At 35.5% G+C, this 286,618-nt stretch overlaps 21 protein-coding genes and 1 long non-coding RNA gene across 36 annotated transcripts in view; 14 read left to right on the forward strand and 8 right to left on the reverse strand.

The window, feature by feature from the left end:
- Window positions 1–15,291: 15,291 nt before the first annotated feature.
- LOC140759300 (uncharacterized) lies at window positions 15,292–31,572 on the reverse strand. 5 transcript variants are annotated; one of them, XM_073095821.1, is made up of 12 exons: window positions 31,466–31,572; window positions 30,550–30,647; window positions 29,011–29,201; window positions 28,728–28,906; window positions 23,823–24,167; window positions 23,654–23,718; window positions 20,517–20,565; window positions 20,260–20,404; window positions 18,857–18,941; window positions 18,709–18,778; window positions 15,806–15,946; window positions 15,292–15,728 (listed from the first exon to the last, which is right to left on the reverse strand). In XM_073095821.1, exons 2-12 carry the CDS (start codon window positions 30,636–30,638, stop codon window positions 15,414–15,416), a joined length of 1,674 nt encoding a protein of 557 aa, XP_072951922.1. In that variant the 5' UTR covers window positions 30,639–30,647; window positions 31,466–31,572; the 3' UTR covers window positions 15,292–15,413. The 5 variants fall into 5 exon arrangements, with proteins under 5 accessions (XP_072951922.1, XP_072951923.1, XP_072951926.1 ...); XM_073095822.1 differs by having other exon boundaries at window positions 29,011–29,221; window positions 31,466–31,497; XM_073095825.1 differs by having other exon boundaries at window positions 15,575–15,728; window positions 15,806–15,924.
- Window positions 31,573–47,085: 15,513 nt separating this feature from the next.
- LOC140758908 (uncharacterized) lies at window positions 47,086–58,450 on the forward strand. Its single transcript, XM_073095303.1, has 9 exons — window positions 47,086–47,681; window positions 47,833–47,884; window positions 47,976–48,054; window positions 48,156–48,201; window positions 48,284–48,382; window positions 55,218–55,286; window positions 55,363–55,714; window positions 56,159–56,307; window positions 56,417–58,450. The coding sequence occupies exons 1-9, from the start codon at window positions 47,157–47,159 to the stop codon at window positions 57,857–57,859; spliced, it is 2,814 nt and encodes a 937-aa protein (XP_072951404.1). The 5' UTR covers window positions 47,086–47,156; the 3' UTR covers window positions 57,860–58,450.
- A 6,211-nt stretch (window positions 58,451–64,661) lies between these two features.
- On the forward strand, window positions 64,662–68,462 carry LOC140758645 (uncharacterized). The gene is made up of 2 exons (XM_073094886.1): window positions 64,662–66,136; window positions 67,781–68,462. The coding sequence occupies exons 1-2, from the start codon at window positions 64,766–64,768 to the stop codon at window positions 68,174–68,176; spliced, it is 1,767 nt and encodes a 588-aa protein (XP_072950987.1). The 5' UTR covers window positions 64,662–64,765; the 3' UTR covers window positions 68,177–68,462.
- A 9,279-nt stretch (window positions 68,463–77,741) lies between these two features.
- On the forward strand, window positions 77,742–93,441 carry LOC140758716 (arogenate dehydratase/prephenate dehydratase 1, chloroplastic-like). Its single transcript, XM_073094979.1, has 11 exons — window positions 77,742–78,297; window positions 81,087–81,151; window positions 81,243–81,335; window positions 81,419–81,619; window positions 81,697–81,777; window positions 81,859–81,954; window positions 89,303–89,380; window positions 89,463–89,552; window positions 89,660–89,727; window positions 89,921–90,002; window positions 92,961–93,441. The coding sequence occupies exons 1-11, from the start codon at window positions 78,009–78,011 to the stop codon at window positions 93,015–93,017; spliced, it is 1,200 nt and encodes a 399-aa protein (XP_072951080.1). The 5' UTR covers window positions 77,742–78,008; the 3' UTR covers window positions 93,018–93,441.
- A 12,752-nt stretch (window positions 93,442–106,193) lies between these two features.
- Window positions 106,194–110,701, reverse strand: LOC140759505 (uncharacterized). 2 transcript variants are annotated; one of them, XR_012104240.1, is made up of 4 exons: window positions 110,537–110,701; window positions 110,351–110,432; window positions 107,100–107,160; window positions 106,194–106,319 (listed from the first exon to the last, which is right to left on the reverse strand). It is a non-coding gene; the product is annotated as an uncharacterized lncRNA (long non-coding RNA). The 2 variants fall into 2 exon arrangements; XR_012104239.1 differs by having other exon boundaries at window positions 110,351–110,701.
- Window positions 110,702–114,475: 3,774 nt separating this feature from the next.
- On the forward strand, window positions 114,476–120,348 carry LOC140759594 (probable beta-1,3-galactosyltransferase 2). The gene is made up of 11 exons (XM_073096196.1): window positions 114,476–114,828; window positions 115,472–115,568; window positions 115,755–115,819; window positions 115,914–116,125; window positions 116,219–116,282; window positions 117,474–117,546; window positions 117,700–117,820; window positions 118,756–118,843; window positions 118,928–119,053; window positions 119,236–119,345; window positions 119,864–120,348. The coding sequence occupies exons 1-11, from the start codon at window positions 114,707–114,709 to the stop codon at window positions 120,016–120,018; spliced, it is 1,233 nt and encodes a 410-aa protein (XP_072952297.1). The 5' UTR covers window positions 114,476–114,706; the 3' UTR covers window positions 120,019–120,348.
- A 371-nt stretch (window positions 120,349–120,719) lies between these two features.
- Window positions 120,720–122,263, forward strand: LOC140759595 (CASP-like protein 2D1). Its single transcript, XM_073096197.1, has 3 exons — window positions 120,720–121,018; window positions 121,125–121,233; window positions 121,758–122,263. Exons 1-3 carry the CDS (start codon window positions 120,834–120,836, stop codon window positions 122,022–122,024), a joined length of 561 nt encoding a protein of 186 aa, XP_072952298.1. The 5' UTR covers window positions 120,720–120,833; the 3' UTR covers window positions 122,025–122,263.
- A 2,730-nt stretch (window positions 122,264–124,993) lies between these two features.
- Window positions 124,994–126,587, forward strand: LOC140759277 (uncharacterized). The gene is made up of 2 exons (XM_073095789.1): window positions 124,994–125,154; window positions 126,105–126,587. Exon 2 carries the CDS (start codon window positions 126,108–126,110, stop codon window positions 126,360–126,362), a length of 255 nt encoding a protein of 84 aa, XP_072951890.1. The 5' UTR covers window positions 124,994–125,154; window positions 126,105–126,107; the 3' UTR covers window positions 126,363–126,587.
- A 742-nt stretch (window positions 126,588–127,329) lies between these two features.
- Window positions 127,330–154,670, forward strand: LOC140759561 (protein RRP6-like 3). 5 transcript variants are annotated; one of them, XM_073096152.1, is made up of 13 exons: window positions 127,330–127,681; window positions 132,420–132,661; window positions 132,745–132,843; window positions 133,009–133,092; window positions 137,362–137,448; window positions 137,726–137,846; window positions 142,776–142,963; window positions 143,042–143,080; window positions 145,606–146,117; window positions 146,190–146,688; window positions 147,632–148,263; window positions 152,935–153,053; window positions 154,155–154,670. In XM_073096152.1, exons 1-12 carry the CDS (start codon window positions 127,420–127,422, stop codon window positions 153,047–153,049), a joined length of 2,880 nt encoding a protein of 959 aa, XP_072952253.1. In that variant the 5' UTR covers window positions 127,330–127,419; the 3' UTR covers window positions 153,050–153,053; window positions 154,155–154,670. The 5 variants fall into 5 exon arrangements, with proteins under 5 accessions (XP_072952253.1, XP_072952256.1, XP_072952257.1 ...); XM_073096155.1 differs by having other exon boundaries at window positions 152,977–153,053; XM_073096156.1 differs by having other exon boundaries at window positions 152,977–153,049.
- A 1,699-nt stretch (window positions 154,671–156,369) lies between these two features.
- Window positions 156,370–167,731, forward strand: LOC140759292 (putative aconitate hydratase, cytoplasmic). The gene is made up of 20 exons (XM_073095807.1): window positions 156,370–156,516; window positions 156,882–156,986; window positions 157,761–157,921; window positions 158,003–158,095; window positions 158,295–158,480; window positions 158,624–158,785; window positions 161,665–161,809; window positions 161,892–162,034; window positions 162,358–162,414; window positions 162,503–162,582; window positions 162,706–162,781; window positions 163,426–163,611; window positions 163,721–163,788; window positions 163,945–164,063; window positions 164,177–164,298; window positions 164,570–164,668; window positions 164,906–165,385; window positions 166,468–166,566; window positions 166,667–166,909; window positions 167,474–167,731. The coding sequence occupies exons 1-20, from the start codon at window positions 156,387–156,389 to the stop codon at window positions 167,546–167,548; spliced, it is 2,829 nt and encodes a 942-aa protein (XP_072951908.1). The 5' UTR covers window positions 156,370–156,386; the 3' UTR covers window positions 167,549–167,731.
- Window positions 167,732–169,608: 1,877 nt separating this feature from the next.
- LOC140758790 (protein translation factor SUI1 homolog 2-like) lies at window positions 169,609–173,563 on the forward strand. The gene is made up of 5 exons (XM_073095090.1): window positions 169,609–169,762; window positions 170,994–171,113; window positions 172,874–173,079; window positions 173,158–173,211; window positions 173,298–173,563. Exons 2-5 carry the CDS (start codon window positions 171,077–171,079, stop codon window positions 173,340–173,342), a joined length of 342 nt encoding a protein of 113 aa, XP_072951191.1. The 5' UTR covers window positions 169,609–169,762; window positions 170,994–171,076; the 3' UTR covers window positions 173,343–173,563.
- Window positions 173,564–174,294: 731 nt separating this feature from the next.
- Window positions 174,295–181,861, reverse strand: LOC140758789 (calcium-dependent protein kinase 2-like). The gene is made up of 9 exons (XM_073095089.1): window positions 181,615–181,861; window positions 180,716–181,538; window positions 176,213–176,356; window positions 175,537–175,689; window positions 175,318–175,433; window positions 175,081–175,248; window positions 174,867–174,994; window positions 174,646–174,745; window positions 174,295–174,575 (listed from the first exon to the last, which is right to left on the reverse strand). Exons 2-9 carry the CDS (start codon window positions 181,455–181,457, stop codon window positions 174,501–174,503), a joined length of 1,626 nt encoding a protein of 541 aa, XP_072951190.1. The 5' UTR covers window positions 181,458–181,538; window positions 181,615–181,861; the 3' UTR covers window positions 174,295–174,500.
- Window positions 181,862–189,164: 7,303 nt separating this feature from the next.
- LOC140759477 (uncharacterized) lies at window positions 189,165–193,823 on the forward strand. The gene is made up of 10 exons (XM_073096054.1): window positions 189,165–189,369; window positions 191,357–191,750; window positions 191,893–192,088; window positions 192,214–192,300; window positions 192,403–192,530; window positions 192,703–192,799; window positions 192,872–192,949; window positions 193,027–193,252; window positions 193,333–193,556; window positions 193,657–193,823. Exons 2-10 carry the CDS (start codon window positions 191,527–191,529, stop codon window positions 193,693–193,695), a joined length of 1,299 nt encoding a protein of 432 aa, XP_072952155.1. The 5' UTR covers window positions 189,165–189,369; window positions 191,357–191,526; the 3' UTR covers window positions 193,696–193,823.
- Window positions 193,824–194,065: 242 nt separating this feature from the next.
- LOC140759478 (NEP1-interacting protein 1-like) lies at window positions 194,066–197,363 on the reverse strand. Of its 3 annotated transcripts, none has more exons than XM_073096056.1 (5): window positions 197,134–197,363; window positions 196,868–197,019; window positions 196,415–196,498; window positions 195,938–196,108; window positions 194,066–195,286 (listed from the first exon to the last, which is right to left on the reverse strand). In XM_073096056.1, the coding sequence occupies exons 1-5, from the start codon at window positions 197,237–197,239 to the stop codon at window positions 195,164–195,166; spliced, it is 636 nt and encodes a 211-aa protein (XP_072952157.1). In that variant the 5' UTR covers window positions 197,240–197,363; the 3' UTR covers window positions 194,066–195,163. The 3 variants fall into 3 exon arrangements, with proteins under 3 accessions (XP_072952157.1, XP_072952158.1, XP_072952156.1); XM_073096057.1 differs by having other exon boundaries at window positions 196,451–196,498; window positions 196,868–197,028; XM_073096055.1 differs by having other exon boundaries at window positions 196,868–197,028.
- Window positions 197,364–206,749: 9,386 nt separating this feature from the next.
- On the forward strand, window positions 206,750–209,535 carry LOC140759023 (reactive Intermediate Deaminase A, chloroplastic). The gene is made up of 6 exons (XM_073095472.1): window positions 206,750–206,998; window positions 207,794–207,909; window positions 208,032–208,076; window positions 208,776–208,849; window positions 208,937–208,986; window positions 209,241–209,535. Exons 1-6 carry the CDS (start codon window positions 206,800–206,802, stop codon window positions 209,333–209,335), a joined length of 579 nt encoding a protein of 192 aa, XP_072951573.1. The 5' UTR covers window positions 206,750–206,799; the 3' UTR covers window positions 209,336–209,535.
- A 2,293-nt stretch (window positions 209,536–211,828) lies between these two features.
- On the forward strand, window positions 211,829–219,131 carry LOC140759590 (uncharacterized). 2 transcript variants are annotated; one of them, XR_012104248.1, is made up of 9 exons: window positions 211,829–212,050; window positions 212,128–212,215; window positions 212,541–212,720; window positions 212,810–212,995; window positions 213,438–213,611; window positions 213,684–213,835; window positions 215,836–215,959; window positions 218,801–218,950; window positions 219,039–219,131. XR_012104248.1 is itself a non-coding variant. In XM_073096193.1 (8 exons), the coding sequence occupies exons 1-8, from the start codon at window positions 212,001–212,003 to the stop codon at window positions 218,807–218,809; spliced, it is 963 nt and encodes a 320-aa protein (XP_072952294.1). In that variant the 5' UTR covers window positions 211,829–212,000; the 3' UTR covers window positions 218,810–219,131. The 2 variants fall into 2 exon arrangements, 1 of the variants encoding a protein (XP_072952294.1); XM_073096193.1 differs by having other exon boundaries at window positions 218,801–219,131.
- Window positions 219,132–223,209: 4,078 nt separating this feature from the next.
- LOC140759367 (protein S40-6-like) lies at window positions 223,210–223,974 on the reverse strand. Its single transcript, XM_073095910.1, has one exon. The coding sequence runs from the start codon at window positions 223,840–223,842 to the stop codon at window positions 223,408–223,410; it is 435 nt and encodes a 144-aa protein (XP_072952011.1). The 5' UTR covers window positions 223,843–223,974; the 3' UTR covers window positions 223,210–223,407.
- Window positions 223,975–236,891: 12,917 nt separating this feature from the next.
- Window positions 236,892–241,582, reverse strand: LOC140758775 (uncharacterized). The gene is made up of 5 exons (XM_073095066.1): window positions 240,410–241,582; window positions 238,188–238,367; window positions 237,790–237,957; window positions 237,345–237,491; window positions 236,892–237,246 (listed from the first exon to the last, which is right to left on the reverse strand). The coding sequence occupies exons 1-5, from the start codon at window positions 241,529–241,531 to the stop codon at window positions 237,127–237,129; spliced, it is 1,737 nt and encodes a 578-aa protein (XP_072951167.1). The 5' UTR covers window positions 241,532–241,582; the 3' UTR covers window positions 236,892–237,126.
- A 1,738-nt stretch (window positions 241,583–243,320) lies between these two features.
- On the reverse strand, window positions 243,321–249,393 carry LOC140758774 (proteinaceous RNase P 1, chloroplastic/mitochondrial-like). Of its 2 annotated transcripts, XR_012104149.1 has the most exons (7): window positions 248,183–249,393; window positions 247,410–247,499; window positions 247,099–247,280; window positions 246,413–246,533; window positions 245,847–245,915; window positions 245,092–245,294; window positions 243,321–244,991 (listed from the first exon to the last, which is right to left on the reverse strand). XR_012104149.1 is itself a non-coding variant. In XM_073095065.1 (6 exons), exons 1-6 carry the CDS (start codon window positions 249,326–249,328, stop codon window positions 245,154–245,156), a joined length of 1,749 nt encoding a protein of 582 aa, XP_072951166.1. In that variant the 5' UTR covers window positions 249,329–249,393; the 3' UTR covers window positions 244,973–245,153. The 2 variants fall into 2 exon arrangements, 1 of the variants encoding a protein (XP_072951166.1); XM_073095065.1 differs by having other exon boundaries at window positions 244,973–245,294.
- A 3,597-nt stretch (window positions 249,394–252,990) lies between these two features.
- Window positions 252,991–266,450, forward strand: LOC140759597 (protein DETOXIFICATION 40-like). Of its 2 annotated transcripts, XR_012104249.1 has the most exons (8): window positions 252,991–253,347; window positions 261,023–261,654; window positions 262,118–262,174; window positions 263,044–263,282; window positions 263,578–263,696; window positions 263,843–263,929; window positions 264,346–264,881; window positions 266,265–266,414. XR_012104249.1 is itself a non-coding variant. In XM_073096201.1 (7 exons), the coding sequence occupies exons 1-7, from the start codon at window positions 253,066–253,068 to the stop codon at window positions 264,415–264,417; spliced, it is 1,488 nt and encodes a 495-aa protein (XP_072952302.1). In that variant the 5' UTR covers window positions 252,991–253,065; the 3' UTR covers window positions 264,418–266,450. The 2 variants fall into 2 exon arrangements, 1 of the variants encoding a protein (XP_072952302.1); XM_073096201.1 differs by having other exon boundaries at window positions 264,346–266,450.
- A 3,943-nt stretch (window positions 266,451–270,393) lies between these two features.
- On the forward strand, window positions 270,394–281,182 carry LOC140759765 (polyadenylate-binding protein RBP45-like). The gene is made up of 7 exons (XM_073096413.1): window positions 270,394–270,945; window positions 274,605–275,085; window positions 279,212–279,267; window positions 279,342–279,472; window positions 279,570–279,666; window positions 279,748–279,909; window positions 280,774–281,182. Exons 1-7 carry the CDS (start codon window positions 270,595–270,597, stop codon window positions 280,774–280,776), a joined length of 1,281 nt encoding a protein of 426 aa, XP_072952514.1. The 5' UTR covers window positions 270,394–270,594; the 3' UTR covers window positions 280,777–281,182.
- Window positions 281,183–281,716: 534 nt separating this feature from the next.
- LOC140758780 (DEAD-box ATP-dependent RNA helicase 32) overlaps window positions 281,717–286,618 on the reverse strand; it is a 5,403-nt gene continuing 501 nt past the window's right edge. The window contains exons 2-8 of the mRNA XM_073095074.1: window positions 285,872–286,147; window positions 285,463–285,786; window positions 284,579–284,767; window positions 284,348–284,509; window positions 283,108–283,511; window positions 282,848–283,005; window positions 281,717–282,378 (exon numbers count right to left, since the gene is read on the reverse strand). Coding sequence (XP_072951175.1) covers window positions 282,044–282,378; window positions 282,848–283,005; window positions 283,108–283,511; window positions 284,348–284,509; window positions 284,579–284,767; window positions 285,463–285,786; window positions 285,872–286,147 — 1,848 coding nt within the window. The 3' untranslated portion in view covers window positions 281,717–282,043. The remainder of the gene's footprint in view (window positions 282,379–282,847; window positions 283,006–283,107; window positions 283,512–284,347; window positions 284,510–284,578; window positions 284,768–285,462; window positions 285,787–285,871; window positions 286,148–286,618) is intronic.

Below are 286,618 nucleotides of genomic sequence, written 5' to 3' on the forward strand. Positions count from 1 at the left end.
ACACTTTAGTTATTTTAGAAATAAGATTATTTTAGTTATTTTTAAAATAAAATATCTCTACTTAATAGAATATTCTCACAGTGTTAGTTCAAATCTAAACCATTGTATTTTCTGTATATATTTGCTAAATCATAGGACTCGATCAGTGAATAATAAAAATATAAAATATAAATTATAATTTTTTTAAAAAGTAGAGTGTTATTTGCAAATTTACTTTCTTTCTATCATCTTAGCATTAAGCCTACAAGCTATCCCATGCATATATTTACTTACTTTCTTTCTATCATCTCCCGTTTTCCTTTTTTTATTATTATTTTGTTAAAGATGATAGCTAGTGAGCTATCACAAAACTCTTTCTATAGACAACCTACTCTATCCTGACTCCTGAGAGAGGAGGGTTGGATGGAGGAGGAGGCCAATCATAAAAACCTACCAAGTGAAGTTAGTCAAATTAAAAGCCCTTTAAGCTAGCCAGTCAACTACCATATTAGCCTCCTTATAAATGTGTCTAAATGAGATAGCTTTTTAAAAAAAATGTAATTTGCTTAATAATGTCTTCAACGATAATATTCGCCGTCCATGGCCACTCCATGTTCCACCAGATGATTTCTTCCTAAGTCTGAAGTCCCTACCCTTCAGTGGCCAAAGTTTAGGTCTGGCCTGGTCCAAGCCCGAACTACCCATAGGCTACACAGGCCAGCCCTTTGCCCACCAGACCCGGCCCGAAAACCCGCCCGTTTGGCCCGCAACTAGACCCACCCGTTCTGCTATAGTAGCCCGCCCGTTCTGCTATAGTAATTTGCCCGTTTTGCTACAGTATTTGCTGTTCTGCTACAGTAAAAACCAACAAAAATTTTGGTATTGTACCGTTTTGCATTATTCTAAGCACACCTTTAAAAATTTTAATTTAATTATTTTTTAAATGGAGGAACATAAATATTTTTTTTAAAAAAATAAGCTAATAGTAAAAAAAATTCTAAAAATAGCTAAAATGTGGGTTGGGCCGAGTGATTGATGGGTCGAGTCGGCTAGCCCGATCTCTCACGGGCCGACAGGCACTAACAAGCTATTCTAGCCCGGGCCGAACCCGGCCCGGTCTAAGTGATTGATGGGTCGGGTCGTGAACAAATACTCAAGCCTGGTTGGCCTGAAAAGCCCAGCCCGGCCTGCCCGATGATTATGTTTAATGATAGATGACTAATAAAAAAATAAAGGATAATTCTACTTAGACTTCTTCTGAACTATCACTATTTTATACATATACTTTTTGAAATTTTTTATTACCTACATACCTAAATTAAAAAAAATATCTATACATACGCCCCTTGAGTTAAGAAAAAAAAAATTATACCGGACAGATCTAAACCAAATAACTTTTGGATCATAAGATAAGATATATGTGGTTAAAAAAACATTCAAACAGTGTGTAAAAAATGGTGATAATTTAGAAGGTCTAGCTGAAATTATTCCTAAAAGTAAACGAGAGTGGTTTTGAGATATACTAATTAAGTTAAAGATAAAGTCAAATGATAAATATTCATATAATAGGGTGTGAATGATAATAATAAATCTAAAATATATTAAAGTTGTTTGGCTCTACATATATCTAGAAAAATGATACGATTCGATCCATGTTAGCTCCACGCATGATATTGGGTTTATAGGAATGAGCCTATTTATTTAGTTGAGTATGTAAAAGTAATAAAATTAATTTTTGCCAGGGTGTGTTCGAACGCAATGATCGCGTTCGAACGGGGTGGTTCGAACGCCTATATCACGTTCTCATCGACAAAGGAGGGAAATGGCGCGTTCGAACGGAAACGGACGTGTTCGAATGTGGCTGTTCAAACGCCTGCATCATGTTCACATCGACAGAGCGCGGCAAAAGTGTGGGTTTTGTTAGAGATTGTTAGGGTTGTTTAGAGTTGTTTAAGTTAATTAAGGAGTTCTTAGAGTGAGGCTCTATATATATATATGGAGGAAACCTTAATTGAGATTGGAGGATGTCATTGGAATTGGCTTTAGCCTTATTTCCTTCTCTACTTGACTCTAACCATTGGCGCCCTCTCCCACCTACCTTCTTTCTTCGGCTAAGTTTTTGGTTGGCCTCTTCCAGCCTCTAACCAGCCTCTTCCACAATAAATTCTCCCCTTTCACACCAAGAACTAAACCTAGTATACATATAGCCATTGGAGGGCTATCAAGCTAGGATCTAATTGACCTTCGACCACTATTCGGTCGATATTTTGAGATCTAACCGTCTAAATCCGGTGATCTTTGATTCATTGGAAAAATCTTTTCAAGGACAACAACATATCCAAAATTTAGGAAGATCGATTGGTTAGATTGTTTGTAAATCTGGAAGTTACGTGCTTCATTGAGTTCAGAACCGTTGTGGATCAGATTAGACCGGTTCGTAACAAAAAATAATATATACACTTATAAAATATAATATAAAAATTAGTTTTTAATTTGTATAACACATGAAATATTATTTTCAATTGTAAGTTCACATGCACTATCTTGACATCCACACTTCAATAAAATGGTTATCAAAATACATTCTCTTAATCTTTAATTGAAGTAAAAAAAAAAAAAAAAAGAAGAGAAGATATGAAAAAAAATTACATTAATTTTTTTAGTATTATAAATAATATATCTTGAAAAATATGAAACCAAACGGCCCCATTGTGTTTTTATTAAGTTTCTATAAATTTTTCCTTATTCATATGAGTACCTAGAGAGTTAAAAAAGGAAAATTACTACGTAGTCCAAACCAAATTGTAAGTAATAAATTTTACATCCAAAAAGAACTGTCTTCGTTGACCAAATGGAGGTTTAAATATTTAAGTTTACTGTACGATGAGGTAAATTAATATCCTAATTCATGGTATTGTAAATTATGATGAATTAAGCTCGTGAAAAAGAAACACACTCTGCATGCATGCATGCATGCATGTGCATGGGAAATACATCGAGTGAGCACAAACAAACAAACAAGCTTAACGTCCGCCGCCGCCACCAGGACCCCGGTCGAACCCGAGGCCGCCTCCAACTCCGGTTCCGGCATTGCCGCCATCACCGAGGTCAACTCCTGTTCCACCCGAACCGCCACCAACTCCTCCACCCAAGCCACCACCGCCCACACCTCCTCCTACGCCGCCGCCGGCACCAAACCCTCCACCCTTCCCACTCCCACCGCCAGCTCCACCGCCGCCACCAAATCCTCCTCCAACCCCTCCTGCACCACCACCACCTACGCCACCTCCGGCGCCAAACCCTCCTCCATGACCACTTCCACCACCGACTCCTCCGCCGCCGCCACCACCAAGTCCTCCTCCTCCTCCTACTCCTCCTCCTGCAGCACCACCACCTCCTACTCCTCCACCGGCTCCAAATCCTCCCCCACTTCCACCTCCACCTCCGAGTCCACCACCACCACCACCACCAAAACCTCCCCCACTCCCAACTCCACCCCCTGGCTCACCACCCACCCCACCTCCAGCTCCAAATCCTCCTCCATGACCACTTCCACCACCGACTCCTCCGCCGCCGCCACCACCAAATCCTCCTCCTCCTCCTACTCCTCCTCCTGCAGCACCACCACCACCTACTCCTCCACCGGCTCCAAATCCTCCACCACTTCCACCTCCACCTCCGAGTCCACCACCACCACCACCACCACCACCACCACCACCAAAACCTCCCCCACTCCCAACTCCACTCCCTGGCTCACCACCTACACCACCTCCAGCTCCAAATCCTCCTCCATGACCACTTCCACCACCGACTCCTCCGCCGCCGCCGCCACCAAAACCTCCTCCTTCTCCTACTCCTCCTCCTGCAGCACCACGACCTCCTACTCCTCCACCGGCTCCAAATCCTCCACCACTTCCACCTCCACCTCCGAGTCCACCACCACCACCAAAACCTCCTCCACCCCCTAGCCCACCACCTACACCACCTCCAGCTCCAAACCCTCCTCCATGACCACTTCCACCACCGACTCCTCCGCCGCCGCCACCACCAAATCCTCCTCCTCCTCCTCCTACTCCTCCTCCTGCAGCACCACCACCTCCTACTCCTCCACCGGCTCCAAATCCTCCACCACTTCCACCTCCACCTCCGAGTCCACCACCACCACCACCAAAACCTCCACCACCCCCTAGCCCACCACCTACACCACCTCCAGCTCCAAACCCTCCTCCATGACCACTTCCACCACCGACTCCTCCGCCGCCACCACCACCAAATCCTCCTCCTCTTCCTCCTACTCCTCCTCCTGCAGCACCACCACCTCCTACTCCTCCACCGGCTCCAAATCCTCCACCACTTCCACCTCCACCTCCGAGTCCACCACCACCACCAAAACCTCCTCCACCCCCTAGCCCACCACCTACACCACCTCCAGCTCCAAACCCTCCTCCATGACCACTTCCACCACCGACTCCTCCGCCGCCGCCGCCACCAAATCCTCCTCCTTCTCCTACTCCTCCTCCTGCAGCACCACGACCTCCTACTCCTCCACCGGCTCCAAATCCTCCACCACTTCCACCTCCACCTCCGAGTCCACCACCACCACCAAAACCTCCTCCACCCCCTAGCCCACCACCTACACCACCTCCAGCTCCAAACCCTCCTCCATGACCACTTCCACCACCGACTCCTCCGCCGCCGCCACCACCAAATCCTCCTCCTCCTCCTCCTACTCCTCCTCCTGCAGCACCACGACCTCCTACTCCTCCACCGGCTCCAAATCCTCCACCACTTCCACCTCCACCTCCGAGTCCACCACCACCACCACCAAAACCTCCACCACCCCCTAGCCCACCACCTACACCACCTCCAGCTCCAAACCCTCCTCCATGACCACTTCCACCACCGACTCCTCCGCCGCCACCACCACCAAATCCTCCTCCTCCTCCTCCTACTCCTCCTCCTGCAGCACCACCACCTCCTACTCCTCCACCGGCTCCAAATCCTCCACCACTTCCACCTCCACCTCCGAGTCCACCACCACCACCACCACCAAAACCTCCACCACCCCCTAGCCCACCACCTACACCACCTCCAGCTCCAAACCCTCCTCCATGACCACTTCCACCACCGACTCCTCCGCCGCCGCCACCACCAAATCCTCCTCCTCCTCCTCCTCCCCATCCTGGAGCACCACCACCACCTATTCCTCCACCTGCTCCAAATCCTCCGCCACTTCCACCTCCACCTCCGAGTCCACCACCTCCTCCTCCAAAACCTCCACCACCTCCAACTCCACCACTAGCTTCACCACCAACACCTCCTCCAGCTCCAAATCCTCCTCCAGCTCCAAATCCTCCTCCACCACCACCACCTAGTCCTCCAACACCGCCACCACCAAATCCTCCACCACCTCCACACCCACCAAAGCTGCATCCAAGACCGAACGGGCCCCGACCAAACCGCCAGGGCCAGACGAAATCAGCTCGAACAACTCCACCCGATTGATTGGCAACACCAAGAAGAAGAAGAAGAAGAAGAAGAAGCAAACAATCACCTTTCATGGTTAATTATCTATGCCTCAAACCACCGTTCATCTCGAACTCCTTATATAGACAGGCATGCAATGCCTCGATGAGTTTGTCTTCTTCTTACCACATGCTTCACTCTCCACTCGGCAGCATTTAATAGTTAGATTTTAATAGTTGAGATTACCGTTTCCCCACCCACATGACGTGCCTCTTTAATATTTACGGGTTATTAATTTCCGAACGAGTAACATACGAACTTCTAACCACCTATTCGGCATATGTTATATGCGTGAAAAGCCGTTGAGTGGCGATCACTTGTTAGAATTTACGCATCTGGGTTTTTATTAATTATTATGGATCTAGAAAATTGGGCCGAATAAAATTAATCTTGACACATATGAATACATGATTAAGCTACATTATTAGGTGATCTTTAATTGATCTTATGAGAACTTATGACACCATGCCTCATCTTCATTGAGAGCCGCTTAAAAGGAAGAAGGAGAGTAAAATCTATCTAGTCTCTGTCTTTAACTATCAAATTAGAGATGAACACAGATATAATTACAATCTTCTATGTGTATATATATATATATATATATATATATATATCTTACATGTGATATAGAAGCCTACAAATATATGGATCTAGAAGTACGTGAGTGTTCATGGATTAATTTTATTCAGATTGGTTGATTTGCTATTTAACCTATCTCAAATTCTTCTTCTAATCTTCCTTCTCTCCTGTAGGTCGTTGTATATCATCCGATCGACCATGGCATCTTCCACAGCTAATTGGCTTTGTGTCAAAGGCATATTTAATTAGCCACCTCGACCATATCATCATATATCTTCCTACTCAAAGCAAGCAAAGTCATGTGTTTTATGGTATGCCAATTTCTTTTTCCTACGAGCCTGTTCATATTGTTGCCAATAACCATTCTCCTCTACTAGTTGCATTCTTGTAAATCAGCTTCATAAAGAGATAACCTACTGCACGTTATATTCTCCACTCAAAGGGGAGTTTGTAACGATGTATCAGACTCTCTAAATGAATAGTATTTTAAAGCATAATTGCAAATAAATTCTAGAGTGGTTATTGAGATTGGGTTCAGAGGTATACTATATATATATATATATATATATATATAGTTTAGAGAGGTCAATCTGTGCAAATTGATAGTGTCTTTAAAATATTAGTTGCATTCCCATAGACTAACTTCATGAAGAGTGAACCTACTGCGTGTAACATTCTCTTCACAAGAATATTGAAAAAAAATCATGATTTGAACATGAAGTCTTTTTAAAAAACCTTGAGCCCAAAAATTAATTGGGATCCACGCATTATTAAGGATAAATTTATTGAAATAAAAAATTCAAAAAATAGTTTACTATCATATATCTACTTGTACAAATAAATAAAGGAAATTGAATAAAAGTGACTTTAAATTGACTATCATGGTAATAAAAAAAAATGAGTTTAGTACAAGATTAATTATTTAAAAAATATTAGTAGGATATATAAATGTCAAGCTCTATCTAGACTTTGAGCCTAAAGTGGTATTAACTTTTGTAGATAAAGAAATCTATGCAAGCTTTTGGGAGAGGGTATTGCATGTCATAGTTCAACATGGAACTCTGGAAGCCGGGCTTCCTTTTCTTTCTTATGCTAGACAGTCGTTAATCAATTTTAATTATTTTAGAAGCAACAAGTGAAAGGCAATTTGGTCTTAGAAATATAGTGTTTAAAACTACTCTCGACTTATATAGAATAGTGTATTCTATATATATATATATATATTTTGCGTTGGCCTTTTAGACTGTTTGAATCAGATTATTATCTCCAATAAAGAATAGATATATGTACAATAATAATAAAAAAACAAAAGAGTTGAGATTCCCAATGTTAATCCATTTTATTTATCAGTATGTTTATTCTGTTGAAAAAATATAACATATATTGAGTTGCAAATTTGCAGATAAAATTAATGATACTAATTGCTAAAAGAAACAAGAGTTAATGATACTAAATGCTGAAAGAAATTGAAAAGAAACAACTTTATATAATAAACAGAATACAGATCACAATGCATGAAACAAACTAACAAAAGGACAATATTGTTGGATACACCAGTATTCAGTTAAATGAGTAATGAAAAGATGTATAAATAACTGCATTACGAACTAAATTTGGGACTATCTACTCCTAGAAATATTATGATATTTTAAGATGTGGTAGTCTCATGAGTTAAGATTCTTTTGGCGCTTGTTTTAGTAGGTTTGGATATCAGAGCAAGAAGTTATGGCCAGAAGAGTGAAGGAAAGTTAAAATGAGACTAAAATATATTATTCGATGTTGTGAAGGTCGTCAAAGGGTGATGAACAGCTGTGGGATGGTGGAGGTCGTCCGTGAGAGTATGTGGCTCGTGGAGTAAGATAGTAGCTAGGTTTTAAAAGTTTGGAAGTGTTTTACTTTTAAGATTTATTCTTATGAAGTAAAGACGATCTAACAATTATAATAAAAAATAAAGGTAAAATAAAAAATTAATTTTAACTAAATTTCATTCTAGTATTCCACACATCCTAATTAACCTTTGACTTCTCCTATTTATATGTGTATAATAACAACGGGTAGAATCCAATTCAGCCTATTGGGCTTACATATGCAAATTATCCATTTCAATTTAAATCTAAAATTAATGAGTAAAATTAACTAACTAGAATTGACTCGACCAACTTGACCCACGTAGTTGGAACTTGTATTCCACCACATTTTGGACACCTTATCTTCAAGGTGACTAGTATGTGAGTTGGATCTTCTAACTCATGTCATGCTTATAGGCCTAATGGTGTGCATACAAGTTCCACTCAATCAACTGAATTGGGCTCCACTAGTCATCGGGCTCACACTCGAATGCAAAGTCATGCTCATGAGTCCAGAATTGAGTTGTGCGAGGTGGTCGAATTGGTTTGTGAAAATTTAGCCCAGCTCTTGATACATACGCTTCATCCTTTCCACTCAATAGTCAGACCCCTAATCCTAAGGTTGAAAATATTATTTTGGCCTAGGGGTGCCCGTTAGAGGATGGTCGAGGTCGATAGTAAGGGTGAGTGGCTCATAGAAGAAGATGGTGGTTAAGATTTGAAAGTTTAGAAGAGTTCTAGAATTAAAATATATTCCTAGAAAGTAAAAAATGATCTAATGACTACGATAAAAAAATAAATATATTATAATAGAAATTTTTATAAATCATAACCTACATTTTATCCATTTTATTATTTATACCCTATCTTTGAGGATTTTATAACTCGACCCCTCTTTTTCCTCTATAATTCTTATTTAACACCTTAAGTTAACTTAGACGATACTAAAACAAGAATATTTCATAATAATATACAAAATATTTTATAAATACCTAAATTAACTCTATCTTCTTTATTTTTATTTTTCTCATCCCAAGGAAGAAGAAGAAGAAAAAGAAAACGAGGAGGAGGAGGAGATGGAAGAGGAGGGGAGAGGGGAATATGAGGAAAGGTGGTAGTAGTGACGACAATGGTGGAGGAGGTAGGTAGGGGAAGATGGTGGAGTGATATAGAAAATGAGAGAGAATGATGGGAGTCTTTTTAGTAATTTGGTCAACATTAGTTAGTCAAAATAACATCATAGTGTTAAAAAAAAATTATAAGGAAAAATAAGGGGTTGGATTATAAAATTCTTAAAAACGAGATGCGAATCATAAAATAGATAAAATGTAGGGTGTAATTTGTAAAATTCCTTCTAATAAATTGACTCAAACTAGTACTCATTCTCCGCCTCCTAATTAACACATGACATCTTCTATTTATAGGAGTAGAATATAACGGATCGGATCCGGTTCACTCTATTAAACTTATATCTGCAGATTATCCACTTCTAATTAAAAGTGATAAATAAAATTATCTAAGTAGACTCGACTCGACTGACTCAACCCTGATCGTCAGGCAATTGTATAAATGAGGAATGACAAAGATGTAGTTCACCGAAAGAAACGAGGGTGGCAGAATTAAAACACTTTCAATAACTTTTAGCAAACAAAGGTTGCTGAAATGTAGCAATAAATGTTAGGCAACGAGGGCTGATGAAATTTGTAACTACTTTGCAATGAGCAACTTATATCTGAAACTGAAATTGCTAACAACTTAGCAATTGAGCAACTTCTCCAAATATCAAACCTCATATCAGTCAAAATTTCATTATAAATTCCAAAGAAAATAATTTAAAATTTTGATGAACTGCATAAATAGATAAAAATGCCCTCATCTTCGTTCCATATATTTTTCATATTCTTCGTTACACTTCTAATAGAAGACGGAGGAGAAACTAAAGGTATTTTTGTTCGTTTAATTAGTTAGTCATTTAATTTTTTAATAATTTTTAATAAAATTCCTAACGAAAGAGTTTAGTGATTTAGATAAGTGATATAGAGTGATAGCTGAGGGGGTCAAAATATAAATAACTCTACCACAAATTAAGTAATTATATTTCTCAAATTATCAAAATATTCTGATTGAATAACATTTTGAATACCCATTGGTGTAAGAATAATTTAAAATTAACAAGAACAATTGAAATAAAATTATATAATTGTGAGGGTAAAACCATTACATAAGGAAGTACTTGAGGTGGGTGACTTAGAAATTTTATAAATTTCATATTGAATAAGATCAAATATTTCTATTTAGATTCTTATATGTTAAAGTTAGGTGAATTTCTAAGACCTTGTTTAATTTACCTTCCAAATTTGATTAGCTAGCCAGCTCTATTTTTTTTTTATTTAAGTACTTTAAACTATGCTAAAAAATATATAATTTTTAGTTGTGAACTAGGCTAAAAAATTATTATTATTTTGATGCGATATGAAAAAATAAAAAGTATATTAATTTTGAAGAAAAATAAATAATATATAATATATATATTATTGATTTGCCTCATTGTAAGCCCTATTTACAGGCTTTTGCACGTAAATCTGCAAACGGGCTTAATATGCATATAAGCTCATTTGCGGGCTTAGTATGTATGTGAGCCCACAAACGAGCTACATACATGCATGTAAGCACACAAATAGGATTGAACTTGATTAGGATAAAAACCTTTAAAAAATATTTGGTTACTGAATTAGGCTAGAGGTTTGTTACTAAATTCAAGACCGTTTAACTCAAAACATAACAAGTCTAAGGTGTCAAATTGATTTTTTAGGACAATTTTTGAATGGAACACAACAATTTCATCATTTATTTTATTAACACTCATCTTTAAGAATTTTGTAATCAAACCCTTTTTTTTTAAATTTTTATATAATACTCTAATGTTACTTTGATTAATTAGTATTATCCATAGTCTATGATTTATACTGATTAAATTATAAAATACTCTTGAATTTAACTTCGATCGATCCTGACCTAACACCGTATCCCGCCAAATTAAAGAACTATTTTAGAAACTATTTTACAGAATATTAATTGGTTGAAAATGATAGGGTATGAAATTATAAAAGAGAGATCGAATTATAAAATCCGACAAAATAAAATATTAACATAAAAAGAGTGAAAATATAGGGTGTTATTTTTTTTTTAAAAAAAATCTCTTATAATTATAGGTATTAGAAATTAGAACTTTATCTATTTTATTTTTTATTTTTCAAAATTCACCCAATAATAAACGGAGCTATCGCTCTGCTTGCCACCTAACCTCCCTTATAGTATGCAGTCAACTCCGAACTATATTTGACTAATTAATTGATATGGTTCTTCGCATGGTCAACACCCTATCACCGACAAGCATGTTAAATTTATGCCCCATGCATGCATACATACACTTCTATAATGGAGAAATTAATAAGTCTCTCACAAGAAGGTATATATATATATATATATATATATATAGTTTTTATAGATCCTATAGTTGCCATATTACAGTATCATATTCTATGTCTTTTGGTCTGCTAAGTTATTTAACTTTTAATTTATAATATGTTTTAAAAAGTAATTAACCTGCAGAAGGGCATTCACAAGCATGTAAGTATGAAATTTATATACTTTGGAGGATATATTCAAGACAAAAAAAAATAATTCAAAAAAATAATAAAAAATGTTCAAAAAACATGAGGGTAGATGGATGGTTTGAATGCGTATTAATGGCAAAGCGGATCAAATAAGACCGATCAATATCTCAATGTCGATCTGCGTCGAAATCTATATGCATTGAAACCATTAACGTGGCAACCCGGCCTGTAGATAGATGTGTCTTAAGAAGGAGCCAATCAATAATATTGTTTTTCCTCCCAGCTTCCCAACCGCTCAAACGCGGAGACGTCCACCATTAAATGTCGCTCCACTGGACAATGAGGCAAGTGGAAGTGAAGAATAAGAAGAAGAAGAAGAGCGATACCTCCTTGTGTTCAGGCTTATATAAGGAGAGAAGGGAAGGGCGATGGTTTAAGGCATAAGTAACTAACCATGAGAGGTGTTTGTTTGTTGCTTGTTCTTCTTCTTCTCGGTGTTGTTGCCCAATTGGGTGGAGTTGTGCGAGCTGATTTTGGTGGGCCCAGGCGGTTCGGGCGGGGATGCCGCTTCGGTGGGTGTAGGGATGGTGGGTTTGGTGGTGGAGCGGGAGGAGGATTTGGTGGTGGAGGTGGTCATGGAGGAGGGTTTGGGGCAGGAGGAGGCGTAGGTGGTGGACCTGGGGGAGGGGTTGGAGGTGGTGGAGGATTTGGAGGCGGAGGGGGTGGTGGACTTGGTGGTGGAGGTGGTCATGGAGGAGGGTTTGGAGCTGGAGGTGGCGTAGGTGGTGGGCCAGGGGGTGGAGTTGGGGGTGGTGGAGGTTTTGGAGGCGGAGGGGGTGGTGGACTTGGTGGTGGAGGTGGTCATGGAGGAGGGTTTGGAGCTGGAGGAGGCGTAGGTGGTGGGCCAGGGGGTGGAGTTGGGGGTGGTGGAGGTTTTGGAGGCGGAGGGGGTGGTGGACTTGGTGGTGGAGGTGGTCATGGAGGAGGGTTTGGAGCTGGAGGTGGTGTAGGTGGTGGGCCAGGGGGTGGAGTTGGGGGTGGTGGAGGTTTTGGTGGTGGTGGTGGTGGTGGACTCGGAGGTGGAGGTGGAAGTGGTGGAGGATTTGGAGCCGGTGGCGGAGTAGGTGGTGGTGGTGCTGCAGGAGGAGGAGTAGGAGGAGGAGGAGGATTTGGTGGTGGCGGCGGCGGAGGAGTCGGTGGTGGAAGTGGTCATGGAGGAGGGTTTGGTGCCGGAGGTGGAGTTGGTGGTGGTGGTGCAGGAGGGGTTGGAGGAGGAGGAGGATTTGGCGGTGGCGTCGGTGGCGGCGGGGGAGTCGGTGGCGGAAGCGGCCATGGCGGAGGGTTTGGCGCGGGAGGTGGAGTTGGAGGCGGCGGCGCGGGAGGTGTTGGAGGAGGAGGAGGATTTGGCGGCGGCGGTGGTGGTGGAGCTGGCGCTGGCGGTGGACAGGGTGGAGGGTTTGGTGCCGGTGGCGGCGTAGGAGGAGGTGCGGGTGGTGGTGTGGGTGGAGGTGGAGGTTTCGGAGGCGGCAGCGGCGGTGGTTTGGGTGGAGGAGCTGGTGGTGGTATAGGCGGTGGTGCTGGAGGAGGTGTTGGCGGCGGCGGTGGAGCCGGCGGTGGCGGAGGATTGGGTGGTGGAGCCGGAGGTGGTGGTGGATTAGGTGGTGGAGCTGGTGGAGGACTAGGACATGGTGCTGGAATAGGCGGCGGCCTCGGTGGCGGCGGCGGTGTTGGAGTTGGCATTGGAGTTGGAGTTGGCGTCGGATTTGGTGGCGGCGCTGGTGGCGGCGCTGGCGGTGGTAGTGGTGGACATTAAGAGCTTGTGATTGTCACTGTTTTCTGGATTTGTAGTCAACAACTCTCCATGCATGTTTTTATTTCTTACAGAATGTAAACTCTTTGCAAATTAGAAGTCTCTTAAATAATGTGAGCTTAATTTGTGTTTAAATTTATTATTAAATGTTTTAAATAATGTTAAATAATATTCGTAGTCACATCAAGTGTAATTAATGACACTACTAACCTGGTTTATAACTAAATGAGATATTTTACTAAATCCGATTTAAGTTACTTTATTCCTGTTTAATAAATGAGCATATTTAATTAGGTTTAGGAGTTATACCACATAAATTATTAGATAACCAATTAATAATAGCCAAATAATTTAATAAGAATTATTAATTTCTCTCTCCTAATCTAACGGTTGAAATTAAATGATACCAAATAAAATTAATCAAAATTATTGATCACTTTTCTAAATTATAAGGATAAATTAGTCATATTTTATTTCTCTCTTAGATAAATTGGTAGAATTAACACTCCTATTATTAGGAAAATGATTATAAAAATAAGTAATAAAAAATACTTAATTTTTAATTTTTTTTATCAATTAATCTAGTCACATATGTCAAATGTCTTATATACCCTTTAATTAATCAAAGGATGAAAATTATTTTCATTAACTAATTGGTTAGTAAAGAATCATTGCTCTTAATAATATACATTATGCCTTTAATAATTAACATAATGCATGTAGATATATGCTAGTCTATATGTCTATTTACTGATTATAATAGAAACAATATTAAAATTTTGACTAGTTTTAGTAGTCCTGTGGACAAAATATGTAACAATAGGCCGAGTATATCTACATTCTATCTTCTTACCTAAGTTAGCTAACTAGTCGATTGACTTATTAAGTTCTCAGTAGACATGATTAAAGCTAATACAAGCATAGTAAGAGCTTAAAAAGTTACAATTTTCAATGACATACAATATTGTCCAAGGAGTTAGGGTGGATACTATTGAGGATGTTAACAAGTGAGAGATGTCTTTTGACTAATATAAAACAATGCTTCTCTAAGGGTTTCGCCTCCGTGACTAATTGCGGAGTAAAGAATAAACCATGCTTCTCTAGGTTTGTTGGAACCCTAAAAGGAGCCATTAGTATTTAACCTGAGGAACTCCGACCGAGAGAGGGGGGTCTCAACAAGTGAGGTAAGGGATTGTGGGGGTGATGACGGTGATGGTGTTAGGAGTAATAGTTATGTATTATGACTGTGGCAGGCTCTCTAATACCTTTAGAACAAATATTATTCCTATTACTTCCAGATGTGCCAAAGATTGACTGAGATTATGGATTAACATAGAAGGATGCTATTGAGAGTGGATAGGAACATCAGGTGGGCGCAATGGGCCACAAGGAATTGATAGCAGCCCAGATGGCTGGAGAAAAATTGAAGGCAAATAAGAGATGATCAATCACCCACAGACCTGGTAGGTCCTAAGCTCCATCTCAGCTAAGGACCATATGTTTATAGATAGACAAAAAATGCATCCATCTTTCTTTTATATCTTCCATCTTCTTTGTTATAGCTTCTATAACAACTTCTCTAAATACCAAACTTTACGCTAATCTTCGTGAGAGCGGAAGAGAAAAAGGTAGTTTTATTCATCAAATTAGGTAGTTAAAATATAATTTTCTGATGGAGGAGACTTAGTAATATAATTAGATAATTCAAGAGATATAGTAATATAAAGTGATAGTTAAAAGTTTAAATATAATTATCTTCTTTTCTTTTCTTCTTTTTCTTGGTGGCAAAATAGCATAAAGAAAAATTGCATATTTACTAATTGAATTTTTATAAAGCTACGTCCAAAGTTTATTGATGTCAACATGTCTTCGACCTATTACCATAATCAAGAATAACCTTAAAAGAAACTAGTCCACAATGTGAATCTTGTTTATTAAACACATTCATTTCCTTTCATTGAATCAATCAAATGAATTCAAGTACTTACAAGTTATTTACAAGTATGTCTTCTTTTTTTCCTATGATATGAAAAAATTATATATGCAAAATTCGCTCTACACGATCGTCCACTCATTCTCATCCAAGGTAGTTACGGCAGAAGAGGATGATCCATCCAGTTTTGGATTCTTCTTTGAAAAAATGGATACCTTCTTATCAAGTAGATGAGAAAATAAATGCATATGCTTCTCATCTGATTTCTTCTCATCCTTTGGGGCTCTTTTCCAAAATGGTTGTTTGTCTTTGCCGATGAAGTTCAGGTTGATTCTCTTGAAACGGCCTTTTGTTTCTACCGATGTTTCATCTGGCTGTTCCGTGATCATGATTGCGTCTTCTGGATGGACTATTATTGCCTCTATTGTTTCATACACCTAAAGGAGCATTCCATGCTGCAAGATATCAGTACTGGCATAGAATCATTAGAAGTTAATGCTAAAATATAAAATACCTTGCAAATATCATCCAACTTTTCCTTCGACAAGCCACCTTGGTATATTGAAATGATATATTCTTTGCACTCATGGAATAACTTGGACAAGTTGCTATCGGCAGGAACCATTCTCTCTCCTACTAGAAAGCCAACAGAAAGCTGATATTTTCCAACAAGCACCACGATATCACATATCAGTGCAACTTCAACAAGATTAACTTGAATATGATGGAAGAGAATTACCATTAGAAGTCAAAATGGATAAGTAAAAAGACAATACCCAAAATGACTGCATTTTTCCCATATAACACTCCACTCAGAGAACTGCCTCTCCCAAAAAAGGAAAATAACACTCCACTCAGATAATCATCCATGACTTTGGGGATCCATTAACTAGGACATTAGATAATAAATCACTAGTTGAACACTTGAACTTACCAACTTCCTATGGTAATCCAATTCTATGTTTACAACATATCTGTATAATAAGACACATGGATGACCATGCCAACCGGCACGGGGCATGCCGGTCGGCACTTGCCGTGCCGGTGGCGTACCGGCACATGGCACGATGGGTGCCGCACGGCACCCCCTCTAATAGCTCCGCCGCTCGCCATCGACCTCGTTGTCGAGCTACCCGTTGCCGATCGCCATCGCTACTCGCTGTCATCGTCGGGTGCCCTAGCCTGAGGGAGGAGAGACCAAGAGATATCTCTCTCTCAATTTCTCTCTCACTCTCTCGGTCTCTACTCTCCCTCAGGCTAGGGCACCCGACGATGACAGCGACGGCGACCAGAGAGTGGCAAGCGGCGACGGCGATCGGTGAGCGGCGAAGGTGAGTATCTCTTTTTTTTTCTCTCCTCTTACGGCACGGCCGGCAAGTGCTGCGGCACGTGCCGTACCGTGCCGGTGGTCGGCACGATCCGTGCCTGTGGCACAACCATCATTGATAAGACACATTGATCACTCAGCATTTAGCATTGCTAATATATAAGATAAGATAGTTGTCATGTCCCTCACTAATTTTATCCTATCTCCAATTAATGATCTCAAAGAGAACTTATGCAAACTGAATTTGACAATGGTGATCATTAATGATTGTCAAGATTCAAAGATGAGTGCATTACAATTTAAGAAGAACAAGTTGTAGCTTGAGATATGAAATAGGATTTCAAATGTAGAAGTGTACTCGCAGTACAAGTCTATAAGATAGGGAAATTTATAATAACACCCTACATTTGTGTATATCATCATTTAGACCCTGCCTTTCGCCGAGAGTTAAACCTACCCTAACATCCGCTAAATATATATCACACAAAAAAAAAAAAAATTCATTTCTTACAAACAATTTGAAATTAAATTCCAAAAATACTCTCCTATCCTTATGGGCCAGTTTTGTTGTTTAGGTGTGGGTGCGGCACACGTTAATAAATTAAGTGTGTTTTGATCATTTGACAAGTATGGTTACCTTAAACCATGCTCATGGTAATTCTGATTTAGGCAGACCTCAAGAGGGTGTCTTTTACTATGTTTTAATGGAGAGAACATGAGAGGAAGGAAGAGAAAAGAAAAGAAGAGAAAGGAAGAGAGAAAATAATTTTCTCTTCTCTTGTTTGGATATACGAGAGAAAAGAAGAGTTCCTTTCTCTCCGCTTTTGGAGGAAAAATAGAAGGGCCTGTTATAAACCCCCCTTTTCTTTCCATTGATCTCCTTTCCTCTATTCTCTCATAAAAAATCTATCCAAATAAGAGAACATCTCTCTCCCCTTTCTCTTCTCATATCTCCTATTCTCTCAATCCAAAAGGTCAGGGTTGGATTATGGAGCACTAAAAAGTATGGCGTAAAACTGTAATAAACACAAAAGACCATTTATAAGCCTCTCTAAAAGAGATAATAGGAAATTTATTAAGTTACATTACTATGTTCACTTAGAAATGAGTCCAACAATCTGCTTCAATAATGTAGGACGGATATAAGGAAGAAACAATCAACAAAGAAAGACCAAAGATAAGTTATGAATTTCAGCAGAAGAACAGAATGAGACGAAAGAGGGAGAAAGAAGAGAACAAGTGAAAAAGTTTTAGATCTAAAACCTGATTTATTGAACAAATCCACATGAACTGCAAAAGCTACCCAAAAGCTGACTTTACAAATCAACATAGCTGATGACACCAAGTTAGACAAAACAATGAATACAGTACCCTGCTGTCTTCTGAACAGGTCAAGCTACCATGTGAAAAGCTAGTTAGTTGGAGCTAAAAGCTCTCTTGAATTGTAAAGAGAGCATTTCTGAAGCTCTTCTCAGAGACCAAAATGGATGGAAAAGGTATAAGAAGACCCAAAAGACCATTTGAAACATTCAGGTGACAATTTTCCTTTTTTCTTTCTAAAGAAGCAGCTATGTCCCAAATAATGGTTTCCTGGGCTTAATTTTCAGTCGTACTAATAAAGTAATAAATCATTAATTTGTTCAACTTAAATTAGTCCTCTCAGAGGGAATGCAACAAAATTTCAGTGTCCTTTAATAGTTTTATCATTTTATAATCTCTTGTCCTTTTCAGCAGCCGAATACGGACTCTATAGCAGGGGAAGCTTTCCACAATCAAAGCAAAGAATTGGCTTCCACCACCAACAGAAGGGTTTAAAAGTTAGCTATTACCATCTTGAGGCATATGCAACGAAGGTTGACAGGAGGTGCTCATTACAACTTACAAGAAAAAAAATAAAAGTACTAGCAGAAATTCAAAAGGCATGCAAGTAAATGATCTCGACAAATTGGACTTTGGTAGTTAGTTCCTCCTTTGTTACTTCTGTTACTGCTAAAATTACACAAACAGAAAGAAAATGATAACAAGCTGAATTCAAGGAAAAGCACTTGAATTGGTGAAAGAATTTACGTAAGTAAAGATAGAGAACAGACCATTGTATTTAATAGCTGCTCAAACAGCTTTGATGGTTGGATGTCCTCCAAGGTTGTAAAGATGCTTTCGCTGCAACATCAAATAAGTGAAATGACGTCTTATAACATTTCAAAGAAGAATTCCTCAGCTAATTAGATGTCTGCTTACACTGATAAATCCTCATCAAAAAGTGGAGTTTGTTCAACAGCAGGCAATGCTTTGGCAGTTTCCCATAATTCACGCCACAAGTTACCTAGTAACCAAAATAACTTTTATAAGGAAGATGCTATTGTTGCCCCTTTGCATAGCAATACTATATTCTGTTGATAAGCTACAGACCTATCATCATCTCAACCATTTCATAGTGGTATTGATATAGAACAACTAGAGTAGAATACTCTAGGCAAACCAGCAAACTAGTATGACTTGATGCCAACCTAACATCACTCTCCAAAAAATGTGTGCAAAATATTTTGAATGATGAAAGAAAGAGTTAGATTTGTTATATCATCTCTCAAGATAGATGTTTGAGAGCTATATAATTTATGGATTTTGAGTTGTGCTTCTGGCTCATGCAACAAAGGATCAACCTCCATTATTTGAACTACACTGATCAAAGTCTAGCAGAAATGAGAAAGATATTAGTCTTAAAGTATATATTAGAGGAAAATGCTGAAAAGAAGTTAGTAACAGAAAATCAAACATCCAAGCAATGCTATCATCCTTGATGCACAATAAAGATGATGATGCCTTTCTTGAGATTTCATATCTAAACTGTCACAGTGTAAATTCAAAAATCTTCCAGCAAAGTTTTGTTTTCATGGAAGAACAACTTCAAACTCTTAGGACGCAAGTTTCAATAAAAAACATGGCAGCAACAGACATTAAAAAAGTTCTTAAACTTATAAAACCATTTCAAGAACCTAAATCCATCCTATGTTCTTTCCTGGAATAAACAGAGGTCAATCAGCTAAGTAGATTTGAGGGCACTAAAATAGTCAATCTGGATGCCATTAGAATGGAAAAGTTCTGCATAAATATTAAAAAGTACTTATGGAAGAAGTTTGAATTGTATATGGACTCTGAGGGTGCCACTTAGTGACAGTAAAGCTTGCCCCTTGCATTCACTAAGTCATAGGTTCAATCTTGGAAACAGCCTCTTCAGAAATAATGGTAAGGCTGTGTATATCCTCGCTTCTAAGACCCAACACTTGCGGGAGCTGGGGCGCCTTTTTTATGAGAACTATTGAGGCAGTTTTGGTCATGTTTTTGGTCATGTGTGTGTGTGTGTGTGTGTGTGTGTGTGTGTGTGTGAGAGAGAGAGAGAGAGAGAGAGAGAGAGAGAGAAGACTAGACGAGTAGTTTATTGCTTAGAAAATCTAGAAAAACAGAAATAGTAATTATCACTTGATAATGAAGTTAATTGCAGGAAGTCCATAAGATCAAATAGAAAAGTACATTTTTGTAACCTTGATAAGATATATAGATAAGATAATTGCACATTTATGAAAGAGGACAATCTGAATATTAACAAATTATAAAATCATTTTCGAGTGAACATGCTTCCTCACCCTTTTTCCGCATTCTCTCACTTAGTCGACCATGTTTAGATGAGCCATCTCCATCAAAAGAATTGTCAGCTAGACCATCTTCAGTCCAGTCTGGTGGGGAGTGCCATCTAACAAAATCTTCAAGGACACATCCAGGATTTGCAGCCTGACGGATAAATACATGTTCACTAAAATGCATAACTCAACAATCCATACAAATTAAGACATTCAAAAAGAGATGGACATCTATGTTATTATTGGTGTAGATTCGACCTTGCCTTGAAAGCTTGCATGTCAGATAGAAGTTGAGAGCACCCAGCACCAACACTGAGAATTAGAAATATGAAGAACCATCAAAACTAATTGCTCTAGTTCCAAGAAGAGTAAATTTAGCACAATGAATGTTGAACCCAACTATCATTTTATTATTTGACAACCCTGCTATGTTACAATTATATTTCATGAACAACTCTTAACTTGCCTTATCTTATCAATGAAGCTCATAGTTTTATTAATCTAGAAATGTGCAAGTTCCTCTTCAATAATAATCCGTTAGATGAATAAATATGCTTTCGAAGTAAACATGTTCCACACGTAATACTAGTCTAATGCTATGAAGCTCATAGATTCCAACATAATTCTTAGGTCAAAATCCAACCAGTGCAAGTAAATAAGAGCAAGAGGTACATATTTTGATTATTCTCATGTTTTACAAACTTTTTCGTAATCTAATTCTATTATGAAACATGCAGATCAATGTGGCTTTCTCAAACAAGCAGCTAAGAAGCCAATTGTGACAAGTGGGACTTCATATGTAGAGTCAAGCATGTGCTGTGAATTATGAATGCTGTCAATATCATTGTCTTTCATTTCAGCTGTGGAAGTATAAATTTAATCAATCAATTGAAAAGACATCTTGAAAGGTGCTAGAAACAATAAAGTCTACACACTCACTAACTACATTAATTATATAGAAATTATATTGCATATTCAATAGACTAGCTGGTTATGCAATAGTGAGTCAGAAGCCCAGATACCTGGAATGCAGAAAAGAACATAACACTAGACCGACAATGTCATTAAGTATATGAGATATCCATTCAAAATAACCCACATGTTTGCTCTCATAAGTCAACTACCCGTATATACAATACACAACCATGTGTATAAGCATACAGATAAGTGTCAATTAAAGAGTATGTAATTTATTGAATAAGGGCACTCTCACCAGTATTTCATAATTCATGCTATAAGTATGTCTACAGGACAACCAGACATGATAAGAGGAAAAGATAAGAGCAGCAATTCTATATTCAAGGGATTTGAGTTCAAATTTGAGAATGTGGAAAAAATATATATAATTGGCTAAAATATCAGAAAGTTAAAAGTCCAAGAGATAGAGGATGAAATATTAAGTATTGACACCCCAGAGGGTTATTATTCATTAACTAACCAGGGCAGATTGTTCACTGGCTAGTACATGATGAGAAAATTATGCAATATCATTCTGTCCACTTCTCCAATATTTTACTTCTTCAAAAGTAAATAACTACACTCAATGAAGATCCTTACTAATACAAAAAATTCAGCATCTGTAAGACAAGTGGAAACTCATATCCTTAGGTCCCTTGACTCTATAAACTAAGAGCGACTGTGTCCACTAGAGGAGTTCAACCTTTTATTGGACTACCTATGTATAAAATTCTTGCTCGAAGAGTTTAACGAAGGGTGTAAAGTGTAAACCAGCCGAGCTTGATGAAGCCTAGATTTAGTCAACCATGGCTTGAAATTAATTTCGAGCCTAAGATTGATGTTCAATCTTGGGTTGTTTAGTTTCAATATGAGCTCAAATTTGAGCCTAGTTGACCTCAAACTTTAACAAGTAGCTTGAGCCAATAATTCAGATGAATTCTTATTATTTCAAAAGGCAGTTGCAGAGACTGCCTATGCAGCTTCATAGGCGAGAGCGGAGTCTCAACCGTCTCACATATGCATAATGCGGTCCTCATATATGGTCTGAGTCTGACCCCATATAGGCCGCATATGAACCACATACATATATGCGACAGTCGGCATATGCAGCCACATATGGACCACATCTGTATATGCGGCACTCCACACATGCGGCCACATATGGACCACATACATATCTGCGGCTACACATTGATTGCCAACCAAATATATATGTGCCCTCATATGCATACAAAAGCGATATGTTGTAATATTGAGTAGTCATTAAGGCTTCATAATAATGTTTTATTGATTAATTTTGTTGGTACAACTTTACCATATTTGAAAATATTTATTGATTAGCATCATTCGTGGATAGGATATTATGAAGATTATTCTTCGTAACTTTACTATTTATTAACTTTACTATTTATTAGTAAAATATTCAATACACTAGCCAGAATAATTATATATAAGTTATTTCTAATATTTTTCTAGACCACATGCACCTGCATATTGTATATGCACTATGCAGTCACATGATAGCACACACACTGCCGGCAGTTTTCACAACATTAGAATTCAATATGTTACAAGCTTGTCCTGGGTTTAATCGAGTAAATTCAAGCTTGACTTTAACTCATTTAAGTCAGGGCTAAGTTTATCGAGCTTGTATTTGAACCCAATTTGTTTTAGATTAAGCTTTGCTGACATAACTAATTCCGTTTTATGGTGTCTTACATCTTTTCATCCATGCATATTTATTACATTTTATGTATTTTGAGCCTTACTCCAAGCTTGATCAACCCAAACTTTGCTCAAGCTTTGAGTGGAATTACTTTTGAACTTAAAAACTATGATCAAGCTCAGCTCATTTACGTTCAATCCTAAATTGAGCCAAGCTCAAGCTCAGTTCAAACAGCTTGGTTATTTTGAGAGCCCTAGGTTAACCACCTCATCAAGTGCATCCTGTCTTTACTGGAAGTCACTATTTTCATCGAAAAAATGGATTTTCTTCTGCTTACTTTACTGGGTACACTCTTGCCTTTCCAAACCCACTGTTTCAACTATATAAGTTAGAGCATAAAAATAAGTGATAAAAAGAAGAAAAACATATAAACCAGTTCAACATTCTTAAGGAGGAATCTGTAATCAATTGCCTCAGATTGTAAAATTAAAAATGCCATAAAAATTTACCAGTTATTTTGTCCTTTTCACTTTTTCAGTATTAGTGACAAACTTAAGCATGTGTTAATTTAAGCATTCAGTTAAAATAATCCTAATGGTGAACCTACAGTCAACTTGCAAGAACTTGGGAGAACCATATCTGGGGTAAATATAACAGAATAAACATACTTCCTGTTACATGAGAAAGCTTCAACATGCATAAATCGTAGTTCTAGAGAAAATATCAAAGAGCACTTCAATCAGTTAATGTAACATTGCAGATATACACCATACAGACCTTCCAGTCCTCAGCACAAATTCTTCTGTTTCTTTGATAAGTTCTTCTGTCAGGACTGGGCCTTCCTGCATATAAATAATGGCTAATTGCTCAGAACACCAATTAGTATTATGAAACCACACCCTCCAAGACCCAAGGAATATTTGGCAAAAGAAGGTAATATGCATACCTGCAAAACTGGGGAGTATATGGGCTCACCAGTTTCTAACATTGTCAAGTTTTGAGATGGACAATCAGCACCAAGTCGAAGAACATAATCTCCAACACTATTTTTAGCGTAGAACTTGTTGTGCAACGAACATTTCTGTGGAGAATCACCTGAATGTGAACTGTCAAGACTTTTTTGTTTCAGGACGGAGTCGAGTTCCTCCTTAGCGATAGCTCTTCGCTTTTTCCTAGCAATGCAGCAATTTATTACTTGCAATTGCTGATGCAGGAGACAGGAATTCAAGTCAGGATCTGCATCCAGTGGCATTCGAGGTATCGGTCGTCCTTTACACCATAGTTTTCTTAACTGTAGGTATAAAGAAGTCATTCAGTGACTGCATGAAAAGTGTGAAAGAAATACCAAACTCCATGTTCTGTGTTTAAAAGTTGGTTACTAGTGATTATCATGGGTCCTATCACTAATCTTGCAAGGGTAAACATGACAGTCTATTTTATCTAAATGACCTTGAGCTAAGGACCACATTTCTGTTAGGTTGGTGGTTGTATTTAGGAAGTGAAAATTCAAAGTTTTACTAGATTGGAGAGTCTAATAAATTTGTAGAAATCTTCACATCGTAAATATTTGACAGATCCGCCTAAAATTGAGATTTTAGTCGACACTAAAATCATTAGCTTGGTTCTTCTAGATGACTCGCCATTTCCCTCTTTTTATCCTATCAACCATACATTGACAGAAAATGAGAACAGCTAAGGGTGTGGACGCCACATGTTAAAGGAAGAGAGAAAAATTATGGACTCTTTTGATGTCTGTGTGAAGTCTATCTTGGCTCTTACCTTTTCCAATAGGCTCATTGGAAGTCATTCTACTATAAACTAATTTACCCAGATAAAGGTGCTTCCTCACTTGCTAATTACCTTAAATTCTATTATCAGGCAGGCTTTTAATCTTGATCAATTATAATAGTTTTTGGTACAATTTCTTGCATGCAACAGTTTCAAAGAATAAAAATCCTTTCTGCTATTATGCATCTTCTTTCCCCTCAGTTGTCACGACTATTTTTATTTATCTGTTTTCTAAAATACTATATCAGATGTTCTTTTGTATTGATAACACTACAATGTATAAGCTTAGAGGCTATTAAGTCTGTTCATGTATAAAATACTTTATCAGGTCTGTTCGTGTCTATGTTGAAATTGACCTATCCAAACCCTTGAAGAAAGGAACCCACCTGGAGAACGAGAAGAATTATTTTCAAAAGGTTGTGTATGAATAAATCCCCATGGTTTGCTATAAGTGTGGAATGGATGGACATCACCTTATTGAAGTAAAGCTCGGCCTCAAGTGGTTACTTCTCAATCCCCCTAGGTCATGGTTGTTGTGGAGGCCTTGTCATTGCCTGGCTCTGCCCCCCAATTGGAAGTTCAAGCCACTCCTACAGTGGGATCTACCGGCATTGTTGAGCCGGTTGTTAGTTCAAGCTGAAGAAGAGGACCCCTTTCTCTTTGGGCTTTGGCTAATAGTCCTATGGCGCTCCGACCGTAGTGGCTCTCACGGCGGAAGACGAGCAGCTGCTCTAGCTTGGCATGGCAAGCCTTGAGTCGGGCCAACACCAGGGTTGACTAGTGGTAACTCTGTGTCAGGGACTCCTATCCGGCAGCTACTCCTATCGAGGAGCAGGGCATAGACCAACCTTGACAATCAGGTAAGGAATCTTCAACCGACAGTTCAAGTGGTAGAAGCAAAGCTCAACGTGAGAAGGGACATGATGCTGATCGGTCCACCTCTAACTCGGTTAGTGTACTTGTTCATGCTAGTGGAGGTGATCCGATAGATTACAATAGTGTGGTACCCAAGGTGTCCTTTCCTAATGCATTGGAAAGTGTAAGAATTTGGTGAATCCTTCTAGGTCACATCATATTGATCAAGGTGCTCTCTTCCTCATGATGGGTCCTTTTTACCTGGCCTAAGGTAAGGGTTGGTGAGTGGTCTATCGGGCTTGAATTTGGAGCTTTCTTTGAGCAAATTTAGAAAGATTCTTATCATGTTTGGAGGTTTAAGTCATAGTTCCCAAAATCGATCGATATGAATTGGTAATCAATCTCGAGTCGGATCGGCCATAATCAACCCCAATCCTAACTAGTGACTAATTTAGGTCTGATATCAGCCAATTTAGGCTGTATCTGCCAAATCAACCAAAACTATTTTTTTAAGACTTAGGTCAAATCTAAAATGGATCTAACCTAGGAGACATTAGTAATTAATGTGTCCACTTACCTTCTTTTCAAATTTTTAATTTTTACCCTTTATCTTTCACACACTTTCCACCCATTTCTCACACTTCACCAACCCATTTTAATGGGCCCCTCTAGCTATTTCATACTCTAGTGAACTTAGGTAAGTGTTTTTTCTCTTTTCTTTTTTTTTTTCTTATTTCTCTTCTCTCTTTCTTGCACTCTTTAACTTCCCTCTTTTTACTGCTACTAAACAACATTAAAAGAAAAACAATTCTCTCTCTCTTCATTTCACTTTTGCAGCAGTAATTTATGAACATAGAAATTTGTCAAATTCAGCTTAGAATTCATCATAATTGAGTGAGTTTTTTCTTTAGTTTTTATGCTTCAATATGAGTGATTTTTATTTTCTTATTTTTATGTTCTTTTTTCTAAATATTTTAGAAATTTTCTTATATTTTTAAATAACATTTAGAATTTTACATAATTAAAAAGGTATAATCGATAATGATAGCTAATACAATAGATACTGCTGGTATGCATGGTTCGCAAGAGCGGCCGATTCAGGCCCTATCCAAACTCTCTCTCTCTCTCTCTCACTCTTTCTTTCTCTTTTTCTTTCCTTATTATATAGTCATTGATTTTCTTACAAAGAGATCTAGCTCCGGCAAACTTTGGTGACGTAAATCTAACTCCGGCAAACTCTAGTATATAATTTTTCATTTTATTTATTTATTTCTCTCAGTTTTCTTTCTTTCATTCTCAATCTCTTTCTTCTTCTCTTTTCTTCTTCTTCATTACACTATAATTTTTCTTTTTTTTTGTTTGGTTTTCTTCCACTCGTTCTCTCTCTAATCTCTTCTTCTTTTCAATTTTCACTGCACCATAGTTTTCTTTCTTTATTTTTTTACTTTTTATCATTTTTTCTAAATTTTTTAAAAAAATTCTGTACTTTTAGATAATATTTAGAATTTACATAATTAAAAAAAGTCTAATATGATCCAGGCAACCAATACGGATGATCCGGCTATTACGTATCATTTTTCCGAAAGACTGATCCAGATCCTGATCCCGATTTTTCGTATATTGTCAATATATATCATTTTTTCTAGTGGCTAATCCCAATCCAAGCATTGAGTTTCAAAACTTTTGGTTTAAGTCAAATCTAGTAGATTGAAATAATCCCTAAGAGTCTAAGACATAGGTCATAAATGGCTTATCAGATGGTACACATATATTCATGAGCCATGTCTATGTTTAGAAATTTCACCCTATATAATAAATGAGCCGTATTCATGTTAACATTACCCTAACCCAACCCAAGCCCAAACCTCACTAACCCAACCTGTTTATTACCCCAAGTAAACGACCAATGCCTCAAGAGGTAGAGGACCTGTAAAACTAAATAATGTCAAATTATCCTCTTAATTCATAGAAAATTATCAAGAACAAGAACGTTAATGCAATATGGAAAAAAATCACAGTATCACCAAGATAAAACAAGAAAAATTGACATAAGTTAAGCAGATGAAATCAAGATAGGTAAGCAAACTAACATTTCTTCTCAAGAATGTGTAAACGGTCCCATGAGCCAAAAGTGACCAAATAAAACCCTAAACAGTATATAACCTTAGATTTCCTCTAAATTCACAAGAATGCTAATCTTAAAAAATAGATATCACGAGAGGGACAGTGAAGACGGAGAGAAATGGAGCCAATTGATATACGTATCGTCAAATTGTGAAATAGAGTAGGTAGCAGATAAGGTTAGTGGTCAAATCAGTTTGTAGAGTTACTGAGTTAATTATTTTGATGTGGGTAAATAGATATTTGATATTCTAATATGAATCTGACCAAATATATAACTATATCCGTACACCGATCCAGAAATTTTCTCAAAACTCTATATGTATCTTGATTGTGGAATTCGGGGTGAATAGAGTTTTCATATCAATATCCGAGCTGATTCAAATACGGAATTAGTTCAAGTCAGATTTAATCTGACCCATTTTTACCCCTGCCTAAAACTTATTTTAAGGCCCTAAAAGGATTTAAAGATTATTTTTTCAGCATATCAAGACTATTCAATATGTCAATGACACAATAATACACCTACTCAACATGACATGCCAGCTATATGAACCTTGCCAAGCCAAGGTCGACATGTCCCATACCACTGGCATGCCAATCCATGCTTTTAGAATAATGGAAAAGTTTGTGGTTAGTATTCACATAAACAGGACAGTGAACAGTACTTTCAGTGCCTCATTACTGTCAGCATGACACAGTACCCAGAACAGTATTTCGATACAAAACCTTATTTCTCAATTTCCAAAATACCAAATAATCAGATGTGGCGAAATATTCCTTTAGAATTAATCAAAGGAACAATCAAAGCCAATATTGGTTGTCTGTATTGAAGACTTGCCTCCCAGCTTAATTCTTGTGTCCATCACGACAATATTTTCCATGCAAAGGTCAATCTTCTCATTATACACCATCACATTGGTCCCTCCTTAGAAATCAATCTTCCCTAAATCTCTTAAGCACATACTCTCTAAAGGAATCATACTCAAAAATAAACAGAATCACAAAATAATAGTAAGTCATCAGCCGAAGGGATATATGCAAGTCTATTTACTTCAAGAAAGAATACATGAAAGAATCTACTTACTTCGAGAACAATACAGCGCCAAAAGGATGCTGCCTTATGTAGAGAATTAAGGCCACCAATAGCATTGGAGATTTGATAAACAAAGCTTTCTGGTGGTGCACCATGGAAATCCTTTAACAGAGAGGACCTAGAATGTACTCCTGAGCTACATATATTTTTTCTTTGGGGAGTGTATTCCTCTGCAAATATATCCAAAAGTTTATGAGGACAGAGAAATATGCATCAACACATATTTAGGATGTAAGAGACTGAAGATCAAATAACAAAACAGTCAGGAACAAACCTGATTCAAACAGAGAGCATATGAAAGAATGGACTTCATCATCTACAGATAATTTGGAGCATAATTTCTCTTCCTTTTCACGAAGAACAAGTGATTTTACAGCAGACAAGCTCAAGCCTGTCTTTTCTTTCATTGGTGGGGAATCACCAAATTGCAGAAGATCATTCATTGAACTGAAATTTTTTCCAGTCCTACAGGTACGTGAGAAAACCTTACCAAGTTGACAAATACCACAAAGTGAAACGTTGAAAGAAAAGAGAATTTAAGGAAACATTGAATTTTGATAGCTCAAAGAAAGAAAGAAAGAACATTGCAGAAAAATCAGTGTAACTTTGTGTGAAAAAGGAATGGAAAAGTTGACAAGTGTTACAATCATAATGTTGGACAAATTACAGGTTTTATGAAGCACCATAATCATAAAAAATCCTTATCGTTCAAGTCCTACTAGAATTTGTATACCTCAAATATTAAAGCCTAATGGTTCTTCATCTACATTTACTCTAAAACAATTAATAATCACAAACAAGTTTGGAGACATTCCGTCATCATCCCTAATCTTGTTATCCCAACAACAAGAATTGTGAGATATATATATATATATATGGTTATTTATTCAGTTTATTCTCTCTCTCTCTCTCTCTCTCTCTCTCTAGGTAATTTGTTGATTTTGGACATCTTTAATCTGAAGAAAAAAAAAACCATTCTGAAATAATCAAGTGTTGATCATCTTATTGCTAACTTTATTGATCTTCATCTTGTATTTCAATTGTTAGTCTGAAATATCAAGCAATCGTCCCTTTTCTACTGAAGAAAAATATATAAAATTTTAATTCTCCTTTATTTCCCTAAAGATTAAATGACTAAGTCTTTCTGCACTTCTAAGACAGAACTCTCTAAACACTTTTCAACTCATTGTTGAGATAATTGTTTATTATATATCCATACAGGATTATTCTATGAATGTATCACTATTCACTAAAACAACTTTACATTGCTTCAGATTTTCATGTTTAGCATTCTTCTTAATGAGCTAATGAAGTTATGCTTTTATCTACTCATACCACTCATAAAGAATAAGTGACGCAAAAGTCGTGTTTTTTTGCATTTGTACCCTAAAAATTCCTTATGTGAGTGTATACCTGTCTAACTTGAGGGATATCTATTGCCTAAAAAAAATTAGATTTTAAGAGGCATTCATACAAAACCAAGTATTTTGAGGGGTGTACATAGAAACATCAACTTTACAGGGTTATAACCGTAACTAGAGGATTTCAGAAGGGTTTGCATACACAAACACAAAAATGAATTACAATGTTTTATGGATGTCCAACAGAAATCACACAATGCAGCAGTACCAAGGAGTGATTTCATTCAAATACAAGTTCCTTATGTGGAAGAGGAAGAACAAAACCAAAGTGGGAAGTAGTCAGAAAAAACATGACAGCATTTTATTTGACTCAGTTTCCTAGCAAGATCTATGCAGATTATGCTAAATATCACAAAAAAGCAAAGAATAATTCAACAGATACAAGAACTCACTCAACAGCCAAAGCCAACTGTTTAATTACAGAAGCTGAAGGAATGGTCAGTTTTCTAGATAAACTTGAGCTGCCTTCGACGGGGTCCATCTTGAGAACCTGGAAATGCAAGAGCAAATGTAATGGCAAAACAACATGCTATCCCTAAAATAAAAAGCACAGATAGAAGTCAATAGGATATGGAGTACAACCATTTATTTATGAATAATGCCCAAACATCAGACAATAAAAATTAAATGCCCAAATCATTGTCCTTGCATATCCTATCAAGCATTTGTAATTTATATATACTTTCATCAAAGATTCAGAAGAACAGTAAGACAAACTACTATACTTCTTGCAGGCATGAGTAGTCTAAAATCTAAATCAATATTCTAAGCTGTTCCACGAATTTCCCCACATGACCCTTAACCTGATCTTCTGATCAACGATCCTGTTTTAACTTGGGACTTTGCATAACCAACGGTATCAAAAAGAAATTCTTTTTAAAAAACAAAATGATCTGTCTAAATACCAGGTTTAATTAGAAAATTGTAATGCCGGTACATACAAGTATGCAACAATCAGGGAATTCGCTTCCCCATTGGCAGTGCATGAAACTACCCCACATGCAGCCTTTTAGGGTCCTAAAATAGTAAGATCGGGGTAAATTATTCTTCAACAATAGATATTGGTGTAACGCATGAAACTGCTTGTAGAATCAAGAATTAAAGACATCATTAAGACCAAAAAAGTTCTAAACTTAATAATACAAAGCGCAAACATAATCAAGATCAACATAGAACCGCGGGGGCGGATGTGGCGGTGGACGAGGGGGAGAAAAGTAGCCGTGTGCGGTGGAGCTGGCCGGTGACTGGTGGTGGCGATACATATATATATACACAGAGAGAGAGAGAGAGGCGATAGAGATCACTCACTGTAGCCGCCGCCGCCGCCGTCCGCCGGTGATCGGGAGTCGTCACGGGCGCGAGAGAGAGAAAGAGAGAGTCGAAGAGAAGAAGAAAACGATTGGGGATCGGGGATTTGGTTTTGATTGAGGGGTGGGGGTGGGGGCGTTTCTTTCATTTTATTAGTTAAATCCGACCCGCCATAATCAGACCCGATCCGCAAATGTTACCCGATAGGTGAACCGAGCACAACCATATATACATATATATATATATCTTGATTTATATTTATCCGTCATATATCTCAGTCTAATATATTTCTCTACCTTATTCTTAGTAACTGTCTGTGGTATATGTTTAATTTTTTCAATTATAATATAATATCACTCACTTACTAGTTTATCTATGTAAATAAGATAAATATATATTAAAATAGCTTTATTTTAATTTTATTTTTATGTTAAAATACCTACATCTAGGGGTGAAAACGGGTCGGATTAACTCCGACCCGACCCGCTATCCGACCCGACTCGGATCGGATTCGGATAAAAAAATTCTATCCGACTCGGATTCGAATTCGAATACGGATAGAATTTTTGAAAAAAATTCGGATACCGATTCGGATATGGGTCGGATAAATTTTTCGGATTCGGATATGGATATCGGATATCCGTTTATCCGCATATTTTTTTAAATGATTTACAGTTTTTAGTTTGCTTATTTAAATAATAAGTATTAATATTATTACTAATAATGCGTTATATATTATTTATATAGATTAATTTCTCTAATTTTATATATTCGACATACAAAAAAAAATTGTTGTAAAACTCTTAATAATTTTGTGTTAATTATATTTAAATAAAATATTATAATTATTTTAAATTTAATTAATATCCGTTTAAGATCCGATCTTTTATCCAAAAATTATCCGTATCCGTTTAATCAGGATATGGTTTTAAATTTTGCTATCCGTCTAATATCCGTATCCGAATCCGTATTCGAACTAAAAATACGGATCCGGATATGGGTTGAGCACTATCTAATTCGTATCTGATCCGTTTTCACCCCTACCTACATCTGTATTAAAATAGCTTTTGCCTTGAAAATCCAAGATATGTTTGACGATTCAAAATCTTCTCCTTAGAATTCGTAGTACAACCTTCCATTTTATTTCCTTTTTGTTATAATGGTACGTTAATCACTTAGACTCTTAGGCTCCCTTTACTTAAAAATAAGCCTCTTTATACTAGTATAGTAATTTAACAACGGCTTATCTCGATACTAATTTATTAATATTATTGCTTTCACTTTATATCACCAAATTATTTCAAGTTAATAAATAAATTATATATTTGCCTTTGAAATGATAACACTCAAATCAATTGTCATTTCGCTATTATACTCTCATCTCTCTTTCTTTTTTTAAGTCATTATTATCATGGAACGAGTAACCTCTAGCATCCAAATATGGAACCAAAAATGGAGATATTAATTATTTTAAATTACTTAATAGATCATATCATCTTAGTGTTATTATTTTTTATTAAAAAATATATGGTTAGAAAACTCTCATGGAGATCTTTAAAATAAGGTTAATATTCAATAGTTTTAAAAGTAATTTTAAATTACTAATTTTTTAATTAAACGCATCGAAATTATATTACACGAAATAAACATCGAAATAAGCATTACATGTCATTAACTAAAAATATCAAAATTACATTACCTAAAATAAGTAGAAATTAACCAAACATAATAAAAGCAAGCAATAGATGTCTAATATTCTGGTAAGTCATCTTCGTAGCCACCGGTTCCGGTTCCGTAGCCACCGATAAAAATTGGGGATAATTTTAAGTAATTATATTTTAGGATACATAATTTATTAGACTCATTTTTATAAATAATAAAAAAATTTAAATTTAAATTAACTTAAAAATAATTTAATATTAGACTTATTTTTATAAATAAAAAAAATTAAAATTAAAATTAACTCAAAAGTAATTTAATATTAGACTCATTTTAAAGGTCTCGATGAGACCTTTCCAATGTTATTATTTTTGTTAAAAACCGATTAGTAAAACTAATTATATACTCAGTTTAATTAACTAAATTATTTAACAAAAGATACAAATAGAATTAAAATTATTGAATATAACACTTATTGGGTAATTTTGGTATTTTTAAAAAGTTGATAGGACAAATGGAGCCCGGCTCCATTTTCAGGGTGGGGCTCCAAATTTGGAGCCCCATTTAGAGCTCGCTTGGAGCTTCACCGGGCTCCAAATTTAGAGTTTTGGAGCCCGGTTGGAGATACTCTAAGCTCTCTCCTCCTCCCAAATCCCTTCATACAGCTTCTTTGTAAATAAAGTTTAAGCATCACTCATCTCGCAACTTAGAAATCATGATTCATATTGAATATCATATGCAAGGTTAAAAAATATGTATTAAGTTCATATTATATTTACGCTTTACAAAAGCTGGTCGTTATTAATCATTGTAAACTATCTTTTAATACAAAAACTAACTAAAAATAATTATAACATCATTATACTTGGTGAGGGTATGCAAGGATTTTGTGATGCAAGAATCTTTTTGTAGAAATGGTGAATACAAGTATAAGCATGTAGTGAAGATATACAGAGAAATATGTCCGCACTTATATGTAGGGTAATATGTTCGTACAAATATGAACAAAAATATATTTGCAACACAGAAAAAATATGTCCAAATTGCATTGTAATTCTTTCTGTCCACTAAAAATTATTTTAGTCTTTTGGTATAAAATCTCACCAATTCTCATGCGATTTCACTATTCTCCTTCATTTTAATTTTAAATTTATATCACATCAAGTATAATTATTACGCACTATATCAATTTACAATCATATAGTATAATAGGTTATACCTATGCAAGTATAACAACTAAATAGTTTAATTCGTAAGTGAATGCCCCCTTACTAAAGTAATTCATAAGTAAAACATTGAACTTATTAGTGGTATATTTAGAATTTTTCATATAAGTGCTAATAGATTTAATAAATCTACATTCCTCTATGGTTTTCTGTTGCCACATATAAAATATTGATCTATAAGAAGTTGATCAGATTAAATCATGATGTCTCCATTTCAATGAAAGAGAAGTTTGGAAGAGGAAAACTAGATGATGTAATACCAATCTTGTTATCTTCTATCTCAGCAACAAAAGTTCAATTTATAGGAGAAGATGCATGAAGTAGATATAAATAAAGTAGATCTACTTTAAAAATAAATGCCACCAACTCATGAAGAATGAATTTGGATGATCCAATCTAATATGTACATGCTCATTTTCCATCATAATATGTAATGTGAGTAGAAGCTCATTTATTAAGAATTTTATTGCCCAAATAAAGGTGTGGAGATTGTTGGCTCTTTTGATAATGTTATAGATCTTATAGAGCCACGAAGATATTATGATTCTCTGTTCGGTAAGATAATTTAGGAGTAGAAGTAAGTTAATCATAGCCGTTTATTTTTCTAAGAGTAGATCTAAATTAGAAGTCTTAATTCTATCTTCAATCCATAGCCACCATCACCTCCACGAGTCACCCTACCTTACGGTCGTCCACCGCCCTCTGATGACCACCGCGACGTCGGATATTTACCCGTATGCTCTATTTTGATCTTGCTTCACTATTTTAATTATATATTTTTATATAAACATCACATTGACATAAGGCTAGAGCCATTCGAATCCTATCTCACGAGGCGTCCACCATCCAAATTTTTATAATTCTTTTACGCTCGGATTAGTCCAGATCTGGTTCGTAACAACTTCGATGAAAAAATTATTCATAATACTTGGCGATTAGTTTTAAAATTTTTAAAATTTGTATATAAGTTCTGAAGTGTATTACAAAATTTTTTAAAATAAAGTAATGTTTGGAAGGGGTAATTTGATCAAAAGCTCAATTATTTGGAGGTTAGTAGTTAGGATTAGAGTTGTAAGTGGAGAATCATTGCAATTCGTACGTCTATGGAAGAAGCTAATGATTGGGGTGTTAGTAGGAAAAGATACTAAGACCTATCTATCTTTGAGACATTAATATGATCTCTCTACTACCTTTTACTTCTTTTTAGATCCTCCTACTTTTTTCACAAAGACTTAATAGATGCCCAATGATTTCTTAACACACTTTGTTGGAGTTCTTGACCAAAAATTTCCCCAAAGTAGGATATATATATATAGTGATTCTTAGTAAATTAATCTATTTCTTAATAGGATAAAATATTAAAAAAAAGTTTAGATTATTATAATTTTGCGTTGAATTATTTTTTAGCTTTGAAGATATAGAAAACTATCTATAAGGATACAGAAAACTATCTATAAGATCAAATGATGTAGTTATTCGTTTGAACCGACTGTACTCACAGTTATAAAATAAAGACCATAACTCCTCCAAATTTTAATTTCAAATTTATTATATAATAGTCTATAAATTGCTTTTTTTGAAAGTGGTTTATACAAAAATGATCGAGAAAAAAATTCGTTATCTAAGATAATAATTTTCCCCGATAATTTTTCAAGTATATTAAAGATTGATTAATTCACTAAACATCACTGTCTGAGAGAGCGATTTTATTGTTGCAGTAGTTTAAAAAATATTTAAACAATAATATACTTAATGAAATATTTTGAACTGTAGCAATTTCTTGGTCCAAAACTTCTAATAATATACATTTGATTTTAATGAATTTCTTATAGTAGATTTCTTTTTAATATATTACTATGGATAATATAGATAGATAGATAGATAGATAGATAGGTTTTTGACTAAAATAGCCCTTTCGAATATTTATTTTACTTGTCCAAAACATTTGAAAATTTAAATATAAGACTGCGAAGCGACTTTTCTACTATAAGTCGCTGACTGGATCGGCAATTTATATAAAAATTTTAAATTCTCCAACAAAATTTATTAAGAATTTTTTTTCATGACTTATATTCAAAGTGGTTTGAACAAAATTTTCACCTCAAACTTAATAAAGCTTTTAGATAATTTAAAATTTCTATATAAGTAGTTTACTAACATATAGATATAATAAAATATAGCTAGTCTCATATTTAATATAAATTATTTTTCTACGTGAACAATTTTGGGTAAATAGAATATATTGGTCTAGTGATTTCAATAATACTACTTTTAATTTTCTAATTAAGGGGTATACAAACTTTGTTAACAATAATTTAGGATTAAAATAAAATGATCCCCAAGGAAATATATATATTTAAGGGGACGTAAGGTGTGGGACCATGTTTGATGCTTTTAAAAGCGTGTGACAAGCAATTATATATTATATATTATCATAATTTAAGCCATTAGTTGGTTGATATCATTTCATTTGGCCTCACTAAACTTTGATGCACTTAGACAGTGATGTATATATCACTTTATGAATCATAATAGTATGAGCTTAGGGACGAGATTTTGACAAACTAGCCCTCTCATTCTTTTTTATTTGAAATTTTATAAATCACACCTTATATTTTATCTATTTTGTGATTCACATCTCGTTTCTGAGTTTTTATGAATCATAGTTGGGGTTTAAGACGAGATTTTGACAAACTAGCTTCTGAGCTTTTATGAATTATAGTGGGGGCTTAGGACAAGATTTTGACAAACTAGCCCTCTAATTCTTTTTTATTTAAAATTTTATAAATCGCACCCTATGTTTTATCTATTTTGTGATTCATATTTCATTTTTGAGGTTTTTATAACTTGTCCCCTATTTTTTCCTTATAATTTTTATTTAACACCCTCGGTTAATTTAAACGGTACTAGTAAAAGAATATTTTATTATAACATATAAATTTTTTTATAAATACCTAAATTACTCATGCCTTCTTTAGTGAAGTGGCAGAGAGGAGAAAAAAAAATAATGAGGGTATTTTAGTAATTTAGTCTATATCAGTTAGTTAAAATAACGTTAGGGTGTTGAAAGAGAATTATGGAGAAGGATAAGAAATCAAATTATAAAATTGTCAAAAATGGTATAAATTATAAAATAGATAAAATATAGGGTGTGATTTATAAAATACCCTTTTTTTAAATAGGTTATAAATATATTTAAATATGAATACAAACTGTTTTTAAAATGAATTATATGAATGATAAGTGAGTTATTTGAGTTTATAAATATATTGATTCATGATATAAATAGATTATTTTTTATTATAAATAAGTTATTTAGATAATAAATTTATTATTTAGGTAATAAGCAAAAAAATTCGTTTTTTTTGTGCATGTATACCCCTAACGAATCACTTATTTACTTATATACTCCTCTAAATTTTGTATTTACCCCTCAAAACCTATTTTATTTGCATATATGCCCCCCTATTGTTATCATAGGTTAGCTGTTAAATAAAAGAAATATTAAAAAGATATGAATGCCCTTTACCTTCTTTTTTTTGCATATATGCCCCCCTATTGTTATCATAGTTTAGCTGTTAAATAAAAGAAATATTAAAAAGATATGAATGCCCTTTACCTTCTTTTTTTTGCATATATATACCTTATAAAACTTTTTATCTCAATATAGTCTTAAAGTATCGTTACTGGTAGTTTTCCACTGGTATATTTAAGTAAGACTATCAATAATGATACTTTAAAACTTTACTAAGATCACAAGCTTTATAGGATATATATGTAAAAAAAGAAGGATAAAGGGTATTTATATCTTTTTAATATTAAATAGTTCTTTATTTAAAAGTCACTGTAAGGACATATATGTAAAATAAGATAGGTTTTTGAGGTGTATAGGTGTAAATACATACTTTGTAAGGGTGTATAAGTAAATAAGAGATTTTTTGGGGTGTACATAAGAAAAGAAAATATTATATTAGTTTTGATCAATTTGACGGGTTGAAATCCTTGGGTTTTATTTTTAAAAAAAACCCTTGGGTTTTGAGAAATTTGAGTGAGTGGAGGACAATCACGCAGAAGCCTGTAGGAAAACGCCAGCTGGCAATTCTGGGTCCCTTCGGTGCCGTCTTTGACGAGACTTCTCCTATGCGGATCAAATACTCCGTCGGAACAGGATAGGAGTTTTTGACCAAAGTAGAACAGTTTTTAAATTCTTTTTGCACAAATGGGTTACACCAAAATTAAATCATTAAACTGTGAAGTATTTTATTCGATTTGAAGTAAAATTTTTAATAAGATGTTGAAAATTCTACAAATTAATAATATTATTCATTAATATTTCCAATATTCTTGACATTATTTTTGAATAAATTAATTAGAGTTGATATGGATAAGTGAGTTAGCTGATATGGAACAATATATTAGTCTAGGTACTACATCCCTTAACTATATTTTTCTAATCTAACTTGAAATTAGAATAAGGGAGACATGGGCTTAACCATAATTAAAATTAACATATTTCTTTTAAAAGAAGAGATTAGCATAGATAAATACTAAAATACTCTTAAAAATAAAGAATGACTATAGTATTTTAAAGCATAAAAGGTTTTCATAGTGACCAAGAGATTGGATCTGGCCATAAGAAGAATGCTTGGTATAAAGAACTCACTTCTTGGACTTCAACCCCCACAGTCACTATGAGTACCCCCCGATCAGTGCAATGGGATGTGTCTATTTATCTATCTCTTGACTCAAAATAGGAGCAGGTTTGAAAAAGGATCTTAGAGTGTCTAAGGTTTAACGTCTTTTTTTTCTTCCCATCAGAGTTATTTCACATTGACCTTTTTTTTTGTTGATATTTAGCCTTAATTCTACTCATTGTTTTATATTTTAATAGTCAAATATCTCTTCATCCGTAACATCTTATATTATAGTATTGCAATCAAACACAATAAAAGTAACTAAAGATAACTTTCTTCTAAATTATGGATAAAAAAATATAAGTATAACTATATTCATGAATTACTTTACTTTTTAATCTAATTGAGAGTACTTTATTACTAATATATCAATTTGTGGTTAGACATTATTCTTAAAAAGGCTTGATCTAAAGTTTTTCTTAATTCTTGCGATTCAAACTCCATTAAATCTACCATTACCAATCATCTGAATTTGAAATTACATTCGCTCTCTCAAACATAATGTATTCTCGACTTTTGTTTTAAAATCAAGAATACATTATATTCATTATGTTTTGATCCTAAACTTTTTTAATTATAGGATATTTATAATCCACCTAGGAAGTGTGTGGGATTGGAGATGTAATGGGATCCAAATTATCCATTCTTGAATCCACTCCAAATCCGAGTAACTTGGATTTCGATCTCAATTTTCCAATCAATTTTATAAATGGGTTGAATTCGGTTTAAGTAGTGTTGGATCCTATCGAATCCATATTCGGAGTGAATCCTGACTAAATATTCATCGGAGCTCCAGCTGATATATAGTTAAATACTTAAATTATATTAATAGTTATATATAACCCTAAATATACTTTGGAGAAATTTTTTCATCTTTACAAAGACACCAAATTTATCTTCTCCCTTTTGTTGTGCTTAGTAGGTGACTAGTTGTAGTTAGCTACAAGTTCTTTTTTTTATTTGGATTAAAATTGGCTTTTTCTTTATTCAGATTAATCCTAATTTACTTTCTCTTAATCCTGTCGAGCATTTCTTCTAAAAATAATTTGACTTCTTTTTGATATCTTTTGATTTTTTTTGTTAGCTGTAACAATCTGATTCCAAAAGTGATAGAAATTCTAATCCAAAAGAAGTAAATAAACTTGAAGATAACAGAGTATAAAATTTTGTATAGTCGAGTCTAGTGTTAATCACTATCTCTTTAAGACCAATTCGTCTTGCACCGATTATTTTCATAGTAGTGAATGTTGGTCTCCTAGGATACAACGACTGTCTTGCACTCAAAATGAAGTAACTATTCGAATGTCTTGTCGAATTTAAACTGTATTGTACTCTCTCAAATGCAGATATAAAACTCTAACCAGACTTGAATTGAATAAACAAAATTCGATGAAAAATAATGTAGACTAGTAGCTTATTTATAAGGATGCGAACAGTTGGATCTAGTCACGAATGGATGCACCATATCTTGTCTAAACGGATTAACAATTTTGTTGTGAAGGGTTACACCATTTTGAGTTTTAACTATTCTAGTCGAAGACACACCACTTTAGATTCAATCGAACCCGACCCAAACAAAACCAGATCCGAAAATGTATTAGGCAAAAAATAATTTTTGGCTTGACCCGCGCAAGAGCCGAGCTAAGCGGCACACATGTGTGAGTTAATTTGCATAGTATCATTTACCCATAAAATAGATACCTCGTTTGGGGCCTAAAGCCTATAAAAAGTTTTGACACTTATATACCATACTAATATTTATCAATATTTAATATTGTACTAAACTTCTATTTATTTTTCTATTATCATGATACTCATTTTAGAGCCAATTTTTATTCATTTCTGTTCATGGATTTGAATAAGTAAATATATGATAATAAAGTACTATTTGAGCTAAATAATTCTATCATTAATAATGTGTGGTTCCACTTATAACTTAGCTCAAAGTTAGTCATGACATGTCCAACAATCTCCCATATGAATAAAATAGATAGCTTTTGACTTTAAACCTTCTCTAGTGAAATATTATCAGATTTATTTACTAATTAATAAACATGATGTTTTAAACTATTCAGCTTTGTATAAACCAAGATAATACTACTCACATGGCTTCTTTTTAACATAGCTGATTCTATATATTGTATCCATTTCAATCCTAGACGTACTTGGTAATTCTTTAAGTGCTTCAGAGATTTAGCATAGCCAGAAGCAACCCACTTTATACTCACATAAGTGATCTCTTATTAAGAGTATCTTGCCATGCTCAATTTGGATTTTCAAGGTATAAGGGTCATTAAAAGAATTATTTATCCTAACACTTAATATAGGTTTATCATTATATCATAATAGGAAGAGGTGTAGGATAATTTTTTAGTGATTTCAGAGAACGCTCCTACAACTTGGTTGTCCCTTTAAACTTAGATCATGCGATCTTCGGTCAGCGATCTTCGGTCAACTAGGTCGGATTGTCGTTGTGTCATTACTATAGGTGGTAGGCTTTAAACCCATTCCCCTCGATGAATAATATACTTGATCTCTTATTAAGTCATTTGTTAATGGATCAACAATGTTATTCTTTGATTTCACATAATCAATAGATATTATACTATTTGAGATTAATTGTCGCATTGTATTATGCCTACGACGTATATGTTGTGACTTATCATTATATATTTGACTCTGTGCATTTCCTATAGTCGATTAACTATCGCAATGTATACAAATTCTGAACACAGGTTTTGCCATATAGGAATATCTTTTAAGAAATTTCAAAGCCACTTAGTTTCTTCTCCGACCTTATTTAGTGCTGTGAATTTAGATTCCATAGTAGATCTAGCTAAACATGTTTGTTTAGAAGATTTCTATGACATAGATGCACTTTCAAGTGTAAGGACATATCCACTTGTAGATGTGATATCTTTTATATTAAAAATTTAATTTGCATCACTGTACCCTTTAAGTATTATTAAATATCTTAAGTATTGCAATTGATAGTTAGTGATATATATCAAATATTTGAGTATTCTAACTGTCGCCTTCAAGTAATAATTTCTTAGATTACTTGTATATCTACTCAATTTACTTACAGAGTACGCAATATCCGAATGATTTGAGAATATTCTAACTAAGATGTACATTCACCTATATTTTTTGTGAGATGAAGATTCACATCTATATGTATTCTAGGATTGTTATTACCTTTATCAAAATTATCGAATAATTTTTTAATATAATGTGATTGAGATATAACATATTCTTTAGTTGTCTTAGTAATCTTTATACCAAGAAACACATCTGCAACTCTCAGATCTTTCATGTCGAACTTACTAGCCAACATGTTCTTGGTAGCTTTAATGATATTAACATTAGTACTAGTTATTATCATATCATTCATATAAAGACATACAATGACATAATTATCTTAAATGCCTTCCATATAAACGCACTTATTAGATTCATTAATGCGAAAATCATTTAACATCATAACTCGGTCAAATTTTTTATGCTATTATTTAGATGCTTGTTTAAGCCCATAAAGACACTTAACTAATTTGCACACCTTTTTCTTTTGTTCCATATAGATTTTTTATATATTTAATTCACCATTCAAGAATACATTTTTCATATCTATATGATGTATTTCCAAATTATATAATATTGCAAAAGCAATTATTAATCGGATAGACATTATTCTTATTCTTGGTGATATATATTAAATTAATCTATTCTCTTTATCTATTTATATCCTTTGACTATAAGTCTTGCATTGTATTAGTCAAGTCAACCATCTACTTTCATCTTTCTTTTGAAGATCTATTTGTAACCCAAAGGTTTACACCCTAGTGGAAGAACCACCAATTTTTAGATATGATTTTGTGAAATGGATTCAACTTCACTATCAATAGCTTCTTTCCATAAAAGAGTTTTAAAGTAGACATTATTTCCATATAATTCTGAGGTTCTTTTTCTAACAAATATGTTAGAAAATCAGAACCAAAAGACATAGAAGTCCTTGCCATCTTACTTCGTCTAGGTTTATTATTATATTCTTCTTGCATAGACTTTTAGTCCTGCTCATCTCTTTCTATGTTTTTATAAAATCTTTTAAAAGAACTTACTTCTGATGTAGACATATATGTAAATACATTCTTAAAAAATGATGCATTCCATATACAATTAATAGTTTTAGGTCCAATTTTTTGCCTCGGAACTGCAACTTGCTAAGCATCCCCATACTCTTAAGAATTTATATCTAGATTCTCGATATTTTTATAATTTATAAGGTGTTTTGTCTAATTTTTTATGGGGTAACCAGTTGAGAATGTAATTTATAGAAAACAAAGCTTCCCCCATAAATTCTGTGGTAAACCAGAACTTATTAATATAGCATTCATCATTTTTTTCAGAGTCTTATTCTTATGTTTAGTAATACCATTTTGCTGTGAAGTGTATGGAGCCGTTGTTTGATGAATAATTTTTTTTATTGCACATATTTATTTTATATTCATCACCTCTATTACTTTTTAGTATTTTAATTGTTCTACTAAGTTGATTTTCAATCTCAGTTTGTAATTTATAAATACTTCTAATGCCTCATCTTTATTTTTTAGCAAATACACAATAATATCTTGTGCAATCATCAATAAAAGTAATAAAATACTTTTTTCCATATCTAGTTTGAACAAATTTTAAATCACATGAATCAGTATGTATAAGTTCTAGAGGTTTTATACTTTGTTCAGTGGAATAAAATGAAGTCTTAGCCAATTTGACTTTCACACATATTTCATATTTATTATTCAAATTAATATAGAAATTAGGCAATATATTAAGATTAATTAATCTACGCAATGTACCATAATTAGCATGTCCTAATCTTTCATGCCAAATTTCACAAGACTCAAACAAGTAAGAAAAATATTCATCTTTATTTATTTTTAGAATCATAGTTATTATATTCATCTTAAAGAGACCATTAGACAAGTAGCCACTTTCTACATACATATCATTTTTAATAAGTATAAATTTATCAGACTCAAACACCAACTTTAAACATTTTTTACTTAACAATGATCTCAAAATCAAATTCTTTCGGATGTCAAGCATATGCATTTCGTCATCGAGAGTAAGTTCTTTCCCTGATATCAATTTTAACATGACATTTCCTATTTCTTTTTTTCTTAGAAGTTGTTGAATTGCTTATGTAAATTTTTTCATCTGTCATAATGTGATAAGATGAAAACATCCACCTATTGGCACAAATGTGTTGAATAACCCAAATGTCTACCAACTATTTTTTAAAATTACCACCAATTAGGTTTATTTCGAGACAACAGGGAAGAGGTGTATGTCATCAACATCGAAACGAATGTTTTCCTTTACTTTAGCTATATTGGTTTGTGGTTTCTTCTTTTCAGAGTTCTCTTTCTTAGAGTTCTTTTTTTTCTCCAAACAATAGTTCTAAGTACGATGTCCTTGTTTATAACAGATGTAGTATTTGTCCTTAAACTTCTTTTCATTGCCACTTTTAGAGCCTTCATCGGCTTGCTTCCTTTTCTTGTCCTTTGTAAACTTTATAATATTTGCCTTTGACATATATTAACTTTAAATTTTCTTTTTAATAATATGATTGTCTTCTTCTATTCTCAATCTGATAATAAGTTCTTCAAGTGCCATCTCTTTATGCTTGTGTTTCAAGTAATTTTTGAAGTCCTTCCAAGATGGTGGTAATTTTTTAATAATAGCCACCACTTGAAATAATTCAATAATTACCATTCTTTTAGCGTAAATCTCATAAATTATCACTTGAAGATCTTCCACTTGGTTAATCGTAGTTTGGTGTCAACTATCTTGTACTCAAGAAATTTATTAACTATAAATTTCTATGCACCGTTATATTCTGTCTCGTACTTCTAATCTAAGGATTTCCATAATTTCTACAGTGTTTTCAACTCATTGAGGATATAGTTTCGGCAAAGGAAGTTAGCATGCTTCCACGCATCCACTGTAGCAATTATTTGCTTATCAATTTCCTTATTTTGGAGTTTAGGTACATCTTCATATAGAAATTTAGCCAAATTTAATGAAAATAGCATTTTCTGTTGCCATATCTTAAATTTTGCACCACAGAACTTCTCAAACTTTTTTTTATAAACTGTAGTTATTTGACGAGTAGTGATATGTGTAATAGTACTCTTTATTATTCCAGCCATCTAAAAGAAAGAAAGAAAAATAAAAATCCAATCACAGAAAAAAATAATGATAGAAATTAGATTAATAGCCATAGAATTGGTCTTAAGATTGTTAGTAGTAACAATCTGATTCCAAATGTCATAAGAAATTCGATCCAAAATAAGTAAATAAATTAAATAAATTTACAGATTATAAAATGTAACGAGTATAGTATTGAACACTATCTCCTTACTATTAATTCATCCTTCATCGATTGCTTTTGGAATAGTGGACGTTAGTATCCCAATACACAATAATTGTCTTGCACTAAAAAAAGAGTAACTATTCGAATGCATTGTCGAATTTGAATCGTGATGTACTCTCTCAAATGTAGACAGAAGACTCTAACCGGACTTAAATTGAATGAACAAAATTTAATATAAAATAATGTAGACTAGTAGTTTATTTATAGGGATGAGAACAATTAGATTTGATCAAGAATGGATGCACCTGCACCATTTTGAGTTTAACTAATTAACCGTTCTAATCAAAAGGACATACTACTTCAAATTCAACTAAACCCGACCCAAACTAGATGAGATTTGAACTTGTATTTTAGGCTTGACTCGTATGTTAACCAAGTCGAGCCGGGCTACACATGTCATTTACCTACAAAATAGGAATCCATGTTGGGGTTCAAAGCTCATAAAAAGTTTCACATTTATATACCATACTAATATTTTTTAAATATATAATATGATATCAAACTTACTTTTCTTTATTTTTTCATTACCATGATATCCACTTTAGAGTAAATTTTTATTCACTTCTCTTCATAAATTTAAATAAGTGAATATATGATAATAAAATACTTTTGAGCTAATTTAATTCCATCATTAATTCATCATTAATAATATGTGGACCCCACTTATAACTTAACTCAAAGTTTATTAAAATTCATATCAAATACACGATATTTCCAATATTTTTCTTCGTATTATTATTATGTAGTTTAAATAGGGTATTGATCGAGAATGCAAGCTTTTGAGATAAGATTCTGATACTGGGATTTGCTGCTACATATGATTTTGTTTGTATGTATGTCAAAATAGATAACTATACGTCCATAACAAATTATCAAAGGATAAGTTTGCTATATTCATTAATCTTTATGTTACTTTGCAGTCTACTTATTTACCCAACCAAGATTTTTTTTTTTTTTTTATCATTCATGAGCCCGAAGACTAGATATAGATGACGGATCTACAGAACACCTGACTTTGTCCGAAATTTTATAAATATTCAATACATCTATCTAACATCTTCTCAGCTATTTTCCTTTATTGATAATTTATTGTCAATCTATTGCACAAATAATGTGAGAATGTGACATGATGAAGCATTGTGCTCTAGAAATTTTTATGCTATTATAAGTGTTATGATTTGGAGTTAAATTTGTTGCTATTAAACAAGGTGAGACACGTTAAATTTAGTACATTATATTTACTATTTTACTCTTAGTTGGGTAAAAGCTTAGTAAACAATTAAATGTTGTGGTCTTAGTCCACCAACACCGAATCCTGCACGACTTTTTTTTTTTTTTAATATAAAATAAAAAAGGCTTTTTTTTATTTCACACCCTACATTATATATATTTGTTGTGTTTTGGTCCTGAACTTTTTTAATTACTTAAAATTTCAGAAATTACGCTACCCTAGGCACCGTGTGGGACCGTGTCGTATGACTTAGTGGGAAGAAGCAAGGGTCTGATTTGGAATGTTGGAAATTAAGGGTGTGAAATGAAAATATGGTCAAAAAATTAATAAAGAAATCTAACAAGATAGAGAGAGAAAAAGTAAGAGATCTAGCAGAAGAGAGAGAGAGAGAGCTAGAAAAGTGGTAGTAGGAGGTAGTGAGAGGAGAGAGGAGAGAGAAAGAGAGATGATGGCGAAGTCTGCGGCGGCGGCGAGGAAGGGCCGGTCGTCGCCGATGATCAAGAGGCGAGGCCGGCCTCCACGGCCTCCGGCTGTTGCGCCGCGTCTCCGGACGGAGGAGAATCGTCGGAATCTCCGGCCGCGGCGGCGCCGCTCCCTCCACGACGACTACTCCAGCTTATCCTCTTCTTCTTCCGACGACGACGAGGAGGAGGTCGAGGAGAGGGGAAGGAGGAAGCTCAAGTTGGTGCTCAAGCTCCCGCCTCTCCGGGTGAGGAGGGAGGAGGCTGCGCCGATCTCGAGGCATCGGAAGGTAGCCTCAGAGCGACACGTGTCAGATGCGTTATCTTCGTCGCCTCCCTCGTCGTCGTCGTCTTCTTACGTGGAGGACGAGGAGGAGGGAAACGATAATCGAGAAGAGGTGGGTGAAGAAGAGGAGGAGGAGGAGGAGGAAGCTATCAAGCCGCCGAAGAAGAGGAGGATCGACTCCTGTGATGAACGGACAGGAACGAACGGATCCCGTAACCGGGAGGTATACTTTACTTTCTCTCAACTAGGGTTGGTCCCTCTTCTCACTTGGTGGGAGTCGACAACTATTCATGTTACTCCCTAACAGAAGGAAAAAGTTGTAGATTTTGAAACTTTATTAGCTCTCTTTAATTAATCCTCTCTTTGCTCTGCAGGTAGGAAAGACTAATCTTGTCTCGAGACTGAAGGTGAAGGGTGTTGTCACAGGTTAGTTCTGTATGATTCGTCATGGTTTCCATCAGATGCTTGAGAAAATGCCTCTGTGATTCAAATGGCTAGTTCTTTTTTGGAATATCAGGTCTGTCAACCAAATTTATGACGGGAACTCCTCTACCGGAGAGGAAGATGTTGGAGGCGATTCTTGATAAGCTTCAAAAGTTCGTGGACACCTTAGCTATTAGCTACCTGATGTTCTTCCTCTCATTGTTTGCTGAATTTTGGGTTGAAATTTTACTGCGTTTGTGTGTGGGTGCTGCAGGAAAGATACTTACCGGGTGTTTGCACAGCCAGTGGATCCAGAAGAGGTGAGGGTTGTATAATAGTTGTAAGAAGAATGAATTGGTGGGTAATGCTTGAAGCTCATAGATATGCTGTTTCTTGCTGCAGCTCCCTGACTACCATGATGTGATTGAGCATCCAATGGACTTTGGAACTATAAGGAAGAAGCTGGGGAGGAATGTGTACCGCTCATTTGAGCAATTTGAGGTTGGTATATCGGTTTTAGTCAATATTAGCATGTGTTATCTCATATTTGATAGTGTCGTGTTTTCATAGTTATGTTTATCATTAGGTGTAAGTTACAAGCCCTCTAATGCTGACTGCTATGGTTTGAGAATCATTCGATACATCATATCTTTAGAGAGGCTGATTCTCTAAGTCGCAGGTCTCTAGTGCTGACTGTTATTAACAAAAATTATGAGTTTCATGAATGTGGCTGATGTTACAAGAGCTCTTTCTTATTTTAGTTCTATATGAGATCACATAACATCTACAATGTTACGCCATTTTAAGTCTAACTTGCTGTATTTTACATGTGATGCTCTCTTCATCTTCCATTTGTTCGAAATCCATGATAATTGAAGTTATCCATTTGAGGAACTTCTTCCTTATTAATGGGTTTTTTTTCCTAATTTTTTACTTCAATATGTTATAGTTTAATGCAAAATACTTCGAGCCCAATTTTTGTAACCTTCTTATTTTTGTCACGTCATCCCCAAATAAGATGCACTATAAGACACAACTTGTGATATGTTTCATCACTTTGTGCATATATGTTGCAATACATAAATATCATTGAATTTCTTGTTAGGGCAATGCTGAAACAAATAACTAGATATCCTATAACTTATGGAAATTTGTGTAAGCATGAATGTTGGTAGACAAATAGTTCACTAATCTAGAATTATTATTAACTCATTAACTACTCGAAAAACTTAAGCTGTCTAGAGTATAGTGGTTTTAATATCCGTTTGAATGGTTTGGATGTCATTAACCTATCAAACATTGCTGACTGGAACTAGCTTTGTTTCACCTACGTAGGGCCACACAAGCTTTTTAATTTTCAAAGGACAGTGGGAATTTTTGTTAGCTGTATTTGATGTGATATTTTTTTGTTAAATAGAGTGTTATCATGTCTATTCTAACTTCCTCCCACATCATGTAGCCTTGATCTATCTCGGCATTCTCATCCTCCAACTCTACGGTCTTGAAGTATCGCTCTACCTGCCACAATCAGTCCTCTAACTCCTTAGCATCCCTTTCACTCTTGTAGCATTTGGGCTCGTGGATCTTCACTTTTGGCACCTCCCTTGGTGCCGGTCCATTATTCGCCACCGCCTTCTAATGGAACTCCTGAACATTTCCATGAATAGTTTCATTCGAGATCGTGATGGAGGACATAGCTTGCGATCATTGTATTCTATAGGTGTTCCTAATTTGTTTTGGAAGTGGAATAAATGTGGATATCTCCCCAGCCTATTCCTTTGCTTGTCAAAACTCAGGGATAAATGGGGATATATTAGGGGATAAAATTTGTTTCATCATTTTGGTGGAACTATCTAAATAGATGAAAGTATAATTTTTCTTTATTAAAATGGTAAGTTTGTCTACAATCTATTGCTCTCAAAGGCAAGTTGTTTGCAACTCTATAAATAAAAGAGGATAAAGATTCTTTATTTCCCTTTCAAACACTACCTTATGGTAACTCCACCACGCATCTCAACATTCTCATCTTAGCTACATTGGATTTTGTATATATTCATTTCTTAGTTGCCCAACATTATGGTTTGTTAATTGCCAACTTTTAGGTCCATAAAATATGGTTGGTCTTATAGCCTTCTTATCAAATTTTCCTTGCAACTTAAGTGATACATGATGATTGCAAACACAACAGAGACATTTCTCCAATTAAACATCGTACTTTGATCCTACGCATAATGTCGTGATAGATCTTCCCTTCCTCTTTAAAATGGAGATCCTATGTAATGAAAAAGAACCTAATCAAAGAGAGAAATAAAAACACCTCGCCTCTCAGGAAAACTCCTCAATGGAGGTTGATATCACAGGAAAACTACTCGTCATTGGTTACCATTGCTTGTTGTCATCCGATTGGAAAGGATGAGATGGCACCAGGAGGTAGAAGGAGACCAAAGGGAGAAAGATATCATGAGAGATAGGGGAAATTTATGACCAAGGGTTTCAGATTCGGGTCAGATTTGACCCAATAATGGAAGTGAAGTTTGGCCTGACATGCTCGATTCTACCTGAAACCAATAATATTATTTGTTTGGGAAACTCAGATCCATGTCCTTTTCTTCTCTAAAACCCTCTATATTTATTCCCTAAGGACTTTATCCTATTTTTTTTCCGATGTGATAAGTATCCTATGTAAGAAATTCCGCTTTTCCATACACTATTCCATCAAATCATCTTATTCTTTAGTTATTTCATACTTTTTTGTGATAATTGGCGTCTATAGGCTCCAAATGAGTTGAACAAAATGCAAACCTTCCCAAAAGGCACATTGTCATACGCGTTTTCAAGCATATTACTTAAGTCTCCATAAAGAGGCAGTGGTAGATTGAACCCTTAACCTTGCGCATGATTGCTCACACTTCTACCGTTGGGGTGTGATCACAATCTCGAATAGGGTTCTTCAGTTGATCTCCCTGGCATAAAACCACATTGATTTTTGGAAACACTTATATATATATATATATATATATATATATATATATATATATAAGCTTATAATTGCCTACTAGATGTTAAAAGGTAAACTTCAACCTCGTCTTAAGGTAGACAATGCATATACCTCTTGAAGCTTTTTAAAAGGTGGAATAGCCCAATCCACAAAAGAAGATAATGTGCTCTAGATTGTGTGCTGCCTACTTTGTAATCAGAAGTGGAATTGCATTCTGGGTATTATCGAATCTTACCAATCCATAAGAAAAGATAAAACAATAATAATAAACCAAGGCAAACAAATTTAAATTAAAAACTGTCCAATAGGGAAAGCCTGTGGGGCTTTAGAGATATCCATGAAACGTTATGGATGATCTCATTAAGGGTTACCAAAGTGAAGATGTTCATTCTTAAGAGTATTGTAAGTGCTCATGAGGACATTTGCAATGTCAAAAAGAAGGGGGAGGGGATTTTGTTAAAGTTAGACTTTAAAAAGACTTATGACAAGGTGTTAGAAGATGTTGATAGGTACTTTAATGAGAAATGGGTTCAGCGGACACCATTATTTCATTTGATGTTAAATGAAAACTTGGGAATGAGATAGGGTGACCCTCTTTCCTCTTTCTAGTTCCTGCTGATTGTTGATGGTTTAAATAGAATGCTGTTAAAGGCTAAAGTAGGCTGGCTGAGTGGTCTGGGTTCAGATTTGGTGAATCAGGGGATTGTTGATCTACACTATCAGATGACAGCTTGATATTTCTTGAAGGCTGAGAAAAGGAAATTAGAATTCTAAAATTTATTCCGTACTTCTTTGAAGCAACCTCTGAGGAAAGGACCCAGAATTTGGGGCATGAATTAGATGAGATTTTAAACTGCAAGAGTGAGGTGTTGCCTATTAAAGTATCTTAGGCTACCTTTACATGATAATAAACTAAGGAGGCAGGATTCGATGCTTGTTACTGAAAAATTGGAAAAGAAGTTATTAGGCTGGAAAGGTAAATTGTTATCTTTTGGTGGGAAAATTAATTTGGTAAATTCTGTTCTTAGTTCTTTCCTCTTTATTATTTATCCTTTATTATACCTACTTGTGTTAGAAAGAGTGGATCACATAAGAAGTATCTCTCTTTGGAGAAGGTTTGTGTTACGAATCTGATCTGGACCAATCTGGATATAAGAAAATTATAAAAATTTTATGGGTGGTAGTCTCACGAGTTACAAATCTAATGGATGTTGTTTCATGTGAACTCGAGGTGGGGGTCAAAAGTTAAAAATAAAATAGTGAGGGAAGGTCGAACAGAACAAAAGTAGAAATACCCAACATTGCGGAGGTCGTCGGAGGTTAGCAAACGGCCAAAGGTGGTAATGGATGACCGTAAAGTAGAGTGGCTCGTGGTGGAGGATGGTAACTAGAGTTTAAAAGTTTTGAATGGATGAATCCAAGGTGGGGGTAAAAAGTTAAAAATAAAAAGTGAAGGAAGGTTGAACGGAATAAAAGTAGAAATATTCAACATTGCGGAGGTCGTCGGAGACCGGCGGACAGCCAAGAGTAATGGTGGATGATCATAAGGTAGAGTGACTTGTGGTGGAGGATGGTGGTTAGAGTTTGAAAGTTTTAAATGAATCTAAGGTTATGCTTTACTCCTATAAAAGATAAAGATAATCTAATGATCACGATAAAAAATAAAGATGAGATAATAAAGAAATAATTAAACTCATTATCATTCCACTATTGATAATTATCCTATGATCACTCCTATTTATAGGAGCAGAATTATAGTGGATCGGGTCCAATTCACTCTATTGGGCTTACATCTATCTTATTTGAAATTTAAAGTAATAAGCAAATTTAATTTACTAAGTAACTCAATTCGAGTTGACTTGGCTCAACGGACTTGATTGATTCGATTCACATGGTCAGGTCGTATCAAACTATTCTTGGAGAAAGGGATATGCTCTAGTAAACTAGCACAGAACTTGTAAGGAAAAAAAGTATGAAGGGCTTGTGATTATTAATTTAGAGGATATGAATCAAACCTTGATTGCTAAGTGGCGGTGGAGGTTTACTGAACTCTCCTAATTAATTGTGGGCTCAAGTGCTATTACAGAGGTACTATAAGAAGTTTAGGGCAGAGGATTTTGAACTCTGCAAGGTTGTCCCTTTTTTGGAGGGGTTTGATGCAAACTAGTAATATTTTTTAGGTCTGGCCTTACTTGGCCTGTGAATGGAAGTGTGGGATGATTCTGATTGGAATTTGAAATACCGCAGGAACTTGGATGAGGACTTGATTACTGAGGAATAACAGTTCCTAATTTGGTTACTTGTAGTAATTTTTAGATTAATGAGGGAAGAGATAAACCCTGTTGGAGGTTTGGTGGGAAGGATATCTGTATTGTCAAGTCACTTTATACTTTTCTTAATAATGAGGAGCATATCTGTGGAAGATTAAAATTCCTATCAAGGTGAGGGCTTTTTTTGGTTGGTGTGTAGCAAAATTTTTTCTATCAAGACAATTTAATTAAGCGTGGGTGGACTAGAAGGGGTAGCTGTGTTTTCTGCAGTAATGATGAAACAATGAATATCTCTTTCTGATAAGTACTTTTGCTAAAATTCTTAATTGAATGTCTATGTCCTTTGTAAGATAAAGATGCCAAAAGTTGTCACGGAGATCTTTAATGGAAGTAGTGTAAAGATAGAAATTGTTGGTGGAAAGTTGGATGGCTTGTGTGCTCTAGATGATCTGGCTTGAGAGAAATAAAAAAAACTTTCAGGCAAGAGCAAAAACTGGGAGGAAGTTTCTTATAATATTAAAACTTGTTTTTGTGCTGGCCAAGAGCTCAGGGAGAAGGGGCTGGAAGCAAAGCCAGAAAGTTGATGCTGATGAAGCAGCTGGAGGGAGATTTAGTGATCTTAGATGATCCTACAATGACTAACAAACTTGGGTAGTTCAATATTTGTGTGGGGATCACCCACTTGTACAACCTAGTAGAAGGATCTTACATGGTAGACCACAAGAAATTTCTAAGGAAGTCTCGGAGTAGGTAATACCAAATCAAGAGGATTTACTCTATGACAAAGTCTTGATGCTGAAAGCCAACGAGAAGACAAAGCAGAAGTATTCTCTCTCTCTCTCTCTCTCTCTCTCTCTCTTTATAGGGCTATCCAATGTACCTATTTCTCGTCATAATAGGAGAAAGGCACTTATAGTGACAGGTGGCCTCAACTTTGTTATACGCGAGCGAGGAGAATAGAAACAACTAGACATGCAATTCTCATCTACAAGCATATTCTACTTTTCTTGTAGGGGACAGAAACATATCACAGCAACTATTGTTCTAGTGCATTTATATACCCTATTCCTCTTGCTTGTAGAAAATGTATCTAATTATCTATGCACACTGGATTTCACTTGCTTTTTTATTTGACAGCGAGGCAACGTGTATCTGTAGCTGCTACATTACATTACGGTTTTGAGGCATTGATTTAACTTCCCCTGTAATATGTACGCTACAGTACCTTTTGTACAGCATAAAATAAAGTGCTTTTGGTTCACTTCTTGGTTTGTTTTGTGGGTTTCATACTATAGGCTGCTCATTTTATCATAGTACAAGTTTGTACTTTATACCTAAATGAATATCTGCCTTGCATGCTGCAATTTTACCTGCAGCAGCCCCTTTGAAATCTTCTTGACCTTTTTATCTCTGTCATTGCATGTCTGATGCTTAAGATGACACAGTTGTACACCACTAGTGAGTGTTCAATAGGATCAGTGCAATGTTTGGCCCCATTTGTCGTGATGTATATCTAGTGATCGAAGACCATCATTCCATTAGAATCATCATTCCATTATCATCATTCTTGTGAGTGATGAACTTATATACTTATTTAAGTCACATTTATCTGAGCAAATTAACTTTGTAGATCCACTCTGAAGCTTTTCAATTATCTTTGAGACTCAGAAGAATTGTTCAGTGGCAAGTGTTCATATATTTCAATATGCACCATTTACTAAAAAAAGTAAAATGGGGATACCAAGGTGACTGGTTTAAGTGCTCATTATGCTGCACAACTAGGTGCTAACTGTGGACCCAGGAGACAGATTTTTGGTGTTGTTGTCCTTATACATTATTAACACAGGCTTGCCTAAAAGTTTGAATGAAGAATCTTTTCTATTCTTCAGTTATGAATGGAGCATTCTTATGGAAGTTCCCATTTTGTTTACTCATGGATGCTCCTGCAAATATTAGAAGGTTGCTGTGAAATCATATTGAATTGTATTAGTTGCTTGAATCGTTAGCCTTTGGAATAGAGGACCCTGGGCACATCATATATTAACTTCATCACGCTTTGGAATTGCAGGATGATGTCTTTTTAATTTGCAGTAATGCAATGCAATATAATGCACCAGATACCATATACTTCAGACAGGTATATAGTCTTGTCTTAAAATGTGTTTGTGGCTTTTATCCTATATTGATATTGACCTGTAGAATAATCTGCATAGGCACGTTCCATACAAGACATGGCAAGAGACAAGTTTCAGAAACTAAGAGACAATCAGAAACTAAGAGACAATGACATTTTCTCAGAAAATGAAGGGAAGAATGAAGAGAAAATCAGAATCAGCTCTTTGGAAAAGCAGCCACTTAAGACTTCTACTTGTCACCGAACTGGACAAGAACCATTTGGTTCTGATATCTCCTCTGCTACTACTCTTGGCTCTACAGGGGAGGTCTTTACTGGGCTAAGCACAGCAAAAGCTAATGGTGCTGAGCCCCCAATTGCAGTTGATGGATCTGTAGATAAAAGTTGTTCCCTGGGTGGGAGTAAATCAGAGAAGGTAGATGAGCTTTCAGGTACTGTATTCCATGCCTTCTCTCTCTAATCATTGGTATCTTGAATAGATATATTTTATCTTTAGAGAGTAACAATCTCTTGAGATAAAAGTACCTCTATACCATTTTAAAATTGACAGATTCAAGGATCAGGGAGTAATATTGGAATGGAAAAGTAGCAAACCACAAGGATCAAATATCTAAAATACTAAACCATAGAGATCTTTATATATAGATATCAAACCACAGGGATCTATTCAATATAGTTTCAGGCCACAGGGATCTCTTTTATATAATTGAAACCATAGGGAATGATTCTATAAAGTTGAAAACCACACTACCACAGAGATTGTACTTTTTCCAGAAATTTAGTATGATGATTCATTTATGTGTTTAATTGGACTCCTTTTTTTGGTTAAAATGGTTAGTGACACATCTAAGCTGATTCTCTGTTCTTTTTTTCAGCCAGAAGTTTTCCCATAGAGCTTGTCCGCAAGTCAGCTGTGGTTGATGAAAATAGACGTGCAACTTACAATATTTCTGACCAACAGTCTTCTATCGAATCTGATTTGGTGCTTGACATTGGTGAGAGCGAGCCAAGGGAACTTGTCACTGTATGTAGTACTGTTGAGTCTGTTTAGCTTTCATATTTTCGTGCCACATGTCTTCGTATAAGTTCCATTCTTTTTCTCTCATCTAATCTGCCCATTTCTTTTATCACAGATTGGACTTCACACAGAGTACTCATATGCTAGGAGTTTGGCTCGTTTTGCTGCTTCCCTTGGCCCCCTGGCCTGGAAAATTGCAGCTGAGAGCATTGAGAAAGCCTTGCCTGCCGGGATAAAGTTCGGTCCTGGATGGGTTGGAGAGTATGAACCACTCCCAACTGCCATACTTTCTTTGGAGAATCATTCTCAGCATCAGCTAGGTTATAATTCAAATTTACATAATAAGGTAGCTCCAAAAAGAGTCATTGGAGTTAAAGAAGGGCCAAAAGCAGCTGTGAAGAATAATTCTGAGGACATATATTTGGGTCCTCGTAGTCGAGTAACCACTGGAAACAGTATTAGAGTATCTAATACTTTGAGGAAAAACTGTCATGGAGGTACGGCAGAAGTGAACCAGAGAGTATCAGGTTTTACTGCTGAACCCCAGCCTATAAGCAATGATATTAGGGTACATCAAAAGAATGGACAAGTGACTGCTAATTATGCTAAGGCTCACAGTAAGGTTGCTGGTCAAATGAAAGGCTTCTGTTCATCTTCCATGACTAGTCCTGCTGAGACTACTCCTCAGAGGTTGGAATCTTCGGAAGGTATCAGTTCTAAGACACTTGAGGTAGTTTCATGTGGCAGGAGTGCCCTGCAGCCTAAACAATTCTTGAAACCAGCAGATAGAGTCTCAACACATTCTAGAAATAATACTATTGGAATAGATCTTGGAGGATTGAATGATGGAAGATTCTTGGGGAATTCTGACAGTAATACACAATCTAATGCTATGGGATTTATTTCCAAGCATCAATCAGGAACGACATCCAACTTTCTTAGCCATAGTAGGCAACAGCAGAATGTTGATGATCCTGCAAAAATAACGGGATTACCAAACATGATTTTCAGCCAAACAGGCAATTCAAACAAAGGTAATGATACTCCAAGAAAGCTTGTACCGATGTTTCCATCTGCAGTTGGTGAGAGTCACAGTATTGCTGCTTCTGCCGCAGCACAAGCATGGATGTCACTTGGAGCTTCTTTAGAGAACAGACCATCTGTAGATAGTCAGAGGTTTCCCAGCACCCAAGTCAGGTCTGCTTCTGACATTACCTCCGCCTGGAGGACACTTAATACAGATCCAAAGATTTATGATGACTCAAGGGCAAGAAATGTGTCTCAATTCTTCAGACAACCAATCCAGGTAGTTAATGCAGAACCTCAAGTTCATAACAGGGGTTTGGTTATATTCCCCCAGTTAATCGCATCCGATCTATCAAGATCTCACGGCAGTTCCCAGTGGCAGGGTCTGGTCCCACACACCCAAAATAAGCAGAAGAAGGATACACTTCCTCCTGACTTGAACATCAGTTTCCAGGCCCCAGCATCCCCTGTCGGGCAGTCTACAGGCGTTCACTTGGATGCCCAGCAACCAGACTTAGCTTTGCAGCTGTGAAGTTAAAATAGAGTAGAGCATTGAAACAATTGATGTTGGGTTGCATGTTAAAAAATGTGTGAACTATGGGTTCAGGGATTGTCTGACTGGAGGAAAAGCAGATAATGCATCCAAATTCAATACAGCTGTGAAGAGAAAGCTACTCGGAGCTGATGACATGCATGTATTCTGGCATCTATTAGCTAGTGAAAAAACATATAATCTGAGGAGCAATCTCTGATGTATTGGATATGTAGGTTTCTGGGAAAGACCAATTCTCGGTGATCTGTTTGCTCGGATATTAATTGGAGGCTTGATTCATCCATCAATGACAGTATGAAGCTCATCTTATGGGGGGAAAGGGCTACATTTGCTTCAAAATGACTAGCTTCGGCAAATTCTTCTATAAATTATGTTCCTGAGCAGGTTCTGATTTCTGATGGAATTTTTGTAAATCAGATTAGGATCTTAGATCCTTGCTTCTGTAACTTCCACAGCTTTTGTAGCGGCCAAGATATGCCGATATCACCTTGTATCTGTTTGTAAATGGTTGAATAGAGTTAGACTAGAGTAGCTCATTTGCCTTCTGAATGAATTGCTTGATTCTCTTGCTGTGCTGCCTTGGGGCTCCTTTGACATAATAATAATAAGAAAAAAAGAATCTTACTGAGTAAATAGAAAAGGTCCAATCGACTTCTTGTGAATTGTTTACTTTCATATAAATCATATAGGTAGCTAAATATAAATTACCTACATCAATTGGTTTCTCTGGCAGATCACAGGACTCATTTTATGTGAGGCTAATCTGTTGCTCATAATGCATAAATGTTTTTCTTTTTAACTTTTGGAATATCTGGACTGAAACAAAAGCATTACAAGAAGCTTGGAACAACCAAGTCTTATTTCTTATTTCTTTTTTTCTTTTCTTTTTTTGAAATATGAGCTGGATTTAGCTGGCTTAACTCCCAGGTGGGGTTAAGGCATCAAAATTTAGGCAGTTACAAAGATGGGGGAATGTGATCTTTCGGCCCTAACAAGACGGCCTAAGACGTAGTTTTACCCGTTTGGCCGCCCAGTCAGCCACACGGTTGATTTCTCTATATACATGTATGCGTCGATAGTTTGGAAAAGAGTTGAGCAAAGATTTGCACTCAGCAACTAGGTTTCCAAGTTTCCACATGCAGCCGAGCTCCGTCTTCATGATCTACACCAGCTCTAGTGAATCTGTTTCCACCTCCACCAATCCTTGCCCCCTAGCCAGGGTCAGCTCGAGCCGTAGGGCCTTGCTCTCGGCTAGTAACGCCGAGTTCCCCGGCGTGAGCTCCCAGGCTACCTGCAGGAGTGCGCCATCTGCTGACCTGAGCACGGCTCCAGCTCCCGCTTGATAGTCGCCCGGCAAGTAGGCGCCATCCGCGTTCATCTTGATCTAACCGGGGGGGGTGGGGCCAACCATCTACATTCTCTCCTTGGCCTAGTCGGCTTGATCATCGGCCGGGTTGGTTTGGCGTAGTTCCGAGCGAGTTGCACCGCTTTGCGCACCACTATTCTCGCCTGATAGTTTTCTCCTCGGAAGACCCAAGCATTCCGTTGTTTCCACACTATCCAAAGGGTTGTCGTGATGAGGGCCTTGCATGCAATGTCCTTTGCGCCATCGCTATCCCATTCCTGGTAAAGCCAGTTCGGTCTTATATGGCACCCTTCATTGGATGTCCAGCCCTGTTCACCAAGTCTTATTTCTGCCTTGTGGAGTTCACTCACTCTATGACATATCTCTGTTCATTTTCTATGTAATGCATGTTGGTAATTTCATGTATTTGACATGAATTTTTTATAAATTTTGAGCTAAGTTTTAAGTGGGGCCCACACATTATTAATGATGGTTTAATGTGTAATTAATTTAGCTCAAAGTATACTTTATTGTCAAATATTCACTTAGTCAAATCCATGAAGAGAAGTGAATGAAAATTGGCTCTAAAATTACCTCATGGCAATGAAAAATAAAGAAAAGTAAGTTTAGTACCATATTGGATATTTGAGAAATGTTAGTATGGTATATAAGTAACAAACTTCTTATGGGCTTCTTTCCAGTGCAAGGCAGTCGTTGTATCTTGGGAGTCTGACGTCCACTGTTCCAGAAGCAATCGGTAGAGGGCGAATTGATCTTAAGGAGATAGTGTCCAACACTAGACTCGACTATTCAGAATTTTATATTCTGTAATCTGTAAATTTATTTAATTTATTTTGATCGGATTTTTAGAATCAAATTGTTATCGCCAACAATGCAAGATTGTCTCAAATTGTATGAATAATTTAGGACTTGAACTCTTTACTTTTGTACTTTTAATGCAATATTAACTGTCTATCAATGCTGTTAGGATTCAACTCAGAGAATATTAATACAATACAATCCCCCTTAACTAGATGAGACCACAATCATAATGCTCAATTGTTACATTGCCCAAAATGAGAATTATAAGCCACACCTAGACTATGGCCATTGGGCACACCTAGACTATGGCCATTGGGCAACAAACAATAGGATAAGCCTATCTAAATCTTTGTTATTATTATTATTATTATTCACACTCGTGCAGTTGTTCACATTATACTTCACATGGTAATGGGACCCTTGTTTCTTTTCATCTCTTCACATTGAAACTAAACCATTATAATTATTATCCTTTTTCTATCATTACATATCATCATAGCTAATTATAATTTATTTTCAAGAACGTTTATATAAATCAAGCAAGCAGACAATTTGGCATCATGCGCATAGTTGATAGAAGCGAAGTGTCATTATGGTTTGACAATGAGTGTGACAAGGGAAGAGATTTATTAAGATAATAAGGACTTTTACATTTATTATATGTTTCAACTTAACATTTTTAATTCACCCTAGCCTTTTGCAACAATTCAATATTAAATCTCTCATTCAAACTTGCTAGTTTATTACATTTACACCTCCTGAAACTAACTATTTCTATTTCTTGCATAATTCTTTTTTAAATTTTAGTTTTACCGCATAGATTTTCTTAATATACATACGCTGTTTAGGGTATAAAAATAAGTTCAAGGTATAATACAGTAACCGACATAACCAAATACTAACCGCAATGTTATTTATCAGGAATTAAACTTACGACCCCTTTACACACGAATAGGAAGCTACATTGTTGATCTTCTCTTGATCGAACTCTAAATCTCTAAATTTGAAGCTCAGTAATTAATATTTAACTTTTTTTATAAAAATAATATCATTGGAAATATACATCAAGACCTTCAAAACAAAATAAGCATAATATTAGATTATTCTAAAGTTAATTTAAAAATCTAATTTTTAAGTTAAATAGTAAATAATGAAAGATATAGCCCGAGTGCACCTGACTCTTTAATTGAAGAGTATCCCATTGGAGATGCTCAAATTGGACTCCAGAGAGGAAAGCCAGAAGAATGAAGAGGAGGGGGTAGAAGCATAAAAAGGGAGGCGTGCATGTATCATAATACTTTCCCAATAAGGCAACGAACGGACAACGATGGTGAAAGCTCAGGGATAGCTCAGGAGGAGCGTCAGAACTCTCTCTCTCTCTCTCTCTCTCTCTCTCTCTCTCTCTCTCTCTCTCTCTCTCTCTCTCTCTCTCTCTCTCTCTCTCTCTCTCTGCGTCCGTTTCCAAACAAAGCTCTTCTTCTGCTCCCGTCTCAGTTTAAAATTTTAGGAATTTTACAAATCACACCCTATGTATATTTTTTTTATAATTCACACCCTATTTTTAATGTTTTTTTTTAACTAAGACTCTTACTTTTTCCCTATAATTTTTATTTTATACTCTTACCGGCATAGAAATATTCCGTCGTAATATATAAAATAATTTATAAATACTTAAATTATCTATGATATTGTCGGAAGAGAGGCAAAAGGGAGAAAAAAAATAGTGGTGAAGATATTTTAATATTTTAGTAGTTAAGTTAACTAAACTAAAAAATTACAAAATTAGCCTTAACCAGGTCATACTAAGGACATTTTAGTCATTTTAAAAATAAAAGCATTTTAATTATTTTCTAATTAAAGTATCATTACTTAACGAACAGGTGTTAGTTCAAATCTAACTCAAAATATTTTATATACGTATTCGCTAATTCAGACGACTCAATTTCTAAATAGTGAAAATATACGGTGTAAACCACCGTTACGTTATATTATATACGAATTTCTCTAAAAGCAAGGTATAAATTATCCTCGACCAGGTCATACTAAGGACATTTTAGTCATTTTAAAAATAAGGGCATTTTAGTTATTTTCTAATTAAAGTATCATTACTTAACAGACAATGTTAGTTCAAATCTAACTCAAAATATTTTATATACATATTCGCTAAATCAGATGACTTAAATAGTAAAAATATAGGGTGTAAACCACAGTTACGTTATATTATATACGAATTTCTTTAAAATCAAGATATAAATTATCCTCGACCAGATCATACTAAGGATATTTTAGTCATTTTAAAAATAAGAGTACTTTAGTTATTTTCTAATTAAAGTATAATTACTTAACGGACAGTTTTTGTTTCAAATCTAACTCAAAATATTTTATATACATATTCGCTAAATCAGATGACTCAATTTCTACATAGTAAAAATATACGGCGTAAACCACCGTTACGTTATATTATATACGAATTTCCCTAAAATCAAGGTATAAATTATTCCAATAAACAAAATTAAAAACGGTTAAATAGTTTGGTAAAAAGAAAAAGAAAGTATTTAAATTCCAAAAGAGAAAAGAAGGGAGAGTTAGGGTGAGAAAAGGAAGTCACCCTCCATCCCCAACTCCCCATCCGTCCCCCCCCCCCCCCAACCACTTTAACAAAACACACACAGACACGAGATGATAAAAAAGAGACCCAAAAAATAAATAAATAAATAAATAAATAAAAAGGTGAAGAGAGGAAGCGGATTGTCTGCACCTGGGACTTTAGGAAAGGGTTTCAAATACACGCTTGGAACTTTTATATATCGACCCCTAATTATATATATATATATAAATTCTTTAATTCAGGGGGTCTATTTAGTAAAAAGAATTCAGGATCCACGTAATAAAAAGAAAGTTTAGGGGGTACATGTGAAAAGCTAACTGTTGCGCGACAGTCTCAGACGCTTTATATCTTCTTCTTAAGAAAATTACATTTCGCACCCTATTCTTTGTTAGTATTTACATTTAGAACTCCCCGTTATATAATAGGAATTAAATATATAATCTTGCACGTTATTTTTCGATAATTATATTATCTTAATATTTTATTAAGTAAAGTATGTATGTATATCAAAAAAATAAGGGTATTGATGTCTTTTATAATTAACTTGATGAAAATTTAATTATATTTTATCTTTTTGATTATTTTTTATTATTTATATATATCTTCCATTAGTTTAAGATTGATTTAAATTAAATTTTAATAGATAGAGATAGATAATTATATTTAAATTAAATTTTATCTCTAAATAATCAAATTTAAATTATTTAATATTATATGATATCTCTATACTATAAAATTAATTGTTTATCAATCAGTTTGATGAAGATCTAATGGTAAAGATATTTAAGGGTATAATAAAAAAATTTAGAAATTAGGCACACGTAATTAAATCTTTTTAACTAATATATTCTTTTTCTTACCTAATGTGGTTTTGGAATCAGTACTGAAAAACCGGTACCGGATATGAAAACTCTCGTTGGATTAAGATTATAACTTTTAAAAGTTGCATCGAAACATTTACCTTTTATTATCTAAAAAAAATAAAACAATTTAACTGGCGATCTTTTATATTTTATTTATCAAAATAAATTATGTTTTAAATTTAATACCAAAATAAATATATTTTATTATAAATATCGGTAAAACACTAATTATAGATTAATTTAATATTTTATTAGGAACAAATTTCTTATCTTTTTTACATAAAATATTAAACTACTAAATATTAAAAATTATAACTCTCTAACTAATAATTTATTTATAACTTTATGCTCGATTATCTATTTTAATTATAAATTATATAATTATAAAAATATAAAAAAAACCTATAAAAATTGACTAACAAAATACTAAATCGTGAGTAAAATACTAATAAATTCAGCATTTTCTAAAAAAAATTATATAAAAAAATTATCTAATTTGGGTCAAAAACTAGTCCAACTTAAAAAGTTATCCATGAGAGAATATTTTCTTATTAGATTCTGCGAGAGGGACGCATAAAGAATTAAAAGATATACGATGGTCTAAAGCGATAGTTTCTCCGTACGAGTAGACTTAGCTTTGGGCGTTTTCCGAGAATAAAATATTTATTAAACAATAGGGCTTAAAACGTAAATACTGAAAAGAAGGGTGTGAAATGTGAAGAACTCTGGGCTACAAATTTCTGACAAATATAATGTGAAATATAATTTTTCTAATCGGGAGAGATAAAATATAATTCGAAAATAGATATGGAAATTAAAAACTAATAATATCGATTGATTAAATATTTATGAGATATATTGCTTTGTATTTATATTTTCTTATCTATTAAAAAATAAAATGTGATTAAGATACAAAATGGACCTGGGCCAGGGGTGTAATTATAAAAGATAGAGGAAAATAGATGGTTATATAAAATGGGAAGAAGAGAGTACCTATTGGGTACTGCCAAGTGTCCCTCCCAGGCTGCAGGAAGAACTCTGCAGTCGTGGCTGCAGAGGATCACAGAAGAGGAGAGCAAGTAAAGAGAGAGAACAGAAACCAAGGCAGAGTAATTAAAGAAAAAGATCCCAACAAATAAAAGCAACTCTCTCGCCTTCCCTTCCGCTTTCTCTTCACTCTTCTACTGCTTCCTTTTTCTTGGAAGAAGGAAGAAGAAGGAAGAAGAAGAAGAAGAAGAAGCTTAACAATGGCGACGCCCAAATGGGAGAAGAAGAAGAAGAAGGACGAGTACTCGTCGTTTGATATTATCAACCCCTCCTCGTACGCCCATAGCCCCGCCCACTACGCCGTCGTCCTCCGTGACCACGGGCGCCTCTCTCGGCTCGTCTCCTCACTCCCCCTCCTCTCCCACCCCTCTCAAATCCTCTCCCTCTCCGACTCCCTCCATGAATCCCGCCTCGCCGACCTCGTCTCCGCCGTCCTCGACCGCCGCGACGTCCCCGGCGGCGACAGCCCCCTCCACCTCGCTGTTCGCCTCGACCTGCCGTCCTCTTTCCTCTCCCTCCTTCTGTCCTCCGGCGCTGACCCTTCCCTTCAGAACTCCTCCGGCTGGACCCCGCTCCAGGAAGCCCTCTCCCTCCGCCGTCGCCGCCTTGCAGCTCTACTCCTCCGCCGCCACCGCCTCTCTGCCGTCGCCAAGCTCCGCCGCCGCCTCCCCTCCCTCCTGTCCGCTCTTGCTCGACTCCAGGACTTCTACCTCGAGCTCGCCTTCCACTTCGAGAGCCCCCTCCTCCCTTTCCTCTCCCGCGCGGCCCCCTCTGACACCTACCGCATCTGGAAGCGTGGCGTGGACCTCCGGGCCGACACATCCCTTGCCGGCTTCGACGGCCTCCGTGTCCGCCGCGCCGATCAGTCCTTCCTCTTCCTCGGCGAGGGCTCCCCGCCCGGCTCGCTCCTCGTTCTCCACCGCGGCCGCCGGGAGGTCCGCGACGCGTTCGAGGACATCCTCTCGAACGAAGATGACAACGACGACGACGACGTCATCGCCGACGCCAGCGCGTACCGCCCGGGCCTCGACATCACCGCAGCCGAGCTCGTCCCGAGAACCAATTGGCGCCGGAGGGAGAAGACGGAGATGGTCGGGGAGTGGAAATGCCGCGTCTACGATGTCCACAATGTGGTCTTCACCTTCAAGACATTGCGCGCCGCCGACGACGAGGATGACGGTGACGGCGAAATTGTTCCCCTCGACATCCGGGAGGACGACGAGGATGGCTTCCTGGTTGCGGAAATACCACCTACTTTGCAGCCACCGAGGCATAGCTGCTACGAGCCCAGGAGGCGGAGTAGCGGAGCCGGGGAAGTGGAGATGGGGAGGAGGAGGAGTGTCGATTTGCCGAGGATGGCAATGGCAGAGGAGAGAATTGGTGGAGGGAAGCGGAAGGAGAAGGAGATGGTGAAGAACTTGCGGCCGTCGGTATGGCTGACGGAGGACTTCCCATTGAAGGTGGAGGAGATTATGCCTCTGTTGGACATTTTATCATCCAAGGTGAAGGCGGTTCGGCGGTTGAGGGAGCTTCTCACCACCAAGTTCCCACCGGGGACATTTCCTGTAAAGGTAATGAAGAAAAATAAAAATAAAGATTGCTGAATCCTGTTTGTACTATTGCTGTTACTTTTTCTACTGCATTGAAATGTTCTGCCTCTTAATTTACTGGGAAAAATGTGGATTTGAGAGTAGAGGAGCACTTTATTAGTGTGGTTTTGGGAGTCTACTGTGGTGGGGAGGTTTATGTGGAGTAGTGTTGCAGGAGATGGGTCCGGGAGTCAGATGGAAGAGAGGTTTTGGAAGGTATTGAGAGGTCTGATTGTGCTGTTGTAGCTTGAATTGTAGCTAGCTTTGGAATAGGTGCCATATAAGGAATGAATGAAACAACAATAATGAGACTGTAGCAGCTCAATGAGTGAAACAACACTGGTGAGACTGTAGCTGCTCAAGGTGTGGAACTGTAAAGAAGTTGCTTGATCTTGAAGAAAAGACTGGTAGAATTGGCACATTAGTTTTGTGCTTGCACACAGACGTATGTAGAGAGAGCGAGAGAGGTGCTAAATCCTGCTGTCAGAAGTCAGAACTATAATGTTTGACTGATAATCTTTTTCCTGTATTCTTTGGTGAGATTCGTTATAATACCCTCAAATTTGAGCACATAAATCAATAGCCCCTTGTCTATACTAGTGGTTGTTCAGAATCAGATGGTATATTTACAAGATGTATAGGGTGCACCTGAGCTTTAATTATGATAGATATGATAGGTCTCAACATGTCCGCTTGGCCTTTTTATCTGGGATTCTTAACCAGAATTTGAGGATAGCTGTTGTCACCTTGCCCGTCATATAGCTTATTCTCTGTTAGTGCATAGACAAGACACCTTTTACTTACACCTAAGATGCACTTAGATCTCTTAACTTTTCTTCTGTGTTATATTTTGAAGATTTTCTTTGTACATTATCTGAAAGAAGATAAAAGTGGTTTGGACTTCTTTTCTTTTTTTTGCATTTATGCATATCTGTGTGTGCGAGAGATGGAGGGGTCAGAGTTGGCAAGGGTGCCTCAATGAGCTAGATATTTGGGATCATCTTAACTTAAATGGATCCTGTGCTTTTGCTGAGAACACAAAAATCCTTGTTCTTCACTGTTGCCCTTTCCTATCACCTTGAAACTTCTTATGATCAGTTTGATAGGTGGAATGTCCAACATCATACTTTCAGGGCTGACTTGTTATTGTGTTGAATGTGAAAACAGAGAGCTAATTGTAGTCGAAATCAAACTGAAGAGGAATGCTGCTAATGATTTTTTATTATTTTAGTTTAGGAATGGTTCAGTGTTATCCAGAAATTTAAAGGTGGTTGGATACGAGTCTTTTAGAAGCTAAACTGAAATAATTGATTAGTGATGCGAACTAGGATGCAGATTTTTCATAAAGCATTTTCTAAGATAATAATTAGTATTAGGTATGATTTAGTTATATCGTCTAAGTATTCCATACTTTCATCTAATTTCCCAACTTGGTGAATTCGAGTCATCATTTTATGCCTATATCATGCAAATTAATTAAGCATCCTGGTTCATTCATTATTCCTGCTTGTGTGATTTTATACAGAAAGCGTAAAACTACCATTACTACCTACAACTGTATCTTGGAATATAGAAGGTGCCAAATCTTTAAGCCCTTCTGATTTTATTTTCAATTTTGTCCTGCAGGTTGCAATCCCAGTTGTCCCTACTGTGAGAGTAGTTGTCACTTTTAACAAGTTTGTTCCTCTCCAGCAACCAGAACAGTTCTTTACGCCGCTGTCAAGCCCAAGCCTCTTTCCTGTTCCTGAAGGAAAGGAGCAGCAACTCATGCCAGATAATGAAGAAGAGCACCCGAAGACTGAGACCCACAAGAGTTCTTGGTTGAAGTGGAATAGCTATGCAGTGAAATCCTCGCTCACTAGATCAAAATCAGTGAGCCCATCGCAAGTGACGGACAGTGTGGATCCTTTTTCAATTCCGAGCGACTACACTTGGGTTAGAAGTTCCAAGAAGCAGGAGATGAAAAGGTCCAAATCTAGAAAGGGTAAACAGAGAGACAGGGTGAGTGATATACTGGGATAAATTACAGTGGTGAGAGCTCCATACTGCAATCGACCGAGAAATGTAATTAGCTTACTAGCGCGTAAACCTTTATGTGACTCTTGTTGACTCTCAGAGTGTTCTTATAAATCATGATAGCTCGCAATATTTAAAACAAAATTCTGTTTAATAGCAGAGAGTAGAGTTGTATTAATCTTTCATCTGATCAATTGGGCTGGGTGTTCTACTTCTAACGCCGACCTAATGCAAAAGATGGTGTTAGTTAAGAGCTGTTGTTCAAGTGAATTCAACCTAACTAGTGTTTCTTGCAGCATCTAGTTTTATTCTTGAAGTATTTTTGCACTACTTCTTGACAGTTAATTCAGCTTATAAAAAATATGTTTGTTAACAGTAAGTTCCTGTGAGATTGGTTAATTGCCCTCTCTTTTCTCTACTTTTTGACCTCACAATTGTAATGTTGCTCTATCTGTAAGTTTCTCTGGCAATTCAAGCATCCTCCCCAGAGTGGTACAGGTTGATCCAGAGTTGTTTCTTATTTGCAGTGCTTTAGATGATGCTCTCACTGCTTTATGCAGCAGGATGTGGACACTCATTGACTCTCTCTCTCTCTCTCTCTCTTCTAGGGCTCACCTTTTTTGCATCTTTGTGTTTCACTGTTCCTGTGTCAACTAATAGCTGGCTGATAAATAACTAAACCTAATATTCCTTTGCCACAGTGTGTGAGATTTATTACAAAAGGAAACCTACATTTTAACTCCAATAATTTCATTTGTGTTACTTTGCCCTTTGTGATTATATTTAAATTGAAATCGTTATATTTTTTATTATATTCGATTAATTTATAAGTTGAATTTAAAAATACTTATTAGAAATAAAGTAATAAATATTTTAGATAAGTTTTGTAATATATAAAATAAAATATTGATTAGATTTCATGTGATAAAAGATATGATAAATATAGGGAATATATGTATATTTTTATTATATCTTTATCGACTAAAATTCAAACGGTATTATTTTAAATGTATTAAAAAGCTTATCCAATTATCCATAACTTTATCTCAAACTATGATAAAAAAAAAGTATTGTTTTCAATTTAAACGACAAATAAAATTATAGAGGGTATAAAAAAAAAGTATTGTTTTCAATTTAAACGACAAATAAAATTATAGAGGGTGAAGTGAATTTAATTATAGCAATATGAGAGCAAAATATAGTCTCCCCTTATCATTATTGATTACTATAACCAGTAAAGCTACTTTGTTGAGATGGGTGTAAAATAACTAGTGAATGCATCAAATGAAATATGAGAAATATGAGTTGGTTCATGCATTAAAATTTAGAACCATAAAAAAAAATAAAAATAAAAATAATCAAGCCATGTTGTGTAGTAATCTAGATGAAACTCTTGGCTAGATAAATTATAAGCCACTATACTAATCATAAATTTGATATAGGGGTTAAATTACATACTTTGAGCATCTAATTAATCCTCGCAACCTCTAATAGTATTAGTGGTGACCTTATATCAATACTTTTTCATTTTATCCTCTTCGTGCGAGATTATTTTTCTCAATACAATATTATTAGCATCATTAAATCAAGCTTTTTCTAAAAAATATGAGGTGGATAAAAGTACAACTCAAAAGTGAAAATGTTTCCAAAGAATGATAGTTTTAATTATGCTACGAACCAGCCTAATCCGATCCGCAACGGTTTTGAAACATAACTTCCAAGGGAATCTGCGAACAATTTAACCAACGGATTCTCTTGAATTTTGGATATATTGTTACGCTTGGAGAGAGCTTTCAAACGAATCTAAAATCATAGGATTTGGACGGTTAGATATCAAAATATCGATTGAACAGTGATCGAAGGTCAATTAGATCCTAACTTGATAGCTCACTAATAGGTAGATGGATGCTAGGTTTAGTTCTTGGTGTGAAGGGGGAGAAGTTGTTATGGAAGAGGGTGGTTAGAAACTCAAAGACGCTGACTAAAGACTTGGGCGGTAGAAGAAGGGAGGTGGGAGAGTGCACCAATGGCTAGAGACAAGTAAAAGAGGAGATAAATGCCAAAGTTAATTTCAATATCATCATCATCATTATAAGACTCCAATTAGGGTTTCTTCCATAGGCTCACCCTATGAACTCATCAACTAAATTAAACAACTCTAAACAACCCTAACAAATCAACAACTAAGTTAAAACCTAAACAAACCAACTAAACCAATCTTCCTTATCTTCTCGGATTAACCCTTCCTTTCGTCACTTATCTTCTTGATTAAACTTTCGTTTCATCATAAATAGATTCTGAATTTGGAAAAGTCATGAATATCAAAGTTGTAGATCTCGAGGTTGGTGACCTAACTAGTTTGATATTATTTAGATATGTGTAGAATATTCTACGAATATTTTTCCAAAACTGCGCAGAGTTGGATTTAGCTAATTAAATAAAATTCTAACCTGCTAAGACTTTAACTAAACTAAATAATCAAATAAGATAATTAAACTCAATCCATTGAGTCTAATCTCCCTTTGATGTTATCCGATCTAACCCGATTCGCATCAGATTGTAACTTGACATTATCTTTATAAATATCAAAGCCAAACATTGGCCATAAATTAATAGAAGAAGTGCCTTAAACATCTGTAAGGCCAGTTGATAGGTAGAAAAATTTATCTTCTTGATTACAATCTAGGAGTTCCATGAGAATAGTTCCATAGAAAGTCAAAGTCTAGTCTTTCTCATCATGAAATTAAAAGATAAATATATAATGGAATTAAGACTCAATGCAAAATTATATATTTAAGACAGACTTGTAGTTTATTAAGGGGATTTTACAATTTAATTACAATTATTATTTTAATTAGCATCATTGGGCTATTTCTATAATTGATGCACATTTTGTTATAATGGAATATCCACAATTTATATATAATGTGCACAATAGGGCTTATTATTGCCAATCGAAAAGATATATTTAAGTTACAAAAGGTCCTAGTTTATGCCCTACACCTAGAGACAATCATTGTACTGGTCGGACCGGATTCGGGCTGGGCTTTAGAGTGGACCGGACTTAAATATTTGTTCATAGTCCAACTCACCAATCACTCGGGCTGGCTCGGATTCGAGCCATGTTAAAATACTCTAGCCCGTTACCACCCACTAGCCCGACAGATATCGAGCTTAGGTCGGGCGTAATAGGCCTAACATAATTGGTTGAATTTGAAAAAAAATATTACATCTTATAAGGCCAAATATAATGAGCCTCTATGAAGATATTTTAGTTATCTTCCGTCTTTATATTGATATCTAGTTTACTAAATATCTGATGTGAAATTAAAAAACTATGAGAATATATATGTATTATAGGTTAGGCCATGGATAGGCATAGTGGGTCAGGCTTTTGAGTCGGGCCAGGCAGGCAAAGGATTAGTCCAAACCGCCCACTACCATCTTAGCCTCAGGTCAAGTCGGGCTGATCCCAAATTGGGCTTGGGCCAAGCTTAGCTCCGTTAATATCGGGATGGGTTTGGGCCAATTGGGCTTAATGATCACCTCCATCTATATCTTCAATATATCATTTCAAATCCTATGTTTCAATTTAAGAATATTATAAAAAATGCGCTATGTTTTACCCTTTATTATCATTTATATTTCTGTCATATTAATATTTATCATTCGATCTCTATATTTTGCTTAAAATATCTCAAAAACACTTTGAGTTAAATTTACCCTTTTAGTGACTAACAAGAATAAGAGAATATTTTGATACTTTTGAAAAAAAAAATTAAAATATCTAAAATACCCCTCATTTGTCTTTAAAATATAATTATATATTTATTTTTTATGTTGATCTAAAAAATACTATTCAAGGGTATTAAGGTCATTTTGCATCTATAATTATTATTTTGAGAAATTTGTATTAACTACCCTACCTTTTCAATTATTTATAGTTTACAACTTATTATTTTCAATATTTACAAATTGAACACTTCATTTTACCAAATATGTGTAGAAATATTTTGAGTTAGATTAACACTAACACTATTTGGGTAGATAGAAATATTCAATCAATGGTAAACTATTAGTTTTTAAAATATTAGAAATGACCCTTTCTTCTTTCTTCGAGGGTATAATAGATTGGCTTAATTACACTTTGCCCCTTATATGTTGAATAAAAGGAGAAATATCTTTTTAGATTTTTGAAATGTTACAACTAAACTCATATGTCAGCCTTCCATGAATTATAACTCATATGTTAAGCACATAAATAGTATATATTTTTCAAATAGACTAAGTTACCTTTATGAATGCCAAAAAACTATTTTTTGGACAATTTTTCTCTCAACTAAAGAGCAATCAAAGAGCACGTGAATAACATATTATATAACTTTCTATATGAAAAGAAATGACGTCATCAAATAGACTTCCTGCAACTAAAGAGAAAAACAAAAATATGCAAACATAACATATACTATCTATAAATGACTATTAAAGTTACATTGGATGTTGTAGAAGCTAGGTAAGCAATGAGAAAGGAAACTCCTACCATGAAGCGATTCCAAGCCATCTATTTCCTAAGCATTTTTTAGTTAGATCTTCATAAGAAATAATACAACAAAGGAATAAGGAATGAGACTTTCCCATTTCTAGTGAGAGCAAAGACTCCTATCTTCTTGTCAATATGAGAACAACACTTGGCTTATATGCCACAAACTTTAGTAGTTCATCTCTTACACTTTCACATTGCTTCTTATTCAACACCTTTTTATTTTCTTATTAGTCTCTAGTCAATTTCTTGGGACCTGAAGCCAGAAATTTGCTATAGCTAAAACAGAAAGCACCATAGGAAGAATAACAGTAATTGAGACTAATCACCCGAAGAAATCAGCACCGGACGGGAACCCAATTACCGAAAACAAAGAATGTAGCTCGTGGTGGATGAGTTCTCTGATGCTTGAGTACCTTGGCATCCTTAAGAGGGAAGAGTTCAAGGGAAGTTCTGTGTGAGGATGAGGGTGGTGGATTAAAGAGAAAGAAGAGAGGAAGAAGAATGGAAGAAGAAGAGAAAATAAATGAATTTATTTGTTTCTCTCTTCTCTCTTCTCTCAAATGGCAATGTGGGCGATGTGGCTACATTGGGTGGGATGTGATCATGTAAGGCATAGTAGTCCAATCGTTGGTAGGTAAATGTAGAAAAGTAAATTTATATCTTCAGCTAATAAACTATAATATTTTCCTCCAAGTACAAAGTGATAGAAAGGTAATTTTAGGGCTTCTGTTAACAATGTCTAAGGGGTTATACTATTTTAAAAGTCTAGGAGAATATTTATACGCTTTTATAGTATAGGGTGACAAAATAATACATGGTCAAAATATATTGGGGCAAAGTGTAATTAAGCCTAATACTTGTTTTCTAATCGAACTTCAAATCTTAAAGAAAAGAGTCACCTAGATCTGACCAAAAATTAAAATAAATTCTCTTTCAATATTATTTCTCCTCTAGTTTGTTAGCTTAGGTTATATTTTCTAGATAAAATATTTTAGTAAGGATATTTTGGATTGGGTATCTTTTTAGTGTAGTTAACCTAAAATTTTATAAAAAATCATAAAATGGAGGAATCGATTTGCAAATATTAAAAGCACAAGGTGTAAATCGTAAATAAATGAATGGTAGGGTGTTAAATGCAAAAGACTTATTATTTGAAGAAAATATGTGGGTATTTTTTAAAAATAAATAAATACTTATATATGAGGAGAAATGTGTTTTTGTCCATAACAAATTAAAAACCGGAGGAATTCAGCTCTCCATTCAATTTTTGAAATTTTTTGGATACGCATAATTAATTTGGATAGAAAAACTAAAAGCCTCACTTTTTTAGTATACAGACTGGTTTGGAACTTTTTGAAGTACATAGAATTAAAGTGACTTTTGGGTATAAGTACAAAGGGTAAAATTACTTTTAACTTTTATATGTGGTGACTAGCTATTGATAAAATTAAGAACATGATATTTTTGACGCATTTTAAGCAAAACATAAGAGTTGAATGATAAATATCCATTAAGTAAAATTTATGCACGAAATTAAATACTAAAAGTTAGAAAATAAAATTGGGATAATAAGTTGGTTTGGACTCTTGATAATGAGAAAAACTAGCTAGTAAACATATTAGTTAATTAGTTAACTCAAAAGTTTAAATTATATGGAGCCTTTTAATATTAGAAACATATTAAATGATGCAATTTGAAATTAAATAAATTATAAGACCAAAAAGTATGCTAAAAACAATTACAACTTGTATGTATAAACTTCACACGCCCAAATAAATAATATCACCAAAATTTAGTATCACTAACCAACCAAAAGTATCAATAAGTACATCTCATAATCTAACATTTTTCCAACCAAAGATAATAACAAATTTGTAGCACCACAAATATATATATAAAATTTATCAAAGCTGTAAAACCGTCCTAATTAAGTTTTGAAGTTCTTAAGTAACCTCTGTAGAGTAAGCCGGCATGCTTGTTAAGCGATATATATCTAGCAAAATAAACTTCTCTCAGCCTTTTAAAAATCAGAGATACGAGAAGAGTATTTAGTCTTGACTAATGAGACCTCCGTATTATCCTATCAATCCCTAAAAGACTTGTTATCCTCTCTAATTTGTTATAGATTTTATTGCAGTATCAAGTAATATTGTTCACATCGAAAATCCGACGACAAAAGTAAATTTGAATAAATTGCACCAACTTTTTAAGGCTGTTGGGTAACTTGCTACAAAGCAAAGTTTTGACAAGGTATTCAAAATTATAAGTGCTATGAAATGTTACCCTTTGTAAGCCTCAATCTTGTAGTGGACTTGATGTTAATAATCTTATCTTAGTAAATAAGGTTTTTGTTCTAAAGTTGACTTGGAGGTTTATTACTTCATGGGTTATCCTTAGACAATGTTGCTTAAAACTAGGTCTTTTTGTTCTTCAAACTTTTAGGAATCTTCCTCTAAGCATAGGGCCTCGTGGACTTGGAGGTCTATTCAGAAAATGATGGTGATGGAAGAAGCAAATATACTCCCCAAGAGTAGTGAACTAATGGATATAAATTAGGTTCCCTTTTTTTCTATGTTGCATGGTATCTATGGGTTATAAACAAGTTTTTAATGATGTGGTGAGGCCCTTGTAGCTAGACCATATCATTTGGGTTGGTGCGAGTTAGATGAAAATCTTATGGTGGAGGTATACATAGCTATTGAGTCACTGACCAATGAGATTTAAGGGGTAAACATATATTTATGAAATATTACCTTAATGCCTTCTATGATGAAGCATTCGCTTTGCTCGAAGGATTGAAGGTGCTTGTTAATTTGGCTGGCTCAGCCCAATTTTGAATTTGTAGTGATCGCTTACTTAATCAAGATGGTTAATAATTTTAGTACATCTATTAATTGGACTATCATTTCCATGGTTTAAGAATGCTAAAGGTGAATGACATTTTATCCCTCGTTCTGAGTCGGTTTTAAAAGTAGATGTAATAATATTACAGCCTATAATCTTATTAAACTAGCTCTGCAGAATCATTATTATAAAGCTTGGACTAGTGTATCACTGGAAGCATTATGTAATGAATTTGATCTATGGATCTTTTTTTTTAAAAGAGGCTTAATTACACTTCGCCCTCTTGTACTTTGATCATATATCACTTTATCCCACTATACTATAAAAGCGTACAAATATCCTCTTAAACTTTTGAAATGCTACAACTAAACCATCTATTAGCTTTCTATGAGTTAAAACTTATGTGTCAAGCACATAAATAACATATTATTTTCAAATAAACTAAATTACCCTCATAAAGGTCAAAAAATAATTTTGGACAATTTTGTTCTCGTCTCCTTCCTTATGCTTCCTCTTTTCTTTCTTATGATATTTCTTTCCCAAATATATTTCAATTAAATCTGCACCACTGAATTTATCTGTTGTTATATAAAAAAAAAGGACTTCATAAAATAGGCTTCCTACAGCTAAGGAGCAAAACAAAAATATACAAACATGACATCTATAATTTATAAATAAATCTCAAAGTTACATTGAATGTTGTAGAAACTATGTAAGCAATGGGAAAAAAACTGTTGTCATGAAACAATTCTATGCCTCTCTTTTTCAAGCATTTTCAATTAAATCCTCATAAAAAATAATATAATAAAAGAATTGGGAAGAAGACTATCCCTTTTCTAATCAGAGCAAAAAGTCCTCTCTCTCCTTGTCAACATGAGAACAACACTTGGTTTATATGCTACAAACTTTAGTTCATCTTTTACACGTTGTTGAAACTGAGGAATGCTGATGGGTTCTCTGATGCTTGAGTTTCTTAGCATCCTTGAGAGAAAAAAGTTTAAGAGTGGTGGATTAAAGAGGAAGAAGAAAATAAGAAGATGGGATGAGAAAGGAAGAAAATGAGTTTCTCTCATTCTCTTCACTCAATTGGCAATGTAGGTTGGTGGTAGGTAAAGGTAGATAGGTAGATTTATATTTTCAGCTAATAAACTCTAATATTTCTCCAACTATAAAGGGATAGAAAGATAATTTAGGAATTTTGTTAATAGTGTTTAAGATGTTGTAGCATTTCAAAAGTTTGGGAGGATACGTTTGTATAGTATAAGAAAGTAAGGTAATATAGGGTCAAAGTACAGGAGGGCAAAGTTTTATTAAACCAAAAAAATATGGTAGGATGTGAATCATAATAAAAAGAGAATTGCAAGGTACTTTTGATAAATTTTCTCTTAAATTAATTCATTAAGAAGCTACTTTTAGCAAGAGATTTATATCGCTTATGCAAAATGTATGCTCTAATTTTAATAAACGTCACATATTACCTATATAATTTATACGCATTACCTATGCAAAATGTATGCTCTAATTATAAATAAACGTCATGCATCATTTATACAAAATGTATACTCTAATTTTTAATAATATACACATCGAGATTTTAAGAAAAATACCATGTATTACCTATATAATTTATATACATTGCTTATGTAGTAGGTATGCTCTAATTTTTAACAATGTGTGCATCGAAATTAAACGGTAGGGTTGAGTTAGAGAAAGAGTAAATTAGTTTAAATCAGTAAAAATATGTTTGAATTTATAATTCGATATTAGAGGGACCTATTTTTACCGATTAAAAACTGAAGGGCTTTTTGCTATTTGCCCCTAAAACAATAGAGAGTAAACTTTATTAGATATATAAAAAAAAATATTTGGTTACTGAACCAGTTTAAGAGTCCTGAACCAGTTCAGGGTTCCTAAACTCAAAACAAATAAGACCTAATTTTGAGAAAATTTCCAAAAAAAATAAAAATAAAACCTAAACTCAAATCAAACAAGACCTATTTTTGATAAAATTTCAAAAAAAAAAATAAAAAAATAAAAGAAATTTAATATCGATAGTTACAACAACATCTCAAAGATCCTTATCCGGTCAGTGGATTTTTTTTCCTTTTTTTTTAGATATAACACAAAATCCAGTAAAATGTTTCCCCTCGTTCTCAAATCGATGTTTTATTGACCATCTATTCTCCTCCTCTGCCGACCAAATCGTCCGAACACAAAAGCCGCCACTTTTATATCTCGTTCCCACCCATTTCATCTTCTCCCTTGAGAGCTACGTGCTGCCAACAACAACCTCTCCCACCTACTCCGCCCCAACCAGCCCCCCCGCGGTCCCTGAAAACCCAAACCAATCGCTTCCCATCTCTTCCTCGCCTCCTCCCTCCGATGCCCATGAAGAGATTTGAGTCGCGTTGACTCCTCCGTTGACTTGGGACAGGGGAAGACTCTAAAGAAATGGCTTTGAAGGCTGTGGGGACATGGATTGGGGGAATCCATCGTGTGGGTCTTAGCGATTTGGGCCGGAGGAGGTCGGTTGATGCCGCCGCCGTCGCTCCGAGGTGGAGGGGAGAAGGGTTCAGGACTGGGAGGTTGGAGAGTTTGGGTTGTGTGTCTGTGGAGCCTTTGGAAGATGAGAACTTGTCGCGGATGTCGCCTTCTTCGCCGGAGCTCGACCGGGTTTCCGGGAATTGGAATTCGGAGAACAAGCCAGCGTCTTGGAGCAGGGATTTGGGTTCTCTCCCAAGTGGGTTTCTTCTTGGCATTTTGTTTGCTCTTTTTATAGTATCTGGTTTACTCTGTTAGAATTCTATAATTAGGATATATGCAACTTTAGATAAATGTTGATTCTTGACTTACTCTTTTTACCGATTCTTGTTTGATGTAAATAGCGATGTGATGAACTAACTGTCTAACACATAGGGTTCGTATCTTTTCACAGTAAAATGTCGATCAATTGGCTTTAGGACCATTGTAATGTGAATCGTGATAGTTTTTCCTTATATATAAAAGAAAAAACAATGAGGATCACCCCATAATATATTAGAAAACTGAGAGTAGATCATAACAGTAATAATGATATCTTCCACAAGTGATAGTATATGTTACTAAATAAAAATTGGAAGAAAGGGAATGACGTTAAGTTTAAGTTTCACAAGTGTTAATGCATTGAAAAAAATCCACCATCTATATTTTGATGAATGACTAGACAAGCTACTGCTGATGCAGTAAAACATTTTGTATTTGTTCTTCAGTCTTCATCTGCTGAATAAGTAAGGCAACAACATTTAATCATCCTAACATCCTATTAGAAAAATGACAAAGGAAACTCCATGGAAGTCCTAAATAGCATGTGCAGAATCTTTATCCTCTTTGCTGCATGTTAATTTTACACATTAGTTTATTTCTACATTTGTCTTTCTTTCTTTACTCTTCGTTAAACAATCTTGTAAGATGCAGAAGTATATGATATTAGACTGTGTTCTCTTCCACTCAATGATACTCTACCTTTCAAGATCATAAGACATTTCAACCCACAATACTTGTACCAATCTGCATAGCATGTGCAGAATCTTGTTTATATAGTATGCCTTTTGTGTATCTAAACTAGAAAATAATTCTGTACAACAAATAACCACCTTATATGTGAAAACTTATTTACACAAAATAAATTAGTAAATCACGTGTATAGCAAGAAACTTATAAGATATCCACCATGCATGGTAGTATATCATGGAATTAACCATGAAAAAAGGAACAAATTGTACTTCACTGCTTATAGCCTCCTCAAGTATCTGCTATATTTTCTAAAACAATATGGAGGGATAGACAAATCGCATGCAGGGCAATCATTGGATAAAATACTCATAGCATTGTTATTTGCACCTATGCCTGTAATGTCATTCCTGACTATCTCAAGTTCTTAGTTTCCACTCCTAATATGTGGAACCTCCATCTTTAATAGATCCCTTCCTCTTAGCATAGCGCTATATAGTTTCTGTTCTTTAGATTGTGTTCCAACATTATGGCCTTAGTTGGTCGTTCCTCTAACTACCATCAACATAGCAACGGACAACCTTATTCCTTTCATTCTTACTAACAATATTCACTTGATTAATATTCCCATCTCCATTATACTAATTATTAGGTCATGTTTCCTAGTAACCAGCACCATGATTTGCATGAGCTATCTTGTTTCATCTTATAAATATTTCATTTTATTTTACAAATATGTGATGATCATGTGATGCAAGAGTACTTCATGATGTAAGTTTCTTCTTTGAGTGTTTTGAATATTTATTTAGGAGTCTGTTTGGTTTCATCTGTTGTAATGCAACATCTATAGTGTTAAGTGAGGAACCAATGTAAACAAAAGTCTTATATCTTTCCTCTTTTCTTACAATTAATGTTAAAAGCATGTGTTTTGACATCCACTTAATTAAAGTGGATGTCAAGATAATCAGCATATGAACCCAACATAACCTTGATATTTTCTTGATCAAAGTATCATAGGACACAATTTTTCTAAATTTGACTAATAAAAAAGCTCCATTTTTTCAAGACACAGTATGAAGTTCATACTGATATATTTAATGTTGGTAATTCAGGCTAGGCCTTGTTCATATTAGGAATAGAGGTGAAATATGAATAAATAAATGAAAATTGTTATTACCAAAATGAGCGATTTATTTTAGAAATATCTATTTTTATATTTACTTATATTATAGAATAAGGTTATAATATAATAATTATGTTTGATGTGATATAAAGTTAATGTAGAGAAGAAAAAATTATTGAAATACCCTTTGATTTGATTTAAAGTAGATTGATAGAATATATAGTTAATAAATTAACATATTTTATGTATGTAATGCTTGGGAGTTACTTATGTAATGCAAACTAGGACATTATATATGCAACGATAAGCTAAGGCATTACATATGCAATGATAAGTTAATGTATTACATATGCAATACAGAGAGATAGATATATAATGCAATGCAATAGAGATAAATATGTAATGCAATGCTAGGGAGATAGATATGCAATACATGAAAGGTAAGTGCGCAATGTTTGAGAGATAGAATGTTAATTTATTATTATAATTTAAATATGTTTTAATTTTATAAAATATTGGTTTTAATATTTGTCTTTTTTACGTTTAATCCTACATATTTTGTAGTATTCTAGAATAATGATTTTTATTATTCTTGAGGTGAACTGGGGTGTAACTCTTTATTCTTCCTAAGTGCCAGATTTGATTTCTTGATTTCATTAATTCATGTACGACAAATGATCCTGACTTGGTCTATTATAGTTGGAAGAACCTAACGCCTGCAGCAATGTGCATGCATTTATGTACTTTATCAGTTTGTATCTTGTTATTATTTGATTTCTCTTTGCTATGCAATTTGGGATTTTCTCACTGTGAATTGATGAAAGTTATTATGCAATTTCTTCTCAGCATTGAGAGTATATTCTATGACAGTTTCTTTATTTTTTTTCGTAATAATAATGAAATTACCACATCTGCAGAGCCATTATCCTTGACTGATCTTTCTACTTCTAGCCGTGGATCTGATGTCCGTGTAGCTTATCAGGTACAAGATGCAGTTGGTCATTTTTCTTTTTAGTCATGTTATACATATCATTTACTGAAGCTTGTACACTACCTGTTTTTCTTTAAATTAGGGTTCACCAGGAGCATTTAGTGAGACTGCTGCCCTAAAAGCATACCCAAAGTGTGTAGCTGTTCCCTGTGAACAGTTTGAAGTTGCGTTTAAGGTTTATCTTCTTTTTGGAGTATTCATCAACAATTTGACAAATTCTGCCACCCTTACGCCTTGCATATATTTGCTAATTTGCAGGCTGTTGAACTTTGGCTTGTTGACAAAGCAGTCCTCCCGATAGAGAATTCCTTAATTGGAAGCATTCATCGGAACTATGACTTACTACGCTGCCATAAGTTGCATATTGTGGGCGAGGTACAATTGGCTGTGGACCTCTGTCTTATGGCTCTGCCAGGTGTGACCAAGGAGGAGCTAGGGCGTGTCTTAAGCCATCCACAGGTTCGATTCATTTAATTGATATTCACAATGCTTCTCTTTTTGTGTATTCATCATATTCGAAACCTTCTCAATGTTAGGCACTTGCTCAATGTGAGAATGCAATAAGCAAGCTAAGAGTCATTAGAGAAAGTTTTGATGATACTGCTGGTGCTGCTCAGGTAATGCATTTTAGTACTACGATTTCTTCTAATTCAAGTGACATAAATATTAACCATCAAATTCTTGAGAACTCTTTATAGTTGATAGCCACAAAAGGTCTCAGGGATGCTGGAGCAATAGCGAGTGCCCGAGCTGCAGAATTGTATGGGCTTCATATACTTGAAAATAAGATGCAGGCAATGGATCTTCTCTTTTTACTTTCTACACGCTCCTTTTTTCCTGCATATACTTTTTTGTACTCTGATAGGAGATTACCAATATAACAATGTGTTTATATGACTAAGTAACGTGTCTAATATTTATTAGCATCTTATATCAATTTGCAGTCTTTTACTCTTAATTGTTAGGGAGAAATGATTATAATTTTTAATGCCCAGTGTGATATCTTGTCCTGTTAGTCAGAAAAATGAACCTTTTCTCCCATCAAATAGGCTCAAATTATTCTGGGTCCTAATTACTGAATCTCTCTTTTCAATCTTGCAGAACAATGACATTCTATATCAATTTGCAGTCTTTTACTCTTAATTGTTTGGGAGAAATGATTATATTTTTTAATGCCCCATGTGATTATCTTGTCCTCTTAGTCAGAAAACTGAACCTTTTCTCCCATCAAATAGGCTCAAATTATTTTGGGTCCTAATTTCTGAATCTCTCTTTTCAATCTTGCAGAACAATGACATTTACATTTCAAACTTAATCTTTTAGTTCTTTGTTTCTATTTTTCCTTTATACTTGAAGTAATTGATTTTTCCAGGAATTTCTGCCACATTTTATTATTTCCCCATCCTAAACTTTGGATCTGGTGAAGCTCTTTACGTTTGGTCCACAATTGAATATCCTCTTCCTTTGCATTGGAACTTAATATATTTATCATGAAGTTATACATCTATTAATTGCATTGCAAATTTAATCACTGTCTAAAAGTAACCTTCATTATTCATCTGTTAGACTCTCTCTCCTTCAGTACAGTAGTACTTCAATATTTCCTAGTATTTGACAATCTTTGGCTGGGATATTTGGAATAATAATCAAACTTGAGTGTGGGGCCTGGACTGTCAATTGTACTACTTTAGAAATTCTTAATCTCACAGATCCCTTTCATGTGAACTGTAGAGTATGTGAGCTTTTTTTGACAAATCTGCTCCTGATATTTGATAGTGTCATCACTTTGACTAGTTGGGATGTTTTGTTATCCTGGATTAGATTATAAATATGCCATGTAATTGATCCCTTTGTGCTTTTCAATAGCAAATAGAAAATTGAGCAATTCTATTCTGAGTACTATTAGTTCTGCAAGCTTTTGTTCGAGGTTATTTCCTGAAGTTAATGTAAGTATGCTAGGATTTACTTCAATAGTTCTATATGGGATTCCTTAATTGATGCCAAACTTTGGATTACTTGAAATGTGCTTTTATCTTCTTTCGTGGCAAGTCGTATCATTTCTTGGATAGTTTGAATTTTCGGCATGCCCCGTTCTGAAGGTGGCATGACACCCGGCACGGGGTGTACTAGTGGGACACCCTCATGGTGAGCTGTGTTAATTGGCACGAGTCGCGTGAGGTCCAAAACGGATTGAATCGATCCAAAATGAATCTGCTAGAGTGGTAAACCTAAAATATTCTTTGAGATTTTTTTTTTTATCATGTGACAAACATGATATGTCATGGGAAGCCCATTTAATTTTTTATTTTATTTCCATCAATTATCATCGATTAACTTTAGTTATTTTCTTAATAAACATGATATATCATATGGAGCCTTTTTTATTTTTTTTTATTTTTATCAATTATTATTAATCAATTTAGATGTTATGAGGTACACTCATAGAATGATATAACTATAATCATCATTATAGGGGTGACAATTGGGTTGAATTAGTCAAGTTTGGGTTAGGTCAGGATAGTATAAACACGAACACAACCCATTTAATAAGCGATTAAAATTTTTAAACATAAACATAACCCGTTTATTAAATAGGTAATATGACACGACTCATTTGACCCGTTTAATAAACAGGTTGTGTTCTTTATACAACACAGTTAACTCGTTTACACGACAAGATTAATTTATTTACACCAACATGATTAACCCGCTTACAATATTATTATAAAGTTTTTTACAACAATATTTAAAATATATACATAATTTTCTAACCAAACTAACAAAAAGAGTATAGCGCTAATATAGCATAAATAATTAAATTAACATTTATACTACAATATTGCAGCCTCTTCCCTTCTATTCTCCTCCCCACCTTTTCTTACTTTGCTCCACCCTCTTCTTCTCCTCCTCTAATTGCTGTCTCCCGCAATCCCTCCTTTCTCACCAATGATATCGACTAGGCCGTCCTCCTTTACGTCCGCCTTTATGCCTACGGCGTCGACACCTAAACCCTTGGCCGCCTCTTTGTTTTCCACCCCACTATCGTCATCAGCTCCTCCCTTGACTCTATTGCTCAAACCCTTGGCTATCTTCTCGTCTCCTACCCCACTATTGTCATCTGCTCCTCTTGCAACTCCAATAATCTTTTAAATATAGAAAAATTATAAAATTTTAAGAAAAAGTAATAATAACATATAAATAAAAAGAAATCCTCCATTAAAGACCTGCAACAACCACAGATCCAGAAATCCTCCTCGCTATTGTTATAATGGAGTCAAAGTCTAAAACTCATCCTTGATCTCTCCTCTACTAATCCCTACCATCACCACCTTCTTAGACCACCTTACCACGTCCTAGATTTGCCTTAACTTCATTACCAATGACCAAACCATTGGGTTTTAGACTCCGACTAAAACTATCACAATCTGTATATGCTTATAGTGTATTTATGTCGATGCCGATTGTTCTTGTGTATGTTTAATATCCATATCACATGATAAGAGAATTGCAAAGTTTATATTTGTATAAAGACTATGTGAGACATTAGAACGAACAATATTATTAGTGGATGAGTTTTGAAGATTGTTGATAGTAATTAGCTCAACATTCTTATGTTATTCTTATGTAGGCAAATGAAGTCTTTGATCTTCTCCATTATTTTATATTTAATTAGATATTAGTTTTAATTATTGAACTATTATCAATTAATATTGTGTTGAATAATATTATGTGTTCAATGGAGTTTCCAATCATATTATGGAATGTTTAATTATTAATATTAGTTTTAATAAATGTACTTAATCATATAATGTGTTGAATAACATTTTATTTGACTATTATTTTATTTTAATAAAAATATGTTATTTGTAAAAATAATCTAAAGATAAAATATCATATTTTAGGTTTTAATATATATTGTAAAATAAAAAATCAAATATTAACATGCCGAAGATCAAAAACATATTTTAAATATCCTAAATTTATTTATTAAAAATATGTTAAAGGCGTGCCACTAACACGCAGGACTGTGCCTTGTTGATAGTTGCACGACATGGCACGAGCCTTCCGCACGACCGTCACTAAGTTGAACTAATATAGATCGTGAAAAAAAAAAAAATTCTCGTGCATTTGGTTTTAATGAATAAACTTGAAATTAACAATCTACTCATTACAGTAGATTAAGATCTTGTAAATGATTGTTAACTCAATTGTTTACTGATTTTAACAATTCACATTTATGTGAATGAGTTCTTTGTCTAGGGTGGATCATTCTTATTCCTGTAAATTGTGCCTCTTAGTAGGGGATAATTTTTATTGAGAGTATATTTTGTTACTATGACTATATGATGTCTATATATGTTGATGTAATTTAGCTTTCATCCATCACCAATGAAGAATGGACACGGACATGACATATATGGACACAACGACACAACAAATATTAAAAAAATAGGACACGAACACGGCACAAGACATGACAGAATAAATAAATAAGTAAATCAAATTTATATAGTTTATTGATATAGCTAAAGTAAAACTTTGTAATCTAATAGTGTAAAATACTCATACAGCGAGCTATAAAAAGTATTCATGAGAATTTAGAGATTGTAAGACAATAAAAAGTGTAAAAATTCTAAGAAGCCACAAGAATTATCATTTCGAGTTGCAAAACATGCATGAGTAATTGAGTCCATAGAAGTTAAAAAATTAACAATCATTTCAAAGGAAAGAGGCAATGTTAGATCGTTCAGATTTAGTTGATGGTGGATCCTTATTACCTTCATTAAAAAATAATAAAATATTATGGTCTTCAAATCCGGTTTATCAATTGAGAGACCCACAAACTCTAATACTCCAGCACCATTAAAAGAATCGTAAGAATTCTCTCGATGGCTCACATCTTGGTCTCCTCTTTTAAATAATCCAAAGACCTCTTTAAATAAGGTGAAGATTAATATGCATATATACTAAATCTTCATTTCTTTATGGAGTTATCTTATTTCTTTTTATTGAATGGATGAAAAATAGATATTCCAATTTCTTTCACAGCCTAAAGAAAGTAAGATTGCCCAAGTAATCTAAGTGTTAAATTCTGAAGTATAGGAGCAGAAGTACCATAAGCAACCCTCCACGTGTTTAGATCAAAATCATTTCTCTCTTCTCTAGAATTATAATCAACAAAACTTTTAGTTGCTATAAGGAAACTATTATATACTTGATATGCCATTTTTCATTATTCTGTATTTGGAAATAACCTTTTTAAGCATTTATTTCTCATATTAGAAATTTTTTAAATCCTTATGTGGTGGTGAATGATTTGGATTCTCTTGAATCTATAATGAGCTATTATACTTATTTACATAATCATTAAATTAGTAAACAATATATAACAATGACAATAAATAATAAAATATTTAATCATAAAAAAGTACTATAGAAAATAGAAATTAACTTTAACTTTGAATTCAAAAAATGTGCTAAGCAATGTAGTGGTATATTGCTTTTGTCCCATCTATCCACTAGGATCTTATGCAATATTAAATAGAAGAGAGATTCCTTGCTTTCTTGTTTTTGTAAATATGTTTGTATTTACCTTTTCAATTATGGTATCCCACATCTCATATCAAATATAAATATAGTTAATTTATTTTCGCAATTCGTAACATATTATGTATAGGCTCTGTGAAAGCAAAATATATGTTCAATTTTATCGTACCAAAGGTCATCAATAATTTTATCTTTGGCAAATTGTGCTTTGCCCACATCATCTTCCTTATAGCAACTCCATTTATCAATAATTACCATTGATTGAAGACCTTTTTTGATCTTTTTAAAATTTTTTCAACATTATAGTCACCAAAACAAAATGAGTCTCTATAATAGCAAATAATTTTAAGTTGACAAATTCATTAAAGATAGCCAATCTCATGGACTATTGTATAATAAAATTTTTAATGCATATCGCATCTCCTCCAATTATTGAAATCACACATCAAACACAATTTAATTTACCTTGGTGTTTTTTGGTATTTATATGTTCCTTAAAGTTAGGTTAAGAGTATCAAATATATATATGGAGTCCAACAATTATAAAAAAATAAAAAATAAAAAAATTAAAGTTTGGTTGAGAGTATGAAATACACATGGAATCCTACAATTAAAAAAAAAACTTTGCCTTAAGAAGCATTCCTATTGTCTTACAAACGTGTGCATTATCTGTGGCCACTTGAACTATATTATGAGATCTAACATCTTCAATGATTTTAATAATTAAATTAGAAATAAAGAATTTTTCTTTATATACTTCTTTATTATTAATAGTTCTAAAGAACATAGTCACTATCATTCACTATTAAAAATTTTATAAGTGTCATTCTCTATGCATCAGTCCAACTATCATACTTATCTGTTTCTCTTTCAATATTTGCTCTCTTTTCTTGTGTAGTTTTTAACATATTATAGCTAGGGGCACTGATCTAGAAATATGATTAATTGCTGCAAATTGAAAGACTAACATATTTAGAGTTCCTTGCCAAATGAAAAGACAAGCTCGCTGAATAAAACATCCTTATAATCTCACAATTTAAGAGCATTGGAATTAAATGACTGCTCAATAGCTGTCATTCCTATTTCTTTTTTTTTTCTTGATTCTCTTCATGTTAAAACCTACTCCTTTTAACTCCTAATGAGCTATTAGATGTAGCTTGGATATATTTTCGCAGAGGAATTTGTTTAGGCATCGAATTTTTTATTATCAACTCGGCCATATCAACAATCTTTTCTATTTCTATATTATGTCCACTGCTCACTTTTGGATAACCCTTAATTTGATGTCCATTGATTTTCAACAATTAAGCCTTTAGTCTATAATATGATCCTTAGACTTGTTGAGAATAGTTGCATCTACAATTATGATTGACTCCACCTTCTTCTGATTTCTCCAGCATAGTAACATACTTCTATAAAGGAGCATTATCATCCACAGTATTAGAAGATATAGTATTTTGACTAGATTTTATATTTTCAATATTTATTTCCTTCAACTATAATAAAACCACATTATTGAAGAAAATAACTATTAGTGACATTTCCTTTAATTAGAAGATTATTAGAGACCAAGCGTCACAGTATCAGACTAATCAATGGCACAATATATAGTAATAGCATTTACTCTATTCAAGCATCACCAATATCACATTATCACACTAACAAGAATATATGTAAAGAACAAGAAATTAAATTTTACCCCATCCGTCTCAAAGAAAGAACTAAGAAAAAAAAAATTGCTAGCGCCCGCGCATGCACACAGCTCTGAGAGATTGCAAAGAGAGATGTCTCAAAGAAGATTACAAGAAATGAGAAAAAAAATGTGCTCAATCTTCTTGTTCCCGCTGTCTCGGAGAGAGATCTGATAAAAGAAAAACCTCTCTTATTTGCAAAGAGAGAGGTCTCAAAGAAGTTGCTTGCGGGGGGAGAGAGAGAGAGAGAAATATCACCTCACTGAGCTCAGTCGAAACCTCATAGCCCATGCCATGCTGAGGGGAGGTGAGGTTTTAGGTTTTCCTAGGTGGTGTTCGAGAGGATGAAAACCTAACTAAACTTATTATTATTGGGGTTGGATCCAGATAAATGAAAAACAAACCAAACCCAACCCATTATGCCCTTTAAGCTCAATTACAGTGGCCACTGTATCCGCCACATCCACGCTGTATCCTATTTTTATTCTTTATTTTTATATATATGATACTTCTTTCCCATGTCAAACACGTGCCCAACACGTGTTGGACACCTTTCCCAAATAGAGGTGTCAGTGCTTCATTGTCCATCACTATTGCAACAGAAAAGTTATCTCTTTCTGTCACAGAGGACCCTCCTTTGTTTTTGCCTAGTATTCTTCACAAATTGTCATGTTAGTTAATCTAGTCAAGTTATTCAATTTACAGAATGTAGCTTAGAACATTACTTGCTCAAACAAGACTTTCTGGGCATTCGGGCCAATATTTTTTTAAGTTGGGTATTATATATGCATTTACTTGCTGTGAGAAGGCACATCAAGGATGTTCTATATTTCTCCTTTAGCCAGTATATGTGTTACTGTCTAGTTCTGATCATCTTCTATAATAATTGTAAAAACCATTGCAGGATATCTCCACCAACATTACACGCTTCTTGATATTGGCTAGGGAACCTATAATTCCAAGAACTGATAGGCCCTTTAAGGTACTAATATTGCAGGATATATTGCTCAAAATACCATTTTGTACTGAAGGAACATGACCAGGGTGTACACTGATAATTCCAGACAAGTATCGTCTTCACTCTTGAAGAAGGGCCCGGAGTACTATTTAAAGCCTTGGCGGTCTTTGCTCTTAGGAGTATTAATTTGACAAAGGTATTGAAACAGCAAGGAACATTATTTGTCTTGTTCTCTGCCTTGTAATCAAGGTTGTTTCTTAGTTTGTTGACCAAAATGGTGATGTTCTTATCGTCCGACTAAAGATTGAAAGCAGACCACAACGAAGTAGCCCTATACGCCTTGTTGATGACTCAAACCATGGCACTGCCAAGTGAGTAACTATAGCTAAAGTTTGTTAACTTTCTTGTGATTAAAGAGTACTTATCTAACTATGTTGTTCGCATGTCATCTTGTGTTGTAAAATCTTATTAGAAAAAAACAGTATTCCTTAAGAACAGCTTAGAAGCACCTTTATTTTTGCAGATGTATTTTTCCTGTAGTCTGATTGACAGTTCTTGATTTAGGTACTTCGATTATCTTTTCTACATTGACTTTGAAGCATCCATGGCTGAGCCTCGTGCGCAAAATGCCTTGGCTCATTTGCAGGTCAGAGTAATTTTCTTTGTGCATATACATCTTTAAGACGATAAATATGAGTTACATTAAATGCTCCTTTGCCATTTAAATTTCCATTTTCTTGATTAATTTATGTCCTAAAGCATATTGTGCTGCTGATAAACTTCTTAAGATGCATCTACTTATCCATGAAAGATTGCAATGGGAGAATATCTTCATATTATGAATATCTTCATATTATGGAGCTGAAGTTCATCTATTATCTGTAATTATTTCTACTGAGTGCCTTAAATCAATCCTTTTAAGATCATGGGAGAGCAATACCGAGGATTTACAATGTCAAAATGGTAGGGGATCTGTTAGAGAATAATGCAATTCTATCCTGGGGAAACTAATGCCTTACTAAGAAGAATAAGTGCCATACACAATACCATGAGGTATAAGGTTACATCAAGTAACTTAAAGATAACCACAAGTACTGCCATCAGCATTAGCAAACTATAAATCTCGACAGTAACTCAAGTAATTAGTTGTTGGTTCAAGCTTATTATGTCGAAACATAGTCACTTAGTTGTTGAACTCCAGGATTGATTGTAATGCCAAAATATGCACAATTGTGTAAGAAATTGCTACTTCATCATAGTTACCTATTATTGTCTCCGCACTTTTGATCTTCGGCTGTGAAGTCTGCATTAACTTTCGATAGCCTGTCCATCTGCTGAATCATCGGCTAAGGTCTCCTCCCCCCCTTGAAGCACAGTCTCCACATCTCAGCATAACAAGCAGCTGGCATTATCTGAAGTATGCCCATCTGACAGGTCACGCGTGGTCCCCTGGATGCCGTAGTGCCAAAATATGCACAGTTGTGTAAGAAGTTGCTACTGTATTGTAGTTAACTATTATGGTCACTACAGAACTGAAGTTGGAGAGCTGTGCACCTATGACTTCAATTCTCAATCTTGGACCAAGAGAATTGTGAATTCTATTATCAGATCCTTTTGTGTTTTATGCTTGACTAACTTACTAGACAGTTTTGGGGCTCCTGTCTTGGCGCACCTAACATTGCTCCAGCGATTATACTTCTAGAAAGGTGGGTTTGTTTAAACATGAAAATGAAAAAAAAAAAATTAAGATCAACTTGCAGGTAAATGAAAGGCACTTGATGCCACAAACATTATTTTAAAAAACTTCTGTCTTAATGGCCAGGCTCCCGCCTTAGGTCCCACCTAGATGACTGCCTTAGCATCTCATATCACATTTTAGTGGGTTGATTGACTGAAATTCAAAATTATTGTACATGTTGATGAAATAATAGATTCCAATGGCTTACTATAATTATTAACAAGAATACATTAGTATATTGTTTAGATTGTTTATATTAATTTTAACTTCTTCTCTAACTATTATTTATTTGATTTAAAAAAATTGCTTTGAATCTTGGGTGCTAGCATACATCTAGCACCTGAGCACTACATGATCCTTTATCTGCTCATCTATCATCTATAGTGGCCACAACATGGGAAATCAAGCAATATTTGTTCTGAAAAGTCCTGCTCTACGTATACAATATAATATTTACCTTGGCCACAACATGGGAAATTAAGCAATATTTGTTCTGATAAGTGCTGCTATAGGTGTAAAACATAATATATCCTGATATATGCTATTTGCTCATGTCATTATTTTAAATGATCAATCTAAGATACGGACATATGGTATAACACTAAGCTAGAAGGTCTGAAAAAGAACATAAGTTCAACTGTTACTGTTCAGAATAAGGTGTGAGTAGTGTAAGGGTGTCACTCGGTGTTATAGTAACTTGTCTATTGTATCCAAGAGGCGATGGGTTTGTTGTGGAACCAAACTCTTTGTAATGAAGAACTGAGTATATCTTGAAAGTAGTAAGCTGATTGGGAAGAAAGGAGTAAGAAAAATATTATAGCACTTGATTTGGCAGAGAAACACGTAAATAGAGCTGAAAAGAGGAAAGACCAATTTTTTCAGTACTGATGACACACTATGCTTGTTCGCACTGCCTGTTCACTGTTATAGGTGCTAAATATTGGGACTAAAGGGTTGACCGTTGTTTTATGGCACATCTCTAGATAACAATTGATCTAGGTCATGTGGTCAATCTATCTCTTGAGTGACCTTGCTTTTAGAGAGGAACAGGGCACCGACTTTAGATTTTTGATGTTGGGTTGACAAGAAGTCCCCCTATATTTGTTATTCTCTTGCATGCAGGCTTACTCAACTTACAGGTTTTTCTGGCCTAGTCCATATTATTAATAGTGGATACTTGATGATAATATTCATACTTTTAGGCTTTACATATTGTGGTTAGCAATCGCTCCCTTTCTTAGTAGCACACAAAATCTTATTCATACCTATTACAGTTTGAAGATTAGCTGCCATAGAACTGCCTATTTATTTTTGGTTGCTGTTAAATATCCAGTTGATCTAAAAATTCAAATTATTAGGTAACATTCCAACAATGGATGTCATATTTTTTTAACATGCATCCTCTTATTTACTTGGGCAGATGGTTGATAAGAGGTTGTGTTGTCCTCCATAGTAATTAAATTAGATGGTAGAGATAGTGATTAAATGAGATTTGAGGAGGCTTGAACTTATGATCCCTAGAAAATTGGTTTTGGCATATAAATTTAAATTGTTAGATAAAGCGACCAGGATCAACAATGTATATCATATCTTTACTAGTTGCATTGAACATATAACTGGTGAAACCTCCAAAGTGTATCTTGTGTTAGTGAGATTCCTATTCTTGTGTTAGTGTACCTTTGTGCGAACTTTTTTGGTGATGCTTATTGTCATAGAAGTCTACTGCAGAGTGTATGCATGTTTTCTTTCACGTATCTTTTCTTCCAAAGTTCAAACTACTCTTTGGGTACAAATTTATAACTACTTGCAATGCTGATGGTGGAAATCCATTTAGTTGAGTAACTTAAAATTATTGGGCATCTGCAGGAATTTGCTAAATTTCTTCGAGTACTTGGCTGTTACCCGATGGACACATCTCTGTAGATGTCTTACATGGAATTCTCTATACCGATACATGAATGCCCAGGGATATTGTATAGTACTAGATCCTCTCCTGGCTTCACCGACAGCCAACAATAATCCAATTACAACATATGACTGTCCTGCCTATGCTTCAAGATTTTGGGCAGATCTGTGTTCCTCTCATTGATTTGGCATTACAGAATTTGGACTTTCGCTAAATTTTTCGCTGCTCTCCAGATTTCGCTACCAGTGCAGCAAGTTCACCTTACAGAATGTATGCAGCTGAGTTAGAGCATTCTTGCACCGAATTCTATTTGTATGAAATTGCATTACAACAATTTCATAACTGAAACAGAGTACACTGTTAACATATCTCTGGCTCCTATTTGTTAATTATGCCCATGGGACTATTCAATACAAAGTAAGATTTATTTGTTAGCTTAAACTCGCTTTGCAGTACTCTGTTTTGCTATTCAGTTATGCGGATTTATATGATATTAACTATCTAAATTCATGTGTTTTAGTCGCCAAGTCTGACGATTAAACGATAGATGAGTTGTGCACTATGTTTCTTTTACAGTTGAAGTTCACTTGTGGAATAATTCTCATATTAGTTTAACTGTGCTCCATTTTTAAACTTGCATGAGAGAGTTTATACTGGTTTAGACTATGTTTTAATGTAAATCATAAAAAAAAAGTAAAGATACTTTATAAAATGATTAAAATATATTTTATGATGATAGGGATGGAGAGAGAGAAAGGGAGAATGATTGAAATGATGGTTAATCAAATGATGTCTTTTTCATAGGTAAAATAATAATTAGTAAATATAAAAATATTGAATGGGGAAAAGATGTTGGAATAAGTAGTATTGTAATAAGCCTTTATTTATATATACTTAGTATAAAGAGACTTGCTTATTCTTCACTTTGCTGCTGCTAGATCCATAAGGTAAGTGTAAAAGAGATGTGAAGGGAAATAAAAAAAAATATATAAATCTACATAAACTATTGATACTCATCTTAATAAAGTTCTATATATATCAACAACAAAAAAAATGAGGTTCTTTTTTTTCGAAGAAGAAATGTCGGTAGACGTATTTTAGAGTAGTTGGTTACAGAAATCCGCCGGTGGATCGGTTCATTCTTTATAAAGATGATCTTTGAATGTCTAGACTGCTAATAGCTGAAAATCAGTTTGATATTACATTAACCCAGATCAAGGTTTTGTTTATCATATGCAATAATGTCAAACAACTCCTTAGGTCGGGTATCTGACGGACAATCCCACAATCACTCGCCATCTTTCTACTTGCCTTCGCAAGCCAATCAGCAGCTCTATTACCTCCCGTATATGTATGACTACACTTTACACTTGTGAATGACGCCAAAATTGGGAAGCGGCTGTTAACTGTGCCCCCTATGACGCCGTGGCACATTGCTCTCGCCTTGGAACATTTTGACCATAGCTTCAGCATCCGTCTCCACTATGATCTTGTCCCACTTCCCGGCTTCGCAATATTCAGCTGAGAACTTGCTTGTGGGCTCTATACTTGCCAGTATTAGCTCACCCTTCTCATTCCTCACAATAAATCCTGCACCACCTTCCCCCGGAAATACTCCTATTAGGTTACAGTCAAAGAGTTGTTGAACAACCAGCACCTGGCTGAGTTATCCACAGAGACCAAAAGGGAAAGAGTTAATGCCTTTGCATTAGGGCATGTTGTGAAGCACAACACCATCTCTTCTTTAAGACTCAATTTATGATGGAAGTTAACAAAGGACTTAAATCTCATCATTTAGGGGTTGATAAACTTGTTATTTAATTCTTTTTGGAAGAATAAGGTAATAATTAAAGCACATATATTTGAGAAGATGAAATGTATATATATATATATATATATATATATATATATATATATATATATATATATATATATATAGGATAAAACATTTTCAAGAGGACAAAGGTGAGAAAATCATCTTGGTATGCTTGGGCCGATAAGATGATGCTCAAATAGTTAAAGAGGTTCAGGTTGTATAAGTGTACTCAGATTCAAATCCTAACGACACTCTGGTTTTACTAAAACATCATTAAATTCTCACTTCTCTCTCTCACAAAAAAAGGAAAAAAGAAAGAAAAATAAATATCATGTTGGTTTGTTTGGATCTCCAATACAACCAACATTGTTGGCATTGATGCTCAGTGGGTAATTTAGCACATGAATTCTTATATTTATTTAATTTTTAAAGGAAACTTTGGAGATTAAACCCCAATTAAGACCATTAAAGTAATGAAAAATATTTCTAAACTCAGAGAGATCGGTTTTACTGCGAGGGGGAATAAAAGCAACTCCACTTCCACCAAAAGTCAAATTATCCAATAAACCAAAGTGATCATCGACCATCTTGATGAAATCCAATTCAATGAAAATATGTTGGACAAATTCATCCTTAATGAACATAAGCAATAGGCTAACAATGAGATCCTTAATAAAAAGAACATTGAATGCATCATTAAATGACCTAGAGATTCATCTGAATCCACCAAATGAACACACAATTCAATCACCAATCACACCTTAATTTCTTATCCAACATTATAGAAAACATTACAGAAAACATTATACAATTTTACTACCTAACACTCGAATAATAATTATTTGATGATAATGGAAAGGAATTGCAGACATCACATTGCCATCAAGGTTGCAAGGTGGTATTAAATTCAAAAGAGAAGATCGATCTAATATAGTTTGAACAAAACTCGTTGCCAAAAAAAAAAAAGAAAAAAGAAAAAGAAAAGAACGTACGTCTGATTATTGATAGCTATTTAAAGCTTAATGTAAATGCAAAACGTAATTAACTAATAAAACTTATTATATACATGATAATGATTCTGTATACATCTTGAATATGTATAATTCATCGGCATAAAGAAGTATTAACATAAATATAAGGTTCAAATCGTTAGATAGATTCATGTGCCAATTATAAGCATAGGAAAAGTTTCTTACTTTTATAAGGATAATCTATTGATTTTGGGTGTTTTATGGAATCATTTTAGCACTTCTGATCTGATCTCTTAATATTACTGCCTACCATGTACTATAAATATTGCTGCCAAATATTTGTGAGCATAGAATGATTCATTCTTGAATACTTTGTGGTCATCTATAGTTAAATTGCATTAATACTGTGAGGAAAACATTCTAGAGAAAAGGGTTTGTGAAGTAAACTTTTGCTATCAACTGGGTGCACACTTTGTTCTTTGGACATACATATAACCTACAATAGCTTTTTTTATACAAGTACAATATTAACTACCCTACCTCTGGTGTCATTGAGTGCTCATATTTGGCTAGACATCTGAGCTAGACTTCTGTCAGATATTCCACTAGCTATGGGTTTCTTACTGAGAGATGCAAACTCTGGACAAAGATAATTAATGCACATGAAGAACAAATTTCCTTAGGATTGTCTGTAGCCTGTTACATATTCTTGTGCTGTTTACTGAAATATAAACACACTTGTCGAACTACATATGGTTGCAACCCTGGCTATATAATTCATGACAAAATCTAAGACACTGAGAGGCAATGTGTATGTCTTACTCATTTGTTTTGGGAACATCTTACTATATGAATATTCAAATCATTCTCAGTGCATGTAACTCACTTGTTGTTGAATCAAATTAATCATCATTTTGACACAAAATAAAGTGTTTTTGAACAAGAACATGTACCTGCATGCTTTTGATACCATGTTTATTTACCATCTTGTATGAAAGTTTAAGTTATCAGAGAACGATAATTTTAAGCGGTTTATGGAGACACTACATATGTTTTATTGGTAATTAAGAGCTCTTAACACTTTACAGATGCATGTCATTATGTTTCATTTTTTCTGAGAAGGATGACATTAACTTACGCATCAGACATGTGTAGATATAGCTTCACAGAGTAAGAAGATTTGCTAGGATGAACATCATGTTGAGTTGGATCGACCCATTGAATTTGATTTAAATATTGCTACTCTAATTCCTGCAGAAGGGACAGCAAAAGACTTCCTTTTTTCTTTAATCTAATGTTTACTCCCATTTATAGTTTGAACAAGATCAATATTGACAAGGACTGATGATAATGATTAGATAGATCATACAAGTTCTCATAAACATGAAAGAACATCATTAATAATAGTAACATAAAGATATATGCCTGCTGAAAAATAGCTACACTTGTCACTTCTATGGGATATATTGATATACATGGAGCCTCAGTTTAACAGCAATGACTAATTTAGACAAGTTTTTTTTAGTAACAAAGCACATAAAAAGTTATTAGGAGAGCATCTATCTGAAGGATATATATGTATATATAGTACTTGTAATGCCATTCTATGGCAACTCCTGAGGCTGCCATATTTTTGACTTGGTCATCATATTTAGGTGAAGGTCCTTTTCTACGGCATTTGATTATAAAATTTCTCAGCTTCCTTTCCAAGTGTTGTTGAAAAAGCTTTACTAGGTGCTAACTGCACTAAAGATAATAATATATAACAATCAGAAACCAGCCAAAAATTGTTGTCAAAAGATTTCGGTCTTCCAGTAAGGTTGGTGGGTTAACCTAACTTTCTCCTAGAAGCATCCACAAACATTTTGAGCTTTGAGAAATTGCATCAATAACTTATCATCTACCATTGCTAATGGCAGGATAAGGAACTTAGCGTATATATCCTTATTCCTTACTACTCTCCTCTAGACTTCATTCATCAGAAGGAAGATATGAGAAGTAGCTGGGTTAGGATTTTTTAATCACAAAAATCAGTTGCTTCTTCTAAAGAAGAAAAGGAAAGAAAATTCAAAGTACTTTGCTCAAAAGGGAGGGGGGAAAGAGAGAGCGAGAGAGAGAGAGAGATAACATGATATGTCCTAGTTTTATTCAAAGAGCGCAGCGTAGCATCATGTGAGAATAAGAAGAGGAAGAGGAAGAAGGAGAGGAAGAAGAAGAAGAGGAAGAAGGAGATGAAGAAGAAGAAGAGGAAGAAGAAGATGAAGAAGAAGAAGAAGAAGAGGAAGAGCAAGAAGAAGAAGAAGAAGAAGAAGAAGAAGAAGAAGAAGAAGAAGAAGAAGAAGAAGAAGAAGTACCTTGGACATGAGCTTGCGTGAAAGGGAGATATTGACGCGGCTCAATCCAATTATATGGTTATCTAAGTACTCAACCATGTCGTCGGATTGAGGCACGCCAATACCTCCAAATCAATCAACAAACTATAGATCTAAGTTTCAACCTCCCAAGGTCGCATGACGATCGAGGACCGCAGCACTAACTGACCGTACCAGTAGAGCATAGCGTTTGAAGTACTTCTCTCCAGCACCATTTCAATATAGAGGCAAATGAATGGTGGGTGGATCAAAAGGAAGATACTTTGTAGCTTTACAACTCTAGGGAGGAAGGAATTAGAGGATACATCTTGATATATATATAACAAATTTTCCTCTATAGTGGCTTTCTCCCTTCATCGAGTTATTCTTGCTCTTTTACATGGCTATAAATTGTTTGCATGAAAGGAAGCGTAAAGAGAGAGATGAAGAAAGAAGAGCAAGGTTAGGAGAGCACACCAAAATGTATGTCTTGTGAGTCTGGGGAAAAGAAACCGTCTTATTATAGTTAAATATTAATACCCTTGCCTACTTGTCCATCTCTCTCTCTCTCTCTCTCTCTCTCTCTCTCTCTCTCTCTCTCTCTCACACACACACACACACACACACACACACACCTATTTACCCTTTAAGAGGGTTATAAATTTCATGGAAGCACCAAAATATTATTATGAGTGATTATGAGGGTCTAAAAGCCATATATTTTGGTGGCATCTCCTAGTGCATGCACTACTTGTCAAGTTTGATTTTTACCAAATTTTTTTATCACTTTAGTTCACCCATTTATTACCGAAACATTCTAGTTTAATTAGTTCAGTAATTTCATCGTTACATAAAAAGTTAAACAATTCAACGACTTATTTGAAAGATATAATATGTTTATGTTTCCTATGTTTTGTTGTGCCCTTTAACATTAGCTTAGCTTTTTTTTTTTTTTTAGATATTTTGAATCCATGAGTTAGCAGATATTTTTCTGTATGATTTGGTTTGCTCTAAAATTGAATGATATTTTGGATGTCCATGATATTTGTATCTAGTTTGTAACAAAGGAGTTTTACCTTTCTGATCGTATTTACCAAGTATCAAATTTTTTCAGTTAAATAGAGTACTCTTTCTAACTCACCTCTTCCCATTTGCATCATGCCATGCATGTATCACTTTGTTTACGAGCAAAGTATAACCTCAATCTATTTGGAAGATTGTGATGGTTTAGATTATGGAATACGGTGAATATTAATTGTTTTAGTAGGTTTGAGTGTTGTTATGCCAGAATTGATAAAGCATTGAACAATTCAATATTTTAATATTAAAATTTTGAATTATTCAGCATTTCACAATGAAAATGCTGAAGCTAAACTCTTTTCTTTTATTTTTTGAATTCCTCGGTGTTTATATAAATCGCTGAATAGTTCAATAACTTATGGGTGACTTATGACGTGGTTCTACGTTGACTCGTAAACTTTATTAAGTCGAAAGGAATTGAAACCCTCTCTTATGCTAAATTGTGGAGGGAACTATTGTAATGTTCCTCAAATTGTTAGATGCAAACAATATTTCTGACAGCAAATGACAAAGACATTGAATAAGAATCATTATATGATGAAATGTAGGAAGAATATAGTCAGTGATACTCCCGTTTGTCTTTATTATGTAATGAGAAAGATTTTCCTTTACTGTAGGAGGATTTCTTCTGGGTATACACCTATATATATATATATATATATATATATATATATATATATATCTTACACTTTGGTTCATGTGAATACCTACACAGATATATTGGTACTTTGGAAAACTATGTGAGCAGTGTTTCCCACTTAGAGCCATGTATGTAGAAAGAATGGCTTTCTTCCAGTCACCAGTACATCCATTTATTTATCATCAGCCTAGATAGATACTTCAGACCACCAATAAATTGAGAACATTTTCAAATAAATATTGTTAGAAAGTATCTCCAAATTGTATATTTCCTGAATAAAGAACTAGTTTATTCAAATCTAAAGCTTTATCAATTGGTTAATTTAGACGACGAATAAATAAAACTGCTGTTATCTTAACGCGGAATCATAATGGAGGTAGAATACTATCATATCCAACTGTTGTTTAAAGTATAGAAACCTCTCTGAGTCCACTTCTTAATTGCCTAACAAAATATTATAGACCCAGAATTGTTCTCTACCGGCAAACTGTGAGTTAACAAGAACAAAGCAGATGTCTGTTGGACCATTTGTGCTGACGTGATACTGAAGTGGGGTTGTCTTGCAACTTATTCCTGATAGTAACCACTAACCAGGTGCATGCATAGACTTCTGAATCCAGTAAGGACTAATTAAGTACTAGCATAGATTCTGAATTCAAATTAGTAATGACAATAAATTAAGTAAATAATCAGCTAAGTAAATAGAGTCAGAGAGTGAACTAGAGATGTAGAGAGAGAGAGAGAGTACCAGAATAGAAAGAGACTATGAACAACTTAAAAAAGGCAATGAAAGGTTTTGACTGCAATTGTAAGAACATTGACTGCTGCTAAATGGTCTGGAGAGGAATCTTTGATGGACAGAGTCAGACATGTTAAGCAGATGGTGGTGGGTGCAGTGCAATAACTGCATTGGGTCCTCTCTCTCTCTCTCTCTATCTCTCTAGATCTCTCTTCTCTTCTCTCTTCTCTCTTCTCCCTTCTCTTCTCTCCTCTTCTCTTCTCTTCTCTTCTTCTTCTTCTCTCTCTCTCTCTCTCTCTAACAAACTAAAGCAGTACATGTAGCTCCAACTTTAAAGAGCATTAAATTTGGGTACAGACAGTAGCTGGTACCTCACTAGCTCAGCCATTGTGTCATGCCTCCGGCCACCCACTCGGTGGGCCGCTCTTGAGGTCAGCTCCTCCAACCGAAGTTATTATTAGTTTTGAAATTATATAGCAAGTCTTGGTTGGCATAGCGACATTCATTTTTCTGCTTTCGATTTTATGGAGAGAATATTTTAGTAGTTTAAAGATTTGGCTCAATAGTTCAACTTGATTGATAGCTCAGTGATGTAATTAACTTAGAAAAGCAGTTTTAAAGTAAGTCTTAGTCGTGCTGAGTTAGAAGTAATTGTTCGACGATGCATATAACTTAAATCTTAAAATAGACAGTTTATCTTATTGGTTAAAGTTTTATGAAATTTAAGTTTAACCGCCAACTTCTCATTCTAGTTTTGTGTTTAATTACTACTCTGTCTATTAATTTTATAGATCCATTTTACTTGTTACATAAGCAGTTGATCCAGAAACTTGAAGTAATTAAATAGGGACCAACAACATATATTATATTAAACTATTAGATAATGATGATGCATAGTAAATATGGATATATATGAAAGTTAGTGCAGGACCCTCCACATTATAAATATATATATATATATATATATATATATATATATATATATAGATGTTATATCAAAACTAATTGACCTAAAAACTTAAAGTTATTAGATAATGGATGGACGATATATGTTTTAGCTTTAAGAGAAATAAAAAATATATATTAAGAAAAATAGAGAGAGCTAAATGAGTATAATATAAACTACTGTGTGGCTTGGATATGGAGTTCTAAAGCATGTCATTCTTTTTTGCTAAGTAGTAGGCTATACTATCCAAAATTTTGTATCAGAGTACATCCTAAATCTCAGTTGAATCAGCAGTATTCCTCATTCTTTCTAACAAATAAAGATAGATAGATAGATAGATAGATAGATAAGTCTAAGATTCTGGATCTTTTAAGCTATATTATGTGGCCTCTTTGATGGTTCTTGTAAATATGTAAGTTTTAATTGTAAAATTATGATGATGTAGTAGTCGCAGTGTGTAGTAAACTAAACATAACATACGTGCACGAGAATATTAGCATGCACGCATGCAATATTACACTCAAGGAGTTTAGCGTTGGATGCCAAGTAATAAAATCGATCTGGGATCAATTTAAAAGGGTCCTACTTCCAAACCAAATAAGGCACTTAGCCATATGAATTAGGAATTGTTAGCTCTTGATCCACAACATTAATATTACTTTCTCTTGTAAGCCTTGCATTGCCTTGGTTTGAATTTAGTAGTTATGATCTTCAAAGGTTTTAATCATATTTAATTAATTAGCTTTGTCAAATTAGTTAATTTGCCTAATACCACGTCTCTACATTAATCTATATTGATTCTCTGTTATGAGTAATTAATACAGATACACCCCAATTAGTGACTCATTTGTTAAAATTACTTTAATCAAAATTATAATCGACCATGCTAAACTTTATTTAGAGCTAATTCCCTATTAAAAATAATTAGTAACATCACTCTTAGGCCACAGTCTAACTTATTAAAATTGATTTCTAACAATTATTATACTTAACCAAGCCATCTTCTAAAAATAATTAATAATTAGAGTTCAAGTTAACATGATTAATTAAATAAAAAGATTAAAGCAAATAAGAATAGATTATAGAACAATTAACCCATTTAGGTCAGGCCAAGGACCAAGCAATTGGCTGAGCTGCAACTAACCTAAAACCATAATATAAATCTATCAACACTAGCCTAAAGCTCAAACTTAACAAAGAAAACCATTTTGGTTGTGTTGCGGCCTAACCCACCAGTCAAGACCCAAACTACTTGGGTAGGGTCGTAGCTCAACTCACAACCCACATGGGCTGGACTACAGCCTAACCCCTAAACAATATAGGCTGAGCTGCAACCCAACCCACCCAACAACTTGGGTTGGGCTAAACCCAACTCAAGCCCCACAAGGACTAGGTCACAACCCACATAGGTGGGCTTGGCCTAGCCAGCCACCATCCTCTCCCTCCTTAACCCAGCCTAGCCAAGGAGGAGGGAAGGGGCTATCTATGAGCACTGCTGTTGATAGTGAGGTCGGCACGCCGACAAACACCTCGCCGATCAAGGAAAGCACCCATGGTGCCAACTGGCTAGTGAAGAGTCAACGACCACCTGCAACCCACCAAAGCACCCGCCAATGGGGGATAAGGGAGCTTTCGACGATCCCAGCTACCAACAGTCCCAACTAACCCCATAAGAACCTTCCCCTTAGGGACAATAGATGGTGATGGCCATCCTCGCCAAGGCCAGCAGCTAGGGCGAGGGGTTGCCTGACAGCTCCTACCACAAGGGCCCAAGGCCACTCCTCATAAATAGGAAGCTTACTCGTCGATTAGGTAGCCCAGCCAACAACGACGGTGGTCGAAAAACTACCCAAACCCGATGAGGGGAGACCACCACGTGTAGCCTCCACCAGGGGTCGAAACGACCCACAAAGGACACCATTGGAAAAATATAGACGAGGGAAAGCCAACGGGGCCAACAAGGCGAGACAAGAGGTTGCCAACCGACCAAAATTTCAATGAAGCTAAGAAAAGGAATACATTGGAGAAAAACTTGAATTAATTAACGAATTGTAAATCAAACTTACCTGGAGAATGAAAGAGTTCCAACCCTTTGATCTAGGAGGTCCACGGGTTCGGCGGCGCTCTAACGTAGTGGAAAGAAGAAAGGGGAAAATGAGTTATGGGTGAGGAGAAAGAAAGAAAAACAAAGAAAAGGGAGGAAAGACAGAGAAGAAAATGAGGGAAGGAAAAAAGCACATGTGCCCCGCACGTCTCCATGACATCAACTTTCATATCTCCTCTTCCATTTCGCTCCAGCATGTCTCCTACGAGGCAAAAGAGACAGTTTTATGCTCTTTTTGTATAAGGACACTCAAGGTGTAATAGGGGTATAGTTGGCTTCGACTCAGGCTCAGCTCAAAGTTAATTTTGAACCTTAGAATTGGGCTCAGACTCAGGCTCGACTCAGCTCAACTCGAGCCCAAGTCAGGCGAGGCCAGACCAAGCTCAAGCTTAAAATGAGCCTATCATCAAGTCGAGCTGGATTGAGCTGGATCAAGCCAGATCGAGCCCAAGCCGAGCCATAAGAAGAAGAAGAAGAAGAAGAAGAAGAAAAAGGGGGGGGGGGCGAGACGGCGCTGGGGGACCTATTGGAGAGCTATGTGGCGGTTTGCTATGCTGAAAGAGGAGGTGGCAGTACCGTGGCGGTAGCTTGGCGAAGGAGGACGAGGCAGCATTGCGGCGACAGGTTGGCGAAGGAGGAGGACGAGGAGGCACCACTGGAGTGGTTGCTACCTCTCTGCATGGCTTGGATCACTAGAAACAGATGTCGTGGCCTTTCACTCCCTAGTGGTTGGCACATTCTCAAGATCTTGCCATATCTAGAGGATAGACGGTGCCTTGGTAGCAACCGGCTGCTCCATCGACGACGGCGACTGCCGCGATTCCCTGAGGAGGGAATCTAGCATGGAAATTGTGTGTAGACTAGTAAGAGCCATTAGCTCCGACTCACAATTCTGCCACTCCATCGCCCTCGAGGTCCGGCCGCTGTCGCCTCCGACTATCGGTGGATCCTTTGGCAGGTGGGTGGCCTACCAAGCTAAGGAGGAGGTGGAGGAGGAAAAGGAAATGAGAAGAGAGTGTTGGGTTTGTTAGAGAGTTTTTTTTATTAAATATAAGGTTTGGATTAAATAGGGATAGGATAATAATAGCCATTAGATCTTTGACCTAATGGTTATAAATATATTTATATAATATATATATAATATTAATAAATATTATATTTAAACGAGCCAATCGAGCTGAGCCGGCTCCAACTCAAGCTTGACTCGAAATACAAATTGAGTCTTAAAATAAGGCTCAGGCTTAGCTCAGCTAAAGCCAAATCGAGTCGAGCCGAGCGTGAACCGCTCGTTATTTTGACACCCCTAGGTGGATATAATAATACCTTAGATTGTATTTAACTTTGAGGTTATACATGTACCTTTTCCACAAAAGAAAAAAAATAATGTCAACTCTAGTGGATAAAGAAAAAAAAATTGCATATAACAACTTTGTCTTTTAATAAAATTATAATTTATATCTTATATTTTTACTATTTAAAAATCATGCCATATAATTTTACAAATATTGCAGAAAGCACTCTTCTTTGATCTATTAATTAAACTTAATCCCACAGTGGGTGACAAAAGAAGGTCACATGCATCAAGAAGAGACAGGATCTTGAACATTAATTCACAGTACTGAAGAATTAAAGCAAACCTAACAACCTTCCAACTATATTTCTTTTTCCCACATAAAAACAATGTCTAAGCACATTAAATCTATGAAAAGATACCGACTATTGCAAAGCCATACAAAACATCAGAGCATATGGAAAAAGAGGAAGAATGAGACATTGTTCATCTTGCTACTCTTATATATTGGTAGGGGCCTTTAATTTGCAACACACTATACTACTGTGGGATCTTTATTTCTATGTTGGCATAATTGTAGGTTGTGGAGCACACCTGAACGTCGTGCGCATCCCAGACAAAACATACGACTCTTAGCGGGCCGAAAGTAAATAGAAATTAGCTTTAAAATGACTATCATGACAATATAAAATATAGCGAGATGAGTCTAGTAGCATGTTAACTATTTATGAAATGCTGGTAGAACATATAGAAACCATTTAATGTGATCACGAGAGGTGTTACATCCTCTAGGGTTCTTGCTTGGCCGTACTGTAGCATTATACTGCACCAGAGGAGAGAATTAGGTGGCTGGGCTTTGCACCCATTTAATACCACTTAATCTATTCTTTCTTTTGAGCTTCGAAATACTCACCAAGCTTTATACATGTTTTATTAGTCCTTTAATAAATCAAATTCTATTGTTATAGGCTTTTCATAGATTCTACTTATTTATATATATGATCTTCTAAATATTTAATTTTATCAAATAAGAAAAAAAAATTGGAAGCTAAATTATCAGAGAGAGAGAGAGAGAAATACAAAAGGTTTTATTTTTCTTTTCTTTAAATTGATTCGCTTCATCAATCGATTGGCTAGTTATTCCTTACTAATACTTTTTGAGTACACAATGATAAGAATAAATAAAAAAAAAATTAATTTATATAATTTAAACTAAACATAATGAAAATAACTAATGTCGTATCATTAATATGTCTCTAAACAAATTGAATTAATGAATAGTCTAAAACAAAAGATCAAAGGAACGGAAATGCATATGGGTAAGTCCTAAGTGGAGGTAAGGTCTTGGTGCATCTCGCTCAGTCGCCACGTTGATCATTATCTGAAATATTAGAAAAGAAAAAAATCTATGAGCAAACAACTATAGCTCAGTGAGTGAAATCCATTTGAAAGCCAAATAAATCAAGAATTTATAGTGTTAAATAAAGTCTAAATTCAGTGATGTAAAATGACCATTCTACTAAGCATGTTCTTAAAATAATAATAATAATAATAATAATAATAATAGAAATAATAATAACAGAAAGTCATAACTCCTAATATGCTCAGTTTCAACATACTAAAATTTTCTCAATAATAATAATATCATTTATCTCAATTGGGTCTATACCCTACGGATCCACATCAATTAGAAGTTACCTCGAAATGACGCTCGCATCTTTTCCTCGTAACTGATTTAGTTGGGGTAATCAGAAGGTGTCACCTATGTAATAACACCCTATCTTTTTCATAACCGTTGAGAGAGATTAGAGTCACCTCAGAAAGTTTTTCGATCTATCCTAGGACTAATTCCTAACCTCGTCAAAGTCACTTAAGAAAGTTACTACAGTGATCTAAAATAAAACTTTCCCCTAGACTTTCAATTAGACTTGAGTCACCACGGAAAGTCGCAAGCGATTTATACCAGGACTATTCTCTAAGTCATACAAATACTAGTTTTATTTTTTTCCCATTAAAATTTGTAATTTGCATGAAGTATGGCGATGCACTGAATATAATAATTAAATGCACACAGAAAATGTAATAAATAAATTTGCACACAACGAATTACATGGTCTGATAAAAGGTACAAAATATAATATAAATAAATATGTGAGCTCACCTGAGTCTAGGTAAAACAATTGGAATCTCTAATCTCTAGTCCACGTGCTAAAAATCACCACCTATAATAATAAATAATAACAATAAGATTTTAAATTAAATAATATTAATATTTTAAAATTTAAAAAAAAATAAAAGTATTACCTATTTGGGCCAAAACAAGTTCAATTAGTTGGGCTGGACTGTAGTTGGCCCGCAGCCCACCCAACCATGGGCTAAAAAGCCCAATCCATTTAAGTTAACTGAATCGGTTCGGGTCCTTTAGATTTGAATCCAATAACTTAAAGAAAGAAGGCGAGACTCAAGTTGCCCGAGTCGGCCTTCTTCATCTCGAAGGGAGATCGACAAGAGCAAGAGAGAGAGAGACGCCATCGGTCATTTGAAGGTTCATATTACATTTTTTCAGTTCTTACAAATATATCTAATATAAATTTTATATTTGCCTTTTGCAATTTATAAGTTTCTTAAAAAAAAAAGGCATTGTGGGTAACATAGAAGGTTGATATCGCCATCCTCATCATTCTCACTTTCAGTTTATCTCTCTGAAAAAAATATCTTACAAAAATAGTCATTAGAAAGATAACAAAAAAGTAGTAAAGATAATAAGATTATCCTATTTGGAGAAAAAAAGGACTAAACAATATAATCTTTTAATTGATTCATCCAATTATCCTCATCATTGATTAAAGAAAGCACACGATTGAAAGAGGAACAAAAGAAAATATCAAAAATAAATATCTAAAAATCAATTTCTCTTGATAAAAACTGGTTAAAATTTCAGAGAAGAGGTGATAGAAATCCTAGTTTGACTAGGTAAAAAAGATATAGAAAATTAAAGTCAAATGGTTAAATTCGAATCCTATTAGATTAATAAAGCTCAAGTCGGTAAGTGAAAAATTAATAATAGGAAAACCCAAAACCGAGAAAGAATAGAAAAATTAAACACGATAAACACATGATCACAGACATTTTTTAACAGAGAAAATCTCTCGATCAATCGAGAGAGAGAAAAAAAAATCACGGATTCAATTAAACAAGATCAATTTATATATTACATAGTTTCTAGAAATAAGAAGTACTTACAACTCTCTATACGACTCTCATCACTCTTAATAGAATATATTCTCCGTCGACCTAATTCACCTCAGCCCGATGTGCTGCAAGTTGTAGTCGGTGTTTGACTAGTTCTCAAAGTCTAATAATTCATCACAATTGGTAGAAAGTTGAAAGCTCCAAGTGAAAGATCTTTCAACAACTATAAGTGTATCTATTTCTCTCTACATGTTCATCATCTATAGATAAAATTCTTGGTCCAAAGTCTACAAGGCCCAATACAGCCTAAAGTGTTTGACTTAGTTTCAAGTCCACCAACTTCACCAATGCAATATGTGAATAAACACGCAGGAATAGCTACTGGGATATCAGGCATATCCAAGCATTTATCCGGAAAAGTTATCACCAGACAATGTCAATTGAAAGGAAAATAATAGTGGCGTATAACTTCATATACTTTGGAACTTGGGTCTTAGTAAGAGAATAGGAACTTTATCTTGTAGTAGAATAAGTTTGCATAAAAGGCCAAAAGTTTAGCCGCCCCCCACATGCTTATCTTAGTATGATACTATCCAAACTATGCCAACACTAACAAAGAATTGGGAGAAAAATATTCTTGGGCAATAATTCTATTGGTACTAAAATCATGTCTCTCTAGCTAGATGTCACTAAATAATAGTATTGAAAAAGATATAACACCCTCCAAGAGATTGGATCTACCAATAATTAGAACCTCAATTTTTATTTTTATTTTACGTGAAAAAACTTCTAAACTCAGAGTAATTGAAGTGCGAACCGTTTTTAAGATCAAATCAATTAGTAATAACTATGGCAATTATAAGATTGACTTACAAATTACTTTTCATAACCATGGCTATATCTATAAAGTCTTGCTTGCTGGAATTTGCGATGTAACCTCAGTGATCTTAGACTAAGTTTTCTAAAATCTAAAGAAGATGAAATAGATAAATACTCTGATCAGCATATTCCGTTGAGAGTCTTAAAGTTGTAATTTTGATATCTTAAAAAACTTCAAAGTGAAGGTTCTTATAACCCGAAAAACAGGTCTAAAATCCTTATATAGCTACTCAAAAAATAACTCAAATTGTCCTTCAAATATTTATAAAAATGGTCAGAAAATCTCGATCTATACATTCGTTTAAATGCCCGCAAAATAGGGTTCAATATATTCGACCAAGAAATCGCGTTCGAACATTTTATCCATCTTTTACTTCAAAATTTTCATCAAACATCTTATAATTTATACGAAAACTTATACATAAAATCTAGACCGATTACAATACGTAAATAAAAATAAATAAATAAAATAAAATTCTGGCTCAAATACGGACAATTATGTGGTGATCTTATTGGGAAGAGGTCACCGACTATGAACATAGATTCAAGTGAGAATTTTTAAAAACAAGCGTTACTATGCGTGTCAAATGATGTTTAATTTAAATGCTTGTTAACTTAGATTCTTGTACTTGCGACATAGATTTCATATATGGTTGGGAGGATAAAATTTGTGTTCTTTGTGTTTATGTTACCTAAAGTTTTGTTAACAATATGAAAATAAAATAAATTTTGTCAGTAACTCTTAAAAATTTGAGCTCAATGGTGATGATGTATATACAGTAAGACCCGTGCATTAAGTCTTATTCATTTTAAGAATATTTTTTTTATTTCAAATAACAGTTGAATATTATGATATCAAATATTATTCATTAAAATTATATCTTATACTGTACTGTAATTCAATTACTAATTTACTCTTATCCCATCAACCTACTTTATATTAAGTTTAAAAGGTATTTATAATAATTTGATAGAAAAATAAAACATATTTTTCTCATCTTTTCCTTCACTTTATATCACATCAAAGATAACTATTACACTCTTATTCCATAATACAACTGAACGTAAGAATAATTATTCCTAGAATAAATACTAGGAATAACAAAGATGAACACTTATTCGAGAATTGATCTTATTCTTTGTCTTGTTTGCTTTGAGTTTAGGGACCCCTGACCTAGTTTAGTAACCAAATATCTGTTTATCTTTCTCATATTTAACTAAGTTTACTAATACTAACTAATTAAGTTCGGAGCTTAGCCTCAAAATAAACAAGACAAAGTATCTAAGCTTTTATTGTTTAAATAAAAAAAGAAAAAGAGAGAGAAAGAGAGAAGTGGATGCCTAGATCTTGACAGAGATGAATGAGATGGACTTCCCAGCCTTCCAAAAGGTAGGACAATCTACAACAAGGAGAGCAGATCATCTGCAATCTAAGACTGTTGTAGTTAGTAAACAAATATTAGATAAGAACTAACCAAACTCCCAGAAATCCCTCCAGGTAGCTAGGGCTGCAAAGAGCCACTCTACCTTTGAAGGAGAGCCATGCAGCAAAAGCTGCAAAAGTCCATGGTGATTCTGATTCTGAATGTGATCCACCCACCTGAAAACTTGTATTAAAGTCGGCAGGAAGCAAAGAGGAAGACAGACACATACCATGTGAATCCACTCCCCCATGCACATGGAGTTGCAGACTTCCCATCTCTCTCACTCTCTCTCATTCTCATATACATACATATATATATATATAGCTTTCCAATTACTTGTCTGAGCTTGGCTGAGTGGCCTCCAAGGCAAGAATAGATACATGGCCTACTTTATTTATTAAACAGGTGAAAAAGGAGAGGCCAAAGCAACCCAGGTAAAGGTCAAAATTGTCTGCATGTTGCTTGTATGGGGTCCTAAACAACCCAACCTCATTCCACTCGAGCTTAAATGATAAGCAATTTTAAGCCTGAATCAATGCAAGCATATATCGAACTTGATCTAAAAGTTTGGTGACGGTATAAGAACTAATATATCTTGATCTAAAAGTTCATATTAATCATATATATTTTTTATATTATATTATTATTTTTGAGTCTAACCGAACTTGATCAAGTCGGATCACTTCTAAGCCAAGCTTAATCGAGCCTTGGCGAGCTGATTAATTAATTTTATGTTGTATCTTTCTAAGAAGTTTCAATACTTTTTGAGTCTTTGCTTGCGTTTTAAATATGTAAAAGACTAATATTAAGCTGAAGATAGAATGGAGTATTTAATACAAAGTTTGTAGTCTTCACTTTATCAATAAATTCATCCACATGTCTACATGTTTAAAATATTTTATAGATAATATAAAACTAGACATGACTTGTATATATACACACATATTATTCGCATATAGAAAAAAATAAAATGGATATAAACAATACTCGACGAGATATCGTTAAGTTTTCACTTTTCTAAAAAAATAGCAATTCTCAATAATCGACCCCCTATTTCTAATTCAAGAGAAAGAAAAGGTATTTACTAGATTTGCATACATATCCTTCAAAACCGACTGTTACCTTTTAATAATTTATAAGTTAAACTTTGAATCATTTATGGGTATCCATGCAAACCTTTTTAAGGGTGTAGTATTTGGTTTGTTTGAGAAGAAGAGTAATTAGGGCATGCATGCATGAGAGGTTAGGGTGAGCTTTCTTTTGAGATGTGAGCATGTGAAGTGAAAGCAAAGGTTTGGTGGTAGAGAAAGAGGAAGAGGGAGATGGGTTCGTTGGGATGTTGAGATCATAACATTAGGTGGGCATTTCCTCATATTAAATACCTTCATACAACTCTCTCATGTGACACATATCTTTCATATATATATATATATATATATATATATATATATATATATATAATGTTTCACCCCCTCTCAAGAGTTTATTATTCATATCTATGCCCATCTAAATTTTTATATTTGTATGTGCATCTTTTTTAAGAATAATTCATAGTTTTTGCATAGGAACCATTCTTTTAACTCTAAATAATAATAATAACAAGAATATGAATATTTATTTATTTATGAATATAACATTATTCATATGAAAACGATCAAAGCCCGTAGAAATTAAGTATTTTAACATATATGCGCATAAATAATGAAATTACGTGAGATTAGAGGTTTGAATCTCTATATAGATATAAAAGAAATTTCTTTGTGGAGATGAATTGCCATTTTGGTTTTATTATCTAACCTGATTATTAGAGAGGAATAATTTTATTCATCATCCTAGGATATATATACAATTATAAAAAATATATTTTATTATTCATTTTACTATAATTATGTTTAATGGTTAACTTATTTGGAACGATTTTCATACGAAAAAAATAAAGGTTTTAAGGGGCGAAGATTATTTCTTATAAACTATAAGCTATTGAATTATTAAAAAGAATATTTTGTTATTTGAAGTTTATTTTCTCTCTATTTGTAACATAATCCTACATTTAGACAAGGGGGAGATTATTTTTCATTAAACTAAATTAAAAAAAATTGTGAAGAGTTGAGATCTGCTAGTTAAACAGGTGTTTTTTCCTCTTAGGGGAAAGAAAGTACCTTATAAGGTACAAAATTAATAAAGTATAGGGTGTCATATGCACTTTTCCCTTTGATTTGGACAATGGGGAACTAATCTAATTGGATGTAATTAAGTAAAGCATTAAATATGTACAAGAAATAATTCAATGCCATGAAGTACAACACCTCTTCTTTTAAGACATGGTCCTAAATAAGAGGACACATAATAAAACAACATCAAATGACATTGGGATTAAACTAATTATGCATCTTGTTATTTTAATTCCCTGGGAGCATATTAGCTGAGTTCCTTGCTAATTAGTATGAATTGAGCTCATGGATGAATAAAATAGGAATTGAGAAGTTTATAATTAGAATAAGACTTTGAATTGGTCTCATAGATCCAAACAGATTACATGCATCAAATGATATAAACTTTTGTCGGAGTATAAAAGATTTAAATTATTTTTATCAGTAAATATAAATTTTTAGAGTAATTAGTGAGTCAGTACGGCGTTAGAGCAAAATGTCTTGAGTTTGACTATTGTTTAGTATAAACATCCATTCATTTAATTAAGGAAAATTTATAAATTTAATATTCACATCTTCGACCGGACAATAATAGATGTAAGAGAGAGTATTAGAATACGAAAGATAAAATTATTAGAATTATTTATTCTCTAACGGCTTAAATTTTAATATAAAAATTTTAAAAATAAAAAGTCTCTTTCACTGATCCTCTCTATTCTTTTAACATGACTTGTTAGCTCTATGACTTCTCAAGCACAAAGATAGTATGGGATGATCAAGCCCATCCTATTTGATGTAATGTCAAACCTAAACAAGTGTGATTAGTGTTAGGGTATAATTATAATAGATTAATTTTTTAATTAAATCATAAAATTGACACTTAATAGATTAACCTTCTGGATCTATATAGGTTGTGAATCTTGGATGCATGCTCTCATTTTAATTAGCCTCTAGATTCTATTTTTGAAGTCAATTGTAAAGGATCAGAAAATAGCTTGAAGAAGGGATGGATCTAAAGATCACATCAAATGGTGGTGGAAGTTGGTGGTGTAATAAATATATATGGTTTCAATCATCAAGAGAAGTTTAATATTGAACATGCTACAAGTAAAGAATCCCCTTTAAAGAGAAGACCTTATTCTGATGCCTATTCATTTGCAAAGGGTTTGTTAATGGAGCTTGGTGTGCATCTTACTGTGATAGCTAATGTTCCTTTTCTCTTTATTCTCTCTGTTCTTAGACCTCAAGGAAGAAATCTTCATACATATATATATATATATATTAGTCAAGAAAACTTTGTAAAACTATATTATCTATATTAATATTGATTTTACAGTACTTTTTATTTGAATTATATTATTTAGGATTATATGAAGATCAATTTATATTTTAGTCAATTAAATCATCTTTTTTATATCAGTTGATGGTGATAAAGTCTAGGATGAGGTGGTGATAAATATTAAAAAGTTAGGGTGTGAAATGTAAGTTTCTCCTTAAAAAAAGCATGTTAATAATTATAATAATAATAAATGCAAGCCCATGTCTGATGTATTGGTATTTGGTAAGCGTAGTTTTGTGTAGATCTGATGACGTAAGTAGACAATCATTAGACAAAATGATTTGACTCGCAAATCCAACCCACATGGCTGCTGGCTTTTCTATCAAGTGCTTAGATTTGAGGTTGGGTTCCAAGTCCGAGCTGGAATCCTCCCCTTGTCCACATGGCCATCTCCATTCTTTGGACACTTTGTTAAAATTGACTACTCTCTTTGGTCCACCCACCACCGTTCAGGGGCATTCTCGTCATTTCACGCCGTCCAGCCCACCACCCCACCCGTCCATCCTTGTAGATGTTCCCAACTTCTAACATCAATTACAAAAGCAATACAACCAAAGTTCGTTGAATGCAGCGGAGGGGCGGGGAGAGAGAGAGAGAGAGAGGGAGAGAGGTGGAGAAATATAAAAATTGCGTCTTTTTACCTGTTTCTTCTTTGGATCTCTAGCGTAGTCGTGTCATTTTAGAGGAATTGGAGAAGACCCACATCGTGGATTGCAGATTGGAATGGGTCGTTTCGCTTCTCCTCTGTCGGTGGATTGAGGAGGAGGAATAAGAGATTGCGGCGATGAGCTTCCGGAGCAGAGGAGGGGCGGCGGGAGGGGGAGGGGGAGGGGGAGAGGTGACGAGGAAATGGACTTTCTTGCTTTGCCTTGGGAGCTTCTGCTTGGGCCTTCTCTTCACCAATAAGTACTTTTGGTTTCTTTTGGGCAATCTATTCTTTTATTGCTTTCGGATCATGCTTCTTTTTGTTTGTTTTCCTAATTCGTGATGTTAATTGGGTGATTCTGGCCGTATGCCGAGTTGGGTGTTTCCAATTTTGAACGAATTGAGTTCTCGGATTGTCTCTTCGCTGCATTTCGATGCAATTTTACTTATTATCTTTTCCATCATTTCGATCCATTTATGGAAAGAAAGTTAGATTCTCTGACAAGCTAGTTCATGTCTTGGTTACTGGATCAGTAAAGTCTTAACTCATAGTTTGGATGAGTATAAACAGATGGAAGATTTGTAATTGCTTCTTTTTTTTCCTGCAACAATAGAGAATTTTGAGTCTTTGCTTGCAAATTGTGCAATAAGAAATTTTCCATTGCTTGGAAGATCTGGTGCACTAAAGGTTGCCGAAGTGAATGTCGAAACACAGTAGTTGGATCTGAGTGTCCATTTTTGTGTAAATTTAATAAGATCTTTTGACACTCTAGTTTAGCCTGGGTTGAATTAGCTTGTAGCTTGTTTCTCTTGAGAAGTATGATGTAGATATTTATGCTTGTGATCTTTCTCTTCTAGAAGAGCACTGGTTGCCATATTAATCTTAAATGCGGCGTGCTTGCAGGATGTGGACGTTGCCTGAAGCAAAGGAGATTATCAGGAAGACTGCAACTGAAGGGGAGAAGTTGAATCTGGTTTCCGGTGATTGTAACATAATAAGTGTATGTAGACTTCACTAAATGTGCATTTTTAGTTCAAAGTTTGTGCCATTTGAATAAGTAGTTTGGTATAAATCATGATATATTCATCTTGCTAATTTTATTCTTTGCATCAAGTGGTCTACATAAAATATGCTTGAAATTTAATGGCTGATGATTCATATTCTTTTTCTTTCTTCTGGTTGTCAGACAAGCGGAAAGAGAGAGCCTGAGGATGTCATAGGGGAAGTTTCAAGAACCCATCATGTTATACAGTAAGTCTGCTAAGCAATGTTTACCCTAAATTACACATCTATAATAATTAGTTGGTTCAGAAAAGTAATATATTCGCCATCTTTCTATCTGCAGGACACTAGACAAAACAATATCAAACTTAGAAATGGAATTAGCAGCTGCAAGGGCTGCACAGGAGTCATCACTCAGTGGTTCTCCATTGTCAGAAAATGTAAAGCCTACTGAATCAATTGGAAAACGAAGATACTCTATGGTTATAGGAATAAATACCGCATTCAGTAGTCGCAAACGAAGAGATTCAGTTCGTGCAACTTGGATGCCTCAAGGTACAGAGTACTTGCTGCATTTTTTTTTTTGGTTGTCAGTATTATTTTGATTGGATCATCTTTTGACAAACAATAACACATAAATGAAAGCAGGTGAAAAAAGAAAGAAGATGGAGGAAGAGAAGGGTATCATCATTCGATTTGTCATTGGTCACAGGTTTGTTTACATATCGACAATCATGATTTTGCATAGTTCCTTGGAAGCTAACTGATTTTAAGAAAAACAATTCATATGGCGATGTGCAAGGGAATAATTGAATAAAGCAAAATATGCCATTCATCCACAGATTTTTTTTTTTGAAGTAATAAAAGCCTAAGGCAGCAAACTTCCACAACCAAACAATCGGCAAGATTTTTCTGTTAGTTCTTCAGGCAATTGCAATAAATGAAAAAATGTCAAGTACCAGTTACTTCTTAGTAATTACCTCTTAAACATAGTCAATCTATTTGGTTGTTTTTTTTTTTTGGCCCTCCTCGTATTCTGGAACTTTCTACTGTTTTTATTAGTTTTTCCCTGAACTGTTCCCTCTTTTCTTCCTCATCCTGGATTCTTGGACTCTTATCAAGTCATTTTTGGGTTACATGGGGTTGCTCACATTAAGCTCTTTCTTTTTTCCAACTTATGTCATACAAGTAGACTGCTTTTCAAATCTACTGATGCATTTGCAATGTTCTTATGGTTTATCATTTTGGTTGCTATCTCTCCTTACACTACTTCATATGCACACACGTGTGCTCACACACTCACTCTATTTGTCTCTTATCATGTGTTTCTCTTGCATAGATTTGTAAGAGATCAGAAGTTGAATTTTTGTGATATAAACATGGCCTACAGTTTTCCCAGAAAATAACTGGGACTTGATATTAGACTATGTAATTTGACCTCATACTGGATGCTTCATAATTTGCAACAGTGGAGTAACCTCATATTTGTATTCAGATTCTTAATGCAACAAATGTATGGGCAGTTACTTACCATGAATTATGACTATCTACAAAACAAATGAGCATCAGATGTCCAGGTTTAGTAGTTTAAATTTCGATAAGCCAATCTGCAGTTTAGATTTGCTTCTTGTTAAGGCACAATCAGTTATAGCTGTCTGATTATGTGATTTAAAGGCAACAAAACATTTTGGAGAAGATCTTTTACCAAATATAAAACAATATCTTGTTGGGGATTAATAATTTAATATTTCTTCTTGAACACAACCATGTCATATCGTTTTGCACTTTATATTTTGTTTGTTATCTTCTCTACTTCAAGACAGTGCTTAGAACTTTAGATTATACATTTTTATAATTTTAAGATGTCAAATCTAATTGCTTGATGTGTTCCACTTCCATGTAGTGCTACATCAGGTGGAATATTGGACAGGGCAATTGCAGCAGAAGATCGGAAACATGGGGACTTCATGATGCTGGTAAAGTTTCTTTCCAATTCTCTGTACATGCCTACTGTCAGCAATTCTGTTAAATAGTCATTATTGTGCAATTAAGACTTGCTTATCTAGTGGAACTTAAGGTGGTTTGAAGATTATTAGAATCTTATTTTGTTATCTCGCTGCATCTTTCAGGATCATGTTGAAGGATACCTTGAATTATCAGCCAAGACAAAAATATATTTTGCTACCGCTGTATCTATGTGGGACGCTGATTTCTACATCAAAGTCGATGATGATGTACATGTAAATATAGGTGCGGCACCTTAACCTGATGTGTTTTTCTATTCGAATTGACATGTTCTACAGTCAGGTTGGTCAATCATATTTGGATTGCTAGCAGTGTAATATGATAAACTTTTCAAGCGCAGCTATTTGCTGTTTACTATAGACTAGCAACATAAAAAATTGTGATTGAAAACTAAAGGAACATGTAGATTTTTGAAGCTATATCTCTTCAAGCTAGAGATATAATAGTTTTTAGAAGTTGCAGTTAATTTATCATTTGATATCCTCATATGAATCTGTAATTGATTCATTTTCCTCTACATTCATGAGCATTTATAATTTACTTATATAAGATTGTAATCGTTGGCCTTATTGATTAATCCATCAGTGTTGGCAGCATGGATTAATAGGTATTGTGCCAATAAATTACCTACATTGATATGGGGGACGTATCTTGATACTCCACATGTCCAACCTATATCAGGATGATGTGGCAAAGGGGCACATGTTATTTGGCATGGAAGGCATGCCACTCCATGCCAATGGCTACTGATATTCTCCATGATGCAGTTCATACGATAAGTTGATAAGTTATAATGTCACATCCATGAGAAATATATTTGCTAAATTTGTTAATGATATCTTATCCAGAGATTATACAATAAGTATCAACTTATTCAGTTATTCACTTATTCCATTCAAGGGTATACATAACATAGTACATACTTTGTTGGTACCAATAAATTTCAATTATTTTGTTTACAACTTCTTGAATTTAGAGGTTTTATAAAAGGCTGTCTGAATATCATTGCCCTTTTTTTGGAGAAATGATATAACTTTTGTTTGGATGTTAAATATGTTCACATATAAGTGAAAGTTTTGAATACTATGAAGTAGCTAATAAGCAATTACAGAAAGTTCCATATGGTGATACTGAACCCTCTGCTTCAAAAACTGTTGCAGCTACTCTTAGAGCGACCTTGGCTAGGCACCAGTCAAAGCCTCGTGTTTATATTGGATGCATGAAATCAGGTCCAGTCTTGGCTCAGAAGTAAGTAGTTGCATAAAAGATGATATATGTAATAGATATGCTGCTCTAATACCCTAGTCTTAACTAGTCATTTTTATTGGTCAGAGGGGTGAGATATCATGAGCCTGAGTATTGGAAATTTGGAGAGGCTGGAAACAAGTACTTCCGCCATGCTACTGGTCAGATATATGCTATTTCAAAAGACTTGGCTACATACATATCGATCAACCAGTAAGCCAATTTTTGACATAGATTTTTTAATTACTGCTTTGTTTCTTTTTGGTCCATGCATTCCGTTGACATGTCGTATCTTTTTAATGATGGGAATGATTTCAATTAGTGAGAGATTACTTGGCTACTGTGATAGAAGTAGACTTCTGAATTCTGATAGAAGCATTTGTTATCCTTGTCAGGCACGTCCTCCACAGGTATGCTAACGAGGATGTATCACTGGGAGCTTGGTTTATTGGATTAGATGTAGAACATATTGATGATCGAAGACTTTGTTGTGGTACTCCACCTGGTAAGGTTTTTTTTCTTTTGGTAATCAGAGTTCATATTTATCTTCCGTCTTTTCTTATATACCTATCGTTCTAATTTGGAGTTATTTTACCATAAATGTATTCTAGTTTACAACATTTTGTTGCCAAGCTAGTTGTGCAGTTCTATCTTTGTTCAATACTGTTTGTGGAGATTTGAAACTGATGAGACAGATTTTAACAATCGTAGTCTTCATCTGATTTCTCTAATATGATCCAGCACTTTCTTCACCTTGCAATAACTTGGAAATAATATTCACTAAGAGATATCTTCCTCAACATGCTCTTCTTGTACATGATAATGCACTATCTCATTCGAAGCTGCTACTTAGTGCTGTCATTATTTTCTTTTGGACCTCCTTTGAGCTGTTAAGATCTTCAGACCTCCTTTTATTTTCTCTCATATGAAATGCTTGCATCAAACTGCAACATGCCATTGCTACAAATTGTAACCTGCTCAATTTATTAGTAGACGGAAACTAAATTTTAAAATCATCCACAGATTGTGAGTGGAAAGCTCAGGCAGGCAACGTCTGTGTTGCTTCGTTTGATTGGAGCTGCAGTGGCATTTGCAAGTCGGCTGAAAGGATCAGGGAAGTCCATCAGCGCTGCGGCGAAGGTGAAAATGCTCTGTGGGGAGTCCACTCTTCTAGCTAAGAGTCCTTCAAAAGCAATAAGAAGCACTCTTGAGCTGGTCAATTGTACCTATATCAACATGCGCATGGTGCACAGTAAAAGTGATATAGAAGAGGATTACTTTGTGTTTTTTTTTCTTTCTCTCCTCAGCTTGGGGTCCTCCATTTTCTGTTGGAAAATATAGATCCCTGCAAGCCAAAAGGAGAAGAGATGTAGAGAGATGGAGAGGGAGAGTCTGTTTTCCCCCCAGCATTCTTTTCAAAGCACTAGTGCCCATTTTGTATTGTTACTGTTGTCTTGATGACAACTAATGTTACAATAAGTGCTAATTATCTACAAGATCTTTTACTATCTCTTTGTGAAGAAATCTGGCCCTCAACTAGACATAGTTGTTTTAGTAGCACTTCTCAATAGATGATTGTTGACAAAAGTAATGATAAAACATATGTGAATGGGGTATGTGACAATGGATCTATAATGTTCTTAGGTCTGATGTCAAATATTGGAGATTTCCCAATCACAATCTTATTATTTTATTTCACTGGGGACTGCCCTATTGATACAACCATATTGTATGAGCATTAAATCTTTGTCCACACCTAACAGTTCTGGAGTCCAAACACTTGTCAAAATCTCCTAGAAAAAACAATCACCCACCACTTTACCTATCAGAAGATGCCACTAATTATTAGCATTACACTGTTGCTAGTTGCTACTGAAAGGGCCATCCACCAACCCATTTGTCTAAAAAAAGACAAACCTTTACTCTTTCAAACATCAGTCAATCTTTCTTATTTGTTGTCTTCTTCCTTGTTTGTTTTCTTTGATCTAGGAAGATGAGGAATGGAGATGATATCAATTCTACTACATCCAGCATGCCCAAATTGTTCATATTTCTGGAGTTATCCTTCAGGCTCTGTGTGATACCCCTCAGTGCAGCAACCATTGGGGTGATGGCCAGCAACAAGCAGTCCAATGAAACCTATGGAGGAGTGGCATTCTCCAACCTAACAGGATTCAAGTAAGAACCATCATTCTATCTCTTAGCTGCTGCTTCTTCTTCATCTTCTTCTTTCTTTTGCTCTCAGTTATCCCATTTATGATAAGTGCATGCATTAACAATATAGGTACTTGGTTTGCATCAATGCCATCTCTGTTGGGTATGCTCTTTTCTCAATTCTCCTCTCATGCTTCAGACACTTCAACACTGACTGGATCCTCTTTCTCTTAGATCAGGTTAATTGAACTTCAAACCCTTGATTTTCCTTGAGTTTTCAATTAGGGAAAGATAAATTTTAAGCCCCCCTTCATTAAGACAGAATTCATTCCTTAATGACAGCCCTTATGGTTCTGACATATCTGTAATTGCCTAACAATTGCTTAATAGAAATAACTTTTAATTTACAAGAATCAGTTGACAAAATAGATTGTATTAAAAAGAAAATTTATGAGTTTATACTTCTTTCATACAAAAACTCCCTCATTTCAAAGATTAGAGATTGCAAACATTAATAAAAAAAAAGATATGTTTTATACTTCTTTCATACAAAATCTATCACTTCAAAAGATTTAGAGAGTACAAACTAATGATTGCACATAGATCAAAACAACAGTAGGTTTAAAAGTGTCACAAATGAAAGTTCGGCAACACAATCTCGACCAAACTACAAGGGGGTAAAATATATATAATTCTCTTCCGCTCGAGTGTTACGCTAACTGATTCTGTTTGTAATATTTGTTGGTTTTTAACCACTTTGCAGTTAGTAGCATATTTAATGGTAACATCAGGGTCTGCAGTGGCTGAGATATTCTATGTAGCAAATGAGGGTGATAGGGAAGTTTCATGGAGTGAAGTGTGCTCTTATTATGACAAGTTCTGCAACAAGACCAAGGTGTCATTAGCACTGCATGCCATGTCCTTGCTCTGCTTCATTGCCTTGTCTTTGATCTCAGCCTTCAGGCTCTTCACCAAGTTTGAGGCTCCTACTCTTTCTCCCAAAGAAATGTATCAACAAGGTGAAGAATAGCCTTGGTGATGCTGGCCTCCAATTCTTGTTAAACTTCATTAGAGAGAGATGTAAATCGCTTTCCCTGAAAGCAGCTGAATCCTTCACTTTGGTATTCTCTCAGTGTTGTTATATGTTATTATCGAGTCATAACTATATGTGTAAAACTGCTGATCCTGAGAGGTAATCATGTTTAACCAAACGCGGTTTTCCTATTTACTCTAAGATGTCTTTGAAACCCATCTATTTCTTCAATAAGATTGAAAAATTGACATAATTTTGCATCAAAAGTAGCTCTTCTTAGTGTGTATGTGTTCCTCTTTGTAGAGTCTATTTGTGGAATCACTTGCCATGTCTCTAGAGCTTGATGAACTTGGAAATGCTATAACCATTTGAAGGTGGTGACCAACATCAATTGTTCAAAAAAATTCAGCAAAAATGGATATCTATATGTGTTGCTTTTAAGTAAATATGTCAAAATTATCAAGCGGGCTGACTCGAGCTTGGCTTGAGTTTAGTTGGCTAAGGCTCAATCAGCTCAAAATTAAGTCGATTCAAACATGATCAGTTGAGCCGAGTTTGATCTTGAGCCAACTCAATCAAGCTCAGCTTGATATGTAATATAACATAATATAATATAATATACAATTAATATTAACTTTTAGATCAATGGTTATAATATTAGTTACTCTAGGGTTTGAAACTAGAACTTAGAACCCAACCAATTGTTGTTCAAATTATTTGCACACAAACTATTGAATCAAAGATTAATTCAAGCCTAAATATTCAAGTTTGATTTAATCTCAATTTATGTTTGAATTGAATTGATTGGCTAGTTTAGGTTCAAGCTCAAAATAGGATCGAATTGAAATTGAATCAATTCAGTCTCAGAGCTTAGCTCGATGCCATCTAGAAACACTTAAATGGTATTTTAAGTAAAAACAAAACAAAAATAAAAACAAATTTGATCACCCTCCAAACTTGAACATATTTTTTTCCCCATTAATGAGCTAGCAAATGTTTTATAGTCTATGCCTTGCATTCTTAGAAATATCATAATTATCCTTGAAACTTTCATTTTTTTTTAGAGAGAGTAGTGCTATATGTCCTTTGTTGAATCATATAAATATGTCACATAGGACATTCTACTAATTAGGCACATTTATAAAGACATTAAAAATGACTCAGAATATATCTCCATTTTGGTTAAGTCTTTGAAAAAGAAAATGATTTGGATTGTTCGAAGTATCTTCGTAAATATATACAATGAGGAGGATATCATACCATGGCGGATTTGCAATTGCTCTTTCGAAAATAAATCTAGCTAAAATTGAAACTAATATCAAGCTTAAAATAGAATGATCACTAAAATTTAATCTTTCAAGTGATAAAAATGAGGCTCAATTACATTTTACTCTCTTGAAATTTGACTCAATATCACTTTGACCTTCATTAGTTGAAAGGATATAGGTTAATTAAGCCTAGACTTCTTAATCTACTGTTGTTTTTGCACATACTCTCTCATTTATTTTGTCAGGCATTTTATTTATCATTATTTAATGGTGTAAACAGAAAGCATACCAGCATTTTATTTATCATTAAAAAACTTCTCTCTTGTTTCTTCTAATATAAGTGTTAAATAATTCTCAGAGCATCTAGGCAAGTGATATTTTATTAATAGAAAAAAAATAAAAGGATTACCAACAAAATGAGTATTCAAGAGAAAAAAAAAATAGATTTAAATATATTTTCACCCTATCACATGATACTTGAAGAATAAAAGCATACAATACACTTCTTTTTTATTTTACAATATATACACATATATATATATATATATATATATATATATATATATATATATATATATATATTATCGAGTCAAGCATAATGGTTCTTTATGAAGACAGCTTACTTATATTTCATGAGAATATAGATATATATTGACATCTAGTCTACTAAATATCCGTTATGAGAATAAAAAAATTATTAGAATATAAAATATTATGGGTTGGGTCATGGATAAGCGTAGCGGGTCAGGCTTTCAAGCCGAATTGGGTGGGCAAAAGCTTAGCCCATACTATCCACTACCTTCTTGGGATCAGGTCAAGCTAAGCCCAAAGCTTACTTGGGCTGGGCTTAGCTCAATTTTAATTGGGCAGGTTTGGGCTGAGTTTGAGGAAGTCGAGCCTAATGATCACGTATAGCCATTTGATGTGGGATTTTTGATGCCATTACAAGTCATGCTTGAGGAGGTCTCGATGCTTCCGTCTAAGGGCTCTTTCAATTGACCACTCTTGCTCCTCCTTTAGGTTAGATTGGATATTGAGGATCTTTCTTTTTAGGGTCGCAATCTACTTGTTAAGATTGCCATTTGCTAATGTTGGCCCGAGCTAGAGATGATCATTAGGCTCAATCTGTCCAAACTTAGCCCGAACCCATTCGATTTGAATCAAGCTTGTTAGAATCATTATACTCAACCTAAGCCTAATATGTAATGATCTACTAGGAGATAACCGGCTATAATATTCTAGCCTGATCCGAACTCGGTCTGGTTCGAGTGATTGCTGGGTTGAGCCGTGAATAAATATTTAAGCACGATTAGCTCAAAAAGCTGGGCACATATACGATCCAGCCTGCCGGACGATCACCCCTAACCTTAGCCCATTAATTTGTATTTTTTGGATCCCAGAGGGAGGAAAGTTTATACAAGGTACATATGCAATTAACCCAAATATTTCCTTAAAAAAAAGTTGCCTCATTAAAGACTGGTCCACTGTTCCTTTTAGTCCATTAAAGTTGCCCTCGTAAACTGTGCAAGTTGACTGGTCACTGTCCACCTGACATGGCTAACAAGGAATTGTCATGAAAAAAAATACCCCGACCAATCAGAAGGGGAAAAGCTGAGTAATATTCCAAGTGCCACTCCAAACCCTAGATCTACACAAGGGTGTAGGAAATGCCCATTGGTTCATTGAGATATAGGTCCCACTCTTACAAGAGATGGTGTGCAAATTTGCTGATAAAAACTTCTATCATACCCAGCAATTAGATATATCTTCTAAATGAGGGCAAGCAAGAGTGGTGTCATTTCCTACAATATCTGAGAGCTAAAACCACCTCTGTTTAATTCTTTCTCATAAACAAAGAGGTAACTCTCTCTCTCTCTCTTGCTAGACTTAGTTTACTGTAGATTTCCTCCTTTTGTTTGTTGGTATGTTGTGTGATTATTTGTTCCATCATAGTAGGCATAGTGATGTTGCTCTGATCTCTATTTGAAGCTACTGGTTGTGGGGTTAAAGAGCTTAGAAAGACCATTGGAAAGAAAAGATAAAAAGAGAGGAGATATTGAAGGTTTGTTTGGTACTCTCTATGTTGTGGATGATATGTGATAGATTGACATGACTAGGGTATGGTTTCCTTGGTCATATGAAAGCAATAGTTTAGAAGAAGAATGAAAGATAATTTAATCATCCCACTTTTCCTGCCATATGGATGTGGATGAAGCTGTTTACACTTGTGCTCATAATTTTGTGCAATAGGATGATGAATAGTTTGAATATCTAGGCAGAGAACTTTGATATATCATGAATCCGAAGGTCAATCCTAAGCTAGATAAAAGGGGTTAACTCTTTTCGATATATAGATTGGACAATTGGATGATCCTGTTAAGCAATAGGCCATAACGGGTCCAAATCATATACAAACAACACTTTGTGAAAAATTCTAGTCTACAGCTAGAATTTGGAGTTGGTAAGATGGTAGAATCAGTATGAGCTTTTATTTGGTATGAGGTCATAATGGTTAAGAACTTAAGCTGAAATGTTAAACTTGAAGCCTTACTCATTTTGGGATAGCAATTGGGGAGAGTATCATTATTCCGGAATAAGTGGAAATAGATGAATCTGGAATAAGGAAATTAACTAATCAATTTATATGATGTTATTGTATGCCAATCACCTGATCCTATGAAACAGTACAGAAAACTTGAAACTTTTATGTATGATCCACAACATCAAATGTAATGAGAATACTAAATGATCGAATTCAGAATCATTTATGTAGTTCCAAGCAAATTGAAAGTGAACATCTGAATTGCAGAATATGGCGTCGACCGACGAAGCTCCAAGCTGGGCTGATCAGTGGGGGGCAGGCGGGGCTGGCGATGACACTGCGAAGAATGAGACGAAGGAGAAGGATAACAAGAAGAACAAGATGGCCAACGTGAAGGCCGCAGCTTCGACGAGCCTGGATAAGGCCAAGGCTGCTGCAACTGTGGGAGCTCAGAAGGTCAAGAGTGGCACAACCATGGGCATCAAATGGGTCAAGAACCAGTACCAGAAGAGGACCTCCAAATGACTGAATTCTCTCTCGTATGTAAAGAGGAAACCTTAAGAGTGGTTTATTATTGTTAGAGGAACTGAGTAGTTTGCTGCACAGATTGTGTGCGTGTGTGTGTGTGATGTTAATTTTTCTCTTTGCTGCTTCTCAATCCAGCCTTTGGCAATGCATTGTTTGATTCTCTTGTTGCTGTTTCTGTATGCCATCAGCATTGAAAGGATTATGTCTTGTTTTCCATAGTAACTCATTATCTTCAAACTCTTTCAAAACAATTCAATCTCCAACTATTCCAGAAGTTGCAGCTTCTATTGCATAAATCTAATATATTCCACCTCCATGCAATCATCTGTTCACAAAGAATACTGACAATAAACTGAATACTATAAGATTAGATCCAAAAGCAAACATTATCAGGTTCAGTTTATCCTAGAATCCATGACAGAGCTGCCTTTTAAGCAGGCAATACCTTGAGATGGAAGAATAATCAAACAAAAATGAATTACATAATCAGAAGAATAAATCTCAAAGTTGAAAATCCTACAAAATTACTGTTTTGTTCTGAACTGATCAACACTTATATTATACTATATTTTTGTTATGCTCTAAAATTTACTTAAGTGGGTTATTCTGTACTTTAATCTTTTATAGAGTTTAGTTCTGAATTTATTTTAATTCTATTATATCTTTTTCAAAGATACAAATTTTTTTTATTAGTTTATATTTTTGTAGTTGAATTAGACTTATTTTAAAGCTTGATTCAAGTATAAATTAAACTTGATTATATTAAAAGCTTATTAATCCTCTCGTTTATGCTCAAGCTTTAAATTAGTTCGAATTAAAATGATTTTTGAATTCAAATTTGATCACAGATGTAGAGTTCAATAAAATTATTTTGGATTCAAACTTGACTAGCTAGGCTCGATTATAATTATCCTTATCGGATCTATTCGGGTCCGACCCGTTACTTGAACCTTCTTCAGGGCGGTGCGAGGCGACCCAATTGGTGCTCTCCCGACGTTTACCGCCGGCATCCATTTCCGCCGACGAGAGAGAGAGAGAGAGAGAGAGCTCGGAAATGGCACGCTGCGAGAAGATCCATGTCATCTTTGCGATCACGTGCGTGGCGGCGGCGGTCTCCATCATCGCATCGGCGGCGCTCCTCCGAAGAAGGCGGCGGGAGGCGGCCGGCCGGAGGCGGCGCTGCTACGAGCCGGCTGAGAAGCCTCAGCACCGGTTCAAGCGCGTCCTCGCCGATAACTCCTACTCCCCCTTCAAGCATTTCAAGCGAGAAGGCAAAGAGAAAGGTGCCGATCCTCGTCTTTTCCCCGAATTGACACGTATGTGGATTTGATATGGAATCTAACAAATTTATTTTGGAAAATGAAAGCTTTAAGTAACCTTAATGTAAAGGTTTGACCTTTAGAGTAATCACATGCAAAAGCATGAACTTAGTTGATTATCTTCTAATATCTGATGTTACCTAAAATATATCATCCTTTTGTAGTTGGTAGATAGTCTTAGTTCACTGTCTTCCTCTGAAGGCTTGAGCTAATATAGAACATTTGTGTAATCTTCATATTCTAACATCCTCTAGGACCAAAACGTGGATTTGAATTAAATGACCGGAGATTGCTGTGCTAACCATCTTTATCTGAACTATCAAGCTGTTAGAAAGCTTTCTCAGAGTATACAGCAACCCTCATTGATCCCCGACCTTCCCAACCAACGAAATGACACATGGAAATAAAAAGGGAGTTATAAAGTGACGAAAATTAAACTTATGAATCCCATTCTTATGCCGTGGTTGGATAACCATCTCATCAAAAGCCTTGAACTATTAGAAGGTGGGCCCAGAATAAGAATCGAGCCTCAACAGAAATTTTATATTTTTAATTGATTAGTAGGAATGGTGATTATCTCTCCTTTGATCCCATGTTGACTCACCATCTTCCTAAACGTTCAAGCTTATAGAGGACTATGGTTTGATCTCTTATTCTAGCAGATCCATTTATTCGATAAAGGAAAGAAGTTGGAAAGCATACTTATGACTAACAGATATGAGAAAAGCTATTATATGTATGTGTGTGTGTGTGTGTGTGTGTTAGGAAACATTTCTTCCAACATAGACATGCAACGAATACATGTGCATTATGTTTGGCAATGAGGAGTTTCCTTTTAGGCTTCTTTTGCATGCATTTGCTTCTATGATCCCTTATATGCATGCATATCATATAAAGTAGATTTTTGAATTTATACCCCTCAAAATGCTTTGTATTTGCATGAATACCTTTCTAAACCAATTTTATTTTTAAATGGATGCCTCTCATAGGTTTTGAAGGGTGTATGTGCAAGTACACAATTTAGAAGGGTAAATAAGGGACTTTGAGGGGTTTACACCATGGTTCTAAGATTCAGTGATCCCCGAAACGGATCGAGATCGGCTCGATTCTAATCCATGGCCAAAACCAAGTTTCGACCATGGTATTGGCTGATACCTAATTCATATCGGGTCAAGATCAGCCATATTGACCGATCCCGTCGGATACGGGCTCTCTCTTCTCTCTCTAATTTTTTTTTCATTTCTTCTCTTACCGGTGCCCCATCTATCTTATTTCTCTTTACTCTCTCCCTCTAGCATCTCCCTCTCTCTTCTTTTTCTTCCTCTCTTTCTTTTCTGCAATCTCTTTCTCTATCTATTTGTCTCTCTCCTTCAATCTCTATTACTACAACAAAAAATCTGCTACAATAACAAGGAGTAAGATAGAGAGATGAGAGAGAGAGTGGAGAGTGAGAAAGAGAGAGAGGGCGGATGAGATTGAGAGGGACTAACAGAAAGAGAGAGAGAGAGGAAGAGATTGAGAGGGAAAGAGAAGGGAGAGAGAAGAAATAAAAAAAAAATTAGAGAAAAAATTACCTTGCAACAGTAAGAGAGAGAGAGAGGAAGAGAGAGGAAGAGAGAGAGAGAAAGAAAGAGGAGGGAGAGAGAAGAAATAAAAATAAATAAAATTTGCCTTGTGGCAATAAGAGAGAGAAGATAGAGCGAAGAAAGGAAAAAAACTTAGAAAAAAAATAAATTTGCTTTTGCAGTAATAGGGAAATGGAGGAAAAGAGGGAGAAGGCAAAGCTAATTCGGTATTTATCAAAGTGTTGAATAAGTTAATATAATTTTTAGTTTTTAGACTTTATATGTAAATAATTATTATTTTCTTATATTCTAAATTTTTAAAAAAATTTCTGTATTTTTAAATAATATTTATAATTTATATGATTAAAAAATAGTTTGATCCGATTGATACGACCGATACGTATTGTTATTCCTGATGGCCGATTTCGATCAAGATACCGAGTTTTGGAACCATAGTATACACAAATAACCCTTCTTTTAATGCTTATTTTGAGGCAACTATACTTCTTGGTCGATCTTTGTTGCAAAGTTTTAGAAACTGTGGTCCTAGTCGAGCAGACAAGGAACCACATAATGCAAACCATTGGGCGTAGGCACTAGGTGGGTGCGTAAGTGCTGCCTAGAGATCAAATAATTATTAAGCCAAAAGTTTAAATTAGTATCTAATATAAAAAGAAGAAATTATTGTACCTCTACTAAGAACCATAATAATCTATTACAATCCACAAATCTGGAACATACTGACATCTACAATGAATTTGAACTTGAAGACAAACCTATGTACTGAACTATGATAAAATATAATAAGGTGGACATCTAACAGAAATCATGTACTCCTTGTAGTGCGGGTGCCTAGGTGGTACCATGGTAGGGGAATCATTTTATAAAGCAATACTTTGTTGCATTACAGAGTGGTCCAGTACAATGATATGGGTGATTTATATGGTTCCTTTTGCAAGATCAAGACAATAAATATGTTTACCCCCTGGGAAGTTAAGAATATCTTTTATCAATGATAAGAAATCCTGGTTCGTGATGAACGTAAAGTGGTGTCTTAGATTTAAAGTTCAGTCTGTATATGAAGATGCTGAAGTATTCAGTTCTCGAACACGATAGCAGGTTGTCTACGTCAAGTTTATTGCCGTTGCCAACTTGATACACCAGGGTCATTTTTGGGTGGGTGCAACCATTGGCTTAAGAACATTAGCTAGTCTATTTTGTTCTGATGTGGACTTTTAATATGCTCTTTTTCTTCTGAAAAATTCAAGTTGGAAAGCCCAATCCTGTGGGTAGTTGATTATATTGAGTGCTATGATTGCGCCACATGTTACCCCTTATCTTTCCAAAAATCCAAGAGAACTAGAGGAAAAAATAAAATAAAGTAAAAAAAGAGGGAGAGATTTAAGGTCATCCCTATGGAGTGTTTTCTCTCCCCCCTCATTTTTTATTGTTTTCGTTGAGACTATAGTTCTTCCTTCTGTCTATTATACTGTACAGCTGATAGTGAACAGCAAAATAATGTGAAATGTTTGGAAATTTAATAAGACAATGACTTCTCATATTGTTTTCTTCTTATTCTTTTGTAAGTATTTCCTTCCTATTTTTAAATCTTTCTTCCCCATACAATAATGTCATTTCTCTTTCCTTGCCTTTTATTTTCTTTTGAGTTTTCATCTGAATTAGATCAGCCCTCCTTAATACATCATACCATCTACTATTTCTTTTCTGCAGCCAAAATTTTCTATCTATATAAAAAGCAAAGTTAAATTTTTCCTATTAGATGTATAATATTCAGAACTAAAGGTCATGTAGGTTTGGAATACATCTTGCAATCTGGAGGCCATGATATGTGGTTAATTTAGATGAAATGCCTATCAAGCTTCAGGATTTCTTGGGTCGTGCTTGACTTGCAGATGATCAACCTTATGTTCATCTTCAATTTGACCTCTTCAAATAACAAGGAACACTGATGTTGTTGGTACATTTGATGCATTGACAAGTAACCCATAACTGTTTTTTAAAATGGTTGCCATGATATAGAATGATAATGCAAGATTGCAGTTAACATGGTACAATTTGGTTCTAAATAATTGGGACTAAAAAGAGATGAATAAAGAAGAAGGATCCATATAGTGTATGTATTGGTTCTATAATTATAATATATTTCTTTCTTGCACCACGAGTTTTTCAGATATAATAGTTGTCAATACTGAAGATTTTTTCAACTAATCCTTTGTACAATGTCTTTGGACCATGGTTTGCTGGATCGGCCGATCCCGATCCTGATCCAGACTTTTTCTCTCTTTCTTTTCACTCTCTCTCTCCCTCTTTCACTCTTTTTTTCTTTTTTTTTTTTCTCTCCTTACTATATGGCCATTGTTTTTCTTACGGAGAGATCTGGCTTTGATGAACTTCGGCAAACTTCGACAAACTCTGATAAACTCCGGTATATAATTTTTAATTTTATTTCTTTATTTTTTTAAAAGTTTTTTCCATTTCTTTCGCTCTCTCCCTTTTTCTTCTCTTCTTCTTCTTCTTCTTTTTCTTCTTCTTCTTCTTCTTCTTCTTCACTGCACCATGATTTTTCTTTCTTTTGTTTGATTTTCTTTCATTCGCTTTCTTTCTAATCTCTTCTTCTTTTTAGTTTTCACTGGACTATAGTAATTCTTTCTTTATTTGCTTATTTTTTATTTTTTATAATTTTTTCTGAATTTTTAGAAGTTTTCCTGTATTTCTAAATAATATTTAGAATTTTATGTAATTAAAAAGTCTAATTTGATCCAAGCAACTGATATGGCTGATCCAACTAATATATATCATTTTTTCTGAAGGCCGATTCTGATTCCAATCCTGATTTTTCAAACCTTGCTTTGGACCATTTACCAAGTTATCATGGTGTTTATCATCTATACTTTCTAAGGCCAATGTCACATGCTTATAAGACAACTAATGATATGAAAGTATAACATGAGTGTATGAGAGTATCCAAGATGTGGTTATTTATTTGAAGCCTTCCGATTTGGAAACACACTAAAGGAAATGCTAAGGTTTTTTTTTGGCCAATCTAGGCTTGTGGTCTAAGAGATTGTTGTACATGTCTTTACTATATTAGTTATGTTTCTTTTTATGTCAAGGTTTTCCTATTTCTAATCTCTTAATATTCATGTCAGGAATCTCTTTGAAGATGCATCCCTATGAAGAAGAGATCACTTCTCTGCTGGACAATCCTGTTGCTTTTTCGAACTTTGTTTTAAATCATGAATATTCAGATATTAGTACTTCTTACACCTGGATTAATACAGAACCTCAACTAGAGTTCCTTGCAACCCTACTGAGTGGAGAGCAGGTCTTTGCTGTTGATACAGAACAACATAGTTTACGGTCATTCCTAGGTTATACTGCTTTAATGCAGGTAAATGTGGATGAATATTGGAACTGTATAATTCTTCATTTCATTTCTCTCAACTGAGATAGTTTATTGTCCTTCTATTGTAGATCTCTACTCAGAAGGAAGATTTTTTGATAGATACGATTGCTTTACATGATGTGATGGGCATTCTACGTCCTGTTTTTGCTGATCCGTCCATTTGCAAGGTAGTTTCTGCACTTGCTGTCTTTAGTTTTAGTTTATTATGTTCACTTGCTGTCACTACATGAGAATTTCTGGAGATGTTCAATGTTATTTTAAGAACATATAGAGTTACTATTCTATTCGATGTATATTGAGATTATTTTTTTGAGTATAATCTTATGTTTCAGGTCTTCCATGGGGCTGATAATGATGTTCTTTGGCTCCAGAGAGACTTTCATATATATGTCGTGAACATGTTTGATACTGCCAAGGTAAGCAAATATTGCAGTTCATTTTTGTGTGGAATTATTTTCTTTTGCCAGTGTTGGTAGTAAATAATATCTGTTTTATACAATTACTTAGTGAGTTACAAACAGTTGCTTCTATGCAGCATTGGAAGGATGTTATATACTAATTGACATCTAAATTCCTGAAGGGCTCTTTATTAAATATCTCTAATTTTGTTGAAAGTTGAAACTTGATAGTTTCGAGTGTTGTCCTTTGCATGTTAATAAAGATGTTTGCTGTTATTTAAAAATCACAAGTATATCCCTAACTACTTTGATAGGAAAGAGATGCTCTGTTTTCATCTTTCCAAAAGCAATTTTGAATGCATTTATTGATCCTTAGTTGATCATATATACACTTTCATGGTCTACATACATTATTGTCATTGTCTATGTATATGCATACACTTTCATAGTCTAGACTCTAAGACTATTGCATGTGATTCACATGGAAATAGTGTATGCAGAAGCTTCCATTTTAAAACCTTCATTGTTAATGCATTATGTGGTTCATGAGTTATGATTAAGATGTTGTGACATATGACATATGATAAGGTTTATCTAGGGTGATTAGATGAATTGGTGTTGTGGTCAGTGATGGAAAAGGGTGAGTTGCCGAGCTGAATTGGTGGTGGAAATGGTGTCGGCACTGAGAAAGAAGGAAGGTGGTGGTTGCGGTTGGGGCTAGGAATGTTCAATGTGGGTTGGAGGTGGAGATGATGTCAGTGTTGAGGAGGATTAGAGGTGGAGGTGATGTCGGCGTTGAGGAGGATTAGACGTGGAGGTGATGTCGGTGCTGAAGAAAGGAGATGGGTGCCGTAGGTGAAGTGAGCTAAGGGTGAGGTTAGTGGAGTGAGGGTGATGCGAGAGAGGGCTGAGCTAGGTGTTAGATGGGGACGGGGTAGGCTCAGCTGGTGGCCTCGGTATTGCACTTACTGAGAATAGGAACTTTAAGGGAGAGAGAGAGAGACAAAGAAAATTAGAGTAATTCTCATTGATTTCCGTGGGGTGCTCATCACACCTCATTTATAGTGGCCACCTCATTTTAGGTGACTCGCTCTCCAAGCAGACCTAGACTAGACTAGACTTAATTAGACCAACCCACCAAGTGAGTTCATGACTCGACTATACCTATCCTGACTTGACTAGCTCTGAGTTGGTTCACAATAATCCACCATACTTTCTTCATCTTGTCCTCAAAGTGTGAAGTCGAGAAAGCGTGCTCAGCTATCTCGGTCTCAAGCTCCCACATAACGTCATTGGAGTGTTAACCCAACTACTCCACTAGAATTTCCGTCTGCAATCTCTCGTCTTTGCATCACCTCTTGGCGTGAATCATAACTGGCTCCCACTAAGTGTGTCTCCTCCACAAGGTCGGGTATATCCACGTCCACAATTTGGTCTGCCCCGACTTGAGCCTTCAAGACTGAAATATAGAAAACTTGATGGACGCGGGATCCTTCTGGCAATGCCAATCGGTATGCTATCGGACCTAGTCACTTGAGCACTTGGAACGACCCAAAGTATTCTTGTGCTAGTTTTTTATTGCGCATCGGTCTCAGAGTCACCTGTCGATATGGCTAAACACGCACGAACGCTAGACCACCGATCGCGAAGTCTTGCTTATGATGTTTGCTATTATAGATTTGCTTCATGATATTCTGCGCCTCAACTATGTGGGTCCTCAGCCTCTTCAGGGTAACATCTCTATTTGTCAGCTGTTGGTCATCTCTGTTCATGCTGCAGATGCTATGGAATCATAGCTCCACAAAGTCAGTAGTGGCCTACCATACACTGCTTCAAAAGGATCATCTAGATGCTAGTGTGAAAGATAGTATTGTAGGACCATTCTGCCTAAGACAGATAATCTAGCCACCTACTAGGCTTTCCTACAAACCAACGAAGATATTGCTCAATACACTAGTTCACCACCTCGGTTTAGCTATCAGTTTGCTAGTGGTAGGTTGAATCAAGGTCTAATCGTGTTCCTTGTAGCTTGAAGAACTCCGTTCAAAAGTCACTAATGAAGACCCAATCTCTGTTTGAGACTATGGAACATGACATGCTGTGGAGCTTGTCGACATCGCATACAAATGCCTCTACTACAGGCTTCACTGAAAATAGGTGCACCAGGGCTGAGAAGTGGGAATACTTGCTCAGCCCGTCTACCACCACAAATATGGAGTACACCCATACTACTAATAGCTCCTCGATGAAATTCATGGAGATTGTCCTCCCAAACTTGCTTTGGAATCAAAAAGGACTATACCTATTGGCCTGAGAGAGTCAGCTTTTGCCCCCTGGCGCACCTTGCATGCCCTTACGCACTCTATTATCGTATTCTTCATCTCAATTCACCTATAGCTTTGTGAAAGTCGTTTGTAAGTCATTACTGTGCCCTCATGTCTGGCCTCTAGAGTGCAATGAAAGTTATTCTACTCTATGAGTTGAATGCGCAACCTATCATCTGCGGAACCTGGATGCGCCCTCTGTCCAATAGTAATCCATCGCGTCTCTTGAGCTCGTGGTGGCTCGCTGGGTTGTCCGCTAGCTCCTACATCAACCTCAATATCTCTGGGTTAGTGGTACCTGCTCTTTAGAGGTCCTCGAGAAGTGAGAAACTCAGCATCGATATGGCCGCCAATTTCGTTGTTGTGGGCTGTTGAGATAGTGCATCCGCTGCCTTGTTCTCTGTCCTTTTTTTGTACTATAGCTCATAATCATATCCTAATAGTGTGGTGATTTATCTCTGCTGTGCCAAAGTATGTATGCGCTGACTTATTAAATAGGGAAGGCTCCACTGATCTATCTGAATCACAAACAACCGTCCAATCAAATAGGGGACATGGTAGGCTCAACTGGTGGCCTCGGTATGGGCGCCAACAATTGAGAATAGGAATATTGAGAGAGAGAGAGAGAGAGAGAGAGAAAGAGGAAATATTAGGGTAATTCTCATTGATTTCATTGGGGTGCTCACCACACTTTATTTATAGTGGCTATCTTAGTTTAGGTGGCTTGCTCTCCAAGCAAACTTATACTAGACTAGATTAGACTCAACTAGATCAATCTACCAAGTGAGTTCATGATCGACTAGACCAACCAGCTCTGGGCCAGTTCACAACAATTGGAAATAGAGTACTATTCTCTAGTTCTTGGTTTTTCTTTTTTTAATTATTATCTAGTTGGGATTTACAGTCACATCCAACTGTTATGTTGTGTATACTTAAAAATTCAAGTTGAAATTAGAAACACTTGTAAGGTAAGAGAAAATGTATTATTATTTATAACCATTTTCACGTACGTATGTGTATATATCTGTATGTGCATTATATCTTATATGTTTCTGTGTGTGTTTGATCCATTTTAGTCCACCAAAAGGCTAGCCATGTATCTACTATCATTATTCACAAGTTGTGAAGAGGATCTGCAATTTATGTTCCTGAGCACTAAATTTGGCACCGCAGAGTCAGTGAGATTTGGCACTAAATTTTTAAGTTTTTGATATGCTGGCCAGCCCAGTCATTCTTGAATTATATCCTTTTCTACAAGCAATTATATTAAGATTTTGAAAAGGAATCCACTTGTGTCTAAGAAGGCGTGAGCTCCTATATCTACAGTGTATAATATTACCAATTCAAAAGTTGGGAATTGGAAAGGTGTGGATTCCAGATTTGATGAAATAAGCAGCAAGGTCCATTGATGGGCAGGCTAACATTCACATGGGAGAAATTGGCTATGAGTTGCTCTCAGCTTCACAGGCAGTTCTAAAATCCTTTTAGACTTTGATGGATGATATGTTGATACATGACAACCAAGGTGTTATATTTGAACTATTGCCTCCTTTTAAATTTTTTTTTTGCTGTATTTTTACAATGGACAACATTGTCTGCTGTATTCTTATTTAGGTGTCCTGTGTATTGTCTATATGATGGTTTAGTCTGCATTAGTACTCCTGTATATTGGTTTAATGATACTTTATTTGTTGCTCTTATATTTATTATATAGTATTGACTGTTTAACTTTGCTAACCTTTCAGTTAAATAATTAGCTGAGAACTCATTATCAGATAAGTTATTATGCATTGTGTTAGGTTGAATTGATCTTCAATTTATTTTTAGTTTTCATATTTTAATTAAAGCCATTGCTATATATATGGGCAAGAGATGCAAATTGCTGTCAAGCTATATCTTGCGCTTGAGTGATATCAAAGTGATTGTTTATGTTCAACAATATCTTATTTGTTTCCTTGTGCAGGCATGTGTAGTTCTGTCAAAACCTCAAAAGTCGTTAGCTTATTTGCTTGAAACATATTGTGGAGTATCCACTGACAAAACTCTGCAGGTTTGTACGAGTATGTTTGTTATGTTTGTTATATTCATGATTGGATTAAATTTACATTATGGAGCAATAAAAAGATTTGAAGTGTGGGTATTAGATTGTCAATCACTTTATTAGTCTGCAATTATTGATATAAATATGCTATGGTTTAATTTTGGTATGCATTGGTGACCTATCTATCTGGGTATAAATTTCATGTTAGGGATTAATTTAGTTACATTGGTTATTCTACTTGTCTGGGTTTTGTCTTTGCTAATGAATTTTCTATCTGAAACTGCAGCGTGAAGATTGGAGGATTCGTCCATTATCATCAGAGATGATTGAATATGCTCTTTGTGATGCTCACTATCTGTTGTATATTGCAGATTGTTTGGCATCTGAACTCTGTATGAAAACCTGCGGTATGATCTTCCTCTACATGGAAGTTTAATATAGATGGTCTACATTAATATCTTAAGTGATTGCTATGAAGTTTTTGCCACTTGAAGAGTAGATGGAACTAAACCCAAGTAATTCATCCGCTGGGAGAATAGGAAGAATGTCACATTGATTAATTAGGTAATATGAGTGTTCTACCCATTGAAAACTTAATGGAACTTAATTTTCTCTTCAGACAATCTATAAATTATCATTGCTTGATGGGCATTACTTCTTATACTTTTTAGTCATATAATGGTTTTCTAAGGTTTAACTATTAAATCTCCGAAAACTGATTAACCTAACTCAAAGAAATGATTACTTCATGCCAACAGTCAGCATAGTTTCAGAACCATTGACTCTTGACAATGTGATCACATCTTTAAGACAACAGATTATTATCAGAAATTGTTTCAGTAGTCCATGGAGAATTTTCTTGTCTTACTTGGATCAATAGATCTAACTTTGTCTAACTGATCGGCGTATTGGACCATGGTCATAGGAGTTGTACTTTAATATTCAGTTATCTAGTCATGTTGAACCATGCAAGTCCCATGCTGACCTGTGCCGGCCGAGAGACAATATTTAAGCTCGAAGGCATTTATTTGGCATACAGCCATACAGACATTTGGAAGCTATGCTTATCAGAGCAAACCATGCTGATAGTTTCTTGGTAGGGATTGTTCTTCAACAGATCATTCCTTAATTAAAATCATACGACAAAACATTTACTGAACATTAAGAAGATGGGAGTTTACATGGTTAGTGAAGAAATACTTAACTATTAGGAGTTTTTATCTGTGGAGTTCTTTGATAAGAGCACTAAGGAATATTTTGACTATGGATCACAGTATCAGCCGAGATGGATCGTCCATAGCTGATTCCAATCTCAACCTGAGAGGCTGAGACATATCGATCGAGAGAGAGAGAGAGAGAGAGAGAGAGAGAGAGAGAGAGAGAGAGAGAGGGAGAGGGGGGGGGGGGGGGGCAGCTTCGCTCTCTTTCACTTCTTTCTCTTTCTCTTTCTTTCTTTCTTTCTCTCTCCCAAGCCATCTGATGCAAACGCATCCTCGGTCGGCATCCGATGAGCTTCTCCGACGAAAATTTAGCTTCCTCAATCTCCGGCAAGCTTGAGTATGTTTTTTTTTTTCTTTCTTTTTCCTTTTTTCTCTCTTTTTTATCCAACTCCTCTCCCTTTCTCTCTCTTTCTAGCCTGTCCTCTCTTTGTTCTCTTTCTTCTGTTCTCTTCCTCCCTCTTCTCTCTCTCTGAGGCTGTTAGTGTAGCAATCGAATAGAGAGCGACAGAGAAGGGGAGGAAGAGAGAGGGACCGTTATGAGAGAGAGAGAGAGAGAGAGAGAGAGAGAGAGAGAGGAAGAAAGAGAGGAGGGGAAAGGTTAGAGGGAGAACAGAGAGGATGTGACTGAGAGAGAAAAAGAGATGGAAGGGAGATGTGGCAGTAGAGAGTGAAACAACTGAACCCACCATGTACCTCCTACGTGAGGGTGCCCTCATGTGAGATTCATGTGGAGGATAGGGGTCTAGCAACATACTATCAACATCGAGTAAGATCAAAATAGCATGAACAAAAAAGGGCCTCGTAGGCTACAACGAATCCATACAAAATAAAATAGTACAAGTGGGGTTCCCAAATACAAGAATACATACCAATACGAATATACAACAAAGGGAAAACATAAACCCCTCACAAAATATTACAATATAGAAAGTGAAAGCCTAATGCCCTACTAAGTAAAACTGCTACTGGGTTCCTACCGTGATGGCAATCAATCTACGTTATATATTAATTATGAATGAGCCTAATGCTCTTTCACTTGCAATATAACATAGATATGATTCTACCCAATATGGAGAATGCAAAGATATCTAAACAATTGATCATCATAATAAAAGCATTAGCCATGCACATAATGTATCTAGTTAGCATGGTTCGACTCCACTACATTCACTTAGTCTTAACATCTGGCCCACTGACCGTCACTCATACTCATCCAACATAAATGCCTCTAAGGGAGAGGATGCTCTAATAGTGAAATCACCTATCCCTCATTGTCTGATACCGTAGATTAACCGATTGTCCGACACCACAAATTAGAGATTGTCATAAGCTTATCATATGAGTCAGCATCGTACATCAATACTACTCATTTGAGCCCTTAGCTAAATATTATCACACCACTATGTGAAAATTATGAACTGTCGCTTAAGGACACACTCACCTTTCATCATCGGGTACCTTTAGGTCTACATTATTCTACCATTTAATCTTTAACTTAAATACCTTAAATAGTTTGACTCTCGTCAATCAAATAATATCACCTATCTCTCGGCAAACAACGTGCCTGCTTGTTTGGGATTCACAAACCGAGATCTCAAACATAGATTATATTATATAATAATAATATAATTCTCTCCCTTCTCTTACCCTAGTTGGAGAGGTGTTAGATACTATTGAGACATACATGTCACCTCCTCTATGGTAGTGTATGTGTGCTAATAGTATGATAATATACAACACAAGTAAGCATTATAAAAAGCATTTTTATGATGAAGTAGTATGTGTTATCATACATAAGCATGTAGATGAGTATGCACATATTAAAGGTAATCATATCAATCAGCAGGTTAAAACTAACCTGTGCAATTAAAATATTCAAGCTATCATGTCATAGGTACATCACATCAAATAATAATAGCAAGGATTAATAATCCACTTGCATGAACACCCTAATTTTCTCGATGACAAACTGTGCCACTCTAATCCCGATTCTCTCTAGGGTGGGTGTTGGTTTCGGAGAGCTCTATGGTAAAATACTAAGTAAAGATACCTACATTTTAATATTTAAATTAAAATGGAAATAAAAATTGCTCACAAGGGTCGCAGGCTTGGGCCCAGCCACCTAGCTCGGGTTAGGCAAGCCAAACAAGCCCAAAAAATAGGGCTTGTGCTAGGTCAGCATAGCCCAATTCAAAATGGGCTCGGCCAATCTAATTGGGTTAGAACCCAGCCAGCTCGATCGGCTTAGATAGAAAGGAAAGGGAGGGGGTCACTCCCTCACGAACACCACTGCTTGTGATTTAGAGTAATGTGAAAATGTCACGACTCGATAATTGAATCATGACCGCCTATGTATCATAATAGGCTTGAGATAGACGAAGTCTTAACAATAATTTTCTACCTTAATAGTAATTATCTAACTCTGTAATATAATGAAACTCAAAATCTAATAATTTATTTAATAACTCCAATTCAAAAACTTCCAAAGACAAAATACTTAAATTATACAATCAATATCTTCTAAATATCACTAAGGCAATATTTAGCTTTTCAATTTGAACCTAAAAGCCACTACTATATTTGGAGGCATAAGTGTTAAAATCCTAAGTGGAGATAGAGTCTTGATGCCTACGTTCATTCGCCACGCACTAGCATCTGAAATTTTAAAAGATTTTAATGAGCTAACAACTTTAGCTTAGTAGGTGAATCCACCCCAAAAGCTAGAATTATCATACTTTATTCAATAGAAAATATTAATTAAAGATTAATAATTAATAATAATAGTCAGCATGCTCATAATATGAATAATAAGTGTGAGTAATGATAATGCTTTTAATAAGCTAATAACATGCTCAATTTTGTTCTGTCAAGTTTTCTTAATCTCAATAATGCCAACGGTCTCGGTTTGGAACTGTGCTTATAGATCCATATCAATTAGAAGTCACCTTAAGATGGTGCTTAAATCTTTTCTTTATAATTAATCTTATTTGGGTCACCAGAAGGTATCACCATGTGATAAATGCAACCGTATTTTTTTACTAATTGATGAGTGAGATTAGGGTCACCTTAGGGAGATTTTTGGTCTAGCTTGAGATTGCTCCCTAATCTCTCTAACCTCGCCAGAGTCACTTAATGAATCATAAGTTGATCAGGAATATATTTGTCCTCTGGCCTTCAATGTAGACTTGATTCACTATAAGGGGATGCACAAAACTCAACATTTCATAGACTAAAGCATTGTATAGAGTAGAGTATGACACGAAGTATATCATCATAAAAATATGGTAATATACGGAGTATAATACTGTATGAATAATACAAAGGAATCATAATATAAAATACGAGACGATAAATTCACTCACTTGAACTCCACATAGGATAGCTCAAATCCTTAGTTGAGGTACAAGTATAAATTTTATATCTACTCATAAATAATTCTACACTTTAGTAGTATTTTTAGAATTTAAAATAACTTGTATTTCTCTAATTGGGCTTAAATAAAACCCAATACTTGAACTGGCTCACAACCCACAACACTAAGCAATTGGTTGGGCCAAGACCTAGAGGACCTTAACATGGCCCAATCAGTAAAGCCCAAACTCACTAAAGTTCACACACGGGTTGGTTTCTTTTGATCCCATCCCATTGCTAAATGATTATCTCTAATTTTATTCATTTATTTTTGAAATTCTGGGTTGTTACAAACCTCTTCTATCTTCTCCTATTTATATTAGGCTCAAATCTTAGTTAATCTAACCGTTGCAATTTATCTTCTTTCAAATATATATAATCATGGAATGGAAAATTTCAATCTTCTTAAAAATATGGGTAGAAAATTCATATTTACTCAAACAATGGGATTATTAATATCACAGGGGTATTATGATAATTTGTGTTTTCTTTGTTAATATTAGTCTATACCATGGGTGGGTTGGGGAGAGGGCAATGTGATACCAAATAAAAGTTGACGGAATACTTTGATTCTAGGCATGACCATAGGGGGTAAATCAAAATTTACCCAAGTTTAATTCATGATACATAAGACCAATGATTGACATGGCAAATTTCCTTGATGGACCTTGTAAAATATTTTGATGAACATTACAATCTAATCAGATACTTCAGATTGTGGCGATGATAAATTCAATTTTTTCTTCGAGGCCAGTCGTCGCTCAAATATGGTTTGCATGCAACTTTATATGAAGGAGATTGAGTCCACTCCAGGAGCTTCTGCGGCCACATCTATTCTTTCACGGAACTTGCAGGTTCAAGGATTTGACTCCTCAAGAATTTGTGAACTAAAGGTACCTTATGTTTAATTTTTTAGACTATATATACTCTGATGGCTTATCCTGATTTAATTCACACAATTTCCTTTGTAGGATCTTGTTTGGAAATTATGTGCATGGAGGGACTTAATGGTTAGTTGATACATCCTTATGCTGTTATAGTATTCCTGATACTTTAGGAAGATTTCTTCTTTAAAGTTTAAACAAAGTATCACTATGCCTCTTAGATATTTGAAGTCTTATATAGTTGAGACATCAAAGTAGGATTTCTTCTGGTTTTATTGCAATATAAATTTTTGTCACAAGCTGATAACTTTGCCTTGGGGTAGTATCTTACATGGCTCTGGGTCTTTTCACTTGAAGAAATCTCAACATTTTCCAGTATACCTTTTCACTGTTGAGAGTAGCTTTGGTGAATTACTCAAATTTAGCAGATAGATGATATTATTATTCATTCTCATATAAGAAAGAAGCCTCTCGTTTCTAATTTTGATCTTGTCTGGCTTACGGTAGCATTTTCTAGACGGTTGATGTCAAATAGCAACATTGTCCAAATGCTTCATTAAGGAGTATTCTCAACTTTGGGATATATTCTACCCTCTAGTTAGCTCTCTATTATTGTGAAATAATACTTTGGATTATGCTGAAGCTCATTATTATGCTTCAAAATATTGGGCAACTAAGAAATAACATATACAATAGTTGAGTGTAGACAGATAAGGTCGGTGATGGATTTGTGGTCACGCAAATTATACATTAAGTATAACTTAGAGATCACTAGTTACCTCAAACCTGCACATTGGATTATCAATTAACATTTCAGCGTAAAATTTTTAATCCAATTAGTATGTTTGTCTCTGCATAGGTATCTGCCTTTTACAGATATTGTGTATACATTGGTCCAAAGATCTACTTATTTTTTAGTTCCCTTGGTCACTTGAAATGTACAAATCAATCAGTTGATTCATGTATCTTCAGTGCACCAAATGTCTGTATCAAGGATGAATCAGTCAGTTGATTCATGAGTTACTCGTGATGTATCGAACTATCCGCTAGCATAGTGTTACCAAACAATGGATGAATCAAAGGATGATCGTGCCAAAAGTATGTGCAGTGCTGAAACCCGGTCGGCATGGGGTGTGCCAATCGTGCATCTTTGGCATGCTTCTAATATATCTTTTAGGGTCTTTATACATATTTTTTGTTTGAATATTCATATTTAAACCTGCGTTGGAGTCTTTAATCCTTAAGTAATATTATAAATGACTTTCTTTTATTAAAGATATATCAATAGTCAAGTAGTAACATGATTCAACATATACTATGATTGAATACATTAATTAATATACAATAACTCAATAATTAAAACCAAAATTTAGTTGAATGTAGTTAACCCAACATGTTCCTATATAAATTTTGACATAATTTGAATTTGGATTTTTGAAATTCAGGAGAAGTTAGGGGAATTCTAATCGTGCTGAACTTTTAGCATTCAAATAAATTTATATGTAGTTGATCTAATCTGTTCATATACCAATTTTGATTCAAGTTAAATGAATTTGACATATTAAATTTGGGGGAATAAAAAATTTTCATTGATTCCTATATTTTAATATGAAACAGAAGAAATGGTCCTATGCTAGTAATTTGCTAGTATAAATTGACATACGGTGTTCTTCTTGGTTCAAAAACCCTGGCTATTAGTCACCCGTTGGCTTAAATAGTGGTGCCAAACTACATTTAACTTTTACGGAACCAGCACGGGGCGATTGTATATGGAGGGCCAAGGGCACTTCCCTATCTTCTTGCTGATAATGTTATGTTATGTGCCGACTTGCACTGGTCGACCCACCCTGTGAGGCACTCATTAATGTTGGTACATTCTGATTATCAAACATCATCATGATAGTTGAGGCATGTGCCAGCCATGTATACCATCTTGCATGTTGATCCATGTTTTGATGAAATCTAAGCTCTGAAACTGATGGTTAAGTTCATTATGTTATCATATCTCACCAAATAAAGATGTCTATATATGGAAGTTGCCAATAAAGTAACTTGTCTGCTAAGGAAGGTGACATCTTTATAGGTCTATCACCTCACTTTCCTTGTATGGGGTTTTGAAAACAAGAGAGAAGAATTTGTAGTATACGCATGGGAGTATTTAATCCACGTCTTAGTTTTTCTTGTGCTTATATTTTGCTAAATAATATTATTTTAGAATATTTCCTTTTGGCAGTTTCACTGAGTTGCTGAAAGTAATATACTAATATGGCCTTAAATAAAATTAAAAAAAATAGGCCTGCATAATAGCTAGCGAGTCAATTTTCAAAAATATACAAGAATAGAGTACATAGGAACAATATGAAAGCTCTTGTCATGGGGTCTTCACCACAATATTTCAGAAATCATTAATCATTTAATCCTGCACTACTGTTGTCTAGAAATTGTCAAATACCTGTTAATCATTTACTTTTTTTTGGAGTAACATTAATTCTTAGTAAATTTGTTACAGTGTTTTTTCTTCTATCTCTTTTATTGTGAGATTCCTGTTCCATCTGATATATATATATATATATATATATATATATATATATATATATATATATATACAATGTTATAGTGGCAGTATCTGTAACTTGCTGGACATTTTCCAGGCTAGAATACATGATGAAAGCTTGCGGTATGTACTTTCAGATCAAGCTATAGCTGCTCTTGCTGTGAAATTTCCAACAAGTTCAACAGAAATATACAATGTTATAGTGGAAGCTGATTTGAGTAATGGTTCCTCAAAGATATATCCTTCCCCTCCATCACTATCTCCTGTTATTGTTAGTCATGTTGAAGAGCTCTCCTGTCTACTTCAAGATATGACTGTCAGCTTAGATGATGTTTTTAAAAGTTCTGTTGATAAATTTCTAGATCCAGATGGATGTTGCCCTCTATCCATTTACAATTACGCTCTTATGTCTCAATTCAATTTGGCAAACATCAGTATGATTTCCTTGAAGCAACGTGGAGAAAGGTTGATGACAACAGGTGGTAAAAAGGCCTCCCGGGAACTTTTTGTTCAAAAGTTCTCATGCAAATCTCCAGTATATCATAACTGCAGAATCTATGCTAATGATGGGAGACTGCTTTGCTATTGTGACAGGAAAAAACTGGAATGGTCAGTATCCTTGAAGTATGCAGTTCATATTTGAAAATATACTTATGTTTTCTTTGTATTATAATATTGCAGGTATCTTCGACGCCATCTTGCAAAGGTAGTAGAAGATAATCCCCCAGCAATCATGCTTCTTTTTGAACCAAAAGGCCGTCCAGAAGACGAAGGCAATGAATTCTATATTCAGAGTAAGAAAAACATATGCGTTGGATGTGGGGAGAAGAATCACTATATTCGCTACAGGATTATACCATCATGCTACAGAATGCATTTTCCAGAGCATTTGAAAAGCCACCGTTCACATGATATTGTCCTACTATGTGTTGATTGCCATGAAACAGCTCATTCAGCTGCAGAAAAGTATAAGAAGGAAATAGCAAATGAATTTGGGATTCCTCTTTTTGTGCAAAAGATAGTAGATTCTGGAGATAAAACTATTGTCACTATTGGATCAAGATCTGAGAACAAAACTAATGAATCAGGTGTATCTCCTTTGCATTTGAGGACTGCAGCTATGGCTCTTTTACGCCATGGATCCAGTATGCCTTCAGACAGACAGGAAGAGCTGATGCAGGTGATACACCATTATGCTATAGTTATTAGTTTGATATCCTCTGATATTAATATATTACTCTGTACTGTTGGCTGATTCAGACTGATGCTTAGTTCATGGTTTTATGCTGTCTGGTCCTTGCTATACCATGATGTTTAGAATGATTGACTCCTTTTCACTTTGTAGTGCATGGTGATCGACTATTGGATCAACAACTCAATAAGTTTGTGTATATAAATTGTCATGCAGTACTAAATGAGAATTTGTTTCTTCTGACCTTTTCTAATTGACAAGAAATTAATATTGTAGATATATATAATTCTTATTAAAAATAAAAATTATAAATTCTTGTGAAACAAAAGTAGACAAGTAGAAGAAATTCTGGTTTGGTAATGCATGTCTATTTATATAGATAAAATTGGCTAGAGTTTTAATATTCTATCTACGTGAATTATCATGGGAGTATCAGTTGGTAACTTGGTATGTTGGAAAGTAGACAAGTAGAAGAAATTCTGGTTTGGTAATGCATGTCTATTTATATAGATAAAATTGGCTAGAGTTTTAATATTCTATCTACGTGAATTATCATGGGAGTATCAGTTGGTAACTTGGTATGTTGGAAAGTAGACAAGTAGAAGAAATTCTGGTTTGGTAATGCATGTCTATTTATATAGATAAAATTGGCTAGAGTTTTAATATTCTATCTACGTGAATTATCATGGGAGTATCAGTTGGTAACTTGGTATGTTGGAAAGTCTTGCCTCTTGCATCCAAGATGTAATGGGTTTAAGTCGTGAAAACAATCTCTCCATAAATGAGGGTAAAGCTAAGTATATCTTCTCTCTCCAGACACTGCATGGGGGCTTTGCACTCTGGGACAGCCTCTTTTTATATAAATTTTCATGTTTGAAAGTGTAAAAGTATATGTTCCTGAACCTAGCGCAATTTATTTCACTGCTCGCAGACTGTTAAGGCATACTATGGAGGAAGGGAAGTCACTCAAGAACATCTGAAAATGGCATTACTTGTTGGTATGAGTCCTCATGAGAGACGAAGACTTGAGAAGAAAAAGGGATTAACTTTTCAAAAAAAGGAACTAATTTTCACAGGGAACCATAGCACATGCACTATCCAAGAAAGTATCAAGTATGAATTAGAAAAAAATCATGCGATACCTCAGGAGTTATCAGAAGGTGATATTAATGAGTGTGATGGTGGGCATTGGGATAAATCCACTTCAAACAAAGATACAACTTTCCAGTGCAATGATTCTTCCACTTTTGGTTCCAACATAGGCAGCTTTGATTGTAACAAACTACACGAGCAAGGAAAAACCAGCAGTTTAAATAATGGCATTATGGAAGAGAATATGCACAGAACTTTTGATTCTTCTGTCACTCATCAAGTCATTTCATCTGAAAGAGGCAAGAAGTTATCATTGTTGGGGCATGGGCCACATGGGAAACAAGTTGTGGAACATTTATTTGACAAGTATGGTGAGGAGGGCATTTGTCAGTTTTGCCAAAGATGGAGAGAGGTCTTTGTTGAAGCCATTAATCCTCGTTTCTTACCTACTGGCTGGAACATAAAGCATAGGTAAACTAATAATTTGTTTGGTGTGTTATCTTTGTGTTCATCACAAGCTACAAAAATATATACTTTATTACCGTTACATTCTTTCTTTCTTGAATTTGACTAGCAATTTCAGCTATGCATACAAAATAGTCACATAGTATAATTTTTTGGTACTTTCTAGAAGTGGCATGTCAGCAGATATCATTTAAGCTAATCTGTTGTGCTTCATAATTAGGGTGAAACTTCTTTTGTTTGGATGGTTGTTGTTGAATGTCGGGTTATCCTCCACTGTTAAAGCATTGAAGACCCAAGAGCATGCTCTGGTTCACCAGCAGGTCATATTTCATTGGCCTCGACTAGACTGTTTAACAAATTGGTCAGTTCAAGTTGGGAATAATATAAATATTAGGACAAATAGGTCCTAAAATCCTTACTACTAGCTGATGAACTTTGAATGAAGCACATAAATGAAGAGTTGTGCCTAGGTCTTCTTGGCCCATGTAAACAACTTTTGGTAAAGATTTCTTAATCTGCCAAGTTCAAAACTACAAGTGAATTATTCTACTTAAAGGGTGGCCTCTTAGTTATGGTAATGTAACTTGTGGTGTTTACTTGCAACCTTTCCTCTTTGTGTTTACTTTACCTACGAACTACTAATCTTGTGGGTATTAGCTGTAGAAAAGTTCTGCTTAACTCTGAGGAAGATAATTTTAGTTTCCTGCAATGATCCATGTTCATGTTAATCTTATTATACTTCTGTACCCTCAAATTGACCTAATGCAACCCTGATCCTTTTGTCTCAACTTTAATTTGTTATAATCGTAGCGCATAAAGGGAAGTAGTGCCACAACAAGGATATGGGGTCTATCAGATGTACTCATTAAAAGAACCTAGTACGGAAGCTTTAGGAGATATGACTTTCATTTAATATCTCGGTTTACAGGAGGGTTTTTTCAGATCTATACCTATTAACTTTGCAAGATTTTCTTTCAACCTACATATATCTGTAACCAAATTTGGCTGCAAATTCCTGCTCGAAATTAGTGTAGCCATAAATTTGGAGGATTTTTGACAGCTTAGTTAATTTTAGCCGCACAAGCAGTTTTCAATCAAGCGACAACAACAATGACAACCAACCATTTAATCCAAAGTTTATGGAGTCAGCTATGTGGATAATTTTCTCTCTATTCATCTCCATTTAGTGTGTATCTTCTCTTATTAATTCCCCTCATGTTTTTTATAAGAGGAACTAGTGTCGCTTAATTGTGGTCATACAATTTGGTTGCTTTGCAATTTAAAATTTATGTAGTTAATTGAGTCATGAAATGATTAATCAAATCAAGCTTTCAGTACAATCATGTACAGTGTTCTCATCCATCTCCTTCGCCTTACCTCTTAGCCTGCATATATTCGTAGCAGAATACACTTGGATTGAGGGAAGATTATGTGGGATAGTATGATGCTTTACCTAGGATTGTTGATGCCTGTTAAAAAATGTTGAACAAGAACTTCCGCCAAATGATTCATGGCGGTAACACAGAAAGAGTTGATTTCCAGGATAACAAGCTCAAATTGATAGGGAAAATAGTTCTTGAGCATTTTATACAGTTGACTAGGAGCCTGATGTTAATGCAGTCTCAACTCTCAAGTCAATCCAAGTTACTCAACTTTATGATGTCATTCCAAGTCCGCCAATTTTAATGGAATACTTTAAGAGTTGGACCATGTGGCTACAAAAACATTCAGTCAAGGTAAAGTTCCCTGAGAATTCAAGTTTTAACAAACATTTGAGCTGTCAACAAAGAGAATTGTTGAGTGCATCTAGTGATCTAGTAATGTCCAGCAGACTGTTGTTGCTACTAGTGCAATAAAAATGTAATGTAGTTCAGTAGTCTATGATCTTTCTAGTAAGAAATTAAAGACCAATCATATTTCATGAAGCAATTTTTTATGAAGACCTGTCTACTCTGGTTTTTGAAGTTGATTCCTTAATAATTGAACATCTTAATGAAATCTTTGAAGTTGAAGATCATGAACTCTTCATGAAAGGGTCTGACATTCTGCAGCTAGATGTTAGTTCTCTACAATAAATTGCATCTAATGATGGACAATTTGAGCCTGATAGAAAGATGGTCTTTTAAGGAATATCTCATAATTATTGTGAATGAAATCTGAAAGTAATGAAATAATTTTAGAAAAAAATGACTAATGATTGCTTATTACTTAGTGAGTCTTACAGATGTTTAGAGGCTTGAGCTCAATGAGTTCATTTTTTTAGCAGAGGAAAACGGAATCAGGATTTTGAGCCTATAAAATCGGGTGATTGGAAGAATCTACTACAGCCAACAGCAACTCTGATAGTTTTCTGAGAAAATGATAGTGGCAAAATCCAATTTCAGTTATCTTGCTGAAGTCATTGAAACTTTGAGAGGATCTGTTCAAGATCTATTATCATAACTTGTCATTATTTTCACACTCATGAAATATTTACATGTTGAAACTGAGATAAATTTCATGATGAATTGACAATTGTATAACTTTGATATATATATATATACATATGTTTTTTTTATATTTAGATTTTGGAGTCCTTACAATTTATTTTGGTAGCTTGGTGGTTAGGGACTTTTATTGTAGATTTCTGTGTTTTATAATTCGAATAGAAATTATAGAATAGTATGGAGAGTACTTAAATTTTTTTTTCACTCCTCCCATGTGCTTCCCTTTGTACCACAGACTCATAACACATTACTTAGCCTTGTCGTTGCTATGACAGGAGAGAACAACTCTACTCATTCTCACTAGTCACTAGGATAAAGTACATAAGAACAACAATATACTGACTGTATATATATATATATATATTTCTAACAAGATAGTTGAGACTAAGATAGGATGTGATGGTGTTGAATATCTAAAATTCCTTGGATTTATGAGGGGTTTACTTCTATGATCATGATATCGCATACACATCAAGATTTTCAGGTCTGTTTGTCCCCAGAGTACACCTCCATTACAACATGTTCAATTTTTCATTATCATGGCTTTATCTTTGAGTAGTCTTGTCCTTACACTCATGAGAAAAACAGTATTGCTGAGCAGAAAGTATGAAAACTACTTGTGCTTTGAGAACGTATTATAGGAGAGAACAATTCTACTCATTAATTTAAAGTATATAAAGATGTAACAAGATATGTATGTCCCTCAGACAATTTAAGTACTGTACATATATATACATTAACAGTGGCAAAGTTCTTTTCTTGTTAGGGAGATGCCATTTGTTGCATTTAGACATTTAGTGGTTAAAACGTAAAAGTACTTCAAAAATTTCTTGCATGTTTGACTTCCATTCAAGAGATTTTTTTATTTTGAGTTTCAATTCTTATTCATAAGCTAAAGGAGTCAAATACCTATTCTATATTATTTATGAGCTATTGGCACCAATTGTCATGCCCTGATTTAGGAATATGATAGCCATAAATCTTTAATATAAAATTCACAGAGACATGAAAGCCCAAACCTAGAATCGGATCGTAAGTAGAAGTTGACACAGTGGAAATGTACTCAGTCCTTAAAGTCACTCTCTAATACGTTTCTTCATTTTCTGAAAATTAATAAAGTACAATGAACTAGAGTTCAGCTAGTAAATCCACTCTACTATGAATATGTTTAACGACAAAAATCAACATATGAATCATAATGGTATACATAAGCCGTCGTAGAAAATAAATAATTTACTTTGTCGCGATAGAAAGAAGTATTGTTCCCTGCTAATGGTCTTTCCCCTTCGTCCCCTGCTTTTGACTCTTCCTCTGAACTTGATCGTGACGAACAAATGGTACAAAGTTCTTACACTTCATTTCAAGATCTAATACATGCAAAAAATTTCATTCATAATATCTCGTTGGGTATAATAGCAAATAAAAACCATAATCCAGAAAGCATGATTTAAAAAAAACAAATTCGACAATTTATGATACATGGATAGACCAAGGCCTCAGCTTGCCAATATTATTGATAATAAGACACAAGTAATAAAATAACAAAATCCTCAAATTTCATCATGCGGAAACTATCAATCACAATAAATGGTATATTTCTCTTTCTTGGGTTTGTGCTCATCAAAGGTATTATGGTACAAACTTGAGCGAGCCTGACTTCTGCTCAAGCTTAATCAGGTAAATTGTGCCACAGTCGAGCTCGAGCCAATTCCAAACTATAAAAGAGTCTATTTTTTAGCCTTAAACTAGCCGAGCTCACCAATGCCTTAAATGAGCCCATTCAGTTGTAAATGAGTCGAGCCTATTTTATGAATTACTTTGCTTATATTTATTCAACATGGCAATTTAATCAGGAAAAACAGTAAAACGGTATCCTTTAAATTGTTGCTTCCTTTAGTTTTATATGGTTCAATGAGTTCTCTCTTGGTGATTATATGGTTTTTTGTCTTATGATTTATGTCTTATTCCTGAAAGGTGAGTAATAAATGCAAAGGAGGCATGGGCATTGGATTAAAGACATTGTTAGTTGTTATGTTTGTAAGCAACACCAGCTGATATATATGATCAATTCCTTATTGGTAAACAAGTAAAAGACTGTTTTTTTTCCTCTATATTTGGATCTTATCAGAATTGCTGAATGCTTGATCAACTTGAGTGCTCTTTGTAGTTTACCATATCTTTTTATTCTCAGATTCACTCCTAATAGTTATGATAAGTTGTTACTGCTTGGCAGTGGACGGCGGGGTTTTGGTGAGCATAGTGTTTATAATCCAGCAAAGAAAACTCCTCAGATTGCTAGTAGCTAGGTAGGTATGTACTTCTATTCTCTTGGGCACAAATGCCTAGCAATTACAAATATTGAGGCCCTTCCATTTTACTGCAAGAATTATCCATAGGGGAAAAGCAACATTGTAGTGTCATGTCTTAGTCATCTCCTTTCATCTCTCTTCATCTCAGCAACACTTTCCAAAACATATCTTAATGTCTTAATAAATGCTGTGCCATATTCTCATGTTTCTCTTGAAATGCTAGAGATAAAACAATTACAGGAGATTGTAAATGAAATAATTGCAGTCCTCTAATATTCATCCTAATCATAAGATTTGGTTTGATTAGGGGATGAGAATCTTATGGAGCTTAAGGCTTTTCAATCTTGTGAAGGCATTAGGACTCTTACTCAGCCGCTAGTGTCTCTACCTTAGCAATTCCTACAGTTAGTGCCTTTCTTGTAGCAAAGGCTAATGATACTCCCTTGTAGGGGCAACTGGGCAAACATGAATAAAGGTCATCATAATAATCTCAGGAGCCATAGGCATTTGAAACAAGTTCTCACTAGGGATCAGACACTTGGAATTGGTTTTGCTTTATGTGTTTAAAATAAATATGGGTATCAAGATATGAATCCTTGGGTCTTGGGTCAGCATTGTTGAAGGAGCATACTGATATTGATTTGACAATATAAAAAGAATGCTCATATTAGAAACTAGTCGGCCTTCACTGTTGAATGAGATTTGGTTAAAACATAATAACATCCTCAAAAGATCTTTTAATTCTATTAGTTATGGATGTGGGTACATGACCAGGGACCACCAATGTATTAGAGGGAAAGGTACCATCAATAGTGGATAAAGGGAGTTATTTTTCTCATCTATCAGCAGTTTAAAAGATAAAAATTTCTGCAATGGAGGGCTTCAATGGTACGGCAGATCTCCACGTAAAATTTGCAACGGAGTGGCTTTGGAAAATTTTGTTCAAGAAGTATTAGAAATTACCTGGAGAGAGCTAATCTTCTAAATGATTGCATCACTGGCTTAAGAGTAAAAGCACATAGCCGACAGCTGAAATAAACTTCGAATGTTCCAAACTGAGAATGTTCAGTGTTTTGACATGCATATTGGTTTTATTTTTCAGGTTACGTACGTTTAGCGACCTGCAAACAGCTACATTCGCTAGAGATCTAATCTTCTAAACTATTGCATCACTGGCTTAAGAGTAAAAGCACATAGCCAGACAACTGAAATACCTTCGAATGTGCAAAAAGGAGTATGTTCAGTGTTTTGACATGCATATTGGTTTTCTTTTCAGACTGCATACTTTTGGCGACATGCGACCAGCTACATTTGGTAATGCACACAATTTTCCTTCTTTTGGGGGTTTATTGTTGTTTGAGTCTGTAAGATAATTTATCTATTATCTCATGTAAGCGCAAACGGGTCTATTTCTTGTTCGAATTTGTAAGCAAATATCTATTATCTCACATACTCAAATGCAAAAGTCCTACAAGACTGATGGGGAGTAATATCTATCCATTCCTGGATAGTAGTGTGATTCTTGTTTTGCTACTTAATGATTCCTCTTTGTTTGTCAGATACAAAGAAACTCTTCCCCTAGGAAGGGACTGAGAATTTATATGTACCAATCATATAGCTGCTAAAAAAAAAAAAAACATTCTTGAAGAAAATTATTTTCCATTTCTTAAAGTTGTAATATCATCATTTTGTGTTATTCTTGAAAGAATATTGTGTAAACATGAGTATTATCGTTAGGAAAATTTGTATTTAACATTATATTTTTCACGTATTTACTGTTAGTCAATGGGACAGTGCTCAGATGATTAAAAAGGCTAGTGTTCTATGATATTTTCTGTTTCAAATCCTAATAATAATGATTTATCTGCACTTCTCTTAAAAAAACAAAGAAAAATATTGTAATTTAGCCACCCAAAAAAAAAGAGAATAAGAGGAATTAAAGATTGACCAAATTATACACTGAAAAAATCTCCCCAAGTGGTTGAGGATGGAAATTATTTTTATTGAGAGTGTTACTCTTTAGTAGGTGACTAATATAATTCAGTGAAATGATTGGAGCTATTTGTAATTATGCAATTGATTTGTTGATGTTTAGGTGACCAATCCAATATTATTAGTGTAAAAGGTCTAATTTGGTGAGTATTTGATCAAACTAGGTCTCCCAACTAACTCATTTACCTATATTATATGATCTAAACTTACTATCTAAATGGATGTATTTTAGATACATCATCTGCCATCTCATAAGTTTAACAAAAAAAAAACTGAATTTTAATAGTATTTTACATGAGATATAAAACGCTAATTTTTTTTCAACACTTCTATCAGAGAATTACATATTTTATTCTATTTATATTTTATCTTATTCAAATCTGAATCGAATATTTTTCTCTAGTTTATTAAATTGTAACATGATAAACATATGGCCTTTTTTTTAGAATAAAATACTTAACTATTAAGTATTTTATTATTTATATATAATTAGGGTTATTTTGAGTGAGCTTCGCTTGACTCGGCTCGAAATGGAAATTACTCCAACTCTTTGCAAGCTCGAGACAAGCTAGTTAACTAGAGCTCGGCTCGGTTTTATCGAGCTAGCTAGGCTCGGCTTGAATGACTCATGTGATCATGTCTAAAATATTAAATAGTATTTTATTTTAAGAGAATAGTCCAAGACATTATTCATAAGTCATTTCAAGTTTATTAGTTTCTTTGAGAATAACACACTACTAAGCTTAAAAAAACTTAGCTCAGCTCGGCTCTAAACTTGAGCCGAGCTTTTGAGTCTAAACTCTAAATGAGCTGAGCTAACGAACTAACAGGCTAAATATGGGCTAGATAAAGGGCTAATCATTTCTAGATATAAAGACACTTAAGTCCTACCAAGCTTTAGCCAATGTAGTAAGAGCCATATGCATCACCGATCTGTTCAAAGCCGTCGCGCTACTGAGCTATTCTTCCAAGCCAATCGCACTGCTAAGTCGTTAAGTCAAGCCATCAAATAATTTTCTGAGTTGAAGTTGATCATACGACCTCCTTGATAATGAAAAATGGTACCTATCAACTCTAGTAGGTAATTTGGACAGATATGGCCAAAACCTCTCTGTGCTATTGTTGGATTCCCTGCACGAGACCTAACAGCTGATCAAAGAAACTTTGAACACAGCTACGTGTCCCCTCCCTTCTCTTTTGCCGCTCTTCGCCAGAGTCCAAAACCAGAACGACAAACTCTTCTACCCTTCCCCCCTCTTCTCAATGATCCCACGTCCACACCGCTTAGCTCAGCAACACCCACTTCCCCATCTCTCGCGCACTCGACGCGAGTACTCGCTCAATGTACAAAGCGATCGCTTCTCCTCTTGCTCTTCGCGAATTGGCTCCAGGCTTCTCTTCTCGGGTTGGGTTTGAATCGGTCGCATTCGCGAGGTTGGGGAGTTCTTTTACTCGGAGGATCACGACAATGGGTAGTTTCTGATGCTGTTCTTAACTTCTTATTGGAAATGAATCGCCTTTCAGTCCAAAATAGTAATCTTTTTTTTTTCTTTAACTCTTCTTTGAGTCGTTGAAGGGAAGGATTGGCGAAGACGGGTGATTTCTGATTCGGTTCTTGTTGGAAATGGGTCGACTTTTAATGCAAATTTAATGGATTTCTCTGATTTCGGGTGATGCCTGTTGGTCTTTCATTTCAAAGAACCTTGCGTATAATAAACCTTGCAGTAATTTGACGCACAAACCGAATTGGATTGTTTTCATGTCGAATTTCTTTTGTTTGTGGTATGGAATGTGTCTTATATGTGCTGTACTAATTAGGTATTTGATGTATGGGCAGCTGCTGGGAGTTGTTTTGAGGAAATCGTGACTAGCCTCCCGAAGCCCGGAGGTGGTGAATATGGGAAGTACTACAGTTTATCTTCTCTTAATGATCCAAGAATAGGTAATGCGTCAGATCATCTATATGTTGATGTTATATGAATGAAACATAACCTGAGTGATCTATATTTCCTCTCTTCCATGCAGTATAGTAGGGTAATGTGGGTGCATCCACTTCTTGAATATCATCCATTTAGTGGCTTCTTGGAATCCTTTGAGGTCTACATTGTGGTTCATCTACTACTTGACCAATATATCAATGAGAAATCTGTACTACATTTGCACCAATTAGCATATATATATATATATAATGCTGGATGTAGCAGTACTAGTGTTGTTTCTGTTGTTAATGTTCTTTGTTGTGAAATTGCTCTTTAGGTATTTCTTTCGTTTTTCTTTTAAGATGTATGGTACTGGCTAGTATATTTTGGAGAAATAAGTAGCTCCCTTATACCAGTATCCAGATAGATGAACGATCTCCAGAATGGCAGTGAGATAGTTGTAGATGGATAATGCTTTTATCTGCTACATCTTTTACCTTTATTTTGTTGAAAATCTGCTGCTTTTTAACCGTTTGAAGAAAGGATCTTCTCCACCTTTCTGCCTTTATTTTAGCAGGACAGAAAATTCTATTGGGGAAAATAAATTAGCTACATCGAGAAACTTATGTAACTAATGGAAAACATGTTGATCATGATCTATGACACTACCAGGAGAGGTTTCAACATGTAAATTAAGTGGTGTAAAGACCTCCACTTGGTAGTCCGTTTGGCTTTCTTTTGTTAACTTACTTTTTTTTTCTATGAGCTGAGCCCTTTGGTCTTCTTGTTTGTTGAAGATAAGCTGCCATACTCTATCCGTATTCTTCTTGAGTCGGCAATTCGTAATTGCGACAACTTCCAGATTACCAAGAATGATGTTCAAACTATTATTGATTGGGAGAAAACTTCCTCTAAGCTAGCTGAGATCCAATTTAAACCTGCTCGCGTTCTTCTGCAGGTTTGTGCTGAAACAAGCAATCTATTTTTTTCTGAACTATTTCCTAGTGAAATATATTATCAATTGTGTTTCTGTGGCAAGGATTTTACTGGTGTGCCAGCTATTGTTGACCTTGCTAGCATGCGAGATGCTATGGCTAAGCTACATGGTGATCCTAATAAGATCAATCCATTGGTGTGTACTTTTCTCCTTGGGCATTTCTTCTATCCATCAGAGTTTATTTTCAGCTAACTTCTGTATCTTGTTTTTAAATTGGTTTATGATAACATATATTCCTTGTTTCTTAGCATGTCTCAATTATTTGTTAGTCATGGCCTCATCGCATGATTTCTGTGCTTCATGTTCTATCTTATGGTGTGGTTTCTTACTTCAGGTTCCAGTAGATCTTGTTATCGATCACTCTGTTCAGGTGGATGTGGCAAGATCGGAAAATGCAATTCAGGCAAATATGGAACTAGAGTTCCAAAGAAACAAAGAGCGGTTTGGTTTTCTTAGATGGGGATCTACTGCATTTCATAATATGCTTATTGTCCCACCAGGTTCTGGTATCGTTCACCAGGTAAAGTTTTTTGCTTCGTTATGAAGGTCTATATGCCTTCTTTTGCATCCTGCATCATATCTTATTTTCTGCTAGAATTGGAAGCTGATCATAGTGATGTTCTTCGATGATTATATAATGAGGGATAAATGACACTATTTCAGGTTAATCTGGAGTATCTTGGTAGGGTGGTTTTTAAAAGTAATGGCATCCTTTATCCTGATAGTGTGGTTGGAACTGATTCTCACACAACTATGATTAATGGTTTGGGAGTTGTTGGCTGGGGAGTTGGGGGGATTGAAGCAGAAGCCGCAATGCTTGGTCAGGTAATATTACATTTTTCAGGATATCCTTTTAATATCTCCCAAAAATATTTTATATTGTAAACACGTAAATTAAGCACTTCATTGTACATTAGAGTATTAGACAATTAATAATTCTTGTTCCTACTTTTGACCAAGTTCACATTCCAACTTTTCCGAAAGGTTGATTCATTGACTGACCATGTTGAACTTATGTCTAGAGGAATGAAAATTTGAACTCGCTATTTAGTAAATAGATTTCAGAAGAAACTTTATGGCATTGGCTAAGAAATGTCCTGCCATATAATTGATCATACTGGTATGAAGGCATGATTTGTTTGTATGTTCTTGAAGGTTGATACTGAGATTGATTATGTTGCATGCAACTATCTAAGAGGCACGTTGAAATTGTGGAAGAAAATATACACTAGGGAAGTTATTACATATCTTATGATATAGGTTGAAGTATCATTTGGCAGTAGTCAATCCTATTATGCTCTCTACAATTGAGATATCAACTTTCAATCATTAGTGATTCATGAGGCATTGAATATGCGATGTGTTACAATAAGGTACGTAAATGTATTCTTCCATATAAATGATCTAGTTCTATTAACTCACTGTCTACTCTAAAAGCTTGAACTATTAAAGAACAGTGGTTTTATATTTTATATTTTAAAAGTCGATTTAATATTTTTTTAGGCAAAAATGAATATGGTAGGATTTGAACCCATGACCTATGGCTCTAATATCGTATTAATTCACCAACATATCTAAAAACTTAAGTTGTTAATAGTCTGTTTGGTTTAAGTCCAATTCTTGAATGTGAAATTTAGTATCTTAAACTAGGCTAAGAAAATATAGCGTTTAAGTGTGAACTAGGCTAAACTGTAATTATTACTTTTGATGTGACGTGAAAAAGTAAAAAATGTGTTAGTTTTGAAGAAAACTAGAGATACTTTTTCTTTAAAAACTCGAGATATGTTTCAGGTTGCACTTTCTCCCCATTTTATGTTTCCATTACAAATGTCCTCACCTTATATTTTAAAAGTTTCTAACAACTCTATTTTTTATTTAATGAATTACAATGAAATGATATGATATATTTCCAATTCATACACAAAATATAAATTATTTTAGAGGAAAACTCTTCCTTATTAAATGAGACTGGGTGCGGGGGAAGAGCTATGACCATGTGCGTGCCCTAAGGTACAGCTCATGTGCACGTCACTTGCGTGCCAGAATTTTTTCTTTCAGGATGTTACATTCAAGGTTCATCGGATCAACCGATCCCGATCTAGATTGGCCTATCTGGGTCGGGATCGACCAGACCCGATCCCGATCCTTGTCAAATGATTAGAATTGGCCAAGATCGGCCAGGATCGGCCGATCCCGATTCGGATCGGGATTAGCCAATTTTGATCAAACCAGGTCCGACCTAGAGACATCAATTATTGATGTCCCCAAGCTCTTTCCCTTTCTCTCTTTACTCTTTTCTTCTCACTCTCTCTCTTTCACTCCTTTCTTTTTTTATTCTCAATCTCACTTTCTAGCGGAGAGAGCTAGCTCCAACGAACTTCGCCAAGGCAAATCTCACTCTAGCAAACTCCAAAGAACTATGGTTCATCAAGTATTTATTGTTTGGAACAATCACATGATTCATATGCTGATTATTATCCTTCTCAATATCCTCAGTATCTTCAAACATAAGATCCACATATTGATTATTATCTTCCTTAGAGACAACAAGATCTATTTGATATGAATGATATAATGCAATCACTCTTTAGAGCACCAGACCTTAAACATCATTATTTTCAAACTTATGGTGATTATGATAACGACCACAAGGATTTACGAGAACCAACTTGGTATTCATTGAATTTTGACTTTTGAATAAGTAAGTACTTTTGTTTAATTTTTAAGGCTCATATGTGAACAATTACTATTTTCTTTTTTTTGTCATGTTTTCTAAATTTTTAAAAATTCTTCTATATTTTTAAATAATATTTAGAATTTTATGTAATTAAAAAAATTCGACCTGATCCGGGCGACCGATCCGGCCAATCCAGCCGATATGTATTGTATTTTTGGAAGTCCGATCCCAATCCCAATCCCGATTTTTTGAAACTTGGTTACATGAATTGATGGGTGGTTTCCAATTGGTTTGATGATGCTCTGACGGCCCGAATTTGACAATGGCTTGTTCATCTAGGAAGGATGAAGAAGAAGATGAAGAGTGAAGTTGGCAGGGGGAAGAAGGTGAATAGGATATTTAAAAGAGGTGGGGCCTTGGGTTTCATGTTACAATCTCTTGATGAAATCCCAGGAATTTCATGATGCTCTCCCCTTCTCGTAACGACTAAACAAGAGGGAAAGAAGAATAGTGTGCACGTGCACCCAATTTCCTTTTCCCAGTTATTATATTGTTGAACGGGGCAAACGCAAAAGATGAGGCCATGTTTGATGTTTCTCATCTCTATTTAAATGTGAAAGGAAGTGTTGTTCGAACATTAATCAAACAAAGAACTCATTTTGGATATCAGCTAAAAGCAAGGTGTAAAACATAATAACTTCAAAAAATCTGGGTATTAAAATTAAATTTCCCTTAAAGAATTGTAGTATACTTTGTAGTGTACCTATTCTTGCTATCACTTTGTCTTTCTGTCATTTTTTCTACAGCCACATGATGGCAATCTATGACAAGTTATAGAAGCAAGATATGGACACAGGTGACAGGGCATGGTTTTAGCTGGTTACTTTTTAGTTCTTCCAGAACTGGCCCTTCAAAATCCAGTTTCTTGTTTGGTTTCCTTCATGATTGTTTATCTTTTATGATAGAGATGTCTTTTTTTTTTATTTTGGTAGCTGATGCTTTATTTACATAAATGAGCACTGAGCAGCCCATGAGTATGGCACTTCCTGGTGTCGTTGGATTCAAGTTGTCCAGAAAATTATGCAATGGTGTTACAGCAACTGATCTAGTGTTGACAGTAACACAAATGTTGAGGAAACACGGCGTTGTTGGGAAATTTGTCGAGTTCTATGGTATGTCAGATGTTACATGTAGAATTTTCAATTTTCATGCAGTTGTGTAATTGGTTCCTTAATTTGAGACTCTTGTATGTAGGTAATGGCATGGCTGAGTTAGCATTAGCTGACCGGGCTACTATTGCTAATATGTCACCTGAATATGGAGCAACTATGGGTTTCTTTCCCGTAGATCATGTCACCTTACAATATCTAAAACTTACAGGAAGGAGTGATGAAACTGTGAGTATTATATCCCTTTTGATAAATGACTCACAAATTTTACTTTGCATGATGACGTATTTATTTGAAGTTTTGATGTTACTAAACACATTTCATTTTTTTTTAATTTAAAAAAGTACATGTTTATTCAGCTTTCATGAGTTAAACCGAATATATATATTTATGGAAGAGCACAAGACTACCAAGAATCCTCTGTGTTGCAAAACAAATGTAGTGCTGTCTTGTTTTTTATTTTTTTTCCTAATGAATTTCTTGGTATTGACACGATGGATTATTCGTGAGGCTTGTTTGTCATCTAGTGATATTGTGTTTTTACTTGGTAGGTTGCAATGGTAGAGGCATATCTACGAGCAAACAAATTGTTTGTTGATTATAGTGAAGTAAGACTATTACCTAATAAGTTGTCTTGAGCTTCAGTTAGACACTGACATAATGGATTATGTAACTGATTTGCATTTTACATTTCAGCCTGAAATAGGAAGAGTGTATTCATCATACTTAGAGTTGGATCTAGCAGATGTTGAGCCTTGTGTTTCAGGTCCTAAGAGGTAATATCTTGGACGCATAGACTTATTTCTTTCTTTCTTTCTTTTTTTCCTTTTCTTTTATTTAATGATCTCTGGTTCTTCCTTATGTCATTTAAAACTTTATTTCATCATTGTTGATGACAGACCTCATGACCGAGTTCCCTTGAAAGATATGAAAGCTGACTGGCATTCTTGTCTTGATAACAAAGTTAGTTTCAAGGTACGAGAAATAACCTTCATTATAAATTGCTTACCCTGGTTTTATGATATTTTTTTTTTGCTTTCTTTGGATAATTTGGCACTTAGGACAAGAATGATCAACTCAAGATTAACATATTATCGTCATCTAAGATGTGTGTGCGATGCTCTGAGGATGATTTTGGGAAGATGATTAGTTGGATGCGCTCATCCAGGAAAGACGGGATCGCACAATTCAAATTAAGTGATTATTGGGATTGAACAGTCTAAATTTTAAGTCATCAGAACATAGTAAAATAATTTGACTACTTAAAAATGTAGCTCTTCATGGAAGTGCATAATATATAGCAATAAAAAGACAACAATATCTTTATTCTTTTATTTATAATAATTACACCTATACCCTCTGAAGGCCTGAGCTATTGCCCTTTTTCACATAGATGCCCCTCATTGATTTTTTGTGATATTGACTCCCTCAACTATGTAAAAGCTCCCAAATGTTCTTCCATTATTTGTTTATTTGATTTTTTTCCATCAAGAAAATCTCATGTCACTATAATCAAGAAAATCCATATGTTTACATGTCTCTACTCTCTACTGCAACACAATTGTGATCCACTGATTTTACAGTTTTCAGACGTTGAGTATGTGAATTGGATGTTGCAGGGCTATGCTGTGCCAAAGGATTTGCAGAATCAAGTTGTCAACTTCTCATTTCATGGACAACCTGCAGAGCTTAAACATGGTAGTATTGTCATAGCTGCAATAACTAGCTGCACCAACACCTCCAATCCTACTGTCATGCTTGCATCTGGTCTTGTTGCAAAGAGGGCTTGTGAGTTAGGTCTTGAGGTTAGCATTAGATAAGGTTTAGTCAATATTGGGTCTTATATATATATCTGTGATTTCTCTTATTATTCTGCTTTCTCCTGAGTTTGGACACTAACGAGTTTATTATCAGGTCAAACCATGGATTAAAACAAGTCTAGCACCAGGTTCTGGAGTTGTCACTAAATATCTGCTCAAGAGGTAATTCAACTTCTAGACATGATTATGATGCTTGGAATGCATGTTTCTTGTTGTCATCCTTATTGTTCTCATTACTGTCATCATAAATATCATGATGAATTGCTGAATGCTTATGAATAAATATCATGCTTTTGATTTATGCTATTTATTTCCTAGTGGTTTGCAAAAGTATTTAAATCGGCAAGGCTTTAATATAGTTGGATATGGCTGCACTACTTGTATTGGCAACTCTGGGGATCTTGATGAGACCGTTGCTTCAGCGATTTCTGGAAATGGTATCTTCAGTTTGCTTAGTTCCTTTTCCCATCTCTTTCCATTAATTCATTCTTTTTATCAGAGTTATTTTATATATGAAACATTATAAGGAATTTACTTTTTCTTGTCATAGACATAATTGCTGCTGCTGTTCTTTCTGGAAACCGAAACTTTGAGGGAAGAGTGCATTCTTTGGTTCGAGCTAATTATCTTGCTTCTCCTCCACTGGTTGTAGCATATGCTCTTGCTGGCACTGTAAGTAGACATTTACTTGAGTCATCAGTTCTGCTTGTCTTTCAATTTGTAGGTCTTTGTCTACCTCGGTGGCTGCAATAAAGTTATTCCAGATTATTCAATTATCTAATACTATGTACTTACCATCCATCTCTTGTATCCCTCGTGGTACTCCTTTTAAATTTTAGTAGGTTCAATCCAATCAAGCATTACAAATAACCTGCTTGAGTCCCCTGAGTGATACTGCTATGTATATTTACTTTCTTCACATCTGTCAGTGATTCATTCTCAGGTTGACATTGATTTTGAGAAGGAGCCAATTGGGACAGGGAAGGATGGGAAGAGTATCTACTTCAGGGACATATGGCCATCTAGTGAAGAAATTGCAGAGGTAAACTACAGCTCTCAAATAAAGTTTGTCACCATGAAGGTCTTCTTTTCCTATGTGCCTCTGTGTGAAACATCAGATGTTGGTAGTTAACCTATATACACTTGCCTACGTCTGCAACTATGAGTAGATAAGTGGTATTAACAAAATTTAAATATATACATGCATGCAAGACTTGACAGATTCCAATTCCAAGATAACTTCTATCTTACTCTGAAACCCAGATGGATTACCTTTCAGGTTGTGCAATCAAATGTGTTGCCTGAGATGTTCAAAAGCACTTATGAGGCAATTACAAAGGGAAATCCTATGTGGAACGAACTCTTGGTTCCAACCTCAAACTTGTACTCATGGGACCCTAATTCTACCTACATTCATGAGGCCCCATATTTTAAAAATATAACTATGACTCCACCTGGGCCACAGAGTGTAGAGAGTGCCTACTGCTTGCTGAACTTCGGTGACAGCATTACAACAGATCACATCTCGCCGGCTGGGAGCATCCACAAGAACAGTCCAGCTGCAAAATACCTTCTTGAACGTGGTGTGGTCCCAAAAGACTTCAATTCATATGGCAGCCGGCGTGGTAACGATGAAGTAATGACAAGGGGAGCCTTTGCCAATATCCGCATTGTCAATAAACTCTTAAACGGAGAAGTTGGACCAAAGACAATTCACATTCCCACAGGAGAAAAGCTATCAGTATTCGACGCCGCAATGGTCAGTTAGTCCCTTGTCTGTTAACTGAAATTTATTTCAAAGCTTCTATGATTCATATTATCTTTTTTCTTAACTATCATGTGGTGCTATGGGTCTTAGATGATGGTGATTGTCTTTTCCTCTGACTTTCATAAGTGTGAAAGATAGTATATCTTCTGACATACCAACATAGTTGTACCTTAGACTTGCAAAAGATGGATAACAAGGAAAGCTTATACTGTAACATTCTATGATACTGAAGATTTTTCAAGAACTGTTGCACACTAGAAAGAACGAGTGAGCTGGACTGCTTGAGTGCTGCATGCATGTGACATTTTAAAAATGCTTGGAGTTATATCGCAAGTTATATCCTTAACATTCAACTGAAGAATGAGTTATTTCAATTTTATATTCCATTGTTCCTATGGTTGATATCATATATTGATTATGGACAACTACTATCTATTAGATAACTAGTTTATACAAAATCTTAAATTATTAAGTAATAAAACAACAGTGGATATCATGCTTTTTAACACGGCCCCTAGTACAGCACTTGGACAGATGATAGGTAATAAGATGTACAGCCTACCCACACCACAATACTATAAAATATGGAATAAAAGCAAGCTAATGAGGTTTGAACCCATAAACTTGAAAAACTTGTTCTGCTGCTATATTAGATAACCAATGGACCCTAAAATTTAAGCTATTAGATAACAGCCCAACTATATATATCATACATTCAATACCTCAAGTTTGCAGAATTTGAGATAACAACCCTACCATTTGAGATACCCTATAATTTTGGTATAGCTTCCTTGGAAAGACTCCAGAACTAAAATTTTCTAGAATATCTATAACCAAAGATACATATATGTGCATATAAGTTGGCATGGTCTACTGTGTTCTTATAAGGAGATTTATCACTAGGTGGCTTTTACAAAAAAATTCATGACAAGTAAAATGTTAGTAACAAGTTTTCTGGCTCTTTTGCATTTTGCTAAATGTACATTTCTTTCCAGATATCTACAATCACATTGAAGTGATTTACTTGAAAAATTGTATGTGCCTTATATCTGTGTACGTGAACTTCTCTTCAGAGGTATAAGGTTAAAGGACAGGACACCATAGTTTTGGCTGGAGCAGAATATGGCAGTGGAAGCTCCAGGGATTGGGCTGCTAAGGGTCCAATGTTGTTGGTGAGTTTTTCTTTGTGACTGCTATGAGCTCTTGTTTTCCAGTAGGCTCCTCTCACTATTTCTCTTTCATTTGATTCTTGAATATTCTTTGATCTAATAGGGTGTCAAAGCAGTGATTGCTAAAAGTTTTGAGAGAATCCACCGTAGCAATTTAGTAGGGATGGGAATCATACCATTGTGCTTTAAACCTGGTGAAGATGCTGATTCACTAGGCTTGACTGGTCATGAGCGATACAGGATACAGCTTCCTAGCAACATAAGTGAGATACGACCATGCCAAGATGTTACTATCGTCACAGATACTGGAAAAACCTTTACTTGTAAAGTTCGGTTCGACACAGAGGTAAATGATCTTCCATTTAACTATCCTGGGAGATTCTCTGTCATTTGAATTCAATTTATCCCATATTTTCGATTAGGCTACTACTAAGAATTGTTACTCCTACAAATTCTTGTAAATGGTATAAGGTTGCAGCAACTGGAAGGAAAATTCATCTAAGAAACTTTGCAGCTTAATTTTTAATGCCATGTTCAACTAGCCGTATCTCCGTTCTCAAGAATTATAAACTAATGACTAATAGCAGTTATGGACTATAAATCTTTTTTGCTTGAGTAACAGATGAGATCTTGCACTGTCTGTTGAATTATTCAAAGGTGAAGTTGATTTTTTTTTTCTGTTTTTTGAAAGCAGTGAAGTATAGTAGAGGATCCTCATAACCTGAAAACAATTTTTATTAAGATTCAGATAATTTATTGCACAAGTATGTGAATAGAAAAGCATACTATTTTGAACAACATAAACATATTCTCATAATAATGCTTGTTCCCTGTCTCTTCCTGCATCATTTGTTGTCTTTTTGTTCATCTTTTTCTCTAACAAGCGATGACTCTAGAGTTGGTGTTACAGGTGGAATTGACTTACTACAATCATGGTGGTATCCTTCAATATGTGATAAGGAACTTGATCCAATCCCATCACTAGAATTACTTGCAAGATTTGGTTCTCCCAACTTTGTTCAAAGACTAGATCAGTTCCCACCAGTAGCACTACACATGCAGGTTTAAGTTGCAGATAGAGGTGGAGTATTGAGGAAAGACTATATATATATATATATATTCTAGCTGTTTCATAGCACAAAGTCAGATAGAAGTTTTTGCCATCTTGTTTGATAGAGCATGAAGCATTAGATGAGTATTAGTATGTTATCTTGCAAACCTACTTGTTTAATAAAAATATAGGTGGAATGGATCTAACAGTAAGACTTTCAGAGTACTATATATTCCTAGCATCAATGTATAAGTTCTTGACATTCGGTGTATATACGACGACGTAACTTTTGGATACATAAGTTGTTAGATAGTTAGTTGACTCAAAAACTTAAGCTATTTAGATAGCAAACTAACAATGTGTTTCATGTTTTTAATATGCCTTTTGATGTATGACTTTTAAAACCATACATGAATGTCATACTTCATATATTAAGGGTTGAGTTAGGGAATATGAATGACCTAGTGAGGTTTGAACAGATGACCTAAAAAAGAATTATGATATTGTACTTAAAAATTTTAGTAAATATAGGTTATATTTTACTTGGATAAATTTTATTTTAGGGAAATTTATAAAAAAAATCTATGTTTTGTTATTATTATTATTAACATCCTTATTTGACTTTATATTTTTGTTTCTATTGTATTAAAAATATATTAAAGGCAATGAGACAGTGCTCAAATGGTTAATGGAGCTTATGATTGTACTGTACTTTGGTCTGAAAACCTGAAATTAATGCAAGTAATTCAAATAAAAATCAATTAACCCAATGGTTTATTCAGTGAATCCTGCAACTAGGACATATTTCTACAACCAACTATTCTAAAATTACCTACTTATTCTCCTTAAATGTTTAATTATGTTATTACTTACCCTAAGGGTAATTTTATCCTAAAATTGTAGTTATAATTTTCATAAAATTAAAAGTGTGATGAAGATATAATTTTTCTATTACATTATATCTAAGTATTAGTTTAACTAAATATTAAATTATCTTTTTTTTTCCTAATCTTATTCAGTACCCACTTTCGAAATAAACACTATATATAAATTCTAATATTATTTTAAATTAACTTTAATATATAAGTCAGTAAATATACAGTTCAACCTACAAATGCCCACTATAAAAACTATATAAGCTAACAATTGCACTTAAGCTCACAAATAGATATTATAATATTACATATATTATTATTATAATAAATTTAGTAATATAATATATTAATATTATAATATTTATATATTATAATAATAACCACCATTATGAGAAAGATATTTTCGTCCATCAAATTTACATATTATTAGTTTTCCTCCAAAACTAACATTTTTTTTTCACTTTTTCAAATACACTCCTACCCTAATTCAGAACCAAACACCAAATTATTTTAGTCTAGTGTAAGGTATTGAAATCAAGACTAAGAAACGGGGTTAACTAATCTAGTCCAGAACTTAACCTCAAACTAAACCAAATAATTTGCTCGGATGACTCAATGGTTGAGTTACTAACTTCGTAACTCGAACTCTAACCTAATCAACTCGTTCGATGACTTTGGTTCATATAGCATTTAACAAGTTTTTACCAAAATACACTATAGTTCAAAATATTCTCCGACATACAACAATGGTCAAACTATTTTCCAAACTTACTCTGCGACGAAATCATTGTCTTAAACAACGATTTTCAGTCATTTCTTCTGTATGAAAGCGATTTATATAGAAACAATGGTAAAAGAAATTTGTGGTCTAAGATAATAATTTTTCTATCGGTTTTTCAGTATATTGAAAACAACTTAAAAATCACAGTTAGTTTAGAAAATAGTTTTAATAATGACCTAATTTGATAAATATTTTAAATTTTAGCATTATTTTGGTAAAAAAAACTCATCATTTGACTATAGACCTGTTAATAATATCTCTCACCTGCTATATAAGTTATTCTTTGCCCCGTATATGCTATCCGTGCTCTAACAACCGTCCGATGTAAAATAGACGGCTTTGATCGACCGAATTGTAGCGGTTCAGTTACGTTTCCGATAAATAGTGACGGACAGAGAGGGCGAGAACGAAATCGTTCGCGAAGCGCCCAAATCTTGGTTGGTTTTCGAGATTAGGGTTTCTCGGATCGGCCTTTCCAAATCCTTAATTGAGGTGGGTTCTCCTCGATTTCTCCCCTGTTTGATTCCTAGAGCTCGCTGTTTCTTTCGTGCTGCTGTGTGTTGTGTTGTGTCGCGGATTGTTCTTGATTTCTCTTTTCTCCGCTCTTGCTTGGCTTTATGAAGATGTTGTCGTTGAATTGATTGATTCTTGGTTTTATTCTGAGGTGGGGAATCAAGGAACAGTAAGAAGTTGAACGTTGATCATGTAAATTAGTGTTCTTTCTTAACTAAAGAAGTTAGCTTTGCTCGATTTCTTGAGGTCCGAGAATAGTTGGAAGCGACTCTTGCTTCTGGATTATCTTTTCTTTTTGTTATTTATTTTAGATCTTTATTGGGTTTTTTTGTATCTGATACCTAATGAGATGCAGTGTATAGTACGAGGTTTATGGTTGCATAGATTCCATGGTGTATTTCGTATCTCCATTTTGCTAGGTGTCTTTGTGAGCTGTTTTAATTGAGCGAAAAATGCCTGTTTTAGGTCAATCGTGACACTGCTTCGATGGATGGTGAAGAAGGGAATATTTTGTTTATTTTACTGTTTTGACAAATGTGGCTAGCTCTTATAGGGGCCACGATTAACTTCCGTTTAACAAGAAAAGGAAAACAAATTCATGTCATATTATTTTTTATATATATTTATATTTGGTGGTTATTCTTTATGGGCGTGATGTTCTTAATGTTCTTGATAATAAAGAAGGCACTAATATCATTCCTTTATGGCCCTGCTTTTATGTAAATCTGTGGGGTTGTGACTTGTGCGCTGTAGCATGTTGGATTATTGGGATTTGCTGCTACTTAAAATTGGATAATTGTCAGACATTGCAAAATGATTAACCTAATGAGTGAGTTTAATTGTGCATCTGCATTGTGCTCATTCATGTCTATGGTTGTACAATTCTACCGATGTGTTGAACTTTCCTGTACCCTTTCGTTTAGGGAAATTCTAGGTTGTACATATTCTTACTCATTCATGTATCTGGTTGAATCTTGAGATATGCATGACTTTGGTGATTCACTCATTTTATATGGGTTCTTTTGTGGCCCATGATTGAAGGGTTCATGCAGCGAAACCATGAACTGATTTTTTTACTGTTGTTCCCAAGGAGTGTTGTTTCCATTTTCCATATTTGCTTCTGTTTGCAATTAATCTTGATATATGTGGATTGCTGAATTAGTACTTGTCTAATAATAATGGTGGAGAGTGATAATGATTGTCCATGCAGTTTCAAGTGCATCAGGACCAGAAGAGGCTGAGCAAGGAAGTTTGATCCATTTCATCCCGGCTATTATATAAAAGCCAAAGTTCATGTCTGATCTTGACATCCAGGTTCCCACTACTTTTGGTATGTCTCTTATTCAGTTATTCTTTGCCTATGTACATGGGAATGGGATAAGTGGGAGGTCTTATTATTTTTTCAGAGTAGAAAAATGTATTGGTCGACTGCTACATCAGGCTATTTTCAGATTTGCTTCTTGTTGCCCTGATTAAGTGCTTATGACAGACAATGTTTGTGAGATTGAATAGATTTCCACAAGAGGATCTTTAGGTTGATACTAACTTTAATACCTTATTGTCAAGCCAAAATTTCTTTCTTTTTCGTATTTATGAAATTTTTTTTTAAAATTTGTATGAAATAATTAAATGGGAGTAGAGTGTGTAAGATCATACTAGGTTATGCTTTTGTCTGTTTTATAGGAAGAGTAGTAGAAACTAGAACTTTATTTAGCTTTGGTATATCAGCAATGTTTTGAAAGGTGGTCGCAAATAGCGGTCAGTCACCTCACCTCTTAGCATCTAGGTGTAAGACAGGTGATAAGGCGGTCTAGCATTTTTAATATAAAAAATTAATAAATAAATAAATAAACATATATAATACAGATTAATAGATAATTACTGATTTACTTCAGTTAATTTCTTCAACAAATAATTACTTCAATAAATTACTTCAACAAATAATTACTTCTACAGATTATTACTTCAATAGATACTGGCCAACTTCAATTTGGAATAAGAAGTTAAGAACTAACATATTTAGAGAGAATTGATCAATGGAAAATAAAAATTAGCAAAATCATTCGGTGTGAGAGACTAATAAAGTGAGACTGCAAGAGAGAGAGAGAGAGAGAGAGTAAACTCGATATGCTAAAAAAACCCGACCCACTAAATTATCTGCTTAAATTATTGGCAAGTCAAAGCACCGGCCTGTCTAGGCACTATTTAGGACCCTGCCAAAGCATCCCCCTTCCATTTGCCGGTGCATTTCGGATTAGCAGGGTGGCCGGTGTGCCACCCCCCCATGGCAACCGCCTTTTCCACCATTCAATTCACTGTATTTAGGAAGTTACATTGTATTGCTGGCTTAAATTGTTTCTATGTTTAATGACCAGGTTAAATATAAACTAAAAACTTGAAGGTATCTCTTTTGTTCTAGAAATCAATGTTGTACATGATCCCCTTGATTGGAAGTGTCTTCGGTGACCAGAATAACGGGTAGGATATTTGCGAGCACTCCTCTAGGAGGAATGTAAACATCTTGATATAAATGGTTTTGCACAAATTTGGAAATAGAACAGAAAAGACGAGCAAAAAGACCTGGTTTGCGAAATATCAATTTGATGACAGTGATGATATTTCTTTGAGACATGGTTTTTATAGTCTTTTGAGTTAGTTTCTATATTTTTTTCTTATCTTTGATAGGTATTTTGGCTTGCGCATTCTGTTCCAATTTTTACATTGCTTAATGTATTGAAATCCAGAAGACTTGCAGCTTGCATATGTAGCTATATTTTGTTGTTTTATTGTTAACCACGCAATAAAACATTTTCCAAGTGATATCTGGAAAGAAAACTTTCTAGAAAAAGGCAGTGCATCTTATACCATTCTTCAGGACATAGTTTTACATTGGTAATATTGATTATTTGACGTTCAATTATTAGTTTTTTGTTCCCTTCATTTGTTCTTAGTACTTATGTCCCCAAAGTTAGCATATGATGACAAAAGGAAATTTGGCCTTCTCTAATGGTGCAGCACTCTTGCAAATGGAAAGATAGACTTTGTCAGCCATATTGAAACTAATTCCTTTTTATGCTTCAATTTCTAAAGACCCATTCGCTGAGGCAAATGCTGAGGATTCTGGTGCTGGGTCAAAGGAGTATGTTCATGTACGTGTACAGCAACGGAATGGAAGGAAGAGCTTGACAACTGTCCAGGGCCTGAAGAAAGAGTTTAGCTATACTAAGATTCTGAAAGATCTTAAGAAGGAATTCTGCTGCAATGGTACTGTTGTCCAGGATCCAGAGCTAGGGCAGGTGTGTTTCAAATTTACTTGTCTAATCAATTCGGGTTTATGTGAGTCATCCATTAATTTCGACACTTTTTTTCTATAGGTCATTCAACTCCAGGGTGATCAGCGTAAAAATGTTTCCACTTTCCTAGTTCAGGTACTTCGTAATTCATGTATCAATCTGGTAAACCCTACTCGGTGTGTATTTGTTGTTTGTAACTGTTTTTTTTCTTTTTTTTTAAGGCTGGTATCGTGAAGAAAGAAAACATCAAGATACATGGGTTCTGAGAAACACACATATACTTCTGGATATATATCTTCTGTTGTAAGACCTGGAATTTTAGTTTTACTACCAGTTTGCTTTGTTTGCTCCTTGACACTGCTTAACTAGATAAGTCTTGGTTAAGGCATAGTACTGCTTAAACTTTGATGGCAGTTGTATCTTGGTTTGAGTTCCTATTATTGCCTTATGAATAATATTGATTGCTTCCAGGAGTTACTGTACTAAATTGTGGATTTAGAATCTGAGATGCCTCCCTCACTAGGATAATGATCAGATATTTTCCATTTCCTCTTATTCCCACTGTGCAGCAGCATCTTTATGGATGCGCACCCAGTTTTCCTTGGCATAAATAATGGCTTTTTAAATTGATCTTGGATGCCTACAAAAAACTTTTCAAGCCCTAGTCTGTTCTGTCATGCTGAAGGTGTTTGTGGGAAGTTGTCATATAAGAATGTAAATCATGTCTATAATTTTTGGAATCCAGAATAATTTATCAGTCCATACTCAGTTGATAATGTTAAACAAAGCAGAGGATCAAAACAGTGAAACTGGGTCATCAGTACCTAACTGGTTTGGAATTATTCTGGGATTCTAGTTAGAAGGCATTTGATCCTACTTCTGATCAATTTCAAGTTATCACCTTCCTTTCTCTTTTATCACACCCGGGCTCTCTTGTAACACAGAAAGGTGTTACAGATAAACGAATCTTGTTGCCCTGCCAAATTTTCCGAGTTTGATGCATCGGTTTGATTGAAATACTATTAAATATTAAACTTCTCTAAAAACACAACTCTTTGCTCCCCAACTTTATCCTGATAATAATCCTTCCACTTTTGACGGTATTTTGAATTTAGAGAATGATTAATGGCTGCTTTCCTGCTTTTATTTTGATGTCAACTTTGCAACCAAAACGATCTTACAATATCTTCTTTCCATCAATCGACGAAAATTTAAACAGCAGCGAAGAAGAAAATATCTTTTATCCTCCTGAGATATTCTTGCACAAGCAAAATCATACAAATTAAGCCAGATATACACAACTACACTCACCCAGGAAAATAGTACGAGATACAAACTTGTTCCTTTTGATGCCTCATCCCCGCCTCGTTCCCTTAATCAGAGCGAACAAATGCTCCAATGATGATCAAAAATCTTTTCCTAGGTTACATAAGCTTAACCGGCTGTTGAACTCCGCCCCTCATCATTGCACAAAATTCGTCGTAATTAATCCTTCCATCCTATAGTCATTAAGATTACAAATGAGGGCATGAACTTTACTGCTCACGTGAGAACATAGAAACAACTTACATTATCTGAATCAACTTCTGATATTATCTCTTTTATTGTGGCGGCATCACCCATTCCATGCTCCATCAAGGCAGATTCCAGTTCATCTCTAGTGATGTAGCTGTAAAAGGGTATGGCTAGTAGTATCAGATAACATCCAGAGTAGATTTGAACAGTGATGATCAACCAGTCGATGATTGTATTGGTTAGTCAAAGCCAGTATATAAATTGACAATACGCACCCGCTATTATCTTTATCAAAGTACTGGAAAGCTTTGAATAAGTGATCATCTCTCTCTAGTTTGTGCCGGTGCATTGTGGCTGTGATGAACTCGATGTAGTCAATAGATCCGTTTCCATCCACATCAGCCTGGAGAGAACAGAAGAGTTCACAATCAGGTCGAGAACAAAAAATTGAAGAAAGATTCAAATATTTTCTTATATCCGTCATCTTACAGCTTCCATCAGCTGCTTTACTTCAGCTTCTGAGAGCTTTGATCCAAGTCTGGTGAGCCCTGTTTTCAGCTCTTCATATGTGATGGTTCCACTTTGGTCGGTGTCCATATTAGTAAACATTTGTTTTAATCCTTTGATTTCTTCCTCGCTAAGATTTTCAGCAATAACCTGGAAACAGTTTACAATCTCAGAACTGAAATATAATCAACCAGATCTGGAGCAGCTATAGAATCAAACCTTCAGAGCCATCTTCTTGAGTTTGTTCATAGCTCTGAATTGTTTCATCCTGGAAAGAACTGCACTGTCTATAGGTTTATCAGATGCTTCTCCACCTTCTCTAAGCCATGGGTGTTCTGTTTAAGCAACGTAATAAGTGAATCATTCCAAATTTGATGTGAAACCAATAATTAGCAGGACAATTTAGTGGAACAACAGAAGATTTGACAAGACACAGACCAAGAACTTCGGCGGATGTGATTCTTTTCTTTGGATCCTGTGTTAGCATCCTTCTGACGAGATCTTTAGCACTATATGATATAGAATTCCATGGTGCACTTTCAAAGTCAATGTCTCCTTGCAGGATAGCATCAAATATTCCTTTCTCCGTTTCTGCAAAACACAGGCTTATTCAGCAAAAAGATATAGGGTGACTCACTAGAATGATATTGTCAAGGAATAACTGTGGCCCTGTTTTGTTCCCGATAGGGGTGTTCATCCTAAACCCTCTGACACTAGCCAAACGGATCGAATAATAAAACTCTGATAAATCCAACTTAAACTGGGGCTACTGGGGTTTTCAAATCTGACATCTTAGCCATTATAACGTATGAGGAGATTGGAAAAGTAGGACTGATAAGACACATGTCCAACATCAACCTCATCTTCTTTATCCATTATCAAGGGTGACTTGATAGAAAACTCACTTTTTTTCTGCATTATGTACTGTTGTCATTAAAACTACCTTTATCCTACCAGCTAATCAAGTTTAAAGGATAAATATCTCAGTCTCAGTTATGCACAGATAAGACAACCTTTAATCCACTATCAGCATCTATTTTATGGGGAAACCATACAAGGCCTACAGGAGCAAGCAAGTTTTTGGTATAGGAATAGAATTGACATTTGTCCATACCAGCCCAGAATGGAGGTACACCACTGAGAAGAATATACAAAATAATGCCTGCACTCCAAACATCTATTTCTTTCCCATAATTTCTCCGCAGAACTTCAGGAGCAACATAATAAGCGCTCCCAACTATATCCCTGTATACTTTTCCTGGAGTATTATTAACAGATTGGTGAGCACATATCTATACCAGAGTTCAGAAGAATAACAAGAGATAAATAAAGTAAATTCGACTAAGAAACAAACTAAAGAAGCAGATGAAAATTTTTAAGCCTCATCAATTGTATACAAAATATAAATTGTCAACAAACCAGTCCCACACAACTTTGCTCCAACCTTCATTCTAAGTTGTATTATGACTGGAAGGATAACAGTCCAACATGACACTGATGTAACCTAACTGGACAGTAACATACTTGCACATCCATGATGCTAAAGCCTAAATGCGTTCAACCATTTAGTTCTCCTCCTTATTCATCATAAGGTTCTCGATCATGTAGATCTCTATTGATGAGAGAGCAACGATATCTTGTGAATAGGGACACTTTCTACGTGCACAAAATGTTGCAAGTTTATGATTGTCCAAATTTTCTACGAGCTAAACTATACATCCTTGACTTGCTAAAGGTTCTTCTTGTACATTGTTATAGATTTGTGTGTTATCATGGTGTTATCAAATTAAACTGACTTTCAAGTCATTGAGCTGACATAACGTGAATCAACCTACATATGGCTTAGATATATGTTAGGTTCTATTTGAATATTAGGAATGATTCTAATCATGGTCAAGAGAATGAGAGATACTAACCCTTATAATCAAAATTATGCAGGAAAAAATGAACATGTTCAAACATCCTGTGAAATTCTCAAAGCTATTGTTTAATGAAGAAAGGCAAGAACATCAACTTGAAATTGTCAAGATTGAGTCTCAACTCTCAAAGAGAAGTTAATGCAACTCATTGTTTTAAAGAACTTCCACCTTAACATCTAGGCTCCCGCCTTAAATAGAATATAAGTAGGCTCCTCTTAGGTCCCGCCTAGGTGACAGCAGTAGCATCTAGTATTATATTAAGTACGTCAATTGACTCTTATAAATCAAAATTACTATACATATTAATGAATTAGTGCATTATGTTTTAACTTCTTCTCTAACTTTTTTTTTTTAATTGCTAGTAGCCTAATACCCGCTAGCATTTAAGCGCTACATGATCCCTTGTTTGCCCATCTATCACTTACAGTCTCTTAAAACCTTAATGCAACCAAATATGATTTAAGGCCTTGAAATCTGACAAAAGCAGAAATCATATTATGCCAACATGAAAAGTTTCAATTTGATATGCTATGAAAGAACTTGACTAGAATTGGATTTTGCAGTTCAAATTGATGTAAATAGCATTATCAACCACAACTCCACTCAAGATTCAGGTTAGGGGCATTTGTAGTGGAAAACTCTGACTTTGATTATCCAGTAGGATTGTTAATCATACAAAGTAATCAAGACTAGCTGTTTCACTTTTTCAAAAATAAATTGTTATGTGCAGTCACCAATAGTAGCTTCTACTCCTGGCATTTGTAGTGGAAACTTTTTGACACAGAGTTGCACTTTATCAACATTTTAACATAATTTAAACTATAAGGCTCCTATGCATAATAAACACACTCATTTGCCTGAATGGCAAGCATCAGGACAGGACTTGTTATATTGATGTCCCATCATGCATTTATCAATCTGAAGTGCAACTCTGGTTGACACAGAGTTGCACTTTCGGTTTAAACTATAAGGCTTCTATGCATAATAAACACACTCATTTACCTGAATGGCAAGCATCAGGACAGGACTTGTTATATTGTGTTGATAAATGGATGCCCCATCATGCAACGCAGTTAAAACATCAGCCAGATTGTTTTCATTGCTTATACATCATCCTATGAAGTCTAAAAATTTTTAGCACACCAATACCTTCTCCTTCTAAAGGAAATAGGTCAGCATAAAGCATATCTTGATCCTAAGCCTTAAAATGTAAATGAAGATATGTGGTTATTCCTATTTGTATGAGATATATTGTTTACCATGTAGCATGGAGCACTTCAGATTGATTGGAAGCCAAAATATTGCAATGACCTTCAGATTAGAAGTGCAAAAAGCAGGAGAAAAAAAAAAGAAAATACTTGCAATACATATCCATTATCCATATATCTGACAATACATATCCTGATAAGTTATTAAGACAGCATGACTGAAGAGATAAAGTAAACTTGGTCTTTTCTCAAGGAAAAAAAAGGTTACAAGACAAAGTGACTATTGGACACCAACAACAATAAGGTAATACACGACAAATAACTGAATAAGGTACGACATTACGTTACAATACGACATTACGTTACAAAAACAATGGAAATAGTACTTCTCTGAATATCTACGGAGAAACAGAGCAAAAGAGAGGAAAAGTCAGGATAAACTCTATTTTAGGAAGCATAATTGTACAAACAAGTCAGGTTACATTATTGTTGTTGATAAATGGATGTATCATCACGCACTGAGTTAAAATATCAGCAAGGTTGTTTTTGTTGCTTATATGTCATCCTAGGAAGTCTAAATTTCTTTAATACACCAAAGACTTTTACTTCTAAAGGAAGTAGAACATCTGCATAAAGCATTTCTTGATTTTATAATGTAAATGAAGATGTGTAGTTTTTCCTATTCGTACCAGATATATTGTTTATTTTGTAGAATAATGCTCTTTAGATTGATTGGAAACAAAAATATCACAACCTTAGTAGAAAAGCAGGAGAGGAAAAAAAAGAAATACTTGCACATATCCATTGTCCATATATCTGACAATGGATAAACTATAAGTTGATGAAGGCAGCATGACAGAAGAGATAAAGTAATTTGGTCCTTCCTCAAGGGATAAAAAAAAAAAGATAAGCAGACAAGGTGACTATTGAACCACAATGACACTAGGTAATGCTACTGCTCTGAACATATGCGCAGAGTCCCAGACGGATACAAAGCCAAAGCCAAAAGGAAGAGGAAAGGTAGGTCAATACCCTTCTTTCTTCATATATGATAACATTGTGATCATGTCAATTTAAGTCCTATAAAGAAGATGTGTAAGAAACTAAGAAAGTCCCATACGGAACTTTTGTATTTAGTTTGTGTTAGCATTTCAAGATTTGATGCAAGGGAAAACAAGATTGCAAAGGGTAGTGCAAGTGTTTATATCTGTGGTTCGATCAAAAAAGAAGAAAACATAATGATTTAAATCAAAGTTCAGTATGGAATCGGCCGTGCTAAAAAATAATACATATTGGCCATATTAATGGGTATCAATCATCCGTATTGGCCTCTATTTTAGAATAATTTTTAAAATATAGAAAGATCCTAAAATGTAAAAAGAAATAATACTAAAATATAAATTATAAATTACTCAAATTTGAAATCTAAAAATTAAAAAATATATTATTTTCTCAAAATCTCTCTCCCATTTTACCACTCATTCTCTCTCTCCCCTCTCACACAAATAAAAAACCTTTTTTCTCTTTCCTATCTCCTCCTCATCTCTAATCTCTCACTCTCACCTAAAAGAAAAAACAATGCTCACTCTCCCTTAAAATCCGCTCCCTCTGCAAACCCCCTCCCCAACCTATTCTCTTTCCCTCGCACTGTACCTCTCTCACAATGCCTCACTCCCTCACACCTCTCCTACTCCCCCTTTCTTCCAAGCTAATGCTTCTCTAACATGAAGAACCTCCATGAACATCCAACCTCCGACACACATCCAGCTCCATCAATCTCCAGCAACCTCAAGTATGCAATTTTTTTTCTTTCTTCTCTCTGTCTCCATCTAGCTCCCTACCCTCCTTTTCTCTCTCAGCCCCCTCTCTCACACTCTCCTCTATCTCTCTCCCTTTCTCCTTTCCTCTTCTCTGATTTTAGTTCATTTTGATCGAAACTCACCCGATCTAGATTGGGTATCAGCCGATCCAACTAATACCCCACCAAGACCAGCCAACAAACTGCTTTTTGGGATGGGATTCAGGATTGGTCGAAATTAGGAACCTTGATTTAAATGACATTTGAATGTTCAATAGAGTTGCCTATTACAAGTTTCTTTTTAGGAAAAATGAGTTACTTTTAAGGCCCTAGATTGTTTGAAAGATTTGTTTACAAATTAGAAATAATCTCTAATCAAGTGTTATAAGAACTTCAAGAAACAAAAAATCCTAGGTTTATTCTCTAGTAAACAGAAAAGAGTGACTTCAAATTTTTTTGTCACATCAATGCACGAGTACTACTAATAAATGGCCATATAGCATAGCAAGGTAGATAATAAGAGTGTTAAGCCGCAATAATGTTTCAGATCTAGCAGGAAGCAGTGAATTTGAAGGCTCAACTATTAGTAGAAAGAAATATTTTTTGCAATCACCTAAATGATCTTATCAATGGAATTTATCAAGAAGCAAGATATCACATGCTCTGTGCATGAATCAATGAGAATTCATTACCTTCATCGATGAACACTGATAGCCCAAAGTCAGTAGCCTTAAGCATTGCTCCCTCATCCTTAGTTGCAAGCAAGAAGTTCTCCGGTTTGAGATCCCGATGCATCACACCCATGAAATGGCAAATGTTCACCACTTTAACGATTGCCCGACAGATGGATGCTGCAGCGCGCTCCGAGTAGTGCCCCTTTTCGATGATCCTATCAAACAGCTCCCCTCCAGCGCAGAGCTCCATGACAAGGTGCACCGATTGCTTGTCCTCGTACGCCCCTTTGAATTCCACGATGTTTGCTTGCCCCGTCAGATGCTGCATGATCTGGATCTCGCGCTTGATGTCTTCGCGATCATTCTTGTTGATGAGCTTGCGCTTGGAGATAGATTTGCAAGCATATTGCTTTCCTGTGGAAATCTCCACACAGAGGTAGGTGATGCCGAATTGGCCGCGGCCAAGTTCTTTGCCAAGGGTGTAGGAGGATCTAACATCTGAGAAAGGCTTGCCAAGGATCGTATCAGGGGAAGGCGCAGTCTTGGGTGCGGCAGGGATTGGGGTTGGAGCGGAAGCCATTGCAGGAGGAGGAGGAGTCCGACGGTCCTCAGGCGGTGGCGGCTGAGACTGGTAATACGATTGAGGAGGTGGGGTGGGCTTGGTCTGCTGTTGGGGTTGTTGGGGCACCACTGGCCTCTGGTAGGAGTAGCCATTACCTCCTTGCTCCGAACCCTTTACTGCACTACAGCACTGACCCATCTCTCACCAAGAACAGGATAAAAACTTGATCTTTCTCTCAAATCCAACCAAAACTACTAATCCCCAATCTAAATCACAATCCTGAAAGCAATTCAAGTAAAATTCAAAATCAAAATTACAACAACGAAATCCAACAACACCCAAAAGGAAATAAGACCTCCTCAAGCTGAAAGGCGAATCTTCTCCACCAATCCGCACCAGATTCTTCGGATATTCCCGGCAGAACGATAGATTATGATTCTTGCGTCAAAACTGGGAAAGATTAGCGAAGATTGGGAACGAATTAGGAAAAAAAAATATAGGATTTAAGATGTTCGATAACGATTGAAGACTCTCGAGGGAGGGAATGGAACAAAGGATATGGAAGATAGGAGGCGACGACCAAAGTGTGGACAACTAAACGTGACGACAACTAATCCGAAGCATGTCTTCGAGGATTAATTGTGGGCTTTTTGCAAATGACTACCGACATTTTAGACATATTTCATTAAGCATCTTCCGTCTCTGTAAAAGTTGCAACAGAAAGGTGGTTTCTTGGAATAAGCACAAAAGGCAGGAGTTATTTGCAAGAAGAAACATCTCAATATCTAGGAAAATGATTCTCGGAGAAAAGATTTTCAGGGAAGATATATTTTTTTTAAAACAAATTTAATTTAGCGCTTTGGATTCACGCGGCTAGATATGATTCGAATTTCTTGAGAAGATAGAAAAGAAGCCAATTGGGCTGAGGTTTCGACCCTTGTTTTAAATAACCAATATATTGTCTCTTAAATTTATTACACTTTTTTATGTCCCCTGATGGAGAAGGCGAAGCATAGAAAAAGTACAAAAGTGGTTTAAGCCGTGACGACAATTCTCCTGGCCCAGCACAACTACCCCCCCCCCCCCCCCCCCCGCTACTAACGTCGCCAACCATATTGCATCCGCCGTTCGTTAGTTAATTACCTTCAATTCGAAAGGGATGTGGGGAGGAGATTTAACCTAATGCCAAAATTGAAGGGAGGTGGGGAGGAGATTTAACCTAATGCCAGGGCATCCAGTAGCATAGGGACCAACGTCATCTTCCCCTATTGTAGTGGAAATTAGAGTATGAACCTAGTTTTTCACCAACAGCAGTCCAAGCCACCTTAGCCCTAACAACGATGCCTGATCACTTCTGTGAGAATTCCCACGGTGGTTCTCTCCACTACAACAAATTCAAGCTTCTCAGCCTCGAGGTCAGCGCGCCAGTGATCACTGGCGACCACGGTCAGCTTCCACTGGTTGACTGTAAGCCCGCAATGGACTCCGCAGCTACAGCGAGCATCGAAAGGCCAAGCGTGACGCCTTACTACACTACAGCCTTCACTAAAGAGTTATCTCGCCGATGCACTGCCCACCGATTTGTCCCACCGTCGCAACTCCCTTGTAGTGGAGATGAGGGTACTCACAGCTGCTAGGGCATGTGGGGACTGCCACAGGGGTGTCGTGGTGGCTTGGCTTGCCCAGCTTGTGGAGAATAATCTCCCTCCATCACCGTATGTCGGCGTTCCACCGTTGAGAGGACCAATTGTAGGTTAACTGTCAATGACCCATGACTAAACCCAGCCATCGCTACCTCTATGCAACATGTGGCAGCGCCCCTATGCTAAATCTCAAATTCAGCCCTAAGGTTGGGGTTTAGTTATGTGCATAGAAGAGGATGAAGTGTATGAATCCTAAAACAAGCCAAATTTTTGCAAATCGGTTTGACCATGTTGTACGAACTAGTTTAGGGCCCATGAGCGTGACCTTGAGCCTGAGTACAAGCTTGACGATGACCGATAGAATGACCATGTGGGCCCATGTTAGTTGATTAAATTGAAATCGCGTGCAACCCCAGCACAACATGAGTTAGATCGTTTTCTTATTCTATGTTTGATTGAGCGATAAAGCTAAAACTGGGATCAAACTGATATATTTACCAACAAAATTTAATTATTATCTCATCCTTTAAAAAAAATATCAATTCAATTAATTATCATCTCCATCTCTCCTCCGTCCTCGTTCATCCATTAATTTTAGCCATTTGCTATAATATATTCTAAATTTATGACTTTTTTGTATCACATAAAGTAGTTATACCACTAGTATAGCTTAAATTGTCACTAAAAGGTACATTTCTTAAATGGTTGCTTTCATGCTCTATATCTATCAACAATTATTACAAATCAGCCTAATCCGATTCGCAATGGTTCTGGACTCGATTAGACTCGTAACTTCTAAAGGAATCTGCAAACAATCCAACTAATGAATCTTTTAGAATTTTGGATATGTTGTCGCTCTTGAAAGAGTTTTCCAACGAATCCAATATCATAAGATTTGGACGGTTATATCTCCAAATATCAACTAATCAGTGGTCGAAGGTCAATAAATTCTTAGCTTGATAGCCCTCCAATGGTTATATAGATGTTAGGGTAACTCCTTGGTGTAAAGAGGGAGAAGTTGTTATAGAAGAGGGAGGTTAGGAGCTGGAGGAAGCCGGCTAAAAATTTGAACGGTAGAAAAAGGAAGAAAGGAGAGGGTGTCAATAGCTAAAGACAATTAAGAATGAGATAATGGCCAAAGCCAATTTTAATTATCAAAGATAAACCTCAATTAGGATTTCCTCCATATATTTAGAGAATTTCACCTTAGGGACCCATCAACTAAATTAAAAAACCATAACAAACTAATAATTTTTACCGCGGTGCATCCAAACACACAATTTGCGTTCTCTATTTTTGCGAACGTGTACAAGCGTTCGCATTCCCGTTCAAACGCGCCTTGGCAAAATCTTTTTATTACTTCTAACAAAACTCAACTAGATAAATACGCTAATTTCAATAAACCCAAACAATCAACATCGAGATGAATATGAATGAAAAAATATTCATAGCCCAAGCCAAATGATTCATGGCGTGCTCCTAAAGAAAGATGAGCAAAGAGTATATGCTTTCTTATGCAAGTATAGAAAATGGACATAGCTAAATGAGTTTAAAGGTTATTCCACAATTCCCCTTATTCTAATAAAACATGCAACTAGTTGTCCTCAAGTAGGCAACTAGATAGAATAACAACAACTATCCACAAAATTGGCAGTCTTGTCAGTATATTTAAAAGTTAAAAACACTTCAATTTAAAAATATATGTCAGACAAAGGTATTTGAGTTTATTTTTCACTTTTTATTTATACTTCTGGTTCAACTATAAATCGCATCAAAAATAATTATTATAATATTATTTTAATTTATAACTAAATATTAAATTATCCTAATAGACACAATTTTAAGAGTAAGAACCCAAGAATTTTCTTTTATCATAAACCAAAGAGTTTTTTTTGTCAAAATAGCCTCTTTTTAAAACTTAATATCAATACGGATATGTATTTCTGTAGTCCCATGAAAAATACAAATAAAATCAACATCTTACTTTTAGATGAAATTGCTAAAAAGTTTATTTTATAAGACGTTAAATTATTCAGCATTTTAAAAATTGTTGAACAATTCAGCGTTTCATCAAAAAATTTGAAAATGAAATTTTGTAAGTGCTATGCTCGTTGTTGTTTTTTTTTTTCTTTTGGTGATTTTGAGTGAAATTAGCTATGAGGAATAATCACATGATTCCAACTTATAGATCCTTTCCGTATCTTCACAATGAACGTGACTTTCGAATGGAACTGTAGATAATCCAACTGATGGATCTTCCAAATTTTGGATATATTGTCGTCTTTGAAAAGAGCTTTCTAATGAATCTAAGATTTCAGGGTTTGGTTGGTTAGATCTTGAGATATCGGTCGAAGGTCAAATAAACCCTAGTTTGATAGCCCTTCCTTCAATGGCTAGATATATGCTAAATTAAGTCCTTGATGTGAAGAGGGAGAAGTTATTGTAGAAGTGGGAGATTAGGAGTTAGAGAAAGTCGACCAAAGACTTAGGCGGTGAAAGGAAGGAGGTGGGAGAGAGTACGAATGGCTAGAGCAAGAAAAGAAAAAGATAAAGGCATAATACCATTTTTAATTATCAAATAAACTCTAATTAGGGTTTCCTCTACTTATTTATAGAGGCTCATCTTAGAGACCCATCAACTAAGTTAAAAAATCCTAACAAACAAACAATTTTCGCTGTGGTACGTTCGAATGCGTCCAATCGCGTTCGAACGCAGGATTACAGTTCTCTGTCGTTGCGAACATGTGTAGGCGTTCGAGCGGCCTGAGTCCGTTCGAATATACAATTTGTATTCTCTATTTTTGTGAATGCGTGCAGGCGTTCGCATGACCCATTCCAACACAGTCCTTGCATTCGAATGTGATCCTTGTATTTGAATGCGGACTCCCTCTTATCATATGTCTAACATGAACTATTGGTTACAAAATTTTGATTTGCAAAATTGAGTAGTGCAAATCTTAATAAAGCACCAAATAGTTTAGCATTTTTAACAATAAAATGTTAAACTAATTATTTTTATATATATATATATATATATATATATATATATATATATATATATATATATATATATATTTTATAGTAAAGTGCTGAATTTTTACTTTTAATAATATAAGTTTACTTTTAGTAACGTTGATATGATCAACGTTTTACTTTTATATGAATAAAATGTTAATAATATAATTAGATAGATATTTGGTATTAAGTTTGAGGTGTCTTCTATTTCGGTATATAAAATTTAAAAGATTACTGGTTTGGTAAAAAATTCCAAACCAAACGGGTAATAATGAACAAGAAGTTGTTAAAAAAAAATTCGATGGATTTTATGATTATTATTAGGAATTTTGACAAATTACACATTATATTTTACCTATTTTATAATTCACTCGATCTTTAAAGATTTTATAACCCAATCCTTTCTTTTTTCTAATAATTCTCATTTAACACCTTGGGTTAATTTAAACGGTACTAGAAAAGAAATGTTTTATTCTAATGTACAAAATAATTTATAAATACCTAAATTATCTCTGCCTAAGAAAAGTAAAAGTAAGAGAAGGGAGGAAGATGAGAAAAGATAGTAGCCCTGACGACGACGACACGATGATGAGAGGAAGTATGTGGAAAAATTGGTGGAGGGAACGAGGGATATATAAAATGAGATAGAATAGTAGAGGTAGTTAGTAACTTGGTCGATGTTAGTTAGTCAAAATAACGTCAGAGTGTTAAATAAGAAATATATGAGAAAATAAGGGGTTGAGTTACAAAATTCTCAAAAACAGAATATAAATTTTAAAATAGGTAAAATATAGGGTGTGATTCGTAAAAATCTCTTATTATTTTTGTGAGTGATTTCGTCAATTATTGCATCGTACACCACATTGTTTTTGTTTCCAATGTGCTGATCTTAAATAATAGGTGAAGATAGGGTTTGAGTCAATTTGTGAACCAATCCTGACCCACATAGTTTGTTTGGATCTGAATATATATATAAAGTTTTTCTTTGTTGGAGAATAAATAACTGATGGTCTCCACTCTGGAAATCATAAAGTTACATGCAATGTTTGGTGCATTAGCCAATCAAAACAGTGATCAAATGAGAGCATCACCAACCCTATCTTCACCTTATTTTAAATATGGAGCATCTTTAAAATAAGACTAATATTCAATAGATTTAGAAGTAATTTTTTAGTTAAACATATCAAAATTACATTACACGAAATACTAGAACTTGATATTGTTAATTCTACTGAACATCCACTAGTTAAAAAGCTGTAAGCCAATGATGATGAATGATTTCAACAATTTCTTGCTTGAAATAGGAAGATCCAAGATAGAGGGTCTCGTTGTGAGATTCAAAATACCACTGACTGAACACTTATGGTAGAGGCATAGGAATGAAGAATATAATTTTTTTAATGTAACTTTTATTTGATGTATTTCATATCTGATATTTTTCTTATTTAATGTATTTCATATATGATGTATTTTAGTATTTAGTATTTACATTGGAAAATAATTTTGAGTAATTATATTTTAGGACACATCGATTTTAAATAACAAAAATATTTATTTTATAAATAATAAAATATTAGACTCATTTTTATAAAAAATAAAAAAATAAAAGTAAAATTAACTCAAAATAATATAACATTAGACTCATTTTAAAGGTCTCGATGAAACCTTTCTAATGGTACTATTTTTGTTACAAATCGATTACTAAAACTAATTATATACTCAGTTTAACTAACTAAATTTACTCATTGTGAGATTCAAAATGTATTAACTGAACATTTATGGTAGAGGCACAGGAATGAAGAAATATTTTTTAATGTAATTTTTATTTGATTTATTTCATGTCTGATATATTTCATGTTTGATTTATTTCATATCTGATGTATTTCATATTTGATGTATTTTAATATTTAGTATTTACATTAAAAAATAATTTTAAGTAATTATATTTTAGGACACATCGATTTTAAATAATAAAAATATTTATTTTATAAATAATAAAATATTAGACTCATTTTTATAAAAAAAAATAAAAAATTAAAAGTAAAATTAACTGAAAATAATATAATATTAGACTCATTTTAAAGGTCTCGATGAGACCTTTCTAGTGGTACTATTTTTGTTACAAATCAATTACTAAAACTAATTATATACTCAGTTTAACTAATTATATTTACTCATTGTGAGATTCAAAATGCACTGACTGAACACTTATGGTAGAGGCACAGGAATGAAGAAATATAATTTTTTAATGTAACTTTTATTTGATGTATTTCATGTCTAATATATTTCTTGTTTGATGTATTTCATATCTAATGTATTTTAATATTTAATATTTACATTGGAAAGTAATTTTAAGTAATTATATTTTAGGACACATTGATTTTAAAAATAAAATATTAGACTCATTTTTATAAAAAATAAAAAATTAAAATTAAAATTAACTCAAAATAATATAATATTAGACTAATTTTAAAGGTCTCGATAAGACCTTTCTAACGAAACTATTTTTGTTACAAATCGAATACTAAAAGCAATTATATACTTAGTTTAACTAACTAAATTATTTAATACAAGATACAGATGAAATTAAAATTGTTGAATAAAATACTTATTGGGCAAAGTTGAAATTTAAAAAAAAACTTAAAAAGATTGGAGCCCCGCTGTTGCTAACCATAAATTTGGAATTTGGAGCTAGCAATCGAGCTCGGTTGGAGCTCAACTAAGCCAGATTGGAATTGCTCTTAGAATATGTTAAGTATATCAGGATTTAAATTTCAGCATCATCCATTTTATGTTAGTTTTTCTGTCAATATTAACGAAGCGCGCCCAAATAACCAAAACGCCCCCTTCGCGTTTATTCCTATCTTGTTCCTAGATACGATATACCTATTAAACTTCATAAAAACCCAAGTTTAATAAATATTTAAGTTTAACTAACTGATCTAACGGCAAGGTATATTCTATACATATTCGTTAAATCATAAAGCTCAATTCTATAAATAATAAAAATATAAGGTATAAATTATAATTTCATTAAAAGACAGAGTGTTATATACAAATTTCCCTCTCTTGTTTTTTCCTAAACCAAAACTCGGACATCCGGCCCGGCCGATAGACTAGAAATCTCCCAGCCCGAACCGGCCGGTCGTGAAGAAGGACTGGGCCGGGCTGGATTTAGGCTAAAAATATCCGGTGGGTGTGTTTTTCGATCAATTCCCGAGGGGAAAAAGGAAATAAAAGGACAAGAATATCAATCCGTGGAGGTGGGATGCGTTCGTTCCGCTCCCAAGTATCTCATTGACTGCGGGCAGGCGCGCCCCCTGTCCTTCTCCTCCCTCTTCACAAACCCTTCTTTCTCTTCCCATCTCCAATCTGTCTCTCCTCTCAGATCGCCCCAGTAGTTTAGAATTCGGCTGGAGATCGTTCGGCTGGGTTCTACCTCTCCTTTCCAGGTACTTAGTAGTAGCAATTTCGTGATCAAACGAAGGTGAAACTTTTGCGGCTTTATTGGTTAGTTTGTAGCTAATTAGTAGTCGTGGTAGTGAAATCGATAACGTAATGATCAGTTAAGCAAGAAGGAAAGAAGGATACTTGTAGGATGCTTCTTGAATGCTTTTAGGAGTATAAAGAAAAGCCAGACTAAAGGTTCCTACTAAGTTGGTAAGGGTCTATCTGTAATAGATACTACATTAGAAATGATCTGTTAATTTGAAGAAGTCTCGTGTTAGGATTCTATGCTTAAATCAATTTACTCCTCTTTGCTCTTGATGCTTAGTAACTAGCAATTTGTTATGACAAAAATCAACTATAACACAAGCATACAGAAAATAGATCTGTTAATCTGCAAAGGAAATATATAAGTACAGTATGTATCCTTAATGTATCATACCTACTTTATATTTATCCCTTCTCCATAACCTGCCTTCCAATGTAGGGGCCCTGTAACAAATGTGCTATGTATGGGGTTTTCTTTCTTTAATGTATTTTGATATTCATAGTCAAATGGTTAAAATACAACAAGGATTATTTGAGGCTCAAGATAATGTAGGGTCTAGGAAGAGTAACATGTCCGCGGCCTCATTCCAATGTTAGAGAGGTTGTTTCCTTGAACTGAACCAAAGATGTAAGTGTGCACTATGACAAGTCCTTTGGTTACATATTCGCTTCCTCTCTCGTGACCATCATATGTGTTAATGTACTGGAACAACACATGATGGAGTTTGGTTTGTAGAGAAGCTCTTAAGAAGCACAACTATGGTAGAAAAGGACTAGCAAAACTTTATTTGTATAGAGCTCATGCATGAAAATGATTAATATAATAATTGGTAAGCCTACCTATTATGAAACAAGGATTGGCACAGCATGACAAGCAATCTGTTGAGCAGACCATCTCTTGGAAGGACAAGAGCTGAAAGCCTGTACTTTTCATATCCTTCGTTTAAATTTGCTTATGAAATCAAGCAATATAGAAGATTGCAAATTGGTGCATCTGTTGTACTTGTACCAGATAATATTTGATGCCACATTGGTGCCATTTCTTAGTGAAGCAGTTCATGCATTGTAGTAACTCACTTAAGAAAAAAAAATAGATTTCAAATTATAAGTAGAACCCCCAAAGTTTTTCTCATTTTATTCTTTTTATGGAACTTGTTTTGAATAATTACCTAATAAGACTGGTAGATTCTAATGTGAGTGTTTCAGATGTAGATATCAGATGAAGGCCTTGCATGCATATAAGGTCTGACCCCTTTTTTGGTTTGCTGCTTGTTGGTTATGTTTGGTTGGTAGGGGGTTGATATACTATGCAAGGTTATGTGCTGTCAGTGTTTGGAAATATTTTGATCTTTGTGATGATCTGATGGAGGTTAACTGAATTAATTATGCTTCCATGAAACAGGGCTGTGGCCTTTTTTGTCAGAAAAAAAAAGAAGTGTATGCAGCTGTTGTCATAACATCAGTTATAGGGTCTTGACCCTTGGGGAATGACATGTGTAGTGGCTCGTAGTAAGTGCCAAAAATCTAGTATGGAATAGAAAACTTAACAGTCTTATCCTTTTCCTTCTGAGTTGCTAAAAACTACAAGACAAGCTGTTACAGAATATGGCAATAATGAGCACTTCTGTAATGCTAAAAACACTTGCCAGTTTGGATGGCAAGAGCTGCAAATCCACATGCATGGTTACAAGTTGAGTTTTTCAAATACTATGTTTCTGAAATCTAATCTCTGAATTAGTTAAGACAGTAACAAGAAGTGGTATCGGATTCATTTGGTGTCTAGGATTGGGCATTTTTGTTGACTATGTTTCTAAAATAACTTCTGGAGTTCTTACTTCAGCCATAAGTAGTGATGCCCATTTTTATTTTTAAATTTTTTGAACTCATAACTTCTGTAATGACTTTCTGACCGTCTTTTCACTTTTCGTCCACTTGTCTTTGCAGGGGCAGTGAAGCATTAAAAGTGTTACAGAATTTGCTGCATCCAGTTGTTCAAAATCAGCTTTCTTGTGTGATTATATATCTCCACTAGCTTTCCTGTTATCCAATTTTGATAAACCCATTGGATTTACTTAGTATTAGTAGCATGATCGAAATAAGAAACTACTGATTGCATGGTGGACTACAAAGGTGGGGTGATGACTGCCAACTCTAGTAGCAGCAGGTTATGTCATGTGTGGAAGGCACTGTTAGGCATGGGAATGCTCTCTCTCTTTATTTATTCCTCTTATTTGCTGCAAAGGTTCTCTGGTGGCCGCAAGGGCCTTTACCTCTCTGTCATCACATCCTCCATGCCCTTCTCCATGACCTCCAATCGACGCCCACTTCTCTTTAACAGGTGAGCTTCATTATCAGTTGCCTTAAGTCACGGTACTTTTGTACTCCCTTTCTCCATGCAAGCCAGCAATGCTTCTCTGTACATGAAGTAACAAAAGACAAAGATATCTGCTGCTATGTCTGACCCTTTTAGGTTTGGACAGGAGTATGGCGTCAGCTTTGGTTCAGGCAAAGGGCCTTAGTAGTAGCAACCTGGGGCGAAGGATGGGGGAGGGCTCCGATGACATTATCAACAATACCACCAACATGACTAATGAGTGGAAGATTGTGAAGGAGGAGTTCACATTTCCCTTTGGAAGTGCCCCTTTCCAGAGCTGCCATGCTTCCACAATTGTTGAGGTTATTTTGACCTCTGATCCATCTTATACTCTATCAAATATCTTCAGATGTGTGCAGAAGAAGGATTTCTAATTTGTGGCTGTTTAATATTTCACTTACTAACTATTTGTGCATTCTTTTGTTAGCTTGAGAAGGACAAATTTTTGGTGGCTTACTTTGGGGGAACCAATGAAGGTGCTCCTGATGTGAAGATTTGGTTGCAGAGATACAGTGTTGGTTCGATTCACCCAACACAACTTTTTTCTTGTTTCTTCCATTTTCTTATTTTAATCTAGTAGAATGTCACTTATAAACATGGGGATCTTAATTTGTAGGATGGATGCTGGCATCCTCCAGTAGTGGCTGATGAAGAACCTGATGTCCCCATGTGGAACCCTGTTCTTTTCCAGCTTCCATCGCAAGAGCTTCTTCTCTTCTACAAGATCGGCCAGGAAGTTCAAAAGTGAGAGTTCTGTCTTCTCTTAGTGTCTTTAACTCATAACTTCCTTAGATCAGAAATTTGCATCTTTTCTTTTGCCAGCTCTAGCTGATAATTTAATCTGTTATGTTGTATTCGTGAAGTTTCCATTATCCCATACAATACACTTCTGAGTTACTAATCTAACTCTGCTTAGGTGGAGTGGTTTCATGAAACGATCTATGGATGGTGGCATAACATGGTCAGAGAGAGAGCAACTTCCACCTGGTATCCTTGGCCCCATCAAGAACAAGGTATACGCACATGTTATGGAAGCTAATTCTGTCTTCCCAAATGTTTCTCTAATGCCATCTTCCAAAATGCAGCCTATCTTGCTAGATGATGGCCGCCTACTTTGTGGATCTTCTGTGGAAAGCTGGAACTCATGGGGAGCATGGCTGGAGGTAACTATTCAGATAAACTTTAAGTGGAATTTATGGAACTTTTAAATATATTTTGCACTCCCTTTTGCCATGTATAGGTTACAAAGGACGGCGGCCGGTCATGGAGGAAGTATGGCCCTATTTATATTGAAGATGAGACACTGGGCGTGATTCAACCAGTCCCTTACCAGACGGCCAAGGGGGCTATACGCATGTTGTTGCGATCGTTTGAAACCATAGGACGGGTATGCATGGCAGAATCAAATGATGGGGGAGTTACCTGGAGCTTCGCCCAGCCCACTGAGCTTCCAAATCCAAATTCAGGTCAAAATCCCCTTTTCTTCTCAAAATCAACATCGAGTAATGTTTGGTTGCTGACCTTCCACATAATTTGACAATGATAGGCATCGATGGCGTCAAGCTGAAGGATGGGCAACTTCTTCTGGTATACAACACTTTTTCAAGAGGAGACCTTAAAGTCGCGTATTCTTTGGATGACGGCGATTCCTGGAATGAAGTGCTGACATTGGAGGACACCCATGGTATGGAGTTCTCATATCCAGCTGTCATACAGACCAATGATGAACTCATACATATTACATACACCTACAACAGGACACAGATTAAGGTATATATCTGTTTAGAACTCAGTACGCTGACGAAGCCAAAATAATCTTTCATGTCCTTTTCATATAAGATAACCTTTGGTTCCTCTTTGCATTTTGCAGCATGTCGTTCTCCGGCTAAGCGATACCATCAGACTGTGAATGGGGAAACAATGGAGCATCAGTTCATAATAACTCGACAAATGCAGTTGTAAATTTCTAGTTTGATCTTTGGAATGTATTCCAACTTATTGTTAAATTAGTGAAATCTACTGCAATGTTACAAGCTAGCAACTTCTTGACGTCTAGTGAAAGCTATTTGTTTTAAGTTAAAAGAGAAACATTACCACCTGTATTTAGCCTTGTTGCAGAAAACCTTATCTGTTTGATATTTTTGCAAATAGACTCCCTGTGAAGGTATATTTGATAAAAGACTAATTCATAAGAATATTTTAGTTTATTTTATTCTTCTTTTTACTAAAATGTATTTTCTCTCCTTTTTCTTAATAAAATTCTCTAATAAGGACTTCATCTGAAATTTGGATCTTTAAAGCACCGTCTTGCTGTTATAGCTTAAATCCTGACAATTAGACAACATTGTGTTAGGTTTAAGAGAAATTTATTAAATGCATTCCCTGAATTGATTTGAACCTTACAATTACTTACAGAATAGAATATATTATATTATTCTAAAATAAAAAAACTAAAATACATCTTATCTGACTTTAAAAGTGTGGTTCTCTTTTTGACTTTTTTCTGAACCTTGAAAAACTTGATCAAAAATATAAATATCATTTAACATCTATAGTTAATATAGGTAACAAATATTGTAATTGTGTAACTGCTTGCTAAGAAATTAACAGTTTTGAGTAGTTTGCACCAAAAAAGTTGGCATGTTTTAGTTTTTACTTGTAAATATGGTACTTTTTTTTTCTTTCAAGTTATGAAATATTATAAGATTAATGAAGAAATATATTATGATACTTTTCTTCTGCCTCTTCTTATTAGTTTATTTCTTCCTCCTCTTTCTCCTTCTCATCTTTTTCCTTTCTTCTCAACTTCCTAGCCATCAAGGCAAGCAATGAGGTTGGTTCAGTGTGCATTTATTGGATCATTTTTATCCCTAGGATTACTCTCAAGAATTTATACATATGTTATTACTTGCATTATACTTGTTTGCCTCATTTGAACTGAAGGATCACATTAATTAGTTCAGATCCTGTGTTGCGATTAAAAATGTTGATGAGGATGCTGAGTTCATCATATTGGCAAGTGATGGCTTGTGGAAGGTAGGAAGATCCTTCTAAATTTCTAGTGTTGCTTTTTTATTTATTTATTTATTGTAGTAGTAGTAGGCTCATGCATTTGATAGAAGTTTATTGTATATGTTGTTGTTCAAGGTAATATGTCTGAAACACTAGCCTCCAGATAAAAAGAAGTAAAGTAGTAAGGAAATATATACCATATTTTTTTCTTTTCACATATCAGTTTTACAACTTACATGGTTGGTTAAATTGCATGGTAATTTTGTTGCTAGATAGACATTGCTGTAAGCTATAGGTAGAGAAGTAGTACATGGTCCTGCAATTCCACATGGTGTATAGAGATGATTCTTTGGAATGGTAATTTCTCATATATCTTGCCTACAAATAGGGCAAGAAGCATGTCCCATTAGCCACCTATCAATGCACAAGGTGTGGAAAAAATGTCTACAAACTGGCATTCTTCTTGCATATTCTCCCTCCTTGAAATCCTGCAAAATAAGAAACAAAAAAGATGTAGTCTATGACATTTTGATATATAATTTTAATATTCTAACATATTTGTATGTGTGACTATATATAAGTTTGTCGAATTTCAGCCTTCTCCATCTCCGATCGCCATCCTCCTTCCGCTCAGGTGAGAGTGACGGCTGTGGAATTTTAGCGGCCGTCGGGTTACTTATATATTTTTTGGTTGTGTATTTCGAGATCGAAAAGAAGCTAAAGCTAGCTAGTTAGGTAAGCATGAATCTTGCATACCCTTTGAGCTTGATGTTTGTTTTCTGTCGTTTTTTTGTATATCTATCAAATTTGTAAACTTAAAATGGAATTAATAAAATTATCCGCCTACGGGCTATTTATTACATTTATTACTCATATTATTATGTATACTATATCTATATACCTATAATCTTGATCAGTGGTTATACCTAGGAAGTAGTTGTCAATGATGAATAGCAGGTAAAACATCTTATTCTCCTCACTATGGTTCAGAACTAACTTAGTTCAAGTGCATGTGCTTGTGCTATTCATTGTGGTCCATTATTCTTACAGTGACATTGAATTATTCTCACAGTGACATTGAAATAGTTCATAGAATAATTCCCCCCAAATTGGGTTTAATGTGAGTTTGAGAATAATACCTGCAGGCAAACAGCACAAGATATTATCTCCCCATGGGGATCCACACACTCATTGCAGCTGGTTTCAAACTCCGGCAGCTCTCCGTCGACGATCTCCTGCGGCAAACCGGAGTTGCGATTGGTATCGAAGATATCTGAACTCTCATTGTAACTGGATTCAGTTGCACTTATCTGTTTGTTACAAGGGAAATTTGAGATTGACATAATTGCTGCTAAAAGAACTTTAGAATATCATAATTTTGTTATATAGGAAATAGCTTTTGAACTATTTTAAACAACTTTTATGAGAAATTACAAGACCTTTTCATAATTTAAGTTCAATTTTAACAGTAATTAATTAGATATAACTGACAAATTGATCTTTTTAAAAGAGTTTAATCACTTCAGTTGCAAATATAATAACTATAGTGGAACAATATATAATATTTGAGAAACAATATATATAGGAAGATATTATGTTGGTTTAATGCTACCTACTTGCCATTGGTATGCCTTGAGCATTGCAGGACTCACCCACTCCCTATAAATCTTTCCATTCAGAAGGCTGTCAAAGATGTCCATCTGCATCAAAATTCATAGTTAGAAACTTAGAATAAACTCCAAGGGTGGATAATAGAATAATAGTACTGGATTATTCTGGTATCAGAGTTTTTAATATTTCATATTCTAATACCTTTCTCTCACTCTTCATTAATCTATCTCTCTCTTTCTCTCTCTCTATCTATCTACATTTTATGTATGGGAAATGCTTGTGGTCCTTTCTGAAGTGGTCTTATAAATGCTATAGCTGTGTAGAATGTCCTGTGTGCAGTGGAGGAGGAACTAGGGTTTTGTTTTACTTGGGATATATCCTACTGCACCATTAACATTAAGATCATATCAGGTAGAGTTATGACCAGTTAAATACATATCAATAGTGGTGCATTTAACCTTGGATAGTATCTCTCCTTGGAGTAAAGCTTCAGTCACCTCCATGGACACTAGGGCACCGGCAATAGCCCCTATTCCGGCGCCGTGGAGGAGCCCGGTCTCCGTCGACAACCCTTTCAAAGCCCCTGATATGCACCCTATAATGCTTCCACCTGCAAACCCTAAAAAGAAAAAAGAAATTTCAGCTTAAGAAACCAACATGATATAATTTGATCATGAACATATATATATATATTTATATGTAAACTAGCTAGATTCATGCTTACACAATGCAAGGATGCAGGTGAGGCCAACAAAGGCTACTCTCTTGGAAGCTTGCAAGAAGAGCCCAAAAGAGAGACAAGAATGCTCCCCTCCAAAAAAGCTATTCATCTCTGAAGCTTCTTTTTATCACTTTGGAACAGGAAGAAGAACAAGCTTGAGAGAGAGAGAGAGAGAGAGAGAGAGAACAAGGCAAGACAAAGAGACAATGAGACAAAGAGAGAGGTTGGTGCAAAGCAATAGCAAATTAGCAATATGACCTAAAACTTTTGGGGGGCATATATATAGATCTATAAAGGAAGCATTTAAGAGGTGAGTTGGGAATCACTAACACCCTAATTCCATGCATATATATATATATATATGCACATGTAGGCCTGCATACCTAGAGTTTTTGACCAAATTAGCCTTTCTAAATATTTATTTTATGTGTACACTTTAAGGATATTCCAAAACAGCTGAGACACTGTTAATAACTTTTGAATATAAATTAGTTATTAGATTAGCGACTTATATTAAAATTTTAACTTCTCTCGAAAAAAACTTTCTTAAGTGTAAGAAAGAAATTTTTATACAATTCAATGATCTAATCAGCATTTATCAAATATATCTAATCTTATATTTAAGTTTCGAACTAATTTAAATATGTAAAAGAAATTAGGAGTAGACTTAAAATAGTTGTACTATCTCTCATATTTTATATGTCTTATATTTTAAAACTTAAATACAAGATTAAAGATTTTCTAGATATATGACCAAATTAGCCTTTCAAGATATTTATTTTATGTGTGCACTTTAAAATCTAAATAGGAGATTGAGGATATTTCAAAACAGTAACTCATTTGAAACTTTTATATAATTCAATGACCTAATCAGCCACCGAATCAGTTTTCAAACAAACCTAATCTTATATTTAAGTTTCGAACTAATTTAAATTTGTAAAGAAAATTAGAAACGGACTTAAAATAGTCATAGCACCTCTCATATTTTGCATGAATATACTTTAAAACTTTCAAAACTTAAAAACGAGATCAGGTATGTTCGGAGATCGTTGACATAGTAAGTAACTTTTAAATATAAGTTATCTTAATCCTCTAAAACTATTAGCAACTATAAGGAAAAAAAATTGTATAAATTGATGATATAGTCTAGTCTTGTATTTATATTTCGAAATGAAATGATCTTAGGGGTGTATAAAAACTAGGGACAGACTTTAACTAGTCCTGGTACCCCCCAATATGGCAATTAAGGAGGACATGAGAATTACTTTGGAAACCAGAAACCACATAGCTCAATCCAGTGGGCTGGTTTTGGTATGAGAGTAGTTGTCATATTGGTATATGGATTCATTTGCTATGTGAGATGCCTATCAAGTGACCCACATATTGAAGTGTTCATATGAAGGGATATATAACATTGGCAACCCCTACATTTCTCCATCTTAATTTTGATGTACTTGTCTTTGTATGAGGCCCAAAAATGAAAAGGACATACAACTGGGGAGTTAATTAAAGTGAGAAATATTATATTTCCACAAATATTTTATAACCGGTATAAGTTATGCTTAGATAACTTGTTAACTTAAAAACTTAAGCCGTTAAGTAACGAATAAATATTGTATATCGAAGTTCTGCTATGTTCTCTCTTCCTTCTCTTCAATCTTTTCTTCTCTCGTATATACAAATAACAAGTACAAGAATTTTTTTTTTCTTCTTTTCTTTTCTCTTCTATTCTATTCTATTCTATTCTATTCTATTCTATTCTCTTCTCTTCTCTTCTCTTCTCTCAATCCAAACACAGTATTTGAGCAAAGCCCACCTTAATTAAACCATTTAGAATATAAAAGAGACCATTTAGAATATAAAAGAGAGAGGGTTCTTGTTGGTTTTTGGGTTGCTATCACTTCTCAAATGGGGCCAAATATCTGCATGCAATAATGTATGCATGCATGCAAACGAAGGGCTCTCACCAGTACTAATTGTCATATGTCGGTAGAGCAAAGTGGTCAGATTGAGATAATTCCTTCAACTTTGCTTTGGAATGCATCAAACCTGTCTACATTCTAATTGCTTCAAAAATATATATGTAGGACTTTGCATACTTTTGAGAGGTGATGAGCCATTGAGAGTTGTGATAAGACTTAGAGCAATTACTTCTAGGGACCAATAAAAGGTTATATGTCTTAATCGATTTCCTAATATATGTCTTAATCGTTTTTAATCCCTAGGGCTCATCCATACTATGGATAATTTATTAGATATACAACTTTAAATCAAGATATCCTAACTAACACATGACATTTTAGTCCTAACCTAATGTGGGCCTTTGTGCAAATCTTGAGAGAGTTGAATCTTATATTATCAACCTACTTACTTAGATTCGGATTCAATGTGGGCCGATCCTAGGTGGGTCTGTTCGGACCGCATCATTTGATATGTGCCAACTCCGATAATGCCTGCTCAAATTCCACAGTCGCATGATCCCTGTTTTTTTTTTTTTCAGACTCTATCAAAACCGTTAGATATGTACAATTAATTTGTGCTATTTTAGTGATATATTTACATCCAAACTATATGTCTTCGTATGATTCCTATGCTTCATCATACAACAAACCTCTCTTATCTAACCGTCTTCTCTTTTCTATTATATATGATATCCATGCCAACTAGATAGAAATCAATTGATTAAAAAAGAATCTCATGTCGTATGAGAGCACTCCGGATTCAAATCCTAACGGCATCGATTGTGTAAGACTTTTGAGATATTTGGTACATTTTAAATTGGCACATAATGGCACAGAATAAATAACTAAATATTTGGTTAATTTTTAAAAAAAAAAAAATATATATATATATATATATATATATATATATATATATATATATATATATATATATATATATAAATTTTATGCTCTTATCTTACTCTTCTTTTTTGACTTTTGATAACGGTAGTCTTGAGCAGTTGATCTCGTGGGATTTGATATAAGTTGATTTGATCCTATTATATTATAAATTGGTATTTTAGTTTGTCTTCGAGCTATTTTGGATGCTTAGTTTAATTTTGTAATTAAGTTAGCGTGATGGTCAGATTAAATTATAGAGTTAATTATAATTTAGATTAATTCTTTTTTTATTCCTGAACTATCACTTATTTTTACAATGGCCGTTTGAACTTTTTTTGGTACACACGGACTCTGAACTATCAAAAATACATCACCTTTCTAATGCTATTGATGGAATTAATAAACTAACCAAATTGCCCCTCCACTTGTGGTAGTAAGATAGTTAAGTGGCTTTGTTTATAATATATTTTTAATTTTTTTGATAAATTTCTTTATTGCCCTCATAACCCATCTCCCTATCTCATATCTTAGCCTTATCTTCTTCCTTCTGGGCTTATGGGTGAGCTCTGGCACTAAGATGTCACATGGGACTAAGCTGGAGAGCCATGTCAATGACAACGACCCATGAGGAGAGGAACTGAGTTCGAGCACAGGTTCTTACATGGCTCGATCCTTGCGGTGGTTCAATTTTTATGGCAGAGGTGTAATCACCATTGCAAAGTGCGTGTGCACCACCTTATCTGAAAACAATTAACTATGGTGAGACTTCAAAGATGCCAAACATATTCTCTCCACCAATGCAAAGTTACTGAGTGCACCACACCAATTCTAAATAATCAAATATGCAAATAATTGGTCAAGTCCAGTCATAACTATATAGTCGTCGTAAATAACTAAAAGTGCATATGTCATTCTGTTAGTACACTGTGCAAACTTTTGGGTGTTCTTTCTCGGTCTACTAACTACAATTGATTTTCCTTTCTATAAACTTTGCTGAGTTAGAGTTTCCTCCTTATGTAAACTTGAGTCTTCTAAATTCAGATTCCTTGCTTTAATAGAGTTTCACATAGCACTAGGGATTTCAATCTCCACCTGTTGTGAAAAGTCTTTGCTTATGTTGTTTCTCCAAATGCTCTTAATTCAAGTTAAATGATTTCTCAAAAATTACAATTTTCTTAGAGACAACATTTTTTAAATTTAGGCTTCCTGATTTATGACCATGTCTGCCTATTACAATATTGCCTTGCAAAAAATACAACTTCATTTTTCGAATTCGTAGAGCACTAGGGATTTCAATCTCCACCTGTTATGAAAAGTTTTTGCTTATGTTGTTTCTTCAAATGCTCTTAATTCAAATTAGAAAATTTCTCAATAATTACAATTTTCTTAAAGACCATATTTTTTAAATTTAGGCTTCCTGATTTATGACCATATCTGCCTATTATAGTATTGCCTTGCAAAAAATACAACTTCATTTTTCGAAGGCCTTTTATCACAATTAGAATACGCAATAAAATTTTTAAAACTACATCATTTATTATGATTGTGAAGCCTTTAGAGTCCGATGCACTCCATGAGATGAGATTCTTCTTCAAATCAAGAATATGTCAAACACCAAACAACTCTCTTACTGATCTATCACGCAATTACAAATGAATTGTGTCAATTTCTTCAATTTTACAGGTATTTTCATTACTCACAAAAACCATGTCATTCTTTAATCCTCCAATTTGCAAAACTAATCTCAATAAGGACACATATGATAAGTGCAACCCAAATAAAAACCACTAATCTGTATGACATAATATGGATGAACTAGTACATGCAATATCCAAATCCAAGTTATTAAACTCATCTTCATGATTGGCCATATGTGCCTTTCCCTTTTGCTGATCCCTACCATTCAAAGTCGGATAATTCTTTTTCCAATGCCCTCTATTGTAATAATATGAATATTCATTTTTAGCAAGAATGCCTCTACTAGATGATACAGGCACTTGCTAAACTTTTCAATTTTCGATCTACCACCCATTGTCAAAACTTTAGATGGAGAGTCTGTATAAACCTGCTTATCCATCTTGTTATATTCATTAGTATTTGTAATATTATCATAACAAATAGATTATTTTTCAAACAGTAAGTAGTAGTCAAATGATTATGTACATTAGGCAACAAATTCAATAATGCCAAATTTTTGTCTTCATTCAATATTTCCATATCTAAAATTTGCAAATTCATAAGCAATTTGGTGAATGAGTCACAGGTGTTCCAATCTTACATTGAAATATTAAAAACTCCTTCTTCAAATAGAGCCAATTTTTAATGCTCTTCATCATGAATTTATCCTTAAGTTTCTTCCACAAGTTCTTCACTAAATTTTCCTTCATCACAAAGTATTTCAAATCATTTGCTAAACAAAGCCAAATAATACTACATACTTATTCGGGCTTCTCTTCCAAAGTGATATCTAATTTTTATTGGAACAAGATGTCCAACACTTCACATTGCTACATTCCAATATTATTGGTGCCATCAAATTTCTCTATTTTTAAAATTTGCATTTGAAACAATTTTCTTTGATATGGATGATTTTAATATATTTGCAAATCAACACACCAAATCCAAAGTTATCCCCAAATCCAAAACCTTGAAGCTTTGATACTAATTTGTTGTGCCTAAATTCTAAACAAGTGGATGCTAGCGGAAGCGATTTTGAATTCCCTTAAATAATATCGATGTGATAGCAATAGATTTGAATAAATCAAATATTAGCAAAACTAATATTAATACTAAAGTAAAATCTTTAACCATAGTGTAAATATAGAAAACTTTTAAACACCCAAGATAACCATAAATAAGAACTTCAAATGCAAACCATAAAATAGAAAAGAGAGAAAGAGATTATATTTATGTGGTTCAGCAATGTGCCTACGTCCATGGGTAAAACAATTTTCAATCCACTATATAAATCACCAAATACAAAGAGTTTTGAACTCTAGTCTCACTCTAAACAATAGTGGCTCTCCCCTTTAATTTTTTTCCTCATGCAAAATGCTCACACTCAACCATAATAATATTGGCGTTCGAATGCCCGTGGGGTTGTTCGAATGCTAGTAAAATTCTAATCTGGAGTGTAGGAGGGCGTTCAAATGCCTATGGAGCCTTTCAAACACCTGTAGAGTGCAAATTCTCTCAAAAAATTATGTTCGAACGCTCCGACACAGTAGGTCTGAAAAGTATAAATTTTAGCCAAACTTCAATAAATCAAGTCTTGGATCTCTCTTTGTTGGCCCTCGCCTTGTGACAGCACTAACTCCCAACCCCTTAGATCAAACAAGAGAGGCAAAGGGGTTTTATCTCCACCCCTCGCCGAGGACCACAACTACTAAGCCCAAAACTCTTGATCAAAGCTAGGCCACACAAAAACTAAAGAAAGAATTTGTAGGCTCAATCATGGATGAGGAGAGGAATAAAGAAGGGGACCAAACTAGGAGAGGAAGAGAGGAATAAGTCAAGGGATTCATTCATGGACGAGCACTTGCATATACTAGAGAGACGTGAGGACAATGGAAAGGTATTTTTGTTCACTTAATGTTCTCTTATGACTTGTATGTGACTTGCACATGCATAAAGGGGTAGACATGTCATATATTTGCTATATGGTAGTCACATTATAATTTATGGACGAAAATAAGTAACAAAATCATAACGAGAATGATAAGTAAGATATCTAATAGTTTACGAGGTTGGGATCATTTTAAATAATATATATATAATAGTTTATTAACTAATAATAATCATAGCACTTTTTATGACTACGATGGTTAATTAATAATTTTCTTAATTCTTTGGCAAATCCAATCATCACTTCCCCTTTTCTTTTTTTTTCTTTTTTTTTAACTCAAATTAACTATTTGAAGTGTTCAAAATTGATTAGGATGGATTGGATTTGATTCAAACTAATTGCATATATAAGAAGAGAGAAAAAGAGACTTTTTCCAACTCCTATAATGTCTTGTTTGGTTTCAATCAAGTTTAACCAAGGGTATATTAAACATTTGATGATTTTAACCAATAGTAAATGAGGTTAGCAATTCAGAGGATAGAGTGTTACAGAGTAATAATATTTAGGGTGATGTTTATTATAGGATTAAATAAAAGGGGATAAATTATCCCTAAGTTTATTTCGAGGGATAACATATCTCCTAGAATTATTAATCTCATATTACAATTTTAATATACGGTTTGGTTTATATAAGACTATATATGGGATGACTAAATAACATTACACTATTATCCTCAATAAAAGAATAGTAACCCCGATGATCCCAAACTTAAATTATATCATTAAATATCATTAAATTATACTGTATTAATTATAAAATTTAATCACGTTCAATTCAAAATAATAAGATTTAAAATCAAAAGTAATACAAAATAATAGAATAAGTTATATTAAAATGTTTAATAATAAAATATAAAATTATAATTTTTTAATATAGATTTAAATAAATATAAAATTCAAATTACTAATAAGAAAAAAAATAAAAAATTTGAGTAATGAGATTGTTTGTTTTGCTATTTATATATCTAAATTTATTATTTCTTATATAAATGTAATATAGTAATAATGCACTTATTTCTCCACTCGGGATATATCATCTCACCCCTCGGTGGGATGCTATATCCCTTTTTGGAGGATATGGTATCCAATCCAGACTTCTAATCTTATCTATTAATTTCATACTGAAATGATGTGGGATCGATAAGATAATTAATCCAATCCTATCTTTATATCCCTTAAACAAACACTCTCTTAGGGTTTTTTATTCTATCCATAGAAGATGGACTAAGGTTTTGAGGTGAACTTAGATCGTTAATTATTTTCTGTTGCTCTTGCAAAGTTTATTTCTCCGATTTTAATAAATATATCTTTTTTGTTAAACAAACAAATATATTAGTAGAAAAAAAATATAAAAAAATATTAGATATCTAATAAAGTATCCATATACAAAAAATCGGATAGATCATGAGACTACAACCACACTAAAAGTAAAGACTAGGATTTTCCTATGTTGGCTAATCAATAAGTAACATGGTTAGCTTCACTATAACAGTGAAAACATAGTAATTAGACTTGGATGGGTTTTACGGTTATGATCTACTCCTACAAAGATAAAGACAATCGAACGGTTACGGTATAATGCTAAATGCGATGATAATAAAATAGGTAAATTTAATAATTTTTCAATGTCTAGATGTTTGGATGATTAAACAAAGCAGCCCAACCCCTCTATATATAGAGGTCATATATAATAATTCCTACTATGGTTAGCCTTAAAGGTTTACACGACTCGAACTATGATTTACATTAAAGGCTTATATAACTTAATTAGACTTGTCTTAAAAGACTTACTTGACTTAACTAGATTTGTCAAACTAGACTTATCGTATAAGCTTACATGACTTAATTAAAACTTTTCTAAACGGCTTACATAAGTATAAATCAATTAAAAGATAAATAAACTCGATTCATCAAACTCAATTTTTTCATGATGCGATTCGAACTGACCCAATTCGTATCATATATCCAAACTACACAACAGATTAAAAATATCTGAAAATAGATTGAGGTCTTAAGAAGGAGGGTATTGGTAAAAGATTGAGGGTCAGATTTTAGCATAGTATGGAGAGACTATGTGCTTTAGATTATTGTTTGTCCAATGCAAGGGTGATTTTAATAAACTTCAATAAAATTGCAGTTGTCCAATGGTTGGGTTGGGCTATATGTTTGGATGCCCATTGGGCTTAGAATTTTGTTTATGAATTTTATTTATATTACTTAGCTATCTTGTAGTTCTATGTGAAACTGTTCACTTTTCCCTCAAAATTATTATAATTTTTTTTATCAATTTTCTCTTTACTTCATTGTCAAATAAATTTTTCATAATATACAGAATATATAATTATTTTTCTACTTAGTTTATGTGAAATAGAAGAGATATTTCAGTTATTTTATACTAAAATTGCAACAAATAAGAGTTCAAGAGACTTTAAATTTTAGAGTAACTCCATGTAATATATCCTAATATTTGATATTTATCAGAGTGAAAAATAGGATGAATTTATGAGATAATTATATTTTGAGCTATCATAATTTTCCTCAACTAGGAAAAATAAGTAACTATATAGACGGTTTAAAAATAAAATTCAAGACTCCAAGAGCTAACTATAATTAACCGTGAATTTATTTTATTATTCAGATGAACGATCGTGATCATTCTAACAGGACATCTAGTTCATGAAGTGAAGCCGGAGAAGTCTCTGATTGCGACTTTTTGACCAAACTAGCCATATTCTAATTTTTTTTTTTTGTATAGAAATAGACTATCAATAAAACTAATAACCAAATGAGGTCTAAATTCACTGCAGCCCCAATAAAAACGTTAGACTGATCAACATTTTAATTCCCTAGGCAAAAATACTAACCAGTTCAGCATTTCTGTCTAGTCCTAAACAACTGAACTACTCAGTGCTTTATGAATATAAATTTCTTTAACCTAGTCTTTCGGTAGTTAAGGCGGCAAAAAATACATAGCGATAAAGATGCCGAACTGATCATTAGTTCATAGTTTTTATTAGGAGAATATAGTGAATTAGATCCTATTTTGGTAATAAGTTTGAATTATAAGTCCATTTTAGTAAAAAGCCTCCGATTCCAACAAATAAACAGAGTCAGCAGTCAGCGCTGACGTGACTCAAGACACCGCCCGTGTAGGGTTTAATAAGCAAACAAACGAGACAAGGAAAAAGAGAAAAGGAAGCAATGGCGTGGATGGCGGCGAGGTCTGCTGTAGCCGGCGCGCCGGCCGTCGACCTTAGCGCCCTGCGCTCACGTGCCCCGCTCGCGGCGGGGCTGTGCTGCGTCTCCTTTGCCGGGTCGAGGCTCTTCCCCTCACCCCACTCGAAGCCCTTCGCCTGCGTCGGCGCGGCCATTTCCACCACCACCCCCGTCTCGGCCGCCGGTAATTATATCCTTAGTCTTGCTCTAATCGTCACTTGGTTTCTCTTTTCTCCTTTGATTTACTTGGTGGGTTTTTCGATCTGAGGGTTAGAATTTGTATTCCTTGTTATAGGGGGAATTTTCTCAAACATTTGCTGTGCATGTATGCGTTCTTCCTTCGTCGTCATTTTTATCTGCCTTGCTTTCTCCAAATGCCACATTTCGTTTATTTTATCGACGAAAATTTTGTGTTCATTCGACCATTTCCTCATTCTTTTGCAATTCCACCAAAAAATGCTATCTTTCTTAATCTCTATTAACCGTTTCCTGATGTCTCCCTGTTTATGTGCTTATCACTCGCTATATCGCCAGTACGTCTTTGATTCTATCAAGTGAATTCCGTGGTTATTTCACTAATAATTTGTGTGAGATAAGGTAAGGATTTGGATGGTGGTCTATATAAGTGGTTATATCATCTCTGTTCGTAGAAAGATTTTGATTGCTTATGATTTGTTTCCATTAGTCAATAGTATTGCCATTATAGCATGATTAACTTAGAAATACGACATGTATTAATATGTATTGGAGATAAACTTGATTGGGAAACAAATAAGCAGTAAAACAATTCTTAATTCCAGCAGACTAAAACAAAATGTACCTAGAAGAATTTCACTTAAAAGGCATGATCAACAAACTATTATAGACTGTAAAATAGATTAGCTAATTCATCGCCAGACATTTTGGTTTATTCTTTCGAGATGGTTTACAGATTAAGCATCTCTGGTAGTTTAAGCCTAAAGCTTTTGCCCTTTTTCAGATAAAAAGGAGGTTGTCCAAACAGAAAAGGCTCCTGCAGCACTAGGACCATATTCTCAGGCTATTAAAGCCAACAACCTTGTTTTTGTCTCTGGTGTTTTGGGCCTTGTTCCTGAGGTTTGTTAGCTAATTCATTGCTTTGTTCTGTACTACTAGGTAAATGTAGGATTTTTTTTTTATAATCTCTCTCAGTTTATTCTTTATAAGAACATCTATTTGACTACATTGTATGTTTCTAGACAGGAAAATTTATTTCAGATGGCATTGAAGAACAAACTGAGCAGGTACTGAAGTTCACTGTTTATATAGAATAAAAAGACATCCAATCTCAGTGCTTCCTTTTCTTCTCTTTAATGTTGTCATTTTCTCTTTAATAAGTTCTGCGAGGTACACTATGCTTAGTAACAATATGTTAACTGTTGTATGGGATGGAGGACATTAACTTTTTCTTGTTCTGTTGGTATAAGAAGGATAATCCTTTTATTGGATTAGTAGTTGTCATGCATGCCATATTTGTTTGTCCTTTTCAATAGTTGGAAATTTCAGTTGCATTTCTTCTATAAGCATATAGATGATGTACAGACTTGAATCTATTGAGCTTAGAGGGAACGTATGAAACTGCTGATGGTGTCAAGTTGTTGGATCTTAGAAATTTGTGTCAAAATGGACTAAATTGCTTTATGTAGTTGACAGTTTGTGGACTTACTGTGAAAGTATTTTGTTGACTGTTGGATCCTTATGTAGAATTGTTCCAACTCTTTTACAACTTTGACTGATTAAGGGACTCATACATGAATGGTTAACTGATTATATACTCTCTACATTATCTAGAAGAGAGTTGTCATGGGAATTGCCACGACCAAATCTCACCAACATTGGTCAGAACTGGACATTCATAATATTTTTGGTACTTATGTGAATGATTTACTACCGAGATAATTATTTCATTTCTGCTTCACAATTCGATGTTTCTAAATCTGCAGGTTTTGAAGAATATGGGGGAAATATTGAAAGCAAGTGGTGCCAGCTACTCTTCAGTTGTCAAGACAACAATCATGTATTCCATGGAGCTTTCTTATATGGAACTTCTCTGTGGCCTATGAAAGTTAGGGGGATATAATATGTTCTTTCTTTTACTTTGTAGGTTGGCAGATTTGCAGGATTTCAAGAAGGTGAATGAGATATATGCTAAATGTAAGTTCTAGAAATGTCTAAATCTCTTAACTCAGCGTGTCTCACCTTTCGGTTATTGTAAAGCATGTTGTCTAGAAACTTTTCCTTGATAATATGTTTGCAGGAAGGTTGATCTATAAATTTTTTCATAACTTCTCTTCTTTTTTTTCTTTTCTCAAACTGCTTCTGTTATTTAGGTTTATGTGAAGTATGACATCTGATTGAATATATGCATAGACAATTTTTCTCTAACAAGGTAACAATTCTAAATGTAGATTTTCCATCTCCTTCTCCGGCACGTTCAACTTACCAAGTAGCAGCATTGCCGATGAATGCCAGGATCGAAATCGAGTGCATTGCTGCTATCTAGGGCTCTTCTACCATGTCTGAGTTTCTCTCAAATGAAAGCTTTGAAGAATAATTTGGCATTCTGGGTATTTGATCTTGTGTAAGAACCACAGTTCCTGTGGAACCCATGACACAGTGGTCTTGTATCTGATTTATTTGCTCTAATAAATGGATTATTTACCTTACAGAGGAGTATGAATTACAGCTCTTAACGTTCAGTTTGATGGAGTGTTGACGTTGCTCTTTGGTCCACCAAGTGAAGATCTTTATTGTAGTTTTCAAGTATTTCTCTTAGTTAATGGTATTTTTATCTTTTTTTATTAAATGACTTAATTTGAGCAGTAATCAGGAGGGTATCTATATAAATAATATATATTTTGAGGGATGCATACAATTATACTATTTTTATAAATATTTTTTTTTAGAATTATGTAGAAATACTTAGATAATATCTAAGTATTTTAAAAAGATCTGATCGGTTAACCACCGGTTTGAACCAATAACTCAGTGAATCGACCTAACTGGGTTAAAGTCCGATTCGGTTTTAATAACTATGTGAAAGAAAATCTTGTGGAATAAATTAAAATCAACTATTTTTTTAATTTCAAATATAATTGTAGATAAAAGAATAGGGCAGCAAATTAGACAGGGAGAAGATCACAGTAATTATTTTATTTTGCCAACTGACCTCTAAAAGCAGCTTCTTTTAATTAAACAAAAAACAAAAAAAAATGTGACATTAAAAAAAAAAATGTGATCATATAAGAGTTTTTGGCCAAGCTAGCATGTTCCAAATTTCTTTTACCAAAATAGATTACTCGTTAAACTTATTATCAAATAAGGTATATTTAACTGTAGCTCTAACAAGAACGCTGAACTAATCAGCGTTTTATCTATATACAATTCAGCGTTTTTGTCGGGTCTTAAAACGATGAACTGATTAGCGTTTTATGTATATAAATTTCTTTAACTTAATCTTTCAGCAGTTAAGAAAAAATATTGTTTGACAATAAAAACGTTAAATTAATTAGCGTTTTTAAAAACACTGATTAGTTTAGTATTATTACTAGTGCTACAGTAAATTAAATTCCATTTAGTAATAAGTTTGAAGGGCAGTCTATTTAGGTTAAAAAATAAAGCGTCTAGTTTGGTCAAAAACTCATCATGTAATATAAGGTTTTTTTTTTATATGATTGTCATTAAAAACCTTTAATATTATAATAATCACTATATTCTTCAAAAAGCACAATTACAGCTGTTTCAGAAATGGTTAAATTTTAACTAGTCAATATTAGGATTACCTTGGATTAGCAAAGGACTATTTTACCCTTGTATCTAAAAAAGAGAGGAAATTTTAGTTATTTATATATGCTTACTTTATTAATAACTATTGTTAGATATATTCTATGACATTCATAGATGTTTTGGAAAATAGAGTGACAAATATAGTGGAAATATACTCTGGCACACGACGTATTACCCTAGATATGAAAACTACATCCCTCAACCACTCATATTGCATGTTAGGACGATTGGGTCAAAATTTGGGCCTTAGTTGTCCCTCCAGGGGTAGGTTGCCTACTAGAGCCTACTTATCTAATTTCAAATTTGCAACATATATTATTTGTCCTATTTGCTCGTTTGAGACTGAGACCATCAACTATCTGTTCTTTTATTGTCGTGTGGTTGTCACCATGTGGGATTTTGTGAGAGACAACTTGCTGGTTACTCTCAATTTTGAGGACAGGTGGTCGGATGGTCTTTGGCTTAATGAAGGAGATAAGCTGCTAAAAAATAATAAGGCCTAATTTCAGGGCTGCATTGCTATCTTTGGCATATTTGGAAGTATCGAAATAAGTTCCACTTCAGTATTGAAAGAGAAGACCTTCATATGGTATAGCTACGAACTATACCCTTAAATAATGATTATTCTGCTCAATTATGGGTCGAACGTATGAAACTTAGTCCTGTCCCAGCTAGTACTCTAGTTCGCTAGGAGCCACTCCCTACTGACTGCGTTAAAATCAACAGTGATGGCTCCTATGTGAATAATATTAAGCTAGGTGGAGCAAGTTTCATAATCTCTCGGACTAATAGTACTGTAACCTTGGCAGGGTGTAGAAGTGGCCGGTTTGGATCAGCACTCATGGCTAAAGCATTTGCTTTGTTACTCAATTTACAACACTCCAAACCACTCCAAAGTTTGGCTTGAAACTGACTCCTCTGTTCTCATCAGTATTCTATGAGATGGGAAGAAGCCACCTTGGTCGATTAACTCTATTATTGATGATATTAAGTTCCTAACACGTAACTATCAAAATTATAAAATTAGTCATATTTACCGGGATGCTAATCATGCGGCTAATTGGCTTGCCAATTATGGTAAGAGCTTAGACTTTGGTTGTACTTGAGATGAGAGATACTTGGTAGAACTTATACGTATTTTGGTCTCCGATGCTATAAAATCTTCTCCTTTTAAAAAAAGAGAGTATTTAATGGCAATTATGTAAAAAACTAAAGATGATTCGGCTCGGCACAACTGACCACTCCCATCTTTATCCCGCCCTAAAACCCTTCTTCTCTTCTATTCTCGTCGCCAATTCGAGCAGCGAAAGGGCGGCGGCGGACCGGCAGCGTATCTGGGAAGGCGGCGCTTCGCTCCCTCATAATCATCTGTCCTGGTCGCCATGAGCGATAGCGGCGGCGGAAGGGAAACCCCAGCCTCAACCCTGGAGAGGTGAGCTTTCGGGAAATTTTGAGACCAGAATCCGTGTTTGTTGGCGTTTTGATTCCATTTAATATGGATGTACGCAGGGAAGCACCTCGCCTTGTTGCTGTGCTGAAGGAGATGAAAGAGGGATTGGATAACGTGAGGAACAAAGTGCAGGCTCTAACGCAGAAGGTAATAACTTTTAGGCGAAAATAATTTTGTTTGTTCTTTCTTGTCCTCCAAACTAAGGAATTTTATGGCGTTGTCGACTAAAAGGATTAAGTTAATTTGATGATCTATGTATTAACGAAGAGATCGGGATTTGGATTTTGAGTGAACCCGTATTTTTCTTGGGATCTTTTGATAATTAGGTTAATTTCTTAAAATGTATATAGCGTGATTTAAAGAAAGTGAAGAACTTGAGTTTGATATGCTTATTGTTTCAATGACTATTATTTTCGTTATTAAGAATTTTGCTGTAAAATTTGCTGAATTATTTGAATTGTTTGCTGATTAGGTGAAACAAAATCAATTTCCAACAGCGGATGGGCTAAGCTATCTGGAAGCGAAGCATCACTTGCTTCTGTCCTATTGCCAATCTATTGTCTATTACTTGCTTCGCAAGGCTAAAGGGTTTCCAATTGAAGATCATCCGGTTGTCCGGAGCCTCGTGGAGATAAGACTATTCCTGGAAAAGGTTCGCAAGTTTGCTACCAGTAATTGTTTTTTTTTTATTTCCTATAATGCTCCTGTGTTGAATATTGTGACGAAAATTATCTTCTATAGGTTCGTCCAATAGATAAGAAGATGGAGTACCAAGTTCAAAAGCTCACTCGAGCTGCTGACAACGTGCCCAAGAAAGCAACAGATACTGACATGAAGGAGAAGGATGAGTCACGAGATGAGGAAGATCCATTGAAGTATCGGCCAAACCCTGACATGCTTGTTAGCAAGTCAATGCAGGACGCACAGGTGATTATTCTTATTTTTGCATCTCTTTAATCTTGTTGCAGGCCATCAGTTATGGATTTTTGTTACTTATGTAATTGCTTTGACTACATAAATCCTGTTGGTTCTTCTTGATTCTTTGTGTGATGAAACCAAGGCAATAAATTTTCAGACTGAATCATTACCTGCTTGCTTCACCTTTTGAACATCATTGTTTCCTTTGATAATTAACAAAAGCTTCAAGAAATATTTTGATGCAATGACATGTTAAAATGCCAGTTGGTCCTTTCAGATGTATGTGGATCTGTTTGTATACTGCCTTTTGGAGAAAACCATTATTGAAGCCAATAGTGTGATAGTTGGTTTCTTGTAGTAGTTGTTGAATCTGGATTGCATTTGTGAACACATTTCTTACTTTATGCTATAAGGATGATAAAGCATTGATAAATTTGTGGCTGCAACTTAGGATAAGGGAGGCGTATACCGTCCACCACGATTTGCCCCTACAAGCATGGATGAAGATAAAATATCAAAGCATGAGAAACAAACTTTGCGGAAGGAGAAAGCGCTGTTGCGGCAGGCAAAACAAAGTACTTATGTTAAGGAACTTATGGATAATTTTGAAGATAGACCTGAGGAGGTTTGTTATTGTTTACTTGTTTATTTAACAGAAGCCTTCTAGTTTTATTATCTGACCGTGATATCCCTGCAGGTGAGAGAAACTGTAGGTGCTGAAAGTAGAGATCTTACTAAGTACAAAGCAAAGCTAGAAGAGCTTTCTCGGAAGGAAGAAGAACTTTTTACTCGTGCTCCAATCACAAAGCGTGATAAGAAATTAGAGAAGCACATGAAATCAAGGAATGGGTATGTGATTATTATTTTTATTAAGATTGAGTACTAATAATCTTCTCAGAAGGAAATGCGAGAGTAACTAGATTAATAAGATTGTGGCTTCATAATGCCAAGTGACTTGCAATATTTAGCTACCTTGGAATATTTTTTTGGGATGTGAAAGTCATGTGTATAATGCAATGTTTGAGATGTAGGCCTCAAGAGGATCTTTGAATCATTGGGTTGCTAAGCCCGATAGTAGCAGCATTATTATTTCCGAAATCAAATTAATAGAGATTATCACTGTTTCATCATAGTGATGCTAAGGTCTATGACATCATTGTTATAATATCAGCTTCATTTCACAATATGAATAAGATAAAAAAAAAGGCACACAGATTGCAGCATATTACAGATCATGGGCAGATGCCAAGCACCAACATAGCTTCTGTGCTGGAGATGTTTAACGAACCATGTGGGGTCTAGGCAAGTTGTGATTTCCCATTTTGGTATATGATGTTGCAAAGAAGGATGCACTTGATAAGTTCTATTATGAAAAAGGAAGTACTTTGGTAGGCTTGGCAAATTTTCCATATTTTCTACATCTAAACTACAATGTTAAACAGATAATATTAAATTTGTGTATAACACTAAAAAATAGTTGGTTACAAAATAATAGTTTATTAGATTAACAATGATAGATATGACACATTGACCAATTTATAGATCTTATAAGTGGAATAAATAAATGGAATTTGACTAAAGAAATAGGTTCCGTTTGGTAATTGACGGCAGTTGGCAGATAAAATATTCAAGATGTGTGCATAACCTGCAAACAGAATTAGGTTATTAGATTATCAATGATAGAGATGACAGATATTAGAAGTGGGAACTAAAAGTTAACTAAATATATGGGTTCCATTGGCAATTGATTTAGTCCTTTGTTTCTCATCTAATTTCTTCCTTTTTTGCACCTTGGCTTTGCCCTTCCCTTGGCAAATTGATCCATGACTGATTGTGGGATGAGGAATTCCCTTATTCAGAGAAAATGTTTCTTTCAAAAATGAAATAGAATTGATTCCCCATAGATCTGTCAACAGTTTCTAGGCACTGCACTTGAAGCACTCATGAACTGGTACTGTTGTTTTTAGTCACAGAGTGACAATTTCTGTGAGAGTAGCGTGGTAGGGAGCACACTATAATAATAGCCATATTCTCTATTCACATCTCCATGAGAAATTGAACAAAAAGCTGCTGAATTGGCCTTCTTGTATACATTGAGTACACCCTATACTTGCATCATAAATTTTTACTGAATGTGACAGTGAATCTAGAAAATTCAGTTTATAACATAAAGAATTTGAGAAATATAGGCCTGCCTCTTGCCATCCACACCAAAATAGATGAGTTTTTCGGAAAAAAAAAACCTGCTAGTGGAGGAAGATCTCCTAGGGAGGGGGTGGAATAAAAAGCTTTGCATGGATTTTTGAGTCTTTGTGCGATTCATATGCAGTGAGAGTCGCATGAACGTTAAGGAGGGCGGATTGAGCAGCATAGGGTGTTCCTCTTCATTTTGTTATACAACAAATGAACCTATTTGCTTGTTATACAACAAGATCCTATCATTTGCTTTTGCATTTGTTTGCCATAGGGATTTTGTAAAACCACTTTGCAGTTATGAACTATTTTGTGTTGTTATACAAGTACAACAAATGGCCTGTTAAAATTATATATACGTAGATTAGTAAAACTCATGATCTTCCTTACTTGTTGTAAGCAAAATGTAAGAGTATGCCACCTGAAGTTAGTATGACCCATCTCACTTTTACTATGTTAAAGAATGACATTCTTAGTTCTTATTTCGTTTTCATTGGTGTATATTGATATTGTTTTATGGCTAGGTGAAAAGTATTCTGATATTGCTGCAAATTTCTATCCTGGCGTTTGTTAGATTTCTCACTATTTAATTGGCATAAAGGTTTATGTATCCTGATTTGACAATTGAGTAGTTTCTCTTACATACTTTCTAACAGATTGCTCGGCTTGGCTGATGGATTCTATGACGAAATTAGAATGTTACCTCTAGAAGAAAAAGAAAATGACAATAATACCAGCCACATTGCTACTGATAAAGGAAAAAAATTTAAGAAGCGCAAGGTATATTGAGTTTGAATTACCATTTACTTCCTGAACTTTTTTTCTTATTATGTTTTTTTTTTTTCACTTTAGGCTCTTTGGTTTGGTCCCCATTTCAAGTGTCTGCTTTACATTTGCACCATCTGCAAAGTTTCACCTCAGATGATATCCTAAGCCTGGTCTTTACAAACTATTTCCTTTGATATTAGGATTTAATCTCTCTCATTTTCAGTTTTTGCGATGTGCTGCTTTACAAACTATTTCTTGTAATTTGGCATCTCTCTTCACTCTCCCTTCTGCTTACAAAAGAATTTCTATAGTTTTAGTTGACTAACTCATTATACCTACTAAAATTCTAGCGAACTAGTGATCCATTCATTTCTTGATTTTGCTAGAACAAACAACTATTAGAGTTCCTCTCTCTTCATAGTTTTGTCTATGAAGTATCTCTTTAGATATTATGATTGTGTTGAGAAGATTATTCTGGTGGCATTGCTACTACAGTATATAGCATATTAGATCCTACCCCGGTTAACATTCTCCTCCCTCTCCTTTCTTGTCATATATGTTGTCGTAGCATGCCCTTAAATTCTTTTGCCCTAGAGTATGAGATTCTTTTATTCGTTCCTTGTCCCAAGATTCCAAGCTTGACATTAGCACACGCGACTATCGGAGATAATTTGTCTAGAATATTGAGCTTAGTTTGTTATAACCCTAGCGTCTTTGCCTATAGATGATCTTTAATTACACCTTATAATCTAGTGCCTTTTTCCTAGCTTTGGCTTTCCCTTGGAGTCATTTGCAGTCGCATGCCATAGCCAAAAAATATTAGTCATAAGTTTGAAAGAGGTCATGGAAAATTGCTGGTTTAGAATATCATTAGCTACTCTTTGTGCAAGAACTCCTGATAAGTCTATCAAGATATTCCCACTTTATCATTTCGTAGAAGCCAAACTATCAACAACTTGACATCATAGAAGCTTATTCTCAGAGAATTCCCTTTTGTGGGGATATCTTAACTGGAGAATCTCATATGTCAAATGATATTAAGTTTGCTGTTAATGCAGGTTTATGATGATATGTAATAAAAGATATATTACAAAGGAAATTCTATGGAAACCTCTATTTATACAGAGTAGTAACTTTATAACTAGGCAGAGAGCCTACCAAATGGATTTACATCACGTGTATGAATGTTTAACGGGTATTTCAACTCCCGTTGAATGATTTGATTGCTCAATGCCAATTTCAGATTTAATTTGTTTTATTAGAAGTCATATGGTAAGTAGGCTCCTCTTTGATGCCTAGGTGATCACCTTAGCATCTCATAACATATTTTAATATGCAGATTGGCTTTGAAATTCAAAATTATTGTACATGATGAATTAGTGGATTCAAATAGCTTATTATATAACTTAACAAGAATAGATTAGTATATTGTTTAGATTATAGGTATTAATTTTAACTTCTTGTCTAACTATTATTTCTTTTATTTATTTATTTTGTGATTGTATTAAATTGGGTGCCCACCACAGCAGTCGCCTAACACCTAGGCGTTACATCGTCCCATGTTTGGTCTTTTAAAATCTTAGGTAATAGTAACTGAATACTAGAGATAGAACTAATTGAAATTGTGTAAAACAAATATACAGAAAAGAATTGGATTACTAGCATGTTTAGCTGAAAGGGAGACCAGTGTTCTATGCCAATTGAAGAAAGGAAAAGAAAGAAGATGCTCTGAGCTCTAGGTTCTCAACATAATGTAAATCAATGCTCTTTTAAAGAGAGAAAGGAACACCTAGAATAAAAAGAAAAAAAGCACATAGAGAGAGAAGGAATATAATAGGTAGGAATCCAATAAGGAAAAAGAAGTGACGGATTTGTATGGGGTTATTTACTTTCTCCCTGTTGAAGCATTGTCCAACTAGGTGTCACAAATTTAATATTCTGATTGGCTAATTTTTGTGATTTATCCTCTCTGATCAACAAAGAAGCTAATCTTCATCCTATAGAGCTTACAGCAAATTTGGTAAATAATATGCATGGTTAGGTGGTAACCCATATATGTATTAGTCTGTATAGTAGAGGAACAGTGAGGTCTTTGCTGACTATTTTGAAACGAAGACAGCACTTTTTGAAAAAATAAAAAGAAAACACATGCTTGGGTTCATAATGTCACTAAATGAAATATTGCATGTAATACCCTACATTAGAGCGATCTTGTGGTCTTAATCACACCGTTTCCTTATATGCAAATCAATCTACCTTTTCGATAGAATGATAAAATAGATGGATATATTTGCCTGTTAGGTACTAATATCTTGTACATCGTTTTAACACTACAATATAAATTGGTTGCCTTTTCTTAGGGAAACTTGTTTATTTATCTCAAACTGTTAATACGTACATGTGCGTCCGTGTATATAGATGTATATTCTTAATTAGGAAAAATCCAATCACATGAAACATGTATAGGAGAGAGTCAATCCTGACATAATCATATAACAAGTAAAAAATCCATACATGTGCTGTATATGCTATACAGACAGACAGACAAACAAATGTGTATGAATGCGTGTATGCATATATATTGTGTAAACTATAGATTTCTAATATCATAAATTTGGACTTCAAAGAATGATGAGACCTTAAGAATAATCAATTTATGGGAGTGGGCTGCTTTCTTAGGTGGAAAATAGTTGCAACTACCCAAATGAAACTATCTAAGGAGTGCTTGACTACTTATCTAACTTTTGTTGTTTAGCTTGTAAGCTTAGATGAACTGAACTTACTTCTTGATACCTCAAACCATTTCAGAGCTGAGTGCACTGACTCTTGCTAAAATATTCTTCTTATGTGCAGAGGCATTGAGAAGCAACAGCACAAGTCCAGAATTCTATGCTATTTTTATATATCACTATATGGATTTTGTCACATACCATGTATTCCAGGAGCCCCTGCAAGCGTGACTGGTCCCAGTTTACAGGATAGTAGGAAAGATTCAATTTATCGGTTAGACCCAAGGGTCCTTTTGTTCCTTTGCTCTCTTTTTAGCTTGATACACAACTTTTTGTAATGATATGGGTACTAATACACGCAGGATTTTGCATCTCTCTTTCTAAAGAACATTTTCAAACTGTTGAACAGTTGCCTTGGGGAATTTATCATAAATCCATTTTGGTACATTTGCAAATTAATTCCTTATGACTTCCTTTCATAAGGAATTCAGTACTGTTTTTCTCACTAAATTGCTTTCAGATGTGACTTCTTTTGGCATATGGAGAGATGGAGAACGTAAAAGCCCATCTTGGCGAAGGAAAGGAACATATTCTGAGCATTGTCCTTTTGCTGAAAAGAAGATTTGATTTGCAAATATTCCTCAAGAGGAGCTTTTGCTCAGTAGAGTTGAACTGTAGGTAGAGATATGCAAACAAAAGGAATAAGAGGGGAAAGCATCATCCATCCTGTATGTACCTCATCTACATTGGATATTCCTTTTATAATAAGTGCTTCAATAGTTTTTTAATCCTTTTAATGTCATATTGCACTCATATCTAGACTACATCACTAATTTGACTAAGTAAAAGAAACAATAATTGTGTCTCTAATGTATATAAATGTATTTGTTGTCTCCACTATTGATGCTTTCTCTGTATGTTTCCCAGTCAATTTGGACATCCCCAATCAAAATATGCTATCCTTTTTCTCTTTATTTTCTTTAGGGAAATTTGTATTTAACTCCTTACTTTTTTTTTACCTTTTTTTTCTTCACTGGTTTGCAGCTTTCATTTTTTATCATATATATACTTAGAAAACACTTTGGGTTAAATTAAAGATGATGGAAATATTTTATCCACAGTAAATTATGATATTCAAAAATATTAAAAATGTTTATTTTTTTTTCTTCTTCTCCAATTCAAAAATTAAAGGGTCTTAACTTAGATAAGGGTTTTTAGGTTAGATAATTTAGTAAGGGTATTTTGGGTGAGAGTATTTTGATCATCTTTTCAATATAGTTAAGTTATAGTTAAGTTAACTAGGAGTTTGGTTAACTTTAATTAACAAAATTAAGATTATTTTCTATATAGATAATAGGATGTTTGATTTCTGGATATAAAAAAGTAGGGTGTCGACTATAAATAGGTGAAAATGTAGGGTATTAAATGCAACTTTTCTTTGTAATAATAATATTTAATACTTGCTACCCCATTTGATGAGATCAAAGCAAGCATGAAATGATTGTGTATCCACAATTGCCCACAGTTTCTATAAACAAAACCCATCACAAGAATTAAACTAAGACCCTAACTAGATCCCTTGTATCACTAAAAGATATTCATAGTTTTTTATAATACTAGGAACCCCCATAAACTATTTCCTGACATCACTTATACCTTCTCACGAAGAATTACATATAATATATATATATATATATATATATATATTTTTTTTTTTTTTTTTTTTTTGATTATTCATGAGTCCGAAGACTAGATATGGGTTGGACAAAAGGCCAACCCTCCCTAGATATAGAGGCACTTTAGACCCCACCAAGTTTTTAGCTGTCTAGTTTAGGCTTCAAACCATATGTGTCGTAGAGCAATTACTTCGAATCATATGCCGCCGAGACCTGCTCCAAACCGTTGCATTGCCAAGCTGTTCTTCCAAGCTAATCACACTACCGAGCCATCAACCGAATCGAGCTAGGCCACCAAACTACTAACCACTAAATAATTTCTCCACAATATTGTTTGGAGTTGGAGTTGAACTCATGACCTCCTAAGGTACCTACCAACTCTACTAAAATTAGTTGGTCTTATATATATATATATATAAGCAAAGAGAGAGATGTAAGGATGAAACCCAGAGAAAAGTTGAGAGGGATTGAGAGTTTGAGACGAAGGAGAATAATAACTATCAGAAGGAGACATGATTAACAAGGATTGAAAGAGAGAGAGAATATAAATTTGGAAAAGAAGATGAAGATATTATTGGCACAAATGAGACTAAATTTGATATTGTGACATGTATCATGTCAATTTTAGATGAAAAATAAATGGTAGACTAACAGATGAGGTCTCAATGTTATGCTTTTATTCTATATATGTGGTTTAAGTGATATTGGAGCATAGTTCATATAAAGCATCATAATTACCATTACAATTTAATTAAAAAAAATACTATGCATTCTCTAAAATATTATAATTATGACCAAAATAATTTGATTCTCTTAAGAATTTCATTTCCATCAGTTTAATCTAACTAGTCACACTTGCAGCTTAATTATCTATTTAATACTACCTGGTATTATAGAACAAGGGAGTTGAGATCAGAATCCAAGTATTCTAATTAAAAAGGATACTATGATCATTTTAAATAATGCATTGTTTAACTTTAACCACCACTCATACATATATATTTCTTGTGGTGACAAATTATAATATTTTAAACAATCTAGTGAGGATTATGATATGAATGCTCAACAAGTGCATGAATGATGAATGATGAATGATGAATGATGAATGATGAGGGATGGGAGCTCTGAGCTATCCCACTCCCTGCCCTTCCAACCCTTTATTCCCCTATCTTTGCAACTTTTTTTTTTAAATTTTAAACTAAATTAGTCTCCTAATTATTTATTTTAGGTGTTTCAAAGCTTAAATAAAAGACTACGAAGTCGTTTGGTTTCTTGTATTTAGAAATACATTTGTATTAAGAAATAGTATATCTTTCTGATATTGTATCTGGAGAAATAAATGTCTTGTTTGGTTAATTATATCTCATAGTGTTCTGATTGTTAGACACGTATTTAGTTTGTTATATTCTGTAATGATGTATTTAGTAAATTAAGTGTTTAATGAGAGGAGAGGAGATAGATGCGTTGGGGTTGAGTTGGGTTGAGATCAAAATGAGAGAAGAAAGATACGTCGGGTTGGGATAGCTAGATGTAGTCTTTTGGTATCCATTCGATCCAAGTGAATGTCAAAAGATAATATTTGAGTCTAATTAGTTTTCGAAAATACTATTTTTCAAATTTAGCGCGCCAAACCGAATAAAATTTTTTAGATTAGATATTGCATCTATTAATACAGTATCTAAAAAAGCTCTTAACTAAACAGCTCCTATGTGTGTTCGGAAACTACTGACTCAATTAGCAACTTAAATTTTCAGATTTATATAAAAAATATTTAAAAACATACCTAATTTTATATTTAACTTTCATAATAAATTGAACATGTTAGAAAAAAAAAAGGAGCAAACTTAAAATAATTAAAAAAAATTCTCTATATATGGATGAGTTTTGAGCCTTTATTAGTTCTTATCAACCACCTATTCCAAGTACCCCTCCTCCATGTCTCTTTCCACAAAAAGGTGGTGATAAATCACCCCTCAACTTGTTTGTGTCGCCTTGTTGAGCTCCAATATCCCCACCTTCCACCACTTGTAGGACCCAATCTTTCCATCATTGGGCCCACTTAATAATTGCCCACATATTTATCCACCCTTTCTAGGGCAACAAGGATCATCTCCAATCCTAGTTACAGCAACTTTGACTCCTAATCCCTATCTTTCTTTCTTCTTTTTTTAAATTTAAAAGATGGTAGGGCTAAGTTCCCCCGAGCACGATACTAGTATCGATCATGCCTAACCGCTGTCGCAAAATGATTGCGGCAGAAAAAAGATATATACTTAAAATAAATTGTGTCGAGTGTGTCTTACTTTCATCTATTATGGCTAACCCTCATTATCCAGCTAACCGATAGCTTACGAGCTATTTAAAATTATAAAGAGCTTTTTCTTGTATTTCAGGTAGTAGGAACTTTCTGTATTACGGAGTTATAAGCAATCCGTTTTCTTCCACGTTTATTTTTCGCCACACGTAACTAGTTGACAAGAAGGCATAATTATTTAACATATTAAAATTAGCCTCGCTGTCTAGCCTATAACCTATACTTTGAGTCAATTACTAAGAAAATCATACAAAATGATAAATAAAAAGCCTATGTTATGAGAACCTAACCAACCAATAAATAAATAAATAAATGAACTAAGAATGTAGCAACTTCTTGTAACATTGGTTGTAAACCATCCATTGGGTTTCTCACCACAAGACAGCCTACAATTTTTGTTTTCGCTCCATGCAAGTCTACGTTACGGAGAATTTTTAGTACTTCCAGTAGCTGAGATAAGTTATATAATTTTAATATTATTCTAATTAGAATTTAGAGATTTGAATTCAAATCTCATCAATTTTAATTACATGCAAAGCTGGTTAAAAACCCACAATAATTATTGTGATTATATTATTATATAATCCATCATGAGGAGAAATCGTAGTAGCTGTACAATTTTAATAATAAACAATTAATATAAATAAATTCCATCCTCTCTTTTTTTTTTTAATTTTTTCTTTTTTAAATTGGGTTGGAATAAAATCTAGAATTAAGAATCCAAATTGAACCGGGTCGGGTTCAGCCGAAGAACCCGGTCTGGCTCCAGACCGCGTCCCGGACCCGGATCACGTCCCGGCCCTTCAGGGTCCGACCCGCCCCTTCGACCACGCTCGCGTGCTCCCTCGCCAAGTACTCGTGCGGCGGGACCCACTCCACCCGAGCCCGGTCGGCGTCGGATTCGCCCGGCTCGACCCGGCCCCACTCCGGTACCCGCACCGGCGCCGAGGACGCCGCGTGCCGCCCGTCAGCCGGCTGGGACGGCGAGGGGGAGGGGGAGTAGCAGGCCGGCGGCGGGTGGCAGCGCGGGGCACGGCCGGGGGCGGCGCGGTGGGCCGAGTCCCAGACCTCCTCCTCCGCGAGTTCGAGGAAGTCGGTGCCGGGAACGTGGCCGCCGCCGCCGTAGCCGTGCGTGCCGAGGAGGCGATCCGCGGCGTACCTGCTCCCCTTCGCCATCGGCGATCGCCTGGCCGTAATTTAAGCCGGCGTGTCGGACGGGGAATCTATCTATCCGACTGGGATCGCTGGAACTAGAAAAGAAAAAGAAAAAGGAAGTAAGGCTACTACGGTCTACCGGAGGAGATCGCAGCTCATAGGGCTGCGGGAAGAGACGGCGTCCCGGGATTTATAAGCCCACCGTAGGATTTTCATTTCGCTCGACATTTGGGTTTCATTTCGAATCCCGCATCTGAGCCTCCTGACGTCAGCGCGGGGGTGGGCCCCCCTGCCCCCACCCTAGGGGGTGAGTTTGACTCGCCGATTTCGATCCGACCCGCGGGCCCCACTGCCCACGTGGTCGGGTTACTATACATGGCAACCGGATGGCCCCGCGACGGCTCCTCCTAGGCCACTCGCCGGCCGGCACGTGTCCCCCGTGGCCCACCCCTCCGTGGGCCAGCGTGGCACGAGAGCGACCGGTGCCGGAAACAAAAGGCGGTGATCGGTACCGCTCCTCTGAGGCCGCACCGCCTGCACGGCTGGATGCGGGAATTTGCTACGACGCATAAATCAGGAGCCGACTGGGCGAGCTCCTCCTGCAGCCTAACGCTGCATAGGATCCGCTGGTTTCCTACATTTCTTTGGATCGAGTATTATACGGGTTGCAGCAATAATAATAAATCCACGCCAGTCCTTTGTGAGGCTCATAACTCTGCAACAAGTACATTGATCGATCTAAAATAGTAAAAAATTAAAAAAAATTAATGCAAAAATTGAATCCTAACGTTCAATTTTGTATCCATTTCTATAGTTGGAGTGTATTGGGGGATGGGACCAAGTCCATTTTGGGACCACCTGACTTGATTAAATCTGTGGGGCCACTTGTGTTTGTATTATAGTGAGAGTACCTTCATGATTGGGGCTTTAGCTTGTGGACTTGTGGGTTCTTCTTTACTATCCTTGTTAGATGCTATGTCATAATTATTATTTAACATTTTACATTTATAATTCAGATTCACTTTTATAATTATTCTTCTTCTTTTTTTAAAAAAAAAATAGAATTTGACTTAAAATTTATGAAGTGTTAGACTATTCATGAGTCAATTCAAGTTTAAGTCAGCAACTTAAATTAGATTTCGTTTTGAAATAATATTTAAATTGATACTTTTATTTACACCCTACCATGTCATTAATCTGTGTGTGTTGTGATTGTATTACTTTATAAACAGCCTACCAAAAAGTTAATTGATATATATATATATATAATGTCATTAGTGCAGTTATATTGCCTAAAGTTACTCTTGTTTGTTTTCCTCTCCTCTATTTTACAAATGGAAAGCTAGAGAGAGAGAGGAGTGTCATATACAATAACATCACCTCTCTCTCTTTCTCTCTCTCATTAAATGGGGGCCCATTGGGGCTTAGGGCCTAGCCCAGGTTGAGCCCACCCTATTGAAGGTTAGGGTTGAACTAGCTTAGAGTCATTCTTTTACGGGCCGTTACGTTAGGGCAGCCCGCTAGTCGGGCTCTCCTCTTCGGCTTTTATTTTTTTTTTGTTCCTTTTGACTAAAGGTTTTTTTGCACTAAAAAGCTACTTGATTTTTATTTTTGTGAGTCAGATCTATTTTCCATTTCCTTTGTAGATGGGGATTGTTTCTTTTCTTTTAAGTTTGCTCTTCTGTCATTTAGTGCTAATTAAATATGTTGATGGGACAGTGTAAAAGAGAAATGGTTTGTATCATCTTTTTCTTCATCTTCTTCTATTTTGTTGTTGTTTATTTTTCTTTCTTTTTTTTTTATTTTGCTGTTACTATTTTTATTTTATATCTTAATCTTTTTTTTTGTTATACAGGTCTTTCTAATCGCTCTTTAATTAATGCATTTTTAACGAAAAAATATCTAACCGATAACCAATTATGATATAAGATTTGAAATCTTGAATTCTTTAAAAGGGAATATCTTGGCTTGTAGTAGTTCATAACTTGTTCTTATATACAACAAGTCACTTTAAGTAACACAATGATAATGGTAAAGATTTATATGAAATGAAAAGAAACTTAGATTTTAAGTATAGCTTATAATAATGTCCTAATAAAAAGCACCATTGCGAAAAGCAAATTAGCAAGCCAACGGCACACAAATAAAATACAACAAAGAAATATAACTATAGATTTATAGGCACAAAGATTTAAAATCATTCTATAACTTCGCTGTGATTCAACAGTTAAAGATGTACATCCATGTGAAACACTAAACGGCGGGAGAAATAAGAACACTAACGAAGGCTAATGAACTTTTTCAATGCCAACTTACAGCAAGTGCCTCCATAGCAGGGAGAGGAAGGAGCACATGCACCATACCACGAGCTAATGATTTTGTAGTGCACCGACGTAGTGCAAATATGACAGACAAAAATCTCATCAAAGCTCTATAGCTTGTTGGTCTCCCATCCATACACCTCACCTACCCAACACCCATCACAACAGTCGCCGACTACCATATTCCAAGTTAGGGAAAGCAAGTGACGGAGCCATCCTCTACCCATGCCTCTCCTTGCCAAATCACTCGGGCAAAGCCACTAGCAGAGTAAGGCGAGAGTGGGGATTATTTTTGCACCAAAAAGCCACTTGATTTTTATTTTTGTAAGTCAGGTTTATTCTCGATTTCCTTTGTAGATGGGGATTGTTTTTTTTTTCTTTCTCTCAAGTTTGCTCTTTCTACTATTTAGTGCTTATTAAATATACTGATGGGACAACGTAAAAGAGAAATAGTTGGTACCAACTAAGCAACGGTTAGGTTAGTTCACATATAACTAATTCCTCATCAAATAAAGTGTCTTATAAGTTACTACACTAAATCTTGTCAAGATTAGTATTTGATTTATTACTTTCTCTTAGAACTCAAACCTAAGAGTCATAGATCTAGACTTTGGTTATCTAATGAAATGCTAAGATGTATACTAACTCAAACAAAGAATCTAAGAATCAAAATTAAACTCGAATTTTAATGAAAACCTCTAGATTTATTTTCCATAGTTGTTCAAAACTTCTTCTTCATGATATTTCTTCAAATTGAAGTTATTCCCTTAGATAATGTATTCTTCTGCATTAAAATATTATAATTATCACTATATTCTTTAAAATATTACAATAATCGTTGGAATTTTTTTTAACGAACATCATATTAATAATATTACTAAAACAACATTCTTTCTTAAAATTTAATGCGTTATTATGATATCGGATAATATTACATAGTTTTAAAACTATTTTGAATGACAATTTTATGCAAAGAAATATGTTACATAATTTTAACATGATCATGTTCATAAAAAAGAATAAAAGTCAACTATGTTTTCTTGGGGGGGTTGACTATCTAGAATAATAGAAACTTCTCTTTGAAGAGGGAGAGAGACACACGAAATTTAATCCTTCAATTGAATAGAGACTTTCTATGCAATCCTAGGAAGACAATAATTCTTTCCCAAAGTAATTAACATCCACATAAACTTTCTACAAGAATTATGATGTGGTTTCTCCTAGCTAGGCTTAGTGAAAGGCACTCATCCCCTAATAGTAGATTAACTCCCATCATTGAGCCTAATCAAGAATATTGCTTTGAATTTATGTGCGAACACTTATAATCGGGTCGAGTTAGCATTTTATTAAACGGGTTAAAATTTCTAAGTAGAAATATATTACTTTTATAAATAAGTTATCGGTGACATAAGTTATTTATAATTATATAAGTTTTTCGAGTTATAAATAAATAAATATATATATATATGGGTAAGTTGTAATTTATCCAAACCAATGAGGGCAATTTTACCCGCTAAGAGTAATTAAGTAGTTAATTAACCACGTCCTTAAGCTAATCAAAACATTAGAAACCAAAGATTCTCCCAGAATCGCCACGTTCACACGAATGTATCGTCGCTCAACGGCTCAAAAACTTCCCTTCGACTCCCAGTCGATCGCAGCCGTCGGTTCGGTCTCCAACGGCACAGGACTAACCAGAAGGGCATCCGACGTGGCATCTCTCCTCTCTCTATAAATACACCTACGCATTGCTCACGTTCGATCTTAATCCCTCTCTCTCTCTCTAACATTGGAATTTTGTTTCAAGAGGAGCGGAATTTAGAAAGATTTTTGATACTTTTGATCAGAAAAGGAGGAAGATGGGGAGCTGCTTCGGCTTCCGACGTCCCGTGTCGTGGGCTGACGACGACGACGGCGGCGGCGATGGGGAGTCATTCGAGAGTGGTCGAAGTCGTGAGCAGAAGAAGGTAGGAGGAGGAGGAGGCTCGACGGAGGTGATCAAGATCAAGATTACAAAGAAGCAGCTGGAGGAGATACTGAGACGAGCGGAGGGGAAGGAACAGCCGATCCAAAAGGTCGTCGAGGATCTCGTGAGCATGGGTGAGGCCAGCCGCCATCACCGGGAACAAAACTGGAAGCCGGCGCTGCAAAGCATACCGGAGGCGGCGGAGTAGCAGTGAGACGACCTTAGTCTTAAATTTTCTTTTATATTTTTTGTGGAGGTTTTTGGAGTCTTTCTATCCTTATTTCTCTCTTTGAGATATCTATATTTCATGGACTTGTTGTTAATTTAGGTGTTGTAAATTAGGAATGGAGAGAAATAAATGCTAGAAGGATTCTTTTGCTTTGTATTCTCTTCTGTCTATTATTCACATACTTTGATCTCTCTCTCTCTCTCTCTCTCTTTGAGTGTGTTGCACCATTTGATAAGCTTTAGGTAGCAAAGTGGGATGTGATGCTTTTAATCCATCATTTGGGGAGGGTTGGATATATATATATATATATATAAAGAGTTAACTATATGCCATTTGGCTAATAAGTTGTTGGCCAATGCCAACTGCTAAAAAATGAGGGAAAAGAATTAATTGAATATTTAGAAGGCACATTGGACGTGCCACCATTATCTTTGGAGAAGAGCATAGAAAATGGAGGCCTTTTTATTTAGTTAATTGTTTATATTACTTTAATATTTTTAGACCTTTTTGTTTTGTTTTGTTTTGTTTACTTGATAGAAAAAAAGAATTAGGAAATTTATTTTTTGGGTTTTCTTTTAGAGGTATCATGTAATTCTTTCTCTATTTAATTAAACATTTTTGTATATTTTTAACTCCATCAAAGCAAAGATTGACCTTGCTATTATTCAAATAGAATATTTTGGAGGATCAACTTCCATGTGAAGCTTTGAGGAGTTGACCTAGAGTGTGGTTCATTTAGACAACTTTGGCCTGTTCATCACCACCTTCTATCATAATATTATTATTATTATTTTTTCTTTCCTTATTTCTTTTGGAAGAGGGTGATTAATGGCTTCCTTAGATCATACTTTTGCATGCAATGGAGAGAATAATAATGTTTTTAAGTGTTTGTTAATTTAATAAGAACAAAATACTAACATGATGAACATATTTTAATATTGGAATTTATATGAATAGAAGATATCATTAACCTAGGTAAATAGATTCAAAACTTATATATTTAGATGTATTCTTTAATGAACAATGTCTTTGTAAATATACATAACTAGTAAGATGTTCTAACACATCAAAAAGATATTGTGATTTATTATTTTAACCATATACGTGAGGAAATGGTTAAAGTACTTGCAACCATGGCTAAGTAGTTGCCTCCAACTTATTGTTCTCTTCCTTTAATTAATGCTCCTCATTCTCTTTAGGAGCAACTAGAGGTGGGCCAAATTTAATATATAATAATAATTGTTATTATGATTATTATTCATGGCAACTTTTTTATAGATATCTAGATTTGAGCAGGTAAAAGGCCAACTTGCATTATCCAAAATAATTGGATCATCTCTAGCTATCTTGACCTTGTAATATGAATAGGATGGTTGGTTTAAAAACTCTTCAATTTGAAGGGGGATAATAAGATAAATCTACTAATTTAATTGGAAAAAAAAAGAGAAAACTTTTTCGATGTCGGTTTTGACTTCCCGTGAGATATTTAGCATGCAAACGTATAAGTTTTATGAGAATATTAACAAGATGTCAACTGGAACTGCTTCTTAATTCTGATGTTAGTTATATTATTATGCTATCCATGAACATTAGTCAATTAGACTGCATTGAATTGCAGTTGGCTAATATGACTTTGCATTAGAGTTATTGACTCAAAAGAACTTGAGCAACAACTCATATAGGATACATTGATAGATAGATTTGCTTGTATTCAACTGCATGCTCGAACCGACATCTCAGATAGATCAACCCGCACCGTCGAAAAAGACAGAAAATATATACTAAGGAAATTGTCAGTTTGAAACTTGATTTCAATTTTTGAATGCATGACTAACAGGAAAATGTGAGCAAATTAAAGAAATTTCTTGCAAGATATGCAAGCAAATTACGTGATTGACAGGCGCCACTGAAAGCAATCTCAGATCATTCCAGTTAAGAACTTGAGGTATTAATACAGCATCTTCTTTTCATGAGATGCTTATAATAAAGTTTCACACTTCAGAATCTCCAGTGATGCAAGAATACAAGCTGTTCTTGTTATCCGTAAGCTTGATATATATATTCTGATATACTTTGGTATATCATATCATATCATCAGGTTATGATTTCTTTTCCCCTAGAGTAGCAAAGTCTAAATCTTATTCCTTGAAGTCAAGCTCTTCTTCCTTAGATGCATGCAAGAGAAAGAGAAGATAAAATTCAATTAACTTACAATGTCTGTCACAAAAGGTAATGAGATATTATCATGACTTGTAGTTGTTAGATATATATTTCAGGCTTGACTAAGTAAATCAGAATGCAAAGATGCTTATCAAGAAGACAATAATCCTTCAGAGGAAAAAAATAAAAATCCTATCTCTTTCATGAATAGTGTGACAATAATTGCTGCAGTTTCTATTGAAGATATCTTCCTCTTCCTAGGAATAGATTTTGTTCTGAGTTTATTATTTAGAGACATTGTCATCTGATCAGCAAATGAGAAGAAAAAAGAAATGCCCAGTAAATGAGGCCTACTTTTAATTAATTGTTGAAATGCTCTGAATATAGTTCATGAAAACCTTTTGCCATAACAAAGAATCTATGAATAGGAGAAGAAAAGGATTACAGTTTGTTAATTAATATGATAAAAAAGAACTAGATAACATAAGAGTTAGTCAGTTAACATCATCTTAGTATGCCAAAGATCATGGATCTTACCTTTTGTCCATTCCACCATTAGTTTCCTAGAAGTAACTTGTAGGTAATGCTTAACTACAATACTTCTCGATCTAATTCTTCGAATAACGTCATTGATAATACGTGGATGGAATAATTCTCCATAGAAGCACCTTATCCACTCGTATATCTAATAGTATTTATTGTAACGTAGCATAAAAAAAGATTAAATAATTGCAGGATGAACTCTTATTCTGGTTTCACATTGTACAACTAATACCATGCTTGTAATCATCGATGAGTTCATGACCCAGTAATAGAAAGCTATTCCTTAGCAAACTTGATGTAACCTTCATCTAGATTTCACAACAAGAATTAGCAATGAGGGACTAGTTTATATTAAGGTCTAAATCATCTTACGCAATACAAATACTACTGAAAAGATAACGACTTCTCGAAAGTCAAACCTCCATAATAGTTAATGCCAAACTAAGAGAGCTGTACGTGTACAGATTTCAGGTGTCTATCAAGTAGATATGCAAAACCAAGCTAATAGATTGTTTGTATTAAAAATTGGTTTAAATTCAGTTTTAAGTAAATTTTAGTATGTATTAGCATTTCTATGGCAGTGAGTCCGAACGGGCCCTGGGAGCGTTCGAATGCGGGTTCCAGACAGAGACTCAATGATGCAGGCGTTCGAACGGCACAGCCGCGTTTGAACGCAAACCCCAACCCGATAGCAGCCTTTGATGCAGGCATTCGAACGCAATCCCTAACCTGAGAGCTGTCTTTGATGCAGGTGTTTGAACGGCCCCTCCTACGTTTCAACGCTCCTTTGGTTCTGCTGTACTGTTATTGGGCGCGTTCGAATGCGCCCCCGAGGGTGTTCGAATACGACACGGAAAACCCCAAATCTGAATCTGCCTATAAATACTAAAGTGTATTTTAGGGCTTGGTAGTTAGAAGAACATTTATGAGAGTTGAGCCACCATTGTATTGAAAGTGATTAAAGTTGTTAAACTCTTTGTAAGTAAGGAATTTGCAAAATAAAGAAGATTGATCCGCCCGTGGATATAGACACATCGTCGAACTACGTAAATATTATCTCTCTCTCTCTTACCTCTATTGCTTACATTCTAAAGATTGCTTGCATTGAGGTGTTTACTCGGTGATTAGAACTTGTTTAGTGATATTCTATCACCATTAACACCTCATTGGAGTTTTCTTTTCTAAATATCACATTAGTTTTCATTACTATTTCTATATGTGATATTTGGGAGCGAAGGTTTTGTTTCCTTCACCCATTCGGGTATTTGCACAGCGGTTAATTGTCATAGAAGTAATATCCTTGAATTTGAAGAATAGACACAGATAAGTTTGAGGTTATCCTTATGGAAGACTTTTTATGCCTATCGGATAACTAATACCAACACTATCCAACTTGTTCAAAAGATTAGCTCTATAGTTAACTTCCACAAGTATATCTACTCGGCATGACATCATTGTGGTAGAAAAAAGGGGAGCATGAATGCGACCTAAGGATTAGGACTACCAATCTAGCTCTTTGTTTGCAAACAGCTTGTATTTATACACTTAAAAAATATAATGATTGAGAAATAAAGATCATTTGTTTGATAAACAGTTGGTCTATATGATTTGGGGCTGTTTAGTTTGTGTGTTGGCATACTAAAATACATGAATATCCTTATTAAATTTGCCAGTTTAGTTTCAGTTGTATCACTATGGTTGCTATTGATTTATCCATTCTTTGCATACTTTTTTCTTTATTGTAAATGGAGAGTGGAAATTATTTATAAAAGCCAGTCATGTGAAAATATGAGCATATTATGAATGAAGGTATGCTCTTGTTATGTACCTGATATGTCTGATTATTTCAAATAAAAATGGGAATATCTTGTTTGAGGTCATTGGCAATCCAATTATTTATTTAGAAAAATTTGCGTATAACACTCGGTCTCTTAACGAAATTATAATTTACGTCCTATATTTTTACTATTTATAATCGAGTCATATGATTTAACGGATATGTGCAGAAAGCGCCCTGCCGTTCGATCGGTTAGTTAAACTTAACTAAACCTCGGAGTTAAGTTGCCCGGTACTAAATTGCATACTTTTTTCTTTGCATTTAAATGGAAACTATTTATAAAAGCCAATCATGTGAAAATATGAGCATATTATAAATGAAGGTATGCATACACAAGAAGCCTGGCCTTTTGAGGATTTAAGGAGACCTTAAGATACCTGATATGTGTCTCATTAATTCAAATAAGAAATGGGAATATCTTGTTTGAGATCATTAGAAATTTAATTATTTATTTAGGAACATTTGTATATAACATCCTGTCTTTTTACGAAATTATAATTTACACCCTACATTTTCATTATTTACAATCGAACTGTATGATTTAATGAATATGCACAGAAAACAACTTGCTGTTAGATCAGTTAGTTAAACTTAACTAAACCTCTGGATTAAGTTAAAACACTCCTTGGTTAAACTTAACTAAACACCCTGCAATCAAACCGTATGATTTAGCGAATATGTGCAGAAAATACTCTGCTGTTAGATCAACTTAACTAAACCTCTGGATTAAGTTAACTATACTAAAAGATTACAAAAATATCCTCAACCAAGTCATACTAATGACATTTTAGTTATTTTAGAAATAAATATATTTTAGTCATTTTAGAAATAAAATATCTCTACTTAACATAATATTCTCATGATGTTAGTCTAAATCTAACAGAGAGTGTTTTCTACTTATATTCATTACATCATAGGGCTCGATTTACAAATAGTGAAAATATAGGGTGTAAACCACAATTCCGTTAAAAAGCATTGTATTATATACAAATCTTTCATTTCTTTATTTGTTTTTAAAGTGTGCGTTCAGTGTCGAGTAATATGGTTCTCAAATCTTGTCCACAGCTTAATGTATAATAGTTTAATAACTTGCAGGACTATTGAAGGAAATATATTATATATATATATATATATATCATGTCTTAGTTCTTGATAATTGCTTTCTCCTTATCCTTGGTATCATCAACTATGACAATTAATGATTTTCTTTTTCTTTGGAGGATATATGTCAAGAATGCATGAATCATTTAACTTGAATATCATGTTTCCTTTTCCAATGCCTCTTAGTGGATATGAATATATTCTTTCAAAAGTAGATTTGCTTGTGATAATTATAAATATAAATTCCTACTTTACACATTTTGATAATTATTTAGGGGATTTTACATATTTTGATACTGCTAACATTAGACTTTTCTTTCAATGAACTAATCCTCTATGCTATTTCTAATGAATCTCGGATGAATGTTCTGTTGGAAGTATCATGTATTTAACATGAATATATATTAACTTTGAGTTAAATTTAAGTGGGGATTACATGTTATTAATAATGGATTAACGATGAAATTAGTTTAGCTCAAAACATACTTTATTGTCATATGTTCACTTATTTGAATTTATGAAGAGAAGTGAATAAAAATTTGCTCTAAAGTAAGTATCATAGCAATAAAAATAAAAAAAAGTGAGTTTACTACCATATTAGATATTTGAGAAATATTAGTATGGTATATAAATGTCAAACTTCTTATAAGCTTTGGTCTCCAAAAGGGATATCTATTTTGTGGGTAAAGGTAACTATGCAACTTATCTCACACGTGCGCGCCCCCTGACCCGACTCGGTTCAGTTCGGTTCGCGCAGTTAATCCTGAAATTGTGCATCTCTTCACATTAAAAACGGTTAATCGATTTTGACCTGAGAGGATGCATCCATTCGTGACCAGATTTAACGCTCCATTTGCATCCATTTGTGACTAGATTTAACCCTCCATTTGCATCCCTTCGCTATGCTTGTTTACTGCTATAAATAGGCTATCTATCTTCATTTGTAAGTCACTGAATTTTGGTTCATTCATTTCAACTTTGATTCGAGTCTTGAGTCTGCATTTGAAAGAGAGAGTACAGCACGATTAAAATTTGATAAGACATTCGAATAAATACTTCCTTTCGAGTATAGGGCGGTCGTTGTATCCTGAGAAACCGACATCCACTATTCTAGAAGCAATCGGAGGAAGGCAAATTAGTCTTAAGGAGATAATGTACAACGCTAGACTCGACTATACAGATTTTATATTCTGTAATCTGTAAATTTATTTAATTTATTTACTTATTTTGAATCGAATTTCTTATAACTTTTAAAATCATATTGTTACGGCCAACATGTTCTAGGATGGTCCTTTTAGAACTGCAATGGAAAAGAAAGAGCAAACTGATATTTATAGAACCAAACCTTTTCTCCCTCCTTTTTAATTGGCATTAATACATTTTATTTCTGATGTCGCCAATCTATTATCTTTACATTTGAAGTGCTTGTCGACACTCTGCTACCTTGTTTTGCTGCTTTTGAGGATAATGAGGAGCATGATCAACAACATCTCATGTATGAACTAGCTTTATCTTCTGTGATAATTTCTTTTATGGATTACTTTGGATCTGAAGCTACTGTTGTGGACATAGTCTAGCATGAGCTACCACTAGCACAGAATGCAATTTAGATATGTCAGGTTTGGGCAAGATGATAGAACATCAAGCTGCAATGTTTAAGGCCAGCACCAGAAGTCATCTAGAATGACATTTTCTTGTAGCTTCCAGTTGAAGAAAATGATGATGTAAACCTGCTCAGTAAATATAAGTCGTGGACAGTAACTTCTAAATATAAGTCGTTGAAACAAAATTCTTATAGGAGATTGACAAAGACAACCTTTGACAGTGTCACTAACTTTGACAGTGCCACTAACTTTTTGGTATCCTTTTGCTTCTCTCAGGAAGAGGATGCAGGACGCATAATATTGTCATAGCTATGACTAAATTGATTGTGTACTTTTCTGATGTACTAAGAGATTCTAGAAAAAGGCAGAGTAGAGTTGTACGGTAAATATTTGACGTTGCGGAGATCGTACTGAAAGGTTACGGTAGACTATCGAAACGTAGGGTGGCTAGAGTTTGAAAAATTGGAATGTTTCTACGATTATGATCTACTCTTAGAAAAATAAAAGCAATTTAACGGCTACAACAAAAGATAAAGACGAAAAGAATAATTTAGCTAAAATCAATTCTTCCAATTATTATTTATTAAACACATGTGTACTCTTATTTATAGGAATAAAAATTCAAACAAATCGAATCCACATACGAATTATCTAATTTATTTAAATTTTAAAATAATAAGATAAAACTAACTAACTCAAATTGACTCGACTCGACTAACCTAACCCACATGATCGAATTGTAACAAAATATAATAATAAAAAAAGGCCTAGTTGTGGAATAGGAGAACATCAGATAGCCATCATTGAATCTATTCCCTTGTATAGTTTCCTAGAATCCACACAAGGAGAAAGATTGCATCTTCCTGAGTTAGCTTTGGGGAATGCTGAAAATTCAGCACTTTGATCCAAAGTCTAATGAAGAGAAAGAAGTTGCAAAAAATATGTCCAAGTGCCAATTTCAACATTATGCTAAAAGAGATTTCATGCAATTTCAACAAGCTCAGAACTGAAGGTTTCAAGAATCACCTCTCTTTCTTTGCATCGCCTGGAATACCAATAAGAGGTTGAAAAGAGGAGGCTATTAATGAACTCAGGAAAGAGGAGCATCTACTTTTCTTCCTCCATTATTCTATAATGATAAATCTGGAGGTTGGTTTGACATTGACAAAGTAATTGGAGGTTCTACAGTGTGCCGGTTTATATGTCAAAGTAGAAATATCCAACATAACAACTGCAACCGTACTCTTTAACTTAGAAAGCATTCTTGGGTTAGTAGTTTCAAAGTGCAAATGCAATATGCCACAAATACTATCAGGAAAGTCAGAACCTCTATTGGAATAAGAATGTTGTGACAAAGAATCAATGATCAGTGTTTTTGATGCTTGCTCACAGAAGCAAGTCTCTGTATTTCGTTTCTTAACGGCCGCATTGTATTGCATGCATGACCAGAAAAGTACAATTCCACTGGTAATTCAATCTGAAGGATGAATGATCCAATCAAAGAATGGATAATAGCAACACTTTTATATTCTTCAAGAACTGCTTCATGGATCAAATTTGTTGCAGATACTGAATTTGTTGCAGATTGTTATAGGACTAACCAACATCCGAGCGATTTCTGCAATGGAGCTTTGGAAACCATCGGATAGATCATCTAATGTTCTCTGTTGGCCAACAGTGTAAAAAGTTACCATGTAAGGCTGTAAAACTCAATGAGTAGAATCTCCTGTGCCACTACACTCTGAGGGATTTTCTATCTGACCTGTATAGCAATTTTGAGAGGACCCCAGCATTCTAAGCGGTTGTACTTCTTTGATTTGGAATGAAAGTACACCCAGACCTTAGCTTCCATCAACTCAGGATGTTGGCTGAAGAGGGCAGCATCTCCATAGATGACAGCTTTGAGAACCTAGTAAGAATTAACAAGAAAATCAGTCATTTACCAATGTCACTATCTCCAGCAGCACATCTTCTTGTCTCAAAGGCTGAAGATCAAATAAGGCAAACCATAATTATTATGTTTGAGATGGCAATAGAAACAATACAAAGGATCTTGATGTTTATGTAGCAAAAAATACTGTTTAAAGAGCATTTTTCATTATATTTACATTTGCTCTGTAAATGTCATTTACCTAAGACAGATAACTGCTTGCTGGACGAGTGAATGTGTGGCAAAGAGGGCAGTTTAGGTTGAAGCATTAACTTACCAATGGTAGCTCCTTACAGAAGATATGGTATCTAAATCCAGCAGCAATTTCCTGAAAGAGGTTGGCCCCACTTACATAGCAATGGACATGCAAAGACATCTCTTCTTTCACCTTCTTCCACTCGGCAACAACATCATCTCTTTGCAATGTGGTCTGCCAGCTCCGCAACTGTCATCACATAATGAAGATTGGCATTGTTTGAAAGCATAATCCACTAGATACCAATGATGAGAATGCTTGAGTTACAGATGCCAGGTACAGGCACCAGACTTGTAGACCAGTCATGTTTTGGTTTCAACAAGTCAATGAGTAGCCAATTAAAATTAGTCCAATATATTCGATATGGACTCCTAGGTATGAAGAAGGTCTTAGAAGAACTCATTGATCATACTTCGTACCTGCTCACTGCTGATACTGTTGGAAACAACTAATGTCAGATTGGCTGTTAAGTCACAGTGTGTGAGAGTGTATGCCCTTGGAATGGTGCATAAAGGCTGTTTGTTTATTTCTTCTCCCATGAATTCTACCTTCAACTTTGAAGCTTCAAATGTTGTTGGAGGACCCAATAGCCTGGCTGCCTGATAACAAACAGATAATGAGACCATGCACTGGCACAAAAGTTTCCTTAGGCAATGCTACTCTGAGACCCTACAATTAATACAAAATTAATCAACAATCTGCTTGACTAACCAAAGATTTCTCCTCAACATCACTCAAACTTGACTTAACTATTGGATAATTCCCGTCTGATCAATAACCAAATGTAGCTAGTTAAAGGCTATGAAAGAAAGCCATGAGAATATTTTTCAAAAATTTGTAACAATTGAAAAACACAGTATGATGGCTTTATATGAATGTACAAATAGCTTAAAGGAACAAGCTTAAAAATCTTCCAGTAAGATACTCCATAAGATTGCCAACTGCATAATTCGCCAAACAAGTATGATTTTTCTGATGAATAAAATGCTACACCCTAAAATATTCTGCAAACTCTCTCAAGAAACATAATTAGATACTTATTCAAATCATCACATCTCCTCTCTGCATAAAAATATCATTTTCCCACATCCTTTTCCCCTGCCCATCAATTTTTAGATTAGACAATTCTTCATCTTTCTATAACACATCACACCGAGACCATCAGACAAAAGAAATTTTACTATCTAAGCATCATTATTGCTATATTATGCTGGCAAAAACCCATCAATTCTGAAACAAAAAAGAAAAAGAAAAAGAGGAAACAAATCTAAGTACCAGAGAGTTATAGAAGTCTCTCCTATCCAAGCTCATGAGCACAATGGATCTGCCCAGTGAAGTGGGTCTGCTACCCATCAAATAAGAGATGGTGGGCATGAAGCAACAGTTGCAATAAAAGGCATAACGAGAAGCCATTAGAGATCAATGTTGGTATGTCTCCTCATCCTTCATGGCCTTCTAGAGTCCATATGAGCTTTGAAGCCAATACTGTGACCTGGGTTGTTTTAGAGATGTGGAGGGGTTTGGTGTGAAATAGTGAGATTGGGTGATCGTTGGAGTCCTGTCAGGTTGGCTTTATTCTCCCTCTTCCTCTCCTCTTCTCACACTACCTTTTAAGTTCGTCGCCACCATGTGATGCTTAAACTCAAATAATTCGTTAATTTACTTAATTGGCCTCCGTTGCAAGAGGAGTATGTTCTCTCGAGTTTCCTTTCTGCCACATGGCACAATTCCATTAGTTGGTTAAAGAGAGAGTCAATAATGTGGATAAATTGTAGGGTAGTATCATACTATCATCAATCTAAAATGGCACAAGGGGGCAAATGGCCCCCAATTTCTCTTGTTACGTTTAACTATGTTTTATCTTCTAAATTACTTTGTGTATAAAATTGTAAAAACTTTACTTTCTACTAAATAAAAATGTTAAGCACTAAAAGAACTTGAAGACATGTTCAATAGTGATTCTATTTTTTTTTCTCCAAAATAGAGTTTCTGTAAATGACCGAAGCAAATAAGGCTATAATTTTAATGAAGAGATCGTTTGTTATGGGAAAATCAGAGACATTCACCTATATGACATATTATCTTGCCATATATTTAGCAATCATGGATTGCTAAACTGATCATTTCTATCGATCTTCTAACGCAAATAAAACTTCAGCATGAGTAATTGAGCAAACGAGAATACACTGTGAAGATACAAACTTGGGCTTCATGTAAGATGTCTTTTGTCTATGCATTGCCTTCCTACTTCTATTGTAGCAGATTTTGTGCTAGAATTGATAACAGAACACTACAACAATAACTTTGATGGACATCTTTTAACCCTTTTCATCATTCCTTCCAACCAATTGGAGCAAAAAGATAATAATTTCTATAAGTAAATATGAAAAACATCCTTCAACACTCTTAATGATTAAGAAGTTAGTTTACACATACACAAAAGTTACAAAATTAGCCAAACCATCTAACAGGATAAGTGGCAACGACTGCTTCTTGTTTAAGCTACATCTCTAGGAAAGTCTCGCCCCTACCAAGTGTCATAATGTCGATAAGGAGAAGAGAAGAATTCTTTTCTCAAAAAATGTTTACTGAAACTAACATTGATAATCAGCAAATTCCTTTAAGGTAATGGAAAGCAAACCTGCAAGGCCAAGAAATCAGCTTTGACCTCTCTCTGGCAAGCCAAGGCAGAAAGGGACTTTGCAAAGTCCTCCGTCTCCAATGGATCGATATCTATACACACTAACTTCTCCCCACACCGCCGGCACGTACCATCCTCATCCATCTCACTCCTTCCCACACAACATTGCCCCTTTCCCAACCGCCCCTGCCCGAGCCAGTCGCCCCCACCTTTCACCACCCCTTCCTTCACCCTCCCCACCTCCGCCGCTGCCTCAGACCCAAACGGCCCTGACATAACCTCTGCCGTTGAATCTGACACTTGTCTCACAATCCCCCTCGTCCGATGGAGCACCCGGTACACATCATCCCCCCTCCCCTTACCGGCATCCACCCTAAGGAGCGCAGCCAACTCAGGCTCCCTGGGAACGACACCCGTGGTGGCCATGTGCGACTCCACCTCATGGGCATTATCAAAGTCGCCGGCATCATAGAATCCAAAGAGAGCCGGGCCATATGATCTAAGCTTCGGTGGGATGCCGGACGCCGACATCCGCTTGATCAAGTCGAAGGCAAGGGCTGGGTCCCGCTTCAACGCAGCAAGGCGGGCGGCGCTGGTGAAGGTGGCCTCATTGGGCTCCACGGCGTCTAAAGTCATCTTCCGAAAGATCTCGAAGCCTCTATCTACGCCGCTGCCATCCTCCGAGGAGGAGCAGAGGTAAAGGAGGGCATTGTAGTGGTGGAGGGAAAGATTGACGGAGGTGGCTACGGCAGTGTCGTAGAGGCGGAGGGCTTCGGGGAGGTCCCCGCGCTTGGAGCACATGTTGAGCTCGTGGCGGAGGAGGCCCTCGGGAGACTCGCGCCAAGCCTTCCGCCTGGCCCTAGCGGTAGGAGGAGGAGTGCTAGGATTTTCAAGGGTTAAGGTTTGGGTGGAGCGAGAGGAAGGGGAAGAAGGCATGGTGCGGCGGAAAGGTTTGGAGGAAGGGCGTTTGGCGAAACGCCTGAGAGAGAGGAGAGGGTTGGTGGAGAAGCGGCGGCGTACATAGTAGGAGTTGTAGTGAGGGGAGAAGAGGAAGAGGGATTTGGACAAGAAGGAGGAGGAGGTGGTGGCGCGGAAGAGGGAAGGGGAAAGAGCCAGGGGCATTGGGATCGTGGTTGCAGAGGTGGTTGGTTTGGTTGCAACGAGGTGGATAGAATAGCGGGACTGTGTGTATAAAATTAAGAGTAACTTTCCACGTGATACGGTTGTTTTCAAGCTATTTTGACTTTTGAGCCCGAGTTCGGCTGGCTTTAATAGTAAAAAATGAGCTATAGCCTGTAGCCAAGCTCGTTTATAGCTTTGTTTCTAGATTGAATAACAATAAATACTAGTGGGAACAAAATTATATACAAGGATAGGAAATCTGGTACAATCGCCTTCTACGTTGAGGATCACACGACCACATTTATATTACTCAGAGTGACGAAACTTCTTGGACTTATCTACAGTATAGATTCGGATCACACAGGTATGGAAGCTCAAGACTGCACGGTTGGCGCTGTTGGCATGGTTGATTGCTCGTGGGTAAATATCCTTTGTGCCGAATACAGACAGCTAAACTTGTAGGAACCTCCAAATACGAACAGCTAAACTTGTAGGAACCTCACCGGCCGGTGAAGGCATCCGGGGTTTGGAGAGCAATCGTCTCAGCAACGGTGGCTATATAGCCCGGGTGCCGTAAACTGATCGGGAATGGAAAAATGATGAGGGCGGCTACGAAACCTTAGCTCTCACCGATGCCATGGAATCGGTAGCTATGTATTATCCACCATAGGATGCTGGATGACAAGGTGATGGTCAGTGAGTTGGTGCATGAGGCCGAAGGGCAGCTCGGCAAACTGGTGGGAAATACTGGGACATGACTAGAAAAGACAATTAGATATGGTGGCCCAAGCACAAGGGAGAGTCTAAAGCAAAGGTGCCTAACCAAGACAAATATGAGGGATAGAAATTGTTGTGGCGGCTATCAATGGCTCCGAGAGTTAGGCTCTTCACTTGGAAGCTTCTATAGGGTCGTCTCCCTACTCGGGCCTATTTGCATGCCATCCAGGTGGGGGGCAGAAGAGAATTGTGCTCTATGCAAAATTCACAAGAAAAGCATAGATCGCTTATTTTTCGCATGCAGGTCGGCGAAAGAAATTTAGGGGGAGCTGGCACGTAGTCAAGGTTGGTCGGAAGGCTAGAGTAGTAAGGTGTTGCCAGATTGGCTCACCACTCGTTGGAGTGAGGAGCCTAGGGAGAACGACACTTGCTTGGTATTACACTGTGGATGGTGTGGAAGCAGCGTAATGCAAAGGTATTCTGAGGAGTTTCGAAGTACCCGAGGGTGGTGGTTCGCTAGGCAATCTCTCTCATGCAGGAATATGCTGGAGAGAAAAAGGAAGTAGAGAACCGATAAGAAACCGATTGACCCGATGGTAGAAATCGAATCTGGGTTGGGTGAAAGTTAATGTGGATGGGGCTGTTAAATCTAGTGACTATCAAGGCAGAGCAGAGGCAGTGGTGCGAACTACAGACAGCTCCCTTATAACTGTAGCTTGGGAGCTGACACCATGCGAAGCTATGCTGGAGATAGAGGGCCGAGCCTTTAAATTTGGCTTCACGCTAGCCAAAGGAGTGAAGGACATAAAAGGGTTGAGTTTGAGTCAGACTCATTTGAGCTAGTTCGAATTTTAAAAGATGAAGCAGGTTCTCCTTGGAGGACGAGGGGCTTAGTTGTCGAGTGCAAGTTGCTACTGGCTCTTTTTCGGAGAGTCATATGCTGTATGTTTTGAGAGAAAAAAAATTGTGCGGCCGACTGGGCAGCCAAACGGGGTAGTTCAAGTTCGCGTCCTGTTTTGTTGAATTCTTCGAGTCCAATTCCTCGGACCAAGCATAATTATTTATACAAACTCCAAAAACGGATCAAATTTTTATTAATGAAAAATATGGCTATACAATAATCTTGTAATTGGAAGGCTTTTCCTTCTCTCAAACACAACATGAATAAGACATTAATATGAAGTACTAGCAAAAATTATCTAATCTACCTCTGATGATGATACTGAAAATTACATCCTTGCCTCCACCTCTTCCGAATGCCATGTTGTCTTTTGGGTGCATAATAAGTCCTCATTGTACTTTGAGTAGGTCGTGCAAAATTCTCATGCATAGATTTTGCCATGTTCTCTATTTCGCTTATCCTCTCAATGGTGTCTCTTATCATTAGAGCTCATCTTGTAGTCTCAATATGCAATCAATCTCCACAAAAACTAATAGTAATCTGCACCAAATGGATATATCACCAAATTTTACATGTCAAGGTAATTAACATGTAGCTATGGCTGTAAAAAAAACCCATATATGAAGTTGACCTCTTCTTAAGATTAGCAAATAGATGATCTGCATGCAGAAGATCATGTCTTTGGGTAAGTGCTTGACTACCAAAAAAATTCTCCTCAACATAATTCAAACTTGACTTAGCTAGAGAACACTTCCCTTTTGATCAATAGCCAAATGTGGCTAGTAAAAAGCTATGAAAAAAGGCTATGAGATCAAACTCGCTGTCACAAATTCACCAAGAAAAGAATCTTTTTCAAGTTTTTTAACAATTGGAAAACACAGTATGATGATTGTGTATGGAAGTAAAAATAGCTTAAAGAATAATGCAGTCCTAATTAGAATAATATAATCCCAGTAAGATACTCTATAAGATTGCCAACTGCATAATTCACCAAATTGTGAAATTGGGTGATCATTGGAGCCTTAGGAGGTATGTTTTATTCTCCCTTTCCTTCTTCTTGTAGTATGTGATGTATTTTCCTTTCCTCACACTATTTTTAAGTTCTTTTTTTCTCATTCATGAGTCCGAAGGTTAGATATGAGCTGGACAGATGACCAACTCTCCAAAGCAGGCCAGGGTCAAGGCAAAATGACAAGCTTCAAACTGTGACTCCATCAAGATAAATTCGCATGGTCCATTATGCAAACCGGACAATAAACTAGAATGGATTACTGGCCAAAAACTCAGATAACCACCCTCTTTCCTTGGGCATTGTTCATACCATTGCATCTAATCCACTTCATGCAAAAGTCAAAACCCTCAGACTAGCTCAGCCGATGGCAAAGGAGCTAGGTCTAGCCAGTATGAGAAGACCCGACCTCCCCTGTGGCTGCTTAGGCTTTTTTTTTTTTTGATATGCTATATCTCATCTCTTGCTTTCACTCTATCTTGATATCTCATTGTTTTAGGAAAGCTAATAGTTCTACTGACCTGTCAGCTACTTTGAGAAGAGAACAATACTTTTCCTTGAAGTGGATTGAGTGTGTCCCCAGTATCTTTACTTAGATTCATGTATAGGCATACCCTAGATATCACTCTCGACGGCTGAGGTCTTTTGTGCCTTTTTTGAAGTAATGCATTGTCTTTTCCCTCAACAAAAAAGGAGCAGTCATAGGCCGGTGTTAACGATATTGCTTAGACGAGAGAAAACCTTCAACAATCTCTGCCCCAATACAAATTATGTTTTACAAGAAAAGAAGAGCAGACAGTCACATCCCAGCTCCTTTTGGTATAAAGAAGAACCTAATGAAAGTAATTTGATCAGAATTACAACAAAAATTCCAAGAGTCAAAAATAAACACTATGAAGTACCAACTAAAGATCACAGTACAAGAATAATTACCTTGGCACTAAAGAAGGAACAAGTATGAGAAGACATGCTTGTCGAGAAAATAAAGGAAGATGTTACCAGCTTATTTGGCTTAATCGTCTACTAGATTGAGACAATTCCATAGTAGTATTTCTGGTAGCACAAATCCACTTGCGAGGTGTTTCAATGTCATCACCTAAATTTGTTGGTAAATGCCAGCAACCTCTTTCAGACTCCTGAATCCACCAACAGTGAAGATGACAAATAGAATGCAGAAGGAAAAGTGGTAAGAAGCAATGAAACAATATCCAAAGCCAATTATGACATTTAATTAAAGACGCAAAGCTAGAGTTAACTGATTTGTCGATAGCGAAAGGTTAAACAAACAACCAGCAAATAGTCAAACTATATAAATAAACCACCTCTTAGGCCGCAGAGTCAAGTTGTACAAAAGGTTCAAAAATCATATATAGAAGAATTGCATTGACTTCAAGTAACAGCTTATTGCTTTTGCACTAGATGAGGACAAAGTTAGAAAATTAATGTGATAACTAGTAGACGGACATCACTGTGCTTTCGTAGACCAGCCACATTTAGTAGCAAAACATATTTGCCACACAAAAGGAACACCATTCTTCTTAATTTGATTTGACACTAATATGTGTGATTTATTTGAAAAGCTATGGATCACACTTTAGTAGAAAGAAGCAGTTCACTACTTGTATCAACCAACTATTCATGTGAGAATAAATGAAGTATGATGCATGGAGAGGTTATAGATTTAGCACCTGTATAACAATGGAGTATGGTGGAGGCATATGGAAAGCCGGACCCTTTCTGGAGAATGTTAGTCTCACCTGCAAAGAGTGAAATGGGCTTGACACATTGAATTTCAGAAAGTAATCCAGATGGAAGCACAAGAACATAACCACAAGTTAGTTGGAGGTTTTGAAACAGAGATACTGATAACAAGTTTGTCATCATCTAAATAAGCGCAAATTAATTCAAAAACTTAAAAGCATTTTTAGCATTTTTTTCTATTGACTTATCATAAGGCAGATAGTATATCATGAAGTAGATTGAGCATTACCTGTCCGATGATTGTGATATTCAGGATTACAATTGCAATTCAATAGAAAAATGAAAGCATGTGGAATACAAACTTGGCAGAAAACAGTAGAAAATGCAGTGTGAAAGATAACCATGGTTGACCATTACTTAGAACTGTTAGATCCAGTGCCTAACATAGATTACAAGATAGCAATCAAAAAGTTGAGAAACAGAGAAATATTGCAAATAGTAAATCCTGTACCATTATTTATTATGTTCAGGCCACAAATGAATAGATACATACCTGATGCTTCTCTTTCCATCTGGGGAAGAAGCTAGTTCCTAGTAGTTGAAATAAGTGATCTCTCATCTCATCATTTGTCACAAGCAGTGAACGACAATTTACAGCTGCATACAACCAATACCTGAAATTTGAAGAGAAGAATAATGTTAGCTTGACAAAATGTCAGGTAAATGTCATAGTAACATCCTTGTCCTTAAGCAAATGGGCATGTCACGGGCATGTGTCCTGACTATCGAACTCCTTTGAAAACAAGCATGTAGGAGAACACTTTCACTGGACAGGAATCCAAGCACTGTTGCCGGAAAGGTGCTTCCTTTTTCAATGCTGTGTGATTTCAAAAGTACCTTAAAACACTAAATCAGCAGGCTTCAACTTTAGAATCTTAGTTGCCTCCCTGATTAAATTTGTCAAAATTAAATGGATTGAATCCAGGACTTATACAAGGATAGGAGAAAACATCTAGTATTTTCTTTCCAGTAATATACTGCTTATTTTTCTTATCTATACATGTTCGCGTTCCTCTTATTTCTGATCTGAACAAACACTGCTCAGCATAAACTGATTGAAGGACTTTGAAAGGGATATCATGAATAGTCACATCATACAACTGCATAGTCCTTTCGACTGCAAAGGTCAGCTGTAGATTCATCTCGTAGCAGACAGATAATACGATAAGGAGAACTTACCAATCATCATTTGAACCAGGAGGGGTAGCATATAGTGCTCCAGACTTCCGCCAGCTTTCTATAAGCTTCTTATTGTCTGGGGTTTTTGCAGGACCACCTTTTACACGGCCGCTATGCAAAATAATAAGTGGCAACTTATTTGACCGGCTCATTTGACGCATTCCATTTACAACAGAATTTAGCTGCCAGAAATGTTCTTTATAGATTATCTAAATATCAACAATATTACCATAACCTAACTATATAAAACTAAATGGTAAGAACATTAAAATTTTAAAAAATAAATTAAATTGCACAATGAATGCCCTAACCTGGAAAAAGCTGAAATTCCTTTGATTATAGAGGCCGACATTTGCAGCATCTATAACAGCATCAAATGGGCCATTACGGTCGAGCCATTCCTGTATTGAGTTCACTTTCTAAGTTAGATACTAACTATTTTATTGCAAAAGTCATGCAAGTCATAGGAAACACTAATGAAAAAGAAATTTTATGGCTATAATTCCAATCTGAAATTAGCCAGTCAAAGTAAATCTATTAGTAGTATTTCAACATCGTTACAAATTGATATGCAAGTAATATGCAAAGAAAACTTCAGCAATCAATGAGTAATTGACTATACGAGAATACACTACAAAGATACAAACTTGGACTTCATGTAAGATGTCTTTTGTCTATGCCTTGCCTTCCTACTTCTATTGTAGCAGATTTTGTGCTAGAATTGATAACAGAACAATACAACAATAACTTTGATGGACATCTTTTAACCCTTATCATCATTCCTTCCAACCAATAGGAGCAAAAAGATAATAATTTCTAAAAGTAAATACAAAAAGCATCCTTCAACACTCCTAATGAATAAGAAGTAAGTTTACACAAACAAAAGTTACAAAATCAGCCAAACCATCTAACAGGATATGTGCCAACGACTGCTTCTTGTTTAAGCTACATCTCTAGGAACTCCTCGCCCCTACCTAGTGTCATAATGTCGATAAAGAAAAGAGAAGAACTTTTTTCTCAAAAAAAGTTTACTTAAACTAACATTGATAATCAGCAAACTCCTTTAAGGTAATGGAAAGCAAACCTGAAAGCCCAAGAAATCAGCTTTGACCTCTCTCTGGCAAGCCAAGGCGGAAAGGGACTTCGCAAAGTCCTCAGTCTCCAATGGATCGATATCTATACACACTAACTTCTCCCCACACCGCCGGCACGTACCATCCTCGTCCATCTCACTCCTTCCCACACTCCATTGCCCCTTTCCCAACCACCCCTGCCCGTGCCAACCGCCCCCACCTTTCACCACCCCTTCCTTCACCCTCCCCACATCCCACTCCTCCATCCCCACCTCCGCGGCTGCCTCAGACCCAAACCACCCTTCCATAACCTCTGCCGTTGAATCTGACACTTGTCTCACAATCCGCCTCATCCGGTGGAGCACCCGGTACATATCATCCCCCCTCCCCTTACCGGCATTCACCCTAAGGAGCGCAGCCAACTCAGGCTCCTCGGGAACAACACCCGAGGTGGCCATGTGCGACTCCACCTCATGGGCATTATCAAAATCCCCGGCATCACAGAATCCAAAGAGAGCCGGGCCATATGATCTAAGCTTTGGTGGGATGCCAGCCGCCGACATCCGCTTGATCAAGTCGAAGGCAAGGGCTGGGTCCCGTTTCAACGCAGCAAGGCGGGCGGCGCTGGTGAAGGTGGCCTCATTGGGCTCCACGGCGTCTGAGGTCATCTTCCGAAAGATCTCGAAGCCTCTCTCTATGCCGCTGCCATCCTCCGAGGAGGAGCAGAGGTAGAGGAGGACATTGTAGTGGTGGAGGGACAGATTGACGGAGGTGGCTACGGCAGTGTCGTAGAGGCGGAGGGCTTCAGGGAGGTCGCCGCGCTTGGAGCACATGTCGAGCTCGTGCCGGAGGAGACCCTCGGGAGACTCGCGCCAAGCCTTCCGCCTGGCCTTGGTGGTAGAAGGAGGAGCGCTAGGGTTTTCAGGGGTTAAGGTTTGGGTGGAGCGAGAGGAAGGGGAAGAAGGCATGGTGCGGCGGAAAGATTTGGAGGAAGGGTGTTTGGCGAAACGCCTGAGAGAGAGGAGAGGGTTGGTGGAGAAGCGGCGGCGTACATAGTAGGAGTTGTAGTGAGGAGGGGAGAAGAGGAAGAGGGATTTGGACAAGAAGGCGGAAGAGGTGGTGGCGCGGAAGAGGGAGGGGGAAAGAGCCAGTGGCATTGGTATCGTGGCTGCAGAGGTTGTTACAATGAGAATGATCAATGAGGTGGATAGACTAGGGGGCTTTGCGGAGATTTTGACCAAACCAGCCTTATTTCAATTTAATTTCACCAAAATAGACTGCCCTCAATTTTATTCTGACCCTAATAAAAATATTGAATTAATAAGAGTTTTACCTCTAAACAAAAACCCTAATTAGTTCAACATTTTTGTTTAGTCTTAAAACACCGATTAATTTAACATATTATATATATATATATATATATATATATATATATCTCTTTTTAATTTAATCTTTCAGCAGTTAAGAAAAAAAATTACCTAATGATAAAAATACTGAATGATTAGTATTTTTAAATTAGACTCTATTTGGTAATAAATCTAAGAGATAATTTATTTCTATAAAATAAATTAAAAAAAAGGTATAGATTGGTCAAAAACTCGGCTTTGTGTATAAAATTGGTAAGGTTAACATGTAAAACATAAAACGGTATAGTACCAAAATTTTAGTTGGTTTTTAGCGTGGCAAGTTGCGGGCTAAATAGGTGGGTTTTCGGGCTAAATAGGTGGGCTAATGGGCCGGGTTTAGCCCAGTCCAAACTGGGTATAATTGTCAGTATCATTATCACAGGTAGATTAGATAAATTTTACCAGCACTTCATATTAATGTCTTATTCGTGTTGTTGTACTCCTCTGCCTTGCGTTTGAGAAAAGGAAAAGATTTCCAATTACAAGATATAAATTATTCTAGTTTTATCTTAGTATTTTTAGCCCAGAAGCTGTGTGTAATCAAAATCTATGTTGTAGATAAATAAATCTCAGTCTTATTTAGTTTGAGGCTAAGTTCTTAGTTAGCCTTATATTTTTTATTTTAATTTTTTAGAGAATAAACTTAATAAAATAAAATAAAAAGATAAAAAAAACATTTAAATTTTTTTAATTTATTATTATTATTTTAAAATAGAGGAAAATAAATATTTTTTAAAATAAGTTAATAGTAAAAAAATTCTAAAAATAGCTAAAATGTGGGTTGGGCCGAATGATTGATGAGTCAGGCTGACGGACGGTAACGGGCTAGACTATTTCTGCCTGGCCCAAGTGATTAATGAGTCGGATTGTGAACAAATACTTAAGTCCGGTTGACCCAAAAAACTCAGTCCGAACCCGACCCGGCCCACCCAATGATCATGTCTACTTCTTCCCAACCTCGCGTTGTCTCTCGGACCCATAACACGTCCTCATCGTCCTTTGAGTAGATCATACAAAACTCTTACTATAAAGAAAGAAAGATGTTACCAGCTCACATTCCATAGTAGTATTTCTAGTATCATAAATCCACCTGCAAGGTGTTTCAATGTACTATCACCCAAAACTGTTGGTATATGCCAGCTACCTCCTTCAGACTCTTGAATCCAATCCACCAACAGTGAAGATGACAAATAGAATGCAGAAGGAAAAGTGGCAAGAAACATTAAAAAAAATATCCAAAGCCAATTCTGATATTTAATCAAAGAAGCAAAGCTAGGATTAACTGATCTTTTGATAGCCAAAGGTTAAATAAACAATCAACAAATAGTCAAACTATATAAATAAACCACCTCTTAGGTGTTACGGTCTGACCACATAGGTTAAAATCGAATTGAGTCAAGTTAGCTAATTAGTTTTATTCTATTATTTGAATTTTAAATAAATCGAATAATCCGCATAATGAATCCGATCCGCTATAGATTTTTACTCCTAGTGGACATGTGTTAATAATTATCATTAAAGGAATATGAGTTTAGCCAAGCTAATATTTTCGTCTTTATCTTTTACCGTAGTCGTTAGATCGTTTTATCTTTTTAGGAGTAAATCATAATCATACAAGTATCTCGATCTTTCAAATCTTAGCCATCTTCTTCTACGAGCAGCCACCCTACTTTTACTACTACCTTTCGATGACCGCCGTAACGTCGGTTAATTACCGTTGTGCCCTATTTGACATTACTTCACTATTTTATTAATATTTTTTCATCCAGACATTAAATTTTCATGAAAATAGATCCATTAGAATCCTAATTTCCGAGGGTACATCTATATAAATTTATACAATTTTTCTTACATTCGAATTAGTTCAAATTTGATTCATAATATTAGAGCCTAGAGTCAAGCTGTACAAAAAGTTCAAGGATCAGAAGAATTGCATCCACTTCAATACAATAATTAAATACTATATTATTAGGAGATTTATAATATTTTATATTTAATTTTTATATAATTAAAATAATATTTAATAATAATACTTTTTATAATGTGCTTATTTTTATAAAATATTAAATTATTAATATCGTCGAGTCTCCTGGCCAAAATTAGGAGAATTTATTTTTATCATCCATGAGCCCGAAGGATAGATATAAGCTAGACAAAGGGCCAACTCGTCGAATAATTGTTTCAAACTAAATACCATCGAGATTTGTTCGAAGCTAACCGCATTGCCGAGCCATCAACCGAATCGAGCTAAACCATTAAGCAATTTCTCCACAGTAAAAGAAATAAAAAAAATTTTAAACACTAGAAGAATTTTTTTTTAATCATTCATGAGCCCAAAAGCTAGATATGAGCTGGACAAAGAGCTAACCCTCCCTAGATATACCTAATTACAGAGGCACTTTAGGCCCCACCGAGTTTTTAGCCGTTTAGTCTACATTTCAAGTCATATGCGTCGTCGAACAATTACTTTGAACCAAACACTGTCGAGACCTGCTCCAAGCCGTTGCGTTACCAAGTTGTTTTTCCAAGTTAACCGCATTGCCTAACCATCAACAGAATTAAGTCAAACCACTAAAGCCACCAACCACCAAACAATTTTTCCACAATTTTTTTTTTGTTGAAAAGCTGGCTATATTAGGCTGACCTATCCTCCTGCGGGGATAACGGCCTCCTCCAAAACGAGGTTACATAATTCCACGGGGAGAGGGTTCGTCGGCCCCAGCCAAACAGCCCCCAGTCCCCGCTTCCCACATTTTGCCGCCCAGTCGGCCACTTTATTCACCACTCGCCTTACATGACTTAGGCGACACCTTACAAAAAAGCTGAGTAATGCATTGCACTCAGCAACTAAACCCCTAATTTCCCACGGGCAGCTGACTTTTTCCTGCATGATCCGAACCAACTCCCGTGAGTTGGATTCAACTTCCACCTTAGCGTAGCCTGCCGCAAGTCGCAGTCTCAACCGGAGGGCGTGCCCCTCGGTTCGTAGCACCGACTCGCCCGCGACCGGTTCCCACGCTGCCGTGACCAGAGTACCGTCCGCAGCCCTTATTACAGCTCCTGCACCTCCGAGACGATCCACCCCGGAGAACGCACCATCCACATTAACCTTGAGGTTCGAGTTAGAACTCGTGAGGACATACCTACCGACTCTAATAGAGTTAAATAGAGTTTCGTTGGTCAAGGAGAAATAAATTGTTTGTCGTTAAGTAATACATCTGATTCCCAACATTCCCGATTGCAAAAATCTGATACGACAAACCATTCAGCAATCAGCAACCTGCTATTTTCATCTTTTTCTTCTTTCTTTTTCTTTTCCAGTCCATTAAACCTCAGAATGTTCCAACATTCCGAACTGCATCGCATCAGCTTCCCCGGGCAACATACCCCATCTGACCTACCAACTCCCGGTACAAAATTAAAAATTTCTCCACTCTCCTCGGACACACTCCATTAAACGCTCTCCTCTCTCCTCTCTCTCTCTCTCCATGGTCGGCGACCGCCGCGACTCCGGCGGATCTAGCAGCCGCCGGCTCGAGAGCATCCTCTCCGACACGGCGACGATTTCATGGGCGCGCCGCCTTCGAACCGCCGTCTCCATCGAATTGCGGCTGCTCGCCCCCCTCGCCGCCCCCGCCGTCGTCGTCTACATGTTCATCAGCGTCATGTCGGTCGCTACCCAGATGTTCTCCGGCCACCTCGGCAACCTCGAGCTCGCCGCCTCCTCCCTCGGCAACAATGGCATCCAAGTCTTCGCCTATGGACTAATGGTATTTTTTTTCCTTTCCTCTTCTAAGGGCCGACTCTTTTAAATTACTTTATACATAAGGTGTTAGGTGTGAAATTTCCTTCTATTGGTGTACGTGGCGGTCTGTGATTTGCTAAAGTTGGACTATAAAATTAGGTACTTTTGCATATATACCCCTCAAATTCCCTTATTTATATGTATATACCCTTATTCATTTGGAACAATTTATTAGGTAACAAGACAAAAATTGTTTAGGGATTTTTAGCAATCCCGTACCAGATCTTGGTCTCTTTTCTTTCGAATAGTTCTTCGGAGTTAAGTGGAATTTTTCTTTTTGATAAAAGGGGGCTGAAAGATCAGCTAATTATTAGGAGTACAGCTCCCGAAGAGTCAAAATCTATGATACAGTTCAGATCAGGGGGGAATCTAAGTAACTCAGGCCCTGTAAACAAAGATTTTCACTCCTTTCCTTTTCTAGCAGCCCAATTAGCTGCTCCATTACATTTCCTATAGATATGATGAAAGTTACACGATTCAAAAGTAGAGATTAGGGACTTGCATTGCAACATTCAAGCTCTAATAGTCCATGGGCACTCCTTGCTGTTTGTGATAGCTTTGATTATAGTGGTAGAGTCTCCCTCCATAATGACGTTGGTCAGATTCATATTTGCAGCAGTGGAAAGGGCTGCAAGCAAAGGCTCTCCTTCCGCTTGAAGGGCAGAGCAATTGGCAGGACTGGTGAGGATGAGTAGGGTTTTGCCCCTACTATTTCGAAGTACAGTTCCGGTTCCAGCAGAGGCGTTGTGAGAGTCGAAAGCACCGTCGAAGTTAAGCTTGATGCATCCAGATGGAGGTGGGATCCATTTGACCGTTTCTTTAGAGCAATTCCTGTTGGTAGTTGTTGAGTTGTCCACACTTCGCCTTTCAAAATAATCTTGAGCCATGTGAATAGCCTTCCAAGCTGTATGTTCCACTTTAGCCTTCTTCCCCACAAAACAGATGGTATTTCTTGCTTTCCAGATAAGCCATATAGTGGTTGCTATCGCTATTAAACATTAGCCAAAATTCCTACTGTGTCTTGCCCGTGTCCCAGTAGTGTCCCACACGTGTCCCCTTTTTTTTAATTTTTTTATAATTATGGATACTCCGTACACTTGTTAGACACGTGTCCGACACGGGCACCTCCTCTCGGGAGAGTTGTCCGTGCTTCCCGGCCTCCAAGGTGAGACCAATCATATAGGAGCCAGTTTCGATCCAAATTGAAAGAGATGTTAAGGTAATGGGTAATGATCTCCCAAACCTCAAGAGCATATCGATATTTATATAAGAGGTAGGGGTGTAAACGAGCCGAGCTGGCTTCGGCTCAGGCTTGGCTCGAAATGAATTTTGAGCTTTAGAATTGGGCTCTGGCTTGGCTCAGCTCAACTCAGCTCAACTCGAGCCGAACACGAGCTGAGCTTGAGCTTAAAATGAGCCTATTATAAAGTCTCATTTAAGCCGTGCCAGATCAAGCTGGACTGAGCCAAATCGAGCCCAAGTCGAGCACCATAGTAGCTTGAGGAGGAGGAGGAGGAGGCAGCTGGCACTATGACATCACCGCCCTCTGGAACACCGATCCAGTCGCCCTCATCCCTTCCTCTATCGCCATTGTCACCTCGGCAGCGAGCCCGTTCCGAAATGGATCCACCTTTTGCATTCTCATCGTTGCCGCCGTGGCCCGATTAGCGTTGCCTTCGTCGTCGGAATCTCCCTCAAGCTTGGTGAAGGAGGACAAGGCGACCAACACCGCGGTAGCTTGAGGAGGATGAGCTCACAAGCATAGGTGTCGAAGGAGGAGGAGGCGGAGCTTGACAAAGGATTGAAGAAGGATGAGGCGCCCGGCACCACGGCAGCTTGAGGAGGACAAGCTCACAAGCACCGGTGCCGAAGGAGGAGGAGACGGACTAGGGATTTGGCAATTGGGAATAAGGTTTTGTAAGAACCCTTTTTTGCCGAGCCTATCGAGCCAAGCTTGAGCGAGCTTGCTCCAGCTCAGGCTCGGCCCGATATTAATTTTGAGCCAGTTTTGACGGCTTGGGCTCGACTCATCTCTAACCTAGCCAAGCCGAGTGAAACTTGAGCTTCAGCCGAACCCGAGCCGCTCGTTTATTTTGATAGCCCAAATAAGAGGTGATTCATGTCTTTTTCCCATAGTCCACACATAGGGCACGGTTCAGTTGGACTAGTGTGTAGACTATGGAGGAAGACTTTAGTCGGAATCCTTTCCCATATAGTTTTCCAGATGAAAACTTTGACCCTTGGATTCACCTTTAATTTCCACAATGCTCTTTATTTGTGCTACGGAGTGCTCGTTTTAGGTCATAGGAAGTTATAGATGGACTTTGCAGAAGGCTTTCCCAAGAGATCCAATGATCAGATCCAAGATTCCTCTTGCGTACTGACTCGGATTCTCAGAACGAAGTTTATCATGCTAGTCCCAAAAGCCCCTTGGATGATGGCATTATTTTAATTTTCATTCGAGCATAAGTGGGAGACTGTCATGTTTTCACTAATGCAGTCAGCATTGAATAAGGCAGGAATCCTACTCAAAGGAGTGGAGCCAATCCAAGCATGGTACCAAATGTTCACCGAGTTACCATTTCCAACTAGGTGTTTAATGCCCGCCCTCATATTTCTAGCCGCAACCCAAATGGATTTCTAGGATCAAGACGAACTTTTTTTAGGTTTGTCGGCCCACATATCCATAGGCCCGTATTTATTTTTAATTAGAGTTACCCAAAAAGCCTTGTAAGATAATTGAAAGCATTTTTCCCCATTAAAGCAGATTTAGCCAATCAAAGGTCAAGCCACCCTTAGACTTAGTTTTGCAGATATTAGCCCAATTAATTAGATGAAGGCTCTTTTTATCTTTACACTTTTCCCAAAGGAACTTCCTAGTGATCTTAGAGACATGGTTAAAGATAGTGTCTGGATTCGGTTGAGGAGAACCAATAATTTAGGATGGCAAGTAAGGTGGAGTTTACCAAAATTTGCCAATCAACAAAGGAGAGAGTTTCTCTTTTCCAACCGGAGGGCTTAGAGGCAACCCTGTCAGTAAGGTATTTCTGGTTAGCCACAAGAAATCTCGTGGGAGAGATCAAAGCCTCAAGATAAGTGACCAATGTCGATATTCAAAGTCTGAAGGATAGTCTCCTCTAGACTACTAAGCATGTTGATACTAAAGAAAATTGTTGGATTTGACACATTGACTTTCTTGTTGGTCAAGAAACTACAACGATTCAAAACAGCTTAGATGGCTCTAATAGAGATGATATTGGCCTCAGTAATAATAAGAATTTGTCGACATAAAGCAGATGGGTTAGAGGGGGTTGATCTAACCCAAGGGGGAACCTAGTATGGTCACCTCTCAAAGTAGCCTCACTGATGAGGGAGATTAAAATTTGAGAGCAAATGATAAATATGTAAGGGGACAAAGGATCGCCTTGACGAATCTCACAATAAGGAGAAAACCAAATGGTAGACAAACCATCAGTCAAAATAGCAAAGTTGGGGGATTCGATGTAGGCCTTGACCCAGTCACATCACAACCTAGGAAAGCCCATGGTCTTTAGTATAGAGAATTGTCTTCCTACTGAGTTTGTCAAAGGCTTTTTTTCTTATCAAGCTTAATTATCATCATCAGGTGATTTTTCTCCCTCTTTAGCAAGAGAGTGGGCAAGCTCTTGGCTATTAGAAAATTGTCTCCACTATTTCTACCAGCCATGAAGGCCACCTGCTCTTTGTCAGTAAGAGTGGGGAGGGTAGGGCGCAATCGATTAACAATAATTTTAACAATAATTTATTAAAATAACATTACAAAGAGCAATCAGACGAAACTCTTTGACATGCACAGGATTGTTTATTTTTTTGGGAGTGAGCGTAATATAAGTATGGTTCCACTGAGGTAGATAAGCATATTCAAGAAAATGAAACACAACATCAGAAATACTAGGGCCCATAATGTCCTAGAAATTATGGTACACTTCAGATTGGAACCAATCAGGGCCTGGAGATTTGTTGGTTGGCGTTGACCAAAGAGCCCACTTAATCTCATTGCAGTAAACAGGCTGAATAACAAGGGCGGCTGTCATAGAGTCAATATACAGGGAAGCAGGCTAGTCACTAGGGCTACTAATATTCTTAAGGTCCTCAACCCATAAATTTTGGTAGAAATTCTTAAAGTCACCTTTGATCAAGTTAACATCATCAACCCAGCAGCTAGTATCATAAAAAATGCCTTCAATATAGTTTTTTGATACATCTTGTTAGAGTCTTTCCTTATTGCATTAGTTATTTATTTTCATAAAAATAAATTTTCTGTAGGTTGCGTTCGAACGAGGAAGGGGGCGCATTTAAACGCCTTTGCGAACGCCTGCATTAGTTCATAAAAATAGAGAATGTGAAATATGCGTTCGAACGCGGTCAGGCACGTTCAAACACCCATGTGCGAACGCCTGCTTCAATTTGCATCCACAGAGAACGTTTTTTGTGCGTTCGAACGCAATCGACTCCGTTCGAACGCGATTGACGGGAGTCCACTAGAATTAGGGTTAATAATTGTTATTTTGGCTTGTTGGTTAACCTCTATAAAGGTGTGAATGGCAGCCAAAATTATTATAATAAATGAATATTGATTTCTATTCTCCTATATCTTCTCTCTAGTCTCTCTATCCTAATCTCCCTCATTCCTCTTCACCAACCAGCCATCTCTACCATTGGTAAAGTCTCATTTATCTTCTAATCTCCCTCGTCTATCGAGTCCTCCCTCCTCTTTGGGATCTCGACCACTTCTTTCCCTTCGTCCTTATCGCTTAAACTATATCAACCATCCTCCCTCATTTTCATTATCATCCATAACCTTAACATTCATTCCACCCGTCACCACCACCATTATCCCTGCTCCATCGTGTTTTCGTCCCAGTTGCAGTTCGAATCTGCGGAGAGCGTAAATACGAAAAATGTAGATCAAGAAGTTACGAATTGATCAACCTTGGTTTCGTAATTTTCTAACTACGGGAGAATATTTTTCTTTGGTTATGCGGACAGCTTCCTGCAATCAATCTATATCTTGAAGGGATCATTCCGTAACCTATCATTTTTCCTATGCCTAATCGTGGCAATGGTATGGAAGAAACGGGTATCTAGGTCACCATTATCAAGCCAATTGAGCCTAGTCATTTGCTTCCAAAGTAAATTGATCTGACGATTTAGGGCGATTTGAAGATTATACATGTTTCTAAGTTTAAGTCTATTCTCTCGCGAGGCCCCTACTCTAGCATCAAGCAACTCCAAGGCCCCAATTTTACTTATGATATCTTTTAAATGATTCTCAATATTTCCCACCCCATTTATGTTCCAGTTGCTAAGGGATCTTCTAGCGGAGGAAAGACTAGAGTTGAACCTATGGAAAGGATTGCCATGAACATCCTTGTTCCAATTAACTTCAATCAACTCTCTACACTCCACATAATCTTTCCAAAAGGACTCAAATCTAAAAGGTTTTCTGGTCCTCCTAAACAGCCTGGCCAACAAGATCAAAAAGAGGGAAATAGTCCGAACCAGTTCTTTCCAAGTGCGTGACCTTCTTGTTCAGGAAGGCAAAAGCCAAGCCGCATTTGTGAGAGCTCAATCGATTCTCACCCAAATTCGGTTTGGTTCCTATTGGTTGTTGCACCAAGTAAAAGGGGTTCTCGAATAGCCAAGGTCACACAAACCAATTGAGTTCACAAAAATCAAGAAAGCTTTCGATTTACAGTCCAAAGTAATACTACCAGCACTGCTTGTCATCCATAGATAAGAAAGTCTTAAAGTCACCGGAAATAAGCCAAGGCATGCCATGCTAGAGAACTTACTTAGCTCAATCTAAAGCTCTTTCTGCTCATTTGCATGATTACTGGTATAAATGACCGACCAAAGCCTCACGGCATGCTATCGGAGGTTGTAAAGATGATGCGGGCCGCCTGCCTAGATTCAGCAAGGACAGTAACTTCCCCCACTGCTTCCTTCCAAGCAATGGTTATCCCACTTGAGGCTCCAGTAGCTGGTGTGCAATAGGATTTCCAGCCTTTACCCAACCTACGAACGCAAAGATCCACCTTAGGGATAGAAGCATGGGTTTCTAATAGAATAATAAAATTGGGGTTATAATGGATCTCTTTTCTCCCACTTCCTCTACAATTCCATACTATTATATTCATTAAAGAAACAAATTTGAAGGAGTGGATGAGGACTTAGCTACTCTACTCGTCCTCGTTTTGCGTTGGTGGTTCTCTCGACCCCCATGGTATTCGCAGAGTTTGCGATATCTTCGACAGAGATATCCGTAGGGGCATTCCCCTTCAGGTCATTTTGACCATCTGCGATTCTTCCATCAAGTCCGTATTGTCGTCACTTTCAAGCACCTTTTTGCATCTTTCTACCACATTGGTGTGAGTAGAAGTATCCATAGGAGATTTTCCATCCGGAGAGATGGATGGGTTAGGGGTAATGCTTTGCAAGGAACTGGCACTATTCCTCTAGAGTTTGCCTCTGTCCTTCCTCCTGTGGTTCTCACCACTGGAGAGAAACATTGTTTTCTAGCAAGAGACCCCAGCCTGACATTGAAACCATTGAAAGTGATTATTTCAGCATGTAATTGCTCACAGGGGTAGTCCTTGGGAGTAGAAAAGTTAGTAGGGGTCCTTTTTATTGTTTAGGGATTTTTGTAAATAACCACCTACATTACTAAGAAAATTGTACTAACTCCCTCTAACTTTCCTAATATTATTTCATTTTCAATACATTCCAATAAATTTAACCAAAATACCCTTTTCTTCTTTACCTTTGGAGGCCTAATTTTAAATGAAGTTAGAGTGAAGTCAAAGTGAACTGGTTTTTGCAACAATAGTTTGAAATTAGATGGTTTTCACAATACCCAGAAAATGTAGGTGGTTATTTGCAAAACATCTCCTTTTCTTGCGTCAAAAACTTTCAAAATATGATAAATATCATAATTACCACTGAATTTCAGTGTTCTTTTTCAAAAATGTCACTCCATTAGTTAAATCTAACTAATCATGATTAAAAGTTTCAAACACAACTTAGAACAAAAAGAACTGTTTTGCCTTGCATAAATTATTAAAAATAATTTAAAATTTATTTAATATTATACCTAATACCATAGTACAAATGAAATATATCTTTTTTTGTGTGGTAAAAAATGTTTATAAATATTTTATATGCTAAACTTTTAAAATGGGGTTTTTAGTTATTTATATGTGTTTATTAACTTTAGCAATAATTTATTATGAATATTTTGTTAAAAATGAATCGTAATGGCAATTCTAAAAAAGTCAAAAGATTTTAGTGGTAATTCTGATTTTTTTTTTAAGAAATGTAGTGGCAATTATGACATTTTGAAAAATTCAGGGGCAATTATGTATTTTTACTAAGAGCCAGCTCCCTTAAAATAATAAATCTATTTGGTTGTGTTGTTAGGTTTGATTTTAAAAACAGTCTCCGTTAGGTGGAGAGATTGTCTATAGCTTGTCATATATGCAAATTTCACTTTTTGAAGGCTACTGATATTGATTATGAACATTTTGTTTCATCAAAACTAAACAAATGAAACATGTTATTTATTAGCACAAAAATTAAACCACGCCATATTGCAAAAACAGCTAGGCATGGGCAGCGCCGTCGAGACGCTCTGCGGCCAGGCATACGGTGCAGAGAAGTATGAGATGCTAGGCGTGTACCTCCAACGTTCGACGGTGCTCCTGATGGCGACTGGCATTCCCCTTGCGGTGATGTACGCATTTTCTAAGCCAATTCTTGTGCTACTAGGGGAGTCACCAGAGATCTCTGAGGCAGCAGCAGTGTTCGTCTATGGATTAATTCCGCAAATCTTTGCTTATGCTGCAAATTTTCCAATTCAGAAGTTCTTGCAAGCACAGAGTATTGTTGCACCAAGTGCTTATATCTTAGCTGCAACATTTGTGTTGCACCTCATAATGAGTTGGTTGGTGGTCTATAAGTTAGGGTTTGGCCTATTTGGAGCCTCATTTGTACTGAGCCTGAGCTGGGTGATAATAGTGGGGGCCCAATTTGTGTATATAGTCAAGAGCCCGCGATGCAAGTCCTCATGGACCGGGTTCACTTGGCAGGCCTTCTCAGGCCTGCCAGAGTTCTTGAAGCTGTCTACAGCGTCGGCTGTGATGTTGTGCCTCGAAACATGGTATTTCCAGATCTTGATCCTCATGGCTGGCCTGCTGGAGAATCCACAATTAGCACTTGATTCACTTACTGTATGGTAAGGGTTATTTTTCATTAAAGTTTCTTGATTGGTGTTCCAGTGGTTTAGAGTCTTTAGACACGTGATACAATGCTCGAAGGTCTGGAGTTCCAGCTTGCTCATTTTTCTGAATAAACAGAATTATTTTTCACCGAATATTCTATAGGACTATTTACAAGTAGATCTCTCTAGTCATAGTCATGTAACTTGGGTTAGGCTCAACTAGAATCCAACCTACTTGAACTCATAATTAGCCCGCTTCAACACAAAAACACTTGATCCTATGTCAGGTTAGAGTCTAGCACAATGTGATCAACACTAAATATACCTTCCCAAAAGCTATATGTATGTACATGTCTAACACGTATTGTCCTTTTATTTATTATTATATTTTTTTTTAACATAAAATGAATCAGAGCCTTTATAACAACTTGGTGTGGTCTTACTTGAAACTTTTTTTATATGCATTTTGTTGTTGCAGCACCTCAATTCTTGGTTGGGCATTTATGATCTCAGTTGGCTTCAATGCGGCTGCCAGGTGATTCCGTCTCTCTCTATAGCAAGTTGAGTTTCTGGAAAGATGCAGTTGTAAACATGAAGCAATTGAATCAAATGTTAATGGCCTTTCTATTGTTCAACTTTTACACCTCCAAATATTTAGTTTCAGAGTCATAATATTAGGCCTTTGAAAGTGTCTTGAGTCCACAAATGACGGTGGGTAAGTATAGAAAAAACACCATACTTTTATAGCTTAGGCTATTAGAGAAATTTGGATGTCTGTGGATTATCAAGCATAGATGTCACAGCATTCTCTGCATTTAGAAATTCTCAAACTGTCTCAATTGTTTCCTAGGCCAAATGGTTCTCCACTAACATTTGATTCTTGAAATGATCAAGAGTCACTGATATCTGCAACTATATTTCATTCTAAGCAGTCCATTTGATTTATTCTTTCTTTTCTCTTGCTGATCAAATAGTGAAAGGCCAAAGTTTCAGTATCAGTATATTGAATATTGTACCACCAGGCCAATCAAATGTACACTGAGAACAAATCCAGAAAATATTTTATATTTACATGGTTAAATTCAGACATAAGGAAAGATGTAGTAAAACTATAGAAGTAGTAGGTGTCCAATTCTGAATGCATTAGTTTAGTCTGCTCAGTTCATTGAGGAATTTTCACTGGCGGAGCTTCTTGTGATGCCTCAAAATTTCTTTTAAGAGATTAGGATTCTCAAATGTTCGGAATTCTTATAGAGATACTCTTGTAAACAATTTGCCATGTGCATGACTATAGTTTCCTTTGTGACACAGACAAATCTTATCTTAGCATGAAATAGCATCTGGTGAGGGAAGCTTAATTTCTTTCACTCTATCTCTATCTGTCTATCTCTTAATTTTATTCAGTGTGAGAGTTGCCAATGAGCTTGGTGCTGGGCATCCCAAGTCAGCAGCATTTTCAGCAGTGACTGTGACAATTGTGTCTTCCATAATATCAGTCATATTGGCGATGATTGTTATGTTTCTTCGTCATAAAATAAGTTACATATTCACCGAAGGAGAGAAGGTGGCACATGCCGTCTCCGATCTTTGTCCCTTGCTTGCGATCACCCTTGTCCTTTCTGGCATCCAACCCGTTTTATCTGGTAAGCAGTCTTTAATTAGTTTCATTGAAACATTATACACATGAAGAAATTAACTGCTGCAAATGCTATATGGTGTTCTCTATTCATCAGGATATCAAGAACTTTATTTTGGTGGAAAAATTATGATTAACTGCAGACAGTAGACATTGAGATATGATGCTAAATAATTGTGCAGTATAGATTTGATGGCATGATGATGCTTAGTTAGTTGTCTGCAAATAAAGGAATGCTACTACATCCTTTTTAATTTATATGAATGAGAGGCTAAATAGGTTGCATTACATGTTACATGAAGGTGTGGCAGTTGGCTGTGGATGGCAAGCATTTGTAGCATACATCAATGTCGGATGCTACTATGTTGTTGGCATTCCCCTAGGTGTTCTCCTTGGCTTCAAGTATGGCTTTGGAGTTAAGGTAAGAATCTTATATAACTTCATATATCTTTAGTCATATCAAAATTTCCTGCAAAGCCTCATATCATCTCAACGATGAAGTAATAATGATACAGTTGTATGTTGAATGCCTTGATACGTCATGTAAAAATTATCATGTCCATGCAGGGAATATGGGCCGGTATGATTGGAGGTACCGTGATGCAGACTCTAATTCTAATTTGGATAACTTTTCGCACTGATTGGAACAAAGAGGTACTGTCCTTTTTTCAATTGTTTTTCCTCCAGTTTGTTGCTGCCCTAAATATAGAGCTAAAACATAGCAAATACTAAATATGCTTATTAGAGGGATAGTTCTTTTTACTCAGTAATAATTAAGAAAGTAATAAATTCTTCCTCCAGCAATCATTAGCTAACCATCTGCAAGAGTCTGCATTTAATCAAACCAATTCTATCGCATGGCCATTTTTGCAAATTGTGACGGATCACCCTATATTGGTACTTCTATTTGCGAAGAATCTTATGTTCTAATATAAGATCAATCTATTTAATTTTCTATTTTTTTAATTTCAGTGATTAAGATAACTTCTAAAAGAAAAAGAAAAACACCAACTTTTTCAAAATGTCATACATTTTATGGAATCTAATGTCTAAAGCTCTTGGAGTTGCAGGTTGAAGAAGCTACAAAAAGATTAGACAAGTGGGAGGACAAGAAGCAGCCCCTGCTAAGTGACAATGAGTAGCCAAATAATGACAATGAAATAATTCCTTATCAGATTAATTTATAATCACTAACAGTTTGGTGCTCCAGCTCAGTACAACAAAAATATTGTGGAGTACTTGATGACATCTAAATTGGTTTTCTATCAGAAGGATGAAGACATATCACAAGAGGAAAAGAAACACCCTGAAAGTTCACATGATTTCTTATTTGATTTGCATTGAAATTAACCTACTGCTATGATTATATATGTAATTTTCCATTCTATTACCATAACAAATGGTAATAAATAATTGTTGCACACTCACTGCAAACTACACTCAATTTTTATTTTGCAGCCTAGTTCCTATAATCAGAACCATGCTTACATTTCATATATGATGAAATCTTGCCAAATCACAAGAGAAGAAGCAGCCTCTTCTTGCTGACACTGAATACCAAACAAAATGCCAGATTAAAGTCAGCTGATTAGTTTGATATGCTGAGGTTTATATTCTTTACTCCAGAAGATTGATTTGGAAATATGAATTTGATATTCTTTTATCAATGAATGTTGTCTTGCATGAGAAAAAAATATTTTATTCTCATGTATATGACACCCAGTAACATTAGATAGTTTTTAAATTATTTTAAACAAATTATGTTAAGACCAGAAAAAAAAAAATTGGGTTGAGAGAGAAGGGTGCACGTGCAGCCCCTCCCCTCTCCCTCTCCGGTACGCAGCGGGAAAGAAGGGATTTCATCTAATCCGAATCGGATTAGATTTGATCCTCATCTAATCTATAAATTAGCCCTAATCCTCTCTCTCTCTAAAACCCCCAGCCCTCTTCTCTCTCTCCTTCCTCCCTTCTTTCGCTTCTTCCTCACCGTCAGAGTCGTCGCCGTGGAATCGGCTAGCTGGAGCGTCGCCGGAGGAAATTGGAACCACCACACTCCTCCCCGGTGGTGATTTTTAATACGTGGGCTAGATATTTGAGATTTGGTTGTCTTGCCTAGACTCAGGTGAGTGGGTTCACTCACGTGTTTATTTTATTGTATTTCGTATTTTTGTCAGACCATGTAAATTTTCTATATGCAAATTATTTATTTCACTCTCATGTATAAAAAATAAATTATTGCAATTTTTGTGTGCAAGTCTATTTATTTCATCTGTACGTGCGAAAATTTAATTGTTTTATTTTCTGTGTGCATTTTATTATTATATTCAGTGCATCACTATACTTGATGCTAATATTGAAATTTGTGAAAAGAAAAATGAGATTAGTATTAATATGACTTAGAGAACAATCCCGGTATAAATCGTTGCGATTTTCCGTGGTGACTCAAGTCTATTTGGAAGTCCAAGGGAAAGTCCTAAGTTAGATCACTGCGGTGACTTTCTTAGGTGACTCTGGCGGGGTTAGAGAACAGTCTTAGGAAAAATGAGAAAACTTCCTAGGTGACTCTAACTTCTCTCAACGGTTAGAGGAAAAGACAGAGTGTGTTGATCACAGGGTGATACCCTCTGATGACCCTAACCGGATCAGCTATGAAGAAAAGTCCTGAGCGTCATCTCGAGGTGACTTCTAGTTGATGTGGATCCACAGGGTTTAGACGCATTGAGACATATGATGGTATAAATATAAAAAAGATGTTAATATGTTGAAAACGTGCAAGGTTACAAGTTGTGACATTTCTCTATTGTTATCATTGTTATTATGTAGAGAGCATGCCTATTGCATATTATGATGGATATTGTTGCTTTTAGTTTAATTTATTCAACATTAATATGTTTTAAAATTTATTTGGTTCGAGTGGATTCCACTTACTGAGCTATAGTTGTTGGCTCACGAGTTCTATTGTTTTTTTGTATTTGTTTATTTATTTCAGGTAATAGTCAGCGGGGCGACTGAGCGTGATGTATCCGGATTCCACCTCCACTTAGGATTCACCTATTTACCTTTCCGCTCTTTTAGATTTTGTGCTTTAGATTAGAAGATTTTATTTTATTTTAGTTTAGAGACTCAAAAACTTTAACCTTGTTTTTATTTTAATTGCATTTAGTAATAAAATTTTAATAAAGCACATTCTCATTTTATTTGTTTATCTTGTCATCGTATACGTAGAGAGTATTATTAAGGCTTCGTGCATCTCAAGTATATTGAGATGCATGGCCGGTCATGATTCCTATTTTGGGTCGTGACAAATTATACAAAGATAAAACAACAATCTTTCTTTTTAATTTAACCTTAGTTTTGCTCATGATTAATTAGATTTGACTAACAGAATCATAGTTTTAAAATAGTTTAACTATTTCTATAGCAATTATGATGTTTGTAAGCATACAGAGAAAACTTCAGCATTATAAAATAAATAAATAAAGGTTTTAGGAACAAGTTGAAATATTATAAAATTTTGACCTTCATGAGATTTTATTCATGAAACTATGGCAAACTTCAACATTGTAGTAAGGCAAAGATATGCCACAATTATTGTAATCAATCATATGGAAGCCATCTAGAAGTGCCAAAGACTACACTCTTAAGGTTTAGGAAAATTTATATATAACTACCTGTGCTTTATAACGTAATTGTGATTTACATTCTATATTTTTACTATTTATAAATTGAATCCTCCGATGTATGTATAAAAAACACTCTCGGTTGGATTTGAACTAACACTCCGTTAAATAGAGGTATTTTATTTTTAAAATAATTTAAAAAATCTTAATTTTTAAAATGACTAAAATATCGTTAGTATGACTTAGTTGAGAGTATTTTTATAATTTTTTAGTTTTTAGTTAACTTAACTCAGAGATATGATTAAATTTAACTAAGTGATCTAACGGCATGGTATTTTTTTTACACATATAAATCATATAGCTCAATTTATAAATAATAAAAAATATAAGGTATAAACCACAATTTTATTAAAAGATAAGGTGTTACCTGCAAATTTCCGTAACCTATATCAAATAACACCTCCCCTGTTGGAGTTCTCCCTCTTCTTGTCCACTATTTCTTAACTGGTACTCTTTGTCTTTCTTTGGATTATTCTAATAAAACTCTTTGCAATCTTCTACCTTCTTTAAGCATCATCTAACCAAATAGATTATCTTCCTTGTTGAGGCAAAATAGAAACCTAAACAAGTTTCTAAGCCAAAAACTTAATCAGATTCTTACCTACCACAATTATATATCAAGAAATGAAAAGGACATGATACTATTTTATTTATTTATTTTTATTTTTTTTGAGGCAAAATGGCTAAGTATATCTTATTCATGATATATTAATATGTGATGCAATGCTCTCAAGTAAAGTAATATTAAAATAATAAAAAAATACTATTAGCTTATATGGCACACAATTCATCCCATTTTTGAATAAAATTATAGTTTACAGCTTATATTTTTATTATTTATAAATCGAGCTTTATAATTTTATGAATATGTACAGAAAATACCCTGTTGTTATATCTGTTAGTTAAACTTAACTAAACATCTAAGCTAAGTTAAATATACTAAAATAATTAAGAAAATACTCTTAACCAAGTCATATTAAGAATATTTTAGTTATTTTAAAAATAAAATATTTCTACTTAATGAAGTATTCTCACGGTGTTAGTTCAAATCTAACTCAGAGTATTTTCTACATATATTCGTTAAATGAGCCATATGAATAGTGAAAATATAGGATATAAGCCACAATTTTATTAAAAGATAGGGTATTACACATAAATTTTCCAATATATATATATATATAATAGGGTTCAAACTAAAACAAGTCCATAACATAGGTTTCAGTTTTATTTTTCTTTCAAATTTCCCAATATTTAGATCTAAAGATAGTGTTTTAGCACTCAAATGCTTCATAGTGTTGATCCTCTTCACAACTGGTATAAGGATTATTTGGCAAGTAGCAGTTAGCTGATCTCCAATACAACAAACATCCAGTGAAGATAGACACTTTAATGATCTCCCTCTACACATCACAAGAGTTGACTGATCTATTATTCTATCCATTGCAATGTACCAAATGTTCATCTAACTGTTTGATCTAACTTGGATGGTCCACAATGTGCCAGAATTTCAATATTTTGGAAGACAGTACACCAATAAACTTTGCCATTATTGCAACTGAAGCCTTTTAAATATAGCATGAATCATGCAGAAGAAGCCTGCCTGAGGTCTGCTCAGTTGAAAATATATTCAAAATGGAGAGACCTTCTAGAGACATATCTATATATTTGTTCAACTTCTCTCTTCCTTAGAACATAGTTTCTCCACACCTCTTTGCGGAAATGATCGTCATAAGCACACCCTTTTCCTACTCGAAGGTCAAGAAGGAGGACCCCGATGAGGTACGACACCGAGAGGCGCTATTTTTGATCAACCGGATATTGGAAAAATCCGACCGTTGGACGAGGAAATCCTTTTTGAGGCGAAGAGCGTGTAAAGTTAGGTTAAGGTTCGGTGCGAGGGTGAAGAGGCTAAGGATCGTGATACGCGGGATAAGGCTTTACGCATACCGCAAGGTTACAAAGCATGTTAAGCAGTTGAACAAGATTCTCCATGGGAAAGAGGCACTATCCTAATGTTCTCCTTTTGAAACTTTTTCTCTGTAACCATGTCTATATGGTTCTAAAATTGTGGACTTCTAGAGATCCTCTGATATATATGAGCACTTTTTTTTGTTCTTCAACATGCCTTTTGAGTAGTTTTTGTTCAGGAGAATAGTTTTGATGAAAATTTTGAGAGTATTTATACATAGATTTCTTTGTTTCTCCTTCAAAAGAATTGAGGTGCAGGTGGACTTGAATCTGAGCTTCTTTGTCATTCAATCCATATGAGAAAATTAATTTTTATACCTCTGTTTCCAAATTTACTCACTGGAATCAGAAATTGAGTTTGATGGAGGAGTAGTAAATGGTTAATATTAAGTTGAGAAAAATATATTTAACCTCTCAACTTAAACTTTCATTTGTGTTGCTTAAATTCTTTTAGATGCTAATTTTAATATATAAAGTCTAAAATGTCATCTTCATTTTATTACTACTAGTTAGAATTTTATTAAAATTCCTTAAGTCTTATACTTTTCTCATCATAAATTCTTCTCACTTTCAAAAATTAAAAAAAAATATATATATATAACAAATAAATTTTAGACATAGCATATTTTTTTTCAAAAATATAAAAAAAAAATAAAAGATATAAATACACCATCACTACTGGCTTATGATGAAAAATCTAACGACTGTATAATAGATCGATCAAAACTACATAGGAGTAAAAGTAACGAACGCAGGTCTAGAAAGACACTTTCTCTATTTTAGTTCAAACATTTGTGAACAAAATAGATAACTTTGGACAATATAAGCGAGCAAATGTAAATTAACCTAAATTCTTTACAATTAACTTTGATCATATGTAAGTCATAAAAGAAGGCCAATGTGGAATCAATCCAGTAGCTCTCCATTCTGTGTCTAGATTAAGGATAAAAAGGATGAATAAGACTATAAATATCCATAATGTAGTTACTAAATACTCAATCTATATAATTAAAAAATAATTACTTTGTTAATTTTATTTTAGGGTAGTTATGCTTACTGATAAATGCTAAGAGATCTGAATCGCATTTGTGCATCAATCTTGATCGACGGTGATTGTGAGAAATAATTATAGACTGCCCTTATGGTATAATTAACATAAACCGACTTCGAACACGAACAGAGATTAGAGTTTAGGCATTCTTGTTTATGACCTAAAGAGCCTGTTAGCTTTATCTTGAAACTCAGCTTGGCTCAAGAGGAACTCTAGATTTCCCTTATCGGGTCGGATCCTTAACGGGTCGGATTATTTGAGTCCGAATGGCAGGGTAAAAATATCTAAGAGCGGGGCGGGCGCACGGATCTAATATGCGGTAAGTCGCACGAAATCCCGTTCCAACAGCTGTGCGTCACCTCCTCAGATTCGACTCTCACCCCCCACATCCACTCATCCGTAATAAAACCTATCGATCCACGCCCATCCCTAGCTCTCTTTCTCTCTCCGTCTCTCTCTCTTTCGTGCTCGTGTTAGGGTTAGGGTTAGGGTTTTCTACAAACCCTTCTCCCTTCTTTATCCTCTAATCATTAGGGTTAGGGTTTACTTTTAGGTCCCCGTCTCCTTTGTTTCTTTACTAGGGTTAGGTTTTTGGTGTCCTTTTACCCCTTTTCTCCAAGATGATGCAACCCGCCGCCGGAATGGTTCCCCAGACGATGGATCAGCACCAGCAGCAGCAGGCGCCGCCGCCGCAGCAGCAGCAGTGGGGGATGATGGCGCCGGCGCCGCAGTACTACCAGCAGCAGCCGCCGCCGATCTGGAACCAGCAGCCGTCGCAGGTGCCGCCGCCGGTGCCGCAGCAGGTATCGCAGCAGCCGATGCAGCAGCAGTACCAGGCGCCTCCAGCGCCGGCATCCATGGCGGGAGCGCAGCCGGGGTCGGTTGATGAGATCAAGACGCTGTGGATTGGGGATCTGCAGTACTGGATAGATGAGAACTATCTCTACGGATGCTTCGCCCAGACCGGAGAGGTGATGACTACTTCAATCTTTTTCCTTCTTCTTTTTTTAATGAACTTGTTTTTAAAGTAAATTTTGCCATGATTAGCTTAGTTGGAGCTACGAGATGCTCGCATTGCATTCCGCGAGTTAGAAATTTAGAATGAAGTGAATGATATCTTGGAATTGCTTGTTGAGTATGTAGAGGATTAATTGGTGCCTAAGCAGATGTATATACGATAAGAAAATTGTTGGGATGTGAAGATTAACAGTGCAAATTTACCTTGGATTGAAGAGACCTAGAACATATGGGCTACTGATGCACTCTACTAGGAATTGTGTTTGTAGTGGAGGACTTTTTTTTTTTGGTTTATGATAAAGGAAGAAAATCCATCCAGCATTCATCTTGGGATGATTGCTGACTTGAATCCAATTTTGTGTGTAAAGTCTAGGTTGTCCCAGTGTTTGCACATGCGTTCCTTTTTTTCTTTTTTTGGTTAAAACGGAGGAGAGTCTAGGCATGATTAGATGCAAGAAAGAATAAGAACCTTATATGAGGGAGACTGTACCAGAATAAGAATCCGAGTAGTATTCCCCTGTCAAATCTTATTAGTTCAGAATAAATCTTAAGATCATTTGCAGCTACTAAGGGGCAGGGAAGATAGCAAATATATCAAAGAACTGTTGAAGATAGAAAAAGAGTCTTGAAGTGTGTTTTGACAACCATGCAAAAAAATTTAACTGTAATTCAGTGCTATTATTTGTATGATGATTTTCTTCTTTTTTCTTCCATGTGTTTTGTTCCTCTTTATGTTGTTTGAGCTTGAAAAGAGGCACAAACAGTTTTACTTGAAGGTATCTGTCAACAGTTTAATGGGTCTTTCTTTCACTTTCATGTGTGTGGTGTGAGAAATTCTTTCAATTCATGAAATGAGTAGGAAGAACTTGAAGTGTGAGCTGCCCTCCTTTCCTCATTCTTTTTGAAGCTTATTTATCATCTCAGCGGACTGCACTACTCGATGGTTCCCATTGTCAGATATAATATTCTAGAGAGAGTTATTTGGAAACTTCTTTAAGAAAGTATTGCTGATTTGGAGTTGGTATCTTCTTGTATATATATGTAGACGTATATCATAAATGAGAAAGAAAATTCAGTTAGGTACAAAGCACCATTTGGTGTTATTTTTGTTTGCAAGCTGCATTTCCTTCATGGTGGAAGAGGAAACCCATAATTGATTACTTGATATCTTATTCAGGCTTGAATGAATCTCAAGCTAAAAACTTGTAGAGAAATGTTTTTATGCCTAAATTGGATTCAACTGTGGCTCAATTGTGGATCAAATCAACTGCAATTCTAGTTTGCTTTGTATATTTATGTCCCAGGTTTTGCTTAATGTGCCTTGGGATAGCAAATTGTCAATCACATAACATAATATTTAGGATTATGTTTGTGTTATACTTAAACTAAACATGGAATCCTAGGGACAAAGTATGTGGTCACCTTTTCTTAGTGTAACTGGATAAATGACAGCTTTTGTTTTGGAGAACACTAGGGCAGTAGCTGTTCTTGATCTGATAGGATATGGACACTTAAAGGAAAGTAATCTTCTGTTGAAAGTCAATTGTTATCTGCAAGGCAGTCTCAACAACTAGTGAGGCCCTAAATGAGTATGTTGAAGGGGCACTTTACAGCAAAAATCTATTGACTAAATTATTTGAGTAATATATAATACTGCCTGATGATTAATGTATATCCTTTCTGTTAATTCTATCTAATTAGTGCATTCAAGTTATTTTTGCTAATAAGTAACATAGTTAGATATAATGAGTTATAGACAGAATACATTTATGTTATGCTTTTGCTAAACACATGCTATTTCAAAAAAATGACATGCTATGTTTCTTGGGACTAGACTCCTGATGGCTATGACTCTTCCTAGCCGGTCTTCGCACTGACACATCATTCGTGAGTGTGGTGGGCGGCTTGGAGGGCATACCCAGGGAGGAGATTCAATGATTACGATCGGGTGACGACATAGTTATCGCCGACTCAAAAGTAGCTGATGAAGGGAAGTGGGACCTTAGTCCCCTCTCTTTGAAAGTCTTGAAACTAAGATTAAGTTAGCTAGCTATATGGCATATCAAATTAATGTAAAACTTTTTTTGCCAGTTGGTTTATTAAATTTTAGTTTTGATTTTTGAGAATTTATTTTTATAGAAGCTATAATTTCTGTTAGTTCTATCTAATTAGAGCATTCAAGTTATTTTTGCTAATAAGTAATAACATAGTTAGATATAATGAGTTGTAGACAGAATAAATTTATGTTATGCTATTGCTAGACATATGCTATTTACAAAAATGATACATGCTATGTTTCTTGGGACTGAGACTTCGAAACTATGATTAAGCTAGCTAGCTATATGGCATACCAAATTATGCCAACTTGTGCTTGGGGGGCCCCTAATACTTGCGACAAGGGACATTTTGGGATCCCAAAAACTAAGGCAATTGCCTATACTTTGGTGGAGCCCCAGTTGACTAGGCAATTGCCTATACTTTGGTGGAGCCCCAGTTGACTAGGCAATTGCCTTTATTTCTGTGATCACCTCCCCTCCCTCTTTAGCTGCTGTATCAATTGTTAACATTCCTTTTCCTTCTCTCCTATTTCCTCTTTCTTTTCCATTCCTTTGTCCTATGTTTGCTATGGTATCTGTTCTCATGTACTTTTTAAAAGTCAAAACCATCCTGCAAAGCAAGATTGGTGTCCTCTTGGCTAGAATTTCCATGGTTCTACATGGTAATACTCTCTACAGGTGATTTCTAAATTGGAAACCTGTTTCTTTAGGCCTATCTTTTTTTTTTCCTCAAAATGTCTTACAGCTGAAAATTTGTTTATTTGGTTCCTCAATATAAACCTAAAATTTGGTGTTATGCTCCCCTTTTGAGAGTCTAAAATGCTGATAGTTTGCATTGTTTAAAATTTATGGATTCAAGAGTCTTGAATGACAGGTGCATCTCTCTCTTTTTGTAAGTCTTATGTTAGGATTTCTTTACTAAAATTACCCTTGCATCACCTTTTGGCCTTTTGGCCTGAAAGACTATGTTGGATTCTTTCGGCCATAACTCAGAAATACGATTGGATCTTTGGTGGCTTGGTTTACTTGAAACTTCTCCATGGCTTAACATCATTTTAAATGCAGTTTGTTTTTGTTGTTGAACTTTCACACTCTGAGATGTTTTATTTATGCTTGATTCTTGACATTTACCAAGAGTATTGTATATCATGTGGCAGTAACCTCACATGGAGCACTTCACTTGTGACATAGATATATTTAGATAATCCTGAATTAAAGTTGATTTGCACAATTGGGACCTTTCAAGCTTTCATGTTATGGAAGAAAGAAATAGCAAGTTAGCAGATCTGGTTTCCCTGAGCTAGTACCATGTAAAATTTTCCTGTCTGCATTAGGCAAAGCACTGATTTATGTCAAACCTTTCCATATCTTTATGTAAAGTATCTAGTAATAGTCAACTGGTTTTCAGATGCAAGATTTCTTTAACTTCATAAAACACATAAGTGGCAGAAACATTTACTAAATAATTAATGTGTGCACATCAGATGACTATTTGGAGTACTATTTGGTGGCAAAGTTCTGTGGTTCCCTTAATTCTCTATTCTTGATGTTTGCAGGTTGTTTCAGTTAAAATTATTCGCAATAAGCAGACTGGGCAATCAGAGGGTTATGGGTTTATAGAATTTGCAACTCGTGCTACTGCAGAACGAGTTCTTCAGACCTATAATGGGCAAATGATGCCTAATGCTGAGCAAGTCTTCAGATTAAATTGGGCTACATGTGGAGCTGGTGAAAGACGTGGAGATGATGGTGCTGACCATACTGTATTTGTTGGTGACTTGGCGTCGGATGTCACAGATTACTTGTTGCAAGAGACATTCAAGACCCGCTACCCTTCAGTGAAAGGTGCAAAGGTTGTTACAGATAGACTTACAGGTCGTTCCAAGGGCTATGGTTTTGTTCGATTTGGAGACTTAAATGAACAAACACGTGCCATGACTGAAATGAATGGAGTCTATTGTTCTACAAGGCCAATGCGAGTTGGTCCAGCTGCCAACAAGAAGAATATGGGTGGTCAACAGCAATACACTACAAATGGTATGTGACTAAGCAAACATTCGATAAATTTTAAATACATAACATTTTCTGTCTTTGGTTACCATTTGTAGGAGAAATTAGCAATTAATTTGCCTCTAGAAGTGTTCTTTTTTCAGTAACAAATGAATTTATCCGGTAAGTCTTAGTCTTCAGCATAATTGTGAAATTTGCAAAATGCAAAATACTGTCTTTTCCAGTGTCATACCTGAAGATTAGCAGTTGCTTGCTGGCTGTACAGTCATTTCCTTCAGCTCATTCCTTTCTAAGATGGGATAATTTAAACATAATTCAAGTAATGAAGACTTATAAAAATTCATGTTTCTCAAAGCAGGATTCCATGATATCTTCCTTTAGGGCCTGGAAATGACTTCAGCTGAGATGCATATCTACTGTAGTGCGTGGCCTCTGTTAGGTCAGTGTTTTAATTATGTGAGAATTTGGTTCTTGGTGTTCATGTGGCACTTTTTGCTACACTTCTGTTCCTAATTCCAGTTGCTTTAATTTAAAAGCTTCTTGCTTCCTAGTACTTCAATCTACTTCAAGTTCCTTTTGATGAAGGATTGGTATGCCTATTCATTCCATTCCTTTCAGTTCTGCCATTTCAATTATCAAGTTCCTTTTATTTAAATTTTTAGTTCACTTTAAGGTCTCGTTTACTTCAGGAATAAGGTTAATTCTAGAATAGATATTCCTCTTTGTTATTCTCAAAATGATGTCTTTATTTCAGGAATAACTATTCATGTATTCATTTGTATTTTGGAATAAGAGTGTAATAATTATCTTTGGTGTTATATAAAGCGAAAAAAATGAAAAAAGTGTTTTGTTATGAAATTACCAAAAATAACCTTCGATTTGATATAAAGCAAGTTGATGAGATAAATATTAAGGATAAATTAGTAATTGAATTAGTGTGTAGTATAAAATATAATTTTAATTAATAGAGTTTGGTACCAAAAATATTTTTTGATTTGATATAAAGCAAGTTGATGAGATAGATATCAAGGATAAATTAGTAATTGAATTAGTATGTAGTATAAGATATAATTTTAATTAGGGATTTTTACAAATCACACCCTACATTTTACCTATTTTATGATTCGCACCCCGTCTTTGGGGATTTTATAACGCCCTAACGTTACTTTAGCTATAATATTTATTTAACACCCTAACGTTACTTTAGCTAACTGACATTAATCATGTTATATGGTTTATGTGACTCTAGTTCAAAAATTACTAAAATATCCTTAAGGAATCATCTTTAAACCCTAAAATCCCAAAATGGGGTTAAGTTGTCTTTAAACCCTAAAACCCCAAAATGGCATTCAACCAAAAATGATTACAGAAACTAACCCCAAAATCCCAACTTAGGAGGAGTGATGTAGGCTTGGAGAAGCTCTTGTCGTTTGGGCAACTTCGGAAGGCAACCTCCTTCAACCTTCGACTGCTTGATGTTTTGGTGATGTAGGCTTTGGGAAGCTCTAATTCCAAGCTGCAACCTTCCGACTATAAGCTCCTTCAACTCCAATGGCTTGGTGTTTGGGGAGCTACTGCTTGGGGTTTGGAAGTTTTGAAGTCAGCTTGGCATTTAGGGATGTTCTTCATAGTTTGGGGAGCTATGAGATAATAAATTATAAAGGTTTAAGTTATGAATAAAATTAGAGATGAGTACAAGGGTAATTTAGGAATATTATAAATTATATAATAGATTATAACAGAATATTCTCTTTCTGGTATCGTTCTATTTGATAATAGTTAGGTTAAGTTAACTCAGGGTGTTAAATGAACATTACTATAAAAAGGAAGGGTCGCGTTATAAAATCCCCAAAGACGGGGTGCGAATCACAAAATAGGCAAAATGTAGGGTGTGATTTATAAAAATCCCTTTTAATTAATAGAGTTTGGTATTTGTATTTTAGAATGAGGTTATTGTGGTGTTTAGTTATTATTCTGGAATAAGAGATTAAGCCTGAAACTCAATTAGTTAGTCTTGATTTTTTAAAAAATAAACTTGATTAGATATAAAAAAGATAACAAAAAAATGTTTGATTATCGAACCAATTTAAGGGTTTTTGAACCAGTTCAGGGTGTCCCTAAACTCAAAACAAATAAGGCCAAAGTGAATGGGGACAAAGAGTTTTTGGCTGTATCTTTCTGAAAGTTTTTTTTTCTAAATATATTTCAATATTTTTTCTTTTTATTTCTTATTTTTCCTCATACTTGCATCCATATCACCTTTTCTTCTAATTTGCAAAGTTTATTTGTGAATATTAGGAAGCACAATTTCCATTTTGTGTGCTTATAATGCCTGCTAATTTTCTTTGAACCTCTCATTTTGTGTAGCTACTTCAGATGAGTTCTTTCATCTTATGTTCGGTAGCTTAAATTATTTATTGCTTCACTTCTCCTAATTGTCATCTTATAGCCTTTGTTCTTGTGATGTTCCATTGATGCAAATGCTGTCTAGAAAGAAGTAAATTTAGGGTATAATATAGAATTTAATAGTGCCATAGTTGATCACATCTCCTACCTGCATGATTTGGGAGTCACCTAATCACCTGTTTTATGTGTTAAAAATTAGGAGGCCTATTGAGCTATTAATGGCAGTAAGAAATCTCTTAAAGAAAGTTTTTGTTGCTAGTGGTAGATGATACAAAAGGTGTGGAATTATACTGGAAATTTTTTAGCTTCTTTCTGTCTCTTACTTAATTGAACCTATTCTGTTAGTAACTTAGTCATTTCCTATACAGACAAATGTCTTTCTGGTGTCTGCATGATTCTTGTAGTTTGACCAACTTGTACACTTGACGAACTTTTTTACCCCCTGAAGTTGGAACAACTAAAGCATTGAACCTTAGCTGGTAAATTGCTAGTATGATTCCAATTCCATGAAGGTGTTTGTATTCCCTCTTGTTGTTCCAGTACTTATCAGTGTAAAATATTCTATCTGATGGTGGTTGTATTAACTTGAAAGTCAGCTAATGCTAGATCGAGGTAAGCTCATTTATTAAATGAGTGGGGAATTTAGGCCCATGCTTGCCTTGCTTCTTTTTTTATTTGAAACCGAGCAGTTTGACAGTTTTACCACCTGGGGTCTAGTAATTGTGGAACTCTTATTAAGCCATAATATATGTGGGATTAAATATTAACCAATGTAATGTCTTTTAAGAGGGCATGTAAGTAGTGGTATTTGCTGATTATTTTGCTTGGGTAGCTACTCAAATTCTATGCTCTAGAATAAAGAAGGTTGCATAATTTTCTAAATGAATATTATTACTATTGTTGATGGGTTTTGTATAATTACATTGTTAGAGTATCAGTGAGTCAGAGGGAAGGTGCAAAATTTTCTCGGACTGATGTACTGAGGTTAAAAGTTGATTTATTATTCATTAATGGATCTTTTGCAGAATTTTATGGTCTCATGATTGGCTAATAATCCCTCAATATTGCATTTTTAATTTTTATGTAGCTTAGTTCTTGTTTTCACTCCTTTTCGTGGTTGGTGGTTGATTATTTTCTGGATGGCACCACCGTTTTGTTGGGTTGATAAAGAGTCACTTTTAAGAATAATCTGGCATCTGTTACTTTGGCAGATCATATCACTGAAAAACTCCAAGTTGTGGTATTGCACACCTGAAGCTTAAAGGAACAGTGGCAGTAATAACAGTTATAAGAATAACAACAATCAGAATAAGAAATACAATGATAACAGTATTGGAACAGTAACAGTTATGATATAACAGTAACAGTTGTTTTGTTGAAAATTAAGTTTCTAGTCAATGCATTGGAGGCACACGGGTCTGCAAATGCAGGTGAAAGATATGATAGTGTTATGACAATAGACAACACAACAACAACCAAGATGTCAAACACAACCACTTGGTATCCACATCAGCATTTCCTATATTCAACTTCATTCTAGGAGATCGTCCTTGATCTTAAGCCAATGTCAAGTAACTTCTAAGATCCCTGGCCATATACATGTTGTAAGGACTAAAATGTTATAAGTTATTTGGAAGGACTAAGTTTCCAAACACGTTCTCGTGTAATGTATGAATCAAGTAGGAGGCTACTTTTCAGTTGTAAATGTTTCTTAGCTTACAGAGAATTTTTTGTGTTCATTATACAGCTTCTTATCAGACTACACAAGGAAGTGAATCTGAGAACGATCCAAATAATACAACTGTGAGTAATTTGTTTTATCATTATACATTGGAGTGATAGTTTCCCTGTGACTCTTAGATTTTCTCCAAATGCAGATATTTGTTGGTGGGTTGGATCCAAATGTTAATGATGAACTCTTGAGGCAAGTTTTTAGTGCATATGGAGAACTGCTTTATGTGAAGATACCTGTGGGAAAACGCTGTGGATTTGTTCAATTTGCCAACAGGTTTGAGTTTCTTTTTCAGCTCTTGGGTGAAGTTTTATTTCATTTCTTTTATTAGCTTTAATGCCATTTGTGTTGCTTTCATTTCTGTCTACTTAAGAGCATGTGCAGAGGAGGCCATACGCGTGCTTAATGGGTCTCAGTTGGGGGGCCAAAATATTCGACTTTCATGGGGTCGTAGTCCTGCAAACAAGCAGGTAAGTGGTGGATCTCTTTTAGATTTGTTATTTTCCAGGATTCATGGGTGATTAAACTGATTTCCTGCTTAATTTTTGCAGCCCCAACAGGATCCTAACCAATGGAATGGTAGCTACTATGGATATGCCCAAGGTTATGATACTTATGGTGGGTATGCCCCACCTCCTCAAGATCCTAATATGTATGCATATGCAGCTTATCCAGGATATGGAAATTATCAGCAACCACAGCAGCAACAGCAGGTGAAAATGTTTGTCACTATATTATGTTTATCTTTGTCGATGTCTTCTTCTGTATGAATATATCATTTTTTTTGGTTTGGGAACTCAATGAGATCTACTATTCAACTTGTTAGTTGCTGTCCCAACAACATAAAAAATGGCTCTTTAGGTGGTGGACTTATCATCATGAAATGTTTGTGACTGAAAGCTGTTTAGAGTAAAGTGGATGATAATTGTAGACCCACTTTAGCATTTAACCTAGATTGGCCCTCTGTCACGATTTTGCAAGTGAAACTTTGTTTTGCAATTTGCAACTCTTTGACCTTTGTACCATTTAAAGTCTGTTCTTAGAACTAGTCAGTGAATTATCACATATGCTACTATTTTAGTTAGTCAATCAAGTATCATAATTTTCACTTTAACCTCTCCCTTTTGCATGCAACACGAGGAGAAATGCAGAAAAAGGGTGGGTACGGTGGAGTAGGCAACCTGTGCTTACATGTGGACCAACTTATGTTTGGCATAAGCTTCGCTTGCCTCGAGCATGACATTTTGCGGAGACCTACCAGCTGTTAATTCTAAAAGATCATGGCAATCTCGTTTACCTGTTTTAATCTATTTTGCGATGGATCCTGAATGCAATTGCTAGTGTTCTTGGCATGATAATTCTAGTTAATTGCTTGTTTCCAGTAAGCAAGATGGGCTTATGTTAGCTTGAGTTATAAGCATGAAATTGTCATTTTGCATTATGTGTTTTTAGGTTATGTCAGAAAACTTTGATGATAAGAATTTTTGAATCTCTAACAAACGTTATTAGAAGCATTATTATTACTTGAAATTATTAGGCTTTGTTTACATGAAACATTGACTCTATTTACTTTGCAGTGATATTCTTCTGGAGCTTTGCAAGGAAAGTTCAAGTTGCACATGGTGGCTGGAACTGAGTGTTGCCGCAGGGCCTCGTCGTGCAAATTAGCAGGAAATAGTTTCTCTGTTGCTATTATGAATTGTCTTTGCCTCTCATCGAGTTTTCCTTAGACTTCGTCTGTGTGGCTGTTCCTTTTCGCAATGCTGGTCCAGATCTTATAATGATCGTCGTCAGGAGTATGCTTTTCTCTTCTTTTTTTTTCCTTTTTCTGCTTTCCTCTGGAAGTTTTAGTATATTTATGGTACTTGGTGCTTGCATATTCCTATTAGTGGTATGCTATCTGCTCTGTATGTACTTTGATAAAACTATCTGTTGAATTTGCTAGTTGTAATTTACCACTTTTGTGGCGAGAGGCCTTTGTTGATCTTTTTGGGTCCGCAGCTGATCGATTCAAATGGTACCCAGTTCGCTTTTACTCCTCTTTCTCGTGGTTACGTTACAACTCGTGAATTGTTGTATCTAACCTACAGAAGAACAGGCTTGGTGAGCTTTAACGAGGATATTAATGGGCACACTGTCGACTGCCCTCTTTTGGCGAAGGCTATGGCTTAACTTTAATCCGTATGCCATTTGCTGGGCTAATGACGATTTCTTCACACCGTGAAGATGGAACAAGATAAAAAGTGAAATCGTGTGCTTTAACAGTATTAGTTTCACTCGAGCATCCTTCTCCAGGAGATGGTCGATCATTTCTTTGAGTTTGCTATGGTGGGCTTATAGAATGAACGATAAATTTTCAGAAAAGCTGCTTTCATTCGCGCACTTCTCCTCTTTTTCCTAAATAAATATAACTGAATTCCCCCAAAGATTTCTCAACAGAAAGAGAAATGAGAAGAAGATAAAAAAAAAGGTCTCAGTCGACCAAATAATTCTACGTAAGACGACCACATTAAGAGCAGGTTGCAGGAATCCTTGAATTTTATATCCATCTTTTGTCATTTTGAATCGTATATTGCGGACTCTGGAAAAATAGGAAAGATTACATGCCACTCGTTAGTCGCTACTCAAAACAGGCCTCACAAAAATTTCATAAATCTATTTGTTTCCCATCAGTAACTTCTCAGCCAATCACAAAAACAAAATACAAACGTGTCCTAGAGCTACACAACCTGATCCTCATCCTCCATTGATGGATTGCTCACCAGTTTGAACAGCTAACACCACAATTTCCATTAGTGCTGCTTCCAGGATGTTCACACATGATGTGAAACCGTGCGCTTGCGATGGTCAGGAATGCATGGAACTCAATAATTTAAGAGCCAGTGCCTCCTGCTCTGCTAGAGATATTGAATCTGTACTAAGGACGGCACGCTTTTTGCCCTTGCCATCATCTTCGCTCTCACTATCAAAGTATACCTTCGATCTCTTAGAAGCTCCATTTTCAGCTTCATCCAACTCTGAGGGACCACCATCAGAGTCCACCTCTTCTACCTCATCCCTTGGCCTCCTCAATTTCATTTTCTCCTTCTTTCGTTTCTCACGCAACCTCTGACGCTGCAGAAGCTTGTCCTCCTTATCCTGCTCCTTCATCTCTTCCCTCAGCTTTTCATACCGTTCCTTCACTGTAGTATATAAAAAATCATAAGTATCTGACAGGCCATTTATGCTAGGAAATTCAAGTCAATATAGAAGGGATTCTGATTACTTAATCAGCCAAACAGGGTTATGCCAGGTAGGTACTTGATTTTACCAATAGGAAGCCTTTCAACAGATGTTCACGTAGGTGAAAACATCCTCTAGTTGACATATTTGCAATCATCCTTTTTAGGTATATTTGCAAAGGCCCACATGCAATTAGTTCACAAGAAACAATCTCAGTATATACCGTTTTCTTCCTTTTTTCCAATAAAATGCCCTCCCTATCCTTCTTTCCCACTTTGCCAAAATACTACAAGAATTTAGTTGCAAAAGTACATCTTGCTAATGAGTGCTAGGGAGGTGGACAATGACAGAGAGTGAAGATTGTTGTTGGAATAAGGCTAAAACGTCTTATATGCAGAAAACCTAAAAAGAATAATAATTCAAGCAGACCTTTCTCAGGGCAGAGCACAGTATCCCTACTGTCTGCATCAGCTATGGCAGCAAGAGGGGGTATTACATTCCCCTCATCATCATACTTCACCCTTGTCCCAGCAGGTCTGTGGACGTTAATTTTCAGCTTCTTCTTTTTCAAAAGCCTGGTAGCCAACCTGTTACAGAAGCAGGAGAATGGTCGTGTTAACACTCAGAACTAGATACATTGTGAATAGCTCAAAAAATAAAAGGTTGGAGATAGAAAAAGGATAACATACTCGGCAACTTTGTTTCCTTCCTCGCCTTTAGCAGACTCCTTTGGCAAAAGGATATCATCTTCTAGTTCTTCCTTAGGTAGCTCAAACTTTGTAGACCTTCTCTGGACAACTTCAGACTCATTCTCAACTCCATCTTCTTGAGTATGCCTGGCTTCCACAACTGCTTTATGTCCCTTTCTTTTCTGGCTTAGGAAGCGAATTTTGGGGGTAACGACCAGACCGAGAGATGCAGCAAACCCCTCTATAGGCAGTGCATTCACATCAAATACATCTTTGTCCTTTTGAAGATGTACAGACTTCAGATATGTAATAAAAGCCCTTTTAGCCAATTGCTGCATCTCAGGATACTTGACAAGCAGTGATGACACCTGGCCAGAGATTTGCTCCAATTTTCCTTCACGAAGCTAAAAATGACAAATTAGATTTCAAAAGGGGGAGAGAAAGAATAAGACAGTAAAATAACCTTTTTATTTTCTCCAACTGGAACTCACTGTTAGCTATATACACAGCTGTAAATCTAAGAAACTCTTTCATAGTATCTGATAATTTTATAGGCAAGTAAATTAACGAGTGCAGACAAGGTTCTTGTTTCAACAGATCTTTATCTCATTCCTAGTTAGAGGTGTTCTCTTGAAGACACAGATGTATCGAATATGAAGGACTCTTGTTTCCACAAACTATTGTGCTTCTTTTGCTAACCTCCAGTCTTGGTTTCATATAGAAGTAAAAGTACAGGAAAACTTGAACATAATATCTACCTTTAGGTAGTTCTATAGTAAACTCAATTTTTTTTAATCAAAATTCGAACTCAATACTTTCACTATTATCAAATCACACCCAGCCTTTTATGTAAAATGAGCAAAAAGTACCTTAGGTTGGGTTAACTTGACACCATTCTAGTGGATGACATAGAAAGGGGAACCCCAATTTGGTGACTTCAGTAGTTTAGTTTCTCTTAACTCATGACCAAGTTTAGGTTCTGTGTGCATGAAGAGCATACCTTATAATGCAGATACTTGAGTAATTGATCAGACAGATAATTAAAATCATTAATGTATAAAAGTTGGGACTAAAGGCTTTTTTTCGTTGTCATCGCTCTAATAAATGTAACACAACTAGAAGAGACATCCAGAAGGAATTGTGTGCAAAAAGAATGAAAAAATTAATGCATCCTGAGTTGGGCTTAAGCTTTTTCCCATGAGAAAAAAAAAACCCTCAAACCTGAAAGCATAAGACTCACCTTCTGTAACCGAACTGGAATTTTAGGTTCAGCTGCTTGTAATTTTGTCAACATTTTTTCCTCCGAAGGTGAGAGGAATAATAAAGATTTACCCTCACTAGTAAAACGAGCAGTGCGGCCAACTCTATGAATGTATGCTGAAATATCTTCTGGGCAGTCAACCTGTAAATATGTAAAATAATTAAACAAGAAATCCTTCAATACAATGATAGTTACAAGATTACTACTCACTTGAACTACCCAATCAACAGCTGGAAAATCAAGTCCTCTAGATGCCACATCAGTAGAAAAGAGAACTGAAGTATTTTCACAGAACTCTGAATATACTGCCATTCGAATATTTTGCTTCATCCGCCCATGCAGACATTTCAAGGGAATTCCTGGACGAAGTTTCTTGAATACTTCATTTACAAATCTAACCTACAGAATAAGATCCACAACATACAGAAATTAGAAATGGGCATTCTCAAAAGATTCTAGTTATATCACTAAAAGTTGGAATGGAGAATAATGAAACATAAGGCAGCTGCATATGAAATGACAGTCACAACAATCGATATAAAACAACAATTTGGGACTCAATGCTTTATTCCAATCCTGCACAAAAAAACTTGATAACTGAATAATTTAATTCAGACTCAATGCTTTATTCCAAAAACTAAAAACAACTCTAGCTTCCAAAATAGAGCCATATTCCCCCAGGTTGGCTTGTGTTGTTTTGGCTCTAGACCAGACAAGTCATATGACATCAAAGAAAGATAAAGAGAGACCCATGTATTGATTTGGGCTAGTCTTTATTTAGTAAAATTGATTGATCAAGTCAAATTGACCACTACTTGTTGATGCAAATTTAGCTCTACTCGACTCTTGATGAAGATTGGACTTAATGCTTTTTTGGGGTTTCTGCTGAGTACCAAGATTAATATAAGGATTGTACAAACTGGCGTTATTAAACAAACTGGTGTTTTAACCATCGATTCTAAGTGTTAAAAAAGAATAATACATTACAATATCTACAACATTGTGAGAACAAGGAGCATCTCAAAAGCTTTCTATATACAACTTTCTGACATTCATTAGAACGACACTGCAGGAAATCAGCATAGAAAGAGAACCTGTTTGCAGCTTGATAGGAAGACGAGAATTTTTGAATTAAGATGTCCTTTGATGAAGCTCCATAGTACATTCAACTTCTGATCAAGAGGAACGTACATTACTAGTTGTTTAAGACGCTCAGGTGTCGCTGTGATGGATTCTGCATGAACACTGATGTACTCTGGATTCTTCAGGCTGACCCTTGCAAGGTCCTTAACAGACTTTGTTTGTGTTGCAGAGAACAGCATAGTTTGTCTAATTTTAGGAAGCTGAGAGACAATTGCATCTACTTGGTCCCTAAAACCTTGATCAAGAATTCGATCTGCCTCATCGAGCACCAAAACCTGTCTCCTGGCAAGAAATCATAACTTAATAAAGAATATCCCTTTTAATTCACTAGGCTACCAGCAGAAATATTCATATATTGACCTGGAGTTGAGAACAATCAAAGTTAGGGGTCTCATCCATGTGTTGGAGGAGCCGACCCGGTGTACACACCAAAATATTCAAAGCATTGACTCGCTCCTTCTCCGCATTAACATCTTTACGCCCACCAACCAAAAGGCCTGCACTCAGACCATGGTACTTCCCTACTCTTTTCAACTCTTCGAAAATTTGTCCAGCCAATTCCTTTGTAGGAGAAATGATGATGCTCCCCACACCATCTTCAGCACTCCATCGTGCTCTGTATAACTTCTCTATAACCTAGAAATAGATTATATGATAGCCCATTCAAATAAATTCATAACAGTCTCTCGCTAGATGTTTCATAAGCATACAGTATTTAAAAGTTTGTCTACTTGATGTTTCCGACATACATATAAATACATAGTCTCTTGCTAGATGTTTCATAAGCATACAGTATTTAAAAATTTGCCTACTTGATATTTCCGACATACATATATTTACAGTTACTCAAAAAAGGAACCTATCTGAAACATGTGAAAGCGAGGAGGCTTTTCTTCTCTTTTTCTGCAAGATTGTTAAAAATGTATGTGATTATACGACCCCCCCAAAAATCTATATTAAGAACAAAAATAAATGCAACAGCACGCAAAGATTGCAATCCTTCCAGTGAACCACCAACATAATTCACACACAAGGGAAAAAAAGACAACTAGATCCCTACAAACCAAGTACCAGCTAAAGGAATGCATAAATACGAGAAGGGCACCG

Source organism: Typha angustifolia, chromosome 4 (genome assembly GCF_048772165.1).
Source record: "Typha angustifolia cultivar Huaian chromosome 4, ASM4877216v1, whole genome shotgun sequence".
Lineage (NCBI taxonomy): Eukaryota > Viridiplantae > Streptophyta > Magnoliopsida > Poales > Typhaceae > Typha > Typha angustifolia.

Excerpts from the sequence above, each read along its gene's own strand:
- LOC140759300 (XM_073095821.1), bottom strand. The coding sequence starts at position 30,638 with ATGGACCCCGTCGAAGGCAGCTCAAGTTTATCTAGAAAACTGACCATT. Across the intron at positions 20,566-23,653 it reads TTTGTGCTGAGGACTGGAAG|TGTTGGTGCTGGGTGCTCTC; the intron begins GTCTGTATGGTG and ends TCTAATTCTCAG. Across the intron at positions 18,779-18,856 it reads TTTGATGAGGATTTATCAGT|CGAAAGCATCTTTACAACCT; the intron begins GTAAGCAGACAT and ends TTGATGTTGCAG.
- LOC140758908 (XM_073095303.1), top strand. The coding sequence starts at position 47,157 with ATGATGGCGAAGTCTGCGGCGGCGGCGAGGAAGGGCCGGTCGTCGCCG. Across the intron at positions 48,055-48,155 it reads ATTCTTGATAAGCTTCAAAA|GAAAGATACTTACCGGGTGT; the intron begins GTTCGTGGACAC and ends TGGGTGCTGCAG. Across the intron at positions 55,715-56,158 it reads GAAGGTAGATGAGCTTTCAG|CCAGAAGTTTTCCCATAGAG; the intron begins GTACTGTATTCC and ends TCTTTTTTTCAG.
- LOC140758645 (XM_073094886.1), top strand. The coding sequence starts at position 64,766 with ATGGCGACGCCCAAATGGGAGAAGAAGAAGAAGAAGGACGAGTACTCG. Across the intron at positions 66,137-67,780 it reads CGGGGACATTTCCTGTAAAG|GTTGCAATCCCAGTTGTCCC; the intron begins GTAATGAAGAAA and ends TTTGTCCTGCAG.
- LOC140758716 (XM_073094979.1), top strand. The coding sequence starts at position 78,009 with ATGGCTTTGAAGGCTGTGGGGACATGGATTGGGGGAATCCATCGTGTG. Across the intron at positions 89,381-89,462 it reads GAACTGATAGGCCCTTTAAG|ACAAGTATCGTCTTCACTCT; the intron begins GTACTAATATTG and ends TGATAATTCCAG. Across the intron at positions 90,003-92,960 it reads ATGCCTTGGCTCATTTGCAG|GAATTTGCTAAATTTCTTCG; the intron begins GTCAGAGTAATT and ends GGGCATCTGCAG.
- LOC140759594 (XM_073096196.1), top strand. The coding sequence starts at position 114,707 with ATGAGCTTCCGGAGCAGAGGAGGGGCGGCGGGAGGGGGAGGGGGAGGG. Across the intron at positions 117,547-117,699 it reads ATGGGGACTTCATGATGCTG|GATCATGTTGAAGGATACCT; the intron begins GTAAAGTTTCTT and ends TGCATCTTTCAG. Across the intron at positions 119,346-119,863 it reads TTGTTGTGGTACTCCACCTG|ATTGTGAGTGGAAAGCTCAG; the intron begins GTAAGGTTTTTT and ends AATCATCCACAG.
- LOC140759595 (XM_073096197.1), top strand. The coding sequence starts at position 120,834 with ATGAGGAATGGAGATGATATCAATTCTACTACATCCAGCATGCCCAAA. Across the intron at positions 121,019-121,124 it reads TCCAACCTAACAGGATTCAA|GTACTTGGTTTGCATCAATG; the intron begins GTAAGAACCATC and ends TTAACAATATAG. Across the intron at positions 121,234-121,757 it reads TCCTCTTTCTCTTAGATCAG|TTAGTAGCATATTTAATGGT; the intron begins GTTAATTGAACT and ends ACCACTTTGCAG.
- LOC140759277 (XM_073095789.1), top strand. The coding sequence starts at position 126,108 with ATGGCGTCGACCGACGAAGCTCCAAGCTGGGCTGATCAGTGGGGGGCA.
- LOC140759561 (XM_073096152.1), top strand. The coding sequence starts at position 127,420 with ATGGCACGCTGCGAGAAGATCCATGTCATCTTTGCGATCACGTGCGTG. Across the intron at positions 142,964-143,041 it reads CAAGAATTTGTGAACTAAAG|GATCTTGTTTGGAAATTATG; the intron begins GTACCTTATGTT and ends TTTCCTTTGTAG. Across the intron at positions 146,118-146,189 it reads GACAGGAAAAAACTGGAATG|GTATCTTCGACGCCATCTTG; the intron begins GTCAGTATCCTT and ends ATAATATTGCAG.
- LOC140759292 (XM_073095807.1), top strand. The coding sequence starts at position 156,387 with ATGTACAAAGCGATCGCTTCTCCTCTTGCTCTTCGCGAATTGGCTCCA. Across the intron at positions 156,987-157,760 it reads TCTTAATGATCCAAGAATAG|ATAAGCTGCCATACTCTATC; the intron begins GTAATGCGTCAG and ends TGTTTGTTGAAG. Across the intron at positions 164,064-164,176 it reads TTCAGCGATTTCTGGAAATG|ACATAATTGCTGCTGCTGTT; the intron begins GTATCTTCAGTT and ends TTCTTGTCATAG.
- LOC140758790 (XM_073095090.1), top strand. The coding sequence starts at position 171,077 with ATGTCTGATCTTGACATCCAGGTTCCCACTACTTTTG. Across the intron at positions 173,080-173,157 it reads AGGATCCAGAGCTAGGGCAG|GTCATTCAACTCCAGGGTGA; the intron begins GTGTGTTTCAAA and ends TTTTTTCTATAG. Across the intron at positions 173,212-173,297 it reads TTTCCACTTTCCTAGTTCAG|GCTGGTATCGTGAAGAAAGA; the intron begins GTACTTCGTAAT and ends TTTTTTTTTAAG.
- LOC140758789 (XM_073095089.1), bottom strand. The coding sequence starts at position 181,457 with ATGGGTCAGTGCTGTAGTGCAGTAAAGGGTTCGGAGCAAGGAGGTAAT. Across the intron at positions 174,995-175,080 it reads TAAAGCAGCTGATGGAAGCT|GCTGATGTGGATGGAAACGG; the intron begins GTAAGATGACGG and ends TGTTCTCTCCAG. Across the intron at positions 174,576-174,645 it reads CAGAAGTTGATTCAGATAAT|GATGGAAGGATTAATTACGA; the intron begins GTAAGTTGTTTC and ends TAATGACTATAG.
- LOC140759477 (XM_073096054.1), top strand. The coding sequence starts at position 191,527 with ATGGTGGACTACAAAGGTGGGGTGATGACTGCCAACTCTAGTAGCAGC. Across the intron at positions 192,089-192,213 it reads ATGCTTCCACAATTGTTGAG|CTTGAGAAGGACAAATTTTT; the intron begins GTTATTTTGACC and ends TTCTTTTGTTAG. Across the intron at positions 193,557-193,656 it reads ACAACAGGACACAGATTAAG|CATGTCGTTCTCCGGCTAAG; the intron begins GTATATATCTGT and ends TGCATTTTGCAG.
- LOC140759478 (XM_073096055.1), bottom strand. The coding sequence starts at position 197,239 with ATGAATAGCTTTTTTGGAGGGGAGCATTCTTGTCTCTCTTTTGGGCTC. Across the intron at positions 196,499-196,867 it reads AAGGAGAGATACTATCCAAG|ATGGACATCTTTGACAGCCT; the intron begins GTTAAATGCACC and ends ATTTTGATGCAG. Across the intron at positions 195,287-195,937 it reads CTTGTGCTGTTTGCCTGCAG|GATTTCAAGGAGGGAGAATA; the intron begins GTATTATTCTCA and ends CTTATTTTGCAG.
- LOC140759023 (XM_073095472.1), top strand. The coding sequence starts at position 206,800 with ATGGCGTGGATGGCGGCGAGGTCTGCTGTAGCCGGCGCGCCGGCCGTC. Across the intron at positions 206,999-207,793 it reads CACCCCCGTCTCGGCCGCCG|ATAAAAAGGAGGTTGTCCAA; the intron begins GTAATTATATCC and ends GCCCTTTTTCAG. Across the intron at positions 208,077-208,775 it reads TTGAAGAACAAACTGAGCAG|GTTTTGAAGAATATGGGGGA; the intron begins GTACTGAAGTTC and ends CTAAATCTGCAG.
- LOC140759590 (XM_073096193.1), top strand. The coding sequence starts at position 212,001 with ATGAGCGATAGCGGCGGCGGAAGGGAAACCCCAGCCTCAACCCTGGAG. Across the intron at positions 212,051-212,127 it reads CCAGCCTCAACCCTGGAGAG|GGAAGCACCTCGCCTTGTTG; the intron begins GTGAGCTTTCGG and ends GGATGTACGCAG. Across the intron at positions 213,612-213,683 it reads TTGAAGATAGACCTGAGGAG|GTGAGAGAAACTGTAGGTGC; the intron begins GTTTGTTATTGT and ends ATATCCCTGCAG.
- LOC140759367 (XM_073095910.1), bottom strand. The coding sequence starts at position 223,842 with ATGGCGAAGGGGAGCAGGTACGCCGCGGATCGCCTCCTCGGCACGCAC.
- LOC140758775 (XM_073095066.1), bottom strand. The coding sequence starts at position 241,531 with ATGCCCCTGGCTCTTTCCCCTTCCCTCTTCCGCGCCACCACCTCCTCC. Across the intron at positions 238,368-240,409 it reads CTGATTTCTTGGCCTTGCAG|GCAGCCAGGCTATTGGGTCC; the intron begins GTTTGCTTTCCA and ends GTTTGTTATCAG. Across the intron at positions 237,958-238,187 it reads ACAGTATCAGCAGTGAGCAG|TTGCGGAGCTGGCAGACCAC; the intron begins GTACGAAGTATG and ends ATGTGATGACAG.
- LOC140758774 (XM_073095065.1), bottom strand. The coding sequence starts at position 249,328 with ATGCCACTGGCTCTTTCCCCCTCCCTCTTCCGCGCCACCACCTCTTCC. Across the intron at positions 247,281-247,409 it reads GGAATTTCAGCTTTTTCCAG|CTAAATTCTGTTGTAAATGG; the intron begins GTTAGGGCATTC and ends CATTTCTGGCAG. Across the intron at positions 245,295-245,846 it reads CATACTCCATTGTTATACAG|GAGTCTGAAAGAGGTTGCTG; the intron begins GTGCTAAATCTA and ends TGGTGGATTCAG.
- LOC140759597 (XM_073096201.1), top strand. The coding sequence starts at position 253,066 with ATGGTCGGCGACCGCCGCGACTCCGGCGGATCTAGCAGCCGCCGGCTC. Across the intron at positions 253,348-261,022 it reads TCTTCGCCTATGGACTAATG|CTAGGCATGGGCAGCGCCGT; the intron begins GTATTTTTTTTC and ends TTGCAAAAACAG. Across the intron at positions 261,655-262,117 it reads CTTGATTCACTTACTGTATG|CACCTCAATTCTTGGTTGGG; the intron begins GTAAGGGTTATT and ends TTGTTGTTGCAG.
- LOC140759765 (XM_073096413.1), top strand. The coding sequence starts at position 270,595 with ATGATGCAACCCGCCGCCGGAATGGTTCCCCAGACGATGGATCAGCAC. Across the intron at positions 270,946-274,604 it reads GCTTCGCCCAGACCGGAGAG|GTTGTTTCAGTTAAAATTAT; the intron begins GTGATGACTACT and ends TGATGTTTGCAG. Across the intron at positions 279,268-279,341 it reads ACGATCCAAATAATACAACT|ATATTTGTTGGTGGGTTGGA; the intron begins GTGAGTAATTTG and ends CTCCAAATGCAG.